The 237483-nt window shown below is 52.5% G+C and overlaps 16 protein-coding genes across 31 annotated transcripts; 9 read left to right on the top strand and 7 right to left on the bottom strand.

The window, feature by feature from the left end:
• Nucleotides 1-1352: 1352 nt before the first annotated feature.
• Nucleotides 1353-22383, top strand: TANGO6 (transport and golgi organization 6 homolog). Of its 2 annotated transcripts, XM_080351972.1 has the most exons (17): nucleotides 1353-2280; nucleotides 2529-2645; nucleotides 3789-3933; nucleotides 4705-4829; nucleotides 5320-5482; nucleotides 6094-6176; nucleotides 8834-8946; nucleotides 10677-10853; nucleotides 11962-12088; nucleotides 12625-12804; nucleotides 15131-15265; nucleotides 16204-16692; nucleotides 16870-16927; nucleotides 18319-18471; nucleotides 20192-20343; nucleotides 21315-21428; nucleotides 22074-22383. In XM_080351972.1, exons 1-17 carry the CDS (start codon nucleotides 1555-1557, stop codon nucleotides 22248-22250), a joined length of 3234 nt encoding a protein of 1077 aa, XP_080208098.1. In that variant the 5' UTR covers nucleotides 1353-1554; the 3' UTR covers nucleotides 22251-22383. The 2 variants fall into 2 exon arrangements, 1 of the variants encoding a protein (XP_080208098.1); XR_013922705.1 differs by lacking the exon at nucleotides 20192-20343 and having other exon boundaries at nucleotides 22074-22212.
• A 2947-nt stretch (nucleotides 22384-25330) lies between these two features.
• HAS3 (hyaluronan synthase 3) lies at nucleotides 25331-28068 on the top strand (the record flags this gene model as incomplete). Its single annotated transcript, XM_080351877.1, has 3 exons — nucleotides 25331-25951; nucleotides 26506-26607; nucleotides 26698-28068. The coding sequence occupies 3 exons, from the start codon at nucleotides 25331-25333 to the stop codon at nucleotides 27619-27621; spliced, it is 1647 nt and encodes a 548-aa protein (XP_080208003.1). The 3' UTR covers nucleotides 27622-28068.
• A 691-nt stretch (nucleotides 28069-28759) lies between these two features.
• CHTF8 (chromosome transmission fidelity factor 8) lies at nucleotides 28760-29473 on the bottom strand (the record flags this gene model as incomplete). The annotated part of the gene is made up of 3 exons (XM_080351761.1): nucleotides 28760-28972; nucleotides 29073-29190; nucleotides 29451-29473. 3 exons carry the CDS (start codon nucleotides 29471-29473, stop codon nucleotides 28760-28762), a joined length of 354 nt encoding a protein of 117 aa, XP_080207887.1.
• Nucleotides 29474-30004: 531 nt separating this feature from the next.
• UTP4 (UTP4 small subunit processome component) lies at nucleotides 30005-34953 on the top strand. Its single transcript, XM_080351675.1, has 16 exons — nucleotides 30005-30240; nucleotides 30426-30617; nucleotides 30715-30799; nucleotides 30910-30999; nucleotides 31121-31329; nucleotides 31524-31695; nucleotides 31773-31864; nucleotides 32202-32298; nucleotides 32623-32687; nucleotides 32819-32941; nucleotides 33078-33237; nucleotides 33524-33630; nucleotides 33823-33918; nucleotides 34069-34254; nucleotides 34396-34506; nucleotides 34771-34953. The coding sequence occupies exons 1-16, from the start codon at nucleotides 30082-30084 to the stop codon at nucleotides 34885-34887; spliced, it is 2061 nt and encodes a 686-aa protein (XP_080207801.1). The 5' UTR covers nucleotides 30005-30081; the 3' UTR covers nucleotides 34888-34953.
• An 869-nt stretch (nucleotides 34954-35822) lies between these two features.
• Nucleotides 35823-42842, top strand: SNTB2 (syntrophin beta 2). The gene is made up of 7 exons (XM_080352249.1): nucleotides 35823-36297; nucleotides 40047-40257; nucleotides 40612-40822; nucleotides 41353-41495; nucleotides 41711-41907; nucleotides 42065-42249; nucleotides 42460-42842. The coding sequence occupies exons 1-7, from the start codon at nucleotides 35841-35843 to the stop codon at nucleotides 42550-42552; spliced, it is 1497 nt and encodes a 498-aa protein (XP_080208375.1). The 5' UTR covers nucleotides 35823-35840; the 3' UTR covers nucleotides 42553-42842.
• A 1368-nt stretch (nucleotides 42843-44210) lies between these two features.
• Nucleotides 44211-47483, top strand: VPS4A (vacuolar protein sorting 4 homolog A). 4 transcript variants are annotated; one of them, XR_013922725.1, is made up of 11 exons: nucleotides 44211-44334; nucleotides 44711-44822; nucleotides 44895-45042; nucleotides 45148-45209; nucleotides 45479-45598; nucleotides 45780-45936; nucleotides 46170-46336; nucleotides 46429-46510; nucleotides 46599-46818; nucleotides 46989-47062; nucleotides 47316-47443. XR_013922725.1 is itself a non-coding variant. In XM_080352276.1 (11 exons), exons 1-11 carry the CDS (start codon nucleotides 44314-44316, stop codon nucleotides 47415-47417), a joined length of 1314 nt encoding a protein of 437 aa, XP_080208402.1. In that variant the 5' UTR covers nucleotides 44211-44313; the 3' UTR covers nucleotides 47418-47483. The 4 variants fall into 4 exon arrangements, 3 of the variants coding, with proteins under 3 accessions (XP_080208402.1, XP_080208401.1, XP_080208403.1); XM_080352276.1 differs by having other exon boundaries at nucleotides 46170-46318; nucleotides 46922-47062; nucleotides 47316-47483; XM_080352275.1 differs by having other exon boundaries at nucleotides 46922-47062; nucleotides 47316-47483.
• A 677-nt stretch (nucleotides 47484-48160) lies between these two features.
• PDF (peptide deformylase, mitochondrial) lies at nucleotides 48161-48970 on the bottom strand (the record flags this gene model as incomplete). Its single annotated transcript, XM_080351982.1, is given in 3 exon segments — nucleotides 48161-48884; nucleotides 48886-48894; nucleotides 48936-48970. Coding segments are annotated over 3 exon segments (735 nt in total). The 3' UTR covers nucleotides 48161-48193.
• On the bottom strand, nucleotides 48961-52155 carry COG8 (component of oligomeric golgi complex 8). The gene is made up of 5 exons (XM_080352279.1): nucleotides 51833-52155; nucleotides 50909-51116; nucleotides 50014-50832; nucleotides 49396-49564; nucleotides 48961-49273 (listed from the first exon to the last, which is right to left on the bottom strand). The coding sequence occupies exons 1-5, from the start codon at nucleotides 52138-52140 to the stop codon at nucleotides 49110-49112; spliced, it is 1668 nt and encodes a 555-aa protein (XP_080208405.1). The 5' UTR covers nucleotides 52141-52155; the 3' UTR covers nucleotides 48961-49109.
• On the top strand, nucleotides 51468-53416 carry NIP7 (nucleolar pre-rRNA processing protein NIP7). 2 transcript variants are annotated; one of them, XM_080352281.1, is made up of 5 exons: nucleotides 51468-51569; nucleotides 52377-52463; nucleotides 52565-52703; nucleotides 52890-53030; nucleotides 53113-53416. In XM_080352281.1, exons 1-5 carry the CDS (start codon nucleotides 51553-51555, stop codon nucleotides 53230-53232), a joined length of 504 nt encoding a protein of 167 aa, XP_080208407.1. In that variant the 5' UTR covers nucleotides 51468-51552; the 3' UTR covers nucleotides 53233-53416. The 2 variants fall into 2 exon arrangements, with proteins under 2 accessions (XP_080208407.1, XP_080208406.1); XM_080352280.1 differs by lacking the exon at nucleotides 51468-51569 and adding an exon at nucleotides 52197-52277.
• A 582-nt stretch (nucleotides 53417-53998) lies between these two features.
• TMED6 (transmembrane p24 trafficking protein 6) lies at nucleotides 53999-56185 on the bottom strand (the record flags this gene model as incomplete). The annotated part of the gene is made up of 4 exons (XM_080352231.1): nucleotides 53999-54211; nucleotides 54389-54552; nucleotides 54728-54854; nucleotides 55991-56185. The coding sequence occupies 4 exons, from the start codon at nucleotides 56183-56185 to the stop codon at nucleotides 53999-54001; spliced, it is 699 nt and encodes a 232-aa protein (XP_080208357.1).
• Nucleotides 56186-57252: 1067 nt separating this feature from the next.
• Nucleotides 57253-65679, bottom strand: TERF2 (telomeric repeat binding factor 2; the record flags this gene model as incomplete). 2 transcript variants are annotated; one of them, XM_080352213.1, is made up of 10 exons in its annotated part: nucleotides 57253-58133; nucleotides 58928-58980; nucleotides 59677-59762; nucleotides 61827-62213; nucleotides 62750-63165; nucleotides 63555-63701; nucleotides 64279-64365; nucleotides 64667-64797; nucleotides 65328-65423; nucleotides 65508-65679. In XM_080352213.1, the coding sequence occupies 10 exons, from the start codon at nucleotides 65677-65679 to the stop codon at nucleotides 57975-57977; spliced, it is 1734 nt and encodes a 577-aa protein (XP_080208339.1). In that variant the 3' UTR covers nucleotides 57253-57974. The 2 variants fall into 2 exon arrangements, with proteins under 2 accessions (XP_080208339.1, XP_080208340.1); XM_080352214.1 differs by having other exon boundaries at nucleotides 61827-62057.
• A 4939-nt stretch (nucleotides 65680-70618) lies between these two features.
• Nucleotides 70619-78910, top strand: CYB5B (cytochrome b5 type B). 2 transcript variants are annotated; one of them, XM_080352187.1, is made up of 5 exons: nucleotides 70619-70778; nucleotides 75690-75818; nucleotides 76317-76343; nucleotides 77468-77499; nucleotides 78557-78910. In XM_080352187.1, exons 1-5 carry the CDS (start codon nucleotides 70626-70628, stop codon nucleotides 78609-78611), a joined length of 396 nt encoding a protein of 131 aa, XP_080208313.1. In that variant the 5' UTR covers nucleotides 70619-70625; the 3' UTR covers nucleotides 78612-78910. The 2 variants fall into 2 exon arrangements, with proteins under 2 accessions (XP_080208313.1, XP_080208312.1); XM_080352186.1 differs by having other exon boundaries at nucleotides 78130-78910.
• A 6371-nt stretch (nucleotides 78911-85281) lies between these two features.
• On the top strand, nucleotides 85282-138679 carry NFAT5 (nuclear factor of activated T cells 5). 4 transcript variants are annotated; one of them, XM_080351731.1, is made up of 14 exons: nucleotides 85282-85628; nucleotides 104039-104164; nucleotides 115480-116032; nucleotides 120693-120885; nucleotides 122883-123073; nucleotides 123988-124160; nucleotides 127549-127683; nucleotides 127854-127906; nucleotides 129005-129137; nucleotides 129743-129820; nucleotides 131846-131994; nucleotides 132525-134961; nucleotides 135655-135901; nucleotides 136785-138679. In XM_080351731.1, exons 1-13 carry the CDS (start codon nucleotides 85556-85558, stop codon nucleotides 135891-135893), a joined length of 4533 nt encoding a protein of 1510 aa, XP_080207857.1. In that variant the 5' UTR covers nucleotides 85282-85555; the 3' UTR covers nucleotides 135894-135901; nucleotides 136785-138679. The 4 variants fall into 4 exon arrangements, with proteins under 4 accessions (XP_080207857.1, XP_080207854.1, XP_080207856.1 ...); XM_080351728.1 differs by lacking the exon at nucleotides 85282-85628 and adding an exon at nucleotides 90089-90121; XM_080351730.1 differs by lacking the exon at nucleotides 85282-85628 and adding an exon at nucleotides 114958-115019 and having other exon boundaries at nucleotides 104078-104164; nucleotides 115547-116032.
• Nucleotides 138680-138810: 131 nt separating this feature from the next.
• NOB1 (NIN1 (RPN12) binding protein 1 homolog) lies at nucleotides 138811-146490 on the bottom strand. Of its 3 annotated transcripts, XM_080351916.1 has the most exons (9): nucleotides 146371-146490; nucleotides 146127-146259; nucleotides 145769-145902; nucleotides 145627-145698; nucleotides 145402-145539; nucleotides 145086-145304; nucleotides 144791-144888; nucleotides 144530-144674; nucleotides 138811-144362 (listed from the first exon to the last, which is right to left on the bottom strand). In XM_080351916.1, the coding sequence occupies exons 1-9, from the start codon at nucleotides 146446-146448 to the stop codon at nucleotides 144093-144095; spliced, it is 1287 nt and encodes a 428-aa protein (XP_080208042.1). In that variant the 5' UTR covers nucleotides 146449-146490; the 3' UTR covers nucleotides 138811-144092. The 3 variants fall into 3 exon arrangements, with proteins under 3 accessions (XP_080208042.1, XP_080208041.1, XP_080208043.1); XM_080351915.1 differs by having other exon boundaries at nucleotides 145402-145698; XM_080351917.1 differs by lacking the exon at nucleotides 145402-145539.
• A 58-nt stretch (nucleotides 146491-146548) lies between these two features.
• WWP2 (WW domain containing E3 ubiquitin protein ligase 2) lies at nucleotides 146549-183865 on the top strand (the record flags this gene model as incomplete). 4 transcript variants are annotated; one of them, XM_080351826.1, is made up of 24 exons in its annotated part: nucleotides 146549-146594; nucleotides 149071-149154; nucleotides 149833-149980; nucleotides 150218-150336; nucleotides 155292-155429; nucleotides 156114-156210; nucleotides 161024-161271; nucleotides 163920-164118; nucleotides 169013-169102; nucleotides 170899-171073; nucleotides 174160-174214; nucleotides 175876-175957; nucleotides 176538-176666; nucleotides 176954-177032; nucleotides 177149-177220; nucleotides 177309-177397; nucleotides 178494-178653; nucleotides 179638-179771; nucleotides 179880-180020; nucleotides 180556-180676; nucleotides 180976-181080; nucleotides 181567-181663; nucleotides 182500-182572; nucleotides 182812-183865. In XM_080351826.1, 24 exons carry the CDS (start codon nucleotides 146549-146551, stop codon nucleotides 182909-182911), a joined length of 2781 nt encoding a protein of 926 aa, XP_080207952.1. In that variant the 3' UTR covers nucleotides 182912-183865. The 4 variants fall into 4 exon arrangements, with proteins under 4 accessions (XP_080207952.1, XP_080207953.1, XP_080207954.1 ...); XM_080351827.1 differs by lacking the exon at nucleotides 146549-146594 and adding an exon at nucleotides 146665-146733; XM_080351828.1 differs by lacking the exons at nucleotides 146549-146594; nucleotides 149071-149154; nucleotides 149833-149980; ... (5 more) ...; nucleotides 169013-169102; nucleotides 175876-175957 and having other exon boundaries at nucleotides 170998-171073.
• Nucleotides 183866-184713: 848 nt separating this feature from the next.
• PSMD7 (proteasome 26S subunit, non-ATPase 7) lies at nucleotides 184714-190827 on the bottom strand. Its single transcript, XM_080351760.1, has 7 exons — nucleotides 190625-190827; nucleotides 189853-189944; nucleotides 188486-188578; nucleotides 187529-187626; nucleotides 187191-187271; nucleotides 185802-185893; nucleotides 184714-185198 (listed from the first exon to the last, which is right to left on the bottom strand). Exons 1-7 carry the CDS (start codon nucleotides 190696-190698, stop codon nucleotides 184760-184762), a joined length of 969 nt encoding a protein of 322 aa, XP_080207886.1. The 5' UTR covers nucleotides 190699-190827; the 3' UTR covers nucleotides 184714-184759.
• Between the last annotated feature and the right edge of the window lie 46656 nt (nucleotides 190828-237483).

Raw genomic sequence — 237483 nt, 5'->3', positions numbered from 1 at the left:
TACCTCATGTTCGCGAACCCAGTGCCGGAGGAGCAATGCGGCCCCGGCACCGCAGCTGTGAGGCGAGGTCCACGATAAACGCAGACCAAAGATGTGCCATCGCGTGCTTCACATGAGGGAATTGTATTTGATAAAATACTCACAGGCAGATTTCTATTTTTCTGTACCCCAGATTATGGTATGATTTCCTTCTGTGTCGTGCCAGGTGTAATTATTGTGCAGTCAATGAAAGGCGCTTTCAGAAATCAAAGGGCTTTACTGAAATTCTGAATTCTGTGTTTAGCTGTTGTCGTGGTTTGTATTTTTTTTATCATGGGAAAAGGGTTTGATGTGGGCTGGAAAGCCAGCAATGGTCTAGTATTAATTGATTGTATGTTTTTTATATAAAATTGAAATAATAAATTGTTTTAAGAAAACCAGAAGTCCTTTTCTCTGTGTTTGTCCACTGGTTTGCTGCCTGTGCCCATGCTCAGAGCTGTTCCTGGGCACGGCCACGGCCCCTGTCCCCACTGTCCCATCGGTGGGGCTGGCGCTGACTCCATGCCCTGGAGAAGGGGGAGCAGGACGTGGTGTTGATACCTGTGTTTCTAATTACTAGACTGTATTTTAAGGAATTCTAGAACTCATAGTTTAGGAGAACATTAAGTCAGCAACCTTTAAAAATTAACCAACCTTGTAACCATAGAATGTTTGTACTTAGTAATCATACCCTGTTCTTGAAATTGACAGAGATTTATAACATATTCCTTTAGAACAGGTAACTGAGAAGCATACGAATGTTGCTTAGCATTGCTTAAACAGATAGCTTGTGTTAGAATAGGCGTGGAATATGTTAACGGTTGTCAAGAATTGTAACGAATATGTAATTTTTCTGTCAATATAAGCTATATATACCCAAATGGCCGGTGGCGGACCTAGGGAGGGACAGCCGCCGTGCTGAATAAGAAATGCTACTTTTAAAACCTTAAACCATGTTTGTAGGAGTCTGTTACCATGCCGATTGTACGGTATCGGTGTGAACACCCGGTTTGTGGGCAGCACCCGAGATCCCGAGTTTGTCCCATTGCGCTGAGCCTCCGCGAGGGACACGGGACAACCAGGGGCCGCGGGCTGGTGTCACACACACGTGGCTCAGGACCTGGCACAGCGTTTGCACCACCGGCCCCACAGCCCTGGGCAGGAGGGGTGATAACGTCTGCGCTTTGCAACTGCTGCTTTCTCCCCGGGAGCTGCGAACTGTCACCGCCCGGGCCGGGGCGAGCGCGGGTGCAGCAGCGCTCCCGAAACGCGACTGCCAGCGCGGGTGCTGTTCACACCGCGAGGAGCGGGACCAGCGGCTGCAGCGGGCGGACACTGTGCGCTCCCTCTTGGGAAGAACGCGAGCCCTGAGCTGCCGTGACGGAGCTGCAGCACCGCTCCGGCCGGCGGCCCGGCCACCGCTCCGCTCCGGCCGCAACATGGCGGCGACGGGCGGCGTCACGCCTGCTCCGTGCCCGACCTCCCCAAGATGGCGGCAGCGAGCCACGCAACGCCCGCTCCGCCGCCCTTCCCAAGATGGCGAGCAGTGACGCGCCGCCCGCTCAGGACGGCTCCAAGATGGCGGGCGGCGCGGAGCCCGAGCCGGGCCCGGAGCTGGAGCGGGTGGTGGAGGCGCTGGAGCTGTTCCTGCGGCCGCCCAGCGGGCCCGGGGAGCGGGATGGCGAAGCCGGGCCTGGCCTGGAGAGCGCTCTACGACTGGAGACGCTGCGCAGCAACGCGGCGGAGCTGGAGGAGCGGCTGCGGCGGGCGGCGGGCTGGGCGGCGCTGCGCGGCCTGCGCGATGCTGTGCTGGCGCGGGCCCCCGCGCTGGCCGCCGGGGCGGCGGGGCAGGCGGACCCGAGCTGGACCGCGGCCTGCGAGCTGCTGGCGCTGCTGCTGTGCCTGAAGGAGCGGCTGGCCGCGCTCGCCGCCGCCCCCGCCGCCCGCGGGGCCGGGGCCGGGGCCGCGCCGCCGCCCAGCGCCGACACGCTGAGCGTGGCGCAGGGCCGGGCGGTGGCGCGGGCGCTGCGGGCCGCCGTGGGGCTGGGGCTGCTGCCCTACCTGCCGCCGGGCGTGGGGCAGCGCCCGGGGCCGCCCGCGGGGCCGCCCGCCGCCCGCGGGGCCCGGCTCCACGCCGCCGCTGCCGCCCTGGCCGAGCTGGCCCAGCACCCCGCGCTGGGCGGGCCCCTGCTCGCCCGCCACCTCGGCCTCCTGCTCGCCGGGCTCTGCGTGCTGGGCCATGGCCCCCCTGCACTTTGTGAGGTCCGTGCCCCCTGGGACCAGTGTCAGCCCCCGGCCCTGCCTCAAGCGTGCTGGTCACCAGCCTCACCAGAGCCTCTCGCCACCCTCCATGGCTGAGCCCATGGGCTCCCGCTCACCAAGCCGTGGCAGCTCCCAAACCCTGCACATTAATCTCCATGTGGAGAAGGGACCGGAGCCTGGCTAGGGGCTGGAGGGGCACTGGCACCCGGCCGAGCCGTCCTCACCACCCGGGGGTTGTTTTTCCACAGGGTGTTTCGGAAGCAGAGCGAGCGCGGTGCCGGGAAACCCTGCGGCACGTCCTGGACCGCGTGTACCCACCGCTGGCGGTGCGAGAGCTGCTGATGCTGCAGGGCCGGCACAAGCAGGTACCCGGCGCAGGGCACTCGGGCGCTGCCGCCCGCAGGGCTGGGCTGCATGTTCCCACACTCCTGAGGGTGCGTTTGCTGCTCTCCTGGAAACGTTCTTATGTGTTAAAACCCAGTTTGATGCAGCACCCCAACCCCAAGCACCGCGTGAGCGCACGGGTGAAGCTGATGGGTGTGCATCGCTCGCACAGCAGCGGCAACCCTGCCATACAGGGGCATTTGAGCTTGGGGACTCATCACAGCACGTGCCGTCTTGGCAGCTAAATCCACTGCACCCAGCCAAGCAAAGCATCTCCTGTTCCAGAACCTGCCCCTTTCCACTCCAGGGCATGAGGAGGTGCTGCCTCGGCACCGGCTGCTGCTCGTGGCTGTTTCACAGGCCACCTGCTGGCACTGGGGAGGAGGAGATGAGAATCTCCTTAGCACGATGTGTGTAGAGTCCCCGGGGAAGGGACCACATCCCAGCTCCAAGCGAGTGCTGTGGGTGGGTGTGTGCCCACCTGCTGTGTCACCATTCAGGGCCAGGACACGAGGAGCTGCTGGTGTGTACACAGCGTAGTGCAGGGCCGTGCTCTGGCTGGGATCACACGTGATTCCCCAGCAGGCAGAGGCTGCTGTCCCAGAGGCTGTGGCTGTTACACAGAAAAGGGGGTCTCTCAGTTAAACGAAAGCTGAGCTGATTTCCCCCAGCCTTGCTCCCCAATTCCAGCTCTCGCTTTGTGGTTCTGCAGCCCCCCGAGCTGTCTGTGCTGTCCTGGGGCAATTGCTTTGCTCGCCTGACTCTGTGCCAGGCCCTGGCAGGGGTCACTGGTGCAGACCCCTTACCTGCATGGAGCCCAAATTGTCTCCGGAGCCCCTGTGCACCATTTTGGTAATGAGGCAAAGCTGCTGCCTGGCCCTGAGGGACTTTAATTAGTGGAGGGAAGCTTTGCATGAGGGGCTGCTCTGGGGAAGGCTAGCCTTGCTCATTAAGCCCTAATTTGCTTTGTGCCACTGGATGAAGAAGTGATTTATTTGAAGGTTTCGCTGTCGTGTGCTCCTGTTAAAGTCCTGCAGGGCAGGGTGCGGGTGGTTTGCTGTCAGGAGGGTTTGCACAGGACTGTGCAGATGTGCTCCTTAGCTTGTTCCTTTGTTTCCTTTCAGAGTCCTCCCGCTCCCGGGGAAGGGACAAAGCTGGCACGAGCCCCAGCGTGGCTGCGGCGGCTCTGCGGGCAGCTGCTCTCCGAGAGGCTCCTGCGACCCAGCGGGGTCCAGGCTGTGGTTCGGGGCATCATGGAGGGAACGGGCGGTGAGTGGGTGTTCTGACACTGCTCCTGGCTTCCTGGCCGGCCAATTTAAAGAGCCTGTGGTGATGTGTCTGGGATGTTTCATCCCAGGAGAGGCTCGGGAGAAACAGTGCCCCCAGAGCCTGGAAATGGGAAACAGATTTTGTCAGGCCAGGCTGGCTCTGTGACACACAGGTTTTTGTCTCTGTGCTCATCCCCTAAACTGAACGCTTTCCCACCGTACAAGCTGTAAGTTCAGGGTACAGTGTCATGTTTGAGGTCCAGACTGAAAGCCCCTGAGCTAGTTTAATCTGTTTGTGCCTCTGTGGAGCTGCATGTCCTGTGTGCACGAGGGGGTCGGTTCCGAGGAGCCGCGCTGGTGCGGGGCTGTGGGCTGTGCAGGTGCCGTCAGACCCATCCCGCCCCAGGGCTCAGCAGCGTTGCTCCCCTTCCCTCCATTTCCTGCCAGGGAGGGAAATAGTTGTTCTTTAAAAGCTGAAATCCATTATTTTTCGTGCAAAAGCCTCCTCTGGCCAATACCAACCTGATGATACCACCCAAGCATGAGCTCCCTCCCTCCGCCTCTTGGGTAGAGGTTGTTTTCTAGTATCAAATGTCTCAGACAATAATTTTTCCCCTTTTGTCTTTAAATACAGTTATGTCCTGAAAGATGCTTGCTCTAAAGAGAGTAACAGAAGCTAGAAATCCAATTTTTGGCCAGAAACATCAGGCTTCAGCCAAAACTGGCCTTGCTATTGTGCTGAGCTGATCCGGGCTCTCTGCCGCTGTGACAGGTGGTGCTGGCACTGAAGCCGCAGCCGTGGACTGGAGAAAATGCGATGTGGTTGCGAAGATTCTGGCTGCCTGTCCGCAGCAGTGCCTGTCTCTCGAGGAGTACTACAGGCTGGTGTGTCCCCAGGTGGGTCCTGTGCTCCCCGCAGCACGTCAGGGAATTTGGAACCAGCTTCTGGCTTGGGAAGCATCGGTATTGTCGCTTCTGCTTGAGCGTGGCCTCCTTGAGCCAGGACGACGTGTTTTTTAATGCTGCTCTGGCAGTGGGACACGTTTCCACCCTACTCTTGAATTTCCCATATTTGATTGAAATGCTGGAAAGCGTTGCCTGGTCGCACAAGCTGTGCAGCACAAGGAGCTCTCTGCCATGGAGCTCTTGCTTCCAGCCTTTGGCGATGGGAGTGGTGCAGGCTTTTGGGTTGAGCCCAGAAATGCATCCTACATTCACGTGTGTGGAGGAGAGCAGCTTTTTTGTATGTGGAATATTGTGCCAAAATGTCCTGCAAAGCAGAAGGCAAGAGGCTGCTCTGTCTCCACCAATGGCTGCGAGGAGGTGGCCTGCCCCCCTTCCGAGGGGCTGCTGATCTTTGTTCCTTTATCCTGGATTTTTCCCTCAGATTCTGGACCTGCTGCACATCCAGGACAAGCTGACGGCGCGGCAGTTCCAGCGAGTGGCCACCAGCACGCTGCTCACCATGGCGAGAGAGCACCCTCAGCTGGCAGAGACGCACCTGCTGCGGCCACTCCTGGCGCCGCTACTGCGCTGTGCGGGGACAGCAGGTATGGCTGGGATCAGGTGTTGCGGGTTCAGCAGGTGTGGCTGGGCTCAGGTGTGTGGGACAGCAGGTACCCCAAGCTCCCGATCTGAGAAGGGGCTGGTTTCTCTTCTTGCTGATCTCTGTCTTTCCATCAGGATTTTCCCAGGCTGGTGGCTGGGCTGTGGAGCGTGCCAGCCCAGTGCTGTCAGTTGTGAACACGTCTGCATGCACCGTATTTATTAGCACTTGGGTCAAATTACTGTAGTGTAACAGCCAAGTAGTGGGGCTTCTGCCATTTGATTTTTGGGAAACTCTCCCAGTCTGACAGTCTCGTTTTGGGCTTCCAGGCGGAAGCCATCGGTTCCCCATACTGACCGAGCAGCTCTCTGGGGAATAATCCAGCCAGAAGTTGTGGTCTGCTTTGATTTGCCTGTAACCTCGCGGGGTTTACAACACCACAGTGACATTTAGCACTGCTAATGAGGGCTCATCATTCCTGTGCAGTGCTGATGGAGGGCAGGAAGGCAAGAAACCCATCAAAGTTCTTTCTGGCACTGCACACTATGGGGTTGTTGTTCTGCTGTAGACCCTTCGGTGTGTGAGGGTGCTGATATTTGTGCCCTTTGTTTTCAGAGTTGTCAGTGGAAGATTTACCAGCAGGGACCGTGCTGGTGACAGAGGCCGAGCTCAGCACATGTGTGGAAGATGTGCTCAAGGTATCATGTCTGATTTAGGCGTGAGGGTAGGCAAGGGAACTATGAATGAGCTGGTTTGGGACTTTCTGAGCAGTTCAGTGTGTGTGTTGGACCGTGGCACAGACCAGCGTCTCCTGCAGTTGCGATGCTGCGGTGAAGCCGAGAGCTGCACAGAATAACCTTGTATGCAGTGCTGCACTGGTGGGACTGCAGCTTTATGCTGGTTACCAGAGGCATTGCTGGAATCCTTTCAGGAATTCTCACCCCAAAACATTCTGTGAGATGTCAGTGAGCTCTTGCTTCTATTTTTTTCCAGTTTCTTTTTGGTATGTCAAAGCAGGAAGGGTCTGAGCAGTGCCCTGTCAGCCAGCAGTCTCCACGGTGCTCTCATATCCTCTTTTTCCATGAGCTGCAGCAAGACTTGGAGCATTGCTAAACTGTGCAGCTTCGACAGGACTGTTGTGTTTGGGTGAACTGTCAGAGCAATTGGGGAAGGGAGGGTGGACAGTGCCTCAGCTGTAGGGAGGACACTGTTGGTGGCTGTGTCCTCCCGTCAGGTGTCCCAGGAATATTGGGGACACTGCAGCTGGCCCCCATGGGGTGTCCCCAGCTGTTCATCTTCCCCTGCCAATATCAGTCAGGGGGCTCAAGGCATCACAGTCTGTCTAGTCCCATTGGGCAAATGAGGTAAATTGATAAGTAAGGAAAAATCAGCAGCCTGTTTTGCAGAGATCACTTTGAACTGAACCCCATGACACATGAGCTTCTGTGTGCATGAAGTTAATTTTAAGGCTGTGGGTGGATAATCCTCCAGCTGCTTGGGTTGCAGGATGGTGCCTGGAGGTGGTGGTGGGACTCAGAGCTGGTTGGTGTGTCTGGTGACCAAAGCAAGAGGGGCTGCTGGGGTGCAGGAGAGTTTGCCGAAGGGCAGGAGAGATGGGAAGGGTTCAGGAAAATGGAAGGAAACTTGGGTCTCTTTGGATAAATGCTCTGGCTTTGCCAATAACAGACCATCTTCTGTGATAGAGGAGATGTCCTGTGGGCAGGGGGGTGCAGGTTTAGCACCTTCTGTGCAGACCCATCGCACAAGGTTTCCCTCGCAGCGACACGCAGGTGTTCAGCAGCACAGACCTTGGCTCTGGCATTTGGGGGAGAGGAGAGATCCCTGGTTTTGGGTAATTCTGTGCAAGCAGCTCTTCTGAAAGCTCCCCTCACAGCTCCTTTTACCTGCCGTTCCCACCAGTATCACCAGTGCCACACTGCTGGCTCCACTGCCTGCCCGGACAGCTGCCCAGCTCTCAGCTGCACGTTCCAGCCCAGAAGGACATCTCCAGCCCAGGAATTCCATTTTCAGAAGCCGGTGACTTGCTTACTGGCATGCCCCTAGGCAGGCTAAGCTCTTAAATGCTGGGATTGTAGTATTTTGCGTCGGAATGAGCTGTTGTAACCAGCTGGCAGGCAGAGACTGGTCTGCAGGGCTGCTCTGTGGTTCACAGTGCAGTGCTGGGGGGTTTGGGGCGGATCCCTCCTTAACGGTGTAATTCTGGAGGCCTGGGAGCAGCCAGGGTTTCTTGCCTGGCAAGTGTCATTTGATGCCGAGCAGGAAACCGTCCTTGGGGCTTCATCAGGGAGGCTTTGTGTACAAAAGGTTCTGGTTAGGAAGAATGGCTCCACAGGGATTAGCACAGGAAAAAAGATCTGTTTGCATCAATACAGCAGGGCAGAATGTTATCAGGAGAATCTCCCTCCTACCTGGGTTGTCACACTGCCTGCAACAGGCGAGAAAAGCTCCTTGGTCTATCCCCAGGACACTTCCAGCCATGGTGCATCTGGGAGGTGTAGGGTGAAGGGACAAGGGATGGCATCTTCGGAGCAGATGCTGCTGGAAGTCCCTTGGAGAACTTGTGAAAAGACTTTATTTCCCCCCTTTTTAAAAAAAAAAAGTAGCGAGGTGAGATGGAGCCTGCTCGAGTGAGGACCTGGGCACAACAACCCCGAGTAAACCCTCAAAACCGAGTTTTCCCAGCGTTACGGCTTTGACTGAAAGCATCTCACCTGGCTTTTAGTTTTGGACAATTCAATTCAAAGGATTGAAAAGGAAACACGGTGTTATAAAGCTCTGTGAGTGTTTGTCAACGAGGTGGGACCCGTGTGTGCTGAGCTGGTTGCAGTGGTTTGCGTGGGGAGGGCAGGGACAGCCATTCGGGAGGGTGGGATGGAGGAGAGGAGTGTGGCCCCACAGCCTCCTTGGAGCCCCCACAGCCTCCTTGGAGCCCCCGCAACCCGTCAGCCCCACTGTCCTGTGTGGGACTGATCTCTGTGTTTGAGATTTGGTTCTAGGTGCGGTATTTCCATAAAGATTTCCTGATTCAGAGGCGCCTGTTGCACCTCTCTGTAATACAAGCCCTCACCCCTGAGCAGCAGAGTTCCCAAATCGCCAACTGAGCTGTTCCTGTCCCTTGGAGCCAAGCTGCGGTTACGCAAATGCTTGGAGAAAGATGCTGCTGAAGGCTGGTTTTAATACAGGACAAGGCATAATCAGGGAAAACAGGCTCCAGACTGAAGGAACAGAGGCTGCAAACCCTCTGCAAGCTGTGCTGCGCAGAGACGTGGTTTCTGTCCTTCCCTCAGCTCCACGCAGATGTTTGACTCTCCCCCCCGTGCTCTTCTCTCTGTAGGTGTATGTGGTTGGGAATGACAGCTCGAGCCTGCTGCTGGGATCCTTACAGTCAGTCCTGGGAGTGGTTTTTTCCCTCTATTCTTTCGCCAAGCAGAGTGTGTCATACTTACGGTAAGGAAGGATTGTGCACGACTTCTTCTGGGGTTTCATGCTCCCCGCTCTGCCCTCTGCCACAGGATGTGCTCTCCATGGGCATGTACAGAAGCTGAGACCAGTTTTCTCACCCTGGAGAGCTCTCGTTCAAAGCAGGCAATAACCGCAGGCACAGGCACGGTGCGCGACCTTCCTGGCAGGCCTGTGCCTGGGGAAGCAGTTTTCGCAGTAGTTTTTGGTTTCCCTGAAGCCAAAATGTTGGGTGCAGAGGCAGATGTGACTCGCGGGCACCTTGGGAGCACAGGTTAACTCTTAGTCCCCACCAAGGAGTGGGAACTGTGGTCATGGGTGGAGACAGTGATGCTGGGACCTGGCTGGGTGTTGGAACAATCTGTGTATCCAGGATTTAGATTAAAAAAAAATGGATAAAACAGCTTGACTGCTGACTTTTGGAAATACCAGAGCATTCTTCTTGCTCCCCCGTGACTGATGTACCATGGTGAGCACCACGTGTGTCACTCACAGTGACAGGGACAGTGGTGACCAGGTGCTGTCTGTCTCCCTTTTCCCCTCTCCCTTCTCCCCTCTCTCCTCTGTCTCTGCTCCCAGGCTTTCCCTGGGCTGCACTGGGTTTGGGCCAACCTAGTAAATACACTCCTGGTGGGTTTACACTTTGGTGACTCTGGCATGTGGGTGCTGGAGGCTTTCCCTGAATGGTCTGTGCAGACACAGCCTCTGCTGTTATTAAAGACGTCATTAATCACTTCAAAGAGCAGAGAGCACTGTGGCAAGTTCATCAAACAAGCCAAGTTAATGTTGCTGCTGCATGAACAGCGCTGCTGCTCGCCTCTCTCTTTGCAGAGGAATTTGGCAGGGGTAGCTAAAACTGCAGCTGCCTGGAAACATTCGGATATTCAGACCCCTGGCACAGCGCTGCTGCTGCACCTCATTAACCTGCATCTTTCCCTGGCAGGAGTTTCCGTGCCATCTTCCAGGGCTCCCCCTCTCCTTCCTCCTCCTCCCTGGCCCAGCTGACAGCTCTGTGCTTTGTCATGTTGGCCCGAAGTGCCGGGCAGTGCGTGCAGAGCCTGTCCGTGTACAGACACGCTGTTCTGACAGCACTCCCCTCCTCACCAGCCTGAAATCCTGAAGGACCCAGATCCTTCCATCTGGGAACGCCAGAAGGACAGGATGTGCTGCTGGTCCCATTGTAAAATGACAGAAATGCTGGAGCTGTCATAGAATCTCAGGATGGCTTGGGTTGAAGGGACCTCTGAAACCCATCCAGTGCCACCCCTGCCATGAGCAGGGACATCTTCACCAGCTCAGGTTGCTCAGAGCCCCGTCCAGCCTGGCCTGGGATGTCTCCAGGGATGGTTCATCCACCACCTCTCTGGCCAACCTAGGCCAGGCTCTCACCACCCTCAGCAGCAACAATTTCTTCCTCATGTCCAGCCTGAATCTCCCTCCTTTAGTTTAAAACCATCACCCCTTGTCCTATCACAACAGGCCCTGCTGAAAAGTCTGTCCCCATCTTTCTTATTGGCTCCTGTTAAGAATGGAAAAGCAGCAGTAAGGTCTTCCCAGAGCTTCTCTTCTCCAGCTGAACACTCCAATTCTCCCAGTCTCTCTCTTGGCCCAAGGAGCATCCGTGTTCACTCCAGATCCCTCTTGTCTTTCCTGTGGTCCTGCTGGGGTGTGGGGGGGCTGCAGTGGGCACAGCAATGTCACCACCGTGTCTTCTCCAGCTCCCCGTGCCAGGAGATCCTGCTGTGGTTCCTGGAGAAGTCGGAGCGGGAGGCGTCGCTGGCCGTGCTGGAAGGCTTCGCCGGGCTGAGCAGCAGCGTGTGCGCCCTGCACCCGCAGTGCCGGTTCCGTGCGGGCAGCGAGGGTGGTGCTGCCATCGTGGTGGAGGAGCCCATCAGGTGAGTGCTGCTGGGCGGTGCTGGGTGTGGGGGTGTCCCCAGGCATCATCCAGCACGCGGGGTTTTCACAGAATGCCTGGCAGAGAGAGCCTCTGTGAGCACGGGCTGCGGGTGCTGTCCCAGCACGGTCTCATCCCCCCGGGTAGTTGTCCATCTGTGCCAAGCTCAGGCAGGAGACGCTTCCACACAGCTCCAGTTCCCTATACATGGTGCAGAGCTCTGACTTTCACTCCTGAGAAGCAGCACACTCTGAGCATTAGCCTCTGCTTTGTGTGCTTGTCCCAGGTCCCATCTATGTGGTGTCTGGGAAAGGGACATGCTCCGTCATCTTCTGTGCTTCAGCCTGTGCCGTGGTGGATTGTGGCTGCATGGAGTGAGTGGGATCCCTCAGGCACAGGTGGCACCGTCACAGCAAGGCCTCGCGGCAATGCCAGCGACCGAGCTCCCTTCCCGCTCTCACAGATGGTCTCTACAAGCAGTGGCAGAGCTTGGCCCTGTGGGGAATAAACGGCAGCCATTAGCCTCCAGCTGCGAAAACGACCTATTCCACAGCCTGACTTTGGTTTAATGAGGGGTGGCTGTTAATTGGAGCCCAAGGCAGTGCCCAGGAGCTGTGTGCCCCCACAACAAACCCCCTACAAACACGCTTGTTTCGGTTTCATTTCAATCTGTTCCTGAGCTGAATTAGAAGGAGGTCTGCCCTGAGGTCTGCGCTGGTTAAACTGGGTGTGCTTTGAAATTAGCACTTAACGGCAGTGGCTCTGTGCTTTTCTGTCCTGCTCCTCTGGCCATGACCACTGAATGAATTAGCCAGTGCTGATCCCATTAGAACAGCTGGATTAAACCTGTGTTTTGCGCTCATGGCTTCTATTAATGTTATTCCTTTAATTAATGCAGGTTAATAAATAAACTGAGTGCGTGGTCACGTAGACTAAATGAAAGGAGCAGTAGTTTGCCTCCGCTGCCTCCAGGCTCCCTCTTTCTGGTAGCACTGTGGAGGGAGGTTTTCACGAGAAGGCAGAAGCAGGATCTCACCTCACCAGGAGTGGCTTAGAGCTGGGCCTGGGGTGTCTGGGTACGTTGTTGGTGACACGGTGACCTGTTTCAGTGATGAAGATGAGGCCTTGTACCAGAAGGTTTCCTCGGAGCAGTGCCGTGTGGAGAACTTGGTGGAGCTTGTGTCTCACTGCCAGAAGAGCGGGCTGGCTGGGGACTTCTTCATCTGCTGCCTGAAGGTGAGGGCAGGCACATCTCTGCTTGGGCACATATTGTAGTTTGGGTTGGAAGGCACCTTTCCAACCCCCTGCCATGAGCAGGGACATCTTCACCCAGGTCACGTTGCTCAGAGCCCCGTCCAGCTGAGGGACCTGGGGGGTTCAGCCTGGAGAACAGGAGCTGAGGGAGACCTTCTGATCTCTGAACTGCCTGAAAGGAGCTTGGAGCCAGGGGGGATCGGGCTCTGCTCCCCAGGAACAAGCGTCAGGACAAGAGGAAATGGCCTCAAGTTGCACCAGGGGAGGTTGAGGTTGGATCTTGGGATCAATTTCTTCCTGGAAAGGGCTGTTGGGCATTGGAACAGGCTGCCCAGGGCAGTGGTGGAGTCACCATCCCTGGAGGGGTTGAACAGACTGGAGATGAGGTTCTCAGGGACGTGGGGTAGTGCCGGGGTTGGGTTATGGTTGGACTCAATGATCTTGAGGGTCTCTTCCAACCACAATGACTCTATGATTCTATGTAACCGTGGCCTCTCCCTGCGCTTCCTTCCCGGCAGGCGCTGACTCGTGTGGCTGCGGAGGACGAGGCGGGTTTGAGCTCAGCTGCGGTGCCTGGGGGGAGTTTGCTGGAGCTGGAGCAGCTCCGCGCTGCACAGGGCAGGAACCTGCTGGTCCTGCAGCTCGTGGCCACGCTGTGCGAGAGCGTCTCAGACACCGTGTTCACAAATATTGCTCAGGTTGGTGATGGGGGATCAGTAGCCAGAGCGTGGCAAAAACTGAGCTCTGGGCTGTAGGGAAATGGTGGCTGAGAAACAGCTGGAGAAAGCTAGAGCATCGCCAGGAAAAGTGATTGATTTGGTCACAAGTGTCTCGGTGCCAGCAGGAGGGACAGAGTCAGCTACAGAGGTAGGAGGGAGCAGCCCAGGGACATCTTTGCATTTCTGTCCATGGTTTTGTGTTAAAAGCCAAGAGAGTGGTCAGGGTGTTAATCCCAACTCCAATTTACCAGCTTCTCATCTTTATTTCAAGCAAAATTTAATCCCAAGTTTAAAGACATCCATACCTGACAGACCTCTCCAGCCAGCACTTGCTGCCTGTCCGTGGTGTCGGTACCTGTTTTTTCTGACACATCTCAGCGACCGCCTCCAGGAGCTGTGGTAGCCGAGCTGCCAGCCAGACAAACAGCACTGCCATGTCCTGCTGGCCCCTTGTCCCCAAATAGGCAGTTTGTAGCTTTTCCCTTTTTTTTTTTTTTTTGCTGCTGGGACACCCTCACCAGGTGGTGTGCGCAGTCATCGGGCTTGTGTAACTGCTGATACAGCTGGTGCTTGTGAATGGGCAGCTGCAAAATGTATTAAATGTTGTAATTGGAAAGGCCAGCTGGGGCTCCCTGAACCTGGTACCAAACAGGGTTGTTAAAATACAGGATCTCTGCCCACCTGAGCCCACGCTGCCGCAGCGCTCGGCTGTCCCACACCGTGCTGGCTGCTGGGCGCCGCGGTGCCCCCCAGCCGGTCCATGGTGTGATTTCCTCATCCTAGTTGTGTTTTTGCCTCCGTGACCTGGTTGTGCCAGTTAACCATGACTGGCTCGAGCAGAGGCGGTCACTGCTCGCACAGGTTTCCTCAATTTTCTCTCGGGGACAAAGGAGCCGTTGTGTGCTCTGCAGTGACGGGGGGGACGAAGCCGCTGTCCCCACAGCAGCTTCATCCTCACCCACCTGTGCGGAACCGGCCCTGCGCCCTGCGTCAGAAATTCAGGTGGGAAAAGGGGGAGGATTTTCCCAGGTCTGGGTCCAGCTGTGAGTCCGGGCTAAAAAGCAACAGCCACCAAAAAAGAAACGCAGGTAAAAAAGCCATTGTGCCTCCTCCTGGGCTGGGTTTTGGGGAGCACTCCTGCGCTGGGCCGGCAGCAACAGAGCTGCGTTGGAGCAGGTTCTGCAGCACAGGGCTCCCCCGGGGATGTTTTCTTGCTCTGGGCACTCTGGAGTGTGGATTTGTGCATAACGGGGTTGGAGCGAGCAGGATCACTCTCCAAAACCAGACCCTGGAGGTGGCAGCAGCTGTGGACCCCTCAGTTGCACAGTGGATTTCATTTACCTTTTCCACCCCTTGCCAACTGAGTTTCATGAGAATTGCTTGATTCTCCTCCCGCGTGGGACAGAAACATGCTCCAGTGTTTTATTTTTCAGGCATTTTTTCCCTTCTAGATTAGGATGTTTTTTCTTTCCTTCTTGATTAGGGTGTTTTTTTAGCTTTGTGTTTTTTCTCAGTCACTATCTACTGGTAGATTATTTATGCATGGTGTTCCTGTTTTTTGTGCATTAAATAGAATTTCAACCCGTTCAGCTTGCATTTCATTGTTTTGTGAGAGCAGATGTTCTGACACTTGTTTTTACTCCCTCTTCTTGCTGTTTGACGGCATTTCATTTCGGGACTAACCATCCCAGAAGGTCCCGAAGCCTTTTCCGCAGCCCCCCAGCTGCAGCAGAGATGTTTCTAAGGAAGCTGGCAGCAATCAGCTCCTCTGCTGATGAGGAAATGCTTTGCACCCAGTGCCCATGCCCTGGAGGCTGGAAATGTGGAGTTTCATGCAATAGTACCTTGTTGCCCTTGTGCTTTCTTTTCTGACATAGGAGCAAAATAGTTCCTCTTATTTTGCAGCGTGCTGGTTACGTAGGAGCAACTCTGATCCAGCACCTTCCCAGCTGGCAAAGGCACGGGAGAAAATAAACTCCCTAATTTCAAGCTCTGTTAGAAGACTGAGAATCCCAGGGTTTGGTGCCAAGTGTCGAGGAGGCTGATGCCTGGCAGGGTTGTTATGGGCTTGAGTGGAAAAAACAAGTATTGTGAGAAAATCACAAAATAAGTGACATGTGTCAGTGGGAGCTTGTCCAGGTCGAGGGGTGACCACAGGGAAACAGGAAGAATTTGTGCTGGAGAAAGGCTTTTGGGCTGGAAAAATTCAAATAGCTGCAAAGCCAGGGAGAGCTGAAGGCAGCGGCTGTCTCCAGGGACCCCCCAATGTCCCCCTGCTAACCGCTGTCCCCTGCTGTCCCTGCAGGTGCAGGAGTTCGTGGGGGCCGTGCTGCAGCGTGCCTGTGCCAGCCCGGCGCGGGGCCCTGGCGCAGCGGCCGAGGCGCAGACCCTGGCCATGGCCATGGGGCTGGTGGCTGCCATGCTCGGTGGGGCCGTGCAGGTGAGGGGGCACACATGGGGGTGCATGGAGGGGGGACCAGCACAGTCCTGCTGCTCCTGGTGCTTTGGGCTCTGGTGCCTCCCTGGGTTGTGTCCCCCTTTAACCCCAGAGAATTTCCTCAGAGCAGTGCCAGGGTGCTGGCTGAGGGTTCCTGGCAGGGCACCCGTGAGAGCCCATTTATTTCATTTATAATCCAAAAATCCACTGCTGAGAGGGCACTGACAGAGCAGCACAATCACACAGAGCATCTTTAAATGCCAGTAGTCCATCCTCTGCATCCCGACTCCATCTCTGGAGCGCAGTAAACTTCACGGTGTTTCAAGGACTGACCATTCTTGAAAATCCTCTATATAAATGGTACCTTGCTCCGTTACCCTGTCACACAGCGAGTGATCCCATGTGTGTTAGGGCTCTGCAATCATGCCATTTCACATCATGGAGCTGCTGGGGTTGCTTCATCCCCAGATTTGCCCAAAGGAAAATCCAACTCTTAATGGAAAAAGATAATTTATTGTGTCTTATTGCTAAATTCCTAACGTTGGGAAAAGAACATTATTCAGTTGGAGAAAAAATAAAACCAGAGTTTCACAGCTCTAACAGGCCCCCTCCCAGGCGTGCTCCAGTGTTAGCGGGAGCAGCTTACCTTGGCAAATTGAACACACAAGGTTTTGGAGGTCGCTCCAAAGCTGTTCGGGTTCCAGTGGCTAAGGGTTTTTTACACAATCACCCAAAACCTCCCCTGAAATCTCCCCTAAAGCATCACTCTTCAGATCTTATGGCCCCAGTTTTGCTGCAGCAGTTAAACCCAGTCTGGAGCAGGTGCTTCTCCCCATCGGGCACTGCAGCCTGGGAGCAGATTGCAACTGCCTTGCCAGGAGCACCCTGGGGAGTGAACCCCCATTGCGGTTGTGGCAGCACTGCTTCTCTTCCCCCCACAGCTGCAATCCGGTGACTTTGCGGTGCTGCAGCGGCTGGTGCCACTGCTGGAGGAGCTGTCCCGCACCTACCCCGAGCCCCTCACCCAGGAGCTGGCCGCCGACCTGCGCATCGCCATCTGCACCCACGGTGCCTGCTCCCCCGCGACGGTGGGTGCTGCTGCCGGCAGTGTGCTGGGGAAGAAGCCAGGGATGGGAGCGCAGACTCCTGCTGGTGTCCCCGACAGAGCCCCGAGCCTGGGGGGTGGCCACAACGGCCCCTCGGCTCCTGGGAAGAGCAGCGACAAGCAGAACATGAGCCGGGAGCCCAGCACCACGAGTCCTGCTCCAGCCCCATGTGCCACCAGCCCAGCCCCAGGGGGGCTACAGGAGCTGCTGGTATCAGCGTACGACCCACAGCCCCCTGGCCGGGCGGCTGCCCTGCGCCATCTCGCCAGCCTGATCGCGCAGAGGGATCCAGAGGCGTTGCGGCTGCAGGAGAAACTGCTGCAGGTACCAGCTCCCACCATGGTCCCGTCCTGCACCAGTGCTGCGGCTGAGTGTCTGGTGGGCTGGACTGGGGATGGTCTGTGTTATCAGAGCCCTCAGCCTCGCTGGCACTGGAGCAGGGCTGCCTGTGTGATGCCGCCTGGCACGGGGCCAGGGCTGATGGTGTTCCCCTCCTTGCAGGTGTTCCTGGAGAACCTGCAGCATGAGGACGCCTTCGTCTACCTGTCGGCCATCCAAGGTGAGCGATGCCCAGCCGGGCCAAGCGCTGGTGCTTCTCAGGAGAGGGTTTTGTACCGGGGGGGTTTGGGCAGTGAGGGCAGAGAGCAGCAGAGCTGTGGCCGGGCTGGGGGTGGGTATCCTGTGTGGTGGCTGTGCCAGCAGGTCACGAGGTGCCATTCCCATGACCCAAAGCGATGCCAGCGCTGCCGGGAGCTACAGCTGCCATTGGGTCAGTAACCGTCAGCGGGAAAAGGAGCTTATCGATGTGCTTCCCTCTGCCTGTACGGTCTTGAGTGGGACGGGTTTGTCCTTGCCCCACAGGTGAGACACAAATGCTTCAACCGTCCCCGGGTGATTAATACACCGGCTGCAGCTGCCTCTGTGTTTCGCAGCCCGGCTGCGGGTGTGATTAACCCTGACGCGGTTCCTTGTGGTGGTGACTCACCTGGCCCGCACTGCGCTGGCGGTGGCACTGCGATGTGCTATGTGCGGTGCCAGTGGCAGTGCCAGGTGGGCTTCCCGCTGCAGCAGCCATGCCAGGGCTGGGACCAGTGCCGGCTATCGCGGCACTTTAGAGGATCACTGAGCTGGGCTCTGGTGTGGAGATGCTGGAGGAGAGGTCGCTGCCCTGCTGGACATGCCTGGGTTTGCAGAGGGTAACCCATGCCAGGCATCCTCCGATAACTGGGGAATGAGGTTGGAGGTGAAGGCGGCAGCTCCTGGAGGGCAGGGGAGCCGGGGCTCGGCCTGACTCAGCGCCGGGCACTGCCAGGGCAGCCGCTGCCGCTCTTCCCCAGAGAGCAGCTGCAGTTCCATATCAGAGAGGGGCCAACCACCTGGGAAGACCAGCACTCACTCCCAGGCCACATTTCTAGAGGGCTGGTGGAGCCCCACGGCACAGCCTGGCACATGTCCCGTGCCAGGGCCTGAGCCCTCCCTGTCCCTGGGGAGACATGGCCTGCTCAGGGTACACTTGGGCTCTGGCTCCCAGCCTGGGCTGGGCAAAGCCGGGAGATTTCTGGAGCCCTGGCAAGGACGAGGATGCCCCAGCGGTGTGTGCCCGGTGGCAGGGAGCTGGGGGCTGCACCCGAGCATCGCTGGCGGTACCAGCTGCCCTGACACTGGGCCAGCCCACAGGCGAGCCCGGCAGCGTTTGATGGCCAGCGTGCCGAGTCAGCACTCCCTCGAGGAACGTTAACCAGCAGCAATTAGTGGGCACCTGCTGCCAGCTGCTAAGTTATTTATTTCTCAGCTTGGCACCCAACCGGACCTGGTGCTGCGGCTCTGTGTGCAGGGGTTGCACCGTGGGGCTGAGGTGCTGCAGGGGTCCTGCGGGTGACAGCTGCACTGGGGTGACAGGTGCCATCCTTGCCTCTGGCCCTGACCCACTCTCTCCCTTGCTCTCCCCAGGCGTGTCCTTGCTCTCCAGCGAGTACCCAGAGCGGATCCTGCCCATCCTGCTGGCGCAGTACGGTGTCCTGGCGCAGGGCACCGAGGACACTGCAGCCACTGTCACCCGGATGAAGCTGGGCGAGGTGCTGATGCGCGTCACCCGGGCGCTGGGTGAGTCCGCAGCCATGGCCGTGGCAGTGCTGGCGATGCCGGCAGCCATGGCACCGCTCGCCCCCTCGCTGCTCTCTGCCACGGCACCAGGTCTGGGAGCTGATGTTATTGGGGGCTCTTGATGTCTGGAGGCAAGAACCAGCTCCCAGGACCGCACCGTGGGGGCTGGCGGCTGAAGGTGGCTGGCCAGGGGTTGCTGGTGGGCAGGAGCGGGGCAGTGGGTCCTGCCAGCAGCCCACCAATCCTTGGCTGCAGCGCTGGGCTCAGAGGCTGCCGGGAAGCGCCCAGACATGCAGAGCTGAGGGGTAGAAGCTGGATGAGGCCTTTCCAGCAGCCACCATTGGGACACGAGTCAAACGCCTGTCTGATTTTCCAGTAGAGAAGAGGCCAGTGGGAACAGCCTGGGCAGGGGTCGGTTCCCGGTCACTGTCCAGGTGTTTTGTTGGCCAAGGCAAAGCCAACTTCCTTGGCTGCTGGGCCTGCCGGAGCAGGGCACAGCCACTGCAGCTTCATCCCCAAGCTCTACCGGCATCCTGCCAGGGCTGGTGTTCCCCAGACCAGGCTGTGCCACAGCCCTGCCCTGCTGCTGGGATGGAGATGGGGCATCCTATGGGCCACAGCCCCATCACCTCCCCGCAGAGCCCATGTGAGCAGCAGTGGAGCCTCGTGGTCTCTGCAGCCCCAGGCGATGTCCGTGTGTCCAGCCCTCACCATGCCCAGCTCTGCAGCCGGGTTTCCCTGGCAGCTGCCGGCGGCACAGCTGGCAGCAGGACGGCCGGCACGGCCTCCACCGCAGCTCTCCCCCACGCCGCGGTGCCTCTGCCGCGGGCAGCAGCTCCGGCACGTCCTGGCTCGCCTGCATATTTATAGAACAGATCGCATGAAGTTGTTTTTGTTGCAAAGTTTCAGGATTCGAGAGCGAGGGTTTATCTAGTGCTTCTAGAAACACTCTGCACTGTGCAGCAGCGCTGCTGCCTTTCGGAGCTCTCCTGCCACTGCCTGGGGACCAATGCATGTCCCTCCTGCCCTGTCCTCGTCCCCAGTCCTGCCTGCCATCCCACTGGAGCGGCTTTTTTCCCGTTTTGCAGCAGCACCTATTGCCCAGCAATGAGCTGGCGTGGGCAGCGTGGCGGGATGTGCGTGGCAGCCCTGTCCTGAGCTGCTCCCCCAGCTGCAGCCCCACGGGGCCGAGCGCTGCGCGGGGCTCTCGCAGACCCCGCACACACCCAACTCGCTTCTGCTGCAAACCCGTTAGCTGCTCAGCCTGCGCCTCCTGCGCTGGGCGATCCTGCATGCCAGTCACAGGCTCTGCGCATCGGCCTCTAATTAGGCGGCTCACACCTCCCCACGCTAATTGGGTGGGGGTTTGTGCGGCTGAATTAGGTGAGAACTTGGGCTTCGCACATTGTTTCTGTACAGGATCTGTGGCCACTCTGAGCGGGAGCGGGGGTGGATTGTGGGACTCACCGAGTGGCCCCAGACAAAGATCTTTGCCGGGAGTGTGTGCTGAAGGGGTTTGCCAGCGCCCCGGGGGCTGCACCACAGTGTCCTCCCTGGCGTCACAGCGGGTCCCATGCTGGGCACAAGCCACACTCCAGATGTTGCACCCAGCTGTTGGCCGGTGCTGCGGTCTGCCTGCTCCTCCTGGAGCGGGGACTCGGGCAGGACGGGGCTGGGGTTGTCCCTTGCCCGTGACGTGCTGCTCCGCTCTCTCCTGCAGGGGACATGGTGTTCCGGCACCGGGAGCCGCTGGTCCAGGCCTTCCTGCGCGGTGCGCGGGCCCCTGAGGCTGCACTGCGGGCCAGCAGCCTCTCCAACCTGGGCGAGCTCTGCCAGCACCTGGGCTTCCAGCTGGGCCCCATCGTCCAGGAGGTACTGCTCGGTCCCTGGGGGCCACGGGGCCATCGCTCCTTAACGAAGGGCAGTTTGTTAGTGGATGGCAGGGTTGCTGAGGGCTCGCTGCTGGGGATACAGCAGCCTGGGGTTTCCATAAAGGACGTGGGGAGTATTTACTGAAATCAGAGAGTAGAAAAGTTGTTGGACCTGAAGCAAACTCTCAGGAGATTCTCACTGTGATTTTTAGGGCTGAAAGTTGTCTCTTGTGCAGAGAAGCGATAGCCCAAGGCCAGGCGGTGCAATGGCTCTGCAGGAGGAGACCTGGGGGCACAGTTAGCACCTGCCCGGGGCACCTCCTCCTGCTTAATGAGTTAATGAGACCTCGTTACCATTCCTATTATCACCAGGCAGCTGATATCTGGGGGGTGCCCGGGGCTGCTGGAGTTGTGGTCCTGGCTCCCGGGGCTCTTCTTTCTGGAGGGTGGGGTGTCTCACTGGGAGCCGCTGGTGTCACAGTCTGGCAGTCCTGGAGCTGGCGGATCTGTGTCCCCCCTGCAGCTGGAGCTTTGCCCTCTGTATCTCCCGGCGCAGGAGGGAGGACAGGAGACGTTGGGGATGCGGCACTTGTGTTTCTCCGCGGGTCCCCGCTCGGCACCAGTGGGTACCGGCAGCGTTTGGCGTGATGCCAACACACCACACGCAGCTATTTCAGGCAGGCGCTGGCTCTGCTAATTCTCCTGGCTGTCACTGCCAGGGGTCGAATTAGCTTCCTTCGATGTTGCCTGCTTTTTATAAAGCGTTCCAAGGTGTCTGTGTGTCGCTCAGCCCCTGCGAGAGGGAGGGCTGCTCCGTGACCCACAGAAAGCCAATCTGGGGGGCTAGGGGCAGGCAGGGGGGAGTGCAGCTGCCCTGGGTGGGGTGTGGGGGTCCTGTCCTCATCTTTCCACTGTGGACAGCTGCTCTGGGGGATCCCCTCGTGCCCCCTGCTGACAATGCCATCCCCGCAGGTCACCTCCTGCCTGACGGCCATAGCCAAGATGGATCCCGAGGCTGAGGTGCGAAGAGCCGCCGTGCACGTGGTGGTGCTGCTGCTGCGGGGGCTCAGCGACAAGGCCACGGAGGTGGGTCCTGTCCCCAGGGCTGGGACAGCCTCTGCCAGGCCCCCGGGTGTACCCGGGCAGGGCATGGTGTTCTCGGGGACAGCCCCGGGGGCTCCTTCCCAGGCAGCTTCCAGGGAATGTTGATGGGATCAGGATCTCTGGCTTGTGCCGCCCGCACCCAGGGGCCCTGCCAGCGGCTAAAGGGACTTTGCAGGGACATCCCCTTGTGCTGCTTGGCCGTGCCAGCTCCTGGGAGCCGTGGGAGGTGTTTGTCACTCATTTGCCTTGGAAATGCCCATTTTTTCCGTGGGCCGTGGCCTCCCTGCCCACTTCCCAGGAACGAGCGTGTTGGGACTCAGCTCCTGGGGAGGAAAGGGCTGATCCCCGTGGGAATCCCCACAGTTGGAGTCCCAGCTGCCACTCGTGCCCCTGTGCCGGGGGGACACTGCTGTGCCGCTGGTGCATGGAGAAGCTGGGTCACAGGAGGGTCAGGGCTCGTGCCGGGGGCAGCGCAGTGGTGGTGGTGCCGCCATGTCCTGGCACTGGCAGCATCAGTGAAAGAGGCAGCACCGAATCTGACGTGGCACGCCGGGGGCTGTGTTTTGGGTTGTTGCGGGTGTGGGTGAGATGCCAGCAGGTGCTGATGGTTTGGCCCACTCTGCCCAGGTGTTGCGGGACGTCCTGCGGGACCTGTACCGCCTGCTGAAGCACGTGGTGACGACGGAACCCGACGGCGCGACAGTGCTGCATGCCCAGCTGGCACTGGAGGAGCTGGACACGGTGATGAGGAGGGTCCTGTTCCCCCCCCAGACACTGGAGAAGAAGATTGTCGTGCTGCCGTAGCATGTGCCAGGACTGCAGAAATGAACTCTTCCTGCTCCAGCATCAGGGCTAAGCGGCTTCCTGAGAGGATGGGCTCTCTGTGTCCCCAGGACACCACCGGCGGGTGCCAGTGGGGAGGAAGCCACAGCCTGGAGAGGGTGGGCTTGATGGGTCGAGGTGGGAGATTAAACAAAGACTTGCTCAGTCCTGTGCCTGTGATGTCTCATGGAGCTACACGAAGCCCCTGGGTGCCATCCTGGCCATGTTCCATCCTGCAGCTGTGTCATGCTCACCGTCCCATTTTTGGGGTGGTGGCAGCAGCGCAGGCCCCAGCAAGGGGGGCTCTGCTGTCTGCACCCCCAGCACAGGCAGCTGTGCACCCCAGGGTCTGGCAGCAGCCATTGCTGTTCCACGGCCCTGCCTGGGCACCGCGCTCGTACCGAGGGGCTGCTGTGGCTGCTGGGGCTGCCAGTCTGGCATCTTGCACGCTCACACGCTTGCTGGTGGGTGCCCACGGAGGGACCATCTCTGGGTGAGGGATGGGGACTATCCATGGAGGCTGGAACCCCCACCCCTCTGGCCAGGGCAGCCCCATGGGTGCTGCAGCTCCGTGAGCCCCACTCCTGCTCTGGGAGCTGCCGTGCACCCACCGGCTGGGGGAACCAACGCTGGGACAGGGTGCTGAGGGATCACACCAGAGCTCCCTTGCTGAGCAGCCCCACTGTACACAGCCCCGGGTACTGGATGGTATGAGGGGCCAAGCACGCCCTTTCCTACCAGGCTGGGGGTGCCCGGCTGTGTCTCCATGCCCAGCGGAGCCACTTGGGCCAGGCCCACACCTCACCGTGCTGTGCCATACTGTGCTGTGCCATACTGTGCTGTGCCGCTGGGCCGGGTGTGCTGGGGCAGCTGGAGCACCAGCCCACGCTGCTGCCATGGGCACGTGCCAGGATGCTGCAGTACCAGCGGTGCCTCCCCAGGGCCTGCTGCGAGTGGCAGAAGACCGTTCTTGAATGAAAAGTCTCTTTTGATGCCGCTGGCCAGGCACGGGCCATCCCTCTTGCCATGGAGAGCAAGGAGGTGGCAGTACTGGAGGAGGGAGGTTGGTTTCCACCTTGGGCAGCACTCCCGTGGCCGGCAGCAAGGACAGGTGCCTGGTAGCTGCCAGCACAACGAGAGGTAAGGGGCCATGGGGCAGCCCTGGGGTTAGGTCCCTGCTGGGGGACACTGGGAGGGCTGTGGAGTGAGGACACACTGCCCCTGTCCCACTCATTTCCACAGCCGGGTCCCTGCAGCCACAGGGGCACCACATGTGCCCAGCAGCACCGCAGCAGCACCACTGGCACAACCACGCCAGGTGTCCCTGTCCCATGCCCACCATCCACAGGCTCACAAGTTTCTGAGCACCATCGCTGAGTGCGGTTCTGTCACCTGCGGTGGGGAGTTGCCAGCGGCGTCACCGCAGTTCTGGGGGATCAGCCAAGGGGACCTGCCTGGCTGGGGGGTCCTGCTGAAGAGATTCCCCCCTCCCCAGCTCCTGGAACTGGGGGGTCCAGGCCTAATCCCAACATCACTCTTCTCCCAGCCCAGCAAGAGTGAGGAACCTGAAAGTGCTGGATTTGAGCCCAAAGCTGAGGCTGCACCTCCTCTGGACTCAACGTGGTCCCTCCCAGAGCTGGTTGTCCCCTGTCATCAGCCCAGCACAGGGACATTTTGTGTGACCAGCACAGGGTTGCTGTCCCCAGGGTGGCCCTGGTCCTGCCCTGGGACCCAGAAGCCATGGGGACAGAGTGACACAGTGGGGGGACACTGGGCATCCCCAGGTGGCTCACAGCAGTGGAGGAGACACGGTGGCACCCGGAGGTGACATGTAGGTTACACATGGGTGTCATGAGAGAAGCCTCGGGAGTGGGGCAGGGGGATAGGAGAGACAGAGTGTCCCCGGGGGTGTCCCCGGGGACCCTGAGGTGGCCCTGGGTGGCCCAGCGCTGCCCCGGCCGATGAGCCGCGGCGGGTCCCCGGGGCGGTGCCGGTGGCGCCCACTGCCGCGCGGGAGGATGCCGGTGCCGGGGGATGGGGATGCCGGGGCCGCCGGGGCCGACCATCGCTCCCGCAGTGCGGGGCTGGGGCCAGTGCCAGGTGTTGCCGGTGCCGGGGCTGGTGGCGGTGCCGGCGGTGCCGGTGCCGGGCGGGGCCCCCGCGGGCTGCGGGCGGTGCCGGCCCCGCCGCCGTATAAAGGGGCCGCGCGGGCCGGGCCGGGCGCACAGCGGCGGCGGCGGCGGCGGCCGGGGCGAGCGGCGACACCGGCACCACCACGGTGAGTCCCGCTCCAGGTCCCTCCTTCTCCCTCCCGGCCCCGCGGTACCGGCTCGGAGCGCCCCCGCCCTCGCGGAACCGGCCGCGGCCGCACCGGGAGCGCGGAACCGGCACCGGCACCGGGGGCTGCGGGGCCCGGGGAGGGGCAGGGGCTGCCCGGGGGGCGCTGCCGGTGCCGCGGGGGTCCCTGGGCTGGTGCTGCCCGTGACTCTGCGCCCTGCCCGCACCCCTCACGTGTTCGTGCCGCCCCCCCGCCTGCACCCCCTCACCTGCCCGCACCCCCTGCCCGCAGCGCCCTGTCCGCTCCCGGCCGTGCCCGCTGTGCGGCTCTGCAGTCCCCGCTGCCCGCGCTGCCCGTCCCCGGTCTCCGTCCTGCAGTGGGGTCGGGGACCGGGGTCCTGCCGCAGGCACTGGGGCGGCCGTGCCCAGACAGGTTCTCTGCCCTGGGGACACCCCGGGTCAGGGTCCCCAGTGTCCCTTTGCCCTTCCCTGTCCTCCAGCTCCACAGCCCGGCTGTCACCGGGGTCCCGGGATTGGCCACGTCCCCGCTCGGCTGGACGGGGCTTTGGGTGCTTAGTGGGATGCTCGGGACTCCCACACCTCTCCTGCCCCCATGGAGGCACCGGGAATGTCTGACCCCAAATGTGGTGCCTGCTGAGGGATAAGGCAGCCACGGGGCAGCAGCCAAGTGGTGTCCCCCTGCCCTCCCCTCCTGGGGATCCAGGCAGTGGGTGGTGCCATGGGCTGTCCCCTCGGCTCTGCCCTGACGCTGCCCACTCTCCCAGATGCCAGGGAGCCTCTCCACGGCCCTGCGCATCGTCGGGACCAGCCTTTTCGCCTTGGCGGTGCTGGGGGGCATCCTCGCCGCTTACGTCACGGGCTACCAGTTCATCCACACGGAGAAGCACTACCTCTCCTTTGGGCTCTATGGGGCCATCCTGGGGCTGCACCTCTTCATCCAGAGCCTCTTCGCCTTCCTGGAGCACCGGCGCATGCGGGGCGAGGGGCGGCCGGTGCGGCCGGGGCGCTCAGTGGCCCTCTGCATCGCCGCCTACCAGGAGGATCCCGACTACCTGAAGAAGTGCCTGCGCTCCGTCAAGCGCATCGCCTTCCCTGACCTCAAAGTGGTGATGGTGGTGGACGGGAACGGCCCTGACGACACCTACATGCTGGACATCTTCCACGATGTGATGGGCTCCGAGCACTCGGGCAGCTACATCTGGAAGAGTAACTTCCACACGTGGGGCGAGGGGGAGACGGAGGCCGGGCTGCAGGAAGGGCTGGCCCGCGTCCAGGCGCTGGTGCGCGGCAACACCTACTCCTGCATCCTCCAGAAGTGGGGCGGGAAGCGGGAGGTGATGTACACGGCCTTCCGGGCACTTGGAGACTCCGTGGACTACATCCAGGTGGCTGCATGGACCAGGCGGGCAGGGGGATGTGGGCAGGAGGTGCACAGCTGGGCAGGGGATGCACAGCCAGGCAGGGGGGCTGCGGGAGGGACAGGAGCAGCTGCTGGTGCTGGATTTGGCCTGTGCACTGGCTGCAGAACCACCAGCACTGGGCTGGCGAAGTGTCACCAGGGTGGCCAGAGGGGTCAGCCCTGCCTGCACTGCTGCCTGCAAGGGTTCCACATCGCCTCCTCAGAGCATCCCCTGCGGTGCAGGCAGGACGTGCCCCAGGCTCATGTCACCCGTGTGGCACCACACAGGGTGCCAGGTTCCTGCGTGTGGGTGCGGGGTGGTGGCCGGGGCAGGACCCATGGCACTGCCAGCGGGCGGCTGGCCCGGGGCAGCAGTGACCGGGTACCGCGGGTGCTGCGCTCTCTGCCACCGCCTGCCGGGCTCCGGGCTCTGCCTGGTCTCGCCGGCCGTGGCTCGGGCTTGCCCGGCTGTGGGCTGGGCTGTCTGCTGGGCGCGCGTGGGCGGCGGGAGTGGGGCTTGACATTCCCTCTGCCCCTCAGGTGTGTGACTCAGACACGGTGCTGGACCCCGCCTGTACTGCGGAGATGCTCCGCATCCTGGAGGCAGACCCCCGCGTTGGTGGCGTTGGTGGCGACGTCCAGGTATTGCAGTCATGAGAGTGGGTGCCGGGGGGACGCGGCAGTGCTGGGGGGTTGCAGCGGCACCGGGGCTCACGTCTGTGCCCTCCCCAGATCCTGAACAAATACGACTCGTGGCTGTCGTTCCTGAGCAGCGTGCGGTACTGGATGGCCTTCAACGTGGAGCGCGCCTGCCAGTCGTACTTTGGGTGCGTGCAGTGCATCAGCGGGCCCCTGGGCATGTACCGCAACGCACTGCTGCAGCACTTCCTCGAGGACTGGTACCACCAGACCTTCCTGGGCAGCAAGTGCAGCTTCGGGGACGACCGGCACCTCACCAACCGCGTGCTCAGCCTGGGCTACCAGACCAAGTACACGGCTCGTTCCAAGTGCCTGACGGAGACGCCCACCCGCTACCTGCGCTGGCTCAACCAGCAGACCCGCTGGAGCAAGTCCTACTTCCGCGAGTGGCTCTACAACGCGCTGTGGTTCCACAAGCATCACCTCTGGATGACCTACGAGTCGGTGGTGACCGGCTTCTTCCCCTTCTTCCTCATCGCCACGGTCATCCAGCTCTTCTACCGTGGCCGCGTCTGGAACATCCTCCTGTTCCTGCTGACAGTGCAGCTGGTGGGCGTCATCAAGGCCACCTATGCCTGCTTCCTGCGCGGCAACGCCGAGATGATCTTCATGTCCCTCTATGCCCTCCTCTACATGTCCAGCCTCCTGCCCGCCAAGATCTTCGCCATCGCCACCATCAACAAGTCGGGCTGGGGCACCTCGGGGCGCCGGACGCTGGTGGTGAACGCGGTGGGGCTGCTGCCGGTGTCGGTGTGGGTGGCCGTGCTGCTGGGTGGCCTGGCCTACACCGCCTGCAGCCAGGACCTGTTCAGCGAGACCGAGGTGGCCTTCCTGGTGGCAGGTGCCATCCTCTACGCCTGCTACTGGGTGGCCCTGCTTGCCCTCTACCTGGCCATAGTGGCCCGGCGCTGTGGCAAGCGCCAGGAGCAGTGCGGGCTGGCCTTCGCCGAGGTGTGACCATGGGCAGCGCCGGGGTGGCCACAGGGATGGGAACAGGGTGACCACCACCCGTCACCTCCTGCCACCAGCCTTGGCGCAGCCAGCACTGAGCCATCCGGTGCTGGGCAGTGCTGAGTGCACCTGCGTTTTTCATTGTCTCGCTTTTTTATTCTGTTTTCAGTTGTTTTTTTAATTATTATTATTTTCGGTTTTCTGTACAAAGCCGGGGTGAGGCTGAGCCGGGGCTGCCCGTCACCAGCCTGGGCACAGCCCCGGTGCTGAGGGGGAGACAGCAGTGTCCCCCCGGTGCTGAACCGAGCGTCCTGGTGTGCGGAGCGCTGCTGGCCGGGCTCCCCCACCCCCCTGCCGCGGCTCCGTCCTCCACCCTTTGGTGCTTTCTCGGGGATCTCGTGTTCCCCATTCCCACGGTGCTATGGCAAAACAGCCCCACATGGTGCCGGCACCGCTGGCTGGTGCCGCCTCTGCCCCATGGCTGCTGTATGTGCGGGCACGTACTCACAGGGACCCTCAAGGATCCCCCAGCCCCTTCCAGGGGGGTCCAGCTGCCCCAGGAGGGCAGAACCTCCCTTCAGCTTTGCCAAAGACCCCGGCATGCAGAAACGGGGGACACCGGGGCTGTGGGTTGGCTAGAGGGTCACCGAGGCCCCGAAGGGGTCACAGTGACCCTCTGGCCAATCCACAGCCCTGCCTTGTCCCTTTCCCCTCCCCTGTGCCCTCTTTTTTCAGGGCTTATAAAAGAAAAACCTTTCTACAACTGAGCATTTAGATGGCGTTTTTGTTTAATTTAATACAAGGTTTTTTAGAAAGACTTTTGTAGCTCTTTGGTACTCATACTGATCGCAAATTGTTTGTAAATCTATTTATTTTTTAATCTGCGGGGTAGTTTTTTTTTTCATGTGTTGGAAAAGTCTGGTTTTTATATCCTGATGGATTTGTCAAAATAAACACTTGCACAGAGAAAGGGTGGAGTGTGGGGACAGGGTAGGACTCGGAGGAGGCTCCTGCCCCTCAGGATCCATCTCGCCTAGGACAGCAGCTGAGTTTGCACCCTGGAGGTCAGCTGTTCTGAGACACAGAGTCATTAAGGGGAGGACAAGTGATCCGGGAAGGGCTCTGGGAGCCCAGATGTGGGATCTCACACTTTCTTGGGCACATTGGTGATGATGGGCTTGGGGCGGGTTTTGAAGAGGAGCTTGGTTTTGATGAGGGCGGTGACGGTGTAGCGGGCGTGCGGCCCTGCGGGCTGGGACTCGCCGACTCCCTGCTTCACCAGGACGGCAAACGGCTTCTCCAGCTGCACCACCTTCCCGTAGAGGATGTGGTGGCCCACGATGAGCACGGGAATGCCCTGGGGACAAAAAGCAGAGATGGAGGGTGAGGACAAAGGGTGATGGCAAAGGGTGAGGGCTGCCAGGCTGTGGCGGCACACCCGGCAGGGGCTGCCTGACCTGGTGGGTGTAGTGCAGGTCTCCCAGGACGCTCCCTGCCAGCCCCCCGCTCTGCCGGGGCTCCACCTCGCCCTGCAGCTCCAGCAGCACCCACTGTGCCAGCCCGCCGGCACCGCCGCTGCGGGGAGAGAGGCGGCTGCACCAGCGGCTCCAGCTCCCCTGGGCAGGGATCAGCCCTTCCCCGGGGCCGAGATCAGCACCCCGGGCAGGGATCAGGCCTCCCCCGGGGCCGAGATCAGCACCCCGGGCAGGGATCAGCCCTCCCCCGGGGCCGAGATCAGCACCCCGGGCAGGGATCAGCCCTCCCCCGGGGCCGAGATCAGCACCCCGGGCAGGGATCAGCCCTCCTCCGGGGTGCATGGCCCGCGGTGGCCTCACCTGGAGATGACGATCTGCACCATGCTCCGGGCCTGCAAAGCAGTGGCACAGACACAGTCAGCGCGGAGGGCACAGGGGAGGCCCCGCTGCGGGGGGATCTCCCAGTCCCTGTGCCCCGGGCCGCCTCCGGCACCACCGGGCTCACTGCAACCAGCTGCCCGTCCCGGCCCCGCAGCGCCCCCATGCCCAGACTCCCTGACCCCGGGGCCTACAGCCCCCCCATACCCAGACGCCCCCCAGCCCTGCAATCCCCGCTATGCCCGGGATCCCCCGCGGCCCCGTAGCCCGCCCCGGGCCGCCGCCGCCGCGGAGCCGCGGGCGCTGGTGCCCTCCAGCGGCCTCGGGGCTGCGGGGCCGGGCCGGGCCGGCCGAGTCACTCCGCGTGCCGGGCCCCTCCCGCCCCCAGCGCGGGCCGCTCCCCGAGCCCCGTTCCGGCCCCGCGTTCCGCTCCCGCACCGCGCCCGGGCCGGAGCCGCCACCGGCAGCGCCCGAATCTCCCGCCGCGCCGCTACTTCCGCTTCCGGCCGCGCCCCCTCCTCCCCTGCGCGCGGACCTCCGGTTCCGGGAGCGCCGCGCGCACGTGGGGGCAGCGCGGGGCGGGACCGGGACCGGGACCGGGACCCGGACCGGGATGGGGGAGTTCGAGGTGCACCGGGTGCGTTTCTTCGGGCTGGTGCCGGCCGGGGTGCGCTGCCTGGCCTGGCAGCCCCGCTCCGCCCGCCTGGCCCTGGCCCGCACCGACGGCACCGTCGAGATCTACAACTTCGCCGCCAACTATTTCCAGGAGAAGGTGAGGGGGCCGGACCGGGTTGGACCGGGCCGTGCGGAGCTCTGCCGAGCCTTACCGGAGCGTACCGAGCCGTACGGAACCGTACTGAGCGGTACCGGGTCACACCGTGCCCTACTAGGCTGTACCGAGCCGTACCGGGTAGCACGGGGCCGGGCGGTGGGTAATGGGCATCTCTCCCTCGGCAGGTGATCCCCGGGCACGATGCCCGGCCGGTGGAAGCGCTGTGCTGGGCGGGGGCCGGCCGGCTGTTCGGGGCTGGGCTCGGTGGGGCTGTCACCGAGTACGACCTGGCGCGGCTGAGCACATCCTGCTCGGTGGACGGCGGCGGAGGGCCCGTCTGGAGCATGGCGGCCAATGGCAGCGGCACCCGGCTGGCGGTGAGTCACCGGACCGGGGGCTCTCCCGGCTCTGAGCTGGGGCAGCGGGGGGAGAGGGACCCCCGCCTCCCCGGGGCTGACCCCCGCGCTCCGGCAGATCGGCTGTGAGGATGGTTCCATTAAACTCTTCCAAGTCGTGCCTGGGGGCATCCAGTTTGAGCGGAACCTGGACAGGCGGAAAGGTGAGTCCGGGAGGGCTCGGTGCTGTGGTGGCAGCGTCCCTCTGTCCTTCTGGTCCATCCGTGCTGTCTGTCCTGGTGAATGGGCACATCTGGAGTGTCCCTCCCCGCAGGCCGCATCCTCTGTCTCTCCTGGCACCCGTCAGACTCTCATATAGCAGCTGGCTCCATTGACATCCTCCGTGTGCTCGACGTCTGTTCAGGTACCTTGCACCCCAAGGGGTGTGCCTGGCCTGTCCCCTGCCCTGGGGACCCTCAGCATCGGCTGACCCCGTGCCTTGGGGGGTCCCCTTGCCACCCACAACCATGCTTCCCCCATCCCAGGCCAAACGGTGCAGCGGATCATGGTGAACTACCACGTGCAGAAGGTGCAGCGCGAGTGCGTCATCTGGAGCGTCGTCTTCCTCGCCAGCAGCACTATTGTCACCTCTGACTCCTTTGGGAGGGTGCAGTTCTGGGACTGGCAGCGGGGGACGCTGGTGGAGTCCCACACTGTCAGCACCTCCTCTGCCCTCTCGCTGGCTGTGTCAGAGGTAAGTAAGTCCCCTGAGCCCCCCGGCCCACCCAGGCAGCTGGGGGCCCATCTGGGCTGCTGTGTGCAGGGCCAGAGGCACTTGGGCAGGAGCAGGGCTGGGAGCGCGGCTGATGGTCTCTCCTGCCTCCCAGTGCTGCCCCTTCCTTCTTCCTAGTCAGTGCCCACAAACCCCGTCCCCATTTCTGTCACCAGAAGGAGGACAGCATCATTGTGGGCACCTCCACCGGGGCCACTTACCAGCTCCAGCTGCTGCCGGTGCGGGTGGGCAGCCTGGAGAAGCGCTGGGTGCGGACGAAGCCCTTCCAGCATCACACCCACGACGTGCGAGCCGTGGTGCACAGCGGGACTGCTCTCATCTCCGGGGGTAGGGCCGGCCGCGGGCACGGGAAGGGCACGGGGTTCCCCCTGGTACCAGTTTGGCTGAGCTCTGCTTGGCTCCAGGCCTGGATGCGCAGCTGGTGATCCGCTCGCTGATGGAGAAGGTGCAGAAGAAGGGCTACGAGGCAGCGCTCCGCAAATTCACCTTCCCCCATGTGAGTGCCACTCTGGGGGCACTCGTGGCTGGCAAGGCAGGCTGGCAGGGCTGGCTTGTCCTGCGAGAGAAGACTGGCCCTCCCTGCCCTGCCGGGTCCCCTCCCTGGCCCTGGCATGTCTGGAGACTCCTGCTGTGGAGCAGGCGAGGGGTGGGATGTTGGCAGGCTCGTCTCACTGGTCCTGCTGGGTCTCCATCTCCAGGCTCCCATCCCACAGTACCCAAGTCCTTCTTTTCCCCACTCGGGAGTCTCTGGCACCCCAGGGCATTTTGGTTTGGGCCCAGCCCTGTCTCGTGGGCTGTGGGTTCACAACGGTTCTGCCCATTTCTGTATGCAGCGACGCCTCGTCTCCTGCGCCAGGAAAGCTCGGCTGCTCCTCTTCCAGTTCACCCAGCACCTGGAGCTCTGGAGACTTGGCTCCACCGACAAGACCGGTGAGTCTCACCGCCCGACCCGCACTGCCTGCAGGATTTCGGGCACAACCTGTCCTGCTGCAGGGCAGTGTGGGGTGGGTTCACCCTGGCCCCATCCTCCCCACAGCCCCGCATTTCCCAGCGCAGTGTGTGCCCAGGCAGCAGCTGCACGGCCAGCGTGTGGCTGAGCCCATGGTTCAGTGGAGCTGGGCCAGGCCTGGGTCATTCAGCCTTGGGAAGGTTGGGCAAGGGTCTGTGCTGCTCCTTGGGATCCCCAGCTGCTTGACGGGACCCATGAGGTTTCCCCACTGCCACTGATGAGCCGCATGACTTTTGTCACCCCAGGAAAGGATGGTGAGGTCCTTCCCTTGCGCAGCATGCCTGAGCACCTCGTGCAGCTCAAGAGTAAGGTAGGGTTGAGCCGGGCTGAGGGCGGTCCCGGAGGGGTCAGGGCAGCCCCCACTCTCCCTCCGATGACTGAGCTGTGTGTGCTGCACTACCGGGAGGTCTCACAGCCCCACTCAGCCACTCTGTGTTCCAGGGGCCAGAGCACATCTACTGCAGCTGTGTCTCACCGTGCGGCAGCTGGATCGCCTACTCCACTGCCTCCCGCTTCCACCTCTACCGCCTGCGGTACGAGGGTGACAGCGTCAGTATTGCGAAGGTGAGGAGGGTGAGGGGCCGCCCCACGGCTGGGAGGGCTGGTGGGTGGCTGTGAGGGGCTGGCATGACCAGCATTGCTCACAGGGAGCGACTGTGGCAGCAGTAGGTGGCTGCCAGCGCTGCTTCTCCCCCTCAAGGTCCCCAAAGTCCCCAAACTGCTCCTCCCAGCCTACCAGCTCCAGTTCGCCGCTGACTCGGGCAGCCTCTTCGTCGCCTCTGCTCAAGGCTCCATCCACATCCTCCAGTTGCTGGAGCCAGGGGGCTGCAAACACCTGCACACGCTGCACCCGCCATCAGGTTCAAGCTGGGAGGTGCTGGGGGTCCCTGAGCTCTGAGTCCTCACCCCCCTGCAGGTGCAGGGGGGTGTGCAGGGCTGAGCCTGTCCCCCCGATCCTGCCCCAGGGCATGTGGGTCCTGCCCCTTGGCAGCCCCAACCCCATGTCTGTGCCACCCTTGTGGACTGGCACGTGTGGAGGAGCCGGGACACCCCGATCAGTGGGGGGACCTGGGTCTGGATGTTCCTGGGGGATGTGGGGCTCGTGGCAGGGCTGAGCAGCCGTTACAGCTGGTGGATGTTCCACAGAGACCCCCGAGGCCGTTTACCTACTGGCAGTGAGTGCAGATGGGCGCTGGGTGGCCGCGGTGGGCGGGGACTGGGCGATCCACATCTACAGCCTGAAGTGCTTCAAGGTAGGGGTGGGGGCTTTGGGAGCAACCCCTCTGCCCTCCTGCCACAGGGCTGGGGAGGGTGGGCTCGGCGCCTCGGACCCCTCCCTGGGGCATTGCTGCGATCCCAGAGCAGGGCTGGAGGGTGTGAGGGAAGGGGGATCAGAGGTGGTACTGGTTGCTCCTGTCACAGTTCTGTCCCCTCCTGCCCTTCAGCATTACTGCACAGTGCCCACCTACAGTTGCGCGGTGACAGCCCTCACCATCCACCCTGTCACCAACAACCTTGTCATTGCCTATGCGGACCAGCAGGTAGGAGCAATCCCGGTTGAAGCCTGTGTGGCCCCAGTCCCTTCCCCACGGCTCTCCCTGGCCTCGGGGCTCCCTGGTCGCATTGCCTGGCTTGTAATGATGCCGGGGAGGACCCAATCTCATCAGCCACCCCCTCTCCCACCTCTGCAGCTGTTCGAGTTCAGCATCCCTGAGCAGCAGTACACGGCCTGGAGCCGCATGGTGCAGAACTGCGGGCTGCACAGGCTGTGGCTGGAGAGGGACACACACATCACCCACATCACCTTCAACCCCAAGAACCCCTCGCACATCCTGCTCCACGACGTCTACATGTTTTGTGTCCTCGACAAGTCCCTGGTGAGTCTGTGTGCCTTGTTGGGAGGGCTGGGTTTGTGCCCAGGGTGTGTCCCCTGCCCATTCTAGCTGTTCCTGTCCCTGTGGCACTGAGCTGGCAGTGGTCCAGGTGGCACTGATATGTTCTATGTGCTTTCCTGGCAGCCCTTGCCGGACAACAGTGCCCTTCTGCTGAACCAGAGCACCCTGAAGCAGCTCCCGGAGACGGCCCGGCAGCGGCAGCTCCACGCCTTCAAGATCTGCAAGAAGTTCCAGGTGGGTGATGGTGTCTCTGGGCACATGCCGTGGTGAGAAACAGGGTCTGGGGGGAGCTCTGTGCCCTTGCTCCTCGCAGCCCCACCTGCTCCTGTGCCCAGTTGCTCCCAGTGCCAGGCACCTGAGCAGCAGAGCTGTGCCACACTGTCACAGTGCAGCCGTTGGCTGCGATCTTGTGGGCTCTGGTTACCGCTAAGCCAGAGCTGGCTGCTGGGTGGAGGGAGCCAGCGCCACACGCTCATCCCCTGCCCTCCCTGCCCGCAGCCCCTGCTCTTTGCGGATCTGCTGGATGAGAACTGCCTGGTGGTGGTGGAGCGGCCCGTCATGGACATCAAGACCCAGCTGCCCCTGCCCGTCCAACAGAAGAAATTCGGCACCTGAGAGCAGAACCAGCTACTCTGGCTGCAGAAGCTGTGTGTGTAGGTTTCGGAGGGTGCTGTAGGAATAAACCCCGCTGTTCTGTACGGCTGCAGGCTCAGGGCTCATCCTTGTGCGGTGGGGCTCCCTGGTATTAGACAGCAGGTCAGGTTGCCACTGGCCTATACACGAGGATGTGGCATCTCGTAGGGTTCCCCATCCCGGGGCTGCGGGAACAAGGTGACACCCTGGATCTCCTGCTTGCTGACTGCTTTGCCGGGCAGCGTCAGGTCCTGCTTTGGGCTTCTCCAGCAGCTGGGGCGGTCGGTGAGCACCAGGCCTCTCCGTTGGGCAGGGGACTCCCATGCCTCCCATCCCAGAGGGAGCTGGGCTCTGGACAGACAGACTGAGTGTCGTGGGGTTCCCCCGCCAAACCGCCTCTCTCAACACATACAGCTCTGCAGCAGCACCTTCTCCTCCAGCCCTTCCAGTAACACCAGTACCCCATTTCCAGTTTGTGCTTGTGGGCTTCCTGGTGGGACTGGGACCCCTGTGCCTTGAGAGAGCAGAATTTGGGGGTTCCCCGTGTTTTCCTTCCCTCCGCACCCCAAAGGAGGGGAAAGGGGAAAATCCGGGGTCTAGTCCCCTAGAAATAAGGCGGGGAGCGCAGCTTTGCCAAACGGGATTTCAGGCAGAGCCCGGGAAATGGAGAGCGGGGCGGGAAACAACGCGTGGGGTGGGGCTTCATGGCCCCTCCCTCCGGCGCGACCAATCGCAGCAGCGGCGGCCGTCGGCCGCCGCTGCTGCGATTGGTCGCGCCGGAGGGAGGGGCGGAGCGTCCCAGCCCCCGCCTCATTCACAACGCGGAGCCTACCGCAGCGCGCCATGCGGGCGGGGGCGTGGCCCCGATGTCCACGCCCCCTCCCTCCCAGGCCCCGCCCCTTCTCCCGGTACGCGGCGGCGGCGGCGGCAGCGGCATGGCCGTGTGGACCCGGGCGTGCAAAACGGGGCTGTTAGAGCTGCTGCTCCGGGAGCGCTGGGTGCGGGTGGCGGCGGAGTTGAGCGGCGAAGCGCTGAGTCTGACGGCGGAACCGGGAGGAGGAGGTGGAGGAGGAGGAGGAGGCGGCGGCGGCGAAGCGGCGGCGGTGAACGGCGTGGTGAACGGCAACGCGGAGGCGGCGCCCGGTTGCGTGCGGAGAGTGCGGGTGGTGAAGGCGGAGGCGGGAGGGCTCGGTATAAGCATCAAGGGAGGTCGGGAGAACCGTATGCCGGTGCTCATCTCGCGTATCTTCCCGGGGCTGGCGGCGGAACGGAGCGGGGCGCTCCGGTTGGGCGACGCCATCCTTGCCGTTAACGGCGTCGATCTCCGGGATGCCACCCACGATCAAGCCGTCCAGGCGCTGAAGCGAGCCGGGAAGGAGGTCATCCTCGAAGGTACCGACTAACCCCACCCCCGGAGCCCCGGTGCTCCCTCTATCCTCTCCGGGTGTCCCCCAGCCCTACTACCGGCTCCCGCGACACCCCCCTGCCGCTGTCACCGGGCTTCCGGACCCCTTCTTGGTCCCCTTTTCCGGTTGCAGGACCCCACTCTCCCCACCTAGGACACAGTATGTGTGTGTTTATTCCCCCAAAACTCCCTATCCCAGTGCTGGATTTCGGTGTGCCCTCACCTGGCACAGGGACAGGGACAGCAGTGTCCCCTCCCTGGCCAGGGTGCTCCTGCTTGTAGTGAGACAGGGACCCCTCCCAGCTGGGGACCAGGATGGGCCATCTCTGCAGGCTGTGTCCCCTGGGACAGAGCGGGAGTCCCCTGGCTGTGGTGTCCCACCTCTTTGGGAACAGACCCCCGAGTGTGTCTGCTTTTGCCCCCTCCGTGTCCTCAGGGAAGGCAGTGGCTCTCTGGGGTGTGGGTTTGGGATCTGCCCCTGTCCCCGTGGGTTCTATGCCCGTGGTGCAGCTGGCTTGAGGCTGGCCCAGCGAAGCCACCGGCTCCTGCCCAACCTGTTTCCAGCTGCCTGACAAGCTCGGGCAGGACCTGCCATGCCCGGTGGCACAGGGCACGGGGCTGGTGCTGTGGGGCGCTGCGCCTTGGGCAGCCAGGAGGACATGAGTCCCCCGTGCTGAGGGTCAGGGTGGCCCACGCATGTCCGTGGTACCACACACACTGTCCTTCTGTCCCAGTGAGGCTGCCTGTCTTCTGGTGTGTGGGGCTGCTCCACGGATGCAGCTGTGCCTGGCTAGGCTGGGCTGGAGCCGGTGATGGGCGCTCCCGCTCACCCACCTGCTCCTGGCACAAGGGTGCTGAGGTGACTCTGGCACAGCCATACTCAGCACAGGATAGCTCTGTGCAGCTTGGCTGTGACTGGGGACTGCAGGGGACGAGGTGGAGTTATGGCATTGGGTTTGGTGTTTAAACACCCAGCAGGTCAGGGCCACCATCGCAGGCAGCGAGAGTCCTGGCAGGACTCTGTGCCGGATTCACCATCTTCTCCCGTGTCCTTCCTCCATCCTGCCTTGCGCTGTTCAGCCGTTTGATCCTGTCCCACAGGAGCTCCAGCACCGCAGCATTTGTCCCTTGCTTCCGCCACAGGCACGGGCACCGCAGCTGCCGCCCCTTCCCGTCCCGTCCCGCTGGGGCTGCGGCTGTGGCAGGATGGGCTGGCTGGCATCCGTGGGCCCTGGAGATGAGCTGGGAGAGCTCGGCCCCACGTCCTGCCCTGTTTCTCTTTGCCAGCCCCTGGAGGTGCAACCATCTGAACTCCTGGGCAGATTCCGGGGCTTTGCTGGGGCCTTGGGCTGCCCATGGTGCATGGGAGCCCCAGCCCTCCACCCATGGGGCTGACAGCCCCTGTGCTGGGCGCTGTGTTTGGCTGCAGGGACCTGCACCGGGCACCTTCCTCCCGGTGTGCCCAGAGACATCCGTTGAGCCCTGACAGGCAGGGGGAAGGGAGCCCTTCCGCATCTGTGGGGAGGCTGCGGGCAGAACCTCTGGCCGGCAGCACACGGGCTGGTGAGCGCTGGCGATGGGGAAGCACGACAGCAAGAACCGACCCGTGTGCAACTGTGGGGAAACCTCTTGGTGTTTTCTTCCGTGTTTCTCTCCGGGTGCCGGTGGCAGGAGGGGGCTCTAGCCCTGATGACGGAGCAGTGCTGCCCGGGCGGTGCACAGGGGCTCAGCCCAGCGAGGCCGGCGCTGACCCGGCGTTGCTGTGCAGGCAGAGCAGCCGTCCTGCAGCAGGCCAGGCAGGGGTGCAGGCAGCTGCCGGGCTTCCTTTGTGGTGAACACGTAGGCGGGCGAGAGCAGCTGTGCCGGGGTGGTGTGTGCCGGGGTGGTGTGTGCCGGCCGCTGGCTCACCAGCAGCAGCAGAGGTGAGTGCAGGTGCTGCCATCCTGGTGCCAGTTTTGTGCCCACTGGCACGGGGGGCTCCACAGTCCCACATGTGCTGCAGCTATGTCCCCCCACAAGCAGGGAGCTGGCTGTGCTGCCATCCCCACATCTGCTCGTGCCAGGTCTCTCCCTGTGGCGGCCGAGCTGGTGCAGCCAGCAGCAGTTGCCTGCTGGTCCCAGCCGCTGCTGAGCACCACCAGCCCTGCCAAGCCCATGCTCCTCTGGCAGCTCCTGTCACAGGGCTCAGGCTCCCACGCCATCGGCTGCCTCCTTACCCTCTTGCCCTCCCGGCAAGCCCAGCTCTTGAGGAGGTGGTGGCTGTCCCCTGGTGGAGGTTGGCACTGGCATCGGAGGGTCACAGCACCATGTGCTGGAGCCCTGCCAGGGGCTGGCTGGAGGGTGCTGGGCTCCCAGCTGGTGCCGGAGGCAGCTGCCCACATCTGGCAAACAGCTGCCGAGTGGCCCCACGGCGGGAGCTGCCGCCCCTGCCAGCAGCACTGTCTGCCCTGCCTGGCCCGGCTGCAGGATTAGGGGTGCGCGGGGAAGGCGGTAATCCCGGGATCAGCACGGCGGGAGGCTAATATTAACTCGTTTGCTGCCCACAGCAAGGACAAGCACCTCGTGGCAGCACGTCCCTGGTGCGCTGCTCGGCTCAGCAGATCTGGCGGGGGCTGGTCTGCCTGCCCACTCCCCATCCTGCCCACTCCCCATCCTGCCCACATCTCCTGCCTGCACAGAGGTGCCTGCCTGCAGGGCTGGGGTGTCGGGCAGCAGAATGACCATCTGAGAACCTGACCTGGTCCCTGTCACCACTGTCATTCCCCCTCTGGCAAAGCTCTGGCAGGTTGGCCGGCTTGGCCTGCTCCCCTGGCGTGTGTGCTGGCCGGGGAGCTGGGGCGGGCAGGGGCTCTGGCTGCCATCAGTGCTGGCTGCTCCCCTGGCCTCGTCCCCGCTCCAGCCAGCGGCTCGGTGGGTGCTCCCTGACATGGTGACTGTGGTGGTGTTCCCTGAGCGTGGCAGCTGGCACTGGTGTGGCCGTGGTGGCACGTGGGCTGGCTGAGCCAGGCTCTGAGCGTCCTGCTCAGAGCTGGGGGGCTGCGGGGTGCTGGCGCCTCGCTGGGGCTGCACTGGGTGGTGCCGGGGGAGCCGCAGTCCGGGGGGAGTGGGAGCCGGTGGCTCCTTCCTTCCTGCCCAGCCTGGAGAGGAGCGTGGAGCCGGGATGTCCTGGCTGCAAACCCTCCTCCTCCTGCCGAGGCTGCTGGCAGGCGCGAGCGGCAGCCTGTGGTCATCACACCGGCGGCGCCCACGGCGCTGGAAACTTGGCGTGTGCTGTGCTGGCAGCGCGGGCCTGGGGCGGGTCAGGATGGGCTGTGGGGTGACCTCCTGCCCGGCCCATTGTCCTGCGCCATGTCACCTTCCTATGCCTGCGCCGGTGCTGGGGACGAGCTGCCAGTGCCTGTCCTTGGGACATCTCCGTCTCAGGGCAGGGTGGGACCCTCTGGGCCCTGTCCCCTCCCCAGGGCTGCAACACTCCTGGGGGGGATGGCAGGGTGTCCCCTGTCCCCTCTCTGTCCTCTGCCTGCAGCATGGGCTGGGGGGTGAGTTCAACTCACGGGCTGTGCTGGTGGTGCTGGGGAGGTCTCATAACTCCCCAGGGCTGGACAAGACCCTGTGCCTGTGCATGCTGGGGGAGGACAAGACACCCTGGTGGTCTGAGCATCCTCAGGGTGCGGGACTGTGGCTTGGGGGTGCAGAAGCCCTGCCGAGCCCTAACCTGCCCCCCTGCTCCCCACAGTGAAGTTCATGCGGGAGGTGACTCCCTACATCAAGAAGCCCTCGCTGGTGTCAGACCTGCCATGGGAGGGGGCCCCCCCGCAGTCACCCAGCCTGAGCAGCAGCGAGGACTCGGGCTCCCCCCAGCACCAGGGCCCCCGCGACCGCAAGGTGATCCCACTCAAGATGTGCTTCGCTGCCAGGAACCTCAGCATGCCCGACCTGGAGAACAGGTGAGTGACCCCCGCACCCCCAGCCCGCTAGTTGCTGCTCGGTGGGACTCCGTGGAGCCCCCAGGCCGGGGCTGCCTCTCACCATGGCCGTCACCTCCTGTTTTCCTCCCTGAGCTGGGAAAGGAAAGTCCGTGGAGTTTGGCCGGGGCCAGGACTGTGCCTCCCCCATGGGGCTGGCAGCATCCCCTGCCTACAGCAAGGAGGGCCCTGCAAATCCCCCACCTTTGCCTGCTGGCACTGGGCTGTGCCACCAGCTCCCCAGCACGTCTGGAGCCCCAAACCAGCACATCCAGTTTGCCAGGCTGGGCACGGGCACCACTGCCCTGGCCCCACCAGCGCCACGTCCCCTGGCAGGCTGATCGAGCTGCACTCGCCGGACAGCAGGAACACGCTGATCCTGCGCTGCAAGGACACGGCCACGGCCCACTCCTGGTTCACCGCGCTGCACGCCAACATCACCGCGCTGCTGCCTCAGGTCCTGGCTGAGCTCAACGCCATGCTGGGTGCCGGCGGGGCTGCGGCCGGCAGCCGGGAGGTGAAGCACATCGCCTGGCTGGCCGAGCAGGTACGCGTTGCTGGGGATGTCGCAGTGCCTGGGATGTGACAAAAGTGCTGTTCTGGGAACGGGCGCTGCCTGGTGTCATCCCCAGGGACAGTGCTGGTGGGGCTGCGGTTGCTGCCAGGGAGTCCTGACACTGACCGGGGCACCGTGCTCAGCCGCCATCCCCTGCCCCAGCCAGCTGTGCCCTGGCAAAGGCGACGCTGCTGTGTCCTCGGCCCCCTCTCTCGTGGGGATTTCCCAGCCGGAGATGCTCATCACCCGCTTGTTTTTCTGCCAATTCACTGCCCGACAGCCGCAGCCTGCCTGGGCCCCACCATGAGCTCGGCTCCAGGCTCCAGGGTGGCTGCTCTCAGTAGCACCGTGTGTGGCTTTACATGGTCACTGCCACAAGCCCGGCAATGTGAAGTCACTGGTGTGGGGCCACCCTGGCTGTGGGCACAGGAGTGAGGTGCTGGGCAGCAGCGAGTGCCACCACCCCCAGTGCCCCTCACCATCTCTCTACCACCCCTGGTGCCCTGCACCGTCTCTTCAAGGCACGTCTGGACGGCGGGCGGCAGCAGTGGCGGCCAGTGCTGATGGCAGTGACAGAGAAGGACCTGCTGCTGTATGATGCCGTGCCCTGGACCCGGGACGCCTGGGCCTCCCCCTGCCACAGCTACCCGCTGGTGGCAACCAGGTGGGCTGGGGGGCTGGATCTGTCCCTGTGTCCCCAGGGACAGGCCCCCCTTGGCCACATCCAGCCCTTCTACTTGTGCCTTGGCTCTTGCCAGAGCCAGGGGTAGACCCTGAAATATTGATGGGCAAGGGGTGGGGTGGTGCTGCTGCTGCTGCTGCTGCTGCTGCTGCTGCTGCTGCACTCCTGACCTCCCCCTTCTTCTGTTTCGCCCCCAGGCTCGTCCACTCAGGCTCAGGCCACCGCTCGCCCACCCTGGGCTCGGAGCTGACGTTCGCCACGCGGACAGGCTCTCGCCAGGGCGTGGAGATGCACGTGTTTCGTGTGGAGACCCACCGGGACCTCTCCTGCTGGACACGGGTCCTCGTCCAGGGCTGCCACGCTGCTGCCGAGCTCATCAAGGAGGTGACAGTGGGTGAGTGCAGCAGAGGGGACCCTGGGGCTCCCCCTTTCCCCCCAGGGCTCTGGGTGCAACAGGACCCGGGCAGCTCGGGGGGACCTCTGCCTTGGGGATGTCAGGGGCAGGGGGCTGCAGCTGCTGGTGCCGGGGGCTGAGGGTGCTGGTGCCGCAGGCTGCACACTAGCGGGGCAGGGGGTGCAGCTCTGCCTCCACTACGAGGGCGGCTTCACCATCAGCCGGGAGGAGCCAGGCGGCAGTGCCATCCTCTTCCGCTACCCCTACGAGAGGCTGAAGATGTCGGCGGATGACGGCATCAGGACCCTCTACCTGGACTTCGGGGGCCCCGAGGGGGAGCTGGTGAGGAGGGGCAGCCGGGCTCACCTCCTGACTCGGGGGGGCTTCCTGCAGGGCTGGCTCCTGCTTCCCCCATCCCTGCAGCATCCCGGCTGCCTTGATCCCCCGCCCACCGGGTACCGCTGGTGGGAGCTCCCAGTCTCAGCTGTGAGTGCCCCCCATGGGGTTTGGTGTGCCAGTGGGATGCTGACAGCGCTCTCCATTTCCCCCCAGGCACTGGACCTGCACTCCTGCCCCAAGCCCATCGTCTTTGTCCTGCACACCTTCCTCTCGGCCAAAGTCACTCGCATGGGGCTGCTGGCGTAGGTGGTCCCTGCCTGCCCCCCCCGTCACAAACCAGCCAGTGAAAGTGGAAGGACCCCCAGCCCTCCTGCCCCACCAGTGCCTTGCTGGGGCCGGGACTCGCCGCCCCGAGAGCCACCAGGGCTGTGGCAGGACGGCTGCCTGGGGGGAGCCCCTCCAGCTACATGGCAGCACTCCCAGCCCCCCAGTGCCCCCCGGGCACAGACACCAGCTTTAATCCCCCCGGGCCTGAAGCCATCGCTGATCTCACCGCCTGTGCCTTGGAGCGGGGCCAGCCCGCCCTCACCCCTGCCCCCCCCTCTCCCGCCTGGGGGACTCCCCGGTGCTCCCTGCACTGTGCTGGGGGAGCCTCCCCTGCCTTGGGGCTCCCCCTGAGGGGTCACATTGTCCCTGCATGGGCTGGAGCCCCCATTGCTGCAGCACGGGGTCCTCTTGCCCCACTTTAGGCTGGGACACACACACTTGTCTTACTGGGGACACTCAGGGGTACAAAAGGGGTTGATCCCCCCCTCACTGCCAGCAGGGCAGGGTGTGGCAGTGACCCCACAAACCTCCCAAAGCCAGAAAACTGAAGTTGAGTCTCTGCTATGCTGGGCAGAGGGGCTGGGGCTGCCTGGGCCTAACCGGGGGGCCCCCTCAAAGCTGTGCTGACCCCATGGCCCCCCTGCAGCCTGGGCCCCCCTGTCCGGGAGCTGCTGTGCAGGTCCAGCCCCTGCTGCCGGGGGTTCGCAGGCCCCTGCAGGTTTGGGGCAGGATGTGTAGACTGATGCACTTTCGCTTTTTTTACTTTTCGTCTCCGTGGGGGGGCAGCTCCCTCACCTCGGGGTGCTGGGGGCGCCCTGGCTGTGGTGCAAGCAGGACCCCCAGGGCCCCCTCCCGGCTGAGGCTCCGTTACCCTCAGCCAACTTCTGCTGCACGTCTTTCTGCTTCTCAGGGGCTGTGCTGGCCCGGGGCCATGGGGTGCTGGGGGTGCCAGCCCCCAGCCTGGGGCTGGGACTTGCACACAAGCACTACAGGTCCCGGCCCCCCCGCCGCGGGCACCGCACGCTCCTTCTATTTTTGTATTCTTTGTAAATCGCTATTTATATCAGATTGCCTTTTCTGAGGGCTCCGAATCTCACTCTCGGGGTGCTGGGGTTGCAGCAGCGGGTGCCTGGGGGGGCTGCAGGTGTCACAGTGTGGGTGGCACAGTGCAGGTGTCACAGTGTGGGTGCCGCAGCCTGCGTGCTTGCCTGGGGGGGGACAGTTAATTCCCAGTACCGCACACGTAGGGGGTGAGCAGGGCTGGTCTGTCCGGTACCGGAGACAGGGCTGTACTGGGCCGAGCCTGGAGTGGAGCTGCTGGGGGGGACTGGGGCGCCTCTGGTGGGCGTGGCTGGGTCAGGGGGGCCGGTTCAGCCGCGGGTGGGGGGGTGTCTCCGGTGTCACAGACACCCGCGGGTGCTGGGGGGCGGTGGGATGGGCTCAGCACGGGGCGGGGGGTGGATGCAGAGGGGTGCGAACAGCCTCCGTGTCCACACGCGTGTGCTGGGTGTGTCTGAGGGGCGGGGCACTGCTCCGAAGGGGCGGGGCGCGGGTGGGCTGGCCGCACGGCTGTGTGCGCATGCGCGGCTCGAAAAGAGGCGGGGCATGGGCGGAGGGGGCGTGGCGCGGGATGACCCCGTCCCGCGGCCGGGTGCGCAGCCGCAGTCGCGGCCGGTCCCGCGGGCCCCGCCGCCGCCACCGGGCTGGGCCGCGCCAGGAGCGGCGACACCGGGCGATGAGATGACAGCGCCCACCCTGCAGGTACGGACCGGGGCGGGGGGACTGCCGGAGCCGGGCCTCCTCCCGCCGCGCTGGGACGCCGCGCCGGATAAAGGCCTCAGCCGGTGCCGGCCGGGGAAAGGCCTCAGCCGGTGCCGCTCGGGAGCAGGCCTCAGCCGGTGCCAGTGCCGATCGAGGACAGGTCTCCCTGCGCCGCTGCCAGGCCCCGTGGGGGCGGCCTCACCCAGCCCCGGGCCCTGGCGGGGGACGGAGGCCTCCTCCTGCCGGGCGCTCAGACGGGGCCCCGCCGGCCGCCCCGGTGCGAGCGGGCCCGGCCCGTCGCGGGGGCGGTGGGAAAGAGCCCCAGCTGGCCCTCGGGGCCGCTCCCGGCTCACGGCGCTGCCCCCTCCCCCGCCAGAAAGCCATCGACCTGGTCACCAAAGCCACCGAGGAGGACAAGGCCAAGAACTACGAGGAGGCGCTGCGGCTGTACCAGCACGCCGTGGAGTATTTCCTGCACGCCATCAAATGTGAGCCGGGGCTCCGGGGGCGTTGGGGCTGCGGCGCGGGGCCCCCGGTGATGCCTGGGGCGTTCTGTGCAGATGAGGCTCACAGCGAAAAGGCGAAGGAGAGCATCCGAGCCAAGTGCATGCAGTACCTGGACCGGGCGGAGAAGCTGAAGGAATATCTGCGCAGCAAGGACAAACACGGCAAGAAGCCAGTCAAGGAGTCCCAGAATTATAACAAGGGGTGCGTGGGAGTGTGGGGCCCCTCCTTGCCCGATGGTGATGCTGGCGGGACCCTGCTGCCACAGCAGGGCTTGTCTTGCTCCTGACCCGAGTCCACTCTCCCTAGGAGCGACAGTGACAGTGAGGGCGAGAACCCCGAGAAGAAGAAGCTGCAGGAGCAGCTAATGGGTGAGTGGCTGTGGTGGCCGTGGGGTCAGCGGGGGGATTCCTGAACAGCTGCAGCAAGGGGTGGCTGTGGGATGAGGGACAGGCTGTGGGATGGGGGCCCCGGGTTGTGTTGCTGGGGCCTGGCAGCCCCCAGACCTGCCTCTGTGCCAAGAGGCAGGGCTTGGTGTGCGTGGAGGGTTTGGTGGGGAGGGACAGGGGCTCTGGCTGTCGCAGCGCTCGGCAGATGTTGGGAGCACGGTGCCCATGCAAGCAGAGCTGCCCCCTCACAGGTGCCATCATGATGGAAAAGCCCAATGTGCGGTGGAGTGACGTGGCCGGCCTGGAGGGAGCCAAGGAGGCACTGAAGGAAGCTGTGATCCTGCCCATCAAGTTCCCACACCTGTTCACTGGTGAGCGTCACGGCAGCACCGTGGCTGCCACCTGCCCACTGACGAGGTGCTGTGGGGCAGCAGCTGGGGCGAGTGTGTGCAGGGAGGTAACCTTGAGCAGTGGGGATGCATGTCCATGTGGGCCCATGCAGATCCAGCCTGCGCAGGGTTGTCAGAGCCATGACAGTGGCCTCTGTCGCAGGGAAGCGCACGCCCTGGCGCGGGATCCTGCTCTTTGGACCCCCTGGCACCGGCAAGTCCTATTTGGCCAAGGCTGTGGCCACCGAGGCAAACAACTCCACTTTCTTCTCTGTGTCGTCCTCAGACCTGATGTCGAAGTGGCTGGGAGAGAGTGAGAAGTAAGCGGGCATGGGGACACACGGTGGCTGCAGGCTGGCTCCTGGCATCCCCACAGCTGGGCTGGCAGTGCTGGAGTTGCTGCCAGCATCAGTGAACCCTGTTAACACAGATAATGGGTGGCAGGGGCAACCAACTGCCAGCACAGGGTTCCCAGGGCTGTGACGGGCTCTGGGTGCCACTGGGGCTGCAGAGGGTCCCTGAATGGGGACCTCGTCCCCTGCCTTGTTCTCAGGCTGGTGAGGAACCTCTTTGAGCTGGCACGGCAGCACAAACCCTCCATCATCTTCATCGATGAAGTGGACTCGCTGTGCAGCTCCCGCAACGAGAACGAGAGTGAGGCGGCGCGGCGCATAAAGACGGAGTTCCTGGTGCACATGCAGGGTGCGCGGGGGGTCCCAGGCAAGAGGGGGGTGGGAGAAGCTGCTGGATGTCTTTATCCCGCAGTTCCCTGTGAATCGTGCTGAGCTGTCCCTGGCCATGTCCCTGGGCAGGTGTGGGGAACAGCAGTGACGGGATCCTGGTGCTGGGTGCCACCAACATCCCCTGGGTGCTGGACTCGGCCATCAGGAGAAGGTGAGCAGGCCACAAGCCACCGCTGCTCCTGGCGGGGTCTGGCAGCGTGGCGGGGGCTCACCCTGCCTCCCACCTGCCCTGCCCGCAGGTTTGAGAAGCGGATCTACATCCCGCTGCCCGAGGAGGCAGCACGGGCACAGATGTTCAAGCTGCACCTGGGCAACACCCCGCACAGCCTGACGGAGGCCAACGTGCAGGAGCTGGCGCGCAAGACTGAGGGCTACTCGGGGGCCGACATCAGCATCATCGTGCGGGACGCGCTCATGCAGCCCGTGCGCAAGGTGCAGTCAGCCACGCACTTCAAGAAGGTGAGTGGGGCTGTTCCGGGACAGGGGTCTATCCCAGGGGGCTCCTTGGCCACAGTTGGTGCCGTGGTCCCGTCCCACCTGCCAGCGCCATTCTGTGCCGCAGGTGCGTGGTCCCTCCCGCACCACCCCTGGTGTCATCGTGGACGATCTCCTGACGCCGTGCTCGCCAGGTGACCCCGGTGCCACTGAGATGACCTGGATGGAGGTGCCCAGTGACAAACTGATGGAGCCTATTGTCTCCATGGTGAGTGTGGTGGTTACACAGCACAGCATGGGGGTGGGCACCCATCTGGCCATGTTCTTGTCCCTCAGCACAGCTGCCTGTCCCTAGGCTATGGCTCCTGGGGGAGGATATGGCTCCTCACTCCTTCTGACCTGTCCCTCCACCACGGTGCTGAGCCCCCAGGGCAGGGCTGGGTGCTGGGGAAGGCCCAGGTCTCCCCTTGGCCGCTCCCACCCTGGTGTCTGGGCTCAGCCCCCCTATCCCTGCATTGCAGTCAGACATGCTGCGCTCGCTGGCCACCACCCGCCCCACCGTGAATGCTGAGGATCTCCTGAAAGTGAAGAAATTCACGGAGGACTTTGGGCAGGAAGGCTGAGGGAAGGGGGAGGGGGGGTATGGGGCTGGGGTGGCCGTGCTGGCCCCTCCCTCCCACCCTGGCTGTGCCAAACAGGTTTGTCTTCCCCTCACGACTCCCCCCTCACACTGCACCTGGCAGGGTGCAGGGAGCACAGCTGGGGAGGCTGACACTACTTTTGGGGGGGGGCCCAAGCATGGCCTGGGTGGCTGGATGCTCCCTCTGGCTGTGCCCCACCCCATTCTTCTTCCCACTCTTTTTTATTTTTTAAATTAATGCTGCTTTGGGTTCTGTCTTGTTTATATGAAAATAAAAACAATCCAAAAGCTTCAGTCCACACCCAGCCCCTCCCTGAGGCTCTGACTGCATTGGGGGCCACCCCCCCCACCACTGACAGGCAGGAGACTACAGGGGCTGCTGTCTGTCCCTGGGGGTGCAAGGCTCCCCCCACCCCACGCAGGGGCCTGTGCCTGTGCAGGGCGCTGTGAGACTGCCCCCACCCTGACACTGGGCCCCAAAGGCACCCAGGAGCAGGGCTTCTTCCTAGACCCGTTAAATAATTTTTGGTGCCAAAATGCAGCCAGAGTTGGGCTCCTGGTGGCCACACCAGCCCCCCCTCACCTTGCCTACCCAGAGAAGGGAGGGGGCAGGAATGGGCAGGAGCTGCCCTAAGTGCTCATGGGCTGTACTGGCTGCAGTAAAGCCTGTGGAACTCCCTGGGCCGCAGGTCTGTGCTGCTTTCACCGGAGAGCTGAGGCACCAGCACGGCTGGTGTCCAGGCACCCACTTGCAGGAGGTCAGTCCATCAGCTCCATCCAGCTGACGTTGGTGAAGGTGCGGGGGTCCATGCGGTCGATGTAAAGGATCCCGTCCAGATGGTCCATCTCGTGCTGCACGATGCGGGCGGCCCAGCCCGTTGCCTCCCAGCTCACTGGTTTCCCGCACTCGTCCACCCCTGTGGCCCAGAGAAGGGAGGTAACAGGGGAGGAAGGTGAGGGGAGTGTCCCACCCGGGGCAGGATGGTGTGGTGCAGCGGGGTCGGTACCGGAGACGTGCACGGCCCAGTGCCGCGGGACGTAGGCAGAGAAGCCGTGGAGGCTGGCGCAGCCCTCGGGGCCGGTAACGAGGCGGGAGTCCAGGACACGGAGCGCCGGGTTGACGAGGAGCCGCAGCGGGAAGGGCTCGATGCAGTGTGCGCGGCGCAGCAGCGGCGGGTACTGCTCGCACCGCGCCGGGGTCAGCTCGGCGGCGAACACGCGCAGCGGGACCCCCAGCTGCGGGGCGCTCAGCCCCAGGCACGGCCCCCGCCGCAGCCCGGCCGCCAGCGCCGCCGCCAGCTCCCGCAGCTCGGGGCCGCCCAGGCGCTCCGGGCCCACGGTAGCAGCGGTTGCGCGGAGCACCGGGGCTCCCACCTGGCACGGGGTGGCGAACGGCGGGACGGGCGGGCCCAGCACCCGCCGCCGCAGCGCCCGCCAGTACGAGCGCTCCCGCTGGCCCCAGCCCGCCGCGTCCCCGCACCCGCGGCCCGGGGGCCGGTACCGGACCCGCTCCAGCAGCCGCAGCGCCGCCGCCATAGAGCCACTTGCGCGCGCAGCCGCGGCGGCCGGGACAGCGCCGCCTGGCGGCGCGGAGGCCGCTGAGTGACGGCAGTGCAAAAGGGTGGGCGCTGCCCGGTGCTGCGGAGGGGAGGTTTTAGGGGCAGGGGGCGGCAATTTATTCTTCCTCTCGTCCCTCCGGGTGTGAGGTGCTGCTCTCCGGGGCCGGTTCCTCTTCCTCATCGCCCGGTGGCGGCAGGAGAAAAGCCAGCGGCTCCCGGAGGGCGGCCACGTCAATGCAACCCAGGCGGCCAAAGCGCTGCAGCTGGGTGGGGGGGACACCTGGTAAAGAGCAAGAGGGGACTTGGCTGGGAGCCCATAGGCAACAGGAACCCCCACAGCAATACACAACCCACTATTCCTCGTTGGGAGGGTGTCACGAAATGCTAACCCCAGGGTCTCACCCAGTGCCTGAGCGATCTGTGCCGGGGGAAAGAGGACCTGGAGGCAGCGGTTGAGGTAGGGCAGCAAATCTTCCAGAAAGGCTGTGCAGAACTGGATGAAGAGCTCCTGCTCCCGCCCGCTGAATGCCGCCTCCTCCGCACGGTGAAAGGCCAGGATGGTTTTGGTCACCTGGAGCGAAAGGAAAAGTCTTTAGTTTCTGAAAAAGTTGTTAATTTTCCCCGTAGGTGGAGGAAAGGAGCTTGGAGCCATGGGGCATCGGGGCTCTGCTCCCAAGAAACAAGCGCCAAGACCAGAGGAAACTGCCTCAAGTTGTGCCAGAGGAGGCTGAGGTTGGATCTTGGGAACAAATTCTTCCCCAAAGGGCTGTCGGGCATTGGAACAGGCTGCCCAGGGCAGTGGTGGAGTCACCATCCCTGGAGGGGTTGAACGGACAAAGATGAGGTTCTCAGGGACATGGGTTAGTGCAAGGGCTGGGGAAACGGTTGGACTCAATGATCTTGAGGGTCTCTTCCAACCAAAATGATTCTATAATTCTATTCTACGAACACTTGGGGCAGGGAGAACTCATCCCTGTGCTCCCCCATGACACAGCCCAGCCCCGTTCCCCAGTGTCTCACCTCCCTGAGTGCATCCTCCAGGCAGGCAGTGACGTCCTGGGCCAGAGCGACCGGGCAGCAGAGCCGCAGGTCATTGAAGGCGACGAGGAGGCCGTTGAGGAAGCAGGCAAGGGGCGGGAAGTTCAGCAGCACCATGGGTGGCTGCAGCGTCCCTGGCTGGGCCACAGGCACCGGCACCGCTGCGCTGCTCCCCAGGACAGCTGGGGCAGAGATGAGCGTGTAGGAATTCATCTCCTCCCGAAATTTCTCCACCGTCTCCTCCACTGCCTTTGCAAAAGCAGCAGCGGCCACGCGCTGGAAGAGCGGGGCCAGCTGCCCGCGGAAATCAGCCCCCACTCTGCTGAAGGAGAGGCCGAAGTACATGCACTGCCCCAGCAGCGAGTCCAGGCGGGCACCCACTCCGCGCTGGAGATCGCGCTCCAGCGCCCGCAGGAACTCGGAGACCTTCTGCAGCACCCAGCCGTGGAAGATGGCCCCTTCATTGAGGGCCTGCGCCTCGGCGGGCACCAGTGGCTCCTCATCAGAGAAGATGGCGCGGTACTGGGTGACAATGTCGAAGAGGTGGACGCGACAGGCCTCGATGGTCTTGGTGATGTGGAAGTAGGGGTCGTCGTCGGGGATGGCAGCCTGGATAGAGCGCAACCAGGCGTCCCGCGCCTGCAGGAACTTGATGCGCAGCTCAGCCTCTGTGAAGACGTCCATGCGGCGCAGGTAGCTGATGATCCGCAGGCAGGCCGGCAGCTGCACGTTGGTGCGGAGCTGCTGGACAAGCTGGTTCAGCATCAGCTGGGCCGACTGGCGCACCTCGTCTACTATGCTCTGGGAGGGAGGGACAGGCCTCAGTGGCGGGGCTGTGTGTGAAGCACGCGCGGGGCAGGGCCGGCGCGGGACCCACCTGGATGACGGGGATGCTGCTGTGCTTCTTCTCCAGCCGGCGCACGTAGGCAGCGAGCTCCAGCGCCTCCTCATAGTAACCATTGCGGACACAGGTGTCCATGAGCTGCGGGATCTCCAGGATCTCCAGGATCTCCGTGTGCCGGTTCAGTGTCAGGCTGTTCATCCGCCGGCTGCAGGCAATCTCCTCAGCGTCACGCATGAAGTTCCTGTGGGACCGGGATGGGATCAGCACCAGGGTCCCCCCTGTGCAGTGGGTGGGCCCCGAGAGCCCCCACCCATTCCGGCCTCTCCCCAGCGTCATCCAGGGCCCCTCCCAGCGCTGCCTCTGTTGTCCCAGCACCAGGGTTCCTTACCCAGTGTGCAGACAAATGAGCCAAACTCAGCACAGACTGGTCACTAGAGGGCTGTACATGTCTGGATGCTGGAATAAAGCCAGCATGCCAGCAAGAAAAGTAGCAGCTGTTATATACAAAATCTTATCACGCTCAAGGCAGCCCTAAAGAGCCAACTAGTGACACATCTGCACATTGCATTACGTGATCCTTTTAGCTTGTACTGAGCAACACTCAGCTAAAAGACACTCTATCCAACAGTCTCCAGGTCTGTGTTAGAACAAGACTCAGCTAATCATGCAGCTTCAAAATGTCTCAAGCCGCCAGGTCAGTCTGTCTGATCAGGTGTTTTACAAGTCACCCTTGTCTTTGTCAGACTGACCCAAAACTAGAAGGATTTCATACCTTTAGGGCAGCAATTGCTAAGACGATTCACTTTTAAGCGATATTGACAACACCTCCAGCCCAGTCGCAGCTGCCCCGTCCTCACTGGGTCCAGCACCAGGACCCCCCCGCTGCCCCTGGCCCCCTCAGCCCCGGCCCAGCGCCCCCGGCCCGCCCCGCTCCCCCCGAGGGCCCCGGCCCCGCACCGGCAGGCGTCCTGCAGCGCGGGCAGGCGCTCCAGCAGGCTGCCCAGGCGGCTCTCGATGCCGCCGAAGCCGCGGCCGGCGCTGCCGGTGCACTCGGCGGAGCGGATGAACGCCCGGTAGTGCTCGAAGGCCACGCGCCGCGTCTCCGCGCCCACCCGCGCCCGCTCCGCCGCCAGCCGCGCCGGCTCTCGGCCCAGCTCCGCCAGCCCCAGCGCCGCCAGCTCGGCCACGTATGCGGAGAGCTCGGGGCCGCCGGGCCCGGCCGGGCCGTGCAGCCAGGCCAGCAGCCGCGCCTCCTCCGCCGCCATCGCGCCCGGGGCGGCCGCCGCGTCACTTCCGGCTGCTCCGGTTCCGGTTCCGGCGCGGCCACACGTGCGCGGTGCGGGGCGATGCGGCCGCTGACGGAGGCGGAGACGCGAGCGGTGTTCGAGAAGCTGCAGCGATAGTGAGGGACCGGGCACCGGGAGGGGCCGGGCACGGGAGGGACCGGGAGCGCGGGGCGGAGGGACCCGCGGGGCCGGGCTCACGGGGTCTCTCCCCGCAGCATCGGTGAGAACATCCAGCTGCTGGTGGACCGGCCCGATGGCACCTACTGCTTCCGCCTGCACCGAGACCGCGTCTTCTACCTGAGGTGAGCGGGGGGGGACACGGAAGGGCTGGGACAGCGGCGGGGACCGGGCGGGGCGTACGGGGGCTCCGGTACCCGCCCCAGCTCTGCCCCACTGCCCACAGCGAGAAGCTGCTGAAGGTGGCCGCCAGCGTCCCCCGGGACAACCTGGTGTCACCCGGCACCTGCTTCGGGAAGTTCACCAAGACGCAGAAGTTCCGGCTCAGCGTCACAGCCCTGGATTTCCTGGCGCCCTACGCCAAGGTGGGACACAGGCCCCCCGGCCACCCTGCCCTGCGCTACCCCCTGCCCTGGGTCACCACCAGCCCCATGTCACCTCCCAGCCCCACATCACCCCCCTGCCATGCATCACCCCCCTGCCCCGCGTCACCTCCCAGCCCTGTGTCACCCCATGTCTCCCCAGCCCCTCACAGCCCTGTGTCCCCGCAGTTCAAGGTGTGGGTGAAGCCCGGCTCGGAGCAGTCCTTCCTCTACGGCAACCACGTCCTGAAGTCGGGGCTAGGCCGCATCACGGAGAACACGGCGCAGTACCAGGGCGTGGTGGTTTACTCCATGGCCGACGTCCCGCTGGTGAGCGCCCGGCACAGCCCCTGTGCTGCCCAGGGCTGGGCTGTGGAGAAAACCCACTCTCACCTCTCCGTCACCCCCCCAGGGCTTCGGGGTGGCCGCCAAGTCCACACAGGAGTGCCGGAAGGTGGATCCCATGGCCATCGTGGTGTTCCACCAGGCTGACGTCGGGGAGTACGTGCGGAGCGAGGACACACTGACCTAAGGGACATCAAGTGCTTCTGTGCTGAACAGACCTTGTCCTGCACCGTCGGTGCAGCAGCAGCGCACCGAGCCACACGGAGTCCCCCAAGCGGGGCTGGGAGCTGCCAGCACGTGGCCCCACACCCCCAGGGGTGCTGCCAAGGCAGGAGGAGCTGTCCCTGTGCCAGCCCTGCCCCTGCCGCAGATAAAGCCAGTTCCTTCTCCCCAAGTGCCTGTGTCTGGTGTGGGGCCGGGGGGCTCAGCCCTCCCCCTGCCGCGAGCGCTGCTGCCCTGGGGCAGCGCGATGCTCCGGGTGCATGTCCAGAGGGGAGAAATGCTGCCTTCAGTTTGGAAAGTGAGGCCGGTGTAGGCTTACAGCCCCGGGGGGGCTCGCAGCCCTGGGGGAGCCGTCAGGGAGGGAGAGATGGGGCAGGACTTGTTTCGTCCAGGCTGGCAGAGCAGGGACGGCAGCAGCGGGTTGTGATGCTCCCCAGAGCGTGTGCCGGGGACTCCTTTATTGGGGTTCTGGCAGAAAAAGCACATTGGGACACAGAGAGGCAGGGACTCAATGAACCGACCTAGCACACAGAGCTCAGGCGATCGCTTCACACTTTTCTGTCAGCGTCATTTCAGCAGAGGCAGGGCCAGAGCTGGAGGCAGGAGCAGTGACAACGCTCCCTCCTGGCAGCAGGATCCAGCCTGTCCCGCTTTGCAGCGGGCAGCCCGCTGACGGAGCGCTGTGGGCAGCAGCAGCGGGTGCTGGTCCTGCCGTGGCTCCAGGCACTGCTTTAGCACTGCTGCCTGCCCGAGGGCTGCGCGTTGAGCAGGCGCTTCAAGCAGTGGAGCTGCAGGAGGCCAGAGAGGACGATGACGCAGCTCTGAGCCATCGACCACCAGTTGATGTAGCTCTGGTTGGACTCCAGGAGGAAGGAGTCGGCCCCTTTCCGCATCCGGGCGAAGTTGTAGAACCGCCACATGTGGAAGATGTGGCGCTGCAGCTTCTGGGTGCTGAACTGCGGGAGGGGGACACAGGGCCGTGGCCAAGCCCGGCACTGGCCGAGCCGTGCCTAGAGCTGTCTGCCCGGCTCAGCCTTAAGCTCAGCTGCAGCTTAACACCTGTCTGGGTTCCCTTGGGAGGACGTGCCCGTCCCCATTGCATCAGAGCACCCTGCGGTCACCCTGACACTCACCCCAATTGCCTCCAGGGTGTCATTCAGCTCTTTCCTCTCTCCCAGCTGCTTGTTTTCCACAGTGAAGCCTTCGTAGTAGACACCAAAGCTCAGATACACCTGCATGAAGCCAAAGTGGTTTTGCTGGTTGTCCAGGCACAGCTGGTAAAACCCTGTGGGGAGAAATGAGGCTGTTGTTCGCTGGTAGAAGAGCTGGGACTGGGCAGAGCTATCCCCAGCGCTCGATGCTCGTCCTTCCCGCTGGGGAAGGAGCTGCGATCTGAGCAATCGGTTGTCTGGACAGGCTGGAGCTGCTGCTCTGCCCACAGGTGGGACGGGACCAGGGACCTGTCTGCTTGGTGGGGAAGCTGATCTGTCCCCGCACGTGCTGGGACGCGCCGAGCTGGAAACCGCTGGGGTCACTCGCCGTGGCCAGGACGTTCCTGTTGTTGCCGATCCCCGTCACCCGCTGGACCTGGAGGCAGAAACACCCATGGGGCATTTGTGGGTCTGACTGTACCCAGGAAACACAGCTGGGAGACCACAGGAGCCCCCGCACGCAGGGCAGGGACCCAGCGGGGGCTCTGCTGGGGGTGGGTTTGGGGTCCTGTGGGGTGCTGCCTCCTTTGCCTCCTTCATCACCATGAGCCAAGGCTGGAATGGCCTCCAGCGAGCTGCCAGCTACAGGTAAGAGAAAAGAACCCAACCTGCAGCCCTGGGTGAGGAACCCTGCGGTTCCCTGCGCTGCTCATGGGGCTACAGGTGCTCGCACAGACCCCACGACCCCCATCTGGCTCCCCACCGCCCGGATCGAGTGCTGCTGGCACTACCACAGCTGCCAGACAGTTGGGTAAACGGAGCTGTGCTGAGCCCAGGACTGAGCCCCAGGGCTGTGCCAAGCCCAGGACTGAGCCCTGTCCCCGTGGCGGGGATCTGCCGAGCGCAGAGCCGAGGGAAGCTGCCAGCACTGGCACAGCCATGCTCAGCTCTCTTTCAACCAGCCTCCTGTGAACAGGAGATGAAAGGGCTGCAGGTCATGCCATGGGAAGGGGACAGGTACAGGGACAGGCAGATGGGGCTGTGCTGCAGCTCGGGCAGAGCTGAGGGCTGTGCCGCGGCCTCCAGCCAGCCCGACGAGGGGCAGAGCCCAGCGGTGCTGGGACACCCCACAGCTCCCTGCCAGTGAGCTCTGACCATATCCAGCCCTCTCAGCACTACTTTATGGTTTTAGAACAGGTATTTAGAAAATCAAGTGGGATGGATGATACCTAAAAAGCACGATCCCTGGAATGAAGCATCCAAGTGACTGCAGCCCCAACCAAGGGCTGTTGTGTTGAAAGACAAAACCTCCACCCTGGGGGCAGCAGGTCTGGAGTTCAACCAGCAGTGCATGGGCTTCATCCCGCGGGGTCGCCTTCCACCCAAGAGCCTGGCTGCAGGACAAGGTGAGGAGGATTGCCCAGCGCAGACCTGCCGGGTCCCCAGGGGAGGCAGCCAGCGCTGGCCACGGAGCTGCTGCCACGTGGGGCTGATTCGGCACAGCCATTCCCAGTCCCTATCAGCAGCTGCTCAGCACCGGCAGCGTCCTGGGACGTGTCCCTTGCCACTCACCTCGTAGCTGAAGAAGAAGCTGCCACTCTGGCGTGCGAATTGCCAGAAGCACTCCATGGCGCCGGCAGGGATGACAATGGCAAAATCGTAGCGATCCGCCCCCTGGAAGGGCGAGTCCTGGGCAGACCCGCTCGGGGGCTCGGTCCCGGGGCAGCCAGCAGGGCCCAGCAGTGCCACGAGCACTGGCAGCAGCATCCTGCCTCCCAGTATCATCCTGCCTCCCAGTGTCATCCTGCGCCCCAGTGTGCTGTGTCCCACCCCAGCGCACTCTCTGCCAGGCAGGGCAGCAGCAGGACCAGGGCAGGGATAATCATTAACTGATCATTAACTGCCCCACAGCAGTTGCTGGCAGCACAAGGGCTGGTGTCAGAGGAGCAGGACATGTTCTGATCCTTAGGGTGATCCTGGTGCAGAGCAGGAGCTGGTCTGGCTCCTCCATGTTGGACCCAACCCACCCTAGCCCCTGGCAGAGCTTGAGGCTGTGGTGAAGCAGCATCCAGTCCCCAGCAGCACCAAGCTGTCCCCAGTGGCACAAAGCTGTCCCCAGCCAGCCCCCGCTCCTTTGCAGACCAACACTCTGCCAATCTGTGTCCTCTGAACAAGCAAATTGAGCAGGAAAAGTGTTTTTACCTCAAGAAACTCACCCAGGCTCTCCCCAGGCTGCTTGAACAGGGTGCGCAGTGTCCCCCACACACCAGCCATTTGCTATGACCCTGTCCCTGTGTGGTGTGAACACGTCTCCTTCCCATGGGGCACAACCAGACACTTACTGGCCCAGTTCGTGGCTCACATCAAGCCCCTCACCCCCAGTTTGCTCAGAGCCCAGGGAAAGGGTTTGACAAGCCCAAGGGGAGGGAAAGGCCCAGCCAGAGCCAGGTGACGAGGGACATGCGGTCCTACAGCTGCGGCTGAAGGACAGAGGGGACGCAGGTGTTCCCAAACAGACTCATACCCAGCACTGGCTCTGCAGGGACAGAGCCGGGAGGTGAAAGGGTCCTTGCACCCCCCAAACTTTTAACTCATCAGAAATCCCATCCAGAAGCTGCTGCTCTGCACCTCTGCTGCTGCGGCAGCAGTTGTACCTCTGGGGCAGCGCGGTGGGACCCAAACCGCTGCTGACACCCAAACCACTGCTGACCTGACACCCCCAGCCCAGCTGGCTTGGGGGGAATAGGGATCCCCCCTTCCCCAGGGTGGGTAGGGACCACCCCCCAAACTGCCACGTTCCCACCCAAGGTACAAATTCACACTTATTACAACTCTCAATATCCAACAAGAAAGGAACTTTATTTTATAGACGGGCAGTGGAACATGGGCTCCAGCTTTGGCACCTGCAGGTACGAAACAGCGTCCTGGGGCTCGTGTGCTCAGGGACTGTGTGGGAGAAGTGTCAGTACAATGGGACCAAAATCAGTAAGTTCTACAACTTCTAACATGGGAACAACCAACATTTAAGCACTGAAACAAAATAATGTTTTTGAAGCCTCAAAAGCTGGGAGGTCATCTACAAAGCAGAAAGAAATGTGAAAGAAGGAAAAAAAACCACCACAAAGCCAATGACCTGGCCTGAATGTTCAGACAGTTAAAACACAACAACAGCCACTGATGGGATTATCCTGCACTGAGCAGAGAAAACCATCATTTCCACAGCCTCTGGGCTCGTATTTGTTCTGCAAAGGCTGCAGGTGGCAGGAAGAGTCCCAATCCCAGGTGTTTCTGTGCAACTAGGCTGCGCAGCTTCTGCCACTGCAGGACACCCAAACTCACAGCTACAACCAGAGAGACGAGGCTCCTCAGTTCTGGTCAGATGCAGTTTCCAGCTGTTGCAGCAGTTCCGGGTACCGTGAGCTGGAGGGGTCACCACGCCAGCCCAACACCCCCGGGGACGAGCACAGCAGCCTCCGCACTGCTGCTGCTCCAGTCCATCTTTCAAAAGGAAAAAAATCAGAAAGTTTTTGCACCAAAGGTCCCATGGCTCCCGACTTTAGAGGATTCCCAGCTTTTTCATGGTCCGCCAGCGATCCTTGATCATCACCGGGGTACGGTTCTGGAAGGGGTATTTCTCGCAAATGGCTTTCCACCTCCCTTCGCCAAACTTCTTCACACCGTCCTTGATCCACTCGCTCTCCTGGCTGGTCCATTTCTACAAGAGAGCAGGGAAGCAGCGCAGGGTGAGCAGAGGAGAAGCTGCAAGGGGCAGAGAACCGCACTAACTCCTTCCCAGCACATTGGCTCCCCCCTGTCACCTGTGCCAGGCCTGAAGGAAAGGCAGAGAGGTGTCCTGTCCACTGCACACACCGCTCAATAGTCAAGTCTCTGTAGACGTGCTCTCTAACTCTTACAAATAACAGTACTGCTCAGCTGCAGCACCAGCTTAGAAGTTCTGCCTCCCGTAGCACAACACTGAACACGTACAAGAGGAGTCACCTTTTGATACAACAGCATTGCAGACAGAGTGCTCACTGCCTACACCCCACGGAACAGGGCCCAAGTACAGCATGAAAATAATTAATCTGCAAGTTCAGGTCTGCAGGTCCCCTGAATTTTTGTACTGGAAGCAAAGTAACCGAAGAAAGCAGTTGTAAGAACGAAGTGCTACATGGTGTACAGCGGCACAGGAATCCGCAGCAATCCTGCCCGCATGGGTGAGCATGCTGAGCAGCACTGAAGTCGGGGCCTCTGCCCAGGTAAGAGCTGCTGGCTGTGGGTCCCTCACCCAAGTGAGATGCTGAACCTCTCCCGCGTGCGGGGAACCCAGCAAACCCAGCTCTGAGCACAGAAAGGGACGTCAAGCACAGAGCCCACCGGCTGCTGGGGACGCGCTCTGAGCCGCAGCAGCGTCACCTACACACAGAAAACTGCCCGACAGTTCGCTCTTCTGTACAGACACGTCCCCATCTCAGGCCTTAATGAAAGGACTTACGGGCTCTACGTTACCTGTTTCTTAGAACCAAAGACAGTAGCATTGTGGCCATTTGTCTCAAGTGACGCTGAAAAACAAGGCGAGAGGATTACGAGTCACTCTAACACGGGAGGGTACAGACCTGAGATGCTGCCGGGGGCTGAACTGCTGCACTGAGCAGGCAGCCTATGAGGAGAGCATCCCATGGCAGACAATAAACCCAAATTCCGTTATCTCTCCCCCTTCTGCAGCTGTAGCATGTGCAGCCTTTCTGCTCCAAGCCCCAGTTGCTCTGTGTGGAGCTTGCCAGCCAGATTCGGTTTGTTTTAAACAAAAATGTCAAGAACAGAGGCACACAGCCAGGACGCGGCTACACTGCGTGTTGAAGATGGAACAAGACGCCCGTTTTGCGCTTTCTCAGCAGTGGAGCTGTATCCAGCTGCAAAGGGAAGTGGACTGGAAAACTGATCAGCTGAAGAGGTAAACTCAGTCATTATGTCATGGCACTAGAGTGGGAACAGGGAAAGAGTTGTACTTCCAATATTTATATCCTCTAAGCTAAGCGTGATTAGTCTGAAACTCAAATAGGAGTTTCTGGCCTGCATGTCAAGCCAGAGGGACAAAGAAAAAATACCTCCAAGCTGGACAGCTACCTATTTTTTTGGGCTTTCAGGATTTCTGGTTTCAAAATCCAGTTATGCAAAAGGCAGCAAGACGCCCGTGAATGAACCCCAGAGCGAAGATTATCAGCAGTTAACTGCTGCAACAGCAGCTCTGTCCTTACCAGCATCCGAGAAGAGCTCATCCTCCTCTGTCCAGCTGTCCTTCTCCTCATTGCCATACGAGCTGTTCCACCGCCCGCGGAGGGACCTGAAAGCAGGCAAGTGTTTGATGTGGCCATTGGCTGGGGAGAATGTTTTCAGGGGAGAAGGTGTAGGGCACCTGGAGCAAGTCTGTGATGAGCACACAGCACAGAGAAATGCACCCATAAAGCAATATATAAACACAGCACCACCTCCTGCGCTCCCCTCTGTGTGGACAGAATCCTCAGGAGCCTGTATCGCACAGTATGGTGTGCAGTATAGACTCAAATACAATTAAATATTGTATTTTGCAGCCTGTGTTTGCAGAAGCAAGTGACTAGGTACTAGACAATTAAGCACGCACAGCACACACAGCTGGACAGCCCAGGCCTTTGGTACAGCACAGACTTGCCAACAGCTCAGCAGAGAAGCCCTTAAACCTTCCCAAGAAGCATCTAATTCTTACTGTTTCACTGCTGACAGCGCTGAGGTCAGCCAAGCCACAGAGGCCTCTCCGTGAGATCAAGCACCTCAGTGCCATCAGCTGCTTCCGACCCTCAAGCACAAACTCATGAGATTGAGTCTCTTAAAAAAACAGCTTCACAAGGTTCACCCAAGGCTATCGCATCCAGGCATTTGTGACCACAGGAAAACAACTGCTCTCAGTCCTGACTTGAGGTTGCACTGCTGGGCACCTCTTGCACATCAACATCCGAGAACCAGCTACCGGCAGAGACACACACGATTCCATTTCCAAAGAGACATCATTAGCACCACTGCTATGAGTACTGACACTCTGAGGCTTCGAGACAAGACTCCCACACCAGCAGCCCAGACAATAAATCACTTCCTAGATGAACTGGAAACCAGTTTACACAGCAGCAGGGCTCAAGAACTGCCCGAGCCAGCAGCAGCAGCCGTGCTCCGGGCACCCAGCACAGGATGGGATCGCACCTGAGTCACCGGGTCTGGCCCCTTCCCGGTGCAGTCACCACCACACTCTGCTCTGGAAGTGTTCACAAAACATCATCCCATCCCCACAGTTTTCCCCACCACCCTCCAAATTAACTCCAGACATTTCCTCACTGAATAGAAAGCAGAAGAGATCAAGTGTCATGACTTGCAAGTCCTTGAAAAAGTAAGAAGTCTACTAGGTAAAATTCCCAGTGACTCAAGGAAGTGAAATCCCTTCTCACCGTCACATATGACAATTAATCCTGAGCAAGATACACAGAGAGGTGTCTGAGAGACTTCACCGTGTTTGCATCAACGCCAGCAGCACCACAGCACATCTCCACCCAGAGCCACTCTCCTGCGCTTCACAAACACAGTCCCAACACATCTCCAGGGCAGCCGAGCTGCACAGAGCACTGTGACCCTTCCAAACCAAACCTCAGGCTTCTCAGCATTCCAAAGTCAGGAAACAAAGGGGAACTGTTTTACTTATCTTTTCAAACACATTGAGCATTCCCCAGTCCTCTCAGTCTCACTCCAAACCACCATTGCTGGCTGCTGTGCAGCCTCACCAAACAAAAGGAGAGCAACAAGAACATCTGAGCAGGAACCCTCGTCACACCCTTGTCACAGTCTGCAGGAGACACTCGCGAGCCTCAAGAGTCTCGTACCAGCATTAATTTGAGACTTCAGCCAGTAAGCTGCTTTGGGGAAATCCTTACGAAAAGGAAAAAAACCCTAATGTGCCCCTGCCTCCTTTACTGCTGTCATTTCAGCTGGAAGGTGGTTTAACTCACGCTCGGGAAAGTCAGAAAGTTACAGCCAGGAGTTTCTGAGCTAGCACAGCTTTGGGGAGAAAACAGCTTATGCAGGGTCAGTGCTGTATCACTCAAGAGGTGGAAAAGAAAGTCTGGTCTGTTCCACAAGATGCACCTACGAACTTTTACCAAACTGCAGAACCTCGGACTCCTCGCCAGATCATTTTCCCTCTCCGCTAACCAAACATCAACTGTAAGGACAGAGGGTTTACTTTGCCCAGTTACACACACACCAGCAGACAAGACAGTCAATATACTCATCCTGAATCAAGATTTTTGTTGTTCATGCCACCAAAATCAGCTGCAAGTTAAAGGATTGGGTGCAGGTTACAATATACCACAAGAGACGGGCTTCATACTTGGCACTTCGAGAAGATTTAGGCTGGTCAAGCAATTTCTGAACAGGTCTGGAAGCAGAAGATACAACTGGCTCCTGGGAAGAGTCAGGGCTCTCACTTGACTCGCTGCACAGGCTGTCTTGCTCCATGACCAGTTCGCTTATGGTCAACAAGCGTTTGCCCTTATGGGACATTTTGGGAGAGTCTGAGATGTCATAATCTTGATGCTCCTCTTCATTTCGTCTCTTCGTTCTGTGGGATACAGAAGGAGACAATTGCTTGGGGAAAGAAAAGTCTGTTTCATCCAGTTTGGTGAAGAGTGCGTCAGAATCCTGGGAGTCCGACAGGATCTTGAAAGCTTCTCTCAGAACAGACATCCCATAGGTGGTTACAGCTCCAGGGGGCTGCCTACAAAACAAACACAACTGAGCAGCTTGTAAAGGTTTCCCCAACGTGGCTCCACTTCACTGAAATTGGGCTTTTCCCCTCTGGTGTGACCCCTAACCATTCACTATGGCCCTGGGTACAAACAAAATCTATCCAAGTGGGCACCGCCAAACCTGCAGCCTCCTCAACAGTGCAGGAGAAGCAGGTCTGGAGAGAACAGGACCAGACTCCCAGACAGAGACAGCCCAGGCGCTCTCCTGCTAATCCTGACCACTGGCTGAGCCCCACAGACCCCACACGCTGCTCCCCAAGAGCAAACCTCACATAGCCACTGCCCTCCCACCCTCACTTACTGATGTGCTATGTATCCTCAGAAATAAAACCCAAACACCTTCACGTTTTTACTTTACAGAAGTCCTATACCAATGGTCTCTGGGGCCGGCCTGGGCAGAACCACTTGGGGAATTTAGAGCTGCCTGGACAGAGCAAACTCGCCCCTGGGAGCAGAACTGCCACCAAACTTCATCCACAGCGTAGGGCCAGACTGCTCTTCCCACCTGTCGGAGTCCCTGAAGGACACTCCTGGAAGTTCTGGAGCTGCTGCTGCTGGTTCTTTAGGTATATCCATAGGCTCCGAAGCATCTTCTAAGACATTAACCACTGCTGTGATGTGTTCGGGAGTTGCTGCTGAGTCATTATCTCCTTCCATGGCCTCGGGAGCTGCTGCAGAGTCACCAACTCCTTCCATGGGCTCGGGAGCGGCCACAGGGTCCTCTGTCCTTCCCACAGGGCTGGGAGCTCTGTCCAGCTCCGCTGCTGTCTCTGCAGGCTCCGCAGCTCCTGCTGAGCCCTTTGCCCTGCCTGAGGGCTGTGGAGCCGCCGCCTGGTCCTTCAGCCTGTTTGCAGACCCAGGAGTCGCTGATGTGCATTTTGGCCCTTCAGCACATTCTGAATTCAAAGTCTTCTTCATCATCTTGGACAAAGCACAGAACCATTATAAAAGTGATTCCTCATGCGACAGCCCAATTTCATCCCCTCCCAAAGGCATTTTAAGCTGCTACTTGTAGGTCAATCGGCACCACGTACAGAGCTCACATCTATCAATCAAAACCTGTTACACAGGCTAAAAAATATGCTCAACTGTATAAACCTTCTAGGAACGGACAAATTCAAAGTATTTTGGATTTAACCCACTGCTAATTAGGTGCCTAAAATCTCACTCATTACTTGCACAGAAGGCACGTAGCAGCCAAATGACTGTATTTCATTGCCTCATGTCAGCGTCAGTTCTCCCCAGATTTGCAGCTCGCACTGTTTTCCCGCAGCAGGACAGGAGGGCAGCTGAGTGGGGCAGACACGCACCGTCAGCAGCAGAGGCTCCGAATCGTCCATGTAGCTCTTCAGGAACTGAAACACGCTCTGCTGGAAGTTCTTGTAAGAGAAGTTTTTGACGATGGGATGAGTGACATCCTTCTCACGGATGGCAGCCAGCAACTCGTTCTGCTTTCTCTAGAGGAAAGGTGAGAAAGCTCTGAGCAGGCACAGGGCACAGGTGACAAGGGCAGCAGCTAGGCGCTGGGCAAGGACTGGGCCTTTCCTACTCAGCATTCTCCAGGAACAACCAGCTGCCACTGCCACAAGGTTGGGGAAAGGCTGGAGGAATGGGAGAACCACCTTGTTTCAGCAGTTCTGCTTTCCTGCTCTCGGTGCCCAAGACACGGCACCGCTGACAGAAAACAGGGACGGGGACTCTGCCCTCAGAACCAGCCCTGCTGATGCACTCGCTCGAGTTCACCTCGAGACACAGGATGAGTGTTGATGCCTGGGAGGCTCACGAAGGTCCCTGAGAGAACGTGATGGAGAAAGCTCCAAAGCAACGAGCTTTAAAAACATGTCACACCAAGGGCCTGTCACTCAGAGAGGGCCCTTTCCCTTTCATCACTTGCTCCCTTTTTTCTTGCCCAGGTTTCCTAGAGATGCTTGTGATGGAAAGGAAACCTCTTATGCCTGTGACACAGGTCACAGTGCCCCTTCCCTCCACCCCAAACACCCCACGAGACACATCGCACACTCCCCCAACACTCACGTGGCTCTTGGGCTCCTTCCCCATGTGCCTCTTGACAATTTTCAAAGCTTTCTCAAACTCCCTGTTTTTGATGCAGACGATAACAGCCTACAGAAGAAAAATGCCAGTTTCTCTGTTGACATCAAACCGACCATACACTCGACATCAGCCTGGGAAACGTGTGTATAATAATCGAGAACATCACACGGGTGCCAGTTTAGCGCCAGCTCACACAGAGCAACAATATGTACGCTAACTGCCGTGAACGTACATACACCACGTTTGCGGCCAAGTTGGTTCTAACTACAATATTCTACACAAGAATTCTATAGCTCTCACTGCCTTTTAGCCAGACCTTTCTAAAACCAAAGGTGAACACAGCATTTATTGAAAAAGAAAATGGTCTTACAGCCTCTTTCACCATCTTCTGAACAGTTTCCATTGTCTTCTCAGCCACAGAGAATTCTCTCTGAAAGAGCTCCAGGACACCGATGGCCGATTCGAGGGGCGTGAGCTCCAGCTCTCTCTCGAAGGTACAATCTACAAGAATTCACAGCCGTTGGTTTGCGAGACATTCACTGTGCTGCCTTACAGAGAGCCAGTAACTTATTTGCTCAGTTTGACCGCATGTTCTAGAGCTACAGAGGATGAAGGTCAATGGCAGGCTGACTGCCAAGGGTCCAAGCCGCAAGGTTCATCCCCCAGGCACCAAGAGCTACAGAAGCAGCACCTGACTGCAGAGAGCTGACCCAGGGGAGCATTTCAGAACCCCTGAGGCTGAGCAGAAGGCCCAAGGCCAGTATGTTTGGACAGCAGGAGAGCCCAGGGTGCGGGTTTGAGCACACTGCTCCTGGCTGAGGCAGCATGGCGCAGATGCAAGTGGCCACCCTCTCTGGCCCTGCATCATCCAGGGAAACTCCTCCAGGTTAAGAGCTGCAGCCCAGGGCTCTGCTCTGGGCAGAAACAGCTCCCGGGAGCTGCAGACACAGCCAAGGAACAGGGACGCTCCAGCTGGGGCTGGGCTGCCAGACAGGACTCCCCATGGCCTTGCTGGGAGCTCGGGGACCCACCGAGGTTTTCGCCTTCCTCGATCCGCGACAGGAGTTGCATTATCCGCAGCATCTGGACCACCACGGGCTCCTTCTCCAGCGGCCGCACCAGCAGCGCTGCGGGACAGGGGGCAGGTCAGCGCGGCCCGGCCCGGCCCCATCCCCGCTCCCCCCCGCTCCCGTCCCGCCGGCCCGGCCCACCCTGCATGACGTCGCGGAGCTGGCGGAAGTCGCGGTTCCGCCCCGCGCGGTAGGCCGCCATGGCCTGGTGGAAGTAGAAGTGCAGGACGTGGCCGTTCACCGCGTCCTCGGGGACCCCGCCCGGGACCGCCATCGCTCTCCGCCGGGCCACCCGCGCCCGCCTCCCCACCATCCCGCCGGGAACTGACGTCAGGCCCCGCCGGAAGTGACGGTCACACCGAGCCGTTGCCCCGCCCCCGGCGCAGTAAACCGTAATACGGAGCAGGCGCCTGCCGCGACCGGTGTGCACCGCGCCGGCCCCGCCTACAGCTCCCGGCGTGCACCGCGCCACTCGCCGCCCCTGCAGCTCTCGGCGTGGCTGGCGCCCCCTTGCGGACGGGCCGGTCCCCGCAGCGCCGGTCCGGGCACAACCGGCTGTTTCATCTGTTCAGTCTGCTGAACAGCCCGGACATTTTCACACACTTTACACCCGCTCCTTGCACTGCAGACACTTGCAAATCCCTTCCCCTGAACCCGCAACAACACCACAAGGTTCCTGTTTCAGCGTCTCGGGGCAGAGATTTCCCCAGAGTTATTCAGACTTGGCGCAACAAACCTGAAGCGCTGGTCCCCAGTCAGCCCAGCGCGGGGGCCAGGACGAACTGGTGGCCTGAGGAGGCCAAGCAGATCCTCCCGGCTACAGGCTGGTCCTCTGCCACGGCGGGATGTCCCTTGCTCGGACACGGTGTGCCTTTGGCCCAGGGAACATGACCGACACCATTCCAGACTATCGCACCTGAGGTGGAAACTCACGTGGAAATTCCTCTGGAATGACGTTGTTCTGGACCCTCCCTTCCTGCCAGCCCAGCCAGGGGAGAAGGAAACACACACGGAAAAAATCACTGTGGAAATGGAAAACAGTAAAATTGTGAGGGAATTTTTCATTGGCAAACAAAGGGAGATAAAAATAATCTGTGCAGGAAAGAGGGGTGGCTGGTCACCTGGGGCAGCGGGACCGCCCCAGGGACAGCGAGGGATGCGGCACAACCCTGTCACACGGCTGTGGGACGGTAGGAAGGATGCGCAGATACCAACAGGCGGTTCCGGGGCTGAGAGGAGATGATGGAGCGAGGAGAGGGTGTGTGACAGGGACACAGTCCTGGCAACCTAGCCGGGGCTGCCCTCCCCCCATTTCACAGTCTGCAGGGCTCACTGTGCGTTCACAGCACCCAGTGCTGGGGAACCCGCCCGGAACTGGGATTGCCAGAGATAATACAGAAACACAAACCACTGTCCAAGAACGGCCGGCAATGAATGAGGAGGACACAGGGACGACGGTAGTGGAGCGGGAAAGCACGTGGCCTTGCTGTCCAGTTGCAGCCAGTCCTTGCCTGGTGTCATCAGCAATATTTCAGGAAAAGGTTTGGTGTTTTGCGTGCCAAAAGAAACACCACGCAGGAAGGCACAAATTACAGTTGTGTTTGTGCTTTTTAGTCTTAACTAGGTGATTTATGGATTTTGATGAAGTGATTGCAGATGAAAGAAAACATCCCAGGGAACAAGATCTGCACGTTGCTGTGGTCTCGTGTCTTTCCATATGAGTTACAGTGGAAAAGAAAACAGGGAAATCAGCGGGGCAGCTGGTCACAATGTGCAGTGCCGCACCAGGCAGACGACCTGCGCTGAAGGGCTTGCTCTCTTGACACACACCACAGATTTCTGACTTCTGTTTGGGCTTGATAATGGTAAGGAAGAGCAGCGATTGAATTCTGTTGCTCAATAAATAAATATAGAACTCATGTGTTACCAGGCTCATTATTTGTGTCGCTAATGTGCCTGGAGAGTCATGGACTGGGATCCACTGTTACACACCAGCGCAAAACAGATCCTGCGCCAAGTAGTCTTAGAAAGGCAGTGATCATCTATGGAAAAACAGGCAGCAGTGAAACATTGTCACTGGAAAATGGAAATCTTGAGGAGGGTGACGAGATTGCTCTGCAAAATATATGGAGAAACCCTCCAAGCACAAGAGCTGCGGAGAAGGAAGCACAAAAGCAAAGCACTCATTTGGAAATGCATCGAGCAGGCTGCAGAACGCAATGCTGTGAACCGATGCGCGGCAAAGGCGGGTGCTTCACCCTTACACTGGGACAGGCAGGAACGTGCTGGGCAGGGTCTAGAAAGAGAGACATGGTTTGTGATGCAACCAAGGGATGGGCCTGGCAGAAATGACTTGAAAAAGATACACAGAAAGGATGAAAAGAAGAGGAATAAGCTCAATATTTAAACTATGTTGAGAGTGAGCTATCAATTAGGTAACTGTGAAGAAGTTTCAGAACAACAGGCTAAGACTTGCATTAATATCAGATTAAGTAAATTTACGGGCTTGCCCAAACAGAAGATTTTGCGTTTACAGGTCAAGTATCTGTATTACTGCGAAATCGCTGGAGAGGAGGCTGGGAGCTCGGCGCCCTCCAGCCTGCAGCAGAGCTTGGGAGGAGAAGGAGGCCAAGGATTTCCAGAGCAGCGCGACCTTGGCGGCAGCTTTGCACAGCCCAGGCATGCACAGACAGTGCTGGCTCTGGCACTGGGCCTGCCAGAACTCCCTGCAGATGTTATTGGGCAACGGCGTGTATGAGTGTGCGTTTAAAGGAGGACTTCACGTGCGCATGCATTGCCTCGGTGGGGAAAAAAAAAACTAGCATAATTGAAAGACCTGAGAGGCAGAGAAATACTCCAGCTTTATGGCTGCATCAAAAAATGTCCTAAAGTTTAATTTAGAGGATGGCCCCACAAAGGCCTCCAGTTCACCGGAGCACCAGAGCAGAGGCAGGGCGGTGCATGCAACCATGTGCTGCGATACCTGCCAGGACAATGGAGCAGCAGAAACCCCCGTTTGCTGTGCCAGCAGAGTGTGAGTAAGAGTTCTGATGAAAGACAGCAAGCTGGCTGGAACACAAGGTAGTAAGTGTGCCTGCAGGACAAACACTCTGTGCTATGGCTGTGAGAATCAAACCTCTTGAGGTACCAGGGCTATACGGCCTGCGTGAGGAAAAGTCACCACCAAAAGTACCAAAGGACGTGAGGCATTCAGAGAAGTTCAGCTGTTGCTGTGGTGTATCCAGATTTGTAGCCGACTTTCTAATGGCAAACATACTGACAACAGGAGGGAGCTAAATCCTACACAGATTAGATTGATCTGGCTCAAATGCCATCTCTCTCCACGCTTTATTCTTCATGTCCCACAGTGGCTTTATTTCTTCTTCAGCTGCACCTCCCTCCCCATTTCCCTGTGCAAATCTGGCAGAACCAGGCCAGGCCAGGTCGGCATATGACAAACAGCCACCATGTCTCAGTCCAGAATTTCAGCCATGTGTAAAGGTTGTGTGTTACAACAGCAACTGGATTACAGACTAGGGTTGGCAGGCACCGCCGGAGCGATTTCCTTCTCCCTTGTCATGGACGACACCCTGCTTTCCTACCAGAGTGACCCAGGTCTGTTTGATGTACAGCCTGAAGTCTCCAGGGAGCTGACCTGTCTTTGTCCTGAAGTGGGATGGACAGCATAGGCAGTTACCGTAACATCCTGGAGTTGATAAATCTCCCAGGCTGCACCATTAGGTGTGTGTCGTTCCCACAGAGATCCAAAGTACAGGTATGTGCTTTACTTGAGCTCCTTTGAAAATCTCAAGTATAGCAAATAGCACCAATGTTCGCCTGCTCAAGTGCTCTTTGCTCATTCCTTTAATCTTTAGCCAGTGTTGGTAACAGTGTCAGCACTTCTTATAACATGGGGCATTTCTGCCTCCTCAGCGGTTACATTAAAACAAACAGTCCACTGTCCAGTATTTTACCTGCACTGCAAGGGTAAGAAATTCCACAGCCATGAATGCAACTTTATGAATGAAGCCCATCAGGTTTACAAGTTACTTGGGCTCCTGAGCTTCCAAACTGTTCCTCTGTCCCTAAACCTGTTTGATGTGGCTGGCAGAGAAGAGAGAACTTCCCAAGTGACCCACGCCAGACCTACACCCTTAGACACCAACACAAATACAATAATCTAAGGACACCAGAACACTGGCTCAGTTTAAAGATTGGTGAGATGACTGTTTATTTTATATACAGGCAGAAAGGATCGAAACTAAAGGATCAGTGCAAAAGCAGCTCCGATCGGCAGTGGAATGAAAAGGCCACCGAAGGAGCAACACTGCTCAGCTAAGGGACTCTGACAAATGGTTCTTGCCAGCACATCCCTCACACCTTCTTGATCAAACAGCCACTACTGGGACTCCCTGTCTTCGCACCCATCGCATTTGCTTCCAGGGACACCCCGAAGGGCCTGTCACAGAGACGCGGCTCGGCCCGGGACGGGACCTGCAGCTCAGCCGGGACGGGACCTGCAGCTCAGCCGGGACGGGATCTGCAGCTCAGCCGGGACGGGACCTGCAGCTCAGCCGGGACGGGACCTGCAGCTCAGCCGGGACGGGACCTGCAGCTCAGCCGGGACGGGACCTGCAGCTCAGCCGGGACGGGATCTGCAGCTCAGCCGGGACGGGACCTGCAGCTCAGCCGGGACGGGATCTGCAGCTCAGCCGGGACGGGACCTGCAGCTCAGCCGGCCCCGGACAGAACAGGCGCTTCCGGTTTCCACAGGATTCCCATCTCCCGCCCGCCCAACAGGCCCGACTGGGAGACTTACCAGAGGCCGGGACGGATGCGGCCGCGGACAGCCCGCTCACAGACAGCCCGCTCACAGGCACCCCGCTCACAGGCACCCCACTCACAGGCACCCCGCTCGGGTGAAGTGGGGCAGCACAAAGCCGCCGCCGCCGGGGGAAACGCGGGGTCCTGGGCCGGGGGCTCGGGGAAACCGGGGGCAGTCGGGGCCGAGGGCCAACGCCTTCCCGCCCTACTGCTCTGGCCGCTCCCTATTGGCCCACGCCCGGCGTCGGGCCTTGCCATTGGCTGCGGCCGGCGCTGGCGGTCGCCCCACCGCCCGTGCCGCTCGCTTCCCATTGGCCAGCGGGCTCGGCCGGCAGTCGCCACGCACCAATAAGCAATAGGGGCCGGGCGGGGTGTCGTTACGGCGGCTGCCGTGGGCCACGCCTGTCGTTCCGCGAAGGCGCCGGACGGGCCAGCATGGAGGCTGGGGAGCGCACGGAGGCTGCGGGCAGCGCGGCGGAGGCCGGGCCGGTGTACACGCTGGAGGAGGTGGGGAAGCGGAACTCCAGCCGCGAGGCCTGGCTGGTGATCCACGGGCGGGTCTATGATGTCACCCGCTTCCTGGAGGAGGTGAGGCCGGGCGGGGCGGGGTCCCGGGCCCGTCCTTTCAGGGGCCGGCGGGGGAAGGACGGGGCCTGGGGCTGAGGAGGGCAGGGTGGCTTTTACTACAGTGGCCTGAGCTGCAGCCGGTTCTGCCCTGTTTATGGCTGTTATAATGAAAAACGTTGCTTTCCCAGGACCGTGAATGGCTCCTGGCTGCTCGCCCCTGCGCTCAGCCGTGTGTGCTGTGCGTTCCCCAGCGCTGCTCAGGGCCGCCTCGGTGTCAGCTGCGGGTCTGAAGAGCAGCTGCTGTTCTGAGGTCTTTGCTGCTGGAGAGAGTCTCTTGGCACCCAGTGTGCTGGAGAGAAAAGGACGTGGGGCGGTGGGATGGTGCCTGGTGAAAGCACAGCAGCTCAGTGCTGTGGAGCAGCAGAGGCAGGAAGAACCAGTTGGTGCTCAGCTGTTTGTTTTATAGGAGAACTGGAGGACCAGTTGCACATTTAGTCACGTGTGTCTACAACAAGATGCAAACTGCACCGTAAAGAGCTTGTAGTCGGGGTGGAAAGGGGACAAATCTACATAGTGCGGCCCTGACTCAGGAAGCTGTTAAATGATGGGGCAGAACTAAGGTGCTCAGATTCCAATTGCAGGGTCAGTTCACAAGACCAGAAGTTTTGCAGCTGGTATGGGAGGATTTTCGGAGCAGCTGACTCCTCGTGCACAGCCCATCCTGTGTTTGGGTTCCTAAACTAGGCCAGACCCGGCACCCGTCACATTCCTGAGACAGTGGAATGCAAAGCCGTGGGTCCCGCTACCTCTGCTGGTCAAGTGAAATGGGCAGGGTGGCGGGTGTATTGTGGAGAACTTTGTTACTCCACTAGTTTCTGACATATCTTGTGTATGTCTGCATCTAAATGTCTAGTACCAGAACCAGGGGACATCACAGGACCTGGAGCAAGGTTCAAAACAAACTGTGTTTCTCCATGCAACAGCAGACCAGCGACTGCTCGCCAAAGGGTGTTGTGGATGCAAGAGGGTTAAGTAAATTCAGGGGAAGACAAGGCAAAAATATGAAAAAGTAATTTGCTGTGGCTTTTCTAAATAACCATGCAAGTTTCAGAAGAGACAAAACCAGCTGGATGTTGAGATGGTACTTACAGAAACGTGTGCCTTGTCTCACACTTGCCTCTGTGTTCCAGTTGTGGTTGCTGCTTATCGCTTTACAGGCTTACAAGTTGGAAAAATGTTTTCAACGTGTTTTTCCTCAGTGTGGATGGTGCTGCGTTTCGGAGCATGGACACTGCGTCACGGTCACGCTCTCCAACTCTGTGTTCTCTATGTAAGGAAGCATCTGGTTCGTGCTCCCTGGGACACCTTCAGTGTTAGAAACGAGCCCAGAAAAAACGCTTCACTGCCCCCAGCAAGCCAGGCAGTGAACAGTACATTAAACAGTGCTTTGAATGTTACCTCGAGATGACATTTTGCATTGCCCTTTATCTGATTTTTGTTTTTCTGACATGAAAAAATCCTACTTGGTCTAGGGAGAGGCAGAAGAATAAGGCCAGTGTTTGAAGTGTGCCAGCGTGGCTGGCACAACGCTCTGCTGTGGACACCCCTCGCTGACATAGTCAACTTGTCAACATAGATCAAGGCCTGACTGATTGGCAAAAATACACTTTCTATCTGTTACTCCACTGTAATCAGTCGAGTGACAGGAGAACAATGTGTAGCTGATCAGAACCAGGAGTGTTTGTCTTGTTTAGAAGTTGTATTTGTTTGGTAAATGGTTCTGCTTGGGAGCTCTGAGCTGCTGTGGCTGCAGCCGTCGGTGCTGCAGTAGGTCACATTCCCCATGTGGTCACTGAAGGGGTGTCTAACGGGTGCCTTTTCTGGCCTTTGCTCCCCAGCGATGTGGCCAGGATTGCTGAATCCCACTGGAGCGTTACCCCAGAGTGATTGTGCAATAGCAAAGAAGCCTTGCTGCAAAAAGATTGTCCAATTTTGCTTTGTGATTCCTGCAAACTAGGTACAGCAGATCAGCTTTTAGCTCAAAGTCTGGACGTTGTTTGACCAGTTTAAATTTCCGATTTACTTTGTTATCTACTGTGTAACAGTAGTAGATTTTGCTACTTATCACGTAGCAAAATTCTACTGAATTGTAAGAATGTGAACAAAATGCAGGAGATGTGCAAAGGCAGCAGTTTCATAGGTGTTTGAGACTGCAATCTCTGCTTCAGAGAGCCTGCGAGCACCTGGAGTTAGTGCGATTACTTGAAATCCAAGATGATTTTATGGCAATAGTATGATTTTCTCCCAAATCTTGGTGACTGGACTGCTAGAATACACGTTATTACTCCTGATTGCAGCAGTCTCGCAAACTGGGTCTCTGGAGCCAGCTTGGAATTTGGAGAATTTGATTCAAAGCTTTGAAATGATGCTTTTGCCAGCAGCTGCTGCAGCAGGAAGCGTTGGGGAGCGTGGGGAGGTTTGAGGTGTCCCCAAGACCCCCTGGCAGAGCAGCCTGGTCCCCTCCTGCTGTCCCTCTGTTGTTTGCAACACTTCCAGTTTTCATATTTTCCTGCAGGAGCTGCAGCTTTGAGAACTTCTGCGGCAAAGTAAATGTCTTCCTGTATAAATAGTCTGGCTTTGCGTTTGCTGGGGTAGGACAAGGTAAGAATTGTCTGGCTGCAGCTGTGGTTGTCTGGAGGGAGTCCTTTGAGAAATACAAAGTGCCAAAATGTTGTGAAGTTTTTTTCTTTTGACTTGGTGATTATAGCAAGACACAGATGTGAATAAATAAATATTTTTCTCACTTGTGGATTTAGCAAGTGCATAGAAAGGCTTCAGACCCAAACATGTAAAGAGGAGTAAACTTTACTATCCTCCTCTTGTGCTTTTCCATTCTTCTTGTGTCTTCTATGAGCAAAGACTGGATGCCCCCAAAAGCCAACATCTGCTGCATGTTCCCTGTCACTGCAGGTTTTTGCCTACCCTTTTAGGGCAGTTGATGAGGAAAGCAAGGTTATAGTCTTCAAACTCAGTTCTCATATTTTTCCATCTGAAATTAGATTTCTGGTGCGACATCCCTAAGGAGTTCTTCTAGTAGGCTTAAAGTAACCAGCCAACTTTCTGTCCCCTGGATTCTGTGGATCTTTGCAAGTGTGCTTATAAAATAGCCGAAAACTGGGCGGTTGTGTGAGTGACATGCACAGCGTGCAGCACCCTGCCCTGGGGACCAGGGCTGCACAGATTATCCGCAAGGTGCTCTTGCTGCAGCCCGTGTTCCCCTTGACCCCCTTGCATGGACAGAGACACGCAGTGAGCTTGTTCACAGCCACCCCGCAGGCTATCCCTTCCTTTCCTTGTTTTGTAGGTGGGTTTTCTGCCAGGGCAGCCCCTGGTCTGCCTTTGAGATAGAGGGAGCAGGAGAGTCAGTGTGGGAGAAATGGCCATGAGACCTGTAGCCGGGCATGGAGGGAGCGAGTGAGCGAGCAGAGCCGTGCTCAGCATTACAGCTAAAGCCATCTCATAACTGACTGACCAAACTGTGTCCCTGACCGCAGACTTTGCCCTTCAGGGCTGCTGAGAAAGCTCCACGGTGATTTTGTTATGTACCTGGACAATCAAGGGATTTATTCAGAATAAAGAGCTCTGAGATGAGGATTGTGGGATTGGCTGCAGCAACTCACTGGAGTAAACAACTGGGCTGATTTTGGGTCCACACAGGGTATGTTTAGTATGAGTCTGACAGCCAAGTGGGAATATTTGGGCTTCTGGCAGCAAAACCAGAAAAGCTGGAGGAAGAGGGACAATGACAACTGTTCTGTGCCTGTGGGAAGGAAAAGGACATTACAGAGAGAAACAGGTGTGCTGGTCCTTTGATGTGAGATGTCTGACATCTCCAGTTCCAGGCTGGGAGCTGGGAGAGGAATTTCAGGCAGCGGAGAACAAGTCTCGTCCCCTCAACCGCGTGTTTGGTGCCCGATACGCCAGAAAACAGGGTTAGTCCCTGTGTGTGCACTCAGGAGCTGGAAGGTTTATTGGTTTGACTGGATTAGCTGGTAGTTTGAACTGCACTATTTGTTCACACTCACACTGTAAAGGGCTTGTATGTTGCTGGGTCTGGGGTTAGTGCTTTCCATTGCCAGTCTGTTCCTTGAATTCTGGTACTGATTGTGCTAGAGAGGAGCCCAACCCATCACGGAGACCAGGACTGCAGCGGGTTTTGTCACTTGGGACGGCTCGGTGTGACAGCAGCAGTGACTCTGCTGCAGCAGAACAACCAGCGTCACTGGGCAGTGTTCTGTGCATTCGGTACTTTTGTTGTGGAACCTCCTGAAACTCTGAAATTGGTATATGGTGTCAAACGGTATAATTTTTCTTGACATTTTATGCTTTTTTTCCCTGATTGTTGAGTGGTGGTACACTGGATCAGCTTCAGTATTGGTGGGGTTACAATGGAGTCATTCCTGCTTAAGCCACTGGAAAACACAATGCACTTCTCCTTTGTTCTTCTCTGTTCCTCGTTGCATTGCAGAGAGAGGCTGTCAGCCAAATACCCTGGTATTTTGTGCAGTAGTATCTGAACAGGATTTCCTCTACTGGTGCCCGTGAAGGCAGCGTTGGCTTTTGCCTCAGGAAAGTTCTTAAGGAGAAGATTCTGCAGGAGAGGCTCCTCTGCAAGCAAGAGATTCTGTATTATTTTCTTGCGCAAGTCCATTACAGAATCACGGGAGCGTTTTTATTCTATGTGTGGTATTTCCCAGGCTGTGCTGCACATGTTGTTCTCTGTCATCTCTTGAAGGAGAAGTCAGACAGTTGAGTCTTTGGTAGTTTTTAGTGGTGATGTTGGTTTGAGGAAGATTTAGAAGGAACGCTGCTGAGTCTCTTGGTACCTTTTTTGCACCTGGCCCTTTGCTCACCTGAAATCTTCTCTTCCAGCATCCAGGTGGAGAAGAAGTTTTGCTCGAACAAGCAGGCAGAGATGCCACCGAGAGCTTTGAAGATGTTGGGCATTCCACAGACGCCAGGGAGATGCTCAAGCAGTACTACATCGGGGAGGTCCACCCGGTAAGGACACAGAGTGGGACCATGTAATAGTGTCACGGTCCTCTGTGTCACACAGTAAACACACACACCAAAATGTGTCTTAAGAAATAAGTGAGTATTTCAGGGATTTACACAGTCTCTGTCTGGGATTTCAGCTGGGGAAACAAAACTAAACAAGTCTTCTCTTTCCACCATTCAGAGCAGATTTCTTACTACAATTAAATCAGTGACACTTAAAGAAGTTAATCTAATTGGTTCCCTCTTTGGCTCGTGGTGCCATAGCATCCCTTTGCCTTGGAATTTTGAGTTCAGGAGAGTGAGATCACAGGGGTGCAAAAGCCAGCCTCCTGCCTGCTACAGACACCTTTGGGTGCTGAAGGAACAACTTTGAAAACTGAGTCCAGGCAATTACCCCTGTGATGAGGGATGTGTACAGAGTAATTCCCTCAATAAACACTGCAGGTTGCTCTTGAAATCAGTGCTTATCTTTTTCTCTTATTTTTTTTTTCCCCCCGACAGCATGATCGTAAAACAGAAGGTTCTAAGGTAAGCTATTAGTGATTTACTTTTCCGTTGTAATTTAATGCTGTTGAGACAATATTATGCTCACAAAAGGAACAAAGAAGTTGTCACACACTTTTTTTTTTTTTATTTTTCCCTGTGGAGCCTGCGGCTTTATGTTTACACAAACTGCAGTCATGAATAAATCTTGCAAGCAAATTATAGCTTTGTTTTTGTTCTGAAGCTCAGCAGTCACCTCTGTGAAACTGGAAGTGGTCTTTTGTGCCCTCTCTCCCCTGATATCAGCATGTTATTTCCACAGCTTGAGCCACAGACCATTTTTTGTGCATTACTGGCTATGTCCTGACCACTGAACTGTTAGTGTTGTTATGCTTGAGCCAGGAGACGGGCACAGCCACTGTGGGCTTGGCTGTGAAACAAGAATTCTCTGTTAACCACCCCAGTAATCATTGGTGTTGCTTAAAACTCAGGTAGTCCTGGATTAGAACAGGGCACAGTGCTGCAAAAATGCTTTTGAAATGGATGAGGCGAGGGAACGGGTAATAATAGAATCCCAGCGGAGGTGTAAACATGCGCCTTGCGGGCTCTGCTCAGCCCAGCTGCGGGTTGGGCAGCTCTGCCGGCAGCAGCAAGGTCTGTTTTAAAAGCAGGCCCAGGTACAATTTAAAAATAATAGCAGGAGAGAGAAGTCAGCAACGTAAAAACAAATAGGAGGGAACCACAAAAAAAAAATAGTTGTACATATATAGCGTTGTGAGGTAGCTCCCCACAGATAATGTCAATGTTTAGCATCCAGTGGATGTATTATGGCAGAAAAGCAAGTGCTGAGGCTCTCCAGAAATGGAGATAACTCCATTTAGGATGGGCAGGAAACCTGATTTTTGGCTGGGAGGTGTTGATGAAACTGGAGAGCAGCAGCGGCCGTTGAGGAAGAGGCTGGAGAGGGATGGGATTGATGGAAAGGACGTGGAGGTGAGGACGAGGGCAAACGTCCCCAGAAACGTCCGTGCTTGTGACAGAGGGTATCTGGGAGGGGAGGGGTGTTACTTTTCCTCCGTATTTGTAATCACATGTTCAGTATTGTAGTTTTATTAGCACGTGTTTCATGTTTCTTTTTTCCCCTGCTAACTCCCTCTTTCCTCCTGCAGAATCCAAGTATGACATCCTCAGGCCAAGCAAGGTATAGTATCTCCTTAAAATAAGAGTAAGAAATTCAGAGGTTAGGACTCTCTGTTTGGAGAGCTGCCTATTAACCCTAATGAGAAGGCAAAAACCCCCAGGGGTATCACTGCACTGCCCTTCCAGCAAGCAGATGGTCCAAAATAAGTTTTTTGGAGGATCTTTACCATGAGCAGCCTCGTTTAGTTGCAAACCCGGGGTGCTGACAGCCAGAACAGGGCCCCAGTCTTCCGTGGCTGACACAGAACGCTTTGCTGATGCTGAGCCTGTGGCGGCTGGTTTGCGAGTGAGGAAGATCTGCTGTGGGATGGCTGCAGCAATTTCCATCCCTGTGTCCACCCAGCTGTTTGTACAGCACAAATTACAGCCTGACTTATTTAAGGAAAAACAACCACCAATGACAGAACCCCCAAATTGGTTTCTGTATGTTCCAGGCTGGAAATGTCACCACTTCAGCTGCTATTTTATAAGCAGCGAGCTGTGCGTGCGGGGCTGCGGAGGGGCTGTCAGGGCTCCCAGAGCTCCCGGCTGAAACCAGGCGGGTAGCGAGCGATGAACGTCCTGAACAAATTATTAACTCCATACTTTCTTCTGGTTTATGTTGTGTGTGTTTTGTTTTTTCTCCCCGTAGTTTCTGGTCGACATGGCTAATCCCCATCTTCGGAGCCCTGGTCCTAGGGTTAATGTATCGCTATTACTTGTTGGACGGGAGAAGCTCTTGAGCTGCCCTTGCTGGGCCCTCAGGAAGCCTGACAGGGTGTGAGAGAGAGCGTGTGTGCAACCCGGGCGTGCAGCTTCCCCCAACTTCTGCCTCGCTTTTGGCTTTGAGTCTGTCGAGTGATGCTGATATCCATGGGACCAAGCTAATACTCTGTCCTAACTCTGGGACCCACGGACCTGCCGTACTTTCTCTTGCAGTGGCAGAGCAAGTGCGACTTCCCGGTGTTCTCTGATGTTTGATTGTGGTCTCCCTCGCCCCTGTGCTCGCGCTCTCTCTCTCGCTCTCTGCAGACAACCACAGACAACCTTTTTCTTTCAATGCCTTTTCGTTAAGCCAGACAACGTGAAAGAGCTGGTAGTGAGCCTGTGGATTTGCCTCAGTCCTTCACATAGCAGTGGCAGAAATAACCAGCGAGTTGTCTGCAGTCCTGCCCAGAAAAGTTGTCCGGAGATGTGGCTCCGCAGTAACGTTCCCAGTGCATGCAGGCAACACTAACCGGAGCAGCAGGAAATTGTTAGCTTTGCTACCTCTTTCTGTACGTGTCTGTTTTTAACGGTTAAACAAATATAAGTATTTTAAAAGTGATTCCGTTCATTTTGTAATATTTGTACTTGTCCCTTTAAAATGTATATTCTGTGAAACAATTTATACCTTGAATCCTGGTTTGTTTGGGTGCTTTTGTGTGGCCAGAAGTGGGAACTGACACAGGGCTTCTCGAAACACAGATTTTTCTTTCTCACTGAGGTCTTGATTGGACACATGTTGGAAACAAAACTCATTTTTATTTACTGTGAATGTGCACCAGATGGAGAAAAACCAAATAAATCTTGTCTCTTCTCCCCAGATGAAAAGGGAAAAGAAATTCATGTGGGATTTGTGCATAACGCTGGTTCTGCTAGGGAACAGAGGAGGATGTTTCTCTCGTCTGTTTTTGCCAGCAATGCCAGGTGTGCTTTGTGTGCTGCCACCAGGATTCTTCCAGCACATTGGGCTGTGGCTTTGCGATCTGCCAAATAACGGGAACTTGTGTTCTGGTGTCTGATACCCTCAGCGGTGCTGTATATGCTGCTCTGACACCAGTGCCCATGTCAGACATTGCAGCAAAGCTGATCCTCTTGCAGCAGGAAGGGCAGCGATGTCCTGGGGTCCTCCATGTCCTGGGGCTGTTCTCTCTTCATGAACCTGCTCTGTTCCACAGAGGGTTGTGCAGAAGGATTACTTGGGTGTAGAATGACACTCTCCCTTTTAAAAATGAAGGCCAAGGATCTGCGTAGTCATCAAGAATGGCAACCGCTGCTTTGGGCTTTTTGGTATTTGGCTTTCAAGAATCTAAAGAAATGCCATGTAAATGACTAAAAGCTCAGAAAACATTATTTAGGGTAAGAAGCTTGAGCCCCATCTAGCTATCAAAGGGGGATTACAATATCGTAGCATGGAGGTGTTTGCATGTGGGATGGAAACTTCATCAAAGGGTTTTTTGATCTAGAGGACAGTGGTCTAAAAAGGCCACTAGTTGAAGATGGAGCATTTCAAACTGGACATAGGTACTTGTGCACATTTATCACAAAGCTGTTAACCATGAAAACACTGTAGTGAGGGCTGGAGTGGATTGCCTCTCAATGGAAAGTTTTAAAGCTGGAAGGCATACGTTGGCTAAAGCACCATCTCCCTGAGTCAGGCTGGTTCGGGGCAGGGTCGGGCCCTGCACACGCCAGCTGGTTGGATTCCAGGAGCCTTGAGGAAAGGGGCTGGTGTGGGTGCCTGGCGTGGTGCTTGAAACACATCTGTTTGCTCCACCAGCATTACTTTTACCTGCCTTTTCTTTTTCCTTTCAAATAGTATTTTCCTGGCACATTCTACTTTCAGTTGTATTTTTGTAACTCCAGGCAACTTCTTGTCCCCCAGTAACCACTGGGAAAACTGCCTGTTAATCCCCTTTTGTTACAGAGCCTTTCTGTTGGTGCTGTTGTTTCCTTTTAACCAATTAACTGCCGTGGGAAGACCTTCGGTCTAGTTCCAGGGCTTCTGAGAGCTGTGAAGAGCCTTTGGAAGCCCAGGCAGCCTCTGCCAAACCGCTCTCCCTGTTGCGCACGCGCACCCGCTCCCTCGGAGATCTCGAGGGGCTCCACCTGCATTTACAGAAGGGACATTGGAGTCTTCTTGCTTCTCCAGGAACTGCAGGCATGGAGCAGCATCTGCACCCGGCACGGGTATCGGTTTTACTGGTCTGTCACCACTGCAGCTCTGTCCCGGAGCTGGGGTGGTTTGGAGGATGGACCGTCTGCGATGGAGGCAGCTCTGTCAGCCCCGGCTCGCCCAGCGCCGGGCTCCCCATCCCACTGCTGCCCCCTCTCCTCACTCCTTCCTTCTCCAGAAGAATTCTCGCTGAACCCCACAGGTGTGAAACGGCTCAGACAACAAAGAAGCATTACCAAAGCTTGTTTACCTGCTTTATTTGAGGATTAAAAAAGACAACTCCAAATCTTTGTCCTCACGCTGAACTTCTCGCACAGCAGGTGTTTGTTGCCAGGTCCCCGTGCAATGCAGGCGCTGGCTCGGCTTTCAGCCTGTGAGAAAACTCACAGGGTGTAATGAAAGCTGGGTGTGTGTGCTCTGCTTCCTTCAGGTGCTTGGGACGTGGGGTCGAGTGAAGAAACTGTAACCGTGAGTGTGGGGGAGCTTCCACATTAACGTGACCGTGTTGTGGCTGCTCGGGAATGCCAGCAGAACGTGCTGGTCTCTTCTGCTTCTCCACGGCCCTAAGTCCTTGACAAAGCAGAATGGAACTGTTAATTAATTGGGCTGATGGTTTGCGGAGGTCTGAGTGTGTTCCTGGTTTTGCTGAAATTAGCTGATAAAGAGGAAAAAAAAAATACTGATTTACGCTGTGGAAATGTATACAGATATTTTCTACAATTAAATATAAACACAAAAGGGTAAATATCACAGCTTTCCAAGTACCCCCTAATAGCACTGACAACACGGCTGCCTCGGGATTATTACAACCTGAATGTGGGTTTTTGCCTCACGACCTCAGTACTTGTGGGATGGAGAAAACAGGGCTTGGAGAGTGCCAGGGAACAAACTCGCATCCGGGACACGCTCGGCCGGCCTCGTGTGCCGCCTGTGGGACAGCGAGGAGCCTCCGGCCACAGCTGCTCTTGGGGCAATGTGGGACGATGCTGCAGCTTATTCCCGAGATGGAATGGGAACACCCATTTCTTTAACAGGTATAACGGCTCCTTTTTCTCCTTAAAACCCTTACCAAATATTCAGGAAAGCCGCAAATCACACACAGCAGCTCCTGGTCCCTACGATGGAGCAGCCCAGGATCCCATCATCCCAACGCGGGGACAAATGGTGCCGGTGTCCCTGCAGCAGAACGCGATGATCCCGATGGCTCCAGCCGCCTCTGTCACTGGGGAAGGTATTGCCGGTGTCACACACTCGCCGGTGTCTCTTCTCCAAGGACACCACTCGCAGAAATTACTATAAAACAATTTTCCTGCCAAGCTCCGCAGCTGTAATGAGTCAGGAAGCCGTAACCTGGGAATACGGAACTGTTGGCAGAGCCTAATGATTTTCTGACAGTCTTTCTAACACAGTTACAAAATAAAACACCTACGTAGGCTTCAAAATTGCAAATGGGGTTCACAATATTACGCATGCACCTGCTATTTATCGCCATTATCCTGGTTTAGACACCGTCCCCCTCACAGCTGCTGCTATCCAACCGCTTATGCAGGGAGAGGAACTTCATTATAAAAAGAGAAAATACCTTAGTGACACGTAACTTCTCCCGGGAAGTCTCCTGTGACAGTGTCTGGCAGTGAATTGGTTAGCATTTTGGTGTATTTTAGTTACATTTATTCCATATACTATGACTGCAAATTCAAGATTATAACGTGCTCTTTGGGAGGAGAGGGCAGTCCAGCACAACTAGAGCTTTTAATGACTGAACAGGGTTAGCGCAGCGTGCAGCAGGGAGCGGTGCCTGGCCGTGGGACTCCGGGAGATAACGCAGTGGGACAGGTCAGTGAAACACAAGGACAAGGTTTGTTGGAGCCCAGTTGGGGCCACAAACTCCTCCCATGGGCCCCGGCACGTCAACCGGGGTGTGGGGCACAGCTGGGGAGCGGGGCCAGGGCAGCGGCTCTGGACACCAGCGCAGCATCCCAGGGCGGGCAGAGCCACCTCGGGGCTACGCCACAAGGAGAACATTCTCGTGCCACCCGTTTATTGGCAATTACACCAGTTATTGGCTGCGGGGTGACGTGACTCCACTGCAGCGCGAGCCCTTCGCCATCATGTCGCTGCTGCTGCTGTGTTGGTGGCACCTGGGCTGTCAGAGCTGCTCAATCTCGCTGGCCAGTGGTGAATTCCTTTGCCCTCCAAAAGCAGTGGAGCCACCTGCTCCATCCCCAATTGCTCCATCTCCCAGTGCTCCCCTTCCAGCAGCAAGAGCTGCTTTTCTCTGCCACAGCCCATCCGTCAGTGGCACCTTCTCAGAAAGCCTTGTTTCCTTCGTTACTGAGAAAAGGTGATTACAGCAGAGTCTTACATCTTTTTCCCTGGATGCTTCCCAAACGGTTTGCTTTCTCAGTGCCTGGGTAGGAGCAGCTCCCTCTCTTCTCATGGGAACGGATCGTTCCGTGCGGGGCAGGGACTCACCTTCCCCCGGGGCTGCCCGGGACGCGCTGCCAAGGGGACACTTCATCTGCAGCTCTTGGGAATATTACTGCTCCTCCAGAGCTTGTTCTTCTCCCCTCTCTGATCCTGCCACCATAAAAATAATTTCCAGTTGTTCAGTAAATTTATCATCTAATCCTTTTAACTCTACAGTTGTATAATCTGAGCCTGCCCGTTTGTACATTCAGCTCTCCCCTTCTCCACTGCACGCTCTGGCAGCCAGATGAGGCAAAATAATGCCTTCAGACTCATGCTATGAAATTCTTCCTTTCTTGGATTTATAGCTGGCTTTTACCTTATTTCAATCACTTGCCATTGCTGTAACTTAAGAAACTGCAAAGCAGCTGGTTTGCCACAAGGAAATTTCACCTGCCAGCTGAGTGATGGCGTAGTGATTACAGCAAACCCTTTTGGAGGATGGTTAACTTGGGAGGACACTCGTGTCTGGCATGAAGAACAAACCATGTCCTCACACAAAGCTGCTCCACTCGGCGCCGCAGCTCCGGGAGAGGAGGAAAGGGCCCGTGTGAGCTCTGGGAGCAGCACAGAGACGTCCCAGCGCTTCCCCAGGCAGTGGCAGAGCCGTCCTGGCAGCAGCCAACAGCCAGAACGGGGCCAGGGACCAACGGCCCATTCTGAGCAAGGCGCACGAGTGTGGTCCTTGCTGTGGCACAATGGCTCCGGCACGATGGCCCTGGCATGGCGGGACACACTGCCCGCTCCCCGCGGCATGCGCTGGCTGCCTGGCCAGCAACAGGGCAATTCCTTAAGGAAAAGGTGGAGAGCATTGCCGGGCAAATCCCTGCACAGCCCAGCATGAGTTGGTGCAAAATCGTAATGGGTGAGTAGGTGAGAGAGGCAGAAACAGAAGATATGGACGGCAGATGGTGACAGAAAAGTCAGAGTCTAGATACACGTGAGCCCTTGGACGGTGCTGAAATCTGCAGCTGTACTGTGTGTTCTCAGCACCGCGTCCTCTCAAAATGCCACAAGTGATGATGAAGTTGGGCAGGGGAGATGCCAGCACAGCTCTGGGGGATTAAGGCAGTCGATCTGGGGTGAAAGGGATACCCAACTTCAAACAAAACCCAACACCTACCGCCTGGCTGCCACCGTTCTGCTGTGAACCGAGTGCTTGGCTCATGTGGGTAACGCGGCAGAACAAAACCCGCTGCTGGCAGCACTGACACCAGAGTCCGGCGAGCGCAGAGCACAGTCGGGCACTTGGTGGCAACCCCAGGGGAGGCTGCGCCACAGTGACCCACCAACCGGCGTCTCCAGAGCCCCCAACCCTCGGTTCCGGCTGGTGGGGCACGGCGGGATTCTGGAAGATGCTGAGTGCTCATGGAGGCGATTTCGCCGGGCTGTCGGAGCAGGCTGGCACAGGAACGGGCTGCGCGGGGGCTGGGATCCAGCGTCTCGGTGACACGGTCCCCGCAGGGACACCGGAGCCAGCAGCACACGGCAGCTGTTCACAGCCCCGGCCTCCTCCATTTTTCACAGCTGAAGCATCCGCCTGGCACCTCCGCTTGCTCACACCACAGCCCCTCCTGCTTTCCCGTCCCTTTCCCATTTCCAAAGTGGCTTTTATCACCTTGGAAAAGTTATTTCAGACGTGTGTGGGTGATCCCACCTGATACCTCCTCACACAGGGACGGCTCCTGAACCCCTCAACTTCTCGGCACTTAGGTTGTCCAGATTCCCCTGATCTGGGCACGTTTCCCCAGGCTGTACCCGGTTTTGTTTCACTGAACTGAACCGCGCTGTTGACACTCTGTCCACATTTCCACTTTGTTTGCGTAGATATATTTGCTTCTTTATTGGGACGACACCAAGCGCAGTCAGCAGAGCCGCGCCCTGCGCCGGGACGCGCTGCGGATGGTGCGGCTGCCCCGGCCGCCGCTCTGCCCCGCGTCCGCCGCACCGGGACAGGCGACAGCCCCGAGCACTTGTCCACCACAGCCGCCGCCGGTTGGCTCTGGGGAGGGCCCGTGCAGCCGCACCGCGCTGCCGGCAAAGCGCTTCTCCCGGGGCCGCCCCTCACACCGGCCGAGACCGGAACTCGAGCCCCAGTGCCGCTCCCGCCACGGCCGCGCCCCCCGCGCTTCTAGACGCTTCCGCGCCCCCGCCACCGCGGCGGCTGTTCCGGCCGGCGGCTCCCCGCCCGCCGCCGCGCCCGCTCCCGCATGCGCACCGCGGCCCTACTGGCGGCCGCGGGGGGCGCGCGGCGGCGGGCTGCTCCGCGCAGGCGTGCAGGGCCCGGCACGGGGGCTGTTCCGTCGCCGTGTCTCCCCGCCCGCCGGGCGCATGCGCGGGCGGGCCGCGCGGAGGTTCCTTGTGCGCGCTCTGTCCCCGCGGTCGCGCAGGCGCAGAGCGGGGCCGGAGGGGGCGGCCGGGCGCGTTCTGTTGGCAGCAGCCGGTGCCTGTCAGCGGCGGCGGGTGGCGGTGCCCGGTGCCTGCGGCGAGCGGAGCCCCCGGCCTGGCCCGACCCGGCCCGATTCGCGGCCCCGACGTGCGGAGCGCCGCGCTCTCGCCTGCCGGTGTCTCCCCTCCGCACCCCGGGGCGGCGGAGGCAGCAGCGCCCCCATCCCGGCCCGGCCCCCTCCTCCCGCCGCCCCCCTCGCCCCTGCTGGGCCGCGGAGCTGCGATGCCCTCGGACTTCATCTCTCTGCTCAGCGCCGACCTCGACCTCGAATCCCCCAAGTCCCTCTACTCCAAGGGTGAGTGTGGCACCGGGCCGGGAGGCGGGGCCGCGGGGGCCGCTGGGCCCGCGCCGTTAACCGTCGCTAAGGGCTGGCCCTGCCGCCGGGGCCCGCGCCTCGGACCGCCCCCCCGCCCCGCACTGCCCGGGGCCGGCGGGGGATTCGCCCGGCCCGAGGGCCCCCTTTCCCCCGCCGGGATGCTCGGGGCCGCCCCGCCGCGAGGGGCCCTGCGGCCGCGCTGGGGCCGAGCCCGGCGGCTCCCCCGGCCGCATTCCTGGCCCGGCCGCCGCGGCCTCAAGAATGTGTCCCGACAGGTTCCTGCGCTCGGGGCCCGGCGGCGGCCCCCGCGGGAGCGGCTCGGCGGCGGGGGGCTGCCCGGCACCGCGGGCTCTGTTCCCACTCCTGCCCTGCCGGTGCTGGTGCCGGGACTGCGGCCGCGGCCCCGCTGGCCGCGCCGGTCCCAGCGCATCCACAGGGATGCGGCCGATCGCGCTGGGGCCGGCGCTGCGCGGGGTCACGGGCGCTCCGGCCTGGGGCTGGGAGCGCGGAGTAACGGGCACGGCGAGCACGGGTGGGTCGGAATTGCCCCGAAGCTGCTGTTTAAGTTTGTCGGAAAAGGGTTTCGGTGGAACAAGCGGCCTCGGAGGGAACGTGAACGGTCTGATTTGGGTTAGAAACGGGCAAAGAGCCCGAGAAGCAGAGGGCCGGTGTCCAGCACAGGTTACAGTACCCCGCAGTTCAGGCATGAGCTGTCTCTGGGCATTAACTCCATCCATGGGAGTCTGGGGGTGAAACGGCATCATTGGGGGAAACAGAGAATGTGGGGAGTTGTAAAAGTAAACGAATGGAACACTTATTTTAGTGGTATTGGAGTTTTAGTTTTGACAAGTGCACGGTAATGAGGTGATGTATGGTAGGACAAATGTTATGTGCTACACAAGTTCTTAACTCGTTTTCTCTTATTTAAAAGGCTTGTAAGTCCCTTGTAGTAGCTCATTGAGCATACCTGCCCACGGTACAACGGAGGGGGAGCAACTTTGGGGGTGTATGACAGGAGAAACGTAAAGCCTTCTATTACCCTGAAGAAAGTGAGCTAAACAAAGTTTAATGTTGTTACAGGAAAAAATAAACTCTTTTAGAGTTTTTGGAACTAATTGTAGTAAGTTCACTAACTCTTGAGTTGAGTGTCGTTAGTGCCAAAGCTATAAGAAATAAAAAGACTTCAGCGAATCAAAGCACATCTTTAAAGCTCTTAAACTGCCCAAAGTCATTGGCTCACTGTTTGGGGATCTTAAAATTATCATCAGCACATAAGAGTTTGCAGTTTGTTTGAAAGATGTTCCAGGGGTTTATGGCTCTTCTGTTTCTCTAACATGTGTGTACCATTTGGTTTCAGTCCTAGTGGGGGCAACAGAAGGGAAAGAGTATTTTGAAACAGGGCAGTTCTAATTAAAAAATACAGGAGATAAAACCCCACCAAAATTATCTTTTAGTGTACTGGAAAGCTGAATAGTGTGCACTGTTAAAGTGGTTTGTAAAACGTTTAAAATAAAGACGTTGTGTGTAAGTTGTGAAATTTCTTCAAGGACTCATGCTTAATTGCTCAGAACTTTTGAACTCACCAACCTTACTTAGAATTTTTTATATTTAATGGAATGGTTGAGTGTCTGTGTCAGGTAGGAAAATTATCTCAGACTGATTAATTGAGAGTTTACTTTTTCTTCCGGTGGTGTTGATGTGGGTTCAGGGCTAGAAAAAGTCCAGAGAAGGATGTTTGATGCTCAGTAGTGGCCATAATGAGCTACTTGATCCAAACAAATGGCATACGATAGAGGTGTACAAAGCAGAGAATGGTTATAAAGAGGTTAAAGCAAGGTTTGCTTTTCCTGTTTTGTCGTAATGAAAGATCAAGTAGATGTTAAGTTGAAATGCAAAATTAAATTAAAATTGAGAACAAATGAATGTACTTTTCCGGAATACTGAAGTGATCCTGTTTACTGTGAGGTATATTGGTACAATTTTTAGCTGGGTTTAGGAAAATATATTAGTGCTTATCTGATTAATCAGAACATACTTTGGTGTGCCTTTTTTTTCCTAGATAGATATGGATAAATTTATCCTGTGGAGAGATGCTGTATGAATACAAGTGATGAGATAAAGGGAAAGGTCTGAACACAGTGAGAAAGCCACAAATATGCATTTGTGATGAGGGTGTGTTAGGAGATGTAGTTTCTCCTAAGCGCTTTCCTTGCAGGAGCAGAGCTGCCTGTGGATCGGAATCCAGCCTGCAGGTCAAACTGGAGCCAGGAACGACTCCTGCGTGTCGCGTTCCCGTGCATGCCAGAGCGGCCGTGGGTTAGTGACCCGCTCGCGGAGGTTTGTCGATGACGATCGCTGCGGGGTTTTGGAAATACAAAGAGTAGGAGAGTGAGAGAAGCTGGAAGATTGGTTTTCTAACATACGAACTTTAGTTTACGGAAATGAAAGTAGAAGATTAGTAGTGTTCCAATTAAAATGTACTTGCCTGCTCTTAAAAGTGAGTTTATTTTAAAACCCAGTGAATTGAGATGCAGCTTACGCTGGTGCTATTTTTTATGGCATAGTGTGTCCTGTTCCTTGGACAGATGGAGTTAAGTGCTAAAGTTTTGGCTTGCTTGGCCATTTTGGTTAAGGTTTTTGTTCATATTCCTGTAAAAACATTCAGCAAAACTTCTGAAGGCACACAGACCTAAGGTGAGATGGCAAGACGGACAAAGGGAGAGTCGTTAATTTAAAACTCGATCTGATAAGTCATTTGAGTTATTTATTTCCATTTATGCATACCTTGGGAAAGAGAATATTTTTCTTTGGGTATCTGAATACTTCCAGTTTGTACTCCTGTAAGTGTGATCTGAGCAGTTCCAAGCAGCAGGAATTCCCACTTTCCCAGTTCAAGCAGCCTTGTCCCCCTCTTTTCCTTGTTGCTCTGCTCTTGCCAGCCCTTCTGTGGCCACGCAGGGAACCGAGCTGGGGGTCACATTAAAATCAACTCAGCTGTTCCCTTATTCCTTTCCACCCATCCCCCCAGCAACCAAAAGAAAGAGGGGAGGAGAAGTGTTGGTTTGTAACAGGTGAGGATCCTGCGAGCGGCTGGTGCTGACTCCAGGCAGGGCCGTGTGGGAATGTGGGACTATTCAGCTTAAATTGCCTTAAAATGATAGTGATACCGTAGGCAAGCAGTAGGGCTCTGCAATACAACTGGTTAGAGCTCTTAAAAAGAACAGAAATGCAAAATGTTGAGTCCAAGGCCGATTGCTGTGGAGCTCATCCCCACAGCTCCTGGGGAATGGGCTTGGGCTAAGAACTGCGCCCCATCATTTTATGTGTAATCAGTATTCTAAAAACGTATATGCTTTGTAACCATGGCAGAAAGATAATATGTCCTAGTAAGAAGCTAATAGAGATATAAAAAATTTGCCTTTTTGAATGCTGAAGATGTTTAGAATGTAATGGTTTTAATTCCCGTCTTTACATAACATGCTGTGCTTTTTTAAATAAAACAACCCAAATGTGCATACAAATTGGTCATGTAGTAGAAAAATCACTGGAGCATAAAACCTAAAACCTTGAGGCTAGTTGTTCTGCGATGGAATATCATATGGAACATTCAAAAACAGCAGAGTTGGTTCTTCCTTGTAAACAGGCAGAGGTGAAGACCTGTAATTAAAGCAGTTTATCAAATGTCAGGTACTAAATCTGAGCTGATTAAATGTGTGATTAATTTAGCTGATACATTCATTTTGAACAATTAAAAAGTAATGTGTGTACACTAGTAAAGTTGCATTTTTGGACTGCAAAAAGTATGATGAAAACTTCATATACTCCTTCTCCATCCCTGATTTTGCTTTACACAGCTGAGTAACTGTAAAACTGAGAGTCTTTCTGGAACTTGGAAGGTACTAGAAAAACGTTAGTAGTCTCTTAAATAGCTCTTTTGCCCTAAAAATGTCATATAGTCAAAACACTATTTTCATCCGTGCTTAAATGTTAACTGACGGTAATCTACTTGTGTGCAACTGCGAACTGTTGATACAACACGTGGTTTTTGGTGATATTTTTTTTTCCTACAAGAATTTTTTTCTTCCCATGATCCAAAGGATAACTGTGAGACAGCAACTGAGTTATCAAAGACGGATGGAACAGACGCTTTGTAAAAATAGGAAGAGCCTGCATTTTGTTTAGAACTTTAGAACTAGTATGAGCAGTTTTTAGGAACAGAAATAATACTTGGGTCCTTTTTGTAGCTCCAGGAGGTGCCGTGCTGAGCAGGAGGCGCTGAGCATTCCGGGGGCTGCACCCACCGCTGCCCTAGGACATCTGACTGAAGGCAAATGAGATGAGTCCACCAAAGTTCCCTAAATTCTGTCAGCCTTGTAAACGTCCTTTTCTGCTTTGAATCTTACTTGTTTATTGGCTTCACAAACAAAACTATAGAATACATTGCCGCAGGATGATTCTGCGTGGTGCTAGAGGTAGGATTCTGAATTCATAGCTTTTCACTCTGTAATTTGAATATTGTGGTGCTAGAGCTGTTCAAACAGACCCTTTTCCCTGCCGGCTGTTCTCACCCATGGACTATTCTCTGAATTGTGCCAGCACAATTGTTTTTTGTGGCTGCAAGATAAACGGGATTCGGAAACCAATCTAGAATGAGTCTGTTGTACTTCTGATAAGATTTTCTAACATTGTTCTGTTCCCCGGTCTGGTTTAGTGCACAGCTGCACGGGTGGTGTCAAGACAAGAAGGGGTTGTTGAGGACTGGGATTAAATGGAGGCAGCAGATGAGGTAGAGCTGCTCACCTGGCTCTACTGGGAAGGAAATCCTCCTCTAGATGTGCTTTCTGCTGCGTTTGCTGGGCCGGTGCCGCTGTGCTGAGCCTGGGAAGGCTGGATGTGCTACCTGGGCTGGACTGGGGACAGGGGGACTCCCGGCACCCTGGGATGGAGGAAGGTGAGACTGTTCCTGCATCCCCTGCTCTGCTGCCTGCTTGTGGCTGCTGTCAGTGTGGGGTGTGGATCAAGGAGTAGGGGAAATTAAGAGGAATTAAGTAAGCTTTTTCTTTAGTTCTAAGACTAGTTGGATTTTTCTCACAGTCAATTTTATGTTGTGTTTTTTTTTTTTTTTTAAATCCTTTACAAAAGTTGTAGATTTCTTTTTTCCTATTAAGAGAATCTCCATATATTGCTCAATTCTCTCGTCCCATGGAAGGATTTGAATATTGCAATGAGAGGCTTGAATTTGACTTGATTTAGTGAGATCTCAGCATGAGCACGTCCAGTGTTGCAGCGACTCCCTTCGGGGTCTTTTGACTAAAAATGATTGTCAGCCTGGAGCCTTGATCTGATTTTTGCACTGATACACAGATTACTTAGTTTTGTGTGGAAATGTACTTGAGTTGGAGAAAAGGAAGAAGTAATGCTCTTTTTTTGTACAAAAAGGCAATGACCTGAACTCGTCTTGAGTTTAGACGTGCTGGTGAATCCCTGGAGGAATTGATGAGTGGCCAAAGTGCAGGTGAAGGAGGGGATGTGGTCAGGTCTCTGCAGTTTATCACTTTTGTTATCTTCTTTGTGTTTATGTAAAGAGCAAACGAGGTTGAATATCCAGACAAGTTCTGGCTTTCTCGTCAGCAAGTATGACAATTATTTTAGGGGCTGGCTGACATGAACTCTCAGATCTGACTTTGCACTGTGTTGTAAGAGCAGATTCTAATAGGCACGTAGTAAAATCTTAAGTAACTGCAGTTTCCAAAAGCATGTGGTGCTTTAGCAGGGGTTGAAATGCAAATGCTCAGCATCAGTGACATTAGGTTATTGACTTGTGCTGTTCTGAGCGGTCTGTGTGTTGAATATCACCGTGCCAGACCAAGAGGAATGTTTTCACTATTTATGTAAATACACTCTGAAGAATGGTTCTCCAGTTCCCTTGATTACTTGTCCCTCCAGCAGTTGGAAAGGTTTGACAGTTGTTTTGTAAATAATTAGAAAGAATTTCGGGTCACAAAGCCTATCAAACTAATACAATATGCCAAAGTAATGCAAAATGTTGATACCAAAAGCAGATTTGAGTTGCGTTGAAGTTGAGGCTGTCGGGCAGACAAAGGAAAGATGGATTGCAGGCCCCTTAATGGCCTGACAAGGTGACGCAAATAGGAAAGAGGTTTAGAGACAGTAATAAAGTTTTCAAATGTTGGAGTTTGAGTCCTGTTCAGAAAAACTGACATTACAAGCCAGTTGTTTCAGTCCCCCATTGTCTAGAGGCCTGATTTTTTTTTTTTTTTTTTTGGGGTATGGATTTGCTCAGCAGAAGAATCTGTGAGTTTTGATAGTAGTGCTACGGGCTGATTGGAAAATAATGAACGACGGAGTTCAGTAGTTTCTATTAACTGTGACAGTTTCTGATTCCTGTGCATAGGGGAACAGGACCTGCTAATGCGGCTCTAACTGATAGTGGCCACACAAGCTGCTTTGCAAAGCGAGGCAGGGGGGTGTGAGCTGGGACGATCTCCCCCGTTAAAGGACATTCTGCTCCTTGGTGCGTGTCCTTGGGGAGCGTTGGTGGCGGCGGTGGCTCCGTCCCGTGGCAGAGCTCACGCCGAGCAGCACTGCACGTCGTATGTTTGAGTAACACGAGTCCCACTAACAACTTGTTTCCCAACTCGGGACTGTACCTTTGCAGTGAGGTTCCTTTGTACGTACACGTGGATATACTTAACTATTTTGGGGTATAACAGGAGTATCTAGGCTCTTATTCAGTTCTTTTTGACTCTTGATTAGTTTTTTGCGTTCAGCGAGGAATTCCACTGTCCAGTTGTATACTCTGTGAAGAAATATTTCTTGTCCTCCATTTTAAGTTTACTCTCTCTTCAGTTCAGTATTAGGACTAAAGAGGTTTTCTAGTTTAAAATATTTGAGTATGTTTTTGTATCTTAGGATGGAAAAAAGGTGGCTTAGCTTGGAATATGTATTCCTATTAAAGCAGATGTACTGAGGAGCTTAGCATTACAGTTTCTAATAGTCTTGGTTATATCTCGTAAGTAAATAGACCCCAGGAGTCTGATTCAGGTTAAACTTCGGAGAACTGCAGGGTGTCCCGGCTGTGCGGGCGGTGGGCAAGGAGCGGGGAGTGTTTTGGGAGGCACTGCCAGGGCCCGTCACACACTGGCTGGGCTTGGCAGGGCCCTCTGAAGATCATCTAAGCCAAGCCGTGCCAGCTGGACCCGCTGCACTGGGACCATGGCCAGGTGGGTCCTGCCCATCCCCACGGATGGAGACTCCACAACCCGCCTGACCAGCCTGTACCAGCGTTGGGTTGCCTTCGTGGGTAAGATAATGAAGGTGGAATTTAAAGTGTTTTAATTTGTGCTCACTGTCTCTTGTCCTGTCCCTCGGCACTGCTGAGAAGAGCCTCTGGTTCCCTCATCCCCTGAGCTCCCTGCTCTCCAGGATGAACAGCCCCGGCCCTCAGCCTCTCCCTGCTCAGAAGATGCTCCAGGCCCCTCATCTCCGTGGCCCGACGTGCCTGTCAGTTGGTGGGTTCTGAACAGCTTTTACAATCGTCGGGATGTTTGTGGGTTTCCACATCAGAAATTCTCGTGTCTAGTGTTATGTTCCACTCATTTTCTGTAGGAAATGTAGCCTGAGATTTTGTATTCTGTTATCGGTTTTGCTGAGGATATCTATGAGGTTCAGAACCCGTGGGGAGATGTGACTGCCACATTGCTCCTTTCAGAAAGGGGATCACACTTGTTTATCAAGTGTGTTCTTTGAAAACCACTTTGTGGGCATTCCTGGAGTTCTGTGCTCAGGCACGCAGTTTTAAACTCTTCTCTGCGTTTCTTAGTGATAAAGAACTTCCATCATCTCTTGTCTGTGAGTGTGATCAATGCCCGTCCTTATGTGGATTTCACTTGGGAGTAAATCTTATTTTGTTTTTCTTCTAGGACATATGAATTCTAGAAGGTGCCATTGGCCTTACCATGAAACTTGAGCTGCACCTGGAATGGGGTTGCTATTTAATCAGATGGGGAAATCATTTGGTTTCTTATTTTGTGGCCTGAAAGGATTCAGTTTAAGCTTCAGGAATTCTGTTACTTGCTACCACTTAAGTAAAAAAGGTGCGTTTGGAGGTGTGGTAGCAAGGAAGGGATTATATTGTTTAGAGTAGATTTAAGTACTCCTTGCCATGCAGGTATTTCAATACATTAATACAATAGCAGAAGAGTTAATTTGGGAACATTACAGCCTGTCTGCATCTGAGCCAAGGAATTTGAAGGCTTTCTTTTTACTGAATTCACTTTTTAGACATAAAGGTAACTGAAGTACTCTGGGTGTTTGAAACAAACGCTCTCTGTAGTGGGATACCAGTTATCTGTTGAAGAAACTCGCAGTACAATGTTTTTTCATGCTTAGAAGTCCCATACGAAAAGACAAATAAATCGACCTGAAGAGATCTTTAAGTCTGCCAGCATATGACTTTTGAGAAGCTGCTCACGTGCGGGGGATAGTCCTGGACAAGGGATGTTGGAATCCCCAGAAGCTTTTGACAGGCACACTGTGTCCATCCAGATTTGATCTGTACACCATTTGATTGTGGAAACAATTGAGGGATGTTTTAGGTGGTAGAAGGATAAATGGTTTGAGCAGCTGTTAAATTTATAGAGGATATGTCTGTTCAGGGAGGCCAGTGAGCTGGGGAGTTAGTCTGTAGTGGATTGTGAAAATATGGAAGGTACTGTAACAGGAATACTCTATAAACTTATTGGTTCCTGTAAACATTTCCGTATAGTTTGCTCCTATCAGAGAAAAGATATGGGCTAATCAATATTTAGTTTGATTTTTTTTTTTTATGACAATCCTCAAGTTTTATATAACTTGCAGCTCCCGAGCACTTACACCACTGATTCTTCCGCTGCTGTTGTCCCTCCGGTTCGGTTGGAGCTGTAGCTGTGTAGTACAGAAAGGGATCTCATCTCTGATCCTTGTTTTGCTGTTAGATGCTTGGCTTCTGTTCCCACTTGTCTCCTGAGAGTCAGGTGTGAACATACTTGGAGAAGAACTTGCTTCATAGTTTCAAACCCTGTTTTTACAGACAACTTGCATCTTTATTCCTTGTGGAGTTCCTTCCAGGTGCGGTGTTTGTCCCAGAGGTTTGCCCAGGGCTGATCAGGTACTGCGGGGATCTCACAATACCAGAGAGAGAAGTTGGTGAGATTCAAGAGTCTTCTCTCATGCTGGGAGTTGCTGGGATATGTCAAGTCTTGTGAGCGGAGCCTCTGCACCCAGGTCTATGATAAAATACTGAATCGGCGAGGCTGAAATGTATTGCAAGTCTGTCTGAATACCTGTATGCTTTTATTCTTCAAGGTCAGATATTGTGCTATAGCTTCAAAAGAAAAATGTTTGTTACACTTTTCATTGCTGATATTGGATTTCTTGTTCTACAGTAAATGTGAGAGGTGGCAAAAACCATTGGAAAAAAGCTTTGCAAACCTGAAAAGGCTGAGAAACATTGTTCTGAGACAATAGTAACAGATTAGGTGGGCTTGGGTGTCTCTGAATGTGGATGGCGCAGTGCCCCCACGGAACAGGCAGAACTGGCTGGAGCACCTGATCACCTCTGTGCTTCTGCTGAACTTTGATTTTTGAACAATAGCGATGGTTAATAAATAGCTATTAATAATATTCTTTGGTCACGCTGTATTTAGGTTTCCTTGACCATTTGAGAACTGAAGTCTTTCTCATAACAGAGTGTGAAGATAGGGAGAAAACAAACTATCCTTAAAATTCAGTTTAGTATGGAATCAAAAATAAATAAATGCCATTGTTGTAACAACTGTATATAACAGTGTTGCGGCAAAATGAGCTTGTTTGAATTCTGTAATTGAATTTTTATACCTATCGTATTTGGATTCTTTCCAAACATAAGCTTGGCTCGGTTTCCTGCATGCTGGAAGATTAAAACATGGCAACATTAGGTGAAGAATTAAAAAGGAAATAAATCTATTTTGAATAGGATTTTTGTTTGTTTTTAATTTACTTTTTTTCCTCCCATTTTGGGTTACGTGCATCTCTAAATATCACTTGTGTAGTAAAGCCTTTCAAATATGTTGCTGAAGGGTTTACCAGTTTAATAGAGTGGTACCTGGTATGTTCATGTACGGGCAGATCTGTCAGCCTTTACTCGCTCTGCCCTGCCCACTGTAGTATTTTAGTAGTATCTCTTGAGTTCTTGGAGTTTTGTCTGAAGTTCACAACTGCATGGCTTAGACTCTTCAGTAAGTCACTACTGGTCCATTTCTTGAAGTGACAATTACTAAATAATGTTGTTCTCTCGTTTGGAGATGTGTAAAGTTGGATGCAAACAAGACACAGGATTTATACTGTCTGTCTACATTTATAAACGTACTCTTAGAGCTGTGAATGGGGCTGGCTGAACCACAGCCAGGAAAGCTTTATTTGATATTTGGATGAACGCCATAGATGGAGTTCAGCTAACACATGCCTTTGTCAGTTGTTGAAATTCAACTTTAAAAGGATTAATTTCTCAACCCTACCCTGCTGTGCAGAATCCTGAATATTGAGATTAACGGCTTTTCTGAAGGTTAGTGGAATACTGCAGTATCTGATCAGTTATGAATTGCTTGTGAAATTACCTTTCAGTACTAGCAATTGTGGTAATAATACTTGTGTTTCAAATAATGCAAGAAACAACTTTTAGCTTTCATTAAGTCCAAGCAATAATGATATTACAGTTGTGATAAAATTTAAATGACTTTGGTTCATAATATATTCCTGACCATATTTCTTTAAGACAGAAGTGTCTGTCTGTCAGCAAACTCTTCTCTCTCCTTCACTAACATACTGTAACGTGCGTTTCAGTGTTGGGGTAGCACATTTGCAGGCAAGATTTGGCTGTGACAGCGTCCAGTGCAGTGTCATCACCACCAAGGGCTCCGATCCTCTGCTGATTGTTCAGAGCGGTGCTGCACAAACATCAGCTTTTAATCAGAAAGTTTTCTAGTGCACGCAGAACCGCGGCATCTGCCTTTCCCTGTGTGCTCCTGCATGGTGTTGATTTAGTGTGTGCTGCTTTTGTCTGAAGCCAGAGGGAACTGGAAGGAAGATTTTCGGTTTGGCTGTGTAAAACATCCTTGTATACACTGCAGTTTCTTTGAAAACCTGCCACTGTTGCTGTAGCAGCAATATAGTTCTGCCAGTGCTGACAATAACAGGAGCACTGGTGGGAGGACTCGCTCGCAGCCCCGTCCTCTTTGCCATGTGCAGCCCCTGAACACGGGAACACACCACGAGTCTTGCTGACATTCCTGCACTTGAGCTATCTGAAGAACAGTGATGCAGGTCGTGCAGAGGAGCTTCCTCAGAATATTAATGTGCACGGGAATGGAAGGAATTTCAGGTTACACTGACAATTTGAGTCCTGTGTTTAATCATGGTATTCTGACACGTACTTGAAGACGTGAAATAAAAGCGTTGTTTTAGTGCATGTTACCTGGTGGATTGAGCTCTGGGTAAGGGACGCTCAGTCGAGTCCTGCTGCTGGCTGGGGAATGTTCTGAGTTACGTTCTTCCTACAGTTCAGTTTCTGCATTTGCAAAAAAAGTGGGAGTAATCAGACTGACAACTTTATAGATCTGCCTCAAGACTATTAAGTACTATTTTGTGTCCTTTTGCTCAGCTGTGCCAAGTAAAGGCTTTTTCTTGCTCTTTGGCTTTTGCCGTGCACTTATGCAACAGTTACCTTCCATTCTTGGAACAGTCGCTGCAGTTTATCTGTTATGTGTGCTCGAGTGGGGTCTTCCCTTCTTGCCCTGTTCGTACCCTGAGCCCGTCTGCAGGGCTGTTCCCCTCACTGCGCTGCTCAGCAAGCCCATGTCAGGTCTGCTGAGGTTGCAAAGATGGAAATACAGAAACTGTGATAGTCTGTAATATAAATCCTCTTTTAACAGGTACAGAACAGAAGCTGATTTACCTTTGTTGCCTATTCTTTCCTTCTGGCCAATCTTTTTTTGTAACTTTACTGTGTAAAACCTCTGCTGTACCTTAAGCAGAGCTGCTGTTTTCTGCAGTTATGGGTGGTTCTCACTTCTGCAGGTGGGAGTGTGGATCCCCTATGGACTACTCAAAAAAGCCAAACAAGCAAACAAAAAAGAAAGGGGGGGAGGAAAACCAAAACAACAACAACCACCAAACAAAGAAGACCTCAAACAAACAAGCCCCAAACCCCAGTTAACCCTCCGCCACTGGAGTAGAAAGTGCTGTAGTGGTCAGAGACTGATCTGGCCTGTGCCCGTCTCAGTCTGTTTCTGTTCTGGTTTGATGCACTGCGCACTCTGTCTTTTTTCCAGTTGCCTTTCTGGGACTCTCAAAGCTTCCTCTGTTGAGCTGCTTACTGAGTGCTCCTTATCCTGCCTTGGCTCGGGTCTGTGTCCCCGCTCTGTCCCTGTGCCAGCCCTATCAGCGTGCCACCTCCTGGGGCTGCGGTTCTGAAACCTCCCCTGGCTGTGCACAGGCTGTGTCATTTTCACGGAGGCGTAGGTGTGTATTTGCAGAGCAGCTGTAGTACTGTTTCATTTTGCTAATTAAGAGATAAAAAAGCAATACACTGTCTATGTTTTCACTGTGGAATTTACTCCAGTGGGTCCTGATGTTACTTTTCCCAGTTCAGCCTTGGCAAGAGCGGTGACTGCGCTGTGTCACGGGGAGATTCTGCGTTGGTTGTTGCACTTGAGGGTGGCCTGAGGTTTCTGAAATGAATCCTCTGTTCTCTGTGCTGTAATAACCAAACTTGTGCAGTAAATTCCTGAGATCTGCAGGAGAACCTGTTTGCCTTTGGTGGCTGTACGGAGGGCTTGTCAGCTGGCTCTTACAGGTTTTTCCTGACAGGCGGAATAGTTCACTTCGAGGTATTCCCACACCCCAGCTTTTGTGTACAGAAAAATGCATGAGGGTCACGTGCTGCTAACGTTTTGCAAGAAAGCAAGGCTCTTCTTAGATGGTGAATGTTCAGAGCAGGTGTAATACTCCCTATTTCTCCCCCACCTTTAAAAAATCTTTGAACTGAGCTGTTATGGTGGAATCACTGGCAAACAATAAGCTCAACTACTAAACTATATTATTTGTCATAGACTCTGGACTTCTGTGTAGAACACAACTTCAGGTTAAACAAACCACAGGGCAGTCTGACAGATTCAGAGCCCTAGATTTTTCAGGTGTAGAGTAGATCTTACTCACAAAGGTTTTTGAGAGAGGTACTTGGTTGCATGTAAAGTTTTATTAAAACGCAGCTACCTTTGGAGTGAGGAGTGACAGTCAGGCCATTAGCTGACATTTGGAACCTTGGTAATACAGGTTTAACCAAAAACTCTGTCTTAACATGAGCTGGTCAGCATCATAGAATCTTCATACATGTGTGTATGTACTCAGAACCTGAATTTGGATGCTTAGCTGGGGATGTGGTGGAGCATGGACACCATTGTGTTTTCCTTTATGGAGTTGCTTTGATTTGAGCATGTGTGCTCCACTTCTCTCCTCCCTCCCGTGTAGCAGAGGCTACTTGCAGGTTCATGTATTTCTAATTGTTTCTTAATCTCAGTTCCATATAAACAACTCTCCTTGCCTGTTTGCTTGCTTGTTTTTTTTTAATCAGCTTAGAAGTACATCATTAGAAGAGATTTCTGCTTGGATGCTGCCAGCTGATTAGAAGAGTACACCAAGGTTTTGTGTAATCTCTGGTGTGACTGTCATGTGCTACAGCAAGGAAATGGCTTTGGAAGAAGCAGCCAACTGTGTATGGGTATTAAAACATGTTGAGGACACCAGTATCAGTGGGGATCAAGCGGGCAGCCGTTCTGTGCTGGGAGCTTATTTAAAGACAAGCGTTAACTTTGCTGTTGGTCATGAGGTCACAGAAGTGGTGAGGGATTTCCAGAATGTACCTACCCTTAAAGGCAGAAGATGCCGGCTGGAGTGGAAAATGCCCCATCTGTGCTGCTGACAGCGTGGCTGGTTTTCTCTATTGCCCCATGATGGCATTTGAGCAGCGGGGCTGGCCTGACCTCGGAGTCTGCGCTGGAGAGCACAGGGGAGCTGCTGAGGGACCCTCACTTGTAATTCTGTGGGACGGAATACTGCAGCCATGGGTACTTCATGTACTGTGTTACAGCTAAACAGATTATGTGCAACATTAGCTACTTTGGGGAAGTTATTTCTCTTTCCTCCTCTTCTGTCCGCTTGAAGTGGCAGCACCCATCTCCATTTCAGTGTTGAAGTTATGTTATTAAAAGAGACCTTTTCCTTGGAAGTGGCTGCTGCTCTGACCGTGGGAGGTTATCTGAAACTCTGAGATGAGAATTCTCCTTTTTGGTTACGAGGGAGAGACCTCTCTATGGTGGGAATGTGTGTGCTTTGGAAGAAGCGGGGCTGGCTTTGGGCTGTGTCCAAAGCTGCGGTGACTTCTCACAGAATCTTTGCGCTGTCTTAGCGCTCCCCAAAGGAAGCAGTTGTGCTAAGCTGGATTCCCTTTCCTTCCATGAGCTTAGCTGCTCTGTTCCTAAGAATAGAATCTAAATAGAACCACAGTTTCCTAGTTAGTAAGGAGGAACCCAATGTTCCTGGGGTGTTTCTGAAAGGTCCTTTGATACTGTAATGATGAGGATGGTTTAAAAGTTCAGGTGTAGTATGCTCTGGTGGTGGAGGTGGGGAAAGGCTTCAGTACTTGGGTTTTGCTGTAAGCCCAGCTGCCTGTGACCATTCTAGTTAGTCTGTGTGTAGAAATCTGAAAACATTCCTACAAAAGTCTGTGCACTATGGTGAAATGAGTAAAACAGGAGGGAAGGAACACTTAGAAATGTCAGTTTGGCATCACAATCAACCAGACTTTTGCACTTTCACTGTAGTATCATCAGATCAGCTTCACCTGCTATTTCCTTCCTTGTCTGAGTTGTTTTGCCTCAGTCTTTCCCAGGCCTCTCCTTTCTGTCCTTCCTGTCCCTGGCTGCTGGGATCCATGCAGATACACATTGACCCAAGGATATATTTTTGTGCAGCCTGATAGTAACGCATGAAGCCCTCTCACAGATAGCTTTTTTTCCCTTCTTTTAATTTCTAGTAACTGATCTCAGTTGCACGTAGCATTGTGTACCAGGTGCGCATACCTTCCAGCAGTATTGTGTGTCCGGGTGTGGATCTGCAGGCCCTGGTGCTGCTCTGTGGTTCTGGAGAAGTGGTGAGTCCCTGGGTGGGTTCCTGCCATGGCCAATGGGACTGGGATGGTTGTTGTTGGGCTCAGCTGTGCTGCTTTTGACGTGTTGCCATAACAAGCAAATCCACTACCATATTACTCAATTATTTTTAAAGAATATTTCAATTCCTAATGTTTTGTGCAGTTTCAAGCAGTACACTAAGTCTTCTCCCCAGATTTAAGTTTTTCTATGTTGGGTATCCACCTCATGTTTGCTGCTCTGGTCAGTATAGCCACGTGAACTATAATTTTCTAACCCATCAGTATAACTGGCAGGAAGATCAAAGTTAGAAGCAGCTGATCTCAGATAAGAGATTAGAGGGGTGGGATAATCGGATAAAGGGCAGTTGGAGAAATTTGACACTTCAAGTACTTTTTGTAAATCTGCCTGTCCCCGGGTGTCCCTGGTTTCAGTGGTTTGGAGCCTGGGCTCGTCTGACTGAGATGGAACGAGTGTGAGTGGCTCCCGGCTGATTACCAGTGCTTTGTTGGTTGGTTTGTGTGTTGATCTTGTTTATATTTCATAATAACAGTAACCCTGAAACGCATGTTCCTCTCTTCCTATATGGACAAAGAGAATGTGTTTATGGGAGATGGTTGGTAAAAATGGAGCTACCTGTAGCAAAAAAAAAGCCCTAAACTTAAGATCAACTAATATATTTGTCAAGAGGATTTAAAATCAGCAATAAGTTACGAGACTCTTAGTGCTGTCAGACAGCTGGAACTTGGCTCATTGATTCAACGCAGTGGCTGCTTAGAACAGGAATTCTGTCTACATATTTTTTTCTCGCTAATTAGGTAGAAATACGTAACGAGGCTGAATTTTTATTTCTGCCTTCAAATGTAATACTGCAGTTACGTAACAGCCTTTTTTGTGCAGATTTTCCACATGAATAAACATAGAATCATAACAGAAAGTTTCATACACTCAGTGTGTGTGTGTGTGCGCATATGTATGTAAAACACCATGATGGAGATGGACTGATCAATAGTGAAGGGAGCTTTAGCTATTTAAACACCATATCAGATGTGGAGGGAAACTGTATCCTCTGGGGAAGAAGCAGTTTCCTTGCAAGGACTCTAATCGTTCTGGAATTTGTCAGTTTTTGCTTTAATGTTATTTATAGTGCAGCATATATAAACATTGGCCTGTGTTTAGGTGAAAACACAAAGTTTCATTTGAAGTCTGATTTGTGAAGGGCAGGTTTGTTGCAGCAAGCCCTCTTAAAGGTACCCAGACTATTTCAAATTTCTCAGAGATTTGAAACGATAGCTGCTAGTAATCCAGTTCACTAAATATGTAGTTTACCCTGTGAAGCTACTTCTTTCTTGAAGAAAAGCTAGGAGTTGGTGGGGTTTTTGTTTTTGTTTTTTCTTAAAGTTTGGCTTTGACCTTAAACTTCTGCCATGTGTTCACATTGTCACAGGAGGGTTCAAGGGCCCTTCCCAGCTCCCCCAGTGCCCTCCCTGCCATGAGCAGGGACATCTTCACCAGCTCAGGTTGCTCAGAGCCCCGTCCAGCCTGGCCTGGGATGTCTCCAGGGATGGTTCATCCACCACCTCTCTGGCCAACCTGGGCCAGGCTCTCACCACCCTCAGGGGCAACGATTTCTTCCTCGTGTCCAGCCTGAATCTCCCTCCTTTAGTTTAAAACCATCACCCCTTGTCCTATCACAACAGACCCTGCTGAAAAGTCTGTCCCCATCTTTCTTATGGGCCCCTTTTAGGTCTGGAAAGGCTGCACTAAGATCTCCCCGGAGCTTCTCTTCTCCAGCTGAACACCCCAACTCTCTCAGCCTGTCCCACAGCAGAGCTGGTCCAGCCTCTGATCATTTCTGTGGCTCCTCTGACTCCTTTCCAGCAAGTCCAGCTCTTCGCCAGGCTGTTCTAATCCTGCAGTTCTGGTCTCTTTTCTTCCTTGTGTGTTACCCTGTAGAGCTCCCATGTTTTTCCTCACTCATGCTTGGGGTGTTCTTATGCCGTATTTCTGGGAAAAACTTAAATTTTAAAAAGGCAACTCATCTCGGAGGGAAATGCTAATACTGCTGTTCCTCAGAGTAAAATAGGAGCAAAAATACTAACAAATGTATATCTGTTCCCTTTGCCTTCCGTACCTTTTAAGATCTTTGGCAAGCACATTTTTTCCCCCGATTGTTCCAAAGAATAAAACTATGAATTTATAGTTAGTTAACTTGGAACTGTCTTGAAATATTTTACTTGTACATTGTCTCACCATTACAGATCACGCTTATAGAAAACCTCAGCAGAGAATTTCTGCTTGGCATTTGGATAGGAGCCTCTGGTTGCCAATATTTTGAGTATATTGCTTTTATGACAGGACCTAATGCACATAAAGCTTTTTAGTTAACAACGCGGGGCGGGGGGGGCGTGTGTGTGTCTAATTTTTGCAGAAGAATTTCTGAGCAAATGTATTTCAGTTCAGGATCAATTGAGTATAATTATTGCTTCATGGCGGGGGGGGGGGGGGGGAAGAACTTTAAAAATGCACATTGAGTTTTCCATGTCTGTCTCAGGCACCTAAAAAATATGTATAAAGGGATTTCATCAAGTTTTGTGCTGTAGAATTGTTGATGCAGTTTAAAGCTGTTCATTCCAGTTACACGCATCTCCGAACGGGATGTTGGAAATAAGGGGTTTTACATAAGAAGAATTGACACTTTTGGGAAGACTTTATTCATTATTGCGTGGATGACGGTACTAAATTAGTTTCGTTTTCTTTGGAAGTGAGTGACACAGTTGGAATTCAGCAAACAGGTTTGTCTTTGGTTCTCACATGATCTGCCATACCTGCTGACAGCCCCTTCGTTCCAAATGAATGCAGTTTCCGTGGAAGTTCATGAATTATTTCTTTGTTTGAACAAGTTTGTATCCTTTTGTTTCAGTCTCAAGAATGTATATCTTAATGTTTTTGTGTTTTGCTTGTTTTCTGAAATAACTTTATTCCATTATGTTAAGATCGCCAAGTACTTAGTGTAGCTTTTTCAGAAGGTCCTGTAAAGGTTGCGTTATGGTTCATATCTTCTAGGCAAAAACGTAATTTCTTTTCTCTTACAGAACACACATAAATTGTTGATTATATCTTTTTTGTCTTCCCTCTGTTCAACAGAATCTGTCTATGACCTTCTCCCGAAGGAGCTGCAGTTACCACCTTCCAGAGAAACTTCTGTAGCATCCATGAGCCAGACGAGCGGTGGCGAGGCCGGTTCGCCGCCTCCCGCTGTAGTTGCTGCTGGTAAGAGTTCTCATTTCTTCCCGTGCTTTGCTGAGGGCTGTGATGCTCTGGCCAACATGAACAGTGCTGGCAAAGTTCCAATTGTAAAAAAGAGCTTGTGGAGAAGTAACAGAGTTCATTCTAGGAGAACTTAGGTAAATTGTAGTAAATTGGGCAGTCCAAATGACAAGGCATTCTGTGCCAATGATTGCTGTTTTTCATACATGTATCCTCAAGGAGTAAGTTACGTGCTTTGCTGTTCTGTTGTTACGCAGCGCAGGGCTGTTACCTCCTGGAATGCACTCTGGCTTCAGAGGGAATAAATACCAATTTGGAACTAAGGCACAATGCTGACTGACTGTAAAACTGCGACTTCTAGCTAAGCTAAAAATGGGAGATTACATTTGAGCCCTGAAGCTTTTCCCAGACTGTACGAAGGAAGGAAGGTCATGAGGAAGCTTAGTACTTAAACTGTGCTCACACATACCTCTCTATTGGAATGTATTACACAATTCTCAAATACATGAGAATATCAAATATGCTAGGATGATACTTCTATAAACTGATTGATTTAAATTCATTATTTTTCTAATTGACAGCATATAAGAATGAGGCATGACTTTTTTATCTTTGTCTTTATCTTACTCCCAGTCATGTTTTAGACTTTAGGCTGAAGGCCCTGTCATTGATCTTTATTAAATGTAAACAAAATAGAGGATTTAAGGCCAAAATCCTGATTTGTGAGGTTAGCCTTAGTGCTGCTTTGCACCTGGAATCCTTATCAGTAACTTGTGTATGTTAGTAAACATGTGTGCAATGAGGAAAAAAACATTATGGATGCATCCTTCTTCCTTGGATAAAGGGATTTTTTGCATAATTTGGTCCCCGTATTTCTTACAAGCTCATGTCCCACTTTCCTAATTGGCCTTGAACTGTTGCTTGAGAAAAATATATATGTTTAAGGTGAGGATTCCAATAGCTGCATTTTTTTTTCTATGAGTTCATATACATTAAATATTTGTGTGAGAATGTTTCCCAGATTTGCATGGTGCAGGAATCCTGATCAGAAACCGAAGTGGTTGTAGACTTGTCTGAGAAACTTTCCAGCACTGCTCACCATTCATGTTTTGCCAGACCTCTCTGAGACAACCTGTGGATTTAACTGTGCACAGTGGAACTTCGGGCATTGAAATAATTTGATGGTTTTATTTATCCTGTTTAAAGGATTTGATATTTTTGTATAACTTTATTCAAAAAATAATTTGAGCATGCATTTCTAAAATTGAGTTACTTAATGACTGGTTTGGTTCATAGACAGCAGCCACCAAATCCTGTAGAAGCACATATCTTAAAAGCAAACAAACTAAAAAATCCCACAAACCCTGTTACACTCTAAATCCACAGATAGATATGAACTGCTAATTACTTCTGTATCTAACAGAAAAGACTTAAACTTGAATGGAACTAAATGTCTGTTACCTCCAGGTATTTAGTGTCTGCTAACAGCCAGTCCAGTTCCTTTTAAAAAACCAAAGAGTGTTCATGTTAAACTGCAGCACAAATTTCTTGAGTGAAAAACTTCAAAAAGTAGTGTTGAGATTTTTTGTTACCACTGAAAAGACCTTCTCCTTCAATGAGGAGGCTTGTCCCTGTCGGTGGGCAGAGGTTCACTCAGGCTTAGGCTGGTAGCGCTGCTCAAAGCTGAGCTTTGCCAGTGCTGAGCCTGGGGAGCTGCTCTGGTTTCGAGTGAGCAGACCGGGCAGAGGCAGCTTCTGTCCATGGCTGTCGGCTTGTGACTCTGTAAGTTGGTTATTGAGCCGTGGCTTCTGAGCCCTTCCACCCTTGTCGCGACAAGCCAGCCAGGTTCTGGGCGCTGGTAAAGTCAGGCTCAGAACTATAAACCACAAGCAACTGCAGATAAAAATTCTGTTTAAAAAAAACCGAACCAGGCAGACAGTAAAGCCCAAGCAGAGTAAAGACTAGTTTTTTTTTGATTGCTTGTGTCACTGTCCGCTCCAGCGGGGGCCGGAGCAGTGGAACTGTGTGAGCAGAGTCCATGCAGCGAGTGCTGCCCTGCGCGTTGCAACAGCTCAGCCCCCGCGCTTTGCCCAAGGGATAGTACAGGGTCAAATAGTTTTAGTGTAACATCTTATTGTTTGGTTTTATTTATTTTTTTTCCCCCCACCTATCCACCACATCCTTGAAAGAAAATACCTGCATCTTAGGTAAAAGTTTACCTGCAAAACAGGTCTGTAGACTGTTCCAAAAGTGTAGAAACAGAGTAGAAAGCTGAACAGAACAGTCCCTTCTTCTCCCTCTGCTGTTGGGAGGTCAGATAGATACATAGATATAAAATACATCTCAAGGGTGGACAGATGGCTAGGTATTTCTGGTATGAGGCCAGGCTTTTTTTCCCTTTAAAACTGGGGATAAACTCTTAGAAACAGGGGAAGGAACATCAATGTCTACAAAAATTGTCGGGAGGGCTACAAGGAGAGGTGAATTCACTCTTTGTGGTGGATCTCAGTGGCTGTTTCATAGTCACAGCCCCGTCGCCTGTCCCCCAACTCCCCTGTGTAGTGACCGATCAGAATTTGTCCTCCAAGCCATTTCAGCTCAGCATGTGTAGATGGGCGCTGGTCCCAGATCTCTCCATCTCTGCATTCTTGCCTTAGCTCTGCCATGGTTCTAGTTGAAAGGGTGTCTCATGTTTTCTTTAACTGTTTCAGGATTGCTGCAGTGTCTTTGAAAAGTTGCTGCCACGTTTTCCAGCCCTGTTACTCTGTTTAGTAATGAGAAGTCTGGCTGGGCTGGGCTCTGATTTCCCAACAGGAAAATAAGAGGAAGATCAGCCTGGGCTTTGTGCATGTCTGTGTGCTTACACAGGAAAACATAAAGCTATATTCTGCATTTATAAAGGCCTGAGACTGACTGTTCATTTCCATGTCTCAAGTTCATAGTAGCAGAATGTAGGCACATTTTCAAGGAGCTGCCACTGTCCAGATGAGGAGGAAAGATGAGTTGGGCAACCCAGTGTTCCTTTATTGGAAATCTTGCCCATGTTCTCTGTAAATCTCTGTCTTTCTTACTTGCTCTGAAACCTCATTTTTTTTGGAAGTGATAGAGAAATTATAGTTCAGTCTCCATAATGTTGTAGATAATCTCATTTACTCTTGTTTTTAAAAGGAAGGGCTAGTTTGAAGTGCTGCTAGCAACGCCGTATGTGGAAGCCAATTGCAGATATAATTACTCTTGATAATGAGAGGATTACATTTCAGAGGATGATCCAACGTGATGTGAGCTTTTTACTACTCCTGTAGTAGTTAACACTCTGCTTCCTGAAACACACAGTAGGGTTGTATCTGGCTGAAATTTAACTTGCTTGAGGCTTTTCTGTCAGTCACTTTGCTGTGGGGTTTTGCTCCACATAGATCACGTTACAGGTGAGAAATACATATTGCTGCAGTTAACTTCTCTGTTTTTTTCTGAGGAGCGGGATGGGCTGTTTTTAGCAGCAATGACCTTGCAGGGTCAGACTTCTAGTTCTTCCATTTGGAAATTCGTTTTGTGATTTACAGAACAGTTTAAAGAGTATTAAAATGGAATGTTGCTGATTGGATTTTCATTAATTAGTTAATAAATGTGTATCTCATATTCATTAATCCAGACAAAAGAGGTATTACCCACTCTCTGAATATCAAACAGGCAAGTATCATTTAATAGAACTCTAGGATTTTGAGCTGCGATGTTCAGAACCTGAGCTGCTATCTCCAGCTTCTAACCCCATTATTCCTCTGGAAAGCTGAAGGGAGGAAAAGGATCTGGTTTTACTGCTGGAAACTGTTCTCTGTGCTTGCTGGTTGAATTACGAGTGTCTTTGTTCAGGGGACAGGAAAAGGAGGATTTTGCCTGCTGCGGTACCATAAACACATTAAATATGAATCATCTTCTAGACTTGAAATGCAGGAGGGTGTCATGCTGAGAAATGTCATTGGAAGCTGTGCCTGGAGCTTTCTAATATGAAGTAAACGTGCCTGAAGCTTCAATAATGCCTTTGACACAAAATGTTAAGCTCCAGTTGCAAGGAGAGGTGCTTGATTCTTTTTGGTCAGTTCTTAAAAGTTGAACATTTTTTTTGTGCGTTGAGCAAGACACATTGAACAAGTGCTTCAAATGCTTAAAATTCAGTCTGCTAATTTAAGTCCTTTCTCAAAGGTGCCTTTCTGTTCGGTAGCTCAACACCTTGTTCTTGTCTTTTGAGTCAGCTGTATTTTCAACCACGTACTTTGAACAAGTGTTGCATTTTCATCTTCTGTCTCCAGCAGCAGGAACGTTCAAACCCTCTGAGCCCCAGGGAAGGAAGCGGCTGCAGAACTTGCTCCTCTGCTCCTCATTCTGTGGTGGATCCAGCTTCTTGATGAGCTCTTGGGCTGCTCTCCCTTTTCCACCCTTACCAGTTTTTTATATCGCTCCCCGGGATAGTAATCCCTGCATAGCTTCCATCCTGGCAGTTTCTCATCTTAAATTGAATTCTCCACAAAAGGAGCATTGTTCTTGCTGTAACCAAGGGGAAACAAATTCGATGCCGCTGAAATGTATTTACTGATCTCTTTTTGCATTCTTCAGATTTTCATATAATTAATCTGTGATGTATTGAATTTTTCTGGCTCCCAAATATCTCTGATTGTATCCTGGGAAAATATTTGGTAAACAGTGAAGCTTTACCTTTTTGTGGTCATGTCAATTTTGTGCTCCGCTTAATTAAAGGGATAAACTACTTGTCCCAAACAGGCATAATTGGCTTTTTTGATCAGACTTGTTACTGAAATACTTGCCATAAGCATTTTTGGTCATTTTAATTATGAAAATAAGGCTTTGCTTCTCACTTGCCGCTGTAGAGAAATGGATATAAACCCTTGCATCATCTGTGGGGTAGAGACAGGGTGCTGATTTCCACTGCCAGGATGAGGCTTCTTCATTATTCTCAAGCTAAAGATACTAATAAAGCCTCAAAATGGAGATGTGAGATATAATTTTTTTTCGGAGTAGCTATAGTCAGGCTTCTTGATTTTTATTTTTAATGAAAATATTTTTCAATTTATCATCCTTCCTGGTGTCATTAGTCAGTTTTTCCTGTTGATACAGAAATAATTCCCAGAGATTTCAAAGTGGATATCAGCACTGCTACTAATTCTGTTATCCTGGGCTTATGATTACATATTGTAAACAAATTATCAGAAAAAAAAAATATATTCTTCTTTGTACTTGATCTCCAGTGCCTGTAAAAACTTGAATTTCTTTGTAGGCTTTTCCCTTCCCCTTCCCACCGCCCTCCCAGTTGGACATTCCTTCCTGTGGTGTCCTCGGCGGGCGCCTTCCAGGGATTCCTGCCCGCTGGTGTCGCAGACACGGCTTTGCTTACAGATGCACTGGAACCAGGTCCTGCTGCTCTTTCCAAAGGCACCTTCCTGGTGCGCCTTGCAGGCCTGGCCACGCCGGGTCAGCACTGGCAGTCAGAGTCATTTTGGTTGGAAAAAACCTTTAGGATCATGGAGTCCAACCATTAATTTAGCGCTACCAGATATGTGGACATGTTTGAGAATGATTTCTGGAGCCCTGGTGGGGAAATGTGTGGCCTGGGCCCTGGGGAGGACCCCCTGTTGTCTGCACTGTCTGCTGGTGAGGAGACAGCTCTGGGAGCGCCGAAGACAGGGATTTCTCTCCCTGGTTTTGTTTTATAGAAGCTCTTTATCCAACGTGTTTTCTGCAAATGCAGTTAGAACGTAGTTGTGGAGGGTTGTATGTGTGTTGGGTGCAGACGTGGAGGAGAGCTTCCTTGTGATTACCTACAGAGGATTAGATAGATGTACTCCAGATCATCACTTTTCTTCTAAATTAAGTTTATTTTCAGCCTTCCTGCATCTCCTACAGTCAGTAAACCATGTTTTCCAGAACTGCTCAATCAAACACAAGCGCTGTTTTATCATTCCGAGAGATTATTTTTAAGGCAGCTTCTTGCATTAAGTAGCTTCTGTTCTTACATTGAAAAGACTTGAGAATTACTTTGTGACAAGAGAATTCCCTGTTCCTGATAAGTAATGAAAAAACAAGCCGTTGAAGGGCAGAAAGAGAATGATCTTACTGCAGTTTTATTTGGGCACCTCCTTGCAGTAGCAGCATTGCAGGCTTGGTGAAGGCCAAGAGTTCTTAAATTCTTAGAAAAGAACCACCATACAGGTGAAGAACAGAGGAGCGTTTGTGCAGTTGTTGTGCCGGGTGATGGTACCGTCACTCTTTTTGGTGACAGAGCTTGGAGAGAGCAGCTGGGGGGTCCTAGAGTTCTGACTTGCTTGTGCGCAGCTGATACCGCTGGGAGATACACGACCTGGGGCGCGAGCCACTAACCACAGTTCTGCTCGGATCCCTCAGCTCCAGTGTTCATTTAATAACCATGGTGTTTGTAACAAAACCAGATTGATCGATGTATTTACCCAAAATATAATACACTGCTTGGTTCAGCATGTGAATGTAAGGGGAATTTACACTGTTGGGCTTAATGAAAATTAAATTAACCTACCTATCTTGAATCTGAGTGTTTTTAATAACTGGTGAACTGGATTGCTTTATTATATTTGCTGGGATGCTAGTTTTTTTCTCTATTAATACACTTAACTTGCATTCTAGCTTCGCCATTCAGAGACAGGCATCGAGTGGTGGGTTGTGTGACAGTGTCTGTCAATAGTGAAGACAAATAGTGCCAGAGACACTTAACCCATCCAATCTCACCCAGGGTATAGGTCGGTCTTGTTTTCAGACTTCTTCATAAGTCTCTTTTCTTTCTTTCCTTTTTTTTTTGTTATTTTTTTTGTTTTATTTCTAAATAGTGGATTGATACTGATTTGAAACTAAACTTTTTGGAAAAGTTTTTGACATTACATCAGTAATACAAGAAGACGAAAAGTAGACCCCCAAGTTTGGCATGTGAGATGCTGAAAGCAGGTTTGCAGCCACTTTGTGAGTTCTGGGTTTTACCTTTAAAACCTTTGGCAACACAAGGTTCAGTGATGGAAATTTTGCACATGTATCCTTCTGGTTTTGTTCTGAAATTGTTCTGTGTCCAGAGGTTCGAATAAGCCAATGAAAACACAAAAGTCTTATCAAGACCATGAATGAACAAGGAGTTCGGGATTGGCTCCACGTAAGTGTTATCTAAAGACGAGACTCCCTCAGTGCCAAGTAGTGATTTTTCTTTTTTCTCCTGCCTTTCAGACCTTTTTGTAGAGGCTGAATGCCTGTTTGACTTCACAAGATAATAGGATATAGACATATATGTCATTGCCTTAGTTGCTAACTCAGGAGGTAATACATTTTCTTTGTGCAATGCTTTATGTTTCTGAAAAGCAAAAGACTGCACTGACTTGCTCCCGGGGATGCTCTTTGCTGCGTGTTCCCCGGGCTCTGCCGTTCCATGGCCTATGGTTTTCAGCCGCATGCGTTTGTGCTGCAGGCGCGTTGTGTCCATCTGCCGCTGCTGCCTTTGGCTGCTCTTTGTATTCAGAAAGAACCGGAATTATTCAGTCTCTTGGTTGCGAATGTAATTCTGTTCACTGCCCAAAAGTGAGGGAGATGTTTGGGAGTGGGAGGCACCTTTTTAGAATTTCCGGGAAGCAAAAGTACAAATGACTGGTGTCACGAACAACTGGAAATTCTTTGAAATTTCATTTTCCTGGGAGTGGTGCGGAGTAATTGCTTATCTTCACTTGCATTCTGAACTCCAGCACTAACCACTTAGTTTGTTCGTTCTTTGTTATTTTCTCTTTCATTTACACACCACAGAATTGCTTGTTATTGAGGTGTAAATTATGATGTCCAAACCAGAAGCAGCACTTCGTATGCTGATCTGGCTGATGTCCTCCTGCCTCTCTTGGAAAGAAAAAGCTTGCAGGACAGGCAACAAATTCTGAATTACTTATTTCAGCCACCTTACCTGTTACAGTGATGGCAACGAATAGATTCAGGAGGTTTAGTTTCAACAGTGATCAAAGTCGCTCTAATGTGGAAGTAGTTTTCTTTTCTCTCCCATTATTTTACTAAGAAAAAGGAGGAGCCACCTTGTGATGCTGGTGCCCTTTTTGTGAGTAATCCTGGGGCCACACGCTTGCCGTAACATGCACTTGGCTTCTGGTCAGTGGTGTTGCTCTGAAAGCAATTTTCGTTTTGAGGCTGTGCTAAAATATATTCAGTCTTATATTTCAAAATGGCCTTGCTCATTTAAACTATATATTTATCATTGCAAGCACTGTTAAATTGCAAGTGAAGGAGCCACCTGTAGCAATTCTCATTCCCATGTGTCTGAAGAAGGTCACCTCAAACAAGAGCAATGCTAAAGCTGGCAACATGTGTGGCCGCGTCCCCTCAAACGTGACAGCCCAGCCCAGGCACAGCCCTCGCACACAACGGCCCTGCTGGCATGGGGGTGAAATTTCCTTCCTCAAACCCACAGAATTCAAAATGCTCCCACCTCTTACAGCAATACTTGGCACATTTGCAATACTGAAAACTTTAGAATAAACTTTTTTTTCCTAAAATACAAAAGGCGTAACCCAGAGATCTCCTTTGAGGTTTCTGATAAATGGAGGAGATTATAACCAATTTATAAGGGACAGTGTTTCTTTCCTTTTTAAATGCATAAAGGAGGAACACGTACACACACATGCTTTTAACTTCAAGGAAAAAACCTGGAGGGGAAATTTTTGGATAGCAATAATGAAAGCAACTTAAATATTGCAAAATGCTGCACCCTAAAATAATGATACCATTAGCAGCTCTTTCAGCTTTATACTGAAAAGTATTCTGTTTAGTGATAGATTTATTTTTTCCCCTAGGAAAGTCAGGGCAAAGTCCAATGGTTGTATTTGAGGGCAGGGTGTGCACTGAACCCTTTGCTGTGCAGGGTCTGGGCGGCGTTTGCCATCCCTGTCCCGTGCACACCTCTGCAGGAATTGGCACTTCAGGTTTTCTTACAGGTCTTTTAAAAGACCTTTCTGAAACATTCCCAGTATTTGCTGTGAAAAGATAAATCTTTGATATTAACGTAGTGGAGAAAGTCTTCCAGTTCCAAAGCCCTGCTGCCCAGTTCCATGAACTTTTAATTGTCAAAGCCTTTGTCGTGGGCTGGTAGATGTGAGATGTGCTCACACTGTTTCACCAATTAAAAGAAGAATTGCGGTATAACAGGGGAAATGCAGCTGTTCAGTAAGGCAGTTGTGCGGTGTTTCTGCTGCGTGCCCCCGTGTTCCCTCTGCACACACTCGCATGCACCGTCTGCATGCTGCGGGTGTCCGATGGCCTGGACAAGTGCTGAATGGAGACTAATTCTGTTTTAACAAAACAAAGCGAACATCCCAAATAGCAACAGTCTTCCTCAACTCAAAGTGGCTGCAAATCAGCTCCTAAATATGGTCACTGAAATTAATATCTAGATTTAATAGTTCTTGCCAATCCTATAACTGTTTTTGAAAAAAAGCATTGCATTAATGCATGATATAGAAAGGATAAATCTGCCTTTAAATTGGAATGCAGTTCGAAGTGACTGAATTCTTCAATTTCAGCCACTATATTTGCCAAAGAAACTGGAAAATGGAACTGGTATCATTCATCTGCTCCTCGTTCACTGGGAGGTTTGGGAAGAGGCTTCCCATGAAGATAAAAGCAGAAGAGTTTATTGAGAAACTGGAATGACCACTAAATTTTACAGTCTGAAGTAGTGTAGGTTTACTTTAAAATTCATTTAGTGCAGATGAGCTGCAAGAAACAGTAACAGTTTAAAAACTCTTTTTCATGGGTCGTTGCTCCCCTGGTACTCATGAGCAGGTTGGTTTCTAGGGAGGTTGGCTGGGTTTGGCTCTTAGTTTAATATATATGTCATGGCTGAATATACTTTATTCTGTTAGTTTTAAATAGCTTAAACTATATAAATAGTGCAACTGTATCTAAACCTCTTAGACTTGAGAGATTAATATATTATTTTGGATTTTTTTTAAAAAAATCCTAAACAAGAAGAAGGAAAACATCACATTCCTCTCAGTAACAGGTGTTACCTCTAGGACACCAGTAACCAGCTGAACAAACTTATTGGATAATTATGTGTATATATTATGCACAATTTGTTTCCAAAATGAGATGATTTCTATGGTTCTGGTTTATTGAATGAAGTGTTGTCAGCACTGCAGAAATGCAGAAAATAGCATCTGCCCCCCAGGAAGCGTAAATCTGAATAGAAGATCCAGTTAGTTATTCCTCAGTGAGCTACGGCTGATTTAAATGAGTAAATAAAAGCCTATGTTTATTCCGATTCCTCTCAAATGTCTTAGCCCATATTTTTGGCTGGTCTGTCCATTAAAATGATTCAGTGGAAATCATGGTGTTGTTCTCCAGGAACGTGCAGGGGTTTGTTTCAGTCGTTCAGCTCTCCTTTCATGTTTCTAAGAGAGGTGATTCTTGTGGTGCTGTCTCAACGTCCCGCTCGGCAGGGCTGCTCAGGGGCCTGTCCCGAGCTGTCTCTGTGGGAGGGACTCGGTAAGAAATTCTGAGCGAACTCCAGCTCAGTGACCGAAAGAGTCAAACCACAGAGATTTAACGTTGGTTTATATCAGCGCATCACCAACACCTTCAAAATCAATAGCTATGTCATAGTGACTGATACCAGTTCCATTTTGCGTACCGACTCAGTTGATTTTATATTTTATTTCTCATTTATGATGGAATATTCAGCAGCTCTTTTTCTCATTTATTTTCTCATATTTTTATTCCAGGATTTGCCTCTGAAGCAGGGAGTGTCTGCATTAAAAATGACCTGTAGTTCTCTGCTTCATAGGTTAGAAACTTATTTTAATATTTTGTGGCTAAGCACAGTCCCGTCTTTTTCAAAAATAAAAATTTCCAACAATAAGCGGTTTAATTGGCATTGAATGTGGATTATAAGCATTTTGCATTGGGGCTTCCATTATTTTAGATGGAATGGCTTCTACACAATAACTAGTCCAGCTGAGGCAATGAAAGCTCTGTTTACTTGCAGCCGTTTGTATGAATTAACGTTAAGTTTTAAACAAGTTGATGACAGTGGATTGTACTAAGTCTTATTTGGCCATGGCCAAGTTACCGTAGCGGTTAGGCCGTATTGCTTTAAGCATTAACATTCTAAAACGTTACCAAATTCCAAATATTTGCTGGGGGAAAGCAATCGGTTCCTAAATCACTTTATTTCAATGGGACTGCTATAGCCAGCACACGCAGAACCGTGTATCTTGTATTTACTTGTGAATTATACACCGCAGATGCTTCTTCAGCTCCTTCCTCTTCCTCCATGGGCGGTGCTTGCAGCTCCTTTCCCGCCTCTTCCAGCGCCGCCGTTTGCTCTACCTCAGTCACCGACAGCAAGGCTATGCAAGTGGAGAGCTGCTCCTCAGCCGTGGGGGTAAGTACCCGAGGGGTAAGTGACCCGCAGTTCACCAGTCACACGGCCCCGCCGCCCGCGCCGAAGAGACACACAGTCCTGTACATCTCGCCACCACCTGAGGACCTGCTGGACAACAGTCGGATGTCCTGCCAGGATGAGGGCTGTGCGCTGGAGTCCGAGCAGAGCTGCAGTATGTGGATGGAGGATTCACCCTCCAACTTCAGTAACATGAGCACCAGTTCCTACAATGATAACACTGAGGTGCCACGTAAATCACGCAAACGAAACCCAAAGCAGAGGCCAGGGATCAAACGCCGAGATTGCGAAGAGTCCAACATGGATATATTTGATGCCGACAGTGCCAAAGCGCCTCACTATGTCCTTTCTCAGCTCAGCACGGACAGCAAAGGCAACTCTAAAGCAGGAAATGGGTTGGTATCTGCTTTTTTTTTTTTTACAGTTCTATCACCATATGTAAAACCAAACTAATAAAACTCCCCCCGCCCCCCGTCAAGTGTTCTACTCAGGTTCTCACATAAATCCCTTCCCTTTTCTGCTCTTCCCTTTGGCGTCCTAGACTGTGATCAGTTCTCATTAGGCCGGTTAATCTTTATTTAGAAGATAAAGCTAAACTTGCCCACAACAATTGGATGCAGCACTGATGAGTTCATCTGTATTCTTGTTTCAGTGAAATTCCTAAAAGATTGCACCATTCCATTTATAAATAGCAGTGAAAACATTATTGTATTAAAAAAAAAAAGTCAGAAGTGGACTGGACGCACCCTAAATCTTAATGCTTTTTACAGACTTATGTGAGGATTTCAGTCTGTGCACTTCACCTGCTTCTGTTTCTCTCTTTCTCTATTCATGAAATAGAGAGAGTGATGGGAGTAGAAGTTAATGGCTTGTTAAGATTTTTCATCATTTAAATTAACCTACCCTTTACTTTTTTATAAAATGTTAAGATGACACGGTGAACCAAAATTTTGTTTTTTCTTGTTAATTCACTTCTGTATTTGATTTTTTCAGAAATAAATCTCTAATCCTGTTTCTCTCTGTGCTTCTGGGTTGTGTGCATGCGTGTGTCTGTACGTGGGCACGCCTGGGTGGTGGCCTCTCATCTCTCCCACTTCACACTGTTCACTAAATGCATTTCAGTAGTTGCTTAAAGGGGGAAAAGTCCATCAGTTTACACCAGTGTGTTGATACATTTTTTTTTTAATTTTATTTTTTAACTTGTGGCTTCTTAATACTTTTAAGATGGATGGTCAAGTAGATAGATTTGGTGCTTTTTTTTTTTTTTTGAGGGGGGATATTTTGTTTCTGTTTTTACTTTCATGTCTGTGCTCGCAGTACGTTCTAATGTTCATCACAGTAATGGTGAATATTAAAATTTGGCTGATGGGAAAGATGATGAACTTCTCATATTCCAAAGGGAAAGAGCCTGGAGTCTGTATTCCCAGGGTCATTGCAGTTCCATACTTAAAATTTCACTGTGAGAAAGTGATGCTGAGAAACTCTCCAGAGTGTGCGGCCTGGGTACCACAGTGCTAGAGCCAAACTGGTGGTACTGGGGGCCCCAGCCCTGTACCTGCTCACCTCTTGAGCTCCTCTGCCCCATCCTCACACCGCCTGCCCGCGCCTGGCTGCGCCAGGCTGGCATCTCTGCCTTGCGCCAGCTGAAGCTGTTAATAAAACATTAATACAGAAGCAGATTTGCATATGTAAAGCAGCTCCTTGGAATGAGGAGGCTGCCTTGGCGAGCACAAAGATCAGGCTTTCCCCACAAACTTTATGGAAAGGAAGAACTGCGGGACTTGTGAATGGGATCTCTGGACAGAGAAGGGAGATTTAGTAAACTCTGGAACAATACGTATGATTTCAGTCTAAAACATCACAAAATTATAACATTCCATCAAATATTAGGGGCTAACCTGTGAATATGGATTGCTGCTGTCAGCAATACTCTGAACGCAGGGATAGATAACCATAATTCTTTTCCTAATATGTCATACACAGGTTAGGTTGAACTGCAGCTAAACTCGTGTGTAACAGAATTGACCTTTTATTTAAAAGCTCTGGGACAAGAAACGGCCAAGATATTAGAGAACTTGGTTTTGCAGCTGTATATGGAGATGCAGTGTTACAAATCTAGGGCATGGTAGGACTGGGGTTTCTGGCTCTCCAGCCATGGAGCTGAGCCAAGGGAGTTCATTGCTCCCAGCGTTCAGAAAAGAGCAAGGAGAGCCCGGGCTGGGCCGTGCAGTGGAAATAGCATTTGCCTCAAAAGAGCCTTGGAGTCAGTTGTCTTTAGAGCTGGGAAGGAGAAGAATATATTCCTGTGGAAACTTAGAACTTGTGAAAGCCTCTTTAGAAACAGATGAATTGGTGGTGATTTAGGGCAGAGTCTCGGGTTTCCAACGCACTCGGTCTCGCTCAGGCCTTTGCTGGGAGCAGCCCTGACGCCGGGAGCAGCCCTGATGCCAGGACCAGCAAAGCTCAGCTCGGGGAATCGCTTTGAACACGGTCGTGGGCTTTGCCACTTACACGGCTGTTTTACAATAGAAGTGCTAGCTTTCAGGAGCCATTGTCTGGTAACAATGAAGCTAATAAATAAGTGTGTATGAGATATTTTACTGTTTGCATGTGCATGGGTATTAGTGGTATAAAAAAAAAATAAAAGGACGTGTAAATGAAATATCCTTATAATTGGAGAATAAAGACCACTGCCCAGTTCTGGTAAAGGCTTTACAGTTGCTTTCAAGTTAGGCTAATCTGATTGAAAGCAATGATTACTTTAGGTTTCTAGAGGGAAGACATTCAAAATAATTGTTAGTCAGCACCTCTTTCCTAAATATGACAATGTAAAACATATTACAATGTAAAACATATTAATATGTTGATAATTGGGGTAACTTAGGTTTTAAGACTACTGTCAGAAAAAGGGAGTTGTGTTGGAGAGGCCCAAGTGTTAACAGCACACGACTAAAACTTCACATTTTGAGTGTTAAAAGTGACTTTCACTTTGGCTGCCTCTCTAACACTTCCATTCAAATGCAATAACATCTCAGCTTCCTGTTTTAATTTACGGAGCTGGAGATGTGAGCAGGTTGGTCTGAGCAATCCCAGCGATGGTTTTATGCTCTCCCGTCCTGAGCGGGGTGCAGGAACCTGGGCCCCCGTGGCAGGTTGGGTGCCGCGGTGCCAGTGGCTGAGGTTTCCTTCCCACCTTCCTGGGGCACGTTAAGAGATTATAGCTGTGTGATTTAGAATCCTGATTGAGTAAAAGAGGAGGTAGTCATGGAAAGTTCATAAATGTATAATTTTTAATCACTAGTCTATTGGAGTAATGTCCTGATTATCTGATGAGCTTGAGTTTGATTAGCATTTTTGCTTAACTTATACAAAAGCGAAGAGCATAGTGGTGTTAATTACAGTTTATTTAGTGTATTGCAGGTTTTGTATATGATACCTTGAAGAATAATTTTGTCTATTTTCCTAAGAGAAGGTATGTTTTTACATAGCATTTTTGTTTTTTAAATGGCCTGTTTGACTAGACTACGGCAGAGCAGTTGGGACCCCTTGGCAGAGACATGGTGCTCTGGCAGTTTTTCGTGCCAGTTTCTATCTCAATCCTGCCTCTATGGTCACTGGGTTGAAGACGAGTGTGTGGGGCAGCCGGGGCTGCTCGGGAACACGTGCTGGGGCAGCAGGAGCCTCGCTGGGCAGCCCATGCTGATGCGGTTCACCCTCCGAGCAGGAGAACATGAGGGAAATTCTTACAGAGCACGACCATGTCCAGTTGAACCCTTTCTTATGTCTGTTGAAAGGTTTTGGATGGTCTGTAGAAATACAAGCGTGACAAACAGGACTTGGAGGGGTCGGGGCAGGGAAGGTGCTTGCGCAGGAGCAGCTGGGCCAGGCGGTGCAGGAGTGACGTGGAACTGTCACTGCACCCCGGCAGCTTGAGGAAGGTACTGGTAGGTTTGTCAGTATAAATTAACTGGGGATTGGGAAGAGAACACTATGGGTCACCCCGGCCTTCAGGGCAGTGGCAAAGCTCTCGGGAAAGGATTTGGAAGAAGAAGCATTTCTTTCACCCTTCTCCCCGAGAAGAAACGATCAAGGATAAACTACTTCCATATACTGCACATTGAAACAGGATTTGTTTTTCAAGCAATTCACACCTGTTATTTTAAACTGCTTTCTTCAGAGTTAGAAACTACTTTTTTTTCTGCATCAATTCATTGAGCGCTTTTTCTGCCTGTCCCGTTTGCCATGGCATGTGGGAAATGGGTCCATTTTCAGTACAGGACCATTATAAAAACCTGCCCTGGAGAAGATCAAGATTTATTTTCCTTTGTACTTTAAAGTGAACACAGAATTGACCACATGACGTTGTACTTTGGAGGGCTTCTTCATTCATGTTTTAATTATGGAACTGAACACAAAATCTTTGCAGTACACATTCAGTTACGCACCTGGAAAGAAACAGTGTTTTTGCATACACCGCAGATTTAAAACTGCTGCAATTATGTCAGAGCTTTTGCAGTAATTAATTTGGTTTTTTAAAAAAATATCCATCTGCTTTGACAGAAATTGGTGTTTGAGTTTGCATGGATATGCAAGTTCAGGCGGAGACAGGCATGAGGCTGTTTTCCTGTTTAAAGAAGTATCATTTAACCTTAAATCCATTCAGTGTGTGTGTGTACATACGCATATTTGTTACAGAAGCGAAACAGCGTATTCGGATAATATCATGCTGTATCACATACTAGGAAAAAGCAGATTATCAGCCTTCTTCTGTTTGTTAGCATAGTTTAACGCTAATTGCTTTTCCCATCCTTTATGTTCAGTCTCTGCAAAGCAGTTCCGTTTGCACTGGATGGAGGAGGCAGGGAAGCACCGTTCCTCTTCCTCCTGCAGGTTTCCTTCCTTCTCAGAAACAGAAATCCAAAGTTTGCTCTCAACTATAAGCCTTCTCTCCGTTGATAGACACTCTTTATCTTTTTTAGCTTTTCTGTGATTTAGTTTGTTTTTGCTAGGGAGCTGCTTGTAATGTGTTTTTCATGGTCTGCTTTGGCTTCCCAGAGCATCGGAGACCCCGAAGGGCACTGGCGGGAAGAAGACGCCCATGTTGTGTGGTCAGTACCCGACTAAGAGCGAGGGGAAGGAGCTGAAGATCGTGGTGCAGCCGGAGACCCAGCACCGGGCTCGGTACCTGACGGAGGGCAGCCGGGGCTCGGTGAAGGACCGCACGCAGCAGGGCTTCCCCACCGTGAAGGTGGGTGTCAGGGGACAGGAGCCCTTCCCAGGGCGCTTCAGTAGCAGGGGAACTGGTTCCTTTCAAAGAGGCCCGGGATCTCTGATTTTAGAGGGAAGCGGAGAGACTTTGCAGTCTCTGTGCTGTAGGGACTGTGTTGTAACTCTTCTTGCAGGTAACAAGAAGTCTGATTTGCATCACAAAGTTACAGGAGGAAGGATGCGTTATGTCAAGGCAGAGATATATAATCTGTGATGCATGTCCTGTTAAACTACAGTTACGCCAACTGTGTAAATAGACACTTGAAGCATACAGAACTAGGACGGTGAAGCGCTGTAGCTGATTGCTGATGGCAGTGGGTCATCATTATGCCTTATTGGTAAAGACATAAAACTAAGTTTCATTTAAAAACAAAAGACGCATTTATAAAAAAAAGGTAGTATCTGCGTCCACATATGTGTCTGTCTCTAAGGCAGAGTCCCGAGGTGGAGCTGAGCTGTGTTAACAGCGTGCTTAGCAGTGGGGAAGAACATGTGGATCGGCAGATCCGGCAAAAGAAGGAGGAGCAGAGGGAGCAGTTGTGAGCGTGCTGAACAAACGCAGCCTGTTTCCTGTATAGACTTTGATGCCTTTAATTTACCAGCTCCACAAAGAAATGTTTATGATGCAGCCCTTAAAATTTGTGCCGACTACTGCTGCCGATGTATAGAAGTATACTTATCTTTAAAGTCCAGTTCAAGAGTGTTAAAACCATCTCTGACGCTTCACTCAGTCTTGTAGAAAATCCAGTAAAGTTTCATAAGAAAACAATCCCTCCATGTAGTCCTGTTGCTATGGTGGTTTAGTGCTCATTTGTATGAATTTCTGTAATGGGCTGTTGTTCATCTGAATTTCCTTTTAATTCCTTTCCCAGTTACCCTTTAGCACCCATCAGTGAAAATTCTGTTTGGAAGAGTCTCATATTACTGAATTCCTGGAAGCTCCAGCTTGTTTCACCAACAGGCAGACTAGTTCATACCCTGCATATAAAAGCCTGCCAGGGCTGGACAGACAAAATGAGTCAGTGGATTTTCAGGAAATCTGAGCTAGTGGAAAAAAAAAAAAAACAAAGTACAAAAGGGCTTTTTGTTTTGTTTGGGATATTGTAAAGACGAGGAAGAACAGTATAGAAATGTTGGTAGTTCAGTAGGGATCTGGTGCTCGCTGCTCTCTATGGCCAGCTGTGCAGATGCTCCCCCTTAAGCCACTGAGGAGGAGCACGTTCTGTGGCCCTTCAGAGAAAACCACAATACTTGATTACTGAGAACTAGAGAGCCTACAATCAATATGCAACATTAAAATTGTATAAACAGTACTTAGTGAAGTGACTTGTCTGGCAAAAGAAAGATGATCGTGCCTGTGAGGTGTCAGCAGGTGTTCAGCTGTTGGTAGCAGATTTTCATGTTTTCTTGCTGATGGTGTTGCAGAGCTGGAGCAGTTACCATCCAGATGATGGGAGATCCTCTTACACACCTTTCGTATCTTCCTCTGACAAGAGCATCGGGAAGAGAACCAGCACTCAGTTCACTGTAGTGAGGCTGTTTCTGGCCAAGGACACTTTGATGGCGTGACAAAGACCATTCGTTCAGCTTTCCGTGTGACACATTCAGTGGCAGGATGGCAGAGTCCCCTTTCCTGCCCTCTCCTTCAGGCCACTGCATGAAATTAAGTCCTTTTGTTGGCTGTTTTCATGGCCCCATGTTTATTCATACTCTCTTGGATTTTGAACTCTTTGAAGTGGTTTGTGTGTGGGAGTCTGTAGTGTTTATTTAAGGGTTGAAATGACAAAAGATAAAAAAAATATTGCCATTTTGTTTGTAAACTAGATGAGAAATTTTTGTTCCTTCTTCGCTTAGGATTGTTTCCAGCTACACTGGGAGCAGATTCATTTCAAATTCAGCTGTGTAAAATGTTTTCTGTTTTGATGAAGAGGCGTTGCTGGCCAGTTGGAATATTTACCATGTGTTGCTGCATTTCAGCTGGAAGGTCACAACGAGCCAGTGGTGCTGCAGGTGTTCGTGGGGAACGACTCTGGTCGGGTGAAGCCACACGGGTTCTACCAGGCCTGCAGGGTCACCGGGAGAAACACCACTCCCTGTAAAGAGGTGGATATAGAGGGAACGACTGTTATTGAGGTTGGACTGGACCCAAGCAACAATATGACACTTGCGTGAGTAGCTTTTTTTTTTAAAGAAATTGTCATTTATTAGTTTGTTTTCAGAAACTGATTTTCCTTTTTCAACTGGATGTTAGCAGTTAAAAGTCTGCAACATCTGGGCACACTCCAGGCATTTAGTGGAGCTACATGTATAAGAAAAACTTTCAAATTGCGTTCTCAGGTTGTGTTTGTTATACTTGATGCTTCATGTGGTCTCTCCCTAAACCTTATCGATTAACTTTGTTACGCTAATTTCATGGTTTTTTTGAATTGAACATCCCAAATTAGGCCTCAGATGCTCGCTGTACTTTCTGGATGTAGGGCCTGAGGTCCTGGTAAATAACAATATTCTTCTTAATACATCAGGCTGTGTTTGAGGTTGTTTTGTTTGTTTGCTTTTTGCTCGAACCCGTTTTGCATCCAGCGTGTGTTTCTGCTCGTCAGCACTGCATCGGGCTCAGCCGGGACCGGTGACGCGGTGACGGGTCTGTCACTCCCAGCTCCCACTCAGCATACAAAATAATGAGACTACGCTAAGTTTTCTTATACTGCTGCTTCAAGTGAACACGGAATATTTTGTAGCAGTAATCCTACAAACCCAGATCTAGCCCCAGGAGTGGAAGAAGGAAGATCCGTTATTATAAATTGAATGCTTACCAGAATTACTTGGTTACACTGGATTTTCTGTTTTATTCATACTACTTTCATATTCCTTCCTCACATGATTCATCATCCAAATTATGTAGGGGTGAATTGAAAACAAAACTATATAATGAGAAAGGTCATATAGAGATTTCATATAAATGAAAAAAGCCCCTAATATTCAGTAATTGCTTCAAGAGTTTTGACTTTGTGGCATGTGTAAGTAGTTGAAAGATTATTAAAGATGCTGAATTCTTAAACTCTCAATTATCTTGTGTTGTTAGGGTTGATTGCGTGGGAATACTGAAGCTGAGAAATGCAGATGTTGAAGCCAGGATAGGGATTGCTGGTTCCAAGAAAAAAAGCACACGTGCTAGGCTGGTGTTTCGTGTTAACATCACTCGCAAAGATGGTTCAACTTTGACTCTTCAGACACCTTCTTCCCCAATCTTGTGCAGTAAGTATCAAAATTAAAAGTTGCTGTTAGAGGGCTCTGGATTTTAGTGTAATTGCCTAAACACGCCTTGAGGAAAAAAACAAACCCAGTGTTAATCTGTGATTATTTCAGAATTGCTATGACTAAGATCACATGGATTCATTTTTATTTGGGGGGGGGGGGAGGTGTTAGTTAAATGACTGACTAATATTTAAAATTAATTATAACTTTTATTAAATGTTTTTTTGCCTCTTAGAAGGTGAGAATTTTTGTCATGGTTCCTTTGAACTCACTGTATGACTTTCCTGATAGAGGTTTTCCTCTGATCTGTATTGTCACGTTCATGTCCCAGCTCTCAGTGACAGCAAGGGCTTCTCAGAAGTTAGTGAGCGTGGCTCTTCACAGTTGTGGGAGTTTGTTGGGCCAGAGGCTGAATCTGTTCTGGTTCAGTGCAAGAATGAAACTTTTTATAGCTAGTTATTAAGATGCTCTATTTAGCACTGGGCGCAGATGGCTGTGCTGGCTGGTCGGACTGAGCAGCAGGGCCGGTGCGGTCGGGGAGGCTGCAGCACACCAGGGCTGCCTGTAGCCAGCTCTGTGGAATTCTGCTTGTGTCTCAAAGGGAAGAGGCAGGGAAGTGTGTGTTTCAGACAGACGTTGGTGGAACTGTTGCTACTTCCCAGTGCGCAGGATGATAGGAAAGCTTTTTCTCCATGCCTGGAACGTGGCGTGATTATGCAAGCTCCTGGGTGCTTGTGTTGTGCTCTTTACGTCGTACAAAAACTTACTGGTTTTGGTGTTTTCTTTTTTCTAAAAACTGTCAATACCTATTGTGTCAGGGCTCCTATTCAACTCATCAGAAAGCGCAGCACAGTTTTGTTGCCAGCGAAAGAACAGATTGGAAGAGGAGATAATTAGAACCATGTGAGCTGCCCCATCAGACCCCCACGCAGCTCCAGCGCTGCGGGCGGCTCAGCAGACGTGCCGTGGGGCCTGTCCCTCCTGCCAGGGCTCTGCTCTGCCAGCAGCCCTGGGCACGGCCTGGGGGAGCAGAAGCCCCTTCTTCCCCTTCCCCTTCCCCTGTGCATGATGCTTCAGGCCATGGTTTGGTGCTTGGGTGCTCTGCCAGAAAGGTCAGCTCCAGGCGTTCCCAGCTTTTTTCCTTCTCCTGCCACTTTTGGTAGATCTTTCTTTTCCCTGTGTTTTTCAAACTGGTGGAGTTCTCAGATTTATCTGTTTATGTTGCTGGAAAATACATAAGTACGTTTGCTAGAAATATGGTTGTCTCTGTAGTCTGTTCTGGTCAGTATCGCATTCTAGTATCTGATGTTCATTTTCAGATTTAAGAGATAAAAATTTTCTGTAAAATCTCCAAAACCTATTTCTGTATATGTTTTGTTTGTATCATTAACTTACTGGTTAAAGATAAAGTTATTTAAATAACAGCAGAAATGGGAATGTAAATTATTTGGTGTTTTCTTGAATTCAGAACTTGCTATTGGAAAGGCCAATTTTAAAAGAGGCTGTTTAGCTAAAAAAGGTATTGTTGATGCATTTCCTGCTTAGATTGTTGGTAAGACCATTCCATGGTTGGTTTATGAGGGTCCCTTGTGGTCTTAATTCCTGTTTGTCAAATGGATCCTTTGGTACCTGTGACATTAGTAGCTATGCTTTGAGATATGCGTGATGAGTAAAAAGCAGAATATCTGAGTGATGACATGCTAAAGGACATTAGAAGAAGAGGAAGAAGGAAAGAAAAAAGAAGTTGTCCTTGAGGCTAAAGTTCTTGAGGCTCTTCCCAGGTTTGCTGTCCCAGGTTTTGTGTTTCTGCAGCCTTAACGTACTCCCAAGTTACGGTGATTGCAGTAAAATCTTAACCAGCCGAGTAGTGCTGATACATAAATACTGGCTGAGTAATATGGCATAAAACGTTGTTGTTTCATTTATTTTTTTATATAAATCATCTCCTCCAGCACATTACATCTGCTTTGTTTGCTACATGGTCTTATAGGTGTGTACTGCACCTTCTCATAATAAGGTTCATTTCACTCATCAGAGCCTGTTTATGTTTTACAACTAATATTGCTGTCAAAGTTTCAGTAATGTTCCTGAAACCATAGGAAAGACATTAAGTAGATGCAGGCCCTTTATTTAAGGTCTACATTTTAAACAGGCTTTGCTAACTTGTTAGCAAACCTAATTCAGTTGCTCTTTTCATAAGTTCATGTGCCTTGAACGTATTTAGTGTTGCGTAATGGTTGCCGAGGAACCCACTGCAACAGTTGTAAAAAAAGCCTTTCAGAAAGGTCATGAAATAATTTGGAGTGTTACAGTATGTGTGTTCTTCTGTGTAAGCCCAGAGAATACTGTTATTAAACACTAAAAATGGGCCATGCACGTGCAAAGCACAAGTACAGGCCTATGCCACTGGGATTTTGTGTTGAACAGAAAAGGTGGTTGAGAAAATATTATTAAAAACTGGAATGATTTCATAACCTATAACATGTGACATAGTAAAAATACATTGTTTTAAAATGTATGTCTGCATTTAAATTGTCTTTGGCGCTCATTTTCATTTAGTGCACGTGGGCTTATTTGATTAATGCTTTAAGCAGCACAGAAATAGTTTGCAGCAGAGTCAGTTTGTAATGTGTCGTATAAATCATCCCGGAGAGGTGGAGGTTTCCAGGGCTGTGATCTGTAAGCCAGTTTCCGGGGTATAAACTGCTGCGATCCCACTTGCAGAGACTTGCGGCTCTTGCAGTTGTATCAGCCGAAGTGCAGAGCTCGGAAAGTCCAGGGATCACGGGGTTTTGGGAGGGACATTAATGCGGGTCCAGCCCCAGCCCTGCACACGGGGACGCCCTCCAGCTCTTGTGCCGGCCGGAAAGCTACGGCATGGGAAAAAAATCTGAGAAAAAACCCAACAGGTAATATGGGAATCGCTACTTCTGCCCTTTTGCATAGCAGAACAAAATGAGCTTCATAAAAAATGTTTTTATGAGCTTAAGGATAAGTTTGTGCTTCAGCTGTATCTGAGGGCTGATGCATTTGTTTATCGCTCTCTGTGCCAGGGAATTACAGAACTGAATTCTCTTCTCTTCAGAACACTTCTTGAGCTTTAGCGTAAACACTGGAAGTTTTGTTTTGAAGATTTAATAAGTGCAGGAGAAAAGGGAAAATATTATTAGTGGATCGTTTACCTAAGTGTGATTTTTATGAGGTCATTACATTTAGTGAGGAAATGCTCGGAACGGTTCTCTTCTGAAAAGTTTTGTCGTGAATGATATAGTAAAGGAAGAAGCTCAGGAATTATTTTGTTCCTTCCTCTCTAATCCTGTAGGAAAAGCTTTTTGTTTTGGATGTTGGTATTGTCTTGATTTCAAGCTGTGTGTTTTTTCAATTGCAGCTCAGCCCGCAGGAGTTCCAGAGATCCTAAAGAAAAGTCTGCACAGTTGTTCCGTGAAGGGCGAAGAGGAAGTTTTTCTGATTGGCAAGAACTTTCTAAAGGGAACAAAAGTGATTTTCCAAGAGAACGTTTCTGGTCAGTGTGAAAGCAGCAGCGGCTGGGGGTGCTGAAGAGCATGTGTTTGGGTTTAGGGGGGTAGATAAAGTTTAGTTGTAGCGAGCAAACCGAGAAGCAGAATTGAGGACACTAAAATAAATTGCTTTATATGGATGTACAATAAATTATGCTTTTTAACTTTCCTTTAGATGACAATTCATGGAAGGCAGAAGCTGAAATAGACATGGAATTATTTCATCAGGTACTTCTGTATTATTATTGTTACTCCAACAATACTCCAACTCTATTTTCAAAGAAAAACAAACAAAAAAACCTCACAAAAAAAAAAAGTCCCCCCCCAAACCTGAATAAGCTTTTCCCTCTTCCTGTGCATTTCTAGAAATAATATTCCTTTTCTTCAAATAAGTTCTTTAGTGAGTCTGGTAGAATATAATGGTTTGGGATTTACAGAAGTATAGTTTTTCAGTTTCTAATTGAGAGCTTAGATACCACTGTAGGAGTGTGGTATGTGACCTTGATCAGCAAGTCTTTGTCCTTAATTAGGATGTAATTAAAAGGCCTACTCCAGGTTTTCCAGCAGCTTTCCTAAGGACGCGTTAGGGCTACTGAGGGGAAGCACATGGTGTGTGGGCCATGGTCTGTACATCTGGCTGGATTTCTGTTCCACTGGGCAAGGTTTTGCAAAGTATTTGTTTATTCTTTTTTTACACACTTAATTGTCTTTATTGGGCTGCGATTAGAGAAACTGAGGTGTAAACAATGTCTGACAAATGTCGCCTTGCTCCCGCTTCGAAGGCAATTCCACGCGTGCACTGGTAGAAATGATTTCGCACTTCTGGTGGGACAGATAGTTGGAGAATAAACAGCCTGTAGATCACTCATCGCTGCTGCTGACTGATCGCAGGCCTATTTTTTGATGTCTGCTCAGTGCTAAATCCGCTTAAATGTCATGTGAAACTGCCGCCTCCATCTGTTCACACCAAATACAAGGACTTGATTCAGCAGAGCGGTGAAGTGTCCGGCAGCGTTCGATGGTGAAGGGATTGCAGTTCAGTAAGGCAGCTTAGGCCAAGCTTATGATTAAAGTACTGGACTTTACAGGTCTTTGCTTTCTTCACCTTCCATTTAACCTGTAAGTTGCCAATGAGCATCATACGGGCAGATTATTCAAATATCTTCTAGCACAGGTTAGTTACTGAAAATATAACTCAATCATGTTTTCCATAATGTCTTTGGTTTTTATGTTTTATCAGTGCGTGTCCCTGTTCTGGGAGGTGTAAATACAATTAAAGTCAATAGTAACAAAGTGATTTTTTAAAATATTATTTTTGTGTTCCAGAATCACCTTATTGTGAAGGTGCCACCATATCATGACCAGCAAATAACCTCAGCTGTTTCTGTGGGAATATACGTGGTGACCAACGCTGGCAGATCACACGATGTGCAGCCATTTACCTACACTCCAGATACATGTATGTACAACACAAAACTGGGGAAAGGAGTGGACAGTTTCACCTGCTAAGCATCTCCTTGCTGATTTCTTAGCATTTAGTCCATAAACCAGAAGTGTTTAATAAGAACATGGATCTTTTCAAACTCCTCTTGCTGGCCTGGCTTTTCTCACTTATGTGGCAAGTAGCTCAAATTCCAGCTCCTGGAGACAGCTGTTCTTAGAAAGTAGCATCCTTTTCTAGTATAAGGTTCAAACTGAAGCTGAGCAGGAAAAAAGTAGAGATCTTACATACAGTGCACCAAATGCACCAAAAAACTACACCAAGCTTTATCCTGAAGGCTGTTGAGGTTTGACCATCTGATGTATTTTATTAATCTGCATTGTAATGCACCATGTAATTGCTGACTGACTGGATTTGGAAGTGAAAATGGTATTTTGAGCACTGTGATCATTGGTGCATTCACAGCCACAAAGTTTTATGTGTGACTCGGAATGTGTCTCTGGGTTTCAAACAACCTCAGTTTCTTTAAGGTATAAGTAACTATTTTGGTTTGCTTTGTGGGGTTTCTTTTGTTGTTTATTTTGTTAACGTGAGGAAGTTTTCAATGTGTTTTGTCTCAACAGCTGGTACTCTGAAAGTTAATGTGAAGAAGGAAATCTCCAGCCCAGCCCAACATTGTTCTTTTGAAGAGGCTATAAAAGGTACTAAATTGATTCTTATCATTGTTGTTAATAATTGAACTATGAATTCTTACCCAAATTTGGAGGAATGAATCAGACATCCTGTGAAGATAAGTCTGTGCTTATAAAATCTGGCCATATTCTTCTAGGGAGGTTTGTTTTCTGATTCTGAATATTTTACTTTATAACTGTATTGCTTTAAGTATATTTTAACATGGGCTAGTATAGAACAAAACCTTCGCAAAATAAACCCAAACCAAAAACCACTTAAAAAACCCCATTTTTGTTTTCATGCCTCAGGCCCTGCAGTCTGATCTTCATTTAATACTCTTGTAAGGGAAAAAGAACAAGAAAGCTGCCTAAGATGGCAGTTAATACAAAGGATTTAGAAGCTATGTACTGCTCTTTTAAGCAGAAACACACACAAGTTGGTGGTGAGGGAAGAGCTGAGTCCTGAAAACCCTGATGGGCCAATGTGGTATTTTTCAGAAGCTGTTGGTGCTTCCAGGGCATCAAGCTAATTAATTGCCATTAATTCTGGCAATTCCCCTTCAGTGAGGGTTTTTTCCTGGCCAGTCTGTCCATGCAAAGTTTATCTTTTTGTTCCGAAGGAACAAGTTTTAGGTTTGCCTGGCTTTTAAGTGTGAAGTGAATTGATCCTTCCGATAATTGAAATGAAGTAGAGGAAAGCAATGTTTCTTAGTTGATTGATAGAACTATGGCAGTGCACAAAGGCTAATGGAAATTTCCATAGGCTGCTCTGCTGAAAGCAGGTTGAAAGGTAAGGAAATTAACGAGGTGATCACAGGTTTGATAGGAATCCGTAGCTTCAGGTTAAAATCATGAAGCCTGTGTTTGAAGTTAATAGCTTGGTCTTGGCAGGGGATGTATTTATTAGTTGACTTTGCAACTTGTTGGGAAGGATAATACAAGATATGATGAGTTTAAACCTGCCGAGAATATTTGGGGGAGAAACATGCAAAAATATTTAGGGCAATGAAACAAGCTGATAAAGGGACTGGTAAGACTTCTGGCACCGAGATTAAAAAGGTGAGGGAGATAATGACTGATGTACTGGGGCCAGGCTGACACCTGTCTGATCCAGTGATCAACCAAGGGGAGACCAGCGGCTTTGGGAGAACATCTGCTGCTCATCAGGGCACAACGTGCTGCTGCTGTTGCTTCATGCCCTCTGCTTAATTTCTGTGATAAATCTTAATTTAATTTCTTACGTGGGTTTTCTGTGAGCCAGCTCTTTTTTGACAGTTCATTCCTGTGCCTGTTGTGCTCTGGGTTGATCATGAACCAGAGGTCGCACAATCTTGTCTGCTCTATGTACTTCATGTCTCCATGTGTCCCAGCTTGCCATTCCTCACTGTTCTAAATGATAAAGACCAGGTGGGAATCTCAGCTTATGTATATTTTTAATGTGGATCAGGAAAAGTTCAAATTAAAATTTAAACATTCATTTTAAGAATCCAATTTTCTACTTAAAAATAGAAGAAACAGACACTACAGAAGCAAAATAACAGTTTGCTTTTGCTACAGAGCTGGCATGCAGGGTTGTCAAGTTTTTACTTGACTAGTCATTTAAGAGAATTAGGATACTGTCTGAACACTTTGGTCACTCTGTTCACATGCTTATCTGAAAACAGACATTTTTCAAAATGAAATAGGAAAGTTGTACAGTTAAAGTGCAGTAAAGTTTAAAATCTGATAATTTGTGGAGTCTTGAGCTCTCACATTTGTAGCTCAAACAGTTGGTGGACGGCTGTCCTGGTGTGGGAGGATACAGAATGAAAGAAAAATAAAACCAAGGCTTTGCTGTTAGTCTTAAAAATAATCTTTGAAGGTTTGAGTGTTTTTTTAGGATTATTCACAGTATTCAAATAGTTGCAGTGATCTCTCTGCATGTTGACATCTTACACGAGGGTGAGAGCTCTTAGGGTAGAGCTGCACCGTGGAACGGGGAGCAGGGAAACGAGGAACCTGCTCTGCACAGCGAGTGTTGATGTTCCATTGCCTTTCCCTTCTTTGTGACTGCAGCCGTGAAAGCCACCAGCTGTAACCTGGAGAAGGTGAACATGCTTCCTAGTGCCTTGATAACTCCGCTTATGCCAAGCAGTATGATTAAGAATGAAGATGTGTCTCCAATGGAAGTAAGTGCAGAAAAAAGGTCTCCCCCTGTCTTCAAGGTGAGTTTGGTTGTGTTCTGAAGACAGTAGCTGTAATAGTCTAAGTTACCTCTGCCTATCAGTCTGTGTTCTAATAGTGGAGAAGAGTAACACAGAGGGACAGTGTTGTGTCTGAGATAGGTCTGGGCAAAACGTATGATCAGAGAACATGATTAAAATACTAGATGTTTTCCTTTGGAAGTAACTTATCTTGCTCCTGCATTCAAACAAATTGATTGGTTAGTGATACTGTGATGAACTTCTTTTATCCTGTGACACCAAACGAGTAAATTACTGTAAGAATATTATTTTAATCACTTCTAGGATTGTTTTCATTAAATTATGCCTTGACTCCTTCCATGAAGTAGCATAGAACGACTGCTGGTCGTTTGCTTACTTGTTTGGTTATGTAGGGAGAGATGCGTAGCCATCAGATCTTCCATCTGATCTTGCCTGAACATAGTGGATTGGTGGATATCTTATAAGCTTATGCTTAAGTTATGGTTATGCTGAGTAAGCTTATGAATTGCTTAATGTTTTGCTCTTTTCAGGCTTCAAATGTGGTTGGACCAACTCAACAAACATTGGAAAACAGTATGTCCGGCATATCAACTTCTGCTTCCCATTTACCTTCTGAAAATGAAAACCAGCAACAAATCCAGCCGAAGGTGTATAATACAGAGACACTAACTACTATCCAAACGCAGGATATTTCCCAGCCTGGTAACTTTTCCACAGTCTCTACTCCGGGTCAGCTGCAGAACAGCGATGCATTATTGCAGCAAGCTGCACAGTTCCAACCGAGAGATTCCCAGACCAGGGAAGTCTTGCAATCAGATGGCACAGTGGTCACTTTGTCACAATTAACTGATGCATCACAACAACAACAGTCTTCACTCTCGGAACCAGCACAGACGTTGCAGCAACAGATTTCATCGAGTATTTTCTCATCGGCGAGCGGTGTGAGTCAGTTACAGAACACTATCCAGCAGCTGCAGGCTGGAAATTTCCCAACCAACACTGCCACCGGCAGCAACAGAAACGTTGACTTGGTGCAACAGGTACTGGAAGCTCAACAGCAGTTATCTTCTGTTTTATTTTCTGGTTCAGACAGCAGTGAGGATGTTCAAGATCAGCTAAATGCAGATATCTTTCAGCAAGTTAGCCAGATACAAAACAGTGTCAATTCTGGGATATTTTCCTCATCAGACACAGCTGTCCATTCCAGACCAGAGAACCTTCTGCCTGGACGAGCTGAAAATGTTCACTCTCAGCCTGAAAACGCGTTGTCCAACCAACAGCAACAACAACAGCAGCAGCAACAACAGGCGATGGAGACTTCTGCGGCAATGGTGATGGGAATCCAACAGAACATTTGCCAAGCTGCAACACAGATGCAGTCTGATCTGTTCTCATCAGCGACGTCAGGGAACGGAGCCCTCCAGCAGTCACCCGTTTACCAGCAGGCCTCTCACATGATGAGCGGGTTATCCACAAGCGAAGACATGCAGATGCAGTGTGAGTTATTCTCTTCATCTCCCGGTGTGTCCGGAGGTGAGGCCACCCCCGCTGCTCAGCCACAGGTCTCCAACAACGGACCTTCTATGTTTCAGGCATCAAATTCTGCAGATGGAGAAGAAGCTTCAGGTCAGAATAAACAGATGCAAAGTACAGTATTTCAGACCATGGTTCAAATGCAGCACAGTGGAGAAAGTCAGTCTCAAGTTAATCTCTTTTCATCTACCAAAAACATCATGACTGTGCAGGCAAGTGGAACCCAACAGCAAGGAGGTGGGCTGTTCCAGCAAGGTGGAGAAATCATGTCTATTCAGTCGGGAAGCTTTATGCAGCAGTCTCCACATTCACAAGCTCAGCTTTTTCACTCTCAGAATCCTATTGGTGATGCTCAAAATATATCACAGGAAGCACAAGGCTCTATTTTTCACAGTCCAAATTCCATTGTGCACAACCAGCCCAGTACCAATTCCTCAGACCAGCTGCAGCCTCCCATGTTCCACTCGCAGAACGCCATGGGAGTGTTGCAGAGCTCCTCCGTTCCTCAAGACCAGCAGTCTGCCAACATGTTCCTTTCCCAGAGTTCTATGAGCAACCCTGCAACTCAGGACGAACAGATGTCCTTCTTTACAAGCCCAAATCCTATTTCTCCTCTTCAGGCAGCAAACAACACTGAACAGCAGACTTCTTTCCAGCAGCAGCCGCAGATAGCTCATATCCAGAGCTCCATGCTTCCCCAGGACCAGCCCCAGCCCCAGCCTGCTCAGCAGGGTTTGTTTCAGTCCCAGGTGTCGCTGGGCTCCATGCAGTCCAGCTCACTTCCCCAGAACCAGCAAGGAGCCATCTTCCAGCCTCAGCATTCGATAGTTGCTATTCAGAGCAGTCCTCCATCCCAAGAGCAGCAGCAGCAGCAACAGCAGAACATGATGTTCAGTAACCAAAATGCAATGAGTACCATTGCTTCTCAAAAACAGAACATGATTTTCAATCCAAATCAAAGCCCAGTTCCCAATCAGGAGCAACAAGGCCAGTCCATTTTCCATCCACAGACTAACATGGCACCAATGAACCAGGAGCAGCAGCCCCTGCAATTCCAGAGTCAAACACCAGTGTCTTCTCTTCAGAACCCGGGGTCCAACCAGGCCGAAGCACAGCAGCCAGCCATCTTCCATAACTCACCCCAGATTCAGCTGGTGCAAGGGTCACCGAGTTCCCAAGAGCAACAAGTCACCCTCTTCATCTCCTCAGCTTCCATGTCTGCCCTGCAGAGCGGCATGAGCCAGCCGGAGCTGCAGCAGTCTCCCATGTACTCTTCTCAAAACAGCATGGCAGGAATGCCGGGACCTGCTTCTCCTCCACAGCAACAAGCTGCTTTATTTCACAGCACAGCAGGAGGAGCCATCAACCAGCTGCAGAATTCTCCTGCCTCATCTCAGCAAACGTCAGGAATATTCCTCTTTGGCATTCAAAACAGTAAGTGGTAGATGCCTGATTCTGAGTTTCCAGTTTAGAAGAGCTACTGATTGGAGTCCACGAGACAATGATTATTCAATTCTAAGATGTTTCCTTACCAAAAGAAGAAAATCGTGAAATAAGTAGTGCAGCACTACAACTGAGAATATACATGCTCATCATGTTGCTCTCAGTGTACACTTATGTTGCTGATTTTGCTTGAGAACTTTTAGTTTAAATATCTGTTGGTCTTCTTATTAGGATTAATGTGACAAAATAATCTTAGAATTTTGTCTATATTTATAGAGAAATATTAGATATAATATCTATTACTTGCATATGTATTGTTAAAATGGAAGGAGCTGGTGGGTGCCTTGGCTGAACCGAAAAAGGTGCATCTGTAATTAGTAAAGACAAAGGATGGGCATACTCAACCCTTATGCCATACGTTTTGTCTTTCTTCTAACTAGTATTGTCCTCTGGTTGTCGTGTTAGTGGTGTTCAGTCATGATACAGAGTCTATATATTCACTATATGCACCTTGAACTTGTACCCTGAGAAGTGGGGAGCAAGGGTGTCCATGGGAACAAAAGCACCTGCAACTTTCTTACACAGTTGATAGGCTATATGGATGGATGCAAAGACGCTGGCTGCTTCACTGCATGTATTAAGCTGATTGAAACGCTCCTTTGTTCCTCCCTCCCTGTGTTGCAGACTGCGGGCAGCTGCTGCCGTCGGGGCCGGCGCCACTGCCGGAGGAGCTGATGGCCATGGGGCAGGCCGGGCAGGCGCAGAGCGAGGCACAGGCGGCCGTGCCCACGCTGCTCTCCCAGCAGATCTCTGAGACCCCTCCGCTGCCCTCAGCCATGGCAACCAACCAGAACATGGAGAAAATAGGAGATCTGCTCGTGTCCTTGCAAAACCAGGGGAACAATATGGCTGGCTCGTTTTAATTAGTCAAGTAAGTCGGGTGTTGGGGGTTTGGGGTTCTTTCCTGCCATGCATGCTTTTGGTCTTTGCTTCGGTGTGTATCACCGTGCTCTAGGATCAGCTGAAATACCAGTACTGCTGAGCTGAGAAGATAAACCAATGACTAGAGCTGAGTTATTAAAACCAGTCAGAGGTCAGAATTTGTATGAAACAGCTGGTTGAAACTGCATCTTGTTCAATTGCTGTGTGTTTTGTCATCTGCTGTCACAGTCTAGGACCTTATTAGGAAGGAGAGTAGATCAATGACAACTTGGCAGATAAAGGTGTTATGAAATATGAGTGTAGCTAAAAACTTAAGGCTTATAGAGTAAATAACACCTCAGGTCTGTACCAGTCTGAAGTTGCCCCCTGGGTTGCAATAATGTAATGTGAAAACAAGGTAGGGTGGGATAATGGGGGCTGTTGAGAGTGTGTGATAGGCCGAGCCTTGGTTAAAAACGAGCTGCGCGCTCAGCTGTTGTGGGCAGTGTCCTGTGCCTGGAAGGTGCCTCGGCAGAGGGGAGAGGGGCTGCGGTGCAGACCAGCGCAGGAACCGGGGACTCTGGAATCTCGTGTTGGCTGCGGTGTGTAGCCTGGCTCTAGTTCAATGTGTTGCCATCCAAATCCCCCGCAAGCTTCACTTAAGTGATACAGTTAATTTTCTAATCTAAACTGTTTTGTATATGAAGTTATGAATGTTAACAATAAAAAAAAGTGGAAGGCGAGTAATCATGCTCTATGGAAGAGTTCTGCATTCCAATAGCCGTCTGTAACTCCGTGCCTGCACTTGCAAGACGGAGGAGCTGCATAGAAGTAAGAGAATGACTTTTGCTAGTCATGCCTAACTTTTTTTTGCTTGTTATTTTTTTCTGCAGAAGTTCTGTGAAGAAAAAAGTGATGATTTCCCAGATCCTCTCAGACCTTCCGACTCTGGATTAGGCTTTGTGGAACCAATTGCTTCTGTCAGAAAGCGGCCCTCTTCTCTAAAGAGCACACACGTGGCCAAGTGCAGCGTCTGGCACCTCGGGCTGTGCCCGCAGTATTTGGGATTTGTAGTGCCAATAACACTGAAAAGCTATGCTTGTGGGGTTGTACTGTTACCAGACTCCTAAACCGCATTGACAGTGGGGTGCTCTTTTAATTTAAAGCATATCTGGTCAGTTATTATTGATGTTAGAAGGTAATACGTGTTACCATGTTTACTTTTATTTTTCCCCTCCTCTTCCTTCTTCACATCCCTTCTTTTGACTAGAAAAGCTTGTGAAGCAGAAACATCAGATGCCTGTGACGTGAGCCGTGACTCGTAGCTGTCAGCAAGGGAAGGGACTGTGTGTTTTACAGTCGAGTGGGAGAGCTAATACTGCAATTTATTAATTACAGTAGATGGCAGTGAAAATATTGATAACTGTAATAAGTAAGCAGAGAATTGCTTTCTACCGTAGATAGCCAGAGGTGGGGGCTTCCCATCGGAGAATGTGACTAACGGTTTTCCACATCTCTTACTGTACATAGAGCGAGGGTTTGGTGGCTCCAACAGCATGAAGAAATGAAGGGGAACTTTCCCTTAAATTTTGCTCTTAAAATCTTACCCTCTAAAATACCTTCAGCTTGGAAGAACCGTTCCGCCTGGCTGAGGAAAGAACCGCATGGCCCGTGTGGGTTAGAACCCGCTTAGGCTGTGTTATCTGTTCTCAGACCTGCGTTCTCCCTTTCATTCTTCTCATAGTTTTCCTTTTCTCTCCCTCAGTTTCATACTGTGTTTTTTAAAAAAAGACATAAATATCCTACTGGCTTCAAACATCAGAAGCAGCTTTTAGGAATCCGTGGCATTCAGTTGCTTAGTCAGTGGGAGATTTGACAAACAATCCAGGATTAAGGAGGGAGGAGGCACTTTCCCCAGCACCTTCTGAATGCAGGACTCCCCCTTAGCTGGGCATTTTCCAGCTGTGACTGGTGGAATTCTTAAGCTTGGCTTTACTCCAAGTAGGGGGCAAATTACATCATTTTTAAGCATTCTTGAAAATGTCACTTCATCCTGGGCTGTTGTGTCTTTGTAGCACATTGAGCTCATTGCAGCTTTGAAGTGATTTTTTTTTTTCCCTACCAACAGTCCCCAAGTCTGGTTTGTCATGTCTCAATAGAAAAAATGTTACAGAATGTAAAACCAACCCACTCCAGACCACGCAGTTGTCTTGTGAGGCATGTGCATCTTCTGGGTGCTCCGACTCTCGGGCAGTCTGATATCTCACTACAGCCTTGTCCCCGTTCGGGAGCTGTTGGAGCGGAGCAGCTCGTGCCGGCGGCTGCCATGCCTGGGTAGGGTGTAGTTGGTATCATGTCCTTCTTCATTTTTGTTATTTGAAATAACAAAGAGTAGTCTGTAAATGGTTTTTAAGTTACTCTAGTCTGTTTACTGTGTGTTTTTCCCTTCCCTCGTGTGCTTAGTTGAGCCGTGTAGAGTTTTTGTTCGTTTTAATGGATTTTCCTGTTTGTCCGTCTGTCATAACGTTCACTTGCTCTTTCTGTCTCTCTTTCTCTCTCTCATTGAGAGGCATTGAATTACGTTTTCAGTAGTAAGGCTTCTTGCCGATATGAAGGGAACTTTTCAGAAAGAGACCTGCTCTGGGTCATTTAATTTTGAATACAGTTTTCAATCGTTCAAGTTTTGGATGGTTTATATCTAATGTGTGTTTCATTTTTTTGGAAAGCTATATTTTGTATTTAGGAAATGGTATACTATTTTGCTACTTGTACTGAGTGAGTACATTGGCATAAATATAAAAATTTATATATATACATATATATAAAATATTCTTTTTGCCACACATTTTTGTGGTAAATTTGTGAGTTTGTCTGATGTTCTACCACAACGTGGCGTCTGATAACAGTGGGGTGGGGTGGGGTTTGTTATGTCTTTATTGAGTATTTAAGTACTTTTTGCAACATAAATAACTTGTTCATCTCTCGCCATTCCATCAGGCAGTTTATCGTTCCAGCTACGAGAAGCTTCTCTGTGTGTTTTGATGCGTCTGTCCCTCAGCAGTGTGAGCTAGGAAGGAAACCCGTAGGCGTTTAGGCACGTAGAAGATAATGGGGTTTCATTCAGAATGAGCCATTCAGCTTTTATCCACTATCATTGTCTATTTAATATTTTATTATTAGCGCCTCTGTGTTTTAACTCTTAATTTATGATTATGCTAAAATGTTTAAAATTTTAATCATGAGAAAAAGAATTTCCTGCTTCATAATGTCCAGAGCTGCTTTGTAACCCTGAACCATATTTTTTTTCTGTGATTTTTTTTTTTCCTCTTTTTCTTCTGCTAAGACAAAATATTAACGAAATCCTGTTATGGTTCATGACATGCAAACAGCAATCTTGCAGCGTTGACTAAACGTTAGATGAGGCTTTGTAGAAGACTCAGAATTATGGACCGAAACGACTTCCAGGGGGTCCTGGCAGTCGACAGCTGGTTACTCCAGAGCGAACTGGTGGCTTTTGCAGGATGGCAGTCCCAGAACAAGCTGGCGGTGCCACCCGGGGCCCTCATACACAGAAATAGGAATGAGAACTTGGCTGTGTGCTGCTCCTGTTGTGTTGTTCAAAGGGTTTATCCTCACGTCGAGGTGCTGTCAGTGCCAAGTGACCAGGGACCAATTCTCCATTTAATAAGGTGGGTGTCCAAGAGAGAACTTTACCCAAGACAGCTCCAGGGGAAGGGTATGTTTGAACTGTCTGCGGATTTTAGGTCGCTTATGAAAAGAAGAGGAATAAAAAAGTGTAAAAAAAAAATAATATAATAATAAAAAAAATAAAAAGGGCTGTACTATCACATTTTTCACTTCTGGATGACACCTTGTGTTGAATTTATCTTGTTCATTTTAGGTCAATGTGTAAATGTACAACACTTGGAACATGTGATTTGGTTACAAAAAGTATTTGTCTTACTAATGAAGAGCTTGCTCAGCGGTGGATCGGTGCTGCTCGCAGACGGCTGCTGCGGGCGCATAAACCCGTCACGGGCTCACGACGGGCTGCAGGATTCCATGGCAGAAAGACCAACAGCAGCGTGAGCCACATCTGGATTTGATCAGAGTCCTGAACATGTCCTTTGGTGATTTAAGTAGTTGATAATCGGAGCTTACTCTGCTTCTTTTGTTGTTTTAATCCCCGTGGTTGCCCCTGCTCCGGAGCACTTTGCTGCAGAGGAGCTGCCGTGTGGCATCTGCTCTGCTCGGCTTGAGGAGCTCAGACTGAGGTATCGGTGTCTCCACATTTAACATCATTGTAAAGAGGGAGTTACTGTCAAATCCACGAAGCAGCGGTTAACTAGAGAAGATACAGCTTGGTGAAAAATGAGAAACGGCAGAGCTGTGTGTTTGGGATGCGGTTTCTAAAGGTTTTTTTTTCCTGTGGCTGAAGCTCCCTCTTAAAAGCATCGTTAAATCTGAGTCTCCTTACCAAAACCAAGCTGTGCCCCCAGCTGCGTGTGCCGGGCACGGCGGGTCCCACCACAGCCAGGTTGGATCCAGGTTAAATCCCCAGGTGTGGCTTTGGCGCACATCTCTAGGGTGCTTACACCCTGCTAATATAAAAAAAGTCATGTGAATAACACCTATGAGCTCTAAGCTGAACATCTCCTCTGGCAGGAAGTGATTGGAGCTTCGTGCTGAATTAGCAAGTTCACATGTTGTTGTTAATGGCCTCTTCACTGCCGGATCTTTCAGCCATTATTCAAGTCAAATGCTTTGCTGTTACTTTAATAGAAAAATATTTCAAGAAGTAGTTTCAGCTTTTCTGTTTCAAAGTGGGTATTTATTTAATCACCAACCTTTTATTATAATTACCTTTAATTACTGGCAGGGTGGTTACTTCCTATTTAGTTTTGATGTAGACTGAAGTATGAACAGTTAATTGTTTGTAACTTGGGCAGGTTTTTGTACTGGAAATATTGAGAGTATGGGCAGCTCTATCAGTGGACATTCCCCTACCTTAGAGAAATGGAATTTTTTTAAAGTGGCTGTTGTGGTTTTGATTTAGGACGTAGTTTTAAAAAAGAAAACATCTGAACAGATTTTCTGCTCCAGATTCCTCAGAACGCCAGATGAATCAGCAGCTTGCGTTCGTCTTAAATGTAGTTTAAATCCCTGAGTAGTGGGAAAGGGCTAAGGCAGCCAGAGGTGGTTCCCCAAGGGTACGTGTGTGTGTGCACACGCGTGGGACGGTTCGTTAAGGGTTAGAACAGAATTTTGCTGTCGGGTTTTGGGTCTCGTGGCTCTGGGACCTGCGGGGTCTGTCCCGGGTTGAACGGGGCTGCTCCGCTCGGCCCGCGGGCGGAAACATCCAGCACTGGGGGCTTCTCGTTAGCACAAAACTTCTTCAAGGAACAAGTGCTGCTTATGTTCGGAGGGCCTGGTGGCAGCTCCGTTATCGTGGGAGCTAAAAGGAAACTGGTACTGAGGTGCTTTGTTTGTGGCTTTTGTGTTACTTTGGGGTTTTTTGGGATAGCTTGCGAGCACTCTGTGTTCGTATTCAGACCAATTCTGCCAGTTGAATGGGACAGGAGCCCCCTGGCCGGTCAGGTCTGCGCCGCCGCGGGCTGGGAACCCGGCGCAGGATCCCTGCTGGAAACGGGGCAATGTGCTTTGGAGATGAGGAAACGCAGCAGCAGATAAACTCCTGCACAAGTGTCCTCGGAATGGTCTCTGGCGGCTCTGGGCTCCGAGGGGTCACACGGGCATTTTCTTTCTTACAGTCTGTAAATATGCAATGCCTGTATATTCTAGGGTTATATATGTATATAGAGGATCATATATCTATTATATATAAATAACTAGTAGACACATAATACTGTTATATTTACATTTTTATAAACCTGAAACAATAGAGCATCTCCTTAGTATGAGGTTATTTACCAAGGTTTTGTAGTAAAGCAGTTGTATGGACGCCGTTCAGTACTGTACGTGTGCCGCTGTTGGTAACATTGCTCCAGAAACTTGCCCTGCTTGTGAACGTCACTAATACCCGTGGGCTGAAAACAGATTAACACTTTTGTATTTTTATATCTTTTTTAATGACGATTGCAGGTGTGTTAGCAGAAGGGTAGAAGGGGCGGCCGAGGCCCCACCGGTGCCCCCCGTTCCCAGTGCCCCCCAGCTCCCGCAGACGGGCAGTGGTGGGGTCGCGCTCTGTGCGTGTTATTAATCAGCATATTAATCAGTTATATAATCAGCAAAGGATGCTGGCTGCTGCTCCGCTGGGTTGGTTTGGGTCGGGAAGGTGAAGCTTAACCTGTCGTTCCTCGTTCTCATAAAGGCAGGCATCCTGACTTTTTTGGTTTTAGCTGACTTTGTACTGTAACAGTCACTGTCTAGGAAACTCTCCTTGAAAGCTGGTGCCAGCTCTCCTCGGTTTCCAGCCATGAGGAGCCCTGCCCCGACTTGTACTGATTCCTTACAGATTGTCTGAGAAATTAGACTCTACAAGAATTCCAGATCGTGGATTTTGTCCACCATGACTCTTCGTGCCAAGTCAGGCATTAGGCAATGACGGACCTACTGTGGTGGGCCAGGATGGATCAGAGCCCTGTGCCGCAGCCCTGGCGGGTCTGAGCTCCGCGGAGCCGGAGCTGCTGTGGTTACTGCTGGTGAGCTGCTGCTGTTGCCCCACAGCGCTTGGGCGCGCGGGACGGGGGGTGTGAGGATCCCCTGGTTGCGGTGGGACATGCGCTGACACAAGCGCTGGGTTTAGACTTGAGCTGCGACACCCGGCACAGCCGCTGGAAAACCTCCCTGCGGGCTGGGGGTTTGGATTAGCGAAGGGTTCCGTGTTTGGGTCACATTTGTGCAGTCCTGGAACTGACCCGTGGGGTGACGGGGACGCTCTGGCCCTGTGTCCCCGTGCAGGGGGTTCCCATGGGGATGTGGCCATCTCGGGGCTTTGAGAGGGACCCATCTGGCTGTCAGAGCTGGGAACATGTCCCATGCTTAGTCACCCACAGTATTCCCAAAGCTTTTTTCAAATTCTGGACACTATTAGATATTTACATTGAGCTCATTCTTAATGAGTAAGCTCCAAACACCATCAGAGCAGAGCTTTCTACCTCTGTCAGTAGCTGCGTGTGCGAGCAGCTCGCCCGCCTTTCTGCCATGTGCTGCCAAGCGCCTGCTCCACCGCTGAGCTGCTCTTCACCGTCTGCCATGTGGAAGTAGCACCAGGTATTCCTTTGTGCGTTTCTGTGTATACGGCTTTCGTAGTGGGGGGTTTCGAAGCACTGATTCCCAGTGTTTTCAGTTTGTTCTATGAGGGGATATTTCATTTGCATCTATGTTTTTAGCTATCCTGTGATAACTTGTTGAATATTAAAAAATAAAAATATTTTGCTTCTATTGGGACATTTGTATACTCGCAACTATATTTCTGTAAACAGCCGCAGTCAAGAATAAAACAATGAAAGTTTTCATTTTGCAGTGTAAAGTCTTGTTGTGTTTTTTTCAAGGGCATCTTCTCTCTGCCGGGGGAAAGTGTCTGTTGTTCAGTCTGGAACGAAGCCCTGGGGAGCACCCGGCGCTGGGGACGGCAGAGCCGGCGCTGGAGCTGCTTTGCGAGAAACGGCACCGTGTCTTACACCAGGTCAGAAGAAACACTGGAGTTACCCCGAGAGCCGGGCAGAACGCGTTACCAGGAAAGATTCATACAAGGGCTTTTGCCCAGCACCTGCCCTTTCAGCCCTAGGCACCCCTGGCCAGACGTGTCTGTGCTGCAGCGGGACAAACAACCCCCTGCTGCCGGCTCATTATCCACCCCCCTCGTTAGCACCACAGGACAGAACACCCTGTGACACCCTCCTCATCTCAGGCTCAGAGGAAGGCAACCCCAGCATGCGAGCTGGCACCGGTGGCTGCAGAAACAAGCCTGAGCCACAGTGCTGCGGTTTTGTGTTTATTAGCAACGCAGCCCCAGCCTCAGCCAGGTTCCCCCATTCTGGCAGGGTCAGAGCCTCCCCAAACCCAACAACTGTCACCCCCAGTCCCGGCTGCTCTTCGGGCACCATAGAACCGTGGAAGGAAAGGTCCAGCTCCTGCCCTGGGTGGCTCCGCGCGCTGTCCTGTGTCAGGCAGCGCCTGGCAAGGCCTGGGCAGATGGTCCCTGGCACCGCTGGCTGCCAAGGGCCCCGTCCCACCCTTCACCTCCTCTTCACAAACTTCTTTGTCACGGCGTTGGGGTTCAGGCGCCTCCTCCCAGCGCCCAGGGCCGCGTCCCGGATCTGCAGGTTGGCGGCGCGGCTGTAGACGTCGTTTTCTGCGAAGGGCGAGACCCCGGCGATGTAGTCAGGGTCGAAGACGTTGGTTTTCTGCCTGGCCTTGCGGGACAGCCGCTGCTGTGGGAAGGGCTGGTCTTCCACCAGGTGGGGGTTGTTGGCGTGCTTCCCTCCCCTCGGTGCCGGCAGCGGGTACTGCCAGGAGAAAAGAGGTTGTTAAACTCGCTTCAGGGGCAACTCGCACTCAGAGGAGCCTCAAGGTGAGCACAGGCCTCTGGAGAACTGAGCCAACGCCGAGTGGACCCCAGGCCAGGCCCTCGTGCCAGCAGCAGCCGCCCAGCTCGTCACACACAGCCACTCACCCTGAGCCCGCGGGGGTTCAGCACCTTGGGGTTGCGGGAGAAATGCATGTGGAGGCTCCCGTCCTCGCTGACACTCACTGCGACCTTCTTCAGGGTCTTGTTACCGCAGTGGGGACAGAAAACCTTGGTCATGTCTGAAGTGGTTCTGCAAGAGAGGGCCAGAGTGGGGGCGTTACTGCTCCCTGGGCGGGGAGCACAGCAGCAGTATCCCGCAGCCAGCCCCACGCCGAAGGCAGCGCCGCTCCACACACACACGCTCACTTGAAGCAGCCGTGGCAGCGCAGGATGTAGCTCCTGGCCTGTCGGATCAGCCGCCCATTCACCGCCAGCACGTGGAGGCCCATCTGCAGCAGCACGTTCTGCAGCGAGGAGAGAAAGCAGGATGTGTGAACTGGGGCTGCCTGGGGAAAGGAGCTGTCGTAAAGCTGCTCTCAGCCCACCCAAGGGATGCAGCCACACACTCCTCGGTCTCATTGTGCTGGTTTAACCAGCTTTGGGTAACGTGGGAACCTGCCCCCAGCCCACCTCCAGTCCTGAGGCTGGCGCCAGCACCTACCTGCATGGCAAAGTCTGTGGTGACGCAGCCGACCTGGATGCCAACAGGCGCAGTGTCACAGTGCCCCATGTCCTGCTGGGCCTGCTTGAGGTTGCTGGGTGTTATCCAGCCCTCGTTGTCGCTCTCCTCTTCGTCCTCCTCTTCCTCCGCACTGGCCTCATCCTCAGAGCTCTGCTGCTCCTCAGCGGTCTCTGTGCTGACGGGGGCGGCCGGAGGTTTCTGGGGTGGAGAAGCCAAGTCAGGTACAGCTCCTGCTGCGCTCCCAGTCGGGACCAGGGCAGCAAGGACAGCGGGGACAGGAGGCTACGGGTCCCACCAGCAGCTCCTGCAGCTCCTCCTCGATGCTGGGCAGAGGCACTCGCCAGTACAGGAAGGAGCTGAACTCATTGCTCTCAGAGGGGACGGTGCTGCCATCGGGGCCGGGCTGACGCTGGCCCTTCCCTGGGGCCTTGTGCTGTTGGGGGACACAGGACAGGGGGTCCAGTGCTGACCCCTGGGCTGCCGTGTCCCTGTCCCTGGGCTGCGTGTCGCGGTCCCTCACCTTGGCGGGCAGGTGGAAGCCGGCGACGTGCAGTGGGGCCTCGGGGTGCCACGGGGTGGAGCTGAGCTGCACCTGGGGAGGCAGCAGGGGGGTTGGGGGGGCTGCCCGGAGGCCGGGGCCCCATCCCGGGGGCGGCCCCTACCTTGTCCTGGGGCTCCCAGCGCAGGCAGCCGGGGCCGTGGGTCTCGGTCTGCAGCTGACAGGTGAGCGCCAGCACCTGCAGGTCGGCGGCCGAGAGGCTGGGGTAGTCCCCGGTCTTCTTGGAGAACTCGGTCACTGCGGGGCGGGAACGGGGCCGTCGGGCCGGGCCTCTCGGAGACCAGTACCCACAAGACTCAGGGCCCGGTCTGCTGCCCGCGAGGTGCCGGTGCCCCGAGGTGCCGGTGACCCGGAGGTCCCGGTGCCCCGAGGTCCCGGTGCCCCGAGGTGCCGCTATCCCGGAGGTCCCGGTGCCCCGAGGTGCCGGTGCCCCGAGGTGCCGGTGCCCGGTCCGTGCTCACCGAGGCGCAGCAGGTCGGGCGGCGGGCGGCGCAGCCGCAGCTCGCAGGGCAGGGCGGCGAGGCGGCGGCGCGTCGGGCGGTCGCGGATCTCGGCCAGCACCTCGGGCACGGTGTACAGGTTCTCCGCGATGTCCTGCGGGCAGCGCCGTCAGCCCGGTGTCCCCGCCCCCCCGGTGTCCCGGTGTCCCCGCCCCCCCGGTGTCCCGGTGTCCCCGCCCCGTGTCCCGTGCCCCGTGCCCGGTACCTGCAGCGGGGCCGCGCTCAGGAACGCGCCGGTATCGGCCACCACGTGCGGCACGCGCGCCATGTCCGCGCGCCCCATGGCCCGGCCCGGCTGCCGTAGCCGCCGCGGTGCCCGCTGGGAGCGGCAGCACCGCGCGAGCGCTTCCGGGCGGCGCGGTCAGGTGACGAGCGGGTGTCACATGACGGCGCGCGCTGGAGCCGGAAGCGGGAGCGGAGCGGCCGCCGGTAACTCGGGTGACGGGCGGGGGGTCGGGGCGCCCCGGGCCCCACAGGCGCTCCCGGCCGGGCCGGGGCCAGGCGGGGCGTCCCGGGAGCTGCTCGGCCGCGGGCTCTGCCTGTCCCGGAGCGGTACCGGCCCGGTGGGGTGAGGCCCGGCGGGAGGGCTGCCCGCTTCCCCGGGGCTGGGCGGCGGCAGCGCAAACCCCGGGGGAAGTGGGCACGGGGAAGCCTCGGTCCCGGGAGGGGTGAGGGGTGAGCCGGGTGAAGGGGCGGCCGGGCCCGCTCCGCGCACGGGGACTCGGTAACGGCGTGAGCGGCACCGGGGAGTGGGAGAGGGAGAGCCGGGGAGCGGCACCGGGCTCTGAGCGCGGGGGCGTGTGGCGGGGCCGCGGAGATCAAAGCAAGTGGCGGTGAAACGGTGCGGGATCGGAAAAACAGAACATGGGCGAAGGGTCCAGATGTGGGGGCGGGCCGGGGTCAGCCCTCCCCGAGCGCGGGGGAACCGGCTGCTCGGCCCAGGCTTCTCCTGCCGCGGAGCCGGGGAGCGACAGCTCTGGAACGGGCAGCGCTCGGGGATTAACAGCCCCGGGCCGCGGTCTGTGGCCGCGGTGGCGGCCGGAGAAGAGCAGAAGCTGCAGCCGTGAGCGGGGGGAGGAGCGAGATCCAGACCTCCCGGCCGTGGGGCTGAGCACCCGGTGCTGCGGGGCCCTGAGCTGCTCCCGGGGCTGGTCCTGGGCTGGCGCGGGGGACACTGTCCCCGGGCGTGCCTGTGTCCCTGCTTAATGACGCTGATGAAATGAGCGGTGATGCGGAGCTGGGGAGTCACAGCAAACATGAGGGATAACAGTATCCTGAGGGAAGGCCGGGCTGATCTGTGGGCTGGGAGAACTGGAGCAGGAGCAGCTGTAGTAATAACGAGTGCAGTTCACGAGGTGAAAGATCTCCCTCAGTAACTCTGCTCGCCCCACTTGCGAGGGGAGGAGGTCAGTGTGTTAACCAGCCCCCAGCCCCATCTGACAGAGCCAAGAAAGCAGCGGGTCTGGTACCAAACGAGGATTTTGGACAGAGGTGGGGATTGTCCCAGCACTGGTCAGGGCTGGCCTGAGCTCAGAGTACCAGAAGTACCGAGAAGGGGATGCAGAGCGGAGCCCCTGGGTCACGAGAGGGGATTTGGAAAGGAACCTGGCTCTGAGCTGGAGCTCAGCGAGGTCTAGTGAGAGAAAGAGAGTCCTGCGGGACAGGGGAGGTGGCAGGGGCTGCAGCTGCTGGGGGTGCTCTCATCCCCTTGTTGTCCTTCCCTCCCGGATCAGGGGAGGGAGGGGTTGGCAGCGTGGGCAGGGGGCTGGGGAGGGCATTAGGTTTGCCCCCATCAGAGCCCTCACCCCCGGTGACAGGATTGAGTCTCCTCTTTGCTTCTACCCGGGGGTGGGCAGCAAATGTCCCCGTCTGTCCCGCTATGTCGGGGGTTGCACAAACATGGCCCCTCAGGTCTGGGACCTTGACACGCACCACGGGTGCCCGCGTTGGCGTGTCCCCTGCAGCCCCCGTGCCAGGGCAGAGCAGGGCAGCTGCCGCGGGCTGTGGAGGGGGGTGTGGGTGGCTCTGTGTTCCGAGCCCGGGCACCTCGTGCTTCGGCGTGATCAGTGACCTCACCCTCCCGCTCTGTGGCCAGTCCTTGCGGCAGCGGCGCCGGCCACGTGTTCTGCCAGCATCCTTGGGTGTTACAGCTTGTGTCCTGCCTGCCTGCGCTCTGTCCCCAGTGGGTGACTCTAGGGCCAGCTGCAGCAGAAGGGGCAGGGGAGGCGCTGTCCCTGCGGTGACAGTGACTGGGGCCCCAGCGGGTGCTTGTGCTTGCAGCTGGCTCTGCAGTGTGACCGTTCCCTGCATTCAGAGCAGCTGCGGTTCCCAGCCCCTCCATAGTGTGTTAGAGCAGATTGGACCAGGTATTTTGGTGGGATTCTGCAGCAAGGAGCCTCGGGACGCAGCCGCTTCCCTGTGCTGTGGCCAGACCGTCCTCTGTTCTGCCAGTGTCACCGCCTTGGCCTTCCCAGGGGGGTCCCTTTTGCCACAGCCACGCTGTCCACTCATGAACTGAGGCTCCTCTGCCAGGTGCAGGGCAGTGTGTCTGTGGGAGGCTCTGGGGACAGCTCTGTCCTCATGCCGCTGTGACTGCCTGTGGCCTTTGGCTCAAGGTGAGCTGCAGCAGCCCAAACGGAGCATCCGGAGGCCTGAGCGCTGCCCCACTCAGCTTGGCGATGCCACTGAGGGGAGCTTCTCTCCCTGGGTGCAGGGCTGGTTTATCAGGAAGGAGATATAGCTGTGTGTCCCAGGTGTGTGCCTGTCCATTGTTGAACCTCCCATTGTGTGGGTCACCTGCAGGAACGGCTGCACTGGGGCTGCTCGGGGACCCCCGAGGGGCTGACCTGCAGCCCTGGCTCCTCAGCACGGTGCTGAGGCTTCTCCTCTCTCTCTCTGCCTCCAGCTAGAGGTGATGCCATGGCCGCTGCCAGCTCCAGCAGGGCCAGGGCCGGGCCACCCTGCGAGAAGTCCCAGCTCTCCGTGAAAGGTGGGTCCTGCCGCCTGGCCGGAGGGGGGACCCGGGACCTGCGGTGGGATTGCGGATTTTGGGTGCATCTGGTCCTGGCGTGTGCGCTGCCTGCATCCCAGGCTGGGCGTGGCCAGTGCTGCCCTGTGTCCCCTGGGCGCCCAGGGGAGCGGAGCAGCCATTGACTGGGCTCTGCACCTCCTCTCCATTGGGAGGTGGCTCTGGGGCCGCCTCGATGCTCCCGTGGCCGCGAGATGGCTCCCGGCGCCCGGAGCTGCGTCCCCTGGAGCCACGTTCCTGGAGCTGCGTCCTCGCTGTGTTCTTGCTGTGTCCTGCAGCCCAGGATGCTGCTGCCTTGGGGGTGGCAGGGCCGAACCCAGCGGGTGCCTCTTCCCAGGGGCTCCCCCTTGCCCCCCACCTCACCCACAGCCCTGGGGCAGGGTCCTGTCTGTGGAGACTGTGACACTCCTGCAGCCTTGGGTGTGGGTGAAGCTGGGCTCAGGCAGTGACAGGATTACCTGGATGTGGCCATTGCTGCCATCAGGAGAATCGCTTCTCGCTGCCCCCCCCTCCCAAAAGCAGTTTGACTCTGTGGTGAGCCATGTCACCCTGAGCGGGCAGTGCCGGGGTGTGTGTGGTTGGGGCAGGGGACAGGGTCTCCCTCGCGGCTTCCTGACCCCCAGTCTGTCGCCTGCCCAGTGGTGTCCATGAAGCCCAAGGTGCACAGCCGCCCGTCGCGGATGAACTGCTACGTGGAGGTGGCAGGCGATGGGCTGCCCAGCGAGACCAAGAAGACAGGGAAGCAGATTGGGAGCTTTGAGCTGCTGTGGAACGAGATCCTCATCCTGTGAGTCCCTGTGACACCCCAGCCTGGGGCTGGTGCCAGGAATAGCCCCGGACTCTGGGTGGACCCCAGGGTCCCCAGACAAGGACACTGCCAGGGACAGTGGGGCTGGGGGTGGCAGGAGGGAGGCTCCCACTGCCCCGTGGCCATGCCCACCTCCCTCTGCTCGCTGGCCTGACACTGCCTGCTCCCTGAGCAGGGGCAAAGCCACGGTGACAGTCCCTTCTCTGGTCTCTGCAGGAACGTCACGGCTCAGAGCCACCTGGACCTCAAGGTGTGGAGCTGCCACACCCTGTGGAACGAGCTGCTGGGCACGGCCTCCGTCAGCCTGGGCAGCCTCCTCAAGAGCGGCAGGAGACGTACGTACGAGCCGGACCCCGCGGGTCCCTCAGCCCCGGCGTGGCCAGGGCGCGCACGGGGGGAGCGGCGGTGGCCGCAGCGGCTGCCGGGCCCCGGGAAAGGAACAAGGTGCCGTTGTGTGCTGGGCCGGGGCGTGACGCGAGCCATACCTCTGTTAGCCAGGGCGCTGCTGCCGGCACGGAAACACAAACCCCTTAGCTATGTGCTGCCATTTGTGGTCGCCAGAGTGTGGCTCGTGATGGCAGCTACCGCATAAAGGCAGCCATTCAGGGCCGGGCCGCGCAGGGCTGGAAAAGGCTCGCTGTGTCTTTTCCAAGCAAAGCTCCACCGCTCGCAGGAGACAGACCTGGTATTGAGCGGGGAGAGGGGCCTCCCGTGTGTCGTGGGATACAGGGCTGGTTCAGCCTCTCCCCGTGCCAGAGGCTGGGTGAGCTGCTTCCCCTGGCACTACCGGCTGCAAAACCGCGCTGGTGTCCCCGCGGCACTCCCTGCACGGGCAGGCGGCCCTGCCCTGGGGTGGCACCTCATCCTGCCGGGGTGGCAAAGGCCAACACAAGGAGTGGTGCTGCAGCCATGTCACTTCGCAAAGCTCATGAGGGCCTGAGCATCTGCCCGGGGCTGCAGGGCTGGGCTGCCTCATCGGGCTGCTGTGTTGGACAGACTGCAATGGGGTCCCTGCCAAGGGCACCCTCCTGGGCAGCGTTTTCTTCCCAAGCTGTGTGAGTGCTGCGCTGAACTGGGCTCCTGGAGCCGCTGCTGCTCCTGCTCTACCTGCCTGCTCCGCTGCCAGGAGCACAATCGGCTCTTTCATTAGCAAGCGTCCCAGGGGGCTGTGTGGAAAATGAATGGAAAAGGCAACTGGCTGTTCTAGCTTGTCCGTTAACATTCAGCAGAAAAAACGTGTCAGATTTTTCCTTGACACCGTGGGCTGGGAGGGAGGACTCTTAAAGCTGCAGAGCCTGCCCCGTGCTGTGGGAAGGTGCTGCCGGGGCAGCTGGCGCTGGCAGCCTGGGCTCGGAGCCGGGACAGCAAATGCCCGTCCAGTGGGCGGCTCCGTGGCGGCTGGGCCAGTCTCATAAAACCTGTCACCCAAGCCAGTAAGTTGTAGTGGGGGTCGGACTGTGCCTACCCTGCACCACCCTTGGGTGCCACATCCCGAGTGTCCTGTGGAGCTGCTGGGACTGTGACCTCCGTGCTGTCCCTGTGCCCTGATCACCTTCAGGCTGCTCTCTGCGCCCAGCCCAGGTCACAGGATCGTTTTGGCTGGAACCTACCCTCAAGATCATCGAGTCCAGCCCTTAACCCAACACTGTCACTAAACCATGTCCCTAGGAACCCCATCCTCTGGCTTCTTGGAGCCCTGCAGGGCTGTTCCGCAGACGACCGGCTGCCCCTGGGCAGAGATTGTGGGCTCTTTGGCTTTTTGGCTTTCTCCTCCCATCCTGTCTTCCCTCCCAGGGCTGTGGGGGTGCAGAGGAAAGAATTAGAAGGCTGGGGTGTCCTCCTGGTTATACCTGACAGATAAATGGTGGGACACAGTTGTCCGTGAGCTGCCGGTGGCTGAAGCTGCGTCAGCAGCAGGAGCGAAGCTTCTCTGCCTGGGGCGACTTTTACGTTTTACCTAGGACTGTAAGATCTCCCTTCCTCGAACCTCCAGGTTCCTCCTCGGTTTATGGGTCGCTGTGGAAGGGCTTATCTTTCCCCTGGCTTCTTGCCGGAGGGACAGTAGCCACAACACAGTCATTCCTTTTGCTGCAGGTATGCACAAAGGTTAAGCCAGTCCTAGCTTGTCGAGCCCCAGGGAGGTGACTGCTGCCTGTCTGCCCGTTCTGAGCTCTCGGGGGCCTGAGGCCACAGGGAGCCACAGGGCTTGGTTCTTTGCTGAAGTTATTTGCTGCCGTGCCCTTTCTTTCTAGTGCCAAGGCAGCTCCGGGCAGGGCTCTGCCTCTGGGGTTTGATTGTTCTGCAGATTGATGGGGGCAAGTAGGTTTGTGGCTGGAGCACGTGGTTTTTGGGGTAGCACGGGGGATCTGCTAATCTCCTGTGTGAATAAGCGGCAGTCCCAGCTGCTCTTGAGGGGTGATGTTGGCTACAGCTTTGATCACCTGGAGCTGTTTGAATGGGAACTGGCCTTTGCACCCCATGGGACTGCACAGAGGGTTTAGGGAGCTGTAAGGGCAGGAGGCACTGTCTGTCTGTCTGTCCATAAATCTTCCTGGCTGTGGGTGTGAAGATGAAGCCACCCAACCCAGAGGAGAGGTGGAAGGGCTGCCCGCCCCCCCCCCCCCCGCAGCAGCTCCCTGGTGCCCATGGATGTCAGATGCAGGTGGCTCCTGGGGGTCCCAGGGAGCTTGGGCTCAGCACAGGGCTGTTATCACGCTGGCTGCTCCCAGTCCCGCTTCGTGGAATCGTAAATCCGCTTAATGGGCTGGGTGGGAATTCCAGCTCACCTCTGCTAAATGGGAGCTCTGATGCTGCATGCGGGGCACTGGAAGTAGCTGAACTGAGACCTTATTCAGGACCGAATCACCCCCCGACCACCTCCCAAAATAATAATAATCCCTCTGACACTCTGGCTGCCACGGGACACAGCAGCCTTTGTGCTCTGTGTTCAGGGGACCCTCTGTTGGTACAGCAGCAATGTCCCTTTGTGCGTCCCGCATGCTGGATGGGGACAGTGAATGGAAGGTTCTGCTGGTGTTTATTTTCTTTAAAAAAGCTGGAGGGGCTGGAGAGGGGGAGAAGGAAGCCGGCTGGGAGGTTCATGTTCACATCCTCCACTTGGAGACACCTTGTCGTTGCTCCCGCGCTGCCGGCCTCTCGGCTGGGCGCCCGCACAATGGGGACTTGTGCAGCGCTGGCGGGGAGAGGGACGCACTCGGCTGGCGGCCGCTCGCGGAGGGGCTTGGAGGGGACCCCTGGAGCGACCGGGCGCAGCTTCCGCATGGCTTGGAGAAAATGCAAATTCCTATGGCTTGGAGCAGCCAGGGAGAAATGGGGTCTGGTTTTTGGCTGTGCCTGGTAGCGTCTTCTATCTTGGGCTCTTTAAATGGTCTGTGAGAGTGATTCCCCTTGGGAGCAAACTGAGATCAGCTCCTTTAGGCAGAAGGGTAAGGCCAGGCTTAGCAGAACCCCTTGTCTGATGATGAGTGGGTAACAAGGGACAGTCCTGCGCTCCAGCCTCTGTGCTGTGCCCCCGTGAGCATGTGCTCCTGCTGTGCCCAGTCCTGGGCACTGAGGGGACACCGACCTCCTTCCCACCAAAAACCTGAGACTGTCCTGTGGTCCACAAGCACAGCTGGCCCTGCAGCCCTGTCCTTGCTGCTGGCAGCCGGGAGCCATGGGTGCTGTTGGGGTCGCCCTGGCAGCGTCTCATGCCAGAGCTGGAGATGGGACAAGGGGTCTGAGGGGAGTGTGTCCCCATCCTCCTCTTGTTCCACTGGCAGGTACCGCACCCCATCCCCACAGTGGGCTGGGACAAAGCAGGTTGCTAAAAAATGGTGCCATTGTGTCATGAGCAATCCGTGTATAATAAAAATATTATTTGAGCAAATGAGTCAGGAAGTGTCTGGGCCAGTGTCCCAGGCTGGCACAGCCCAGTTTGTCTGTCCTTCTGTGGTGGAGCCGGGTGTTTCGGTTGTCCTGGCTCCGGCAGGCGCTGCTGCTGCCGTGCCAGAGCCCTGCCTGCCGTGTGGTCCTCCCATCACCCTGGGGATGCAGCCCTGCGGTGGCTGCTTTTGGGTGCACAGCTGTGGGGCAGTGGGAGGAGTGCAGGCAGCCTCCTGGCCCTGTGCCCTGCTCCAGCTGTGCTGGGTGCTGGTGGCTTCTAGGGCCACCTCCGGTGCTGTGGCAGGGAGCTCTTGGGAGGAGCTGGGAGGGGGTGGGTTCTGTCCCGGGGTGCGCGGAGGCAGAGCTGTGACTGCCAGTGTGTGTCAGTGGAGCAGGACAGGCGCTGGCTCTTGGAGCAGCTGCTGGGTGCCCCGGCACCATGCGACTCGTTGGCTCCCCTCCCCACCCGGGCAGCCCTTCACTCCGTGCCCAGGGGAGAACAGGAGCTGCGTTCTGGGGCCGTTACCCCTGAGCAAAGCCGCCGTGTCCAGCTGTGCGTGGAGCTGGGCCTGGCAAAGTCTCGCTGAGCTGCTGGAGCCAAACTGGCTGGAGAGGGAGAGGAGTGGAGCTGGCAGCTGCCTCAGGAGCCTCCCATCCCATGGCACCCACTCCAGAAGCTTCTGCTCAGGCGAGCTGATGGTGTTTCTGTGCAGTTGGGGCAGCCCTTTGTGCCGGTTGAGTTCGGTGGAACTGAAACACAGGGATGAGGATGCACGGATGTGCCTGGGCTTTTCCTTTGCTGTGTACCTGGGTTTTCTAGGTGGCATGAGGATCTCCTGTCTCTGGGAGCTGCTGCTTGCTCCTCTGCAGCCGACCAGGGCTGCAGGCGCCCTTGGGCATGTGGCCATGAGCTTCATGTCCCAGGCACCTGCCTGGTGGTCACCCTGACATAGGACCCTTCTTGCCTCATGTGTTGTGCCAAACCAACAAATCCCTCAGCTTCCCTGCCCCGGTGTCCCCTGCAGCCCCAGCTCTGGATCCGTGGTGTCTGGACTGTGCTGCAGCCGGGGGCCCCGGGGCGGCTTCTCCCCACGTAGGGACCCCACTTTGGCAGCAGTGGCTGGTGATGAGGGTCTTTCTCAGAAGCTGATGCTGGGGCTGGCCACGTGTTTTCTGGCCACGCTGGTGGGTCCCTGTAGGTGTGGGTCCAATGCCGGTGGCGCTTGCTGGGACAAGTGGCCCTGAGGGAGCAGCACGTTGTCCTTTGGGGGCATGGGGAGGCCTGGAGGGAACCAGGAGGCTGAGGTCCCGTCCTATGGGGAAGCTGGGGTGATGGAGCCATCATGGCCAGCATCCTGAGTGGTGACTTCTGTTCTCTTTCTCCACATTCCCTTGTCCCTCACAGTGGAGAACAGGCAGCTGACCCTGGACCTGCAGACGGAGAACAAAGGCAACGTTGTCTCCGGTGGAGAGCTGACGATTTTCCTGGATGGGCCAGCTGTTGATCTGGGAACTCTGCCTAATGGCAGCGCCACGACAGAGGGTGAGTGCGCCTGTCCCCGTGTGCACGCGGCGGCTCTGGGCTTGATGCAGCGGGGACAGGAGTGGGGCTGGGAGTGCAGCCCCCGAGACCGCTGAGCGAGATCCCAGAGCCAGCAGCCGCCTCCTCCCCCAGGCACAGCCCCAGGCTTGTGCTCAGGCTCCCATGGCAGTGACTGTGTGGTGGGGCAGGAGCAGGAGTGTCGACAGGCTCATGCTGTGCATCCCCCCCGGCGTGAGGGGAGCGGCCCTTCCCCAGGCCCTCTACAGCCACCTGTGCAGCTCAGCCCCTTCCCTCGCTGTCCCCCCTGGGCTGGGCAAGCGGCATCTGTATTTAATGAACCACACAGAAAAGGGCTCCCTGTGGCAGAGGGTGTGCGGGGACACAGGCTGGTGTCTGACCTGTGTGTGTTGCCTGAGGAGCGACAGAGCCTGTGCAGGGCAGAGGCTGGTGTGCTGCTTTCCCTCCGCTCCTCTTCGTCACTGGGAGATGAAGCCTGTTGCACAGCAGTGGGAGAGGAGAAGAGCATGAGGGCAGGGGCTCCTTGTGTGCTGGTGGGTCTGTCCTGTCATGTACAGGGCTGCTGAGCTTTTGGGTCTCCTTTCTGGAAGGAGGGAGGCAGGAAGGAGGGTGGAATAAGTAGGTGCCTCAGTCATTTTCTTCACCCACTTTTTCTTGCCCGTTCAGGGTCCCAGGTGCCTGGCCAGGACCCCGGCAGTGTGGCTGTGGCCACGGAGGGCAGACACCAACCTCCCAACACAAACTGCTTCGGGAGCAGACCCAGGTAAGGCTCCCATGCTGGCAGCACCCTCTGTCCACTACTCGGTGTTGCTGTGGCCATGAGGCAGCTGGGAAGTGTCCGGGTCATCCTTGTGCAGAAGAACCTGCTCCACATCTTCCAGTGACCCCCAGCAAAGCCCCCCATGGGAGAAGTGGGGCAGGGGGCACTGACCAACCTGGGCACAGCAGAGCTGCGCAGTGGCCACACAGCCGAGGTGTGGCTGATCTGCGCCTCTTGTAAAGTGCTTGTTTCTCAAGGAATATCAGGTCTGTGTCGGCCCAGACAGTTTCGGCTGGTTGCTCTACTGGCAGCCAGAGGAAGGGTCTGCTGGGAGATGTGGGGTGACCTGTGAGCAGGCTGTTTGGGGATTATGGGACCCCAGCTCCTGCCTTGAGCCCAACCAGGAAGCAGAATGTCCCTCTGGGCGATGGTCACAAGCGGATCCTTCCGAAGGCACAGAGGGAGCAGGCGGAGCAGAGCTGCAGGGAAACAGCAGCTGCTTCCAAAGGAAACGAGCCTCTTGGGCACCAGGCCACCCGGCGCCTGGCGTGGGGCCGGTCGTGCCTTCTCGCTGGGCTGCAGCGGCTCAGCACTGCTCCGCTTGCAGCTGTGGTAACTGAGAGATGTGTCACACTGTCAACATGGACTTGAATTTAACACCTATTTATATTTCCAAAGCGTGGCAGGGGCCCAGCAGCCCATGCAAATGTTCTGCTGAGGAGCGTCTGCTTGATGAGAGGCTCTGCCTGTCCCCAGTCTTGGGGACACTCAGCAATGAGCCCCACACCTCGAGTTCTTCTGCTCCTTCTTCAACAGCCAGGCACATACAAGTGATGAGTGAAGGGAAGAAATGTTTTTAGTTCTAAGACGTGACCCTGGCCCTTCATATCACGTGTTCATCTCTCACCTGAAGGGGGAGTGGGGTGGAAAATTGGGAGCAGGTTGCTGAACACAGTTCGTGCCCTTTTGTTGTGGCTGCTCCTCTTGAGTCCCACTGTCCCGGTGTTAAAGCCTCCTGAAGGCTGGGAGTGCCCAGTGTCCTGACTGGAGCTGGGCTTTGTAGCTGCTCAGCAGATACCAGTTGGTGCCAGAAAGCAAAGAAAAGTCTGGTTTGGAAGGCTCAGCCTGGTAACTGCTTACTCCAGATGCTCAACTGCTTTCCAGTTACCTGTAAGTAGTTTGGGGTTCTGGTGTCATCTTGACCTGTGAGTGTGTGAGATCAGTGTGGTGAGGCCGGTGCTTCTGCAGGGACCTTTGGGGACCTGCTGGGTGTGCCTGCAGCCACCAGAAACCTGTGGCTGCTCTGGTACAGGAAACATCCCAGCTAGTTTTCAGTTCCTCCTAGATTCCCCCCAGTTTAGGGTTGTTCTGGACATAACTTGGTGGTTTGATGTAGTACAGCTGCGTGGGGCAGAGCATTGCGGACCCACTGTGGTGGTGGCTGCTTTCTCCAGAGGGGAGCACAGGTCCTTCGCACACGGAATGCTGTTTGATGGTTGCTCTGTTTATACACAGCACTGTGTTTATTTTCACAGGCTTGGTGATGGATGCTGGCAAACTTGCTCACAGGCAGGATGGAAAGAAAAGGGTCATTCTTTGCCCCTCAGCTATTTCTACGCTGTCCCCTCGAGGGAAACTGCTTGCTCAGGGCTTCTCTTTCTTCTCCTGAACAAATGTCATCTTGGGATTTGCTGCTAACGTTGGTGACGGGGTGTGAAATTCCACAGCCCTCTGTGTGGAGAGAAAACAGAGCTCAGGGGTTCCAGCTGAGAGCCGGTGCCGCGGGCGCCAGGAGAGTTGCTGCGGTCCCCATTTGTCTCGTGGTGGCTGAAGGGCTCCTCTGCCAGCAGGGAGTAAAGTTACCTGGTCCTGTACAGGGGCTGCAGCTGGCATCGTGATCTAGAGGTAGATCTAGCCATGGGAAAGTGCTGTCACCTGTCACAAGCTCGTGCAAACCCAAGTGGTTTCTTCAGTGCAGCAGCTCCGTGTTCTCTGCTGTGTGTCTCCAGATGTCATCACTCACCCAGCGACGGGCACGAGTGTCCCCAAGAGCAGACGGGAGATGCCCCTCCAGGGCACTCAGACAAAGTATTTACCTTCCTGAGAGCCCTTGTGCTGCAAAGCCCACGGGTGGCTGCGGGATGTCCCCAGGTACATGGCCTCTGGTGTCACACAGCACCGGGACAGACCAGGGGAGCTGCCAGCAGCTGCAACCCTGGCACGGGCAGGAGAGATGTAGGGATGCTGTCCACTGCTGCTGTGGGGCTGGGGGCTGCTCAGTGCCCCACAGAATGAGCCATGAGGTGGGTCTGGGGACAATGAGAAGGGAGGAGTTGACAGGAATCAACTGGGTTTGGGATTTTGGAGCCAGACACCTCTTCGGCTGCACATCCCGCTGCTGTGGGGCGAGGGAGTGCTCCTCCTGCCCACCTCCAGGGGCTGGTACCCGGGTGCCACTTGTCCCCGGCGCTGCAGACATGAGGGCTGGGTGCAGCGAACGTGGCTGCCTCCTCCCCCTGCGCGGGGGATTTCTGGGCTCCATGTTTCAGGAGCTGAACCCCCGCAGCACTGGGGCTCTCCAGGTGGCTGTTCCTGCATCCATACCCAGGGCCCACATCAGCCCCTGCAGCCCAGGGGGCTCTGCCTTGGCAGGGGAGGGCAGATGGAAGGTTGGTGTCACCCTGGCTCATGCTGCTTTCCTCCTTGGCACCGTCTGCTCCCTCTGCCCTCCAGCCCAGGAGGGGTCATGGGCAGAGCACACAATGGCAGAGCACACTATGGAGCAGCCACTCCAGGTCCCCAGTGGGCAGGGGACAGTGGGTCTTGCTGACCATCGTGGCGGTGGGCTGCCCTCTGCACACCCCACTCTGTCCCTCCGGTGTGGCCCCGAGAGGCTGTTCCCATCCCCAGTCTGCCATGTTTTCTCCCCACTCCTATTTTAAGAGCCTGTTCCCAGCCTGGCTGCGCTTGCATGGCCTTGCTGGGTTTGTGTCCAGGTGTCTATTAAAAGACAATGCCCAGATGGGAGCACGCGTGGGAGGGCTGGGCTGGGCGGCAGGATGGCTAATTCAGGCCTGGTCACCCTGTGCGGCCACCTGGCAGCCTGGAAACATCCTGTTTTGGTTTCTAAAAACTCTCTGGGCAGCGCTTAGCTCATCTGTGTGGAGAAGGGCAGGGACCAGGTCCCTCCGTGCCACAGGGCAGCTCCTGGTGGTGCCACCTGCCCGCGGTGCCATCTGCCCACTCCCCTCTGGCCGGGGCTAGGGGTTGTGCTGCCTCCCGGCCTCACCACAGGGTGACTATGTGGCCGTGGGTCCTGAGCAGCTTTTGGGCGGTCCTGGTGCCGGTGTGCCCCACTGAGCCCCATGGCCAGGCAGTGAGGGGCAACCTGCTCCTCCAAACCCGGGGAGAGGAGCCTGTTCTGTGCCCACAGCCACTCTGAGTCCCCCGGTGCCGGTGGCCACAGCAAATCCCCACCACACAGTGGTATCCTGGGGGCAGCCGGGGTTTGTGGGGACAGTTCCCCATCCGAGGAGCCCCTGCGTGGGGCTGCTTTCCTGAGAAGGTTCGGGGCTGGTCAAAGTGGTCTCAACAGCTCCTGCTCACAGGCTGCTCTGCCCATGGCCATTACCCGATCTATTTTCAACCACCGTCTCCTGCTTTCCCGTGTCTCCTCCCGGTCTCAGCCCTTCCTCTGCCCAGTGTCAGGAGGGCTGGAGCTGGCGAGGGTGGCATGACTGACGCTGTGCCCTCTCTCTGCCAAGCTGCCGTCCCCTCCCAGCTCCAGCCCTGAGACGTGGGGACAGTTTGTGGGTTTTGACCTTTTAAGGAGAGAACTTGGCTGGGATAAGGTGACCTCCCAATCCCTGGAGCCGCTGCCCCGGCTGCCATCCTGGGTGGAGGTGGCTGAGCTCTGCCTCTGCTCCCCTGGCCCCCAACACCGGCTGGCAGTGTCCCCCGTCCCTCTCCTTGCTTGCAGCAGTGACCAGGTTTCTCAAAAAACCTGAAATCTAGCCCTTTTGTGCGTGCCCTCAGGCTGCTGCAGGGGCCGGGTGGCGGGGTGGGAAGGTTTGCTCGGGGGTGCTGCAGACACTGCCCGTGGAGGCCAGGCTGCCCTGGCCATGGCAGCCCCTGAGTGGCGAAGGGGACGTGCTGGCAAGGGAGCTCCAGTGTGGCACAGAGAAGACCCCTCTGTGAGCTGGAGCAGCTGCACCTGCGCTGCTTGCAACCTGTGCCGTGATTTGGTCTTTCCCAGCCGCTGGTTTCCTCCCTGCAGGGTCAGGGCTGTCCCGGCAGCAGGGGACATCGGCACCTTCCTCACCTGCTTTGCACAGGGCTCGTTGCTTTGCAGGGATACGATGAGGGTTCCCAGCGGTGCCAGCCATGGCACTGCAGTGCAGGAGCTGGTGCTGGCGCAGGATCTCTCCTGGAGCTTTACTGCAAAGCTGGAACGAGCAAACTGCTGGCAAGCCATGATGACTGGGTGCTGCCTGCAGGTTTCTGGCTGTGAGTGCCCGGGGCTGTTCCTGAGCACGTGAGGCAGCCGGGGTGAGCACCCACAAACAAAAGCAAGGTCACTGTCACCCAGTTTACTCCTCCATGGGACTCTGCACAGCAGGCAGGTGCCAGGACCTGTGGCTGGCAGGTCTGAGTGAGCAGCATGATGTTTGTTGTGCTGCTGGAGGAGCAGAGGCTCATGTCTGCGTCCCAGCCATTTCTAGGGGAGGCTGACGGCCGTGCTGGGGAAAAGCAGGAGCGGCGTTTTCTTTGTGAGGCCCCTGGTGTGTCTCACCTCCTGTGTTTTTTTCCCTTCCAGGACACACCGACATGCAGCTGGAGTGACCCGGCAAAACACGGGGAGTGGAGAGCAAAGTCCCAGCGCCAGGAGCCGGCACCGACAGCCAGCCAAGAGCGTGCAGCACGCCAGCATGGCAAATGGCACGGCCACCAGCACAGCCCACGGCATGGCCAACGGCACGGCCACTGGCATGGCCAGCAGCACAGCCCACGGTGTGGCCAACGGCACGGCCACCAGCACAACCCACGGCATGGCCAACGGCACAGGTGAACACATGCTCTGGGTAGTGGGAGGACGGTACTTGGGGCTCCGCTTTCTGGGAGAAAATGAATTTCTGCTGAGATAACAGATCTTGTAGTGCCTGGGGGTTTTCTCCCTGTGAATTGATTGATCTTTATTGATTTTACTTTTGATAAGGTGGGCTGCTCTGCACAGCAGGCAGGTCTGCTCTGGTAGGGTCTGCTCTGCCTGTTGTGAATTACTTCTGTGGCTTCTCTCTGGAGGCCCCTGACAAAAGCACTGCATCCAGCTGCAGGTTTTTGGCAGAATACTGGGACAGCAACATCACCAGTGCCACCGCAAGGAGGACAATGGTCACAGCTGAATGGACTTTTTTCAGCGTTGGGAACGTTTAGCTGAATTTGCCCCTTGGTCTTCAGCAAAAATGCTCTGAGCTCTTTGCCCACCGAGGTGGGGAGGAGCACCACACAAACCCACCTGCAAAAGGGGGCTGATTCTTACACCAGGGGGTATTTCTGGAAGAGTTTCTCTTGTCCTTTCTTGGTTTTGGCCACAAAACCCTAAGTACCTTGTGGCACAGGGACTGGGACCTGCTCAGTGCCTGATTACGAAGCTACAAGCAGTTTATCCAGTGTCCTTTTTGGAGCCAGTGAGCAGCGCGGCATCTCCTGCTCCCCTGCTCTGCTTTTGCAGGCAGCGCTGTCCTTTCTCTTGCATTTAGCAGAGACCTGGAAGGAGAAGCAGAGTGCTTTGTGCTGGGTAGAAGGAAAGGAATATTCCTCAAAAGGAATTATTTTATTTTATTTTATTTTATTTTATTTTATTTTATTTTATTTTATTTTATTTTATTTTCTTAATTCCATTTCATTGGAAAACCTGGAGCAGTGCCATTTCAATTTTGCCAAACCCCACGTTGGGAGGGAGACGGGGAGTGGCAGGCTGGTGGAAAATGCTGCCATTCAGCTGTGGCTCCTGCGCTGTGCTCCCCTCCCAGCACTGCGACTCGTCTGTGCTGTACCGGGAGCGACAGCTGTGCGGTGTCCCCTGCACCCACCAGCCCTTCAGTGTCCTCGCTGTGCAGGGGACACTCCCTCGGGCTGGGGCCAGACTTTTTGTTCCTGAGCACAACTTGGCTCCTTGGCTTTGGTTTGTTTAAAACACGTTTTATTGGCCCAGCCCCAGCTTCCATGGTGCCTTTATGACCGTGCTGTCCTCGTTACTGTTTACCACTCACCACCGTCCATGTCTCCCTTGAGTCCTGTTGGCGATAATTTCATATTTGAGGATGGGAGAGGAGTGTTTTGGGTGGCTGGGGTTAGTGCTGGACACCTTGTTTTGCACTCTGTGGAATGCCTCTAGAAACCATCCTCCTCCTCCTCTTCAATTTAGTACATCTTGGTGCCATTATTGTGGGTTTTGTGCAAGAATGTCCCCTTTACATTTGTCACTCACAGCTGTGATTTCATCTGACAATAAAAGGAGATTATTTCACAGCACATTTTGTGCCCAGCCCTGGCTGTGTTCCCCTGGAGCCTTCCTTATCAGGTAAACTTTGGGTCAGCTTTTCCCCTGCTTTGTCTGGGACCAAGATCAGTCTGATCCCAGTGCAGTTACCTGGGTTGCTCTGCAGGTTCCCTTTGAAGATTGGCACAACGCAGTTGAAGCTTCTAAACTGCCCTTTCCAGGACTTTCTGGAAATGAGCAGCGGTCAGGGACTCCTCAGCCGAGTGCTGCCGGAGCCCGTGGGAGCTGCTGTGAACCTGGGGATCCTGGTTGCCCGCAGCTGCTGATGCTGGTACAGGACTCTGCGGTGCTGGGGTTGCCGTCCTGCTCCCCGCCGTGCAGGAGCATCCTGCGTGGCCTGCCTCTGCTAGAGCCCCTGTAGTTCTTCACTGTCCCATCTGTGGGTTTACACTTTTGAGAGGTTTTTTTTCCTACAATACTTCTAAAAACTTGGGCTTGTAGACACAGATGTTTCCCTTACAGTTTTCTGCGTTTCTCAGCTCTCACTTATGTAGCTCTGTCTGCATCCCTTACTCCTTTGATGCATGTTGCTGATTTGTTTTTAATGCTTTTGCTTTGCTGCTGAAGCCAGGATGTCTTGCAGCGAAAGCAATCCTCTGCCGGGCTGCTCAGTCTCAGGGCGTTTTGACTATTTCATAAATATTCGTCAAACAAATTCCCTTTCATTTTTTTTGGTCTGCATTTTCCTCCTCATCAGTTCTCTTTGTAATTTTCCTTTGCTCTGTCTCTTCCCCTCCTCTTTTCCCAAAGTTCAGTGGAATCCAACAGCGCTGAGCTCTTGCCAGTGCAGCTGACGTGCTGGGCCTGGGCTTCCCTCTGCCCAGGGGGACAGGCTGCACCAGCACTTTCTGAGCTCCTGCTCCTTCCCCGAATTCCCATCAGGCCTGCAGCGTGTTTGCAGGTGGCAGAGGTGACACTGAGCACAAATGCAAAGTGCCCTCTGCTTTTGTCCCGGGATGGAGGCAGTGGCAATGGTTCCAGAGGGATATGGCTGCTGGGTGAAGGAGCTGCTGCCATTGCTGGCAGCACCGCTGGTCCTGTGCTCGGTGGCAGTGGCTGCCACCCGCCGTGTGCTCTGCTGCCAGCGCAGCGTGGGTGCTGTTCATCAGCCTTTTTGGGGTGCTAACGTTTCTGCCCTCTGCCTTCACAGTGAATGGCGACACAGCAGGTGCTGCAGAGAGCGAAGAGGAGAGGCCGGCAGCAGTAGCCAGCGCACCAGCCCCGGCGAGTGGGGCTGACGGCTCCGGCGCTCCTGCCCTGCCCAGCACCGGGGAGGCCGAGGAGGCCTCCGGCTCCAGCACCACATCAGCCCGGGCAGCCGTGCCAGCCCCCGACGCTCTGCCCCCCGGGTAAGCTCCTCTGTTTCTGCTTGTTGCCCTGATGGGCCAGCGGGACGGGTAGCCCTTGGCCCTGGGGCAGGAGGACGGCTGCGGGCACACAAGCAAACTGGGGCACTGCTGTGTGCTGGGAGAAGAGGATGGCTGAGGGAGGGGGCTGTGCTGCAGCAGGAGGTGGTGGAAACGCTGGTGGCAGCAGAGCAGAGAGGGTCTGGGGTGCCTGTCGGGGGTCACTGTGCCATGCTCGCCAGGCGCAGCTTGGCCTCTCCTGGCTGAGCTGTCTGGCAGGGCCTTGGCCGTTGTGGATCCCTCTTCTGGGCTGGGGTCTGATCTGCATCCACTGTGGGTCCCTGGAGTAATAAACAGTGAATCGTGTATCTGCAGCGAGCAGCCACTCGGTGTTGGTACCTGCGGGAGCAGCAGAGCCCTCGGCTCTCCTGGGGCTGCTGCAGGGAGCAGCCAGAGGAAAGTGCATGAGGGGTGGAGCGGAGATTTCCAGGGAGCTCCTGCTGAGCAGGGGGACACAAACATGCATTCCAGAGACACCACGGGGACATCGGCTGCTGCTGGGGGCGGTGGCAGGACCCTCGTGTGGCTGTGCCTGTTCTCCCTGGTGCAGATGCTCTGCATCCTCCTCCCCGGGTGGCGGGGAAGGGCAGAGAGCAGAGCCGGGACTGGCAAGCAGTGCCGGTGGGCTCAGCTCACTCCGTGCTGCCACCGGGTCCTTCTCCGATGCGTTCCATACACCTTTAATTCCGGACTGAAAATGCAAAGTGGCGAGGGGGGGTTTGAAAACGGCTTGTGTTTCACGTGAAGGGAGCTGTTTATTTTCCTTCAGCTGAGGTGATGCCTGGAAGGTCAGGGCCTGCTCGCATGTCAGTCACAGGTAATTAGGGTTAACGGCTCGGCGTGCCTCCACGCGGGTGTGTGAGAGTTGTGTGAGGGTTTCTGTTCTCCTGCCTGGGCCCTTCCTGTTTCCAGGCAGCTGGAAAAGTCCAGTACTCTGAAAAGGTCTTTATTCCACCAGAGCTGATGCCCCTTTCTGCTCCTACCAGGTAGACCAGAGGGCTCCTTTCCCCACCTCTGCACAGCCCGAGGTGCAGACAGGCTGCTGGTTCTTTCCCAGGGTGCAGAGGAGCTCATGCTATCTCCAGATCAGGGTTTCTGGAGGCTCGGGGAGGTGGAGACGATGCTTTCTAGGACATGCAGACTTGCGTTTACCTGGTCCCGTGTGGTGGAAGGGTGGCCCGTGTCCCCACACCAGAAAATTGTGTGTGTTGGAATGGGGAGGAGGATAAAGCTGCTGTGCTTTGGGATGCGGATGGAGAAGAGAGGTGAAGGCGCAGTGAGCTGTCCCCCAGGCTGAGCCGGTGGGTCTGGGATCTCTGGTGGCTACTCTGTGTGTCTGTCCTCCCCGCGCTGGCCGTGGGGTGTGCAGGGAAGGAGAGCAGCAGCCCCTGGCACGGGCTGTCCGAGCCGCCTACTCACACAGGGCTGGCTGGGGCAGCAGCTGACCCACTCGTTCAGCTGGAGACCAAATCAGGGTCTGCCCAGGGGAATGAGAGCAGAGAACTGGGTCTGTTGAGGTCTGCATGGTGTGAACACTGCCCCAAGAGCTGCCAGGCTGGGCTCTGGGCTAACGGGTTTGTTAAACTGGTATTTGCTAGACTGGGATTGCACAAGACACTGTGGCCCTGATGTGGTATAAACGAGCTTCTGACGATCTCTTGAGAGCTGATGTGGGGCAGCTGGTTTTTGGCTGGCTCACCGCACCAGGGCATTGCTTTGCCGGGGTTGGGTCCAGCCTGGGAGCCGGGTGGCTGGGCTGGCGGGGTTAGTGACATCCCGGGCAGAGGGGGCGCAGACAAAGCCAGGCCACCGCAGCTCTGGCAGCAGCATGCTCTGCACAGGGAGGAGCAGGACAGTCCCGTGCTGGGACGGCTGTGCAGAGAGCGCTATGGAGCCCAGGAGCCATCGCTCTGGCTCTGCTGCTCGCAGGAGCAGCGTCCCCTGCAGAGCTGCCAGCTGCTCCGGCACTGGCAAGACGGAAAGTTGTCGTGTCCCTCTTGCTTTCTGTAGAGGCTCTGCCTCATTCCCTGAGTGTCTCCTTTCATTGTGGGAGTGTGGAGAACCCTCGCGCTCAGCTTCCCTTGGCTCTGGAGGGCAGCGGCTCTCCCCGCTATGGGTGTGCTGAGCCTGCAGCTCGTGCCGGCCTGCAGGCATGTGGAGCCGGGAGCCACTGGGTTCATGTGGGGATTTAGAGTTATTTATCCTCCTCAGAGAACTTTCTCCAAACATCTGCACCAGATGTGATGGGCACAAAGGCATCTCTCACACAACTGGGAGTCTGTTCTAAGGGCTGGAGGGTGCTGGAAGGTGGTGTGAATAATTCCAGCCTTGATAGTGCCCAGAATCTCATTCACATCCTCCTGGCTGGGCAGAGTGTTTCCCCGCACAGCCAGGAGCACGGGTGGCAGAGGAGCTTGAGGTCTTTGGGGGGTCCCGGCTCTCACATGGGGGCTTCCGAGGGGACCGATAGCCAAAGCGGGGAGGGTGTTAAAGCCGCTGGCTCCTGCATCTGGTTCCTATCAGTGATGATGCTGCGCGGGGACAGACGGTCGTTAGCGCACTGTGCACAGGCGCTGTCTCGCCCGCACAAAGAGGTGCATTATACCGCCTGGCAGAGGCGTGGGCTGCGGTTTCTTGCATAAGGAGGGCGTTTTATTTGGACTGCGGGGCTGCCTCAGCGCTGCTGCTTCACCCCGTCCGTGCCTCGCTGGATCTGCTGCCGTCGCAGCCTGGGGAGCAGCCGCAGGGCAGCGAGCAGGGCTGACGTGTCGCACGTGCGGCAGCGGCACGCATGGATGAGCTCCCACCACCAGCGCTCACCAAACCGCTGATCTGGTGGCCATGTGGCAGCAGGCATGGGAGAGGAACACTGGGGGGGACTTGGGGTCCCCAGAGGAAGAGCCGGTTGTCACACATGTCCCTGAGCTGTCCCTCATCAGACAGCAGATGGGATGCAGGGGCTCTCGGCAAGGCTGTGAGGAGCTGAGTGAGGGTCTGAGCACGGGTGGGTTGTCCCCAGTGCCTCTGTCGCTCTGGCCATTGCCACACGTCAGCAACAATAACAGTTCATCACAGCTTGGAGTTTCACATGGCGGTTCAGTGTTCACAGGGCGAGGCAGCCCTCTGCAAATTTACTTTTCAGATCAGAAGTGAGCTGCTGACCTGGGGAGCTCATGAGCTTGTCGTGTTTGTGTAGGGTGTGAGAGGGGGACCGAGGACATCGGTCAGTCGCTGCCACCTCCAGCAGCTCTCCCCATCCTGCAGGGCTCTTTGCAGTCACAAGGGCTGCCAGAGGAGTATCTGAGGGATCCAGCTAGATCCCGCGCCTGGCATTCACATTTCCCTCCTGCTTTTGGGGAACTGGCTCTTCTCTCAGCGTTTAAGGTTGCTTCTGCCCAGGGCAGGGGTTCTCCAGCTGCTGGACCATTGGAGTCCCCAGCTGACATCATGCTGCCAGGGCTTGGAAACACGGTGGCAGCTCTCCCCATTTCTGCCTTCTCACCTTTTGAGGAGCAGTGTCAAGGCTGTGGTCACCGTTTGGTGGCTTCATCCTCCCCTGGAGAGGTTTGTGGGTGAGCAGGGACCGTGTGAGCCTGGGCGATAGGGCATTAGCGCTTAGAGCATCTCCATCACAAGCTCTGCTTGCTTGCTGCAAGCCCGATTTGTTCCTTTGCTGTCACAACACAAGCTGGTATATTAATTTCCTAGAGCTTTTTATGATGATTGAGGCTGAAGATTGAATTGGGAGAGGAGCTGTGGGAGCAGAAATGTGGCAGAACACTTTATCCCTCAGCAGCTGCTGGCTCGCCTCTCTCTGCTGCAGAATGAAAGTGGACAGGGAAGCACGATGCTCCACAGAGCTTTTACCTTTGCCAGGGCAATCACTTTCATGAATGAATGAAGGCAAAGGATGGTTTTCAGTGTAGCTGTGCAAAGCCAGGCCTCCCTGTCGCTCCGGCTGCCCTCAGGGGCCAGCTCCAAACCCCGTGCCTGTGGCCACACGATGTTTTTAAGCCTTATCTGTCAGCAGCAAGCAGGAGGGCTGCCAGGGAGAAAATTCAGCCCCGGCCCAAGCTCAGAGGCTCCCCTTGAAAGATGTATTAAGAGAAACCAAACAAAAACTACATCAAAAACTCACAGGGCATAAAGCTGACCCTGTGTGAAATCTTACTCCAACCCTCCTACTTTCTGGAGGAAATGAGGAATTTATGCTCCAAATTATGCCTGTTTTCAGGCAGCAGACTGCTGCAGCACTTCTCCGATAGCCTTGATCTAGCTAGCCAAAATGCCATGCAGACCTGCTCTCATTCTTGATTTTAAACCAAAGTTAGAATGCTGTAGCTAGGCAGTGTGAGTTTTGCTAATCCACCAGATGCAGCTCTCTGGACATTCTTGGTAATAAGGTGATTATTAATTATTCCCAGCTCGCTGCTCTGCAGGGGCAGCTGGGCTGCACAGCTGTGGGCCGAGCCTGCGGGCACACACGCTTACAGCTTTCCTGGGGAGGCTGTTGGGCATGATTTAAAGCAAAGGTCCCCGTGAAGTCCCGCCTGTTGTGCGACTCCAGCTGTCGCTGCCCTGTGGATGCCAAGGCTGCTGGATCTATGGGGCTTGTTCCAGCTGAGACCCTTCACTTCACCCCGTGTTTGGGGAGAGGACAGGCGCCGTGTCGTCAGCCTCAGTGCTCCTCCATGTGGCCTCCCCTGGGTGCTGCTCTCCCTAGGGAGCCCTGCAGCAGGGACTCATGGTTGGTTTGGTAGCTCCACCTTGACCAGGGTTCAGTCTCTGTGCAAATGTCAACTTTCTTATGATTATGATGATGTTGTTTTTCTTGCAGGTGGGAACAGCGAGAGCTGCCTAATGGTAGAGTCTACTACGTAGATCATAACAACAAGACCACCACGTGGGAGAGACCTCTTCCTCCAGGGTAAGGGGCTCTGCGGCAGCTGGTGTCTCGCATACTGAGCTAACTTGTTGTGTCAGGTGCACGGGAGTCGGCACAGAAGGGGAGAAGTGTGTTGGTGGTAGGAAGGTCTTTTCTTTCCTAAAAAGAAGTGAGGTGAGATGACCAAGTGTTCACTGGCCTGAAAGCACACCCTGTATCCTCAGAAAGGTCTTTTCATCATTTGTAAAAATGAAAAAGCTTTCCAGTCTGTTGCATTTTCACCTCTGTTAGATGATTATTTGTTTAAACAGTCCATGGAAATCACTGAACACTTGACCAGGAGTGCAGCCGTATGCAGGCAGGGCAGAGGAGTGGCCCTTTGGGATGGGGTGCCAGCAAAGTCCCCCCAGGACCAGAGACATGGGCCTCATGTCACCTGGAAAACAGATGCTTGTAGATGAGAAGTGAGCTGCCGGTGAGCAGAACCAGGCGTGCTCAGCGTGCCCCAGGCCTGGACCCTGGGACTCTCTTGGGGAGGCTCTTATGTTCTCAGCTACATTGTGGGCTGCTTGTGCTTGAGAAGATGCTGCTGCTCAGCTCTACAAGCCCCGCAGGGAGCGTTCTGCAAAGCTCATGTCCATGGGCCGTGTTTTCCTTTGCAGGAGCAAATGATCAGGTCACACAAGCCGTACGCAGCCCTGGGTGCCTCGTGCTTTCCAGAAGCTTGTTGAGTTCTCACCTCTTTGTGCTCCTAAAAGCAAAGAACTCGACACAGACAAACCCTTGTTGTTCTTTAAGCTGAGTTTGTTGGGGGCTGGGATGACTGGAGTGAGCTTTAACCACCAGCACAGTGCATGAAACACCAGCCTCTCCAGTTTCACAGGAGTTTCACAGGAGCCTCCAGGTCCCTGTGGGCACCTCTGCCTGCAGTTAAGCTGTGGTCTCTGCAGCCGCTTTCTGATCCTACAACAGCTTGCAGTCTGTCTGGTGTGAAAGGCTGTTAGCTGGGAAGGCAGGTTTGGGAGCACCCCAGGTGTGCTCCTGCCCTCCCGCGCAGGTCTCCAGCCCTGTCAGAGGTCGGCTGTCTGGAGGGAATGCTTACAGCATCCTGGTGCGAACTCTGCTGGTGTCCAGGCACCCCATCCAGGCCTCATGTGCCCTTGCAGGGGCTGCTTCAGGTCTTGCTAGCCTTTTGTAGTTCCTTCTGGTGGATCCTGGTCTGAAAGAGCCCCCTCAGCTGCGAAACTGGTGGTTATGCTGGAGCTGGGAACAGAGTCCTCGTCTTAAGGGTGTGTTGGTCTTGTGAGAGGAGCCAGAGAGCAAGTGTCTCAAGTCAGGCTGTAGTGTAAGAGTGACATGAAAAATCACAGTCTTCAGAGCTGGGCTCTTGACCCTGGCGGCTCTCAGCTCTTCCTCCTCGGAGGACTGAGCTGCTTTTCTCACCCATGTTTCCAAGAGGCAGAACTCAGCCACAAATCTCCTGAGCCGCTGCATGGGGAGCAGGAGGGGAGCATGGCAGCTGGGGAAGGGCCTCACACCCAGCGCTCCTCACAGCTGGGCTTCCAACTCATTCTGGGACAGCAGCTGGATGTTCTCAAGTTGCTGCTGCGTGTCTGTGGCCCTGGGGATGGCCCTCAGACGCGGGCAATGGGAGGTTCCTCGATGTGGGACCATGGGTTGTGCCTTCTGCTGTACCTCCCGATCTCTCCAGGGCTTCCCTCTCATGTCTTCACACCAGTGTTAGTGTTGAGGTGCCACACGGCAGCTGGTGGCACCTGCCAGCAGGACCCACCAGCTGTCTGGGGACAGACAGTGACATCTTCCTCGGGTGTTTCCAGGTGGGAGAAGCGCGTGGATCCTCGAGGCAGATACTACTATGTGGACCACAACACCCGGACCACCACGTGGCAGCGCCCCACGGCCGAGTACGTCAGGAACTATGAGCAGTGGCAGTCTCAGCGGAACCAGCTCCAGGGAGCCATGCAGCAGTTCAGCCAAAGATTCCTGTACCAGGTGAGAGCTGGGGCTGCGGTGGTGGGGGTTTCCCCCCGTTCTCCTGCCAGTCCTACCTGCGAGACCATCAGTGCAGGGAGGTGCTCACTGGGCTGTGTGGGGTCTGTCAGCTCCACACTCGGACAGGAGAGCCTGTCAGCTCTTCCGCTGCATGCCGAGAACCCCGTGGGAGTAACTTTCCTTTTATAAAACAGCTTGCATGCCCCTGAAGGGTGGTGGAAGGTGTCCTCAGCAGCCTGTCCCTGGTGTCCTTTCAGTGCCAGCATGGCTAGGCACACGCTTTCTCCCTTAGCCAGGCCTTGCAGCTGGCCTGCGAGGCTGGCAGGATTTGCTTGTGCTGTTGGAGCCAGGCAGGCACTACGGGAGCTGTGGGAGCCGGGTCTGTAGCAGGAGGGGCGGCTCATGAGGCTGAGCTCATCCCTCCCCAAGTCTCCGTTGGGCTGAGGACAGCAGCTTGGGTCCTGGGTGGCATTAGGAGCTGCAGGCCCAGGGTTCAAGCGGTGGCACAGTGAGGGCTGCAAGAGCTGGGGCACCAGAGAGCACAGGGAATGAGCGCTGCTGGGCTCAGCAAGCGTCCTCCTGCTTCTCCCACTTCTTCCCCTTGTTCCTGGTTTGGGCTGAGCAGCTCCATTTCCTCGCCCAGGGGATGATCTCTCAACAGCCGGGTGGAGCAATAGCCCCTGTGCAGAGACACCCTTGTCCTGGTCTTGCTGTCACTGCTGGAGCTGGGACCTGGCTCCTGGCAAGCACTCTCTGATGGGTGGTGAGCACCCGCTGGTGACCAGGCCCATGCTGGCAGCTGCTCTGCTGCGGGGTGAGCGGTGCTGGGGAAGCAGCCAGGCTGGCACGTTCCTGCCTCCCGGAGCAGTGATGTCCCGGTGCTCTCTGCTGACAGCCGGCCGGGAGCCTCACAAGGCTGTGCCACGGTGTAAAACATGGCTCTTGGCAGCAGGCAGGGGTCTGGTGGGGCAGGTGCGGAGCGAAGGTGGGAAGTGCGGAGTGTCCAGCTCCCTGTCACCCTTTAGCTCCTCTCAGGGAGAGCCGGGCGGTAGACGGGTCCCAGCAGCACAAGCGCGGGTGCAAGCCGTGTGCTGCAGTGGGGAGCTTGGGTTGGAGGGGGTGCAGAGTCTGCCCCCCAGTGTTGCTCTGCATGGGACACAGCTGGGGCTGCTCGTTGGGGTGTGGGGCGCTGCCATGCCCCTCTGCCTCCCACCTCTCCCCAGACAGCTTCTCAACACCTCCAGGCCTGGCAACCGCAGCGGGACCCTCATGGCTCTGCCGCTGTCCTGGGCAGGCAGCTGCGGAGGGGTGCGGGGGGGCTCCCCCCAAGACCAAACCTCCTGCAGGCCCATCACCCACTCATGTCCCCACCAGCGCTGGCCTTGGAGTCACTCCAGCCCTGTGCAGCTCACCCTGGCCGGGCTCCGCGGAGCGCAGAGGGAGGGACTCAAGCTCCAAATTTAGCCTGATGAAACGGTTGTACTTTTTGTTTGGAGCTCCCCGCTGCCAGCAGCGATGGCTCCTGCTCTGCCTCCTTCCCGCGGGGCTTTCTGCTTTGCTGAGCCCTCCAGCTCCAGCACCCGGCTCCCTCCTCGCGGGGGCAGGCTGGTGGGAGGTGATGAGCAGCACTGCAGCCCCAGGTGCCAGCAGAGACCCCTCTGTCCCTGCAGTGTCCCGGCACCCAGGAGTCCCGCTGGCATGCGAGGCCGGGCTGTTCATGGGGCTGTGGGAGCTGTAGTGGGCTGGCTCCCCCAGCTCTGCCCAGGGCTCTTGTGTCTCTGCCCTGTTAGTTCAATTCGTTATTCTTAGGTCACAGGGAGGTGGTACCTCAGGATGTGACTTGACTGTGTTTGTCTGGGCAGGGAGGGAGCAGAGGCTGCCCCCAAAGCCCTGGCTGCCAGGGCAGCGCCTCCTGCTCCCCATCCTGGTGTGGGGGGTCAAGTACAAGAGATGAAGCTCAAAGAGACACACAGTGTGCCAGCCAGGTCCCTGATGTGCCCCAGGACATCCCTGGGGTGCTGGCCTGTCATGGGACCTCCTGAATGCTGGTGGGGGGCCCTGGCACCATGAGTAGTGGCCACGCCTGGGCCTGGGGCTTCCCCCCCACCCCGAGTGGGAAGGACGGGATGGGCTGCGGGTGGCATCACCTGAGCCCAGGCTGTGATCCCCAGCCCAGCATGCAGGGCTGGGACGCTGTTGGGACTGGGACATTGGTGGGACTGGGATGCCAGCAGGGCTGGGACGCTGGCCACTCTCCAGCAGCCGGGTTTCAGGAGGTGCACTGAAAATGCCTTTTTGGTAACTGCATTTTGTATTTACCCACTGAAAGCACTTGCAGGCCTCCTTCTCCCCTGAACCCCCAACTGTGGGGCTGTGCCTCATCCCTGGGGACCTCAGCGGAGCTGGGGACAGGGGCTCAGCACAGGGGCGGTGGGGCCCCTCCGTCCCGCTCCCCTGGCCACAGCGCAGCCCCGATTCAGGCTGGGTGATGGCCGTGGCTCTGCCCACCCCGGGGCTGAAGAAAGGTGCTTTGTGCGGCGGCCCCCCAACCTGCTGGGGGGTGGCGGGCGTGGGGCCGCCCGTCTGGGCGGATGAATGCGGCCTCAGTGCGGCCCCCTGCGCCCTGCGGCCCGGAGGAGGGGGCCGCCGCCAGGAAGCACTGGGCGTGGACAGGGCTTGTGGGAATGATTTCATTGGAAAGGCCTGCGATATTTTTTCCCCTCTGGTGTGTGGTTCTTGGAGGAGGCTGGAGGTGTATCTGGTGGGGACGGCCGGCGGGAGCCGAGCAGCCGCGCACATCTGGACCTGCCGTCCCGTCCCGCGCGGCCCCTGCCCCGCCGCCCCCTTGGCTGCCCCAGCCTCTGTTTAATTTGTGCTTTTTTTTTTGGCCTTTTTTTTTTTTTTTTTGGCCTTTTTTTTTTTGTTACCCCCTTGAGTGTGCAAGTGTTTTTTTAGTTCTCTGGAGCTGCGGGCCAAGAGGAGGCGAGTGGGAGCAGGGGCTGCACAGCTCACCTCTGCGTTCTGCTCTTCCCAGGCGTCGCTGCCCTGGTTTTATTTTGTGCTTTTGCCCTCTCTGTTGTCTCTAGTCGTCCGGCGCCCCGTCCGACAATGATCCTCTTGGTCCCCTTCCTCCTGGCTGGGGTAAGTACTGAGCAGCCTCGCCTGCCTGCCACGGTGCTCGCTGGGGACGCTCCCCTGTCACCCGCCCGGCGGGGGGGACGCTGCTGTCAGAGGCTCCTTCGCTGCCATCCCTGGCGTTACTGGGAGCCGTGGCTGGGGAGCCAGTGATCCCCACGCTCTGCTGCATGCAGGGCTGTCTGCCTGTGATTAGCACGATCTCTGATTTGAAATCCAGCTTTTTTTCCTTTTTTTCCCCTTTTCCTGGAGGAGTTCCCAGTCTCTCTCAGCTACTGAATGCAGAAGTGCTTGTGGTTGTTCTTTTGGACGGGGGAGAGGCTGGGGATCCAACTCCTCACTCTCCCCAGATCCCTCCTCTGCCGAGCAGGGACCCGTTCTGCTGCCGTGCATGTCCCCGGGATGCTCTGCCCCGCTCTCCAGTGGGACTGTCCTGCCCCCATGGCCCAAGCATCATGTGCTGGGACACTTTGAAAGGTCCCTGTGCCACCCCAGGGCGCAGAGCCCCCCTCCATGGCAGAGCATCCCTGGAAAGCGCAGGCTGGGGTGCTGGTGGGGGTGGAGGGGCCGTGCTGTGCCAAGCAAGGAGGGCAGGAGCAGAGTTAGAACCACGGGGAGCGCGGTGCAGGACAGAGGGGCCCGGGCTGGTGAGGGGGTGTCCCAAGGGCAGAGTGTCGATGGGAACGGGACTGGAGCCTTTGGGTGGCCTGGCCACCTCCTGTGGCAGTGAGGAGAGGGGCCCTGTCCTCGCTGTCTGCTGAGCAGACTGGGGGAGGCACAGCTGTGCGCGGGGCTGAGCACCCTGGGGTGAGGGTCCCCAGGATGGATGGGGTCCCAGTTATCACATGCAGGGTCTGCCAGAGCCGTGACGTGGGGGCAGTTGGGGCGGCGGTGGCCGGGGTGACAGGGCCGTGTGCGTGCAGGGCATCCCTCCCGGCATGGAGCGGCGTGCGGGGCGTGACGCGGGCACATGGAGGGAGGAGGTGTGCGGTGTGGGGCGCCGCGGAGGCAGAGCAGTGCTGGCAGATGTGCAGCAGCGCGGAGGGAGGTGTGTGGGGTGGGGGCTGGTGAGGAGGGAGAGGGTGCAGGATCAGCAGTGGGCCAGGGCATGTGGGGCTCAGCCATGGCTGGGGGACACTTGCTCTGCTGAGCGTGCAAATAGTGTCAGGACGGGGGTGTCCGGGGTAGTGTGTGGCACACACGGGGTGTGGGGAGGGAAGACTGTGTGTGAGGGGGCTCCTGTGCAGCAAGTGTTGGAGGCTGTGGGTACAGAGAGGCCGAGCAGCAGCGCTGGGGGGTGCGGTGTGTGTTTCGTGCCTGTGCGCAGCAGAAGCGGTTCGGGTGTGCATGAGCTGTGTGCCTGCAGCAGGGCTGTGCAGGAGCGGGGACGTGTTGGGGTAAGCTCCTGGCCCCAGCCTGGCAGTGTGGTGACAGGGCTGTCCCCTGCTGTGGCACCTCCCCACGTGCTGGCCGTGGGGGCACTGCAGGAACCGGCCTTCCCGCAGCCGTGGCAGCTTGTGCACGCAGGAGCGATGTCGGGCTTTTCTCCTGCCCTTTCCAGGGAGCTGGGGAGGTGGGACCGGGGTGCTGCCCAACTTCTCCTGTGCTGGGCGGGGGAGGGCTGGCCTGGGTGCTCCAGCTAACGCTTCCTCTCGCCTTTCTCGTAGAGAAGAGACAAGACAATGGGCGAGTGTATTACGTGAACCACAACACGCGGACCACCCAGTGGGAAGACCCTCGCACGCAGGGGTAGGCAGCCCATGGGAGAGCAGGGAGAGTGCTGGCGGTGTCAGGAGGTGATGGGTTGAGGGCTGCCTGTGCTGGGGCACTGAGCGGGCTGCAGCACCGGGGAGCCAGAGCACCGAAAGCTGCAGGCAGGTCTGGAGCCCAGGAGGGTTGGATGCTGCAGCCCCAGGCATCACCGGGCAGCTCTCTGGCTTGCGGGAGCTGCAGGTGGAGAGGAGGTGATTGAGAAGACTGCATGGCACCTGGGTAGGCAGAGGTGTTTGCTTCTTGCCCTGTCACCTCCCCGCAGGGCTCTTCTTGGGCTCCCGAGAGCTCTGGGCTGTTCCCCAGAGCCTGGCCCAGCTCTGCGCTGTGGCCGCCTCTCCCGCAGATGGAGAGTGAAGCTGTCACCATGGCCAGCCCTGGCCATGGCCAAGAGTGCAGCCTAGGCAATGCTCCTGTCTTGGGGTGCAGGCAGGTGCTCACGAATCCCTCCTGGCATGGAGCTGCAAATGGAAGGTGGCCCCAAGGGCAGCGATTTGGAGCTGCAGTTTGGGGTGAGATGCCCGAGGTGCCAGCCCAGTGACCCCCTCCTTGTGGGCAGGATGATCCAGGAGCCGCCACTGCCGCCCGGCTGGGAGATGAAGTACACGAACGAGGGCGTGCGCTACTTTGTGGACCACAACACTCGCACCACCACCTTCAAGGACCCACGCCCTGGATTCGAGTCTGGGTGAGCATTTTTGGGCCGGGCCCCTCGCTCTGCAGCCGAGCAGCGCACCAGGAGCTGGGCCTGAGCTGCTGGCAGCGCTGCCTTCCCGTGGTCATGACATGGGGTGGAGGAAGCAGGTCAACTTTGTTGCAAGGACACGGAGCGGTGGGTTTAGGGCCCGCGTTTGGCTCTGGGAGTGAGCGGCCCAGAGATCTCCCTCCCACCTGGCAGGCGATGGGGCTGCGGGGCCACGCCGCTCATGCCGGGGCAGGCAGGATGCTGGACCAAGGGCTCTGCTGCTTTTGCAGGAGCAAGCAGGGCGGGTCTCCAGGAGCGTATGACCGGAGCTTTCGCTGGAAGTACCACCAGTTCCGCTTCCTCTGCCACGTGAGTAGAGCAGCCGCAGGGCCCGGCAGCGTGGGGCTGACCCCGTGGGCAAGCGCAGGTGAGGAGAGCTGCTGTGCCCGCCTGCACAAAACCTCCTGTCTCTGCCTTGCTCGTAGTCAAATGCGTTGCCCAGCCACGTGAAGATCAGCGTTTCCCGACAGACGCTCTTTGAGGACTCGTTCCAGCAGGTGAGCAGGTGCCGGTGCCACAGAGCCCAGGGCGGTGTGGAGCCCCTCGCACCAGCCCATGGTGACGCTTCCCCTTCCTTCTCCCCAGATCATGAACATGAAGCCGTACGACCTACGGCGCCGTCTGTACATCATCATGCGAGGGGAGGAGGGCCTGGACTACGGCGGCATCGCCAGGTGAGCGCCACAGGGCCGTCCCTGCCGTGGTGTGAATCCCCCCGGGCAGCACAGGCCAGGGAGCCTGTGTGAGCTGCACCGGTGTCCTGGCCCTTCTGCAGTGCCTGCTCAGGTGAGGAGCCCAAAGTGCTCAAATAGGAAACTCTGTGAATTTTTGGAGTGGTGGAACAAGGCAGCAGAATGGCACCAGCCTGTCCCTGCCACAGAGGGGGCTAGGGGACCCGGCTGGGGCTCTCTTGCTGTCCCCAGGCTGTGGGGCAATGGGTCGAGTGGCCTCTTCTCCCCATAGCCACCTTGGCAGCCAGCAGGCCCTGGTGTTCCCAGGGCAGCTGGTGTTTGCTGGGGTAAATGTGGTGAGATGCGGTTGCTGCAGCCCCCACTGCCTGCCCAAGGATGGTGGTAGCATGGAGCACGGGCTATGTCTCAGCTGGAGGGGGGTCCTGTGGCCCCAGGAGCCCCCCAACTCACTCGGGGTATCTGCGTTGCTGCTGGTAACACTTCCTCCACCCGCTGCTGTGCCAGCATTTGTGCTGCCATGCTCTCACCCGCTCCCCTTCACAGTGCCACTGCCCTGGCACTGGTGCAGGCTCCTGCTCGCCGCCTCTCTCCGTGTCCTGCCAGTGGTTTTACCCTATGGTAGGTTACGTCATGCTGTTCTACCACAGGGTAGAACCACGGACGGGATGCTGGGGCTGCCTCTGCGGCCAAGGACTCCATCTCCTGCGCAGCTGGGGCAGCAAAGCCAGGATGGTGCCCGTCCCGCTGCTTGGGGCTCCATGGGGCTCCCGGGGCCTTGGGGTGTGTGCGCGCAACAGCGTGTGTGTCTGTGTATGACTGAGCCGCTTGGTGCTTGCCGGGATCCCCAGTGCTCTGAGCGGGGGCTCCAGCAAACTGGGGTGTTTCTTGCCAGTGCCTCCAGCAGCCCCCACAGCACCCCTGGGCACAGCACACCCACACCCAGTCCCACCAGGACCCAGCACTTGCACCAGCACTCCAAGGAGATGGGCACCTGGTTTGTGTGGGGTGTGTGTGGGGACACAGGGCTGTCCCCTCCCCGCACAGCCCCTCGTCACCGTTGCCCCCCATCTCGCCCCAGGGAGTGGTTCTTCCTCCTGTCACACGAGGTGCTGAACCCCATGTACTGCCTCTTCGAGTATGCCGGCAAGAACAACTACTGCCTGCAGATCAACCCAGCCTCCTCCATCAACCCCGACCACCTCACCTACTTCCGCTTCATCGGCCGCTTCATCGCCATGGTGAGTGCCTGGGGAGAGGGGCTGGGGAGGGGACGGGAGACAAGACCCTTGGTTTGTGTCCCCACCGTGGAGCAGGAGCTTTGCAGGGCATGGGGCTGGCTGGGGGATGAGGGGCAGCTCTGCATGCTGGGGCTGTGCTCGGCTCGGCCCTGTCACTGTCCTGCCCCGCTGGCCAGGTCAGGGCTGTGGGACACGGGCTGTTGGTGCTGTGGGTGCTGCGCTGTGAATCCAGGGAGCGGCCGTGGGGCCAGAGGGACCTGGTTTCCCAGGGGCTGTGTGGCGGGGATGGCTCCAGGTCTTTGGCTGCCACCCCAGGTGCTGTCGGGGCTGCAGCTCTGGGACTATTTTTAGGCCCAGCAGTGTGAGATTTTCCAGCTGCCCAAGCCCCAGGGCGGCTCCTCCTGTTTGTCTCGTGTTCTCCAAGGCCAACGTGCCACAGGTCACCCGGCCCTGGGCTGGCAGGGGGGCTGGTAGGGGCTCCCCCAGACTGGGGAAGGGTCCCTGGCCCACGGCCCTGCGAGGTGTGTGGGGAGGCGGCTGCTCTGCTCGCCGCTCTGTCCTGCCCTGCGCATTGCAGGATACCAATAAAACCCCAGACTATTACTCACTGCTGGGCCGTTCTAGACAAGCGTCTGCGTTATTTTTGGCTGCCTTTGCCTTGGGGCTCCTGGAAGCCAGGGATTCAGGGAAGCCGCAGCACAGCTCTGTTTAAACAAGTGCTCTTAATAGAACAGTGAGGGGTGAAAAAGACAGTGGAATTTGCGGTGAGGAGTGGAGAGGGGCTGTGAGCACCCGCACCCCGGGCAGCGTGTCGGGGAAGCCTGCTCCTCCACACTGCTTTGCTGGCCAGCAGTGAGCGCAGCAGCCTGGGGACCCCGGGAGTGATTCCCTTTGTCCCGGTGGCTGCCCCACTGGTGAGGCACCATCTCGTCCTGGGGTCTGTCCTGGGGTCCCCCGTGACCTGGCGTCACCTCCCCGCCACAGGCTCTCTATCACGGCAAGTTCATTGACACCGGTTTCACACTGCCCTTCTACAAGCGAATGCTGAACAAGCGGCCCACGCTGAAGGACCTGGAATCCATTGACCCCGAATTTTACAACTCTATCATCTGGACCAAGTGAGTCTCCACGATTGCCCAGGGCTACCCTGCTGCGGGGACAGCACTCCCCCCACAGCCCCACACTGCTGCCTCGGTGAGAAATGCCACCGTGATGTCCTCCCGCAGGGAGAACAGCCTGGAGGAGTGCGGCCTGGAGCTGTACTTCATCCAGGACATGGAGATCCTGGGCAAGGTGACCACCCACGAGCTGAAGGAGGGTGGTGAGAGCATCCGGGTGACGGAGGAGAACAAGGAGGAGTACATCATGTGAGTCACTGTCCCGACACCCATGCCGGGCGCCTGCCCACGCTGGTGCAGGGCAGTTCTGGGGTGGGAACACGGGCCTTGGGACGTGGCCGCTTCCCTGGGCTACGTGGCCTGTGACAAGTCTGGGCTGGCGCGGGCGGCCGAGCTCGCTGCGGTCTGGCGTGCTGCTGGCTGGGCAGCTGCCAGGACTTTCAGGAAAGAGGAGAGGGGAGAGAGGGTGAAACTCCTCTCCCTATCCCGTGGTTGCTCACCCTGCCTGTGCCCCGCTGTGGGGCTGGGGGTCCGGGGCCAACTCCTGCTGATGGCTGCTCGGGCCAGGGGCCGTGGTTTTCAGCCTTGACCTGCTGCTGGTGTGTGCTCGGGGCTGTCTGTGCTCACGGGTTCAGGGGCAGAGAGAGAAACACGCTAGTGGGAATTGCAGGGAGCCCCTGTCCTGCTCCCGATGTGCCCATGTGGCTCCCAGGGGCCCTCCCTGTGGGTGGGAGGGCTTGTCGGGGGGCTCGCTGGCTGCCCACTGACCCCATCTGCTCCCCAGGCTGCTGACGGACTGGCGGTTCACACGAGGCGTGGAGGAGCAGACCAAGGCTTTCCTGGACGGCTTCAATGAGGTGGTGCCGCTGGAGTGGCTGCGCTACTTCGATGAGAAGGAGCTGGAGGTGAGCTGGCACCTTGGCTGCCACCGGAGAGCGGAGATACCGCTTCCCTCTGCTTCCCTCTGGCTGCCTCGGGAACGGCACACGGTGGTGGCAGAGCACACGGGCTCTGCTTGTACCCTCCACCCCTCAGCTCTGCTAGTTGGGTCTATTAGCAAGAAAATGTCTTGTCAGAGGTGACACTGCCCTGTCCCAGGGCCGGAGCCTGTGCCTGGTGAAGCACGGCACCGGAGGGCTCAGTGCTGCAAAATGTGGGCGCAGGGCCTTGTTTATGTCCCCTGCTAACTGTCCCCTGTCCCCAGCTGATGCTGTGCGGCATGCAGGAGATCGACATGAATGACTGGCAGAAGAATACCATCTACCGGCACTACACCAAGAACAGCAAACAGATCCAGTGGTTCTGGCAGGTCAGTCCCAGCGCCGGCAGTGTCTCTGTCCTGCTCCCCACGCTGGGATTGTCCCGTGCCCGTGGCGTGGGGCTGGCAGGCCTGGTGTGGGGCAGGCGGCCTCGCAGGCTGTCGGGAGAAACGAAGTACACCTGCAAGCCTGTGTTCAGCAAGAAGCATTTGGCTGTGGCTGGCAGTGGCCCTGCGGCTGCCGTGGCCGGCAGGCAGCACTCCGTGGTCAGCGCGCTCCTCGCGATGGCTGCTGCTCTGGGCAGGACAGGACAGGGTGGTGTGTGACAGAGCTGGGCCAGTCCAGGGGGGCTGCTCTGTGCTGGCCAGGAGAGAAGGGGTCAGCGGTGGCTCTGAAGGAGCGTGAGGCTGAGCAGGCCCACTCCCGCGGGCCCCTGGGGGACCTGGGGTGGGGACGAGGGCTGGACCATGGGCCCCACGCTGCCCTGCGTGGCTGCGGGCGATGGGGATCCCACTCCTGCTGTGTTCTTGTCGTAGGTGGTTAAAGAGATGGACAACGAGAAGAGGATCCGGCTGCTGCAGTTTGTGACGGGAACGTGCCGCCTGCCCGTCGGGGGCTTCGCGGAGCTCATTGGTGCGTGTTCCGGGCGGGCAGCAGCACTGCAGGGGCTGTGACCAGGGTTGCCCGTCCGTGGCTCTGTCACAGTGCGGGGCAGCAAGCAGGCAGCGAAGCAGCTGAGGTGGCTGAGCACAGCGGTTTAATCTGATGGCACGCTGTACCCAGACAAATTCCTCAGCCGTGAAGTGTGCAGCCACAGTTAACTTCGTCAGTGCAGTTTGTGATCTCATTTTGAATGAGATTTGATTTTTGATTTAATTTTGATTTTTGTGCAATGATACCCCTTTTCCAGAAAACCACAGTGTGGCATAATTCTCTTCTCATCCTTTAATTTGCTACTTTTTGGGGCCTGTACCAGCCTTTCCCTCACTTTCCTGGAACCAGTGTTGAGCTAACCAGCTAACGTAGCCACTCATTTATTCTTGCTGGCATATTAGCTCTTTTCTTTCCCCTGGAACCTCTCCAGCATTCACAATTTGTTAAAAAGTGACCTCAGTGGCTCAGACTTCCTGAGCCAGGTCCTTCAAAACTGTCAGATGGACCCGCTCCATCCTTTGGGTCTATGGATAAATATGCTTTAGTGCTTGCTGTTTAACCATCCCGCTTAGAAGCTACACTGTGTTCTCTGTGCTGTAAAAATGCTTCTCAGCTTTCTCTGTTCTTGCTTTTTGTTCCCCCCTCTGCAAAGGAGTGGGAACAGGCAGTGAGTGCTGCTGTGGATTTCTGCCCCAACGTGTCTCTGGGATCATGGGGAGTGTGACGGTGTGATCTGGTGGCGCATGGCATGTTGAAGTGTTTTCTTTCTCAGCTCCCAGTCACATAATGAAATTTGCTGTACTCATAATCAACAGGCAGCAACGGGCCCCAGAAGTTCTGTATCGATAAAGTTGGCAAAGAGACGTGGCTGCCTCGGAGCCATACGTGGTAAGTCATTCTCTGCGGCCCCTCTCAGAGCACACGGGGACAACTGCTGGCAGCCCCTGTGGGGTGCACGGGGCCCCGGGCCTCTCCGTCCCCTCCACACGCACTCCCGTGGGACGTGGCTGCTGTTCCTGGCAGGGCGTCTTCCCACAGCCGCCCTGCGTGGCTGAGGCCGGGGGGACCCTGCCAGGGAGGGAGAGTTGGGTTTGCAGCACAATTCACAGCCTCTGCTGTCTCTCCAGCTTTAACCGCCTGGATCTCCCTCCCTACAAGAGCTATGAACAGCTGAAGGAGAAGCTGCTTTATGCCATTGAGGAGACGGAAGGATTTGGACAGGAGTGATGGAGCTTTGGTGCTTTTCCAGGCCGTGAGGTCCTGCCTGCCGGCACTGAGCCCTCTCCACGGGACAGCGCGCAGGCGGCTGCGGACGCTGTTGCTCTTGTTCTGCGCGAGACCTGCGCTAACGTAGCCCTAGGGGAAATGGGTCCGCATTTCCCTCCCCAAACAAATTGGAGGTGTGCTGGGGAGGTGGATGCAGGAGCCTGGCTCTGCACGCTCCCGAGGGGCGCGGGCTGGCGCACAGGGGACGAGGCAAAGCACACGGTGCACCGAGGCTCCCTGGTCCCCCCTCACACACAGTCAAAGGAGCTCTGGGCTCAGCACAGGCTATTTTTCCCCCTAGTGTTTTCTGCCTTTTCGTGGCATTTTAATACATGGAGGTGAGGAGGGAAATTGGCTCTCAAACCACGTCTCAGGTCTCATTTGTGGCCTGTCCTGCACCCAGCAAAGGTGATGGGGAAGCCCAGTTGCTACCACTGGGGCCAATGCACCCCACGAGCTGGACCCAGGGCCTGGCCGAGCGTGTCCTCTGCATTTTCATTTGCAAGCGTGTGGCCCCTGCGATGTTGTATTTAATATTTAAGTGGTTTGTTGCCAGAGCTGGTGCTCTGCAGCAGCCTAGGGGGCTCTGGCCACATTTGGGGCACATCTGGCCTTTGCTGGGTTTGTGGGTTCAGCCCAAACTCCCCATTTCTTCTGTTGCTGGCCAGGCTGGTGCTGGAACAGCCAGAGCTGTGGGTGAGGGCAGGATCAAGCCCCTCACCGGGCTGCCACCTCCTTTGCTGTTCCCCAGTGTGTGGGGCAGATGGACCCGTGCCAGCGCTGCTGTACAGAGCTGTACCGAGGGGGACTGTGGGTGCAAGACGCTGCCATCGCTTTCGACTGGTACCTGGATCGTTTTGTACTGCACCGTCCTGCCCCAGTGACACCGACTTCTTGTGCAATAAACGATAAGCAGCTGCCGAGGTGTGTGTCCCTGTCCGTGTGTCACACAAAGGGATAGCCCAGCTTGGGGCGAGGACAGACTCTGATGGGCACCTGAAGCTTATCGGCAGGGGCAGAAATAAGTAACGTTTTGGGTTTTTTTTCTATGCGCACACTGGGCTGGTGGTGGTCAGGACAAAAAAAAACCCGACACAAGCAGCACTAAAAATGGGTATTGTCCCCTCCCCGGGCAGGTGGCCATGCTGAGGCCTTCGCTGGTGCAGAGCTGTGGGCGCTGGGAAGTGGCACCTGCGCTGCAGTGACGGGCACCAAGGTGCATGGGGACTGTGCAAATAGGAGCGAAGTTAAATATGCAGCTGTCTGGGGCGCAGAATGGGCTTACTGTAATGAATTAGTCCTGAAAAGTGCAAATACGTCCACGTGCTGCAAGCCTTGGATGGTCACTGATGCCTCAGGGAGGAAGGGAAGATGTTCTCCTGTGTGGCAGCATCACACACAACCTTCCTCCTCCCGCAGCAGGATCCCCTCTTCCCTCCCCTGGGTTTCTACCCCCGCAAGCATCACTGCTCTCGCCAGCAGCTGGAGTGCAGGCTGACATGGAATGTGGTAGAAATCCTTGGCTGTCGGTCTAGAAGCCCTTGAAGGTGCACAGGGGGAAGAAAGGGTGCTGCACCAAAAAAATATCTACAACCTTGCCCCTGTTTTTTCCCCTTCCCTGCCCGAGCCGAGCGCCCAGGGCCAGGCTGTGCTGCAGAGCTGGCTCTTGCTGCAGCCGCTGCCTGGCTGAGATTGCTCCAGGCGCCTTCTGCTGAACGCAAAAAGCAGAGGAAAGCAGAGCACTGCGCATTTCAACAAAAGAAAAGAGTTTACAAGATTTTTAATTTACAAATAAAAAACCTACACATTTTACTTTTTCTCCTTTTTCTCCTCTTTCTTGACATCACTCTTCTCCTTGTCTTTCTCCTTCTCATCTTTCCTCTCCTTTTTACTTTCTTCTTTCTCCTGTCCTTCTTTCTTCTCTGCATCCCTGTTGGCAATCTTGTTGTTAATGAGGTTGTGCAGGGCAACCACAGAGCGGATGAGGGACGCCAGATAAACCACCACCATCTGGTCATTGGTCTTCAGGTAAAAGGCCTTCACGAACTCCTGCAGGTTGACGTCGGGCAGCAGGTTGAAGACGTCCTGGAGGTGGTAGATGATCTGGTGGTTGATGGGGAGTTTGCCCATGGCCACTTTCTCCAGGTAGCTCCTGATGTCCAGAAGTTTGGAGTTCAGTCCCTTCAAGCCATGGACCTGATTCGTGATCCGCTGGGACAGCGTGCCCACCGTTGTGTCCTTGATATCTCTGAAACGCCCGCAACAGAAAAAATCAGCACGAGGTTATTTGCAGCATCATTAACAGGTGGGCCTGTTCACTTAAGAGACCTTTCCTGCTTAAACAGAAAAGCAGTTTGAAGCACAGATGAAGCGCAAGTGAAATGAAAGCGTCAAGTCAAAGGAGAACAGCCTGATGTTTGTGACAAAGTAGGTCTAAAATAGAGTGGTGTTGTATCCTGTGCTGCACGTGTGTTCTCTGGAGTAATATTTGTAACACTGGTTAGAGAGACAGAGAGGAATAAAGAACAGCAGTTTGGGTAGCAAAAAGGCGAGCTGGTTTGTGTCTCCGAGTGCAGAGCCCTGTCAGCACTGCTCCCCTGCGCTGCTGCGGCTGCACAGGCCCAACTGAGGCTGCATTCTGCTGCTGTCACAGAATGGAAGTGGAATTTTCATCACCTGATGGAGTTTCAGTCACACATTTCACTAGCAACGAGTAATACACTCTTGAATTTAAGTAGTGTGTTTAACATGCTGCGCGGTTCCTTGGGGAAGCTGGCAGCGGGAGATCCCAGCTGGATCGCGCTGGCTGCTGCATGTCTCGGAAGAACGTGTTCACGTGAGAGCCACTTACCGCAGCAGGTGTTCAACACCAACCTCCTCCGCCTCCTCTGCTCCAATCTCGCTCGTCACGTGCTCAAATGTCTTGGAGGTGGGAGTCCCGTCCTGGAGGGACAGCAGGCAGGAGACACCGTCAGGTACACAGGCACATGCCAGCGTCACATTAACCAACAGCGCTTTGCGTGACAGGGTCAGGAAGGGGCAACGGGGTGAATGATGGCAAAACAGAGTATGGAGGGGCTGGAGTACACGGCTAAGGGGAGAAGTCTGTAACTGAGTCACAATGGCTTCTAAAAACATGGAATTTTAGATGGAGTGTGAGAAAGTATATTAATAAAACCAGCAAAGTCCACAAGAAAGACTAGTTGGATTTTTCTTGGTTTAAGTAGTGTTACCAACTAGGATTTCCTTCTTTCTTCTGCTCTGTACAATTTTCAATTAATGTATTTTGCTGGTCTATGTACTGGTGAGTAGAACAGAAAGTCTCACTAAATACCACAATTCTTTCTTTCTTTCCTAGTACAACCTTATTACATTTTAGGACACCTTTTGCTATTCTGGTATTTGCTTTCAACTGGTAAGAAGCACATTTGCAGAGCTAGAAAAAAAAATACTAACACAGCAATTACATTAAAATTACAGTTTATACACTGGTGATTAAGGAATACATTTAAAAGAGTCACAGGCTGAATTTCTGAGAATGAGTTTTACCATGTGTTTCCAAAGCCATTATGTGGCTCTGTATAGAGCTGTAAATAGAAAGCACCGCTGGGACTACTGTGAACCCGCAAAACTGAGAACAAATCTACAACACTGGGAGCAGCTTTTTCTGCATAGTGGGGGCCTGAGAAAGGCAAAAGGATCAAACTCCTTTTTAATATACATCCAGAATGTAATTTAAATCAAACAATCGTAAATGCCAAGCTAAAGCTGACTCACTATGTTGTTTGTCCACACAGTGCTGCAAGTGATTAGTAAGTGCTGCTCAGAGCTGACCTGCCCACTCAGCACTGCTGGTGCACAATGACTAAGCCTGTAATTACTCAGAACAGGTCAGAAACAGGCTGGCGTGTCAAAGTGACACCTTACGAGTGTGCCCACCTGTGACTTTCTTCATGGCCATGGACATGACAGAACCAGGTAAAAAGCACCTAAATCACAGGGACAGCTGGAGCTTTTCTCCCAGGGGCATTGGGGAGGAAAGGTTTAGTTACAAAGTTATATTACGACTGGGATTTAACCTGTGCTTTCAGCAGATTTTGGCTGCAACTCACAGGCCCTCACTAGTGTGTGCAACATCCCCTGTGTTCAAGGCAACATCCTGCAGAAAACAAGGCCATGTTAACAGCCACCTCTGAATGGAAACCCTTTCCCTAGGAAAAGACACATGTTCAATACTCACATCGTGAACTTCTTCAACTGAAATATAAGCCTCTGTGGGCAGCCCCAGGTCCTTCGGCTTCACATCAATAATCACCAACACCTTATGGAAAAAGCAACCATTTCACAAAACCAGTTTTCATTCAAAGACTAAGAAAAGAAAATAAATCAGGTCAGCATGCTGGCTGCCCAGAGGTGTTCACGTCAGGCACAAGACTGAATTCCTCAATCACTTGCCAGCCAGCAGGTCTTTAACATGCCATATCACCAGTAACAAAGGTGGCCAAGGGTTCCCAGATCCCCCATTTAGGAACAGAGAGGAAAAAAAAACAAAACAAACCAAAAAAGTTCTGTACTTACAGAGTTCGGACAGTATCTTTTCATCAGCTCATTGATGGCAATGTCGTTCTTGTGCAGTTTAGGGCCTGTGTGGTACCAACCAACTATTCTTTCTCTAGCTGAGCAAAACCAGAAAAGATTCTAAATCAGACTTGACAACTGCAGAGAGACTTGGGCAGACTGAATTAGCAAATGAAGGGTGAAAACGTGACGTGTGTAGAAAGGAGTGTAAAGTAGGGGGAAATTAATCGCAGTAGGTGAGACAATGACATGGCCAGTGACAGCTCACTGATGGGACTGACTGTCACAGCTTTCTAATCACATATGTAACTTTGCTCCTGGGTTCTTAACTAAGCTGGACTATTCTGTACCGTTTATTAATTCTGCAGAGACCAGGATGTGACAGCTTGAAACTCTGCCATCCAAGAATACAAAAATTCTAGAAATTCTAGAAATGCAAACTGTATCATGAGAACGAAAATTGTTCCCATGGCTAAGAAAAGTGAAGTGAGGACTAAACGTTCTGCTCTAAAGTCTCAAACTGAGCAGTGAAGACACTTTTAAAATGACTGGTGAAGCAATTAGAACCATTACTTAAAATGTGAGTTCGTAGTGTTTAAATTAATTTAAAAACTTAATTTCAGTGCACATCTGTATGGGATGGGTTATAGAGGAGAAAGCTCTGAGATTCTTCAGAAGAAACGGTATTTTTGAAATCTGAATTATTCTGAAGATACAAAGCTGTCAGGAGACTTGGAAAAATTATCAAGGTATAAATTAATCTGTTAAGAACACCAACTATTTGCACAAATTAACCCATGGAAAACCACCAGGGAAAGTGAAGTCAAGCAAGGAATTAGCACGGAACAGCTTCTCAAGTAAGCAATTAACTCTCTGCCTTACTATGAATTCCTTTCCCCACACAGTCTTGGAAGTTTTTAGGAGTGTATCCCTGACTGTAAGAAGACTCAAACTTACCATTGACCTTCTTAAACATTCCATACATGTTCTCCAGATAGTCATGGTCCAGAAACCACACAGTGTCATCCTTGTCATCCTCATCAAAAGGTACTGGGAATAAAACAATAAAATCAATATTCAAGAATCCAACTTCCAGAATGAAAATGTGTGTAGAAACCCTGTGTTTTAGGATACCTGTGGCTGCTAAAGGGAGCGGACTTTAATCAGTTTTAACTGTCCTGCAACACTACGATGTGCAAGCGAACCTGCAGTACTGGTCAGGTCTCTCAGGCAGAGGCCGTCTCGTAATTACTGACAGCTCCGACCTGAGGAACTAACCGCAAATCATTCTGCAGGGTGTCCTCAGCAGACAACACAAACCATTGCAGAAGAATCCTCACACAGGCAGAGGTGACACATTGGTGTGCACAGACATTCGATATGACGTCCCAGCAGACTGCACAGTTTGTTGACCAACAGCAGTCTGCTCAGAGAAAAGTCAGCCTTCAGCACACAGCACGTGTATGGACTACCAGAACACCGTGAGGCATGTTACGTGAGGACTATTCACCCTCAAGTACACAACTAGTCATTTTATCAGTTAGCATGTACACAGGGACACAGGCTCCGTTCTGAGAACAAAGACTGCTTTCCGTCTTTTAATTTATGGGTAAAAGCCTCACAGTTGAAAGGCTGGCAAAATGACAAAAAAAACCCCTCTTTTCAACTCAAATGGAAAAAAGTTCCTTCAAAAATTGGGAAAAAAAAATAGTCCACACTTGAGAGAAGAACACCATATAAACCCTGAAACTCCATATTTAAACTGAGATAATTTTGCTGTGTCACAGTGTAGCCCCATTGGGAAGGAAATTATCTAAGTAACACAAGCAGGTCAGTAAAAGCCACGTGTTTAAGAACTACTTTTAGTATCACATGTAAGTATTGAAGAGAAAACTATTTCAACACTGTTAACAACAAGCTTAAGAACTAGTATTGAATTGGACAAAATCTGGGGAAAAGAAATAAAGCTAAAATGTACATTAAATCTTGACACAAGTAGCTAACAGCGACATCAGCACCAAGAGCCGTGATTCCTGCCCGATGTGTTGCAACACGGATCACTCAGCAGAGCTCCATGAGCCCACTGCAGCAAAACATTCCCCAGCACTCTGGAAGGGGTTTATACTGCTCCCGAAACACTCCGCAAGACTGTCTGGAATCGCTGTGGTTTTGACAGTAGTGAGCATTTTTAGTTTGATATAGGCTGATTTGTACATGGAGGGAACAATCTGTGGTTTGGCAGGGTGGCTTAAAAAAAACCCCAAATACAATTCATCTATTAAATAATTCAGCAGGCTGAACAAGGGCAGGACACCCAAACTCACCTGCAAAACTGTTGGACACATCCAGGATTTTTTTCTGCCAGGAGCCCAGCAGCACACCAACGACTCGCTTCTGGTTCCCAACTTTTCCTATTCTAAATGGAAAACGCTGTCAGTTCCGGCACGAAAAGCCAGACTCGGGACGGGAGGAACCAGCGGAGCCCCCGCTCTGCCCGCAGCACCGCGGCTGTGAGGAGCGAGCTCTGGAGCCGCTCGTGTCATCGCCATTTCCTCGCACAACGGCAGGCTGGCTCGGCTCGGGAGAGCTCAGGTCTTAGTTTTGGCACAAAAACTGCTCGTCACCTGGCGCAATGAAGTTAAATGAGGCACAGATGCAGCTCCAGGAACGAGCTCCACTCACGGTTGGACTCGATGATCTGGATGGTCAGTTCCAACCCAGAGGACTCCACGGCCTCCTCACCCATGTGTGAACGCGCAGGGCGCTGCTCCCGGCCCTGACAGCGCCCCCGGGCCCCACCCGCCCCCTCCTCTCCGCATGAGGAGGAAACAACAGCGCTGGCGCGGCCCGGGGGTCCCGCAGGCCCGGGGCTCCCGCAGGCCGCGCTGCCGCCGCCACACGGGGACCGTGGCACCGACCGCCCGCCCGGGCCCCGGCGCGCCGCCCCCTCACGGCGGGGGGTCCCCGCCGCCCCGATCTGCCCGCCTGGGCCCCGGCGCGCTGCTCCCCCCACGGCCCTGCTCCCCTCAGCGCCCGGGGTCCCTCCCGGCCCGGCCCGTGACTCAGCGCCGCGGCGCCGCGCCCGCCCAGCCCTACCTGTTGAAGTGATCGACGACGCTGAGCAGCACCAGCGGGTGCACCACCACCCGGTCCACCGCCAGCTCCGGCATGGCGCCCGCCCAGCCCGGCCCGGCCCGGCCCGGCCCCACTTGGCTTCGCTCCGCCGCCCGCCAGCCGCACCAGGCCCGCTCTCCGCCGCGCGCCCCGCGCCCAGCCTGCCCCGCGCCGGGGCGGGGCCACCGCCGCCATCTTGGAGAGGTCGTGGCGGCAGGACACCATCTTGGAGAGGTCGCTGGGGCCGGATGTGCTGCCGCCATCTTGGGAAGGTGCGTCTCGGCTGTCGGCGGCGCGGCTCCATCTTGGGGAAGTCGAGTCGCTCCGCCCGAGGTGAGGGGCGGGCCGGCGGAGCAGGGAGGCGGACAGCCGGCGAGCGGCCCTCGCTCGGGGGGTTTTCGGTGGTGCTGGGCTCCCCTCCTTGGAGCTGCACCTCAGCGCGCCCCGCCGCAGGGTGGGGGGGCGGCTGCGGGGCCGGTTCCTGTCAGCGGGGGGCGGAGGGAAGCGGGAGTTCCCGCCGGTTCCACAGCGGGTCGTTTCAGGCCGCGCGTGTCCCGAGCCCCCTGGCAGTGGGGTTCGGGGCCGGGCAGCGGCCCGGCTGCCGCTCCTCGGGCACACCAGTGCGGCACTTGCCTTTCTGCCCTTGCCAGGAACGTCCCCCATCACCGTGACTTTTCAGAAAATGAGTGAGCGGCCTCAGAATGATGGTGTGATCTTATCTTTGCCGCTAGACCGCAGGTTTAAAGTGCAGGGGTGCTGCCTGCTCGGAGTGAGAGCACCAAGAGCACGGACAGGGTGCAACATCCCGACCTGTCTGTGTGCCCTGCACTGACTCCTGTGTTTGTATCTGACCCCAAGCTGTGTGCTCTGCACTGACTCCTGTGTTTGTATCTGACCCCAAGCTGTGTGCTCTGCACTGACTCCTATGTTTGTATCTGACCCCAAGCTGTGTGCTCTGCACTGACTCCTGTGTTTGTATCTGACCCCAAGCTGTGTGCCCTGCACTGACTCCTGTGTCTGTAACTCCTGAGCTGCTGCAGCCTGGGCTGGGCAAACTCCATCACCTGGCCTGTCCTTCCCGAGCCCCTGGAACTTCGTGATTGCCAGTACTGCAGGGATAAAAGTGTGTATAAATAAGCAGGAATACCTATTTCTGTTGGTATTTGCTTTCATCTGAGGGGGTTGCCTTAGGCTAATTGGTTTTGTTTTGTTACCAAACCCAACAGACTTCAGCCTCTCTGCGTGTTTTTCCCGCCTGAATTCCAGCTTTCTGCAGTGTAAACGAGAAACAGCCTGAACTAAGCGGAGTGCTTAAGCTGGGCTTTGTAGGAGGGGTTTTGCACCTCAAGAGTAGGAACTAGTGCACACAGAGCTTTTCTTTTGTATTTCTGACAAGAAAATAGAACCTGAGGCTGTTATTTCTGATTTCACTATGGAGGAGTTACTAACATGAAGAGTATTAGCAAATCCTTGAGGGACAGCCTCGCTGTTTTTAAAGCACTACAATAGCCCTTAATTTCTATACTTTCCCCACTTTATGTGTGTTTTGCGTATTTCTCAGGTCCGGTGTTCTGTGTGAAATCCAAAGTTTTGTGTTGCTGTTTCGCATCTTTTAACGCTGAGCAGGTTTCAGCAAAACCAGCATTCCTTTCCACACTCGACGAGAATCAGAGACCTCTTGTGGAGTTTTTTAGACGTTACATCCTTAAGTGCTGTTGCTTTAAAAAAAAAAATCTGGGCGAGTTTTTAGGGACTTTTCCAGCAGAGGGAGATATCTTACCGTGAAATTCAAATATAGCCGGTATTCTTGTAGCTTGTTTTATCAATATACATATAAAACTCAATGTTCAAATTAACTAGTTCAATAAGTAATTTAGCTCATTGATTTTTGGGCATATCCTAAGTGCCATTACAAGCTACGGATATTTTAAATGCCATTACCTAATAGAAGGAATGTTTTAAGCACCTTTTATTGATTTTATTACTGCTTTATTTTGCTGTCTTGGTTTAAAATCATTTTAACCACTCTGTAATCAAGAAGAAATATATCGTTGGTGAAATACAGTCAATTTCCTAAAAACCTTTGACATCGTTAAATAAGGAATTACAGTTGTTAAATCATGTCAGGCAATAACCAAGGGACAGAAAAGATATAAAATTTGGAGCAGTGGGCCAGCGCACCAGTGAGCTGCTCTGACCTTTGGCATTCAGACTTGTATGTGACAATCACACTTCAATTCTCTTCTTGGTTCGTACATCAGTCAGGAGAGATTTAAAATCTCAGCATGGCAGGAAGGTTGTGGAAGGATAACGGAGTATGATCTACAGACAATTAAGGGGCATTTTAATGACCTGCTGTGACTTTTTGTTAAAATTACTCTCTAACTTAAGACATTTGAAGTTTCATTTACTGGATTGTATTACCAATAGTTTAGTGTATTGATGTTGTACACAAAGGAGTAAATTGAGTCTGCTCATAGGGATTTCAGTGACTTCCCTTCCCAGCTCTTTTGACTTGAGAAGATTATCAGTATTATTGAGCTAATCAGCTGGTAGATGTAGACTGGGAATACAGGCAATATGTTGCTTAATCAAAGAATTGAGAAGTAAGTAATGAATGTTGGTACTCAATAAAAAACAGCTAATGAGTTGATTGCATTGATGTTTGATGTAATTTAACTGTAGAGTGGCAAGCATCAATACTTACCTATGATTGCCGAGCTGAAACTCAAAGTTTCAGGGGTTCTGCAGTATGTGAGCACCTGGCAACAGACCTGAGGTGGGGAGGGAGGGAGCGAGCTGCGTTTTGTTCGTTAAATGGAACAAGTGATTTTTTTTTTTAAACAAACAAAAACCACCCAACCAAACAGAAACAAACCAACTAAAACACACCCCACAAAACTCAAGACTTACACATAACTGTTGTCAGAGGTTTAAGAATAATTTCTGGATTGAAAAATAAGAATAGGTCATCATAAAATAGTTTAAAAATCAAAATAATGATTATAAATGTTAAACCGACCTCTAGTGTTCCTTCAGTAATGACCTTGATAACCTGAAGTTGGCAGCGAGGAACCACGATGGTGTGTGGCACCTGTCAGTACTCAGGTTCTGGGGAGTTTCTAAATCTTTTGTCATGTTTTGACCCCTTTTCCAGCCCTGGCTATCACACTTGTACTTCAGGAATGTTGGACCTTCAATCAGGAATTAGTATTTGTCTTGAAACTGTGACATAACTAGATGTTTCAGAAACTCGGGTTTTATTCCTGTGAAATGTCCTGTGTTTTGTTTGGGACTCGATACTTATTAGCTTGATGCCGTGTTCTCTTGGCAGCCACCAAGTGTGGTTTTACAGAGCCTCTGCTTACCAGCTGTTTTCTAGTTGAAGCAAGGCTGCCCTCCACCCCAGCACCGCGGGCGAGGGATGCTGCTGCCGCCTTTCTCTTGTCTCTTCCAATCTGTCGGTATCGGGTGGTGGACGGGGCAGTGATGGGAATTTGTAATGGGGAAAAACCAAATGGAGGTAGTTGTCTTGGCAGAATTGCAGAAGAGCCTGATCATCATACATTTCCTGAGCACCTTTGGTTTGTGTTTCCAGGCAGTGATGCTGCCAGCAGATTTGCTGCTTCTCTGTAGCTTTCCAGGGTCTGTTTATGATAAGTGACATCCTTGGGACTTTGGCTGCAAAGGTTCCATGCAGCTGGGAAATACTGATGCCTGATACTTTGGACGCTAATTGGAAATGATGCTAATGAATGTACCTCTCTAATACTGTTTGTCTTTGTTTTTAAAGAAAAACCCTACTTTATTTTTCCTAGATTGGGGCAGGGGGAACCAAACAGTTAAAGAGACAATGTCCACTTACCTGCATTTTCCTTGAGATGCCTTCTAAAATTTGTTTTAAGACCCAGTCAAGAGAAGCTAGGCTTTCTTTAGACCTGTTGATAGTTTGTCACATAATACCTTTGTACCACCAGTTTGAACAGGAAATAGATTTATTTCCCTATAAATACGTTTAGGTTTGTCCAAATAACCATAGTTTCCTGTTAAGATTTCCTCAGCCAGGCTGTGTCATAAACTGTTTTAGAAGGAAAGATGCTGCCTGGAATTGAACAAGGGTGATGCAAGCCGTGGAAGCACAACAGCGAGCCACCACAACATTCATTCTCATTTGTTTTGGTTAAACTGTAATTCAGTGAGGCGCTGATTCTGTGCACTCAATGCATGATGCTGTAAAGAGTGTCCTTATCCAACTGCACTTTGCTCCAAACACCTCCAAATAACCCTTTTTTCCAAATATCTATTCTAGAATGTACTCTCTAAAGCAACTTTTAAAGCAGTAATTATCAATTGATTTGTACATTTTACAATATGATCTGTAAATATTTGTAATAATTTATGTCTTTGCTTCCCCATAAGGTACTGTTGTGCTTAAAACATATGTATATAAGTTGAGCTCGTGCTACTTACCATAATTTGGCTGTCTGTGAATATTGCTGTGGTTTCTGCCAATGGATTTTAAAACTTTTGTCCATACCTCTGGGTTAGCTGGTGACTCAAATAATCCTATTGTCCCCACAACAGTGTCACAGTGGAATTTTGATTGGTAGTTTTTGGAATCATCACTTTCTTTAGTTAAAAATAGTCTGTAGAAGTATTGTCAACATCTAATGTAAATATGGAAAAATCTTTCATGTTTTATATTGTACACTTTAATAATTAAGTCACTGACTCTAATTTTTGCATTTCAATACCGAGTGGTTTGCTTGTTGTATTCTGGCATCCTTGCTGCAGAATGCTTTTTGAAAAAATAGTGGAAACAAACGGTTAAAAAAAAAAAAAAGGCACAACAGGTTCTAGTCATACTCATTTTTCCACACCTTGAGGACTAGCAAATTCTTTAATATGAGATTTTATTTGTACAAAGCAAAACTTCAAAACCACTCAAAAGCTTTCTTATTAACTGCTGTCAGTCCTGTGATTTACAAGGGCAATAAAGATCTAGAGGGGGCACATTTATCATGGAGTTCAGCACACCAGGAGCCATTTTCTCAAGCGGTAAAGCCAAGTGATAAAACGAGTTCTTTTGTTCTATAACCAAGACACATTCCCTATTTTTAAAAATGTGTGTGTTGGACTTCTTGGCTTGTAGCTTGGCTGTGTTCCTGTAATACATTTATAAATAATGAAAAATTGCTAACATGCAGATGCTGATGATGCATCTGGAAAAACAGACTGTCTGAGAGAAAGAAACTTACTTTTAACTTTGATTTATTCGCTAACTTTTTCCCAGTGCTAATTCTTGTGTGACTTTTTTTTTTAAATAATACTTTTTAAACTAGAGATTGGTGTGGGGTGTGTGTGGTTTTTTTTAAGTGCTCATATACCTCTGCAAAGTTGAAAGAATTCTGGTTAGGAAGTGATATAAATATTTAAAATAAAGAGCCGTGCTGTTAGGGTATAGTGCTATTTTGCAAGCTTCAGTTGCTTCATCTGTTTCTACACTTGTATTTGAGATACTTTTTGAATGTTAGCAGATAGGAAAATTTAGCTTCTTGTCGAGGCCAAAATATTGATGGCTCATATGGGCACTTTGTTAACAGGCATAGCTCTGTGGGAGGGACTGATTTGCAAGGGTAAATATCCTTGTGTGTGAGCAAGGGGCTCAGAATCTAAGTGTAAATTGAATGTTACAAAAGTGAATTCTGTGTTTTTCCATGGAAAATGCTGCCACCACCAGTCTCCTCCTGGGGAGAGCTGCTGTGCCCGGGCAGCCGCTGCTGCCAGTGCTCCTGGGCTGTTCCACAGGCACCTTTGAAAGAGAAGCAAAAGGTACTTGGTGATGTAATTTTGGGTATCGTGATCTTTAATCGTTAACCCCAAAATGTGGTGTGAAGTTGCTCTTGATGTTTTGGCTTCAGTTGGGCTGCTGTTGTTACACGTGGAAGGACGAGTCTGAAAAGGGCAGGGGCATCAGCCCCTGTTCAGATGGCAGTGGGCACACACTGGAGTGCCAGGATAAACGCACGGTGCTGTGGTGGTACCTGCTTGTCCCCGGGTTGTGCCAAGTGTGGTGCATGAGCTTGGGAGGAATTTTAGACAACAGCTGGGATTTTTGTTTGGTTGGTTTGTTCTTGGTTTATTTTGTAGACAGACCTTTAGGAAAAGCCCCATGTAAGCAGACAGCGCTCACAGCAAAGTTGTCGCAGAGCTCTCGATAGTGGTGGTTCGTGCACCAAAACACTGCCCAGAAGCACCAAAGGTGTATCTGCTCTGCTAGCCGTTCCTTGGCCATGGTCAGCAGCAGGTTTGTGGTTGTGTTTGAACAGGGCAAACCTGCAGTGGTGTTGTCAGAATAAGAAATGTGGGACAACACAGGTCTTGTCAAACCTGTTTATTGCTGCTAAGGAAACTCTCTTCAACCGGACAAGGTATGTGGGGGACAAGCTTTTAGTTCACCGTATTCTACATTAAATCATTTGGAAGTAGGGCTCGTACTGTTGTCACCCTCATCTGTATGCCTGTGAAAGCCTATTACTGAGAAATTAAAGAAAATGTTTCTTTGTGGCTGACTTGTGGTGGTTTTTGCAGGAGGAGACAGCTCAGTCCGGCCCAGCCCAGCGCCGCAGTTCCTGCTGTGCCACTGGCACACCGCAGCTCTGCCGGGCCTCTCCGGCACTCCGCTGGAGCACAGGGATTTTGCAGATCACTTTGCTGTCATTTTATTTTGGCACTTGAAATTTAACAAGAGAAGATGTAGTCTAGGAGGCCCACCTTCTTGTATAGTGCGTGTGTTGCTTCTGATACTTGTATTGCAAAACCTTTAGTCTCTGATATTTAAGGTCAGAATTTTTTCTTTTTTTTTAAAACCCTGGGGCCTCTTATACTGTAGTGTCTTGACAGATCCTAAAGCTTTGAGGGGAAGAAAAAAATTGAAATACTTTATTTTATGAAGCAGTTTTGGGGTCAGTTTTTCTAAAATGAATGCTTTTATGTTGGATAGTTTAAAGACCATCTGTTAACTGAAACCAACCGTAAGTGAAGTTGCAGTTATGTTTCCTATTAGTCTTGTATCTTTCCTATTAGTCATGTATGAAAGAATACAGAGACTTTCAACAGAACTCAAAACAAAAATTGAAAAAGCAGATGTTGGAACTGTTGGCTTGTTGCTTTTCTTTTATAGGAGCAAGTAATTATTAATGGATCGCAAAAATACTATAAGACTAGTTTTGTAAACTGTTACCTAGAATCACAGCTAAGGCATATTTCTGATTATTGTATATTGCAGCTGGAATTGGTGTATTTCACTTGGAGACACTGAAGAGGATTTTAAAAAATAGATCATGAGTGTTATGTCTGGAAGCATACAATGAAAGATAAAATACAAAATTTTAAATAGTTATGCACTGCTAGTCTCTCAGGGCTCATTTATTATGTTGTCATGGTGAGCAAGGAATAAAAAAATAAAATAAAAAGGCTGTTCCTTGGGTAGTTGTGACTTATTGGTAGTTATCTTTTACAAGAGTTCCATGCTGACTTAAGTAAAGATCTCTGAGAAAAAAATCAAACTTTATTTTTCAAATAAATTCAGCCAAGAGCTCACAGCCTTCCATGACACCACACTGAATTATTATTAGTGTACACTGCTGTGAGAATAACACTCACTGCTGTTTAACAACAATGGCTTTCCATGGAACTTCAGAAAGTCAGTAGGAAAATGAAAGGCAGAACTGAGTGCTGAAGCAGAATTAAACCAGTCCCTCCTGGAGCCAAGACACTTTCATCGTTACTTCTGTAAGGAAGAAGAAGAATTAACATGTTCTGTGTGTGCAGGTCCATATGATTTGGTTGAAGAATTCTTAATGGCACGTGTATGTTAAGCAGGAGGTTGTCTCTTGCCTGAATAAAATCTCTTTAAGTCTATTTCTTTCACTTTCTCTTTTTTCCATCCTTATTCCTGACATCTGACTGCAGGCTATGTGTACTTTTGTCTAGGTAAAGCTTTGCTTGTCATGGGGAGGTTCATTTTTTTGCGTACTTGTGTTGTGATGGAAGGTAACGTGTTGCGCTCGGTAGATGGTGGGGTTAAAATCCCTGGGGATGACCATGTCCGGGCTGCCAGGTGAGATGGGGCACACAGCTGGTGCTATGGGGCACACAGCCGGTGCTGAGCGGGCTCTTGGCCACTCAAAATGTGCCTGTAGGTTCCTGCACAGCTCCAGTGCTGTTCAGCAGCAGTTCCTGTTGGGTGCAGTGAATGTTTGCTTCAGGTATTTAGCAGCTTCTGTGTCGTCTTGTCTGTGCCAGGCTGTGGACACTGGTGTGCTTTGGTATCCTTTCCCTTGTTTCTCATGTGGAGATTACACACCAAGATATATTGATAGATATATTAGTTAGTAAGCCAGTAGGTTAATGCAAATAAAATCAGCTTTTTCACTTCAGTCTGGCCAGATACTGGTTGAAACTCTCACCATACAATCATGAAGAAAATGGGACAATTATATATATATATATATATTTTTTTTAAGCTTTACTTATCATTATTATAATTGTTTTCATAGTGAGGTGAGAGGAGAGTGTGGGATATATATATATATCTATGTGTGTATATAAATATTAGAGAATGGGAAACTGAAGAGTTCGGGGGCTTCTGGAATTGAAGGGCCAGAGTCATTTAAATTCAGTGAGAGGAAATGTCGTACAAGGTGAGACAGAATCATTAAATGGTGAACTCTTAAATTGCTTTTATAACTGATAAGCTGACTGTTTTTCAGGATTTATTTTTTAATAGAAGGCATTCTTTACTGGTGTTGCATCGTGGAGACAATTACCCAAATGCTGTTTTCTTATTAAAGCGATATATGCTGTTTGTTGGTGTAAAAATGCAGAAGGTTTTACTAAAGATTACACTCTCAGCTTAAGGAAAAATGTCTTTCTAGCTCATCCATTCTCAGATTCTGGTGATAGTCCTTTTAATTTCCCTTTGCTCATATTGGATTCTAGAAAAGGTTAATTAGTTATCCACTGAGCTTGACAGAAGAAGATTTTTTTTGAATGTAATATTAAGAAATGTTCTATTGGGGTATGAAGGTAACACCACAAGGGGGTACTATAATTTTATCAAATTTGCCTTGGTAAGTTGTTTTATTAAAGTAAAGTGATTACGGCCTGCAGAGTTAATTTTAATATGCTAATACACCACAGCAAGTTGGGAACTTAAATAAAATGATACAATTAATTTAAATTTATAGAAGGTAGAAGAGCTTAGTAAGGTCATCTGTATGTTATATTAAGATTGTGTATAGGCTTACCAGATTGAAAAGTCAGTTTTCTTAGCAGCAAGCTTTAGAAGATTGCTGTGTGTATTTTATTGACCTTTGTGTGAGGACATTAGCGTAGTTCTGTGAAAACTACATTATATGAGAAGTTTGTTTTTGTGTGAGGGAAATAACCCTTTACTCTCTGAGTACCAAGAGCTAAAGTTAGTATGTTTTAATGGTTTTAACAGCTGCGTGAAGGTGGAAATTTATTAGGACTTGAAGATTTTTTCTCCCCTCTGCCCCCAGTGGAAAAATACATCCTCTGGTATTCTTCTTGTAGTGACGTAATTACTCTTGATTACATTTTTGGACAAAATACACTAATATGACTTGCTGTTGGGCACATGGGTGCAGGATTGTGTTCTTGGTTTTGGGAAGGAGTGGCTGTTGCTCTTGTTTTGGTTTTGAAGGGAAAAATATCTGGGCTTTTGAACTTTTATGTCACTGCTGTGTTCAGATAATGCCTTCCCGAGCAATAGAAGGATAGGCTAGAAATGAATTTACCAGAAACAGGTGCTTTGAAAACAGAGCTGCTATATTTGGCCAGGGAAAATAGAGGAATAAAAAATAAAATAATAAAAGAATGAGGGAACTAAACGGAGTACAGTGAAGCAGGAGTTTTGGGAAACTAGTTCCAACATTTTGTTTGCATGCAGCCTCTGGCTGTTGGGCTGTTACCCATCCAGGGCAAAACCGATGTGAGCAGCACCAACACCCCAGGGCAGAGGGGCTGGGGGCTCTGGCTGTGGGGCTGTGTTACCCCAGGGCAGAGGGGCTGGGTGCAGTCAGGTCTCGGTGGTATCGGCAGCACCGGCATTGCAGAACCATCGGTGGCTGGTGGTGAATGAGCAGTGCTGCAGAGGGAGCCTGCAGAGCTGGTACCACTGCTCCTGTTATCTTTGGAGATTTTGATGAGGTCTGCAGAGAGCCAAGGTGGAGAACAGGAAAGAAATAACATGTCAGTAGAACACATTAGAAAATACTTTCTCATAATTTCTGCAGATGATAACTAATCTGTCATTCCTGTGATCCTGTTTAGTGAGTTTTACTTTCATCAAGAGGTTCCTGAGATCACTGTTTCCCCCAGGATACAGGAAACTAGGTTGCACATCAACAAGCCAGTAAGAGGCTAGTTTGCCACAGACAATAATTGGTAATGATGTAACAAAATGGGATTTTCCAAATGCTTTTAAAGATGTTTTCAGTGGCTATTTGCAGTCTGTTATTAAAATCTACATATAGCTTCTGTGTGTATCGAAGGGTATGCAGAACTGCCAAGGTCAGTGTTGCAAATCTGCTATTGATGCAAGGAGGTGGATGGATGAAACCCATAGTTATACAAGGATTGATCCAGGTTATAAGTAGAACCTGCAGGATTTCTTTTTTCTGAAATCCATGTGTTGTACAAACCCAGCAGAAATTAGGATTGTAGTGGCAGTGTCCTTACCAGCGGGACTCTCTCCTTTATCTATTTTGTAAGCCAAGCAAATCGCCGTTGCTTGTGCAACTTATTGAGCGCTTCCTCTTGCTGAATTGTTGTCCTTATGTGAGGAAATAAACAGCTGATGTTGAGTGTGGCTTTTTGGAAGGTCATACATAAGGAGTCAGCTCTGCAGAAAGCAGGTCCTGTTGTACTGGGAGCACTGTTCGTAATGGTTTCCAGAGGTCTGGCTTTCTCCTAGAAACCGCACACCAATGGAAGAAGAGTAGGGCAGGATTTTGCCTCCAGGGGTGACAAAACATTGTTGGTGCTGGTCATGGCTTTGTGTGCCTGGTTGCTGGCTTTGCATTGAAGATGTGCCCGAGGAGCATTGTCAGAACATCATTAATAAAGCGAGGCTGCCTGTCTCAGTGTTCTGCACCTTCCACAACAACAGGAGGCTGATTGAAGGACATCTGAGTAACAACAAAATTATAGTTTCAGTGGGTATGAGTGTTGTTCCAGTTAGGAAGACTGTGGGCAAAATACAGCAAAATTGGGAGTTCTAGTAATAAGAATGTTTATTCACAGAAACTTGGAATGTAACTTCTTCCAAGAAAAAAAAAAAACAACAACAAACAAATGCATTCTAGATTTGTATAACAAATTATTGGTATTAAATTATCAAATTATATGCACAATTAAATTTTTATTAAATAAGAAATAATGTATGCAATATTATGTTAATCTTTTAAAGTATAACAAGTTTTTAACTTTAACAGCACCATGCGCTGTGCCTCTGCTTCTCAGGGGACTAATTTTAAAAGTAAGGCATTCAGCAATTGAAAAGAAAATTATAAAATTAGTCACTTGAGTAATTTAAATATGCAACTAAGCATCCCAACTGTGGTGATACCAGATTTAGCTGAATTTACTAGGACTGCTTAGACTCCATCATCCTAATTATTCCAGCTTTGTGTCAGACTTAAGAAAGCAGGAAGGCAGAATTATCTGTTACAGAAGTTTCTTGTGGTGCTGTATTACTGTGCTGTGTGATCACTAATGTACTCACTGGCAACAACTTATTTCAGGGGTTTTTCCCTCCTAATTAGCAGAACGAAGGCAATCAGGGCTGTTCTATCATTGCTTCTCATAAGAGGCATGATGAGAGATATCTGATATTTGTGATGTTCTCTGGCACAACCATATCATAGGAGGTGAAAATATCCTACTTCAAAATGAACTGGCAAACCTCTTTGGTGAAGATAAAGAGTTCAACAGTGAACAAAAAATAAAGGCAAGGCCTTTTATAAACTTTGAGTGATTAAGTACCTTAATAATAAACATGCACACTTGTGGGGTTTTTTTATAGTAGAGAGGATAAGCAATAGGTAGAACTGCAAAGATGGATTTGTCATATTAAAAAAAAAAAAGCCAAGAAAATTATTCTTGAGCCAGCTTTTAAAATGGCAGAGTTTGAGCAAGATTGCTTTTATCAAGGCTGTAGAGAGGAAGGCTGTAGGAGTTACGACATTATGTGATAAAGGCTCCATCAGGACATTTAGTTGGATGGAAAGGAAAAGTTGTGTCCTGATGTTGGGCAGGAAGAGCGTGCAGTTAGATTTGATGGAAGAAACGGAAAGGTGAGGCTTGGGTACCAGCCAAGTTGTGTGTGTGGACATGGTGATCGCTGTTGGTGAAGATGAGTCAGGAGAAACAAGGAATGCCTGGAAGCAAAACCTGAGAGGTGTGCCTTGGTAAAACTGAATTTGTTTAGATTGTAGTTGGACATACACATGAAAGGGACCGTGATTTCAGTTTGGACTGGGGAGACAAAGCAGGGGAAAGAGAAAAGAGATGTTGATCTAAACAACAGTTAAAAGGATGCTCATGAGTGAATTTGCTTGAGGAGGAGGTGTATGGCTGAGTGGTTACCACTTTCTGGAGCGCCGTGTCTGGCTCTGGAAACCCAGCGCATCGAGAAACGGCCCTGGGGCAGCTGGAGCTGCGGGGTTCCCTGGGGGGTCACCCAGTGCGGGGGGCACCTGCTTGGGCTCTGCCTGGGGACACACGGGCTTTGCTGTCTTGGGGAGGAACCAGGACAAGCTTGGCCTCCTTGTGCTCCCCAGTGGATCATCCCTGCAGGATGAGCTGGTTTTGTCTGTTCCAGGCTTGTTGTGACAATTGTGAGTCTGGCAATACTCTGCTTTTTGTTTTTATGTTTGAGGTAATGATTTTTTTTTTTTCTCAGAACCATGTGTTTTGGTGTTTGTTTTGATATTAAAATGTATCTGGCTACCATGAAAATATAAATATATTTTAGAATTTTATCTACAAGAAACTAGTTAAACCTTGCAAGAGGAATGATGATGAAAATAAATGCATGACACAAGTGCACATGCAGGACTGTTTTCAGGGTAGTATTCATCTTAAAAGAAGGTTAATGCACAACACTAAGATAAGAAACCAGAGACCAGTCTCCACCTACGTGAAGTCCAGGAGCTCCCTGCTGAGCTTTGCTCGACCAGCAGGTGTAGAAGTTATGTTAAATTGATTTAGTCTTATTATTTGCATTTGGATGAGTATTCAAAGGATGTAAGGTGGCTTTTTTAAAGGTATTTTGGTGATAAAAGGCTGAGAGTCAAACAGATATTTCTTCTTATTTTTTGGCATAACTTCCCCCCCCCCCCCCCCCCCCCCCAGGAACTGTACATAACAACCGTGTTTTCCACATATGGATAGAAACAGAAATAATCTTTGCAGCTATGGACGCTTCTTAATATTAGTTGAAGGTAAAGATGCGCACAGGGCTTCTGGTCTATAAAGAAGGTGAGAAAACAAATAAGAACAAGTGTTAATTCATGTACACAGAATTTGCGTCTGCACAGCAGGTGAAAATGCTACATTAATGCTGGAAATATCTGTCCTGCTGTGTAGTCTTCTTCCTTTTTATTACTTCAGTGTTTGGTTTCGTATGAATGCACCATACTTATTTGCGTGTTATCATGATGGATTCCTCTTTGCTTCTAGTTATCCATATAAACAGATGCTCCACATGACCTCAAAGTATTAAAATGAAATACTACGGTGAAAACATCTTGGTTTTCATAGTGCAGTGTATATATACATAAATATTATTTTTAGTCTAGGTTATTAATTGCACACAGAAATGCTCAATAAAAAGAATGCTGTTAAAATGTAATGTCAAACACTTCTAATTATGGCAATGTCAGAAGCAGGGTTCAGTCAGAATCTCCATGAGATTAAATTGAAAATTTTCTAGACCGTGTGACTCAAAGCATCTAGTGCTGTTGAGCACTATGTGTGAAGACAAATCCCATTAACTCCATGTGTGGAGATGCAGAGCACGGTGCAAAGTGCAGTGCTGCGGGCAGGCTGGATGTCGGTGTCTGCGGAACAGACAAGGCTGGCCTGAGCCAGGGCCTTCAGTTGGTACAAGTCGTCTCTGCGGGGGCAGGATGAAATTCCATCCTCCAGGGAGTTGTCCAAAACCACAATGCCCATATCAGAATTTTCTCCCTCTTTCTGGCCCATGTTTCAGAACGCCTTGACTGTGGCCGTGGGACCAGATGGGGCTCGATGGCACCTCTGACCAACGCCTGTGTTCAGAAAGGGACTCAAATTGGGATCTGCGAATGTACAGGGGTGGAGAGTGCAGGCTTTTTGGAGAGGAACTTCTTGGTGATGAGTGCTGTCAGTGATGAAAACTTGAGCTGAATGCCCAATTCAAATTAGCCTCTCTTGAGTAAAAAAAGATGTCTTGCCTTGGTCTCACGGGAATGCAACGATGGCGTTGTAGCTGGAGCAGGACAAGAGGAGCTGGAGCAGCTGCTCTACATGACCGAACTGGGCTGCTGCTGGCGGCTCAGCTGGGAGCTGCTGCCTGCTCTCTGCATCTTCCCACTGGTTTCCAGCTCTGTTACTTTACTTTCTTTTCAAAAGAAGGGAAGCTAGTCTGGCGGTGGCGCTAAGGTGGGTTGCAGATTTGCTGTGTATCTGTCCAGGTGCCTCTGGCAGTGTGTCCATCCCTCTGCACTACTGTTGGGGGTGTCAGGCAGGGTCTCGCGTTGGGACTCTGCAGGACCGAACAAACAGAGCTGATTGGAAACCCGCCTTTGGTATAAAATACACCTAATACCATATTATTTTATGTGCTAAGTTTATTCAAGGAGTGGATACAGAAAGATCTGCAGACAATGCTTCATTTTGTTTGTGTCCAAATTACTAGCTATTTTAAGCCTTTCCATATGAATAATAGTGAAATCTTGGAGATGTGTGTTCCAGGGATTTATTCTGTTCTGGTTCTCCTTTGGATCTGTGGTCATCTTAAGATACATGTTGTAGAAATAATTCTTCTTCTTTTTTTTTTTTTTCTTCTTATGAGACTAACAAGGAAAACAACATAAAATTTTAATTAATTTGATAATTCAGATTTACCATCCACAGAAATTCCCAGTCAAAGCTTGTCCTTCACGTGGAACTGAGTATAATGTATGTTGTGCTCTCCTTTGGTCTCTACATTTGCCTGCCTTTTTTGTTAATGCTATGTTATTCTCTGAAAGGCTCGAACAAAGGCACTGTATAAAGGGGAATATTTTTTTTAAGGGAAATGAGTGCAGTAAGTGGAAGAAGGGCGAAAGCACATTAAAAAAAAAAAAAAAAGACAAGCATCACATAAGTCATTTTAAGTTACTCTTCCAGACTGCTTTATGTGGCACTCACTTTTTGCCAGTGTGTTTTTTCTGATAATGCTTTATGTATTTTACTTGACGCAGCAGGTACTTGGGATTTGTACTTTTGTATACATGAATCACAAAATGCGCTTTTTATTCAAAATTGGTATTTTTACACTTTTATGCAGCAAAGTCGTGAATTGGCGTACTAGTACTTCAAACTGGCAGGTCAGTAAAGTGCAGTTATCGTCAGAACATTGACTGTAAAAGTGACATCATGGAATCCTCATTCTTTTTCAATGATTCCAGCAAAATTGCAGTTTAAAAGCTCAAATCTGCGTGTGTGTGGTGTTGGTTATTTTGTGTGTGGGGTTTTTTTGTCTCTTTTTTTTTTTTTTCCCCTTTAACTGTAGGCTCTGGCCTCTAAAACCAGGTCTGTTTTCTCTCTGGCTCATACATTATCATGAGTAATAAGGGTTGTGCAGTTGGAGCTCAGCGAGCGCTGCTGGTGCTGGTGAGTGAGGCCGGGCAGCTCCAGTTCGTATTTCTCTAGATGTGTTACCACTGCAGAGACAGAAAGAACAGAAACTTTTTAATTACTGTAAGCAAAAGTGATAGGCAGAGAAGCAAAGGCTGTTTTCATATTAGTACTTCCCTCTTCATAATGAGAATTAAAAAAAATACAGTAGGGCCATGTCTATAAGCAAGCAGCACGAGAAAACCTGCCCCAAGGCAAAGAATCCCAGGCTGGAGTTGTGTGTGCAGAGCAGGGCAGGGTGGCTGGAGCCTGGGAAGGGCTGTTGGAGCCCTTGGCTGCTGGTCGGGATCCTTTTCCTCGGTTTCCTGATGCAAAGTGCTTCGTGTGAGCTGCCAGAGAATTTCCCCTGCTCCATGCAGCTTCCCTGGTGCCTCAGCTGTCGGTGAGTTCAAACACTGCTGGACTGTGCCAAGATGTGTTTGGGCCTGAGCTTGCAGTTCTGCGCCAGGGTGCGGGATCCACAGCCGTTCCTCATGTCTAGGCCTTAGTGAGCCAAGCTGGAGATGTATGCTGGTATTTTAAAGTACTTCAAGTGCTTTACAGAGTAATTAGTTTAATGAGAAGAGTGGAGATAAATTAAGCAGCACGTGTGCTCGGTTATAGTTCAAATGTAAAGAAAAATTAAACACTGGAGGATGGGGACGCAGTTACAGCTTCTGTAAGAAGCCTGCGGTATGTTTTTATCTTGAAAAAAGAGGGCTGCTATAAACTTAAGTGAAATGAATCTTGCAAGCAGAAAAAAGCAAGTTGTGCACATTCATGCTTGTCTTTTATTTTAGCACATACTGCAGGGTTGCTCACAAACCTGTGCCTCTGGTTGCTCACAAGCCTGTGCCTTTATCTGGGGAGGGCATGGGGGATAGTGCACAGGTGTAACTGAAACCAAAGAATTTCAGTCTCCAGGTCTGCTGTCCCATGCACAGGTACCAGTTACTTGCACAATTTATATTATAACTGCTCAATAGATCAGAGCAGTTTGAATGGATACCAGTGGTTTCCTTTGCGGTGTTCCCCTACAAACATTTCCATTGAAACAGTCATCCTAAAGTATGAGCTGGCAATACCTTAGGTGAGCCTTGCACCTTCTGTTTCCCAGGGAAGGGAGGGAAGGACATTTCCTTACTGCGGAGCTGATGGAAAGCTGTCTCCCTGCAGGTGTGGGGTTTGGGCTGGTGTGATGGGCACTGAAGTGACCCCCGGTGCTCCCCAGCATGTGGCCAGATCCACGGAGCTGTCGTGCTCCATGGGCTGTGGGTTCCTGCAGTGCTCAGCTGAGCCTCACCTGGTGGGGACTGCACCTCTGAAGAGCAAGTAGTTTGCATGACGTAATTATTATTTTTTTTTAATGAACCAAGCGATCAGAGAAATCTCTTGCATGAGTCAGTACACGACTGGTTCCGTGAAGCATTTGGAGTGGTTTGTGTGTGCAGGATGCGGTGAGCAGTGTGGTGGTGCTGGGGGAGCTGCAGATGCTGTGCTGCACCTCACAGCTTGGCTGCAGTTCCTGGCCTGGCAGGCAGAACCGTGCCCAGATAACACCCAGATGTGCTAACGGGCATGGTGGGGGGCGATTGTGGTAGTCTTCAGATCTGCGCCATCTTCATTTTGCATGCTCTGTTTTCAGCATTTTAGAAAAGTTCACCTTTCAGGTCTGCAATGCACAGTAAAATATTTAATAATTTAATCAGGAATTCAGATTGGGTTTAGAAATTAATCCTAAGGAGAAAACTTGGTGTCTCCCAACAGCTGAGCTGGCTCTTGGCCACGCAGGTGACCTTGGGACACCCCTGCAGCTCTGGAGACATCAGGTCCCTCCCCAGGCTGTGTCTGGAGCTTTCACTGGGCAGCAGGAATGTCACTCAAAAGCTATGTACTTTAATGAAGTTGTTTCTCTGCTAAGAATGAGTTAGATGAGGTAGCTGTCAAAATATGTGCTTCTTCCTCTTCTGACCTAAAAAGTCTGATTTTTATTCCCTGATGCCATGGGGCCAAACTTTCTCTCTTCTTAGACTTCAGAAAGGAGACTGTGATGGTGATACTGTGGTGGATACATTGAGGACTGTGTAATTAGCATCTGAAATCATCGCTTAATAGCTTGTCTTCATAAATTTATTTTCCTCCTGGAAAAAAGTGTTGATATTTTAAGCATTTTAACTGTTCCTGCTTTTTTTTTTTGCTTCCTTTTATGACATAAAAATTCAGTTTGCTGGTTCATTTTGAGCCTGACTGGAAGGGTAAGTTTGTTTATTTTGGCAGCTTAGCTGTAGATCAGCCAAGAGGAAAATGAAAAACTGCAGCCTGTGGACATTCTGCATGTGCTTATCGAAGTCCTGCTGGAGCAGGGATAACCATCTCTTTCACAGGAAAGGAAAAAGGTTGGAGGGAAGCCTCGCTTAATTGTTTTCTTTCTTTGTTTTTTACTGTATCAATTATGCAGGAATTTTGAACGTGACAGGTCTGTCAGTATCAGCAGTGGTGTAGACACACCCATGAACAATCAGCTGTGGGTACAGTCTGAAGTATTTTTGTCCAACAGAAGTTGGAATAAATATATTAAATATTTTTTTCTTCTTCTAATGTTTTGAAAATTATTTTAGACTGTGTATGTTCTGTTTGATGAGCATCAATCTAGCAGTGCATCAGAACACAGTAATAATTGCTGTAGGTTCCTTTTGTGGTGTTCCAGCTCCGAGCAGGGTGCGCATTCCAGCGGAGCAGGCAGTGCTGGTCAGGATGGGTGCTGCTGGGTTCTGCTGCTGCCACCCCGAACATCTCACAGGTGTTGTCAGTCCTGTCAGGGCCCGGCTGGGATGTGTGGAGGGTGCAAAGGGAGCCCCGCGGCCACTGCTGAGCCGGAACCCCTTGGGCTGAGGGACCCGCTGTGTTCTGTTCCTCTGGCCTGACACGAGTGCCAGCAGCGCTGCCACCTGTAGAGCCTGGCACTTAGGAACTGGCAGGTAAGTCTGGGGGCGTAATTCCAGCTTAATAGGATTTTTAACATCTGGAACGTGCCGTGTGCTACCATATATTGGTGAGAGGTAGTGAGCAGGGTCGTTTTACAAATCCTCACTTAAATTTGCTTTGACAAAGTGCAGGGAAATAGAGCATCATCATATATTTAACATTAAAATATTTTAAAGTTTGTTATTTATCAACTTTCCAACAGTTTTATCATTTTGCATTGTGCTTTATGTGCTGTTTATCACTGGGATATATGGGAATTTTTTCTTATGAAGGATGATGAACATTCAAAATCCTAATTCATTAGGAGTTGGTCACAGTTCAAATACTATTGCTATTCTGTTTTAAAAACAAAAGATACTGGGGAGGTAGAAAGAAGAAAATAGGTTGAAAAAGTGAGGGACTTTTAAAATGCTCCTTGCTAAAAGGTATCTACCCTATCCTCTGAGGTCATGGGTATTGGATTTATGACAGTTTTTTCACAAATAAGCTATTATTTCAGTTATTCTAATCATACATGTGCACTAAATACTAATACAATTCTACCTTGTGTATCTGAGAAGAAAAAAAATCTTATTCTTTTGTTTTGGGAAGGGCAGTTTTGGGAAGGGGCTGCAGCTCTGGTGGATTAGCAGATGAGAAGCCTATTCCAGAGAAATAGCTCTTTCAGGAAAATTAGTTTGACAGAAGAGTCTAATTCATGTGACCAGAATTCACATGCTTTAAAAGTAATTAGGGTGACTGGCTTCAGTTAAAAATAAATACACAAACCAAACCCAGCATTAGATTTGGCTGTTGCTCAGCAGCCTTCCCTGGCCATGGGTCTGTCCTGCTGCTGGGGGGAGTGGGGAGAAGGAGTCACTGAGAAGCTGAGAAGCCTTTATTGCTAGAGAACAGAGTCATCCCTGTCCTTTTAGGCAGCGGGGTTTGAGGAGCTGGGAGAAGCCTCGCCGCGGAGGTGCTGTGTCCCGTGGCTGTGTGTGGGGAGCCTGCGGGGTTTATTGAGATCACCTCTGTGCATTAGGAACACTGCACCCGCGATTGAGGAAAGTGGACATTCAAGTATCAGACACAGCTGGTGGCATCGCACATACGACATCCCTGCGGCTGGTACCCGGTGTGCCCCGCTGTGGGTGGAGAAGGCTGGACTGGCAGCGCACTCCTGGACTGGAAGAAAGCTGCTGTATTTTCTTGATGTGTGTTTAAATCATTAAAAAGCCTTTGGAGGGGAGAGGGGATGAAAAATCTCTGGGAGAAGTGTTGCTTTTGATGGTGTTTTCTTTGTGGCCAGTATGCAGCACTGAGCATCATTTCCCCCACTTCTTTTTGTCCTGGTAACAAATCCACATCGTGGGTGTAATGCTGCTTAGCTACTGTTGGTTGTGTGCCCGAGGCAGCGCCTTCCCCTGACTCAGGTTTCTGCTCTCACCAGGTGGAGAATGAGGAGACTGACAGCGCTGGGCTGCCCTGCCAGCCTGGGCCAACCTGGCCCAAGGAAAAGCAGCTTCACTGGATCTCATTTGGGGCTCACCCCGACTGTATTTCCTTACACTGCACAAGTGTATCTCTCTGATCCTATTGCAACAAAATTTGCAGGTCATGATGAAATAAAAGCAAAATCTGTGTGTGGTGAGCTGTGGTGACAGCTGACGGGTCCGGGAATTTCCACGTGTGTGCCTGGGGAAAAATCAATTTGCAGAATCGGGACAATTTCCAGTGCAGAATTCACATATAAACCAGGCCTGTGCTGTGGTTATTGGTGCAGGGCTGGTGACAGGGGAGGTGGCGTGGACGCCTTGTGTGGTGGTGCCGCCCCGGTGTCCCCAGGGGTGTCTCAGCGCTGGAGAGTGTCCCCGGGGCTGGGTGCAGTGCTTGGTGAGCAGTGGTGCCGGCGCCCGGTAGGGCTGCCCTGGCTGGTGGTGCCTGAGCCTTGCTGGGGGAGGAACGCGCCCTGTAGATTTCCCCCAAAGGAAACATGAGGAAAACATCTTGTTTTAAGAGAGATATTTAATATGCTTTTCATATTTGGAAAATAGTTAATGTCTGGGAATGTCCTTTTGCTCCCTGGCCAGCAGATTAATATTACTTTTGATCTTTTTTTTTTTTTTTTTTTAAATTTAGATTAAAAGTGATTTATCTGCAACAAAAGCAGCAGCAATTACTTACTCTGTATTAATGCTTAAGGTTGCTTTCTTTTAAACATTATATTTGGGAGGGTAAAAGTTTTTAAAAATAAACATGTTTCAAATTATTTTTAGATTAAAATACTTTATGGAGGGAGAGTTGAATTTTAGCATTTGAGCAGTAAACCAGCAAATCAAGACTTTGGGGAAAACGCAGATGTAGAAAGACCGAGCAGAATTGCGCTTTCCACTGACCGCAGCTAATTGCACAGAGTGCCTAACGATGGGTGGTTATTGTGCCAGGTGGTTGGTTTGCGGTGCTGCCAGCACTGTGCCGGGTACGTGCCAGTGGGTGCAGGGTGGGACGCACCAGCCATCGCACGCGGGAACACCTCGCCTCTTCAACTGCAGCGTGGCTTTCCGCGGAAAGTCCGTTATTTCAATATATGAATATATTATTTTAATATATGAACAATATTTCAGGAGTTGATAAAAACCTGTTATTGGCTTAATGTCTTTCAGTGTTTCAGTAACTGATAGCTTGCTTTAGTTCTTTAAAGCTGAAATTTTTCTTGCCTGCTATCCGTTCAAATATTTCTTTAAATAGTTCAGAGTCTGTTTGACTTCTGGATCTTAGTGTGAAAATAATGTCCCTTTTAAATTACTCCTTTGTGCATAGCCAAGAAACTCAAAACCATTGAAGCTGGAATTTCAAATTCAGTAGATGTGATCGTTGTTGAAGGAGGAAGTAGAAGCCAATATTGAGGAAAACAGGTCCAGTAGTTTTAAATATATGGATATTTCAAGCTGGAATACTCATCGATGAGTACTGGAACAATTCTAAGTTGCAAGTTTTTCTGTGATGTACATTAATTAAAAAGCAGAAGGCCTGTGTATGGGCATAGTCACCAGCAGCTCCGGGTCCTGGGCTGTGGGCAGCTGGAGCAAGCCGGGGTTCCCCAGCTGCTGTGGCTGGTGCCAGGATCGCCATGGCTGGTGCCGGGATTGCTGTGGCTGGTGCCGGATCTGGGCCATGTGGGGACGCGCTGGTCCCAGCGGCGCTGGCCGGGGCAGCCTCTCGCTCCACACTCTCTGCTCTGTCCCATGCTGATGGACCACGGTATGGCAACTCCGGGTGATTTTGCTTCGCTATACCTATCTATACGAAGGGGTGGGAAGATGGACAATATAGGCTAAAATAAATAGTCTATAGAATACACAGTATGTGCAACATGCATGTGAGTACTTTCTGGCGTGTGGCTGCCTTGGCTGGTGTGCTGGTGCCAGGCCCAGGATGGACTCGCTCCCTGTTGGGCTATTCTGGGCATCTGCACCTCCTCGGTTGTTTGGTAATACAGAAGGTATTTTGTGCTTCATGTTCTGTTGATACCTTTACAAAAGTTATCGGCACTGTCACTTGGAATGGTTCTGGATGCACGAGCTCAGTCTAGACTGAATAAGCTTATTTCTTCTGTCATGGCTGATGCAATTAGGGGTTTTGGTCTTATTAGCCCTATCTGAGGAAGGTATGTGGCCAGTTGAAGCCCATTTATTGAGCCATGAGTCATTTCTGGGTATCAAATAGTCTGTGACTCACTCGTGCATCACTCTGTGATGCCATCCTTTATCTGCTCCATTGAACTTCTGCTGGCTTTGATTTGCTTCCTTGAGACTGCCTTGGCACAAGGTTATCCAGGCTGAGCATGTACATCAGCAGCTTGTTTGGATACAGAATAAGTTTTCTTGTTGTGGGTGATGTTGTGCAGTTCTCTCCAAACTTGACCTCTAGGCTATGGCAGAGATGTTTTCCTTGTTGAATCATCTTTACTTTGTGTCATTCTCATCGCACACCTGATCTCCCTGTGTGGTTAAACCTCGTTATCAATGTGGGATTTGCTAGCAGAGTATTTTGATTAATGCAATTCCTGCAGGGTAACATTTTCTGTTTCGGGATGCTGAGAGTCTGAACCTCCAGGCCTGCCCACTTTGATACAGTTGTTTGTTCTTTTCATTTTTAGTGAACAAAACATAATTCCACTCATAATGAGTTTATGCAGCTAAAACTACCATGTTGCTGAAGGGGAAGGTCCTGTCACCTGTCTTTGCATCTGTATTTCATGTGTTACAACCAATATTATAACCAGCACATCAAAAATCCTCTGTATGTAGGAAAGCTGGTGCCATTTCACAAGAGATGTTCTGTGTCTCGTGCTGCTCAGCCACCTGGGGCCTGTTTCTGGCACGACTGGGGGCTCCTTGTCACGGTGTTTGCTGCTTTGCACTCTGGATGCGATAGGCTCGACAGTTCTTATAATTTGAAACGCCAGACTATTTTTCTTGAATCTGCACAAACACCTCCAGTATTTTACTTACATTCTGTTTTTCTGTCGAAGTCTGTATTATCATGTCTGGAGTGTGAATACGATTAGGTATCAGGACGGTTCTCTGAAAAATAGCCTATAAATTTCTGTCCTGAAGTGTCTCAAGGTTTGGCAACTGGTTCTTCTGTTGTGATTGTGTGTGTTATTTAAATTGTACATGTCCCCAGTCTTTGCAGGCAGGGACCTGCTGCTTCCTCCGCTGGGCGCTTCAGCACCACAGGTGTGAGGCTTCTGCTTCAAATCCACAGGGAGTTAAAACACATCCAAGAGAGTGCAAGGAGTTGTGAACACTGTAAATAGGAGCAGCAATAGCAGAGATACTTGAAACGGATGTTGTGGCTTCAGTTTTAAATTTGGTGACCATTCTGGTAAAATACCTTAGACTCCTTAGATACAAAAGGTGCTACAAACCTACACGGACCTGTCCAACTTGGTGGCTGCTGCTTCAGATGGTGGTGGTAACCACGCTGCGTCACGAGCTGTAGAAACAGGTGGTGAGGCCTCGTTGTTTTGAATTTGGTAAAAACATACCATTTGTGTCTGGGAAAATGACCTCAAGGAAATGTTAGTGAAATCTGCTTGTCTTCATAGGAATATGCTCTATTTCCAGCAAAAGGGAATTAGGCTTTTTAAAAAATGTTTTTGGAAAGTTCAGAAGCAGCTGCTGCTTAGTGGTGTGTGTGTGCAAATCCAGAGCACCTGTGTCCGTGTGTGTGCAAATCCAGGCTCCCCTCACCAGAACGCTGCAGAGCCAGCAGGACCTGGGGTGGGTGGTGGGTGGCAGGACATGTCTGGTCCATGGCAATGCCCGTGCTGGAATATCCATCCCTCACAACTCGGGCTTTATTCCACCAAGGTCATTACTTTCTACCCCTTAAAGCAGCTACAAGAATGTGTCCTCTATTGTTATGGCCAGGCTAGTGCAATGTTGGAGGAACCTCTACTTTAAGGGTGGAAGGAGAAGGAAACTTTTCTTACCAGGTGATATAATTGAATGGCACCCAGGCCTGGTAAGTTGCAGACAGATTTTGGGATGCTGACTTCTGTTCAATGCTTTAAAGAATATAAGTTATGTGGTTCAGTGATTTTAATAATGGCTATCGCCACTGTGCTTGGGTGTGAAAATACACCTTCTGTCGCATGTGCTACCTTATGAAGTATATAAACAGGGTTTTTCATCTGCTTTCCATTTACTGTTACATTTTGTTGTCTTTGCCATAGGCATTTAAAACTGAGATGTTCTAAAGAGCCCTGCATGAAATTTTAAAGAGACTGGACCTTTCATCTGTGCAACAGCAGGACACCAGATAGATGAACAAGAAAGAAAGAGAAATTGTTTTTGAAGAAATAGCAAAAAAAATAACAGTAGAAGCAATTATTTTATCAAAGGTTTATTTTCTTTCTTGCTTTTTAAAGACCTTTCCTCGGTTGAAGTTGGCTGACTTCTTATGTATGTTTGATTTGTGGTTTTCACAAGGTCCAAATGAAAAATGTCAGCTGGAAGATGTGTATTGTTAATGAGCAATCACAATGGCACCAGTGATTGCAGTGAATTTTGGTGCTCAGAGAATTGCAAGACTCTGGTCTTCTGTCCTCAAAGCAGACACACGTTTCTCTTTCATATTTCAGTCTGTTCCTTGACTATGGACAGACCTTTTCAAAGAGTAAGGATGGAGTTAGTCTTTGTTTGTTGTGTTCTTGCTTGTAGTGAAATAAATTGTGTTCCTTATGATAAGGAGCTAGATTATGATCCATCAAGCCCCTCTTTCAGGTCATTACGCAGTAATCTCCACTTAAGTTGCCATGGTTGGTGTTGGTGACCTGACTGTGAGAAGTTCAATATTGCATTGCTGGTTCCAGGTCCTTTCAACTTGCTGCTGGTTTTGATTAGTTTTCCTTCTACTGAATTGTCTCCTGCGCGTTGCTCCTCACCCCACTGGGAGATGCTCCCCGAGGCGATGGCAGCTCCAGCCGGACCTCACAGCTTGGCTGGGTCGGCACTGCCTCGTTCCACGTGTGCAGGTAGAAAATCACTTCTGTTTTAATTTAGATGGTGTTCTGGTAGGAAGGAAAGTAAAATTCCTCTCTTGTGTATTTATTGTATGACAAGCTGGGAACAAACTGCAAATACTGCTGGATTCTCCCAGAACTGATCTGGAGCAGAAGGGTTTAAGGAGAGAGCAAAGCCACCAGCTGTGACAGCAGAGTTGCAGGGAGGAAAGTATTAATAATATATGGGGCTGGGACTGGCAGCTGAGCTGTCCTGTGCTCGGATGCCGATAAAACCTCATCCTGGAGGAGCCGTGTTGGCCACAACATGCAGGACCTCAGACTCCATGGTGAACGGCTTGTTCATGATGAGGAAAACTTGGAGAAATCAAAGATGTGAATAAACATATCTCACATTTCTCCTTGTCAAATATGCATACCTTGTATCAATTAAATGGGGTAAATGGGCAGAGAAGGGTTTCTGAACTGCTGGTGAATATTGAACCTGGGATCTTGTTTGAATTAAGGTGACGTCTGCTGGGTGAAAGAGATCTGCAGAGATATATAAGGCCAAAGCTTCCAGCGGTCCACACTGTCTTTACTGAAAAGCATATTTATATCTTCCAGACTAGTAATTAATCACTCGGTAGGATTTTTTGGGACGTGCATTCACAGAAGATCTTTTTGTACTGCCAGGAACCAGAAAGCATGGGCACAATTAAAACACTGATTTAATTTATTACATAGAGGCATGGAATGGGAATGTTTTAAGCAAAGTTGACAGGCCAGGATTTCAGAACGACCTATTTTTTAAAAAATAGAAAACAAATGCTGCTCCTAACAAAAACTAAATTACATTAATAGCAGCTTTCTAATACACTACTGAGAAAGAAAATAAAGCTTTTGGCATTAATTAAGATGTGAAGAAATGGTATAATTTTTAAAGAGAATATATTTCAAAGTTGTCTATTTATAAAAACACAAGATACTGCCTTTTGTTGAAATTCATTTTAAAAGCATGCGGCTCTTTTGAAAAATTAAAAATAATTACTGAAAAGTTTGTGTATTCTGATAGTTTCCTCTTCAGTGAAGCTCAGGAGTCAGCGCGGCTCCTGCAGCCGCAGTCCCTGCGCTGGTGTGCTCGGTGTTTCCAGGAGAGTCCTCCGAGCTGCAGGATGGGAAGGAGCAGAGCGGCTGCTGCGTTCTGTGTGCACTGGGTTCCCCGGGGGCTCCCGGGCCCACGGCCATGAGCTCAGGGGCTGACCTGCCCACCCTGTCCCGTCCCAGGCAATGCAGAAAAGCATACAGCTTTCCAAGTGAAACTCGTGTTGTGCTCCTGTCATTTGTGTTCTATTTAAACTTAAAAGAAATTAGTAAAGCCTGATGCAGCAAAATATGTACATCACAGCAGCAGCAAAGGATGCTTTTTCTGCAGTAAAAGCTCCTGAAACATTCATCAATTTCCTTATCACTTATGAGTTTTATTTTTGTTTCTTCCTATGCTTCAAATATGAAACATAAAGGTCTCATCAAGGCATAGTGTTATGCAGGAGATAGACTAATTACAGCTTTAATTTGCTTGCATCCAGTTGAAGCAACTCAAATAGCTTAAATGTAGAATATTAACTTGCAGTGTTTTTGTGATCTTGATGGCCTTAGTGTTCTGGAAAATTACATTGCACTAGAACATCAAGTAGCTTGAAGTCAGGGCTTGGGGCAGGGCTGTGCAGTGAGTGGTCACCAGCTTTGTGTCACCACCATCTATCATCAAAAAAGGCTTTTGCTGTCTGGCCCTTTGGAAAACTATGATAGTGTCATCTGAACACCATTTATCAAGAAGGTGGACAGCCCTGGATAAGAATACATTGAAGTTGAAGATGAAGAATCCTTGATTGTGTTTCCCCTGCTTCACAGGTCCCTTCTCATGATGTTGGCAGTGATATCACTTCACGCTCTTTTCTGCATCTGGGCTCTGTCATGTGTTGTCACACCCTGTGGTGCCCGGGAGGTGGCTGTGGCCACTGCACACGTGGGGCAGCCCTGGCTATGCCTGGTGCATGGTCACCATGGGACGGTGAGCCGGTGCAGGAATGCCTGGCAGGGCTGTGGTTTTCTCCTGGCGGTGCCTGTAGCTGGCTGAGCTGGAGCTTGGGCCCGCTGGGTGCTGTCCATCAGGTGCCTCTCAGGTGAGCCAAGACTGTGTTGTCTCTGCACATTCACAGTACTTCTGTGCTGTGTAAGGAGCAGCAGCACTTGAATGTGTAAAGAATGCCTGGTGTTGCCAGTCCGCAGTGTTTTCTGGTGTTCTAACAGATATCGCTCTCTGGCTGCATATACAAAAAGAGGATGAGACAAATTCTAGATAAGCTATTATTCAACTTTTCATTTGACATTGTGCAAGTACCTTCCTTTCCAGTTTGAGAAGTATCACTTGTTTTGAAAGCTCTTACCATGTGTCACCTTGGTGATCTGTGAATTAGTAGAAATGCGCTTCCATTTAAAGTCATCTACATGACCTTAAATAAAGTTTAAAATAATTGTGTGATCATTGCTTGGAGACATTATGACATGCCTGTTGTGGAGACTGTTCTTTTTTGGAGCTGTGTGTCATGTTTAGCAGGAGTGCAGAGATGTGCAGGTGGATGCTGTGCAAGGCTGGACGACCTGATCTCTGTTGGCCACTGCAAACCCCTCTGGAATATTGTCCATTCCTTGGCCTGGCACTTGGGCAAGGACGCTGGAAATCCAGGAAGGTGATTAAATACATTGAAAATTTATCTTACGATGACAGTTTAAAAAAAAAAAAAAAAGTCAAGTCTCTTATGTTATCAAAAAGGCACTTAAGAGGTGACTCGAACATGGTCACTAAGTGCTCACACATGCTAAAGAAGTTTGAGGATAGAGAGCTCTTAAAAGTAATAGAAAAAAGTATAATGAGATTTAGTGAATTGAATTAAAGGTAGACAAAAATTTGACTAGAAATAATGTCCGTGTTAATCAGGCAAGGTGATTAATCACTGGAACAGCTTAATGGCCATTCTGGTGGGTATTTTAAAATCGAGATTGGATGATTTTCCAAAAGCTGCAGTTCAAGTGCAACTATTGAGCTTTAAACTGGAAGTAATACAGAAAATTCCGGTGGCCTATATTATGTAAAGTGTCAGCTCAAATCATCACACTACCTAGAGTCCTATGAATTAATAAGGCACTTTTGTTTCTGAATAAACACGACCTCTAATAATTTCCTGTTGAATAATTCAGCAGTTCTACCATCCAGTGAGTTTGAGATGACGTTTTATGCCATCACTGTGAATTGGCTGAACATGGGATTTCTTCCAGTGATGATCCAAAGTATAGAAAATAAATTATAATGCAATGACCCGTCAGAAAAAATATATTTTAAAAAAAATCCTTGATGTTTCTGCCTTTTTGTGTATCCCTGTCCATTCTTCTTTTAAATCTGCCATGCTTTATGCGACTGTGTCTCCCCATGTCAAACGCAGTGTTATGCAAGGCTGGAGTGACAATTCCAGCTTTAATTTTGTTGCCTTTTGTGAATGTCACAACATTAGCGTTGTCTGTTGTATTATTTGGTGTTTACCATATCTCTGTATGTATGTCGTATTAGTTTAATGATAGAGAGTGATGATGGGATAAACTGCTAGGAAGTGAGAGAAGTGACAAAGGAGATAAAGGGTTTTCATTGTAATAAACTGCACGCTAACGCGTACTGTTAAAAAAATGCTCCTCTCGCTGAAATATGATGCAATAGAGAGTGAATACAGTGAATTATGGTCACAAAGATATAACACCAAAGAGTGGCTGGACTGTCATCCTCGATCAGAGGCATACCTTTTGGAAATGACTTTGAAGGTTATCTTGGAATAGCTTTCCAAATTGACTTTACATTTCATGTGCAGAGGAATTGATGGATGGATGGAGAGGTAGTCAAGGAAATTAAATGTGGGTGACCATCTGCATGAGCACAGATTTTTATATAGGGTAACACCTGACCTATTTATTTTTATCATAAAGTGATTACATATTGTGCCCAGAGTTCCGTAACGAGGGGAAACACTGTATAGCTTTGTCTCTTCCAAACAAGATCCTCGTTAGTCTGGTCCTGCAAACAAGGTTCACGTGCTGAGAAGTTGCTATGTGACATATTTCCACAGATGCTCAGAGAGCAGGATGCAGATCTCCATCAGGGTGGTAATGCTAGTCAACCTAACGTCTGTTATTTGTGAGGGGAAATGAGCTGTGGTTTTTGGCCTTCAGTGTACTTGTTTTCACCGAGAAGGTCTTGCCAAGGCACCTCTGCTTTAGGAGACGCTGCCATTTGGGATGGACCTGGCACTGACCATGGCCAACAGGCTGAGGGGATGGTTCCTTTTGGGTGAAATGGGAGATCTCTGGTTCCGTGGATGACTGGGGATAGTGGGGCCAGCAGAGGGGCTGCTGGTATTTTCTCTTTTCTGAAAACAATTGATTCAGATGCTCTCTTCACTTTGGTTGCTTATATTTATTTCCTCTCCTCTTTCAGATTTTCCCATTTACTTTCCAGTTCCTTTCCTTTTGTACATGATTATATTTTAAGCACACAAATAAACCCACGTAACTAAGTGTATGTACGTTTTTCTGTGACAGAGGATCTGTTTGGTTTTTGTTCAGATATTTTTCTTTCATATTATTTTTATTTTGCCCAAATGCTGACCATGTGCAGCCGAGGTGCTGGGTTCTGCTCGCTGGCACCTGCCGCTGTGCCTTCCGTGTTTAACCTGTGCAGCCCTTCCTGTGACACCTGAACACATTGATTTAAATAGCTGAATTAAAGCCTAACACGGAATGCATGTTTGTGTACGTTAAATGCAATATTAATGTGTTCTTGGTAGTGCTGTGCTGAACATGGCTGGTTCTCCCTGACTGCACACTGGAAATGCTGGAGATACAGTGCTAAAAATAACCCATGGCCATGACAGCGCAGCCTTTGCGGTGACAGCACAGCCAGATCTGATAGGAAGGAATGAATGGATGAAGTAATGACGCTTCAATTTACAGATCAATCCAATGTGATAAAAACAATGGAGAGTAAACGTTTTTCAAACGTATAAAAATAACTGAGTTTTCAGAGCAAATTTGTCTGCAATTTAAGGCTATTTAAAACAACATGTACAGAGATCTTTACATTGGAATTTGAAGGACTCTTTCATTTATGAACTGACCAGATAGATCTTAAAAAATGTACGAGAAACCGCAAACAGATTTTTAAACCTGTTCCAGGACAAGTAAAATTTTGGTATGATTTACAGGATTCCTAGGGGGAATACTTCACAGTGCAAGTCTCTGTTTCTTCTGGGACTTTAAGAGGCATTTGTTATACACGTTTCCGTATTTTAAGAAGCAGGTATTATTCCACGTACTGGTACCAAATGGTTTTGTCCCGAAATGGGAAGAGTTTTATTGCGCTGTTGATGTCGGGGTCAGGAGGCCAGGGCACACCTGTTTGTTTGGTGCTCGGTAAGAACTCCGTCTGTTGACATCTTTTTAGATTTATTCACACACTGGAAATTGCAGATGACAGTTTCTCGGACTTGCTTTTGAGATTCATGGTTTGCAAAGTTTTTTTTCTTAATGAGCTGTTAATTCATAACAGTATTCACTGGTGATGGAAAATAGAAGTCTGCTGCTTTCCAAGCTGGTTTGCATTCAGCTGTAGTTTGCAATTTCTAAAGAAAAGGATTTATTCACTCCTGAGATTTGTTTTTCAGATCTCAAAATTTCCTAAGAAGATTTTTTTTTAACTTGCTTGTGGTTAATATTTACACAAATGTGTGCAACATCTGACAGTAAGTAGTTGCACGTGCATTGTTGCATTTCCATACGTGTGTTATGTTACATGTAAACCCCACATCTGTGCATCCACGTTGTCAGTATTGTTGTGCTTGTGCATTCGTATGTGCACGTGGTTTCATGTGGGCGAGGGAGCACGTTCCCTGGACTCTCACTGGGGACACTCCTGCAAATTGTTGGGGGTGTGTGCAGGTTCGCAGCAGCATGAGGATGATAACAATAATTTTATATCACTTGGCAAATCGAGAATCTGCACAACTCTCCCTCTCTTGTTGATTTAATGAAAGCTTGGGCTTCAATATGATGGGCTTTGGAGGGTTATAGAAACCTAAGGAAGTTCAGTGGAGGGACTTGCGATAGCTCCTCAGTGCGAGATGCACGACAGTTAAAGCTGAGAGTGTGTTGTGCAAAGTGCTGTGGGTAAAACAAAGTTCTGTCCCTTTCACGTTGATTTGTCTGAATTTTAGACATTTAGATTATTTTTAGACAAAAATGACTTGTGACTTTAAAGTGATTTCGATGGTTTGCTTTTGCACTGTAGCCCAGCATGGTCAGCATGTGCCCAGGCAGGATCGCAAACAGATGGGACACGAGCTGGTGTATGAGTCCCTGCGGCTGAGCTCGGTTCTGGGCAGGGGTTTGGTTTGGCAGCCGCCTGCGCTGCCTCTGCAGCTGGTACGAGCAGCAAGGGCTCAGCGTGCAACGTGGGCCGCGTGTGGAAAGCCGCAGAGAGACACTCCCACCACTGCTGGGGTGATGGTCGGTAAAACAGAGAGGCTGTGAAGAGAAGGAGCGGAGAAGAGGCGGCTAATGGAGGCTGTGGAGATGTACGGTGCGCTCCCGGTGATGGATGGGGAAATTAGCTTTGCAGGAACACTCCAGACAGGCTGCGAACAGAGCAAGGGAGCATTTGTCAAGGACAGAAAAGAGGATGCTGCAGTAATTGAGAAATGTCTCTCTTCTTCAGACTTTGAAGGCAGCACTCGCCTTGAAATTCACTCTGGCTGTGTGGAATGCTCCTTCCTTTCAAAGTACTCAGGTTTTATTCCTTAAAAATGTATATGGTTTGATTATAAATGGCAGTATAGGTCCCTTCCCTTTTGTTTGCTTTTAAGACACCCCTCTGCTGCATCCAGCCTGGGATGGTGTGGTCTGCTGGAGACTCACAAGGCCGTTTTTGGTTTTGTGTATTGTAACCATAGGAGTAAAGTGAACAAATACTGTTTGCTGCTGCAAATGTTCAAATATTTGATGTATGGCAAAATATGTCAGAGGAATGAGCACTCCCAATCGCCCTCGGTAGCCAGGTACAGCAAAAAGCTCTCATTCCTAATCTTTCATTCTTTTTTTTCTGCTCAAACATTTTATTCCATTTTATTTCTGAGCAACACTAAACATAAACAGTTTCACAAAGTAGTTTCTTTAGTAGTGTAGAAATAAAACTGACGAGAGAAATTATCACTCAAAGCAAGCGCTGGTTTTGTAACTGTGTGTGAGGCCAAGCTGCAGCTGGTAATGGAAGGTGTGGGATGATACGTGGTGCCGGAGGTGTGGAGATGGTGTTCTGTGCTCACACCAGTGCCTAAAAGAGAAGCGGGGCAGCAGGTGCCCGGCCAGGCCTGTGGCCAGCGCGGTGTGTCCAGCAGCCTGGAACGGGCGAGCGCAGAGCTGGGCCGGACCTGTGCGAAGGGTCCCCCCGTGCACAACTGCAAGCGCACACATCAAAGATGGACAGAAATAGCAAAGAAGCCAGAGATAAAAAGGACCATAAGGCTGCAACAGTCCACAGAGATATTACATGTTTATAGCGGGGTCTGTGGGAATAATGGGTGTTTATAAATGAGTTCAAGGGGATAATGTGTATTGAAATATGAGTCCGGAGGGAGAGTGCGTATTCAAAAACTATCTACTGTATATAGCATAATAATCCCAGTATTTCATAAACTCGTAGGAAAGTATTAAATAAAAATAAATTACAAATGTCTGTGGCTTGATTGCAAATCATTTAAGAGAAAAGGGAAAAAAAACCCCACCTTTGCAAAATGTGGAAACCATCTTGTGTTTAAACAGCACCAGAAAAAAAATTATAATTGTAAAAAGTAAATGTCAGTTATAGTTATTACAGTGGCCATGTTGTTTCCAATAACAATTTGGCATTTTATTTAGTCTGTAACAATCTACAATTTAAATTTAAAATAAAGATTTTTCTTTTATTTCCCTCTGAAGTTGTGTGCCAAGCACAGCAGAGCCGAATGTAACATCTGTTGATGATTAAAACAAGCTTTCCTATGGGCCCTGAATACAAAGTAAACATGGATTTTATCCATAGTCAACAGCATTTACAAATGTAAAGGGAGGAAGCTACTGAGTTTTTGAAGAATGAGCTGTGAGAGAGGAAATATAAGTATGGGGACGGCAGATGGCGATAATTAGTTCCATATCGTGAAAGGCTTCTATTAAAAAATCGGACAGAGTCCTGTATTATGCTGCTGGTTTATTAAAGCGCCCTTTCTTTGCCGTCTCCCCTGAGTTGAGCGGTGCCTTCGCTCTGCGCTGGCTCTGCCGTGCCCGGGATGCTGGCGCTGAGCACGGCTGCTTGGAATACATGTTCCCTGCTTTGCCCTGCTGCCCGGGATGCTGGCACTGAGCACAGCCGCTCAGGGCACGCGTTTCCCAGCTTCGCCCTGCATAGCACCAGAAACGGTTTGCTGGCAGCGGGCAGAATTTGGGAAGAATTTGTTGCATGGACCTATTGGCTAGTAATTTTGCATTTTATTTTAATTTAGATTTAGGGGCCAGGGTGTCAAAGGTTAAAGCCTGCTGTACCCCAGCAATGCCCCTTGTCTCCAGCTTTTGCCCTGTTTAATCATGTGGTGCATGATTCCCACCTCTGTGCCCAGCTGTCGTCACTGAGAGCTGCTTCATTTTATCTCTTACTGAGACAAAATGCCTTTTTGTGCTTCTAGTCTGCATGTTCCTTGTATGGTCTGTCTGCACGTGTTACATTACTCAGTTTCGCCATATTGAACAGCTGATTATTACTGCTGGAATAGTTTTGTTTTGTAGGGCTTTGCTCATCCTGTTTGCCTTGTTTTGTCTTGCTTTGGTTCCCCCTCCAGTTATACTTACTGTAGAGTACATTGAGTGAAATGTCAAAATGCAATTCCAGTGTACTGAGCTGTACCTGCTTCCCAGGGGGAGGACAAAGCTCCTCCAGCCCAGGGCCGAGCCCCAAGCTTGCACAGGAGCTTTTGGACTTTGGCTCCAAATCTGGGCTGTTTTCACTTTGCATCAAAAGCCACTTTTTAAATTGTTTTGTTTTCTTCCCCCAGTCCAAAGGGGTTTTGTAGCATTCTGGCTCATACATTATTTTGTAATTCATTTCAGTTTTTAATTGCAATTTCTTCTTTCCTCACTTCCATACTACTTCAATTTTCTTTCCAACTGGAAGCTGTTATAGCCGAACTCTAAGTGCAGGCGCCCGCGTAAGTGCCTTTGTAGCCCCATACAAACGCACAGAGTGTTAATGTGGCGCTCACTCTCTTTTCCTTTTTTTTTCCTTTTTTTTTTTTTGCCCCCTTCCGTCATTTTATAATTACCTGAGGTGGTAACAGCTCTTAAGAGCCTCGTCTGTCACCCTGGAACCAAATGCTTTTCATTGAAAATTAAGGAGAGGCTTCAAAAGTTTTAGTTCTTTCAGCAATGAAACATAACAGTCCTCCAGTAGAAAGGGTATGTTGCTGATGGATCCCATTACACCCAGTAATGTGGGATGTGAGGATGCTTTTGTGCTGAAGAGGAAACGTGGAGGCTTGTGCTGCTCCCAGCCGTGCGAGCCGGGCTGGAGCGTGGCCATGCCCACGGGAGTGCCGTGCAGTTGATTGCAGGGGCTTTGGGGCCCGGGGTGTGCGGGGTGGGTGTGTGTGCGGGGCAGGTGTGCAGGGCTGGTGTGCGCCCTGTGTGTGGCTCCCACCCTACACGGGTCCCCCCCGGTGGAGCTGGGTGCTGTTAACCATTGCAGTGATGGTGGGAAGGTGCTAAGCAAGGACGTGGTTATTCCTGGATTGAAAAGGAGGTGATTTGTCATGATGATGTGAAAACCATGCAGGACACTTAAATTTAAAATGCAGAAAGAAAAGTTGCATGGAATTCAAAATTACTTTTAAATTGCTGAAAGAATGTATGGGAAGAGTTTTAGGCAAAATAAAACTAGATCAAACCAAAATAAGCATCCAGATCTGCTGAGACATATGTTTTGGGCAGTTTTCCTAAACTCATAGCTTTAGCAAAGTCTTCAGGTAACAGATATTATACTTAAATGTCCAACTTCAAAGAGAAACGACTCCAGAAGCAGCCTTGCTTTTACTTTTAATTAAAAATTTGAAAGCAGTACCTGAGTGGACCTCAAAAGTTAAAAAGCAGACGGCAAATAAAATGTTATGTGTTTTAATGTCTTTGAAGTTGAGTCTTACAATTGCTGGATCCCGTTATCTTGGGTTTTGCTGACGTTGGTGGTGGGTGTCCTGCATCAGGCTGCTGGTGGAGGGGCTGCTGGAGCGGTGGGGGTTGCACAGGGGTCCACAGGGTGAGGGACGTACCGTGGATGTGCTGGAGCTGGATGAGGTTCCCACCTCATCTGTGGGGCCGATACAGGATCCTCTGGGGGCTGGATCCCAGTCCTTCCCCTGGAGGACCCGTAAGAGGAGTGCCCAGTGTGCTCTTGCACTGCAGCAATTAGTCATTGATTGTGCTCTGTGACGCTGTGTGCGGTAGCACCGTAACTGTACTTGGCCAGTTTGCAGCGGTGTTTCACTGTTAACTTTATAGAAGCCCCAGCCCACCCTGCTTTCTGCATCATGCTGCGCAGCATTTCCCTAAAGCAGTTCATATATGACACTTAAATCATTTACAACACGCCAAATGATGCTGGAGCAGATGCAATGAAAATGCTGTGGTTTAAATGATTATGACCTTCCAGCATCAGAAAATGCTCTGCCTCTTAAAAAAGAAAACACCCCAAACCCATCCCAGAGCTCAGTCCTTGCTGCTGCCTCCTGCCCCCTCCGGGAAGGGCAGGCTGAGCCGGGTCCCCAGCGCCTGGTGCTTGCAGCACCTTGGCCTCGGCCCAGCACTCACCCTTGCCAGGCAATGAGGCTCTGGAGGCCCAGCCAGGTGCTGGAGCCCGTCCAGCAGATGATTGTCCTTCATCTGCCAGCCCTGAGTGAGACTGCTGGAGCCCAGCGCCAGTCCAGGCCTCTCCATGGCGTTAGGGAGTGCTCCCAGAAGGGCACCAGACTAGCTCTGTCTTTCCTTTAAATAAGCAGGTTAATCATTCTCCACTTGTAATTAAAATTTTGAGTCAGTCACTTGTGTTGTAAATTTGTGCATGGAGAACTTATTTAACTAATAAAAATTAGCCTGAAGTTGTGTTTACCTGAGCAACTGGAAACTAAACTTTGGATAGATCAGCTCCACTCTGCTATGGCTGTGAAGCCTCCATTCCTCGGGAAGCTTGCACAGAGCGAGCCAAGGGCCAGCCTCAATCCCCTTTAATAAAAGCCATTATTTCAGCTTCTGTGCAATTTGGAGTCCAGCCATAATGTGGGATGGGAACACCTTGTAACACTTACAGATGATCTCCTGCTTTCAGAGGATCGCGGCCAAACTTCCGCTTAGCTTTCTTATTTTCTCTGCGGAACTGGCTGCGGTGGTTTGTGAAGTGTCTCTCCCAGCACACGCTCACTCTGTGGGGTGGTTTCCCTACCGCCCTTGGCCATCGTGCTTGGGCTGCGAGGAGAACTGGTAAGAGAAAAAGGACGTGGGTGCCAACACCGTGACAATCCTCAGGTTTCCCTACGTTTTGCTGTGCGTTTATCGGTGGTGTGACCTGTACTCCAAGGTCTACTTGAGAAGATTAACTCAAGTGAAGGCTGGGGCTCGTTCTCCTCAAACCAAGATGAAATAACTTGCTGTGGTAGCGAGGGTCTGGGGGGTGTGCTGAGCCCTGTGTGCGGCCAGTGGCCTGTGTATCTGTCCCCCCGGGCTGTGGGGCCGAGCAGGCAGAGCCTACCAGGGTTTGCTGTGTCCTGCAGCCCTGTTTGCCCAAAGGCTCCGACTCCGAATCAGTCAATTCAAACAACACTATGAAACCTAAAATAATAATCAATGTTTGCTCAACAAGACTCTGTACAAAACATTTGCGACTCGAGTTAATTTTATTCCCATCCTCTAATATTTTATTGATCAAACTCTATATTAACTTCCATTACTTTCTTCTGAGGATTGATGTCAGGTTAAGTAACCGATAGTTACAAGTCCTGCTAGCTCTGTGTGAGCATGGATATCATCTTCATGCCCTTCTGCAATTTCCCTGCTATGCTGTCTTTTCCAGTTCCTATTGACAGATTGGTGATCTCTCTTGGCAACTCTTTTACAATTTAGTAGCAGGAGGCATCCAGAGGCCATCAGATTTTAGACTGTTTAATACTCCATATGGCTACAAATAGACTCAAACTAGTTCATTGTCTTTATCTGATCTGAGTGTGCTGTCTGTGTCTTTCCTAACAAAATGTTTATTGACCAGTTCTGCCCTGTCTGTATCCTTAATAAAATAATCATCTCCATTGAGTAATAAACCAGCTCAGTTTTGGGCATTTCTTTTGGTCCTGATGTGTCAAACACACTCATCTTTGCTGTCCATAGTCTGACCAGCTCAGACTTTGACAACTGTTTTCTTCTCAGTGATCTGCACCTTGAAACATGTAAAACTGTATTGATTCCTGCTTCTTTTCCCTCCCTGTAACATGGATGAAGTTGGTTTGGAGCTCTGGTGGTACAGGTGGAAGCTCTGTCTGCCAGATGGAGAACTCAACAAAAGGCTAAAGCCTAGAACAGCAGTAAAGACAAAATGTTTAATGTTGTGGTGGTGGATTATTTACAGCCACGTGCCTGGTCCTGAATTAACTCAATGCATTTCCTTTAATAGCTTAAGAGATGAAGTAAACATCATCAGACTAACTTTGGAGAATTATGAGTAGTGAGGGGTTTTATTCAGGTATAATACCAGGTTATTTACAGAAGTTAGAAGAGGAAGGGGAAAAAATGAAATTCAGCCTTGAAAAATACAGATGATACAGCTGCCTGTGTATGAAAGTACTAATCCATCATGGGTATATGCAATAGGAAAGAACCTGAGTGGGAGTGATGCTGAGAGACATTTCAGGGTAACAACAGACAGCAAGTTAGAGATGATTTTGCAGTGTCATGTAGGAAAAATGACCAGCAGAGTTTTGGACTGCATGCACTAAACCATCGTGGTAAAGAGCAGGAAAATAACAGTGACCCCTGCACTGACCTGTGGCTGCAGCTGGGAGGTTGCGCTCCGTTCTGGCCCCACGTCAATGCCTTTCTGTTAGCAAACTGGAACAAGTTCACAGGAAAGCTACAGAGAACTGGGAACCTGGAAGAACTGGCTTATGAGAAGAGATGAAGAGAGGTAAATTTGTGCAGCTTGACAAAGCAGCCATGCCAGCATCCAGAAATGCCCACAGCTGTGAGCGAGGATGGAACCATCTGTTATCCAGCAGGATGCCCATCTTGCAAACCAAAGGTGAGGGGCTGAATTTAACAAAATAAATTTTTAGGTAATAGTAAGGAAAAAAGCAACCGATGATGAAATCTTTAAGACTAAGAAAAAGTCCCTCACAGACAGGAGAAAACTCAGCTACTGGGGAGTTTTAAAGCCAGGCTAGGTGATGGCAGAGTGTGCAGGACAGTGAGGAGCTCTGTGTTGCTAAGATGTCCACAACTGTTTGATAGCACGTATATGCTTTGGTATTGCGTAGGTACAAGTTTAACTTTATCTTGGGAAATCTGTATGTGGCTATGAATGAAAACTGCCTTTGCAGCTCTGGGATCCTCACGTACCAAGTTCGTGTCTTGAATCTCTGCTGCAGTGCCCGCCTTACTGGTCTTTCAGATGTTTAGACCATAATTTTGCATCCCAGGCCCAGATGCTGGGCAGCAGCATCAACTCATCCCTGAAATAATTTCCAGACGTGTCACAAATGTGGTCAACCTGTTTGGAGAGTGGTGCCCAGTGGAGTGTGTGGGAGCGGCCCTGGCTCCCAGGAGGTTTCTGTTTGACTTGACCTGTCACAAGCGATGAGGCTGTAGAGGTAAATACCGCACATCTGGCAGGCTGCTCTGGGCTGGCGGGGAGTTGTCTGGTGTAAAATAAAGCCAAATGCTCATGAACTTGCAAGACTGCATTGATAAAACACTAAGATATCAAAACGCATTAATGTGTTTTTGCTCAGCCTCGGCCTCGATGCTTGTGGCAGGTAAATTGCTTTGGGGTGTTGGTGCCGCAGGGCCGGGGATGCTGCAGTGGCTCGCAGGTGATAAGAACGTTCTCGGAGCAGATCCTGGAATGGGACTGTGGGGCAACAACTGCTGTTTTGTACTGCACATGGTCGGTCATTCTCCCATTTATCATTTTAGGATGTTTGCATGATAAACAGATGGGAAAATGTCTCCACCGAGTGCCAGCAGCCTCTGAACCAATGAGACAGAGATGATGATAAAAGTAGTTTCTGCACTTGCTTCATTTTGGGCTGTTAACTAAACAATATGGCACTGTGATACATAACAGGAGAGTTTCCTTTTCCAGTTAGTGAGAAGTTAGAGGTGTCTCAGTACAAGGAACTAACACAGTCTGTCTGAGACCAGACCCTGCTCAAGTGTGTGGGGAGTCTGTGGAGCGCGGGGGCTTCTGGGCTTCTCTGCTCCCCAGCTCTTCAGCCTCATGTGTTACAGGAGTGGGTTTTACCTTCCTGACCTTGCTTTGCCATGTGCAGTGCTGCCATAACCTGCGCCTTTGTTGGCTGGTGCTCTTATCTGTCGTAGTACAGCCTGATGTTCCATAGCACACAGGCACTGCTTTGTTCAAGTATTCATCCTTTGCCTGAATTATTTATTCATTCTTTTTTTTCCCCCTTAATTTTTCCTTCTGTCTTTCCCCTGCTGGTGTCAGATGAATTCCTGTTTCTCCAGCAGCTCAGCAGGGCAAGGATTAATGCGGCTGGAACGTGACTGCGGCCGTGCTGGGCAGTGAGTGACCTCCTCCAGGAAAAAAAGAGAGAAGTATCCAGCAGTTAGAAATAGGGGGTGAAAGTCTGGGTGCCTCCTGTTCATTTGCACAGCAGATATGTTCCCAGCATCTCCATTCCCCTGGGAGAAGAAATATAACGCAAATCTTTCACAGAAGGTAAAACTGAAAGTGCAAATACAGAGTATGAGCTGTATTGAAAGAAATTGCAGGCTATGAAGCAAAAAACCATGCAAATGTAAGTGCTTGGCTGAGGTTAACAATACTGAGCTCTGTTCTCACTGTTCTTATTGTTTCAAGCAGTGTGATGCAGGAGAACGTGTCTCCTCTCCTGTTGTCCTCTGCTAATGGCGTGATGAATTCTGATTACTCTGCAGTTGCGTCCCCACAGCGTGCAAGGCCCTGGTAACTATTTGGGACATCAGTTTTCCTTCTGCCAACTTTCAGGAGCATTTTATAGGATTAATATTCAATAAAAACCCCCTTAACATTAAAAAAAATGCTTAGTCCCACAATTGTTATTAAATTCTTTTCCTGTGCCATAATGCGGATGCTTTGATCTAAAGTCCTGCAGTTTCTGGAAGGAGCTCGCGTGATTACGATAATGTGCAGTGCTCTTTCTGCTATTCCTACAGGGAAAATAAACCCCACATTAGTTCCATATTAGTACCTGACTTGGAGAAGTTAAAAAGTGCCAGAAAAAGGTTAACCGGAGTCAAGTACACATAAGAGAGCTGTGATTATTAGTGTTAAGGGAGCCATTTGAAAAAAAACACTTCTGCTTTTACAGAAGAATTTATTGGTGTCTTTGCTTCTGGCCGCTTTATGCATTTTAATAAAGCAGTAGCAGCAATAAGAGGGTGTGGGAGTTGGTCAGGCCTGGGTTGAAAGAGTTTGTCCCCAGCCCGCACCATTGCTGTTTGCCCCGGAGCGGGGGCAGAGCTGCTGAGCCAGCCCTGGCCAGGGTTCCATTGCCGAGCTGGGCTCTCGCTCGGCTCTGGGCTCAGCCCCGGCTTCTGGGCTCAGCCCTGGCTCAGCCCCACCTCTGGACTCAGCCCTGGCTCTCAGCTCCACTCCCCAGCACTCCGACAGGATCCATTCCGAGAGCCGTTCAGTAATTGCTTTGGTGTGTTAGAAGTGACATACAGCCTACAAGCAGCTTTTGCAATTTCCCTGCCAAATGTCTGGGATTATTTTGAAAATGCTCTCTATTGAAAACAGGCCCAGTCTGAGACAGACCCGCACAATTAAGATAAAACTTGGGTGTCTGCTGAATGCAACTGGGCCCAGAGAACCAGGGCTGGGTGCAGGGGATGCTGAGGTGCTGGTTGTGCCGGGGAAGGGTTACTGGTCCCCGTCAGAAATGGATACTGGGGCAGATGAATCCAGGGTTTAATCCCATATTGCCATTCTTACATACGTTACCTCAATACAAATATTCATGAAAATGCTCAATATTTTTAAAAAACAGATGGAAATTGTATTTCACTCTGGTTTGCTCTAGGTGGGCAGGTAACACACACAGACTGCCCGCTGCAGGTGATCCCTCCTTACAGGCAAGGTCAGCGATTTAACTTCCTGACGAGACCACGTGCCACAGGTACTGCGGGGAAATGGTGTGTAGTTTGTACAGCGATTTGCTTAACAAGACAGGTATGAAATGGTGGCAGCCAGAGTGAACATAAATGGTCTGTTGCTGGCACACCGTGTATTTGATGGGTGCATTTGGTACATGTGGAAGCCACATGAACATGCAGGTTTTGTATTTAAAATGTTAGCCATATTAGACTACTCTTACTGTTTCGTGATGAGTTTCATTTTCCTTTACGAAGGCACTTCTCTTGCCAGAGGTTTGCAGCGGTGGATGTCTGATCTCTACCTGGTCTTCTTGTAAATTTATGCTTGCTTAGGCTGTGCAGGATGGTTTTTTCTCTACCCAGCCCATTCTTTCTATCACTTTCCTTTTCCCCCGCCTGTATCATTTGCAGGACATCTTAAAGTGTATCCATGGAAATAATTTCTTCACAAAGTTTCTGTTTAATAGTAGCTCTGCTGAAGTGACCTGTTGATCATGGTTCTTTGCTATTGTTTAGCTGTGCAAGCTTAACAATTTTTTAAATTTCAGCACAAAAACCTGTCATTTATTAATGAAAAATTCTGACATTGTTCATCCTTTGTAACTATAATTTAATACAAATTGGGAATGCATCCTGAGGGTCCAGTTTTGCCCTAGGATCTATAGTCCCTCTCTTCAAGCATTTACCTTTCTAGAGCTTTTTTTCTGTGTTTTCACACACTGGTTCTGATCCCAGGATGCTATTGTCTGTTGATGTAATGATGCTTTCCAGTAGCAATAATTTTTCACGTCTTGTGTAAAGGTCCCATTCATCCGTTTGGGGAGAGCAGGGAAGTGCTTTGCTCTGCGGGTCCGTAAGCCCATCCGCACTCCCACATCTGGAAAGGCTCATGCTGTCTGTCGTGTTAGTGGACTGGGACAAGACTTCTGATGGAAACACTTAATTCTCAAAGCAGTGCTGGATAACAATAAATCCTTTATGAAATGTGGATTTGCATTTAAGATTCTTTCCTGCTCCCATTGTCTGCGAGACGTTTTACTCGGCTTTATTTCCACTGTCCTGAGTCTAAACTCCTAATCCCCTCTCTTGATGCTTCAGCTTGAGCAGATATTCCTTTGCTGCTCCTTCATTTCCGTGTTTTTCAGACCCAGTCTCCATCTCAGTCCTCCTCCCCCTGTATCCTTGATGGTTTTTTCGTATTCTCCACTTCTGCTTTGCTCCAGGGCTGTCCCATCTCATGATCCCTGTTTCCCCCCTAGACCCCTCCCTGCCCATCACCAGCCCGGCTGCCTTCTCAGGTCAGTGCCAACAGTGCTCTCGGCCCCTCCTGACACAACTGCGGCTGGTGTTGAACAGCCGCAGGAGAAATGCAGCTGGCAGGAGGGGTTTGGTAATGGCAGATTGTGTCCTGTTGACCCGATTCCCAGGAGCAGCCACCGCTGACCCTGGGAGGCTGGAGCTGTGGTGCATTTGATGTGCGGTGACGCGCTGACACGGTCCTGCACATCCTAGCTCGCTCTTGTCTGCACTGGCGCCCTCTGAAGACGGGCACACATTTGCTAGGAGAACAGAATTTTCCAAAAGCGCAGTTATCGGTAGTTTGTTCTTAAACTGAGAAGGTAAATGAAGTGGAGAGCTGGGAGGGTTTGCCTTGCACAGGAGCAGTGATGGTCTCTGAGGCAGGCAGAGATGGAGGAGGGTGACTGCCGTCCCTTTGGAGGACAAGAGCAATTCAAGACAATCTTGGAAATTTTGAAAAATGGCTGGAAATTAGAGTTGAAATGCAGTTAAGAAACAGCTAGATCTCCATACTTATTTATTTTCCGTTCTTAGACACAAATTGGAGGGAAACTGACCAGGTAGCAGAACTGCAAAAAATTTACAGAGGTAACTACAGACTGACGGTGACTTGTCAGTGGAATGGTGTATTAACACACATCAGTGTCCTGGTGGCTGAGCCTTCTGCAATGTGTTACCTTCTATATGAAGCTGTAGCTGTTGCCTTGCACGGATCAGGGCTTGCAAAGCCTCGCCTACATTTCAGTATCCAGTCAGGAGAGTCCCCTTTTGAAAAAGATATTAAGTAGTTGGAGGAGAGCAGGGAAAAGAGTGCGGTTTGGCTGGGGGGTCCAGCCCACGCGGAACTGGGGGCTCGGGGATGGGCCAGGGAGGGGCTTTGGAAAGCCTGAGACTGTTTGGCACATCACAGGGTAGGAACAGGACACTCAGTGCATGAAGGTGTTGTCATACGCAAACCCCCCTTCTTTGTAGCTGTTTGAATGCGATGCATCATCCGCCCGCTGCAGCCGATACTCCTCAGCCGGGCTTGTGTTACTCTCATTTTGTGACCAGTGCTCCCAAATAACAACATCTCTGAGGCTCTTTCTGCTGTTGCACTTGCTGACATGGATGCCACAACATGCTCCTGAAACCTCTGCCCTATGTGAACAAACCAGTCCCTGTTCACAACAAAGCAGCTCTCGAATCGAAGGGAAATAAAATGCTGGGTACTTAATGATGAGCTAGAGGCAGAACTTTTATTTCATGCTTTGTCCCTGCAATTTCCCCCTTTGTTTTATAGGGTATGACTTTACCAAAAATAGTCAAAGGAAGAAAATAAAATGTAAAACTTCTGGGAATGAGCCAAGATTTCCATGCTGAAAATCAATTATTACCTAATATTTTGAAGTCAAGATCGCTGAGCTCTGGCAACCGGCCCGTTCACCCACGTTCACCTGCTTTGTACTTTATTCACGAGAGTCAACGATCTTGCAAATAAAACTTTTTATTTCTAGAGAGTTTTGAGTTTCAAGGGAGTTCTGGTTCCTATGACCAGTACTGCCAGCAGATAAAGGTGACTTCTCACCAGAATCTGTGTGATTTTCAGAGTTACCGACAACAAATAAAATTATTGCATGAAATAAAATGATTGCTTTTGGAAAGAATTGCAAGGTGGCATAATTAGACAGTGGGCATTTTTAAGGTTACTTTATTACAGTGCAGCTGCAAAAGATGGCAGTCATTTATTTCCCCTCGGTAACGCTCCTCTCTGGTCTAGCAATTTATCAGAAATGTTAGTCCAGCGAGTGTGAATGTGGGAGGAGGTATAAGGGGAATGGAGAAGATAGAGAGAAGGCATTTAAAATTGGCTTCGAAATATTGTACATCTCATTAAAAATGTAATCATGCATAAAATGAGATCAATGAAAATTTATCTAAAAGTGCAAGGAAAAGGCGTTTTCTGGTGTGATACTGGGTATAATAGCCTGGATTTTAATTTAGTCAGTTTGCAACAAAAAAATCCCTCCAGGCTAAATAAAACAGTTTCCCTCCCAGTTATTGTATGGACAGCTAATTTTCTGCACCTTTCCTTCTAATATTCAACCTTATCTCTTGCTGGATAGAGGTTTCAATATACTGCAGAGTTTGTTTTCTTTACATTTTCTATTACTGCAATTTAATTTGCATGATAAATGATGAGAGGTAGAAAGATGATAAAAAGAAGCAGAACATTTCTTTATTAATTTTGTTTAAATTAGTGTAACTTTTCACTGACTGTGCTTTTTACGCAGAAAGCCTATGTAGAAATTATTTTAAAGCTCCGTATTGCAGTTAGAAAAAGCTCAGTACTTGAGAATGATCTCCCTGCCTCACATGCCAGTATGTGTGTTCGGATTTTCATGGGTTTTCTTGCTACTTTACACTGTCTAATGATACTTCTGGAGCAGCTTGGTGAAATCGCCATCAACTTCATTCCAGAATCTGTGCTACAGGAATGGTTTGAGATGTATTTTACACATGCATTACATGATGCCGAATTTGTCAGCTCTTCAAACCCCTTCCTAATGATAGCTTTGCAGCAATGGAAGGAGTGCTGGGAAAGATTTATTGTAAGTGTTCCTGGTTTCTGCCGTGGGAACTGAACGTGTTTGGTGGTGGCAGCACCAGAGAGGGCTCTGGGGCTGGTTCTGGGGGACACGCTGCAGGGTGTTTGGGTAAAGCCGCGCTCTGTGCCTGGCGGTCAGTTCTGAGTCTGGTGCGGGGTCTGGCGGCTGGTCAGTGTGGGGAGCTGTGGGTGCAGGTGTTGGGTGCTGCTGTTTATCCATCTGCAGACTCCTTGTAACAGCTTGAAGCAGTGACTTGCGCATCCCTGACCTCCTCCCCTGCCCTCTGCTCACAGCTTGCGTTTGTTTCAACGGCACAAAGATCTGATCCACTTAGAGCTGTAAGTTCCAAATACCTGCTCATCACATTTCCTTTCTCTCCTGTTTTCATCCCATAAGTGCCCCACTGGGGCCCCGTGGCCTCGCTGACCTGAGGGGCAGACAGCCCTTGGTTCCAGCAGCTCAGCCCTTTCCTTGTGCCTGGGGAGGCTCACAGAACTGGCTTGAAAGTTACAGGTAGTTTTGGGACAGGAAATTAATTTAAATTAATTCTAGTAATTGGTTTTATGCTGGTTAATGTTACCAAAGCTAAAGGGAAACTCCACTGAGCGCCTGCAACCGAGGATAAAGCCTTTGCTTTCATATTTCTCCTCCTTTCCTTCTGAGGTTTATGTTAATTAAACACAAAGCAGTTAAAGTTTTACAGGTGGAAGAATGCAGTAAGTCTCCCTAAACAGATGTGTGAGTGCTTGTCAGAATATTTCCAAGGCAATCCCGGTAAGACGTGTGACAAGGGCGCACTGTGGTGTGTGGCAGCACTGGCACGGTCACCGATGGGGACAGTTTGGCTCCCCAGTGCCACCCATCAGAAACCATCGCAGGGCCCCATCCTGCCCTCACAGAACACACATTTACATGGTTACTAGTGTATTTCTATATGAACATTTAAAAAGAGATATATAAAACTGGGATTGCTTAACATATTCCACTGTAGC

This window comes from Nesoenas mayeri (genome assembly GCF_963082525.1).
Source record: "Nesoenas mayeri genome assembly, chromosome: 12".
NCBI classification, from domain to species: Eukaryota; Metazoa; Chordata; class Aves; order Columbiformes; family Columbidae; genus Nesoenas; species Nesoenas mayeri.
Note: the sequence above shows the minus strand (reverse complement) of the source record. Positions and strands in the feature narration are given on the sequence as shown.

Excerpts from the sequence above, each read along its gene's own strand:
- TANGO6 (XM_080351972.1), top strand. The coding sequence starts at position 1,555 with ATGGCGAGCAGTGACGCGCCGCCCGCTCAGGACGGCTCCAAGATGGCG. Across the intron at positions 8,947-10,676 it reads CAGAGTGTGTCATACTTACG|CTCCCCGTGCCAGGAGATCC; the intron begins GTAAGGAAGGAT and ends TGTCTTCTCCAG. Across the intron at positions 21,429-22,073 it reads TCAGCGACAAGGCCACGGAG|GTGTTGCGGGACGTCCTGCG; the intron begins GTGGGTCCTGTC and ends CACTCTGCCCAG.
- UTP4 (XM_080351675.1), top strand. The coding sequence starts at position 30,082 with ATGGGGGAGTTCGAGGTGCACCGGGTGCGTTTCTTCGGGCTGGTGCCG. Across the intron at positions 30,800-30,909 it reads GAACCTGGACAGGCGGAAAG|GCCGCATCCTCTGTCTCTCC; the intron begins GTGAGTCCGGGA and ends CCCTCCCCGCAG. Across the intron at positions 34,255-34,395 it reads GTGTCCTCGACAAGTCCCTG|CCCTTGCCGGACAACAGTGC; the intron begins GTGAGTCTGTGT and ends CTTTCCTGGCAG.
- SNTB2 (XM_080352249.1), top strand. The coding sequence starts at position 35,841 with ATGGCCGTGTGGACCCGGGCGTGCAAAACGGGGCTGTTAGAGCTGCTG. Across the intron at positions 36,298-40,046 it reads GAAGGAGGTCATCCTCGAAG|TGAAGTTCATGCGGGAGGTG; the intron begins GTACCGACTAAC and ends TGCTCCCCACAG. Across the intron at positions 40,258-40,611 it reads ATGCCCGACCTGGAGAACAG|GCTGATCGAGCTGCACTCGC; the intron begins GTGAGTGACCCC and ends GTCCCCTGGCAG.
- VPS4A (XM_080352275.1), top strand. The coding sequence starts at position 44,314 with ATGACAGCGCCCACCCTGCAG. Across the intron at positions 44,335-44,710 it reads TGACAGCGCCCACCCTGCAG|AAAGCCATCGACCTGGTCAC; the intron begins GTACGGACCGGG and ends CTCCCCCGCCAG. Across the intron at positions 45,043-45,147 it reads TCCCAGAATTATAACAAGGG|GAGCGACAGTGACAGTGAGG; the intron begins GTGCGTGGGAGT and ends CACTCTCCCTAG.
- COG8 (XM_080352279.1), bottom strand. The coding sequence starts at position 52,140 with ATGGCGGCGGAGGAGGCGCGGCTGCTGGCCTGGCTGCACGGCCCGGCC. Across the intron at positions 50,833-50,908 it reads GCAGCATCCCCGTCATCCAG|AGCATAGTAGACGAGGTGCG; the intron begins GTGGGTCCCGCG and ends CCTCCCTCCCAG. Across the intron at positions 49,274-49,395 it reads ACAGATCGCTCAGGCACTGG|GTGTCCCCCCCACCCAGCTG; the intron begins GTGAGACCCTGG and ends GCTCTTTACCAG.
- NIP7 (XM_080352280.1), top strand. The coding sequence starts at position 52,222 with ATGCGGCCGCTGACGGAGGCGGAGACGCGAGCGGTGTTCGAGAAGCTG. Across the intron at positions 52,464-52,564 it reads GACCGCGTCTTCTACCTGAG|CGAGAAGCTGCTGAAGGTGG; the intron begins GTGAGCGGGGGG and ends CACTGCCCACAG. Across the intron at positions 52,704-52,889 it reads TCCTGGCGCCCTACGCCAAG|TTCAAGGTGTGGGTGAAGCC; the intron begins GTGGGACACAGG and ends GTGTCCCCGCAG.
- CYB5B (XM_080352186.1), top strand. The coding sequence starts at position 70,626 with ATGGAGGCTGGGGAGCGCACGGAGGCTGCGGGCAGCGCGGCGGAGGCC. Across the intron at positions 75,819-76,316 it reads ACATCGGGGAGGTCCACCCG|CATGATCGTAAAACAGAAGG; the intron begins GTAAGGACACAG and ends TCCCCCCGACAG. Across the intron at positions 77,500-78,129 it reads ACATCCTCAGGCCAAGCAAG|TTTCTGGTCGACATGGCTAA; the intron begins GTATAGTATCTC and ends TTCTCCCCGTAG.
- NFAT5 (XM_080351731.1), top strand. The coding sequence starts at position 85,556 with ATGCCCTCGGACTTCATCTCTCTGCTCAGCGCCGACCTCGACCTCGAA. Across the intron at positions 116,033-120,692 it reads AACTCTAAAGCAGGAAATGG|AGCATCGGAGACCCCGAAGG; the intron begins GTTGGTATCTGC and ends TTGGCTTCCCAG. Across the intron at positions 123,074-123,987 it reads AGCAACAATATGACACTTGC|GGTTGATTGCGTGGGAATAC; the intron begins GTGAGTAGCTTT and ends TTGTGTTGTTAG.
- NOB1 (XM_080351915.1), bottom strand. The coding sequence starts at position 146,448 with ATGGGGCGCGCGGACATGGCGCGCGTGCCGCACGTGGTGGCCGATACC. Across the intron at positions 145,305-145,401 it reads AGGAGCTGCAGGAGCTGCTG|AAACCTCCGGCCGCCCCCGT; the intron begins GTGGGACCCGTA and ends TCTCCACCCCAG. Across the intron at positions 144,675-144,790 it reads CGCTGCCACGGCTGCTTCAA|AACCACTTCAGACATGACCA; the intron begins GTGAGCGTGTGT and ends CCTCTCTTGCAG.
- PSMD7 (XM_080351760.1), bottom strand. The coding sequence starts at position 190,698 with ATGCCGGAGCTGGCGGTGGACCGGGTGGTGGTGCACCCGCTGGTGCTG. Across the intron at positions 189,945-190,624 it reads GTCGTCGATCACTTCAACAG|AATAGGAAAAGTTGGGAACC; the intron begins GTAGGGCTGGGC and ends TTTTCCATTTAG. Across the intron at positions 187,272-187,528 it reads AAAGATACTGTCCGAACTCT|GTGTTGGTGATTATTGATGT; the intron begins GTAAGTACAGAA and ends TTTTTCCATAAG.